We start from the raw sequence: 249,442 nt of genomic DNA, 5'->3' as shown, positions 1-249,442 counted from the left end.
CTGCTGGGAGATAAAAATCTTGTTTTGCTGAAAGTTGTCCTTCACTGAGATTTGTGGGATTTCCCTACCCCAGGCAGGCTAACAATTCAGCACCTTTCCAGTAGATATGATTTAAGTATTTGGTCAATATTTATCGAGTGAGAATGTAGAACAAACAATGTCCTACTAATAAAAACTGAATACCTTAATTTATTTTCAAAATACTAAAAGCAAAAAACAAAAGTATAAAATGAAGTATTTATTGTGTGCATTAACAGCACGTCATCTTATTTGGACTTACCGGTCATGTCAGTTTTCGGTCACTTTTCCCTGAACAGCCTTGGTCGTTTACATGTGCTGAGGATACATGGACATTGTTACAAACTCTGTTCAAAGTAGACATAGGGATCCTTTCCACACACCACAATTTTGATATTAGCAGAACATTACCCACTTTTTTCCGCCTTCTGTCAGCTTTTATGGAAAGTTTTTTGGCTATTTTTCTAAAGAGATAATTTCTTCAGATATATATTGGATGGTTTAAAATTTAATTAAGAAAATAAGTCCATCTCTCAATCCAGGAAAACTCGCTGATCATGTATTATTTGCTTTCAGAATTTTAGGTAACAGTCATAGAAGGGGTCGGGCAACTGCTGGTCGCTGGTCTCAGGTTTGTGGCATAGCCAGTGTGGTGGCAGCAGGTGGCACAGCCAGTGTGGTGGCATTACGTGGCAGAGCCAGTGTGCCGGGGAACCTGTGCTCCTCAAGACACAAAAATAGTCAACAGAGATAGTCTAATGCCTGGTGAAAAAGAGTCTTTTGTTTGTTTGTAAATTAAAATGTACACTCTACCTGGTGCAGGAGAGAAACAAAGTTTTCATTTAGTCAATTACGGAAGGAGTTGTGTATGGAAACTTATGTGTAAAACGTTAAGATACATCTCTATCTCACAATAGCATTTGCATGAATTAAAAATATATGTATATACACACCTGGACCATTGTGATTTATGCTTGTCTCTGTGTGAATGTTTTATATACACATACTTTAAAAATATACCCAAAAAGCCTATTATTAAGGCATTTATTCACTTGGTTTCGGTTTGAGCAGTTCAACTGGAATTATCACAGAACAATTGTCCTAAAGGTCTCATGAGTTTAAAGAAAGCAATGCAAAGAGAAGAGACCTAGTGTAAGAAGCTTTGAGGAAGAAGGAAGAACAGTCACCCTCACACAAGGGCTTTGTTGCGGAGTGTTGCCTCAGTCAGTTCTAGTAACAGCCTTGACGTTTACATCAACCCAGAGGAGAAAATGATGGGATACCTCCACGAAGAGGAAATGGCAGCTTTTATATAGAATTATCACTAGGACTTTGTTTCAAAATCTGCTATAGAAAGGATATGTGGATAACAAATGAAATATGTTACAAATAAAAAATACATGCTCCAAAACAGTTTTGGGAAAAAAAAGTTTGGTGACTCACACGTCCTCATTTCACAACTTATTAAAAAGCAACAGGAAACAAGACACTGTGGCACTAGTATAAGGACAGATATGCTATAGATCAATGGAATCAATTGAGAATCCAGAAATAAACCCTCACATTTAGGGCCAATTGATTTTTGACAAGGGTGCTAAGAAAATTCAATGGGGATAGAATAATATTTTCACCAAATTGTTCTGGGACAACTAGATAGCCACGTGCAAAAGAATGAAGTTGGATCCCTACTTCATAGCATATACAAAAACTAACTCAAAATGGATCAAAAACCCAATTGTAAGAGCTAAAACTATAAAATTCTTAAGAAGAATACATAAGGGTAAATCTTTGTGACTTTGTGTTTTATAATCATGTTTTAGACATGGCATCAAAAGCACAAGAAACAAAAGAAAAAACAAACAAATTGAACTTCATCAAAAGGAAAACTTTTGTGTTTCATAGGACATTAACAACCCTGATAAGGAACTTGTATCTAGAATACATAAAGAATTCTTTTAACTTAATAATAAAAAGACAAATAACCCAATTTAAAAATGAGCAAAGTATTGGAAAGACATTTCTCCAAAGAAGATATACAAGTGGTCAATGAGCATATGAAAAGATGGCTAACATCATTAACTATCAGGAAAACACAAATCAAAAGCACAATGAAATGCCACTTCACACCTACTGCAACGGTTATAATAAAAAAAAAAAAAAAAAAGGTAAGACCAAGCATTGGTGAGATTGTAGAGAAATTGCTGGTGGGAATATGAAGTCGCATAGCCACTTTGAAAAACAGTTTGGCCATCCCTTCAAATGTTAAAATGCAGTTACCATATGACCCTGAAATTCCACTCTTGGGTATATACCTATGAGAATTGAAAACATATGTACACACAAAAAATGGTACATGAATTCATAGCAGTATTATTCATAAGCCCAAATGTTCATCAAATGAATGAATAAAATAAGATATGGTAAATCCATGAAATGAAACATTACTTGGCCATGAAAAGGAATGTAGCATTACTGATTTATGCTACAACATGGATAAACCTTGAAAACATGCAAATGAAAGAAGCAAGAACACCAAAGGCCACATACGTATAATTCCCCTTAATGAAATGTTCAAAAAAGGCACACTCATAAATGCAGAAAGCAGATTAGTGGTTGCCAGGGAGGGGCTGGGTCATGGGGAGTGACTCCTCAAGGGGTATAAAGTTTCTTTTGGGGAACCCTCATACACTGTTGGTGGGAATGCAGACTGGTGCAGCTGTTATGGAAGGCAGTGTGGAGGTGCCTCAAAAAATTACAAATAGAATATGACCCAGCAATTCCTCTCCTGGGTATCTACCAAAAAAATCTGAAAACATTTATACATAAAGACACGTGTGCTCCAATGTTCATTGCAGCTTTGTTTACAGTGGCCAAGACACGGAAACAACCAAAATGTCCTTCGATAGATGAATGGAAAAAGAAGTTGTTGTATATATACACAATGGAATACTATTTGGCAGTAAGAAAAGATGATATAGGAACATTTGTGACTACATGGATGGATCTTGAGAGTATAATGCTGAGCAAAATAAGTCAGACAGAAAAAGCAGAGAACCATATGATTTCACTGATATGTGGTATATAAACCAAAAACAACAAAAGAACAAGACAAACAAATGAGAAACAAAAACTCATAGACACAGACAATAGTTTAGTGTTTACCAGAGGGTAAGGGGAGTGGGGGGTGGAAGATGAGGGTAAGGGGATCAAATAAATGGTGATGGAAGGACAACTGACTCTGGGTGGTGAACACACAATGGGATTTATAGATGATGTAATACAGAATTGTACACCTGAAATCTATGTAATTTTACTAACAATTGTCACCCCAATAAATTTTTTTTAAAAAAGTTTCTTTTGGGCATGATAAAAATATAGTAAAAGTGATTGTGGTGATGATTACCTATCTCTGTCAATGTAATAAAAAACCATTGAATTGTACACTTTAAATGAGTGAATTGTAGGGTATGTGAATTATTAATATATCTTGATAAAGCAGTTACAAAATAAACATGTAGACAAAAAAATAACATCCATTTTGTAAGAACACATGTAAATGTAACCATACGTGGTAAACACATAAAACACATCAGAATGGCTGTCTATGAGGGAAGAGGGAAAAGGGAGTGAAACATGGGGATAAAGGGAATAAATAAATACAAAATAAAAAAAGAAAGAGCGGGGGTGGGGGTATTGCACCATCAATGATAGCGTGTCATCAACAATTGATGTGTGTGATAACCCCAGCCCTTTCCTGCCCCTGTGTTTAAAAAGCAAATAACAAAAGCTTAATTGAGTTTAATTGTACCATATTTTCAATATTTCAAATGGTAGATATTTTAGGCTTCCCCAGAGACATGTAAACACCCCTTAAAGATATGCAAATACCCAAATAGTTTTAACTTTGTTTGGTCTTCACCCTGGAGTAAGGGGGACCCTCTTGCCTAACTGGCCTGTGACTCACCTGTCTTCCAGTGTTTCTTGGTTGAATAATGAAATTTTCACATGCAAAATTTTGTTCTGCAATAATGTCTTTTATGAAAACATTACGTTTATTTAGCGTTTATACCACTGTTCATGCATTGCCTCTGTCTTTGTGTTGTTTCCTTATGTTGCAACTTATGTTTTAATGTACTTTTAAGCCTTTTCCTAATCAAATTATAAATCTCTTAAGGGCCAAAACCTTACTTCATGCCTTTTATATTCCCTGTACCCTGTACCAACTGTTATGGTTTTCTGTTTGTTTGTTTGTTTGTTTGTTTTGTGTGTTTTTTTTCATATAACAGGGACTCAAGAACATTGATTAATTGGCAGGTTGGTTAATAATGTTCTTGGATTTACCAAACTTATTTGGAGTCTCAAAACAGAAAAGGAATATTTTTTAAAAAGGTCTCAGGTGATGTTTCCTCCTGTAGTATTACATATGATTCCTTTGGTGCTTTTTTGAAAATCAATATGCTGACCTTTTTAGATTTATGGGAATTTTAACTTATATGCTTTTTAATGTCTTTTCATAACTTGAAAACAGGTGTCATGACTTGCAATGTCACCCACCACCTCACTGGGTACAGTACAGAATATCACAGACAGTCCCTACTCACAACAAGTTAGCTAAAACAGGTGTATAAAAACATAAAGCCCTTTGGTAAGACTGCATGGGCTTAAAATTAATTGGTTTAAAGCCATACCCATTGTTACAATTAACCTTTTTGAACCTTAAATGTGCATATTCTTACATGACCTTTATTTGCAGAGATCTGTACCATTGGCTGGGAAAGGCATTTTGGCAATCTTACTTTAGTCATTGCACCATATCAAACACAACAAAAGCTGTCCTGAAGCTGAAGAGCGCAGTCTTTTCAAAAAGGTTCATGGAGTGTATTGAGAAGGTCGTAGGTCCAAATTCCACTGATGTCTTACATTCTAATCTTGTGGCTGAGGATGGGAGAATGTAAATGAACATTTCAATGTTAGGCTTCAGCCCTGTGGTACTAGTCATTCAGTTACTTGAGTGTTGGCTATTTCAGACAAGAATCTGAGTCCTGAAGCCAGTGAGAAAACTTAGAAGCTCTCGTAGCTTTTCCTAGTCTCTTAGACAGATTAAAACAATGGGTTGCTATAAAGAACCCTTTAGCTTTATTGATAGCTGAGACAGTGTAGGACTACCCAAGGATTATGCTCATAGCACCAGCAATGCAAAGGCACCCTCTCCCTAAAAATAGTTAATTGGACATATTATCCCATAATTTCACATGCAGAAATATAGAAATAAACTCTTTTAATTTCAGCATGCATGGATGTTTTGTGTCGTAATAAACTTTTGAATTACCGGTGGGGTGGGAGGACTCCATAATCTTTTCAATGTTTCCAGGCGCCAAAGGGTCCTGGGTGCAAAAGTGCACCCACTGTATGTACAAAGCCACGTGAAAATTCTCTGACTCTCCGTACATAAATTGAATAATTTTTGCAGGTGAAATTAAGATAACATTTTAGAAGCTAGGCACATGGAAACTTCATCCTATTGGAAAGAAATCAATTGGAATTAAGGCCTAGATGTACCTGAAAGCTGGTCATTCTGTTTCAAATATCAAAATATCTAAGTAAGTCACTCAAGTCCTCTAAGAAAGCGTTGGACAGTCACTCATTCTGGCTTCATTCCAGCCATGCATTCTAGATGGATTCATGGGGAAAAATTATGGTCCTCTTTTTCTCCTTATAGCCTTCAAGTCCATTTCTATACCAGATAAAGATACAGAAAATTCTCTTCTTTGATATTTGTGTTTGGTAGTCTTACACTGTCTTTGAAATTTTGATATCATAACTTATGATAAATTTTGGCTGGTTATTTAAGAAAACTCCCACTCATAGACACAGACAATAGTTTAGTGGTTACCAGAGCTTAGGGGATGAGGGTGGTGGTAGATGAGGGTAAAAGAGGATCAAATATATGGTGATGGAAGGAAAACTGACTCTGGGTGGTGAACACACAATGTGATATATAGGTAATGTATTAAAGAATTGTATACCTGAAATCTATGTAACTTTACTAACAATTGTCACCCTAATAAACTTTAACTAAAAAAAGCCTTGTATTTATTTTAAGTGTGTTTTTCTAGGACCCATCAGCTCCAAGTCAAGTAGTTGTTTCAATCTAGTTGTGGAGGGTGCAACTCACACTGTTCCATGCGGGGATCAAACTAGCAACCCTGGTGTTACGAGCATCGCGCTCTAACCAATTGAGCTAACCAGCTGCCCTGTCTGTTATCATTTTTTAAAATTTCAGCTGTCCTAGTAGGTATGAAATGGTATTTCATTGTGATTTTGGTTTACATTTCTCTAATGGCTAATCTTGTTGAGCATCTTTTGATGTTGAGATTATTGATCATTTGTTTATCTTCTTTGAAGAGATGTGTATTCTGATCCTTTACTTATTTTTTAATTGTTTTGTCATTTTATTGTGGAGTTGTTAGAAATTCTGTCTGAGTTCAATTTCCTTTGCACTGAGGTACAATCTTTACTGGCCAAGGTCTTTTAGATGACAGACTCTCCTTGTTTGAAAATCATTCTTTTTTCCACACTTACATTTTCTCTATCTTCTGGTGACAGTCTGCTACACCTGGAAACACCAGGTGGAAACACCAGGTGTAGCAGTCTGTCACCAGTGGAAACACCCCCACAGGGAGGTTTCATGCTTGCTTCTGCTGGCCTCAGTGGGCTTCAGGTGTTTCACGCTGGGATCTCCACATCCTGTCAAGTGTTAAATCAGACTCCACATTCATGCATGCCCAGATGGATATCAAAATCTCCCACACAATTCCTCTTTTTTCTACTCAGAGCCTGAGGAGAAGACCGGCTTCTTTGGGCAGAGGACTGAGTTTTTCTAACCCTCCTTTTACTAAGTGTGTCCCAACTTTATGAGGAAGTCTCGGTTTCAGTTCCCTGCCTCAGATGGGCCCAGGCCACATCTCTGACCCCATGTGGGCATTAAACCCCACCCCCTGGACATAGTATTGCCCTTGCTTGCTATTCTGCCTGTGGGTTCCCACATCACCAACTCTATACTCATAGGCATCACGTGAGAGCTCACTGAATTGTAGGATCTCCCCATCCCAGAACTTCTGAGTAGGAATCTGCTTTTTAACACAATCCTCAGTGGGTTCAAATGCACATGAAGGTGAGAGATTTGAGGTTCTGCATTTTTAAGATGCTCTTTAGTGATGTAGAGGGTGCTCTGCTGGTCCATTTAAATAGCAGCACTCTACTCCCTCTCTACTTGGTAAAATGAGTAATACTTTGAAAAAATGCTACCCTGCTGAGTAGCTCAATAGTGGTTCATTATAATAAAGGTTTACCAACACTACAGTGGACATTGTTCTGAAGACAGAAAAATTGGATAATCAGGCACAGCTCTCAGAGAGAGAAAAAATGAGTTTGATAAGCACTGTTATAGAACAGAAGTAGTGGTATTTGATTCCTACAAGAAAGTTCTAAAGAGCAACACTAATCAGCCTAAACCAAAAACATCATACATAATATGTATAGATAGTTAGTATTTATATATAATTATATATAAATAATTATATATATATATAATTACATTATATATGAATATATGAGGTTGGCGCAAAAGTAATTGCAGTTTAAAAGGTCAAAATTATTGCAAAAACCGCAATTACTTTTGCACCAACCTAGTAACAAAGTCCAGAATTCAACTTTTATAAAACCATCTTTTATTTCAAAAAACATATAGCAATAGAAAACAGACAAAATTATATATTTATAATATATTAAATCTGTGAAATAGTATTTAGATGGAACCTATCACATTACATTACATTAAGTACATCATTTGATTTGCTAAAGCAATTCCACCATCATTGTTTAGATTCAGAGGCTTTTGAGTCTTCAGTATGTACAGAAGTAACTGGTGTGGAAGAAATATACATTTTATTAGAGTGTGTGCTTGCGTCAAAGTTCCTTGAAGCTTTTAAAGCTTCAAATGTAGGAAAACTTTCCAAGATTTGGCTAACATATCCTGGTGCTGGTTTGTGCCACTCAAAATGAAGGGAAGGAAATATACAAACTCTCATGGTTTAAAGATAAACATCAGTTTTGCAGTCTGGGTAGTTTGCATTGTGGCAAAGCATATTGCCAGTGGAATTGTAACCACAGATTATAGATTAAGACTGGATTGAGACCTTGATATCTACATTCCATTGCCTAGAAAGCAAGTCCCTAATTCCTTAATTCACCCATCCTTTTTTTTTCTTGTTTCCTGCAAGTATCCAGGCTAAGTTTGTAATGAAATACAATTTCCTGTTGATTCCAGAGCATGAGGGCAGCTTCTCTTTTTGTTTTGTTCTTTTAATGAGAGAAAACACAATTAAGGCTCCTTAGAGACATATTATTTCCATAAACATCACTCCTATCTTTCTACTTTTACCTTTTTGGTTTGTCTAGAATCAAAGGATTAGAAGGCTCATGGATAGGACATTATTCCTACCCAGAAGTGGTTTGGATAAAATAAATAGGCTATTATTTTCTGTGTGTTGGTTTAGCAATAGAGCAATAACCCATTCAGAAAAAAGTAAGTATATCTTGGTTGGCAAGATAGCTTCCTGACCCTATTTCAAAGACATTCAAATTTCAGTGGATATGTAGTATTTTGGTGTAAATCCATCCACACATGTCAAATACCTTTTTTCTTTCATCCAGCTGTCATTCAATAAGTACCTACCAAATACCTTCTAGATACCAGACACTCTGCTCAATGCTGCAAGACAAATATAAAAATACTTCAGTCCTCGAACTTAAGAAGTTTTCATTCTAGTGGGAGAGAGAAACATTTGAAGCAACAATTATAACCTGATGAGAGATACACGCCATTGTGCAGGTGTTATGGAAACGCTTACTTACTGGTTAGAATGATAATAACTTGCCAGGCCTTCAGAGTTCCAGATTAGCTTGAGTCTAACTCTAGACTGCTTGGGTTTAAACCCCATCCCTCCTACTTTGTAATTGTGTTGCCACAGACAAATTAGGTGACCAGTCTCTACCTTAATTTCATCATTTATGAAATGAAGATAATAATTATACCTCTTGCATAAGGCTGATACCAAGATAAAAACCAGTTAATATATGTAAAACACTAGAGTTAGTAATATTTAGCTGTATTTACATATATTATGTAAGTACTAATTATAATTATCACACCTTACTTTCAAGATAGACTTAACATTCCATTAGAGCTGTAGTCTCCAAAGATAATTCATTGGGAGGAGGAAGAAAATACTAGAACTTCTATTCCTATTTATTTTTCTTACCCTTTTCAATTTCTATTTTTATGTATTTTATAATATATTAGTAGAGAAATGTACATATATATATAGTTTATTAATGAATGAATAAACACATATATAAGTATGGAGATAAATGTTCATTTCTTTTCACTGGTACTCAATCAAAAGCTCAGAGATGATTGCATTGCTGAAGTACATAACATCCCTGTCTACAGAAGGGAATCACAATTTATAACTTACAATATATACTTTGCATACATTACCTCAAGTGCCAAAATGACACTGAGCATATTAGCAACTATGTACCTTTCATCAGTTTCTGATTCTTGCCACATTCAACTGGACAGAACTGAATGTTGTGAACACGGGCACAGCAGAGTAAATGACTTGAGAAGTCAATCCTTAACACCCCTGAGGAGGCATTGTAGGCTTTGCAGGGCCTCAGAGAAGTTGCCTCCTATTTTGCCAGCTTATTTGTTCATCACACTCAGCTATGGCAATGACATATAAAATATAAAATTCATTGGAATATAAATTAAACATATCATTGGCCAATATTTTCTCTAGTGTGATTGATGTTTACTTTTCAGAAAATTTAAAAGTTCTATGAGACAAGAATACAAAAATATTGACTATGGAAAGCAATCTGGTCTTCCTGTTTACAGGACTCATTTTCAGATTTTCTTGTGTAAAACACACTGAAGATACCACCAAAATAACAGCTGCTTAGCGGTAAATTACTAAAACAAGCTTTTCGGGCAAGATTATTATTGAAGGGCTTTATTTAAAGCAATTTACAAATTCATGAAGGATTTTACTTAACACATTTAAAGTTGATACAGCTTTTGAAGCCATTTAGGGAAGGTCTGAGGATTACATAGGATTTCCTTTGCTGAGAATTTGAAGATTAATTATGTAAACAAAAAGGAAAGCCATGTTTGCTAGAATTTCCATAAGCTCACTACTTATTTACTTGGCGTTCCATAAGAGACGGTTCATTAAAAAGCAAAGCATGTCAGGTCGAAAGAGAGTTATTATCCACCGCTCATTGATTAGAAAGATAACATAGAAAAGACAGTGGTAAATAGCAGGAACCTAGGGGGCATGCAAATTATTATTAGATGTGTTCTCAGCTTTATAAAACAAAACAAAACAAAAAAATCTATTCCTTTACCAAAGCTTGTTTTTTCTAAATTGGGTTATCCTTTGATTTTGTCTTACATTTCTTGATTTTTAAGAGACAAAAATCCAAAGCAATTGTTTTAACAAACATCTACTCTGCATTCACTGCTGATTCATGTCCACCTTGGGCAAGTCAACTTCCTCCTCCTTCCTCAGTTTCTCCATCCATAAAATAAGAATAATAGTGCCTGCCTCCCACGCTTGCCATGTGAGTCCATTATTGGTGTAGCATTTCTAAAGATGGAATATTTTAATTATCATTGCTTTTGATATACTTATTAATGTAACTCAGGACACTGAATTTTTCACTGAGACTTAATAAACCTCAACGTTTTCGTGTCTTGATTGTGTGTATGTGTCAATGTGATTTGGTCATTTAAGAGAAGGAGATATTGTGAACTGTTGGTTAATTTGTTAGTGAAGGATGCCTTCCGTTGGGTGTTTTATTGATAGATGATTCCTATGATACTCATAATAACCCATAAGTGTTGCGAAGCCTGAAAAGGACTCTATTGGCTTCTTATGTATCTGTAATTTTTGAATTATTGAAGATCCAGATTTTTGCTCTCTCTGAACAAAACAAAAGAAGGGTGGGAGCATGAATCCCAAACGCTGGTTACCTACATGGATACTTCCTTTGATAATTTTCAGATTTAGTGATTGTCATCCTTTTACCCAGCAGTGTTTTTTTTGTGTGTGTGTTTTTTAAGAATTCTAGAACTGCAAAACACACCAGGCATCCCTTATTTTCAACGAATCAACATACACAGCGAACATCTTTTGATTGACTAGTCCTGGTATCGATGATGTGCAGTTGTTCTCAAAGGGTAGTCTCCAGATCAGCGTTACCTGGGAACTTGTCCGAGAGGTAACTTCTCCACCCTCACCGCAGACTTCTTAGTCAGGAACTCAGGGAATGGGGCCCGGCAATTTATATTTTAACAAACCCTCTCCATGATTCTAATGTTCGCTAATGTCTAACACTGCTCTGGAGGACACAAAGTTGGTCTAGATTGTTTGTAACATGTAGACTGTCCACATCAGTCTGTGTTGCCAGCATTTGCGACTGACATAGTCTGTCAGCGCACACCTTCCACATAAGGGCATCACTCTACTAATTAAGTACCTGTGCTTTCAGATTTAATGTTAGAAATAATCTGTATAATCACTTTTTGCACCTCCACTCTATAAGCAGGAGTAGGTGTTGAAGTTGTCCTGGGTGTGGCCAATTCTCTCACCTGAACTCAATTCTAGGATTCACGATGCACTTCCCCACCAGCCCCACACAGTGCTGTAGGGCGTAGACAAGGGCTCATACCTGTGCTGAAGGACATTTAAAGGCCATGAAGAAGGCAGCCTAGCATCTGAGAGCAGGCACGATGGGGGCTGGCAGCAGGAGTAAGGGCAGCTCTTGGTTTGTTCTTGTGCTTTTAGGCTCTGGACTTTGGTCAATGGCATTTTAACTGAGTAGAGCCACTGGACTATCCCAGTTGGATTCTGCCTTCCTAGGTAAAATACATATTTTTTGCCAGGCAATGTGGCTTTACTCTCATGTCCAAAAATAAGTAGCTAGAGCTCTGGTCCCTGCCAGGGAAGAAATCTAGAAGCTGTCTGGCAGCATTTTGTGGCACCAGTGGGGGAGTGGGACATAAATGGCCACACATATTTGGGCCTCTTGGGGGTAAAGCATGGCGTTTGGTGCAGGAAATACTTCTTGCTGATCGAGTAGGAAAGGAATCTCTTTCCGGGTATCAGTTCTGCAGCTCTGATAGGCGAGATGTTCTTAAGCTTTGTGGCTGATGTCTTTAACATTCTGTGTGAAAGTATGCACTAGTACAGAGTGTGCAACTGGTAGGCTGCGCAACTACAATGTTCAGAGATATGACAGGGCAAGTGGCTTGTCCTAGGTCATAGTGACTGGGATGGTTGTCAGGCCTAGTGGTGGGAAGGGGACTGGAGGAAGCTCTGTCAGCCCTAAATGCTACGGAGTCTAGAACTGGCTTTATGGGTGGGTGAACATGCACTGGGCCTGCTAAGTCTCAACCCTATCCTGTGAGGCTGGGTGGGTGGGGAGGTGGTATTTGAGTAAGCTTCCTTCATGGGACACTCTGATAGCTTCCTGGAGAGGCTTCTGTTCTTCCCTACGGGCTCTCAGTTCCTGTATAGTTACTGGCTTCTCCATTTCAAAGCAGGCCTCCTTCTTGGGGATTCCCTTGATACAGCTATGGGCCTGGGTACCAATTACCCCCACACACACACACACCACTGAGCTTGTTCTAGAGTTGGAGTACCATCAGAGGGACCCCAAAAGATTCCTTCTGGGTTCTTTCCCCATTATCTTTCCAACCTATTCACCAGAGAGAGGATCATTATTGGAGATGTACTGTTTACTAAGGTATTAGATGGAGCTGGTGCCCACCCTCATGATGGAAGGAAGGTCCCATTCACTGATCGTGTCAGCACCCAAGGCAAATGGGATATAACGTTGCTGGGTGTGTCCTTGCGCCTTGCACAGCTGTCTCTGTTTCACTGTCTTATATGCAAGAGACCTTTGACCCAATGTGGAGCAGCTGGTCCTGGGCTCCCTGGACCAGAGACCCTGGGAGGTGGAGCCTGACCTGGCTAAGTCTCCAGCAGAGAAACGCTGTCGTTTGCAGGATCACAAGGTGAAACTTCACAGAGCTGCCCGGGATGAGTATACTGTTGCACCCACGACTTTCAACTTCCTTTACTGTCCAAGGACCTGCCTGGCCCTGAATAGCGAGCTCCATCAGGCCACATTCTAGGGCTATAAGGTAAGATTTGGAACCTGTTCTTTCTCTTCTGGGGTCTTATTATGATAACATTCAGTGCTCAACTCTCCAGACCGGTCTTCTTTTTAGCCAAAGAAGTCATTGAAGGTAGCACCAGTGTAATCTAGCACTGATGTCGTATGTCACATCTTCCCATATTGTGACCTTATGCCTTATCTTGGTCCAAAAGAAACATCAGTTTTCTAAAGATTTTTCCGAAGCAGCCCTGATTTGGGAGCTTCCTCACTTCACCCTCCTTCTCCTTGCCCATTTTTCTCCACCTAGTCTACTGATTCAATGAGTGTGGGCCTGTGGCTATCATAGCATCCACTCTCCTCCTCTCCTTTGTGCTTGCAGAAGGAGGCTTCTACCTGCTCCTGGCTCTTCCATCAAGATCAAGCTTTTTTCCTTGATGGTCCTGGATGATGTGTGCACCACATGAACACATCCCTGGTGGTTGCTTTTGAGATTCCTGGAGCCTCCCCAGGGCCACTCCAGTCTTAGGACTCTAGTGAACAACTGAGATGGTCCTCACAGCTCCGAGAGCTGTTTGAGGGGTGGTGAGATTCGGTTTCTATTTCTCAAGCACACTTAGGATGAAGTTATAGGAACAAACCCTCCTTGGATGTTAGTCTTTGATGTGGGCAGAGGTCCATCTAGTGCTATTCTCACTACCCCATCCCTAAGGGAGCTGGACCCATTGTGTGTCTAGATGTCTGAATATTGATCTGTTCTAGATCAAGCATTGGCCAGGGTCTGTGCCCGTTTGGGGGTCATTTAAGTGAGGAATGAGGAGCTGGAATGGGTATGTGTCTCCCCTTGGAGTGGGGCTACAACTATTTTTGGTGTTGAACAGGGCTCTGCTTTAGACGATTTCAAGCTATTTCCCTGCTCTTATCCTCTCTGTACCATAGGCCTAGGCCTTGGAATGTGCATTCCTGCCCACCTAGCATTCCTGGCCTCTCTGGAATAAGCACTTTGTCCAAGGGAGCATTCTGCCATAGCTAGTCATGGGTATGAAACCTCTGACCTAGGGTATCACTGACCAGGAGGGCTACTACTAGCAACCTCCTCTTCTGACTTGCTATATGAGAAAACACATCCCTATTTGTTTAAGCCACTGTTAGGATGGTTGGTTTTTTTGTTTTGTTTTGTTTTTGCTTTGTTTATGTATATGTTGCTTGTAGTCAAATGCATTCTTATTTGATAGGGGTCTAATTTTTTTTCTAAATAGCCAATTACCCTGACCTTTTATTAGCAATTCAAACGTTTCCCCATTGATCTGAAACAATATTTTTTAAATGAGTTATTTAAATTCCATTCCAATCTACTGATCTGTCTCCACTTTCACATCAATATTATCAACATAATTTCCATAGTTTTAATGTATAATTTTGACTCTGGGAGGATTTGCTCTATACACTAAATGTCTTTCTCATCAGTTCTCATGTCTTCATTTTTCTTAGCTTATTTTAGAATAAGGCTGAGTTCCATAAACTCTGGGTTGTGTTTACATTGAATTTATAGAGTAATTTGTGGAAAAATGACATTATGATAAGTTCCATTCATGAACATGGTATAATTTTACATTTTGGTGAAGGAAAAAAGACCTGATTAAGTGCCCTTATTTTTTTTTTTTTCACTTAGGTCATGGCTATATCTACTTAGATTTAGTCCTGAGTGATCCACGTTGCTGTTGTAAATATGAAAGGGACTGTTAACAGGGCTTGTTTCTATACCATCAGTCCACATTACTCTCCCCACCAGCAACTGAAACCATGTGGAATCAGTGTTGTTTTTCGTCTAACAGTAAAGACCAACTGAGAATTCAGTGCTTTCTAGTCCTTTCGAACATTCCATTGAATAGCTTTTTTCTTCTGTGTTTGAATTAAGTGGAGTTATTAAATATTAGTGAGTCCCTAGACTTGGTATCACCTAGAATAGCAAGATGGTGTTATGTGCAATTAATTATTGGATGGTGAATTGAATCTGATTGCTGAAGCCAATCTGAGTGGTTTGGATCTGTGTATAATCTAAGCATCATTTTACAACAGTGGGAATCTCAGGATGGACGTCCAAAATATAATTATCCAACATCTGCAGACAACTTCTAGAAGAAAAAGCAGAGGTAGTAAGGGCTAAGCCCTGAGCAAGAAGAGACTGTCAGAGCCTCATCCTCAGAGCTTATATTCCAACAGGGAAAATAGACTCGTGGTACCATGACAGGTATTCTGAGCTTGTGTGCTTTGGGACCACTTCTCAAAGTAGATGAGGTCTGAATGGCAAGCAGCTGGCAAACTAGGTGGAAGAGGGTAGGAACAGTGAGATGTTTTGAGGTGACCAAAGTAGTTCTCATGATAGCCTAAGGAGAGATTACGAGAACTGAGTTTGGGTGAGTGCAGAAAGCTCAACGGAGCTGGAAAGAAGATTTGAAGTGAGAGGAGCTAAGTCGGGTGGGCAGATAAACCCTTGGAGAAAAGAACTTTCCTAAACAGAGCCTGTGGCATCATATGTATTCAAATATTTATTGCTTTTCTTCAGGAAAAATATCACATAGCTCACATGATGCAAGAGAGTACTTCTCTACGGTGACTTGTACTAAAAAAGTAATGGGGTTGTCTACTAAAGCTGAACACACGCATACCCTATGACCTTGCAATTTTACTCCTAGGCATGTAGTTCACCAAAGATGTAGCAATACTATATGTAAAAACCTCAAACTGGAAACTACCCAAATGCCTATCACCAGTAGAATAAACTCATTATGGTATATTCACACAGAGGAATACTATTTGTTTATGAGAATGAATAAAGCACAACTATCTACAATAAGAGTGATGAATCTCATAGACATGATGTGGAGGGGGAAAAGCAGAGCAGAAGAGCATATACTGGTGTGGTTCCATTTTTATAAAAAACAAAAATAGACAAAATTAGCACAAATATGGTATGATTCCATTTATATGAAGTAAGTACCTAGAATAGTCAAACTCGTAGAGACGGAAAGTGTAATTAATGGTGATTGACAGGGCCTAGAGAACGAGGGAAATAAGGAGAGGTTGTTTAGTGGGTATAAAGGTTCAGTTTGTGATGATTAAAGAGTTCTGGAGTTGGATGGTGGGGATGGTAGCACAACAATGTAAATGTACTTAATGTTATAGAATTGTACACTTAAAATTTACCATCTTAATCAATTTTATGTTATATGTATTTTATCACCATTAAAAATATAAATGTATATATTTTAAAAGGTAAACTAATATCGTTAGGATAATGCTGCTGTTGACGGGCAGGTGGGGTAGTAGTGGCTGGAGGGAGCATGAAGGGAGTTCTTAAGGAGTTAGGAGACATTTTTAGTCTGGGCAGGGTTCTCACGGGTATACACAGTTTGTGACAATTCATGCAAGCTTACTTACATGTTGCCTGACTATTAGATTCCAATACAAAGTTATCCTGGAAGATAAAGAAATGAGAAATCTTAATAGGAAGAATTAATTTGTAATAGGCTACACTATTGAGTGCCAGATGCAAGGCACTCTTCTATTCATGCATTGAACCCTCTTATAACACTCCACAGGAGGTGCTGCTTTATAAAAGAGGAAACTGAGGAACAGCAGTTTAATGAAGAAAGAGTAGTCATCTATAGTCTTCTGGGTATACCTCTCTAGAGGTCCATTCCCTTGCTTACTCAGTTTGAAGTTTTTTTATCTTTAAAATATAAGAACTTCTAATTCCTAAAAAAATAGGACTTTGATGTTAAATTGCATGTCTCTCAGCCAGAAGGAAAAAAGAAATTCTCTAATTTATACTAGTTGTAAACTTACTCATGTTACTCTCAGGGTAAGCTAGGATCGTGGGATGGGTATTAGCTCTGCATAATTCAAAAACAATCATGATAGGCTTATCTTTAGCTAGGTAAGTTTTTAAAAGAATTTGTAAAAGCTTGCAAATTTTTTAGGGGTTGGAGATCAAACTAGGAATTCATTTGAAAAAAACAAAACAAAAACATTTCAGCATCTCAAAGTGTATTTCACAGACATTTAGGAAAAGGTGCATTTTAGAAATGTACACAATGTACTGTTTTCTATTAAAAATTATCTTTTTGTTCTTTCTTAATCCCTATTTATATGACAGGGGCAAGAAACATTTTAAAATAATAAGTCTTTCCTTCTGGATTATACCCTCCTATGTCTGTCTTCTGTGCCAGCCCCTTTATTTCCATCTTTGCTTTTCTCAGGCATGTCTGTCCTTTCCTGCTTAGTTTTACTGAGCTTCGCAACAGCACCCCTTCCACTTTGAGCCTCAGCTACATCCAGTTATCTCTGGGGGGCTGGTCAGAACGTGAAGTAGCCATGGGTGGTATCATGTACAGTTCAGAGAAGCATGTGCTCCTGGCTGGCTGTCCGGGGCCCTGTTCTCTGTCACATCCCATCAGATTTTTGAGACACCATCTTGCCCCAGGGATTGGGTCTGGTTAAAAGAAACTGTTCGGAACACTCTCGTAGAGAATGGTTATCTGGGGAGATTGGGAAAGAAGAAGAAGGAGAGTCCTCTTGGAAAAGATAAAGGAAAGCAGTACAGGAAATGAGGAAGATTCAGGGGCAGAGGTTAATTCTTATCACAGCCAAACTGGCGCATCTCGTATCTGCTAAAATATCTCCTTTGACCAGCACTTTACAGGATATCTGCTGGGAACTGCCACTTACCATATAATCCTCAATTCAAAGTGCCCATGAGAGAAGAATACAGTCTCTATTGAAAAGACTCCCACATGAAGCCCATTGTGCTGTCCCCTAATTTTAGCTTGCACCCAGGCATGCTGACATATTTTAAATGGGGGGTGGGGGGTAGTGCTTGTGTGCAACCTCTCTCTCGCTGCAGACAAGCCATTCTCCTGCTATGTGGAAATCTCTCATTTCCCTTCTCTACTGTGTCTTTGGTCAACAGTTATAAACTCTCTCAGACAGCTGGTTGTGAATTAAAGTCTATTTATAACAGCCAACGGACAACTGCTTGTTTATGGGGAATCATGGCAATTTTTGCTTAGGAACACAATCGGGGCATTTCTTCTCTCGCGGAGCGGGTTCAGCCGCTGGACTCCACACACATTGCCTCACTTGTCTTCTTACATTCTGTGGACTGAGGTTACCCTGAGTGCCAATGGTGAATTCAAACCCAGCACAGATGGCTGGTTCTTCAGTCAAGGTTCTGAGGGGCTGGACAATGGAAAACATGAAACACTAATACTTTGTGAGGAACAAAGAAGTACAAAAGTACCCATAGCTATGAGGAACAACACACTATACTCAAACTCTGCAGTATTCTTCATGAAATTCTAGATTCTTGTTTTTTTCCTGTGACTCTACTTAAGATGCGACCACATGATAACTTGTTAGCATTCAAAAAACTTTTTATTCTGGTGGATCTTCAAGTGCTTTTTAAAATTTTAGAATTTTTGAAAAAACTAGAATACGGTTGTTGACCAAAGTAAAATCTACTGGTCATGAATGGACAGTGGAATAAATATGCTAATGAGAAAAAATATCTGTTTGTATTCTTAGAGAATACCTTGCATAATATTTTCTACCAGCTCTAACTTTAATGTGATGGCTTCCTTCTTTCCCCAATTTTTTTGAATAATAGAATGGCTAATAATATTTAATTGTAAAATAATGTGTTTTTTAATTTTTATTTATTTATTTTTTAATTTATTGGGGTGACAATTGTTAGTGAAATTACATAGATTTCAGGTGTACAATTCTGTATTACATCATCTATAAATCCTATTCTGTGTTCACCACCCAGAGTCAGTTCTCCTTCCATCACCATATATTTGATCCCCCTTACCCTCATCTTCCACCTCCCTCCCCGCTTACCCTCTGGTAACCACTAAACTATTGTCTGTGTCTATGAGTTTTTGTTTCTCATTTGTTTGTCTTGTTCTTTTGTTGTTTTTGGTCTATATACCACATATCAGTGAAATCATAGGGTTCTCTGCTTTAGGTTTTTACTATTAAGAAAGAGCATAGGAAAAAATTAAAATAGGATATATCCTCACTGCCCAGATAAAACTTTTTTGTATTAAAAAGAAACGATTGTGCTCGCTTCGGCAGCACATATACTAAAAAGAAACTATCAACAGTATATGGTTAGGGAGCTCAATTGACCAGCTTTAAACTGAACATTAAATGAAAATTAAATATAACCATTGTTCATGATTATCAGTCCAGAAAAAAAACTGTCTGTGTATATCCACAAACATATAGATAAGTCATACCCATGGAGGAGTCTTAAACAGTACACTTGAATACTACAATGATCTGGCCCACCTCTTGATTCACTGATTCTGATTTCAATTTATTCCATGTCTGTAAAACTGAGTACATCTCACTTGTTTTATTGTGTCTTCTCCAGAAGATGCTAATGATTACAATAAATACATGATTTTATGAGTGACTTTTAATAGCTCATAAGAAGTTATATAATTTGTAAATTAGGATTTCAAAATTCTCACTTTGTTTTTCTAATCAGTAAGATATACCTAAGTGACTACTGATCCAACTTTAGATGCTTTTGCTTAATTTAATTTTTTGAAACGTTGCTTACCCCTTATTTTTCTATGTATTCTTTAAGGCCAGTTTAGAAAAAAAAAGCAGCCTTGAGTTGCAGAATTTGTTCTTAATTCTGTGCTAGTTAGGGACTGCTTTCCACAAACAGCTGGTAAGCCCTGTCCACTTTGTTCAGTACAATCTCTTGGAGATTTGGTCCTTGGGCATTTTTCTTTGGGTCTCCACCACGGCAAAAGGTAAATTAATAATGAGACGCAGACAAAATAAGCCAAAGCCCTTTTAAGAGGAACGTGCACCAGCAATATCACAGCTGCAGTTCTTACATGCAGCTTAAAGTCTCAGGTTCTTCTGAGATGCAGAACTGCAAAAACCTTCCATACAGGCTGGCATTAGTTTCCGGTTGTTCAGACAAGATCGTCATTCGTATTCCTGGTTTCCACCAGAGGCACAGCTGAAGGTTGAGCTATTTAAAGTTTTTTCTTGTGGCCACATAGATGTTAAACTGTCAGAGATGGGAAGAGAGAACAATGATTTCACCTCAAATAAAAGCCCCTTTCTGTGAGTTTATCAGTGAAAAGTAGCAAAAGTTGTACATTGACTGATGGCTCTGTGAACTGTTTGAAGTAGAGATAAAAAACTGCAATGGGAAGATAAAGATTTAAATAGGTCAAAAGAAGTATTTTCAGAATTGTATTCCATGTGTGAATATAGAACGTGCAAAAGGGAGTAGTCTATAGAAACAACAGTGGCACATCATTTTAAGAAAAATACCTAGGTACATGAGAAAAATACCTAGGTACATATTTTAATATGATTTTACCAGTGAAGAAATCAGTGTGGTTTTCCCTTCTAGAAGTTAGAAGGTCTGAGAACTGAACATTCTTTGTGCAATAAGACCCATGTAATAAGAATCTTCCACAGACTATGTAATGTAACATTTAGAAAACAGAACCTATAGCTCCTTAGGGTCAGCTGGCTCCCAAGATATAGAATGACCCTCTATCCAGAAGAATGCACTCCTAAGAAGCCAGCAAAATCCCTGCCAGACAATTTTCAGGACAAGAGGGGTCTGATAAGTCTTCCTTTCTTTATTCTTGAAAATCACTGATACGGTAAGTTCCTAGGAATGATGAATGGTGATTTTGAGCATCCTTTTTCTTTGTCTTCACCCCCCGCCACCCCAATCTCACTGAAAAGTGGCTTCCTAAGCTCACTGGAAAAAAAAAAAAAAAAAAGAACGTGTTTTCACCAAAGCTTTCTAGGAAACTTGAAGGGGGTGTGGATTATTGAGGAAAGTGACTTAAGGTCATTGGTGACAGAACAGAGAATCAATGAGAGAGAAGAGCAAAGCTAGAACAAGAGCTGTGGGTGCTGCTGGATGGAGTAGGAATCACTGGGGAACCGAGGGAATAGGAAAAACACTTGAGAGTCCGTTTGGGAGCATTGGATGCTTCTGGCAGTGCTTCTCCATAATGGCTCTGTTGGCCCAAGTTTGGCCCAGGGCCACTCAGATGTAGTTACATTATAATCTCTGTAGAGAGGGTTTCTGTGCTTAATGTGCAGCCATGAAATCAACTTCTGAACAGGTAATTAATACATGTGGGGTAGTAGGGAGTGAATATTTCAGAAAAGATCTTGTAAATTCCAGCATGAACACCCTCTTAGGTGTAATCTTGGGTAACACTCCAGGTAATGCCTACTTCATGTAGTTTGTTGTTGAGCTCGGTGGTTTGGGATCAAGCGCACTATATTCAAATCCTGCTTCACCCATTTACCAAGTGCGTGTCCTTAGGCAAGTCGTTTAATTTCCTTAAGCCTCAGTTTCCCCATTTGTAAAACGGGGGGTAATAATACTTGTAGGGAGGATTCCGCTTTGCACCTGCCCTGAGCATGCTGCTTGGCATATGGTCAGCATACAAAAATTGTAGCTGCCCTTCTCTTCCTCTCCTCCTCTTCCTGATGTTGTTCTTACGTCTAGTGCCTGATAAAATATACTAAAACCTTAATGTTAAATTTTCTTCCCATTTCCAAATTCTCTTTGTTAATACCCATCATGGGATACTAAAGCAATATGGAACATTATGTTATTATGATATGCATACTATAAAAATGTATAATGCCTGCTGCCTGATTTTTCTCCTAAATTAAAATCTTTCAAAATAACGTGGACAGACTAAATGCTGGTTGTCTGGGTGAGGTTTAAGCAAAATGAAATGTGACAACACTTACTAGAAAGAAAGAATAATGACATCACCAGCACCTAGATATTAACTGTGCTGAGCGCATCGCATGGCCGCCCCGTTCGATGTGTACAACATCCCTTTGAGATCATTTATAGAATTGCCTCTGTTTTTTAGATAAAGAAATAGAGGCTTACAGAAGTTAAGTCATTTTCTCAAGGTCAGAGGGCCAGCGTAAGGCGGAGGAGGAATTCTAACTCAGGCAGGCAGGCAGGCTGGCAATCGCCCTGCCTGTAACCTCTTAACAAGACTCACTTGCTATCAGTGGGTGTCAGGTTCATGGTCCTCCAAGACAGATTGGCTACCATAAGGGAAAAGAGAGCAACAAGAAGCCTTTTTCTCCAAGTTGCTAAATATCAACTTTCCTAATGTATGGATTACTGCTTAGTGGCACAATTGTTACAGTTATTTTGGGGCATGGTATGTGTGTTCCTGCGGTTACATTATTTGCATGTATCTGCACATCTCTGCGAATTTGTATGTAAGAGGAGAGAAAGAAGGCGATGAGATGTTCTGAGAAAATTACATCAATTTTACATTTTAAAGTTTATTTTTTCTTCTGATTATTAAACGGGTACAAAAATCAGAATACAAAACAGCATAGCACTCAGGGCTCCAAGAGGCAGGAGGGAAAGCTGCCAGCCCCTTCAAGGCTAGAGTCCAGAGCTGACACAAATGTCACTTCTACCACATTCCATTGTTTAAAGCAGTCACAGGCCAATCTAGATTCAAGAGCTTGGAGGAACAGATTCTACCTGTCAGTGGAAGAGTGGCATGTACCCACAAGGAGGGTAGGAATTGATGGCAGCCAACTTTGGAATCAAGCTGCCACAGATCATTTTTGAAAATGGACTAAAGTATAGCTTGGTACAGTTTTAAACAAATGTGTGAAGTGGCTGAATGCTGGCAAAATTCCACAGAAAGAAATTTCTGTCAGAAATCTTGCTTAACCCCTTGCAGGAGGATGGGTGAGGGAAGCAGGCCTATCAAGGCTGGCTCTCCTCAGCAGGCCGAAAGGTACAGTGCGAGCACTGCTGGGATGTAGTGCTAACTGGTAAGAGTCACTGTTGAATGACTTGTCATGCCTCAGGCAAACACTGAACTTTCCCATTCTCTGAGGTTCAGCTCAGGCTGTCCTGGACTGTCCAGACCTCCAGGGCTAAACCGCAACGCAGGCAGAGGTGCCAGGAGTGAGGGTGTGGAGACTACTAGCAGGGCAGTGTCTTCACTCAGCCCTAAAGGGATAAGGGCAAGTCGTCACTGGGAAGGGATCTGAGACAGAGAGGGCTATGAGGAATAGAAAGAAGCAAGGACAGGACAAAATGACTAACTGAAGACAGATCTCCAACTCGGACCTGAAGTTAGTGTTATCTACAGTGTTTAGCAGTTCTGGGCATGTGTCAGCTATGAGAATGGTTGTCATTTCACTTAGTGTGAACCCTTCACCCAACGATCAGAAATCTAGCAGTCTGCCTTGGTGGTCTGTTTGTGCCCTGCCTTTTTTACTGCCACACCCACATGCTGGCCTAAAGAAGTATAATTCTGACAAAACAAGCTGCATGGTATTACAAGGCTCAGAAATACTTCGGGAACAGGAAAAATGAGGGCTATTACTCATCCTTCATCTGTCTCAAATGCACCTCCACCTCTCTCATATCACTCGTGAGCGCTCTCCCACCCTTCACCGGAAGTGATCCTAAACCTCCACAGAGGCAGAGGGCAATAGCGATTAGAATGGTTTCTGGAGCTCACTGCCCTGATTCAAATGCTGGCTCCACCATTTATTAGGTGTGACTTTTGGTAACTCACGTAGCTTCTCTGCACTATAGACACATCCTCATCTATAAAAGGGAGATTTAAAGATAACCTCACCTCATTCTGTTGTAGTGAGATTGAATGAGTTAATTTCATGTAGAGTTTCTCAGAATTATGTGTGGCACCCAGTAAATACAAAGCATTAGTTATCATTTTAACTTTGTATCACTTTTTTCAAACTATTTTTTAGATTTTTTGAGTGTTAAATATTTTTACAGCAGTTTTAGTTTCACAGCAAAATTGAGCAGAAGGTACAGACTTCCGTATACTCCCTGCCCCCAAATATGCATAGCCTCATCCACTATCAAAATCCTACACCACAGTGGTACATTTGTTACAATTGATGAACTTACAATTGGTATATCATTGTCCCCCAAAGTCTATAGTTTACATTACGGTTCGTGCTTGGTATTACATATGTGGTGGGTTTTGACAAATGTATTGTTTTGATGCCCTAAAATCCTCTGTGCTCCATTTGTATCACTTTTAATTACAGCTTGCCTCAAGCTGTAGATAATAAAAGGGATTTCTTAGCTGTGATTTGTTTCCTCTTATAAACTAACTAAAGCTGAGTTCATTTGTGTGACTTGTAGTTGCTTCACAGAGCCAAGCACAGCCCCTAGCAAAAGTAGGTGGAGTCACTGGTTGGATTGATGGGCAGATGAATGGATGAGACTTGTGGAGGGGTAGAAAGGACTCAAATTTTCATGGGCTTTTTATTTTTTAAATACTTTTTAGTATTTTCCACATTTTCTTCTATATTATCTTTATAGTCAGAATAAACAACACCAGAGGTGATTTTGTGTCTTCCTTTTAAGACCTTAAACTTGTTCTCTTGTTCCTTAGCCCCTTCTTTACTCACTGATTCTTAGCCCTGGTTCATCTCTTGGCTGCGAACCCTATGTTATCTGTAGTGGGAAACACCAAGTTTTCTGCTTAGTGTTCACTTGGGTAGTGATTCTGAGCACAGACTTTGGAGCCAGCTGTTCGGGTCCAAATCTTGCTTTCTCCCTTCCTAGCTGCGTGAAATTTGGCAAGTTACTTACTTCTCTGTGCCTGCCTTGCCTCATCTATAAAATGGGTGTGATGATGGCAACATGCTCACTGAGATTTGTGAGGAGTTAATACATGGAAAAGTGCTTAGACAATGAGTGGCTGGCACATAGCACATGCTCATAAGTATTAGTTCTTGTTTCTGACATACACGAAAGCTTGTTAGGACACCCAGGATCAGCCCAGAGAAGTTTCTGTTCCAATTAAAGATGGCTGAGGGTCTGTTTGTGCCCTGCCTTTTTTACTGCCACACCCCCATGCTGGCCTAAAGTACAATTCTGACAAAACAAGCTGCATTTTCAATGTTTCTACAAATCTAACTTTAGGCATCTGCTACCTTTGAACTAAAGCTCTCTTGTGGTGTAATAAACACATTAAAAAAACTAAAGACTTAAAGATTGGAGGGCAAGCTAAGTTGTAAAGGGAGAATCTGCCCCCTCCCTTGATCCTCCTTTCACCCTTTGATGGCAATAGCAAAAGGTCACAAGCAAGACCAGAATGTAATTTGGGCTGCTGCTGAGAGCATCGGATTGGAGGTAGTCCAGGCAGCTCTTGTCACCCTATATTCCAGCTCATCTTGGCACGATGCGTGAGATTGTGTGTGGTTGCAGGATATCACCTCCCAGCCAAGGCACCAATCGCTAGATTCTTCATTGTTAGAGCAATGTTCAATGTTGTGACTTCTTCCAGCCAAAGTCAAACCTAAAGTTACAGTTAGCATTTTAGATACTATCAAAATTGATAGTATCTATCATAAAATGCTAACTTACAGTATTTTGCTGGCATAATACTGCATGATTAGGTACAGTTCTTGCCGTTGATAAATTTAAGAAATGGTTGATCACATATGTACTGCTGTTTCAAAGTTCTAGAGAAAGGAAGCTTATCCACGTTCAGCACTATTACTGTAAGGAAAACAAATCTACCTTATAACTGCTTTGACTTACAAACACAGATATCAGCATTTTGAGATATAAGCTTTCACATTAAATTACAATTGGAGTTGACACCTTGTCTCAATCTGTTGAGGAAACATTCTACAAAAAATGAAGCTATTGATTTGGTCTTATTTAGCATAGACTCAAAGCTCTTACACTCATAATATTTTATTGAGCCTAATATGCAACTATAAGATAGAAAAGTATTGTCCGTTAAACTGACATGCAATCTTAAAAGTGGTAAAATGTGAAAAAATATATATGTTTTAGAATTGATGGAATATATATGTATATATGTATATAAACATAAATATATATATACACACACACATATATATACATATGTGTGTGTGTATATATATATATATAAATTTCAACTTGCATGTAAGTTTAAGAGATTGAGTGAACCAGGTTGATGACAGCTCTGTTTAAGACAGAATGTATAGGAATGTTTTTAGTAGTCTCATTACTTTGTGTTAAAAAAAGAGAAAAAGAGAACCATTTTAAGAAATGGAAAAGTTCTTGCTCTGAACTCTGTCTCATAAAATGGTAGCATGCTCAGAATATGCGCAGGAGTCCATTTTTGTGAGCATGCAACGTTTTTATGTGTTTGTATTCATTACTGTTTTCTTATTCTCAGTGCATTCAACTTCTGCAGAGGTTAACATATAATGTGAAAATTTTTCATTCTGGTGCCAATATAGATGAACTAATCACATTCCTGATAGATCATATGTGAGTATGCAACCAAACATGTAACCAAATAATCTATTGGTTTATTTTTAAAATAAAACTATGTAATAGTTCAATTTTTTAGTTTTTAACTAAAGTTTTTAAGTCCAAAAACTAAGTTTTTAAGTCCAAACTTTTTTAGTTTGGACTTAACCTAAAGTTAAGTCCAAATCCAAAACTCTTTGGTTATTAGTATGCTTCTGTTAGCCTGAGGTTTCCTCAAAGTTCCTACAATGAGCAAGGTTTGATTTGGTCAGTATAAAAATCTCAAAACAAAACAATCCTATTTGCAAGAAATGGCTGATGTGTTCCTATACGAAGCAGACATTGTTAATTCAGCCGGTACTGGGCTCTAGGTGCTGAGGTAGATGTTGGGGATACAGAGGTGACTAAAGCCAGTAAAGGTTTCTTTCCTCATGGAACTTCCAGTCTGGCCAAAAGTCAGTGATTGACTTGTGAATCAGTAATGTCCAGTGACTCAACACTGAGAGAGAAAACAAAAGCCCCAGGTCAAATCTCAACTAGGAGTGTCTGATCAACACTATCCCCTTCCCTCTTCACCAACCCCTCCGTCCAAGTCCTTCTTTGCCACACTGGCTTCCTGTTCAAAATGGGCATGGTGTTTTTTTGGTAGATGTACTAGTCTGGATTCTTGAGAGAAACAGAACCAATAGGATGATTTATTATGATTTATTATAAGGAATTAGGTTATAAGGAATGAGAGTTATAATATTATTAGGAATCTGATTGTAAGGAATTGGCTCACATTGTTACGGAGGCTGAGAAAGTTCCAGGATCTGTAGTTGGCAAGCTGGGAGACGCAGGAGAATCAATGGTGTAGTTTCAGTCTGAGTCCGAAGGCAGAAGACAAATGTCCTGGCTTGAGGAAGATCAGGTAGAAAGAATGATTTTCTCTTACTCTGCCTTTTTGTTCTACTCAGGCCTTCCATGGATTGGATAAGGCCCAATATATTAAAGAAGGTAATATGCTTTGCCCAGCCTACTGATTCAAACATTAATCTCATCTAGAACACCCTCACAAACACACTCTTACAGACACACCCAGAATATTATTTTACCAAATATCTGGGTACCCTGTGGCCCAGTAAATTGATACATTGTTAGCTATTACAGTGGAGCTTAAGTTATACACCCAAATTCTAGCTGCAAGGGAGGCTGGGGAAATAAGCGTCTGGTCTTTTAAGCTTACAGAATGAGAGATGGGTTCTATGTCTTAAGATGAGAGGTTTCTCAAACCTGTAAAGGAAGGGTCAAATCCTGGATGACTAAAAGGAATGGCAAATATTTTCTACAGAGTAGAACCCAGTTTTCCTGATTCCAAGTCTAGTGCTTTCTTCACTATATTATGGGTGCCACATTTTTTTTCCCCTTTACTTTCAGAAAACAGTCCAGTGGGATAAGAGAGCACTGAGAATTCTATTCTTCAGTGTATATTTAATTATTTCTACAGTGGAGCAAATGCCATGGACTGATGTTTTTTCATGGGAATTCAAGCCCCGCTCTTTTTGGCAGAAAGTCCCAACTATTTTTAGAAGTTGGAAAAAAATTCAGAGAATCTGGTTCACTTTTGGTCATGTACAGTAATGTTATTTTTATGTATCTAGGACAGTGACATGGTCAATGCTTATTTTTAATTGGCTTTCTGGGGACACAAGGGTAGGCTAAGAGTTCAGGAGCAAGGCAGGAGAATACAATTGGCTGGGATCCTGTCCTGTTGGTCTGTACTTAGTAGCAGAAACCCTCTTCTCCCTGAGTGCCTAAGATTGCTTCCCTTCAGAGCCTAGTAGACGTATTTCCTTTGATTTCATCTAGAACGTTCTCTAAGGACTGGCAGAAAGTGCTTTCGTCCAAGAATCAGGAAACCAGCATTTCAGTTGTAGCTCTGTCACTTAATCACTGTGGGTGTTGAGCAAGTTATTCACTCAGAGTCTCCGTTTCTTTATCTGTGGAAGCAAACTAATGAATTAGCACCTCTAATTAGGGAGCTTTGGGCTGTAAATCAGAATACCTAAGTAAAAATGACTTTAAAAATAGGGATATATTATGTCAAAACCAAAATTCTGGACTCAGGGTTATTTCATGGATGGGTTCGACAGCTCAGTGATATAATCAAGCACACAGGCTCTTTCATCTTACTGAGTATCATCTTTAGTATGATGTCGCTCCTGCTGGTTGCAAATGGCTGCCATAGTCCCAGATGTCAAGAGTATGTCAGATCAAAGAAGAAAGAGAAGGAGGGATTACTTTCTTGTGAGTCTTTTTGTTAGGGTAGAAATCTTACCTAGAAGACCCTGGCAGAGTTCTCCTTGGGTCCCATGTTTTAAAGGAAGACGTGACAATGACTATCAGGCATGTGAAGCCTCTCCAGTATGAGGCAGCCTCTATCAGTGATAATAAAGACCTGCAATCCTTTCCATTCCCAACATTCTGTGATTCTTTGGTCCCTTGATGGTCTTCATAAGCGAATCCAAGGATTGGGCCTTGGTACCGGTCCTTGTGTTGGCTCTTGCATGACTTTGGAAAGATAACAAACAGTGGCCTCCTCCTTTGAAAGGTTCCTGGAGTGATCTTGGCAATGCTGTTCAGAACCTTTTTCATAGGGGAAGTAATGAATTGCCGTTCGTAGGGATCATTTTCCATCATTAAAGGCGGAAATATATAAATATACCTGATATGTGCTCCTTATGAAGTTTGTGTTTTTGCCTAAGTTCTATCTCTTTCTATCTTATGTCCTTTTCATGTGACGATGTCAGAAGTATCCCATTTACTCTGATCATAGGTTGGGTTCTCTGGGAAGCAGAGATTAACACTTGCAGCTGTCTGCAACATAATTCTTTCACAAAGACTTGCCACCATTCCACATGGCATCTTTTCCTATTACAGGCATACCTCGGAGATATTGTAGTTTGGTCCCAGACAAGCGCAATAAAACAAGTCATAATCTTTTTGCTGATGGAGGGTCTTGCCTTCAGTTTGTAAAAACATACAGCGTCTGTAAAGTGCAATAAAGCAAAGTGCAATAAAACAAGGTAGGCCTGTATTTGCAAACTTCTGGAATTAGATCCTCTGCAGCTGGAGCTTCCCGTATGGAACTTAAACCAAAACTCAATTTCGGGAGAAAGTTTGATTAGCATTCTTGCAGCTATGAGGCCTTTATAAAGCAAAGTGTTTTCTTGGCACATTTGTTAGATTTTGTTTTCTTCCTTATCCATGTGACTATCCTTAGAAGAAGGACAAGGAAGAGCTGAACTTTGAAACAAATCTACTTAAGAAGATGAAATGTGAAGTCCCCAGTTTGCAAAACTGAGAAAATACAAAACTGAAAGTATCATATCAATATTTGAGTATCATGCAAACCTGCTGTTCATGTTAGATAATTCTAGTGAAATGCCTAAGAATCGATTATGAAATTCCAGGGTCCCATTCTCTGATGCGGGCCTGGTACCTCAGTGAGTTAGAGCATATTGTTAATGAAGTGACACGGCAGGTACAGGCCCTGTTTGAGTTACTCAGCATCATTCAAAGAAATTCTGTTCCTGCCGGGAATTTTTATGCTACTGCACAAAATAGGACTAGTCGGGGACTGTGAGTAATTACTCCACTATCACTACTCACAAAACCTTCAAGTGCACGGTACCTGATAGGCACCTGATAAGCATTTGTTGACTAAGCAATGTCTCATTGATATACAATGATTATATTTATTCTTCCTGGAAGCAGTGATGTAAAGCCGGAAGAATACTGAATTTAGAGTTCGCAGCCCATCTTGCCAGTATGCCAACTAAGTGATTTGGGGCTAGATAAAAAATCTCCCTAAGGCTCCACTTCCAAGTCTGTAAGATGGGAAGAACTATGTCCGTCTGGAAGAAGACTTGTGGGAGAATTAAATGGGGTGACAGCATGCAAAAAGCCTGACACACATGGGGGTCTTTAGCATTGTTGGTTGAAATTAATCCTAAATTACTAATTCTCACGAGTGAATTTATCCTTAATTTTAGTCTTTCCACCAATAATTTTAATATATATAATATATATTAAATAATATATTTAATTATATATATATATTATTTTTAAGGGAGGAAGGACATTATATAATCCAGAGAATATATATATATATATATTTAATATTTTTAAGGGAGGAAGGATACTATATAATCCAGAGAATATATATATTAAATATATATAAATATATATATTCTCTATAAATAAATATATATTAAATATATATATTCTCTGGATTATATAGTATCCTTCCTCCCTTAAAAATAATCAACTCATTTTTGGCAAAGTACAGAAGCAAGCAAAAATAATAAGGATATTAATCATTGCAATGTCAATAAAAAGGAGTAAGATCTTCTTTGAGATACAAGTAAGCTCACAGAGCAGCTCCAGGCTCCTGGGTGTGCACTGGTAAGGAAGGTAGGGAATCCAACAGTAACGTCCCTGAGTAAGGAAAAGTACAGCTTTTCACAGAGAACCCAAGTGATTATAATTTTATGCTATCGTCTCATGAAGGACAGCCTCTTGGCAGTTACATAAGCTGACATTATTATTATTATTATTATTATTATTATCATTGATTAGATTAATATGAAAAGTTATGACAGATGCTGAAATGCTCCACTTCAAATAAAATTAGAAATAACATCTAAAGAAAAAGGAGGAGATCCAAGTGAAGGGGCCCAAAATCAGCTGAGTCAGAAGAAGCCACTCGGAACATATGCTCAGCCCCTTAGGAGACTGACAGCTCTAGTATGTGACAGGCCAGACTGTTTGGGAGCTGCCCCTTCTCTTCTGCCGGCCCAGATGATGATCAGGAACTGTCACATGAATAGGCAGAGCTGGGCCTGGGGCTGAAACTGCAGTGAGGGACACCAGTCCCAGCCAACGAGCCTGCAAAGCAGTTGGAGAGTGGAAAAATGCAGATGGCCTGGGTCTTCTCAGCCATCGATGCAGAAGTACCAATACACAGTCAGCTGTTTCAGGAAGGTAAAGAACTGCTTTCAGAAAAAGAGGACAATTTAAAAATTCATTTAGAAATGTTCTTATATTTCATAAGAGTTTTGATTTCCAATGATATCCCTCTATAATTTTCATCCCTGAACATTTTAATATGTAAAAAATAAAAAACCCAAATCTTCCACAATTTAGTTCAACTCATTTTATCAATACCTAATTTCTAAAAAAGATGAGTCTTTCAAACAAAATTCTGAGACCCTCAGAGATATCAAAGGTGATTTAAAATAAGACGGAAAGTTTATTTCCATGGTCTTACTGTGCCTAGTCTGTTTTCTTACCTTAAAATGAGTGGGCATTCCAGTGTTTTCATATATATACCATTTCCCCGAAAATAAGACCTAGCCAGACAATCAGCTCTAATGCATCTTTTGGAGCAAAAAATAATATAAGACCCGGTATTATATTATATTATTATATTATATTATATTATATTATATTATATTATATTATATTATGCCCTGTCTTATATTATGTTATGTTATATAAGACCCGGTATTATATTGTATTATATTATATTATATAAGACCGAGTCTTATATTGTAGTAAAATAAGACTGGGTTTTATATTAATTTTTGCTCCAAAAGACGCATTAGACCTGATTGTCTGGCTAGGTCTTATTTTCGGGGAAACACAGACCTAATGAGCTACCCCAACAATGCCTGCCCATGTTACATTACTCTATTTGTAATAAGAAGATGGTCTTGTGATTTTCCCACCATTTTGAGCACTTCTCAGAGAACAGCTGCTCTAAGTTAACCTATGCCTCTCAAGTTGGGATACAATACGATTTGCTTTGCAGTCTACAAAATTGAAGAGAGCAAATGCTTCTGTTTCAGCCTCCACATATTGCCATATTCTCCTACAGCTTGGCCTGGCAGATTCTCCTCCCACTACATCATCTGAAACAACAGATGTATCCTGCAACTCCTGCAACTGCCAATAAATATGTGTGAAAAGGAGGGCTCTCTGCAGAGATTTCCTGTGTTAGAGCTTTTGCTACAACGACACTTATACTTTTCCATCTTAGAAATTATTTTTCTTTGTAACTTAATTAGAATGGAAGTCAGCAATAGGCATCCACTTAGGAAATGCAGAGTGGTACTGAACTAAGTCCAAAAATCAAAATGGTTTCCCCCTATCTCGTGAAGTTGTATTTCTTTTTCAGTTGTTTTTTTTAACTTAGCAAAAACATTTCATTTAATTACTGAATGCACTGAGAAGCATGCTGTGTGTCCACAGCATGCACTGAACATATTGCAAGGAATGGTATCTCTGTGTTGTAATTTCAGAGTGAAGTGCAAAGGCTTCATAACTAAAAGTTTTGCCAGTGAAATTTGGAGACAATAAGTAAATAAAATGTTATAAAATTTTATGTTTCCAAAGAAAATCTGACATTCTAGCATTTAATGTCACCCTTTCACCCCATCCAAAATGTAGACTTGAAAATGTTCGTAAATTGGTGTGCTTGTTATAAAAACACTTTTATTTTTAAAAATAAAAGTTAGGTAAATTATAAAGTTTTAAAGCTGACATTTAAAATAATGTCAGTTTTAAAAGTTAGGTAAATTATATGAGTCTAACTAAAACTTAGCCAAAACAAAATCACTGATTATAAGACACACTTTTATAAAGATTATTATTTTATATTTTATGTATTACTTAAAGATTTATTACTTATAATTTATTTTTTCAAAAAGGAAACATGTTTGTTTTAAGATGTACAAACAGCATAAAAGTTTTTTTTTTTTCATAAATTTATTTATTTATTAGTTTCAGGTGTACAAAACAAGGTAATACTTAGACGTTCATCATCCATATCCCTCACACTGTGAACACCCCTCCCCCCATCCACCATCCCTCCGACCCCACACCGAACCATCACATTATATATATAAAATTATAGTTGGCATTCATTAATGTCCAGCCTCTGGTGTCCAATGCCATGATCAGGTATCCACAGCATCCCTGAGGTGGTCTCCCAAACAGGACGCATGCCCATCGGATACCCAACAAAATCTCCACAACATTGTAGAATACCTTCCCCAAATTAATTTAAAAAAAAAAAAAAAAAAAAAAACCCGAGGCCATCTTGTGGTCACCAGCTGCCTCCAAATCCCTTCACCTTTCCCCTTATCCCCAACCCCCTCCCACACACCCATCTAACCACTCTCGGTTTTTTCTCCGCGTCCCCAAAACTGTCTCTGATTAGTTCATTCGCATAGTCTTTTCTTTAGATTCCATATATAAGTGAGATCATATGGTACTTGTCTTTCTCTTTCTGACTTATTTCACTTAACATAATGTTCTCTAGATCCATCCATGTTGCTGCAAATGATAAGATTTCTTTCTTCTTTATGGCTGCGTAATACTCCATTGTATAAATGTACCACAGCTTCTTAATCCAGTCATCTACCGATGGGCATTTCGGTTGTTTCCATATCTTGGCTATTGTGTAAAGTGCTGCAATAAACATAGGAGTGCATACAGATTTTTGAATTGGAGTTTTGGATTTCTCCGGGTAGATGCCTAGGAGTGGAATTACTGGATCATAGGGTAGTTCCATTTTCAGATTCCTGAGATACCTCCATACTCAAACAGCATAAAAGTTAAAAGTAAAAGTTCCTCCATCCAATTCCCAAGTGTGTAAAAATTTATCTCATGTTATATTAGCATTTTATATAAATATATGTAAAATAAAATGCATGGATAGACTACAGAAATGACATCAGATAATAATCTGCTACTGGCTTTTTCCATTTCACTATGCCTTAAACAACTTTCTTTTTCAATACAATAAATAGATAGATAAAGCAAGCTTTTCCACTCTCTACTACTGAATATCCACTTAGGTAGCATAATTGTTTAAATCTAACTGTTATTAACTGGCATTTGGTTTATTGCTACTCTTTCATGAATATAAACACTGCTCTAAAGGCATTCTTGGTTCTCTGTAGAACAGAAACGGTTCTCTGCAGAGTAGAAACACTGCTTCAAAGCACAGGTTTATTTAAATTTTTGAAAGGTATTTCGCATTGCCCTCTAACTATGGTACTGCGTTAGATGCTTCTTGTGCCCACCTCCCATCTTGGCCCACCATTTACTCTCACTATGGCTGCACCTTCGAGCAGCTATCTGCAGCCTGGCAGCCCCTCATTCCAGCCTCACCTTGTTACCTCTCGCTTCTGCTCGAAGGTTTCTCCTGCTGTGTCAGGGATGCCCGGGACCCTGATCAGCTTTTGCACATGCACAGACCTTAATATGTGAAAGGCAATGAGGACAGGAGCTGGTGAGTAAATGCTCCTTCCCTTCTCCCATTCTTCAGGTGGGCAATTTTGAGCCACAGTGTATGTAACTCCTCGGAAGGTCCCAGAGGGATCCAGCCCCGACTGCCCACAAAGGTGGTGACCAGCTGGAAAAGGCTCCCCTGGACTGGCTTCCCCTTTCTCCTTTTTACTCCCCCACTCCTGTTCCCATCTCAGCCTCTGCTCTTGGTCTCAGCTACAACCATACGGTAAGAGAGAATTTGATGGACAACTAAGTGTCTCTACCACACCTTTGCACAAAATATTTAGGCAGATATTGTTTTTCATTTCTTTGTATAATGAGTTTTAAGATCTATAGTAATTTAAAGTAAATTTTTGTGTCTAGTACACAAAGATTTTTCAAATTTAAGATTTGAAAAAATTTGAAACTTTGGTTTAAAAAAATAATACAGAGTGTAGTATCCTTTTCCCCATTCCAAGTGGTGCGTTTTAAAAGACCCTCATGGTAAAATTTTCACTTGAGATACTCAAAGCATTAGGGAATAAAAACTGCATTGAGGCAAGAACTCTGAAATATCACAAACGTTTTTATGCTCACTGAGAAAACAGTAACACCTAGCCATAGGAAAACCACAAAGATATTTCATGTATTAGTAATAATGAACATAGGAGCTTTGAGGTTAAAAGAATGAACAATTGTCACCCCAATAAACTTTAATTTAAAGAAAAAGAATGAACTGTGGAACCAGAGTATCTAAGTTCAAATCCCACCTCCACCACTTCCTGGCTGAGTAACCCTGATTAAGTTACTTAACCTCTCTGTGCTTCAGTTTCTTCATGTGTAAAATGGAGATGATGATAGTGCCTATTTCATATGGTTATTGCATAGATTAAGTAAGTTAATATACATAAAGTATTTATCATTGTACTAGCACATAGTAAATGTTCAATGAATGTTCATAATTATCATTAGTAATTTTTAACACCCTTCGCTCCCTAGAAACGTTGCAGGATTCTCTTTGCACAAACTTTCAGATTTGTTTTTTGTGTTACTGATAATACACACACCCAGAAATGTTTTTCTTGCTCTTTATGGGCTTCTATACAAATGCTCAATGCCTTTTGAATTTATGACCCCCTACCCCACATTTACTCTAGTGTGGTTCTCAGGGTTCCACCTCCCGCCTCCTGCAATAAGAGTCCCTTCTTCCTCACAGTGGCCCCCGAAGTGCAGTTTAAGGCCTGAGATTGCCATCCCTCATCTTCCCTAAACTTCTGAGGTATCACTGCAAAACTTTCTGCTCCTTTTCTGCCATTCTCTTCTGTTTTATAGATTCCCATTTCCCAGTTCTCTCTTTCATTCTCTCTCTTCCTCTTCCCCTTCCTTCCCTCCCTTCCCTCCCAATTATTCCCAATAACAGACAATTACAATACCGTGTTTCCCCGAAAATAAGACCTAACCAGAAAATAAGCCCTAGCATGATTTTTCAGGATGACATCCCCTGAACATAAGCCCTAATGCGTCTTTTGGAGGAAAACTTAATATAAGACCCAATCTTATTTTGGGGGAAACACGGTATATAGAGAAATAAATTCTCACTTTTTTCTGAAGGGAGTGCACAATTAAATTTGCAAATAAAGTCGTATCATTTTAAGGAAAAGGGAACTCCCTATTAGTGAGGGAATGTTGTCACAGAAGGTCAAATCCTAAGGCGCCTCAGACAGTTGGTATTTGTAACCACCTAACTCAACTGTTAACTGAGCATCTACTACACACAAGACCCCTAGGGACCGCTGAGAGACAAGGATGATGAGAGGAGATGGTCCCTCTCTCCGGGGTCTCATAAGCGGGTGGAAAATGCAGGATCTGGAAGTTCTTCAAGAGCAAGGGCACTCACTATCTCATTTTCTCTATTCCCGGCACCTACAACAGGGCCTGACTTAGCAGGCGCTTAGCAATAGCTGCCTCAGACCTGTGCAGTTGGAGATTCTGCCCTTGGCACTGTGCTTTAGGGTGAACCATGTATTATAAATTTGGACAAACAAATTTATTAAAGAACACAGCTGCCCTGGTCACTCGGGTCTGGTGGGAAGGGCTGGTTCAGTATGACCCATAACCGTAAACATCTGCTCTCCTGCCCAGCACCTTTCAGGCCCCAGGGAAACATTGTTTCATATGCCTTGTCCCATGGCCTTTGACTGCCGAGAAGGTCTGTGGATGTGCTGCTTGTGATGTTGGAGAACAACACCGCTTAGGAGTCCAGGAGGATCTCATTAGTAGAGGTGTTTAGTAGGAGAAGAGACAAATGAGCTAACTTGTCAAATCTGTCCCCTCAGAGAGCAGGAATGTAATGGATTCCTAAATAACAATGTGTTATAGCCTAGTCGTGTGCTTCTTTTTGTGTCCCATTTTGTGGGTCCCGAGCAGTATGCACAGTAGTTGGACACAAATGCTGAGGAACATTTTGCACTATTAAACAATACGCAGGACTTAAGTTTGTATTAATGGAGGTATAGACAAAACGTGTGAAATGTGTTGCTATTCCTTACATTGGCAACTTTATGGATATTGAATGCTAGAATTGCGAATAGTTTTATTTTAATAAAACACTGTATAACATTTAATTAATTTTTCAAAAAGCTTTTAAAGTCAGCGTTATTTAAATAATGTTATTTAAAATTTTAACATTCATCGAATTTGTACTTTAGAATTTTGCCTTTTAATAATAATAGATAATTGGATTGTTTCAAGTGATCACAAATTACATGACAATCTTATGACTAAATAATGACATAATTAGTAATTTTGTTGAGATAAAAGCTAAGAAATTAACGTATGTCTTTATTTTACTTCCCATCCAAACACTGTCAGTGCATCAATGGAACACTCAGATGTTTATGATTAAATACAACTGTCTTTGGCATTTTGTCATTTCAGTTATATAAAAACCATAATTTTACATATAGTATTCCATTTTGTCTTTATAAAGATGTACTTATCAAGGTGGGAGCTTAGTACAACTTTTTTTTTTTTTTACTGTTGGCTTACATGTTAACACTAAGTAATTAAATGTTGTACAGGGCCTGGCCCTCCAGATGTTAGGCATCAGCCTGGGCCTAGGTGGCAGTGGGCAGGGATTGAGGAGGTGGGGGGAGGTTTAAGGAAGTGTTTTCAGGAGAAGAGGGCCCCATGAGTGAAAGCCTGGAAATAAGAGGTCTGACCTGGGAACATATTTGTGGCTGGACAGGCTTCAGGACAGACAAGGCTAGTTAAGGTGAGAACTGAACAATCAATGGTGGGAAGTAGAGGGAAGTGATAGACTGGGAGCTCCAGGAGGGTAAAAGACATGCCTACTTTCATTGCTATGGTATTCCTGGGCCTTCCATAGTGTCTTGCACAGAGGAATAATGCACTTAACATTTGTTGAATGAACGAAAGAAGAAATTTGGATTCTGTACTCTATGTAATATGGAACCATTAAAGAGTTTGAAATGAGAAGGCAGAATTAGAATGGTAGTTTAGAAAGATAACTGACAATGGTGCCTAAAATTTATTTGAAAGGTTAGCTATTGGAAGTAGAAAAACTAATTTACTTAGTTATGTGTTACTAATTTATATCTATCGTGATTCTTTATTTCCCGAACATATAAATGTGGATATTTTTTATTATATACTAATCTGACCTAATGAGGCATTTAACAGTCCACAAAACTCCTAAATCTTAGGTACAATGGCTCAAAGGCTGTATTGTCTGATACACTAGCCACTGGATATGTGTGCCTTCTAAGCACATGAAGTGTGACTAATCCAAAATGATGTTCAAGGTATTCTGAAGTGTGAAATACACACCAGATTTCAAAGATCTAGTACAAAAATAAATGGTAAAAGATCTCATTAGTAATATTTTATATATTGATTACACATGGAAACAGTAATATTTTGGATATGTTATGTGAAACAAAACGTATTACTGAAATTAATTTCACATTTTTCTTTTTAGTATTTTTTTAATAGGGCTACTAGAAAACTTTACATTACATATGTGACTTGAATTTGTGGCTTGCTTTATGTTTTGTTGGGCAGTAGTGCTCTAGTGAATGTCAATTTTGTATACCCCCTTAGCAGCTATGACCCCAAAACAATGCACATCAAATGTAAAGTGAGGGTGCAAATGTTGCAAAAGATGCAGGCATTGACTAAGCCACTGAAAGTGGTTCTGAACTTCTCAGATCACATGTCAGTGTAGGATTCAGCAGAGTGCAACCAGTGGGTCATAAAGGGAAAGAAACCAACAAGGATACTAATTCAAAGAAAGTAATTGATTAATATAGAGGACCCTGGGAGAATGTATGAAGTTTCTACTATTTTTTGCAAAAATGATAGTAATGATTAAGCCACAAAAGTCAAATGGAAAAAGGAATATCTCATCAGCTTTAAAAAACAGCAACCAATAGGGCTCATTCAAAGAACTCAAAGAATCACTGCAAAGTTGTAAAGGTAAGCAGAATTTTGCTAACCGACATCAAGTTTCCTACATTGTAGTTTTATTTTTAAGTGTCAAATCCCAATTCAACTGTTTTTCATCATGTACTACAAAATTTAGCTTCTGATTTTTAAGTACATGCAAAATGTTTAGATGACTGGTTAATAAAAGGGAATGTATATATCGTAAATGTTTTACTTTAGCTTAAAGCATAAATAACAAGGCTTTGTTTTATATGTTTTGGGTTTTTTTAAACCAGTATTTGGCTGTAGGGCCTTGGTCTTTTGTGTATGGGTCCACAATTTAAGAGTGCCATGTATCTTTCTCACATATCTTATTGTCTACAATTTCCACTTTTAATTTCTTTAAAATAAAGTGAGGACTCATAAGATACAATAAAGTAAGTTCTTATAGATTGGTATGTTTTTTCCCAGTCTTTTACAATCATCATTCCCACAACTAATTTGACAGACGTTTTTCAGTGTCTCACCCTCATTCTTTCAAAGCATTTAACTTAGTTTTCATTGGAACATCTTTCTTTTTGCCCTCACATACTCATGCTTTATTAATTTAATAGTCAATTTAATAGTATTTAAGTTTCATAAGGACAGTTATACTAGGTGTAATCAGGTTTGGGAACAAGTACGATGGAGTCTCTTGAGGCCCATAACTCACTCGGTGGGAGCAGAAGTGTGCAGGTGCCATGGGCATTCATCCCTCTCCATGTTGTACATCACACTGGGAATGACAAGTATCTGTTACTGTATAAGCCAGCTAAGTAGAGGCTGGTTAAGAAACTCTCTACTATGTCACCTACAGCATCTTTGTAGGGGGGCCAATTATCCCATTAATGACAAGATTTCCTTCTGGACTTAGAATATCCAGAAGATTGGTGTCTGGAAAGAGCACAGAGAAACTAAGTTCTAGCCTCAACTTTCAGTCAAGTATTCCATAATATGTATTTATAAGCCTGACAGAACACCAGTTGTTGCTCAATTCTGAAGATTACATTATTACTCTTTATGTTTACCTAAGACACAGATGGGGGGGATATGAAATTCTATCAAAATCAACCCAATAAATACCCACTAATAAAAATAATTGTAGATGGGAATGTTTTATTTATTTAATTTTTAATTTTGTAATGATGAAAACAACAAATAACATCCCCAGAGATGAAGAAAACTCCATACATGTGCATAGTAGGTGCTTAATAAATATATGATGATGCATGGCTGAAATATTTCACCAGTGCATATTAAAGTTGTTCATGCGAATGTCAGTGATATTTATGCACAATGAGGAAATGCACCGATATTAACTGGATCCTCTAAATGAATGGGGTATAGTAACGAAAGTGTGACTTTGGCTATTCCCAGAATCACTATGTGGAAGCAGTGATCTGTAAAACCCTGGCATAAAGGTTACACCCGAGTTGTCACAGCATAAATGAAATCATTGCAACGTTTATATCAGAGAGGATGGAAATAAAAAGTGTGAAAATAGTAAATGGAGTTTCAGTGTACAAGCAACCTTTGAGATACACAAGTCTCCTTTACGTCATTAACAAAATCAAATTAAGGCAATTCGACACATGCCTTTGTGAAGCAATATAAAGCAGGATCTAGTAACCCCAAAACAGCTAAAATCTTACCCATGCTTAAGACAGAAACTATGGTAGCAATCCCATGGGTTAAATTCTCCTCAAAGATTGTATTAACACAGGACAGAGGAAGAACACCCTTCAGCCAACCATGTCCTTTGATTATTTCTCTCTCTTAAAAAAATCAGTTTTTTCAGTATATAGATGCATAATGACAACCCAAATATTTACATAAAAGATTCAGGGGAAAATGACTCAAATCACCAAAAACTAGGTGAAAGACCAGCACTTAGGTTTCTCCATGGTGGTGTGTGGTGGATGGAGGTCAGAGAGCCCTGGCTAATTGGTAGTGTTGCTTTTGAAACCCCTCTCACTTGGCCCGTTTTCATCACTGTGTAAACGTTTTGCTGGAATCCCTTCTACTTTGCTACTCTGGCCAAACTCAAACGTGGAAGAATTTTGAACAAGAACTAAAGGCATTCACTTTTCTCATTTACAGGTGCCTGTGTGTGTGTGTGAAATTTAATGATTTTTTTAAAAAATTAAATAGAAAAGAGGAAAGTATTACTTTCAATTTAGGATTTGGTGGGTGTGGCAATCCGGGAAGACCTGGGAAATAACTACTGTTTGGTTTGGGTGATCTACTTGGCTACCATTAAAAAAAAGCGTATAATTATAGCATACTGTTGAGTTCAAATTTTAACAGAGTTATCTAAACTTTCAAAATGTGTACCGTTGGATGTAACTATCGAAAACTATCTTATGGCAGATGTTGCAGGAGTATTCTAAACATTAACAAGAAATCAGGACCTTTAAAAAAAAAAAAAACCCTCGGTATCACCGCCCTCCTCAATTAACATTTATACCCGGGAAGGGGGCTTTCAGTTCATCTGTTTGCAATAAGTCAAAGGAATTATTTTGCAGACATTTCAGACTTCCGTCTGAATATATGAAGACTCACAAGATAGCGCTCTTCTTTCTGTTCGTGAGGGACCCTCCCCCGCCGCCCCCGTACCTTACTGTTTCACAAAATAAACCTAGGGACGCTGCTGCCGGGTTGTGGGAGATGTCCCATCACAGACAAACCGGCTCGAGGAAAAGAAAGGAGGGGAGAAATCAACGACACAGGAGCTCTACTCGCCTGGAGAGAGGTCGAAAATCATTAACTTGCAAATGGTGTTTTTTCCATTCCAAAGCACCTTATCGCCCGGAGGCCCCCGGGGACTGGACGGGTTCTGCTCGCCACGTGAGAGAGGTCGGGCGCTGCGGGGGTGGGGGCGGAGGGCAGCCGGACCGCCGCGGACCCCGCGGGGCAGAGGGACGTGCCGCTGGAGGCGTCGGATTCGGGGAGGGCCGGGACCTGGCGAGGACACCGCGAGCACTTCCTGGCACACCGTGGCTGCCTGCCCCGAACCTGCGCTACGTGGTCCTGTAGACCGCTGCCTTTCCCGGAGGGTGGAGGGGAAAATAAACATCTCCCGGGATCCCCCATTCAGGTCTCTGTCTCTCTAGCCGGGGGCGGGGTAGGGGGTGAGAGGCGAGTCCCACGTCTTGGCCCTTGAGGTGAACAAGATATCCCGGGATACTCGCTCAAGTTTTATTTGTAGTACGAGTTGGGGGGCGGGGGGTGACCGAAAGAAGAGGAAAACTGTTTTTAAAAGAACTTCATGTTTTTGATACGTGGCGGCCTGTCCTTGGAACGTGGAGTGTCTTTCGCTTTGCAGCGGGCGACCGCCCTGGGAGCCACCTGCGCATCCGGACGAAGTGGGGGTGGGGTTGGTCCGAGCCCAGGTTCGCCGACGCCCACTGCAAAGGGCTGTGCGAATGACATTCTATGAACACTCTCGCCTGCGTCCCCTTCCACGCACCACACACCTAAGTCCGGGCTGCAACTCCTGCCGGGCGAGCCCGGCCGAGCCGACCGAGATTGCAGCGGAGAGGACGCGGCGCGCTGCAGCCGCCCAGGCTCCTCCTCTCGCCGGTGCAACCCGGGACTACCTGGCGGCGAGGCGCGGGAAGTGCGCAAAGCCCGAGGTGCCCCCGTGACGGCCACGTCCGAGCCCTCCTCGCCGGCCTGCGCGCAAAGTCCAGCGCACAGCCCATCCCTTCCACCTGCGGCCGGGGTCCCACACTACCTCCCGGCCGAACGCGGTGCACCCGCCCGTCGGTGCAGGCCTGGCGCGCCGGGCGGGCCGTGCTCACGCAGTTGGCGCAGGCGGGCCTACGCTAGCGGCGCAGCGCCCGCCCGCCCGCCGGTCTGCCCGCCCCCTGCACTCTCCCCGCCCCCTCCCTCCCTCGCAGGGGCCCAGCTAATGTAGCCCGCGAGAGAAAATGGCGGCGGCGGCGGGGAATCGCGCCTCGTCGTCGGGATTCCCGGGCGCCGGGGCGGCGAGCCCCGAGGCGGGCGGCGGCGGAAGATCCCCTAAGGCGAGCAGCGCGCCTGTGGCAGCCGCGGGGCTACTGCGGGAGGCGGGCAGCGGGGGCCGCGAGCGGACGGACTGGCGGCGGCGGCAGCTGCGCAAAGTGCGGAGTGTAGAGCTGGACCAGCTGCCGGAGCCGCCGCTCTTCCTCGCCGCCTCGCCGCCGTCCTCCTCCACTTCCCCGTCCCCGGAGCCCGCGGACGCGGCGGCGGGCGGGAGCGGTTTCCAGCCTGTGGCGGTGCTACCGCCCCACGGAGCCGCGATTCGCGGCGGCGCCCACCCTCCCGAGTCAGCGGCCGCATCGGACAGCGGCGCCCCGAGCCCCACGGGTGCCGAGCCCGGAGAGAAGCGGACGCCGGCCACCGAGCCGCCTCCTGCAGCGGCCCCCGCCGGGTGAGCAGCGCGGCCAGGGGCGCGGCGGGGATTTGGGGGTCGGGCGGACGAGGGCAATGAATGAACCCTGGGCGATGCGCTCGGGTCCCGGGGCTCCGCGCAGCGAGGCGGCGCGCCGCTCCCGGACCACGGTGCTGCGGCTGCCCGCTTTGACCCTTCCGACGTCGGACGGCGCCCCGGACCTGGCCTAGCGGACGGAATGGGGTCTCCGGGCGGGGACGTGCCGGAGAGTTTGTTATTGTTTGCAGACATGTGACAGGCGTTCGAGCCGCGCCGCTGGGACCGGTTGACCTAAGGTGTGGGGGCCCGGGCTGGCTTTGTGGGGCTCGGAATCGGGGCTCTTACGGGAGCCCCGGCGCGGGACCCTGGCGGTGTCCTCCGGGCCGGGCCGGGGCGTGGGCAGGAGCACGGCGGCGGCGCCCCCAGACGGTAGTCCGGGGGACGGGGGACGCCGGGGTTGCGGGCCGAGCCTGCAGGCGGGCGGTCGTCAAAAAAGGGGCGGGGTGGGTGGGGGTGGCGGCGGAGGGCGGAGGAGAAAGCGGCGAGGTCCCGGTGGCCGTGACAGGCGTAGCTGCTCTGCAGGTACCGGGGTCCGGGGCGGGACGAAGGCGGCGCGGCCTGGGAGGCCTCCGGGTGGACGACTCGGTAACGCCTGTCAAAGCGGTGCGGGCGGATGGGCTGCAGGTTCTGGGGCTTGCGATCTTTTCAGACGAGGGGGTTTCTCATTGCGTCCCCCAAGGACTCCGAGTGTCCTAGGGAATGCGAACGGCACCGCTAAGACAGGAGTGACTTCTGTTCGGAGTTTGAATTTGGCCTTTGAAGTTTGCATTTGGCGGAGTGGTGTAAGAGCCAGGACCGGATGTGTCAGCCATTCAGTTGCAGAGCGCTGGTGACTGCTCCCCGCAGCCTCTCCGGCGAGGTCCGAGACCGCGGCGCGGGTGCGGTGCTTCCTGCTCTGCAGCTGCGCGGGCCGCCCGCCGACTGCGGGATTCCAGGGGCCACAGTGCGCTGGGCTTCGGCTCAGCTAGTCCTGTGATGCCCGCGCAGAATGGTAGGTGTAAGGTAACTCAGATCAGCGGTTCCTGGTCGGATCCTTTTTTGGCAACGGAAACTTTTAATGTTCAAGTATACTCTTTTTAAGTGTGACAGTGGTACTCCTTGTGTGAAAAAATCTAACTAGTGTATGCCAAACACAGTCTTGATGCGTATTTTGAGTTGCTGGAAATGTATTTGTGATGGTCACCCGTTGACTTGTAGAGGTCCTGGCCTTTATTCTGAGTATTTTAAAGACTGTCTCCTGTTTGTTCCCTTTCGAGACGAATTGGACAGTACAAATCGTTGGTTTTGGTTAATTTTCTAAAGTGATTCGGCACTTTTTTTTAACTTGATTATTTGTTTAAAACCACAGTTTATTACTTGGAAGTTGTCCTCTCCCCCGCCTCCCGCAGGAAAAAAAAAAAACACCCTGAAAAATACAGTCAGCACTGTGCCATGGCAATATTGAGAGGAAAGGAGATTTATGACTGATAGTTATGTGTGTGTACTTGTACGTGTAACTTAGTCTTACAAGAGTTATGTTTCTCTACATTTTCTTGCTTCTGTGCAGATTGGATTAAAACTTCACTAGAATAATTACTACAAGTGAGCTCCAGGTAAAAATATTAAACCCCAAATTTGAGAAATTTACCTATTCTCATGAGAACACCTGTTTGGATACAGTAAATTAGCAAGTGTCAGCGTTCTAGTCATTTTAATGAGCTATGAATGTAGAAGAGCAACCACTATTAAAATACTGTCTGTATACAAGTTGTATAGTGTTGTCTGCACACAGAATAAGAGGAATAAAGTGGAGGCAGATAGAATTCAGGGACTGAATAATTCATGCTTAATTTTTGCATTTTATAACTAGGGTTTTTTTTACTCTTTGTTTAAGCGGTGGATTGTAATTGCACAGTATGTGAAATAAGGAGCTAATCAGCATAATCATTTTTTTAAATGAATTTCACTAGCCACAGTGCTAGTTTGTTCACCCCAAATGTCATACCTAAAGGCTTTATTTATAGTAAAATGTTGATTCCCCATTTCTTGAGATAACAGTGGTTTCCCCCCCCCCCATTTCCTTCTCCATGAGGTTGAAATTCATTTTAATCTGTTAGTATAAGCACTTTTATCATAAGCAGTGCGATAAATTTTCACTTGAACTCTACGTTTTACTTTTTTTGGCAATAGCTACATTCATACTTACAGAGGAAAATCAAATAGATTTTGAACTACTTTTATATTTTAGTTGTGGTATGGGTCTGGAGACCCCTTCTGTCTAAAGGCCTACTGTATTGTTTAAGAGAATTCTGTGATTTCTTTATTTCAGATTTTCCTTTAGTTTTTAATCTTTGGATATAGAAATTGAAGGTGTAGAAAATATATTTGTGAAGTATAAATTATATAAATAATACTCATTAAAAATAGATTTTAAGTCTGTCCCTCTTTTTCAGGGTAATAACTGAAATCAGTGAAAGCTTTGTGCCTGTAAGTGGCGCCCAAGGGTTTGATTTTTTTCCTTATATTACAGAATTAGGGGCTTTTTCTTCCTATTTACTGTCTTTGAAGAAAAATTACAGTGTTACTCTCCATTGAACAGGCTATTGTGAGTTTGGTAGATATAATTACCCCAACCTATTTTTGTAACTTAAAAAAAAAACCTAACTATCAATTTGCTGGCCCCACGAAAGAACAAGATATGCTATACTTGTTAATGTTAGTTTTTGTTTAAAACTAAAGCTATTTCATAGGCTGCTTTTACATTCGCATATAGCCCTCACTTCTCACTCCCTTTTAGAAGCTGTTAGGCTGAAAATATAATTGAGTGATTTAAAAAAAAATTTTTTTACTAGAGGTATAGGCACATTATAACCTAAAAATTAATTTAAAAAATTAAGTTGGTGATTTTATAAAACGATAGAGGTAGTTACATAAGTTAGTCTTACACAAATTTGTAAGTTTTGTAGTTATGAATTGTCTCTAAGTTCTTTCTATTTTACATGAGGTAAGAGAATTAATGCATTCTTCAAAGATTAACCTTTGTTAAATATAATTCTGAAAGAGAAATATCAGACCTAGAATTGTTACCAACTTTTGTTTTCTTTTCATATCTGATTTTGGCAAGGGTGACTGGTTAACCAACATTCCTTAATAGATGATTTCCAATACACTATAATAACTCCATTTTGTTAGATACAAAAAGCAGGAAGTAGCCCTGTTCATTGATACTTTCACATCTTCTATAGCACCAAGCATATGATGCATTTTTTAGAAATGGTCACTGACTTGTCAACTTGAAGATCTCAAAATATGAAAAGAAAGGAGTGTTCTTTGCTTTCAACAAGAGCAAAAGAACCAGCTACAGCTTGCCTAGGCTGTCTGCGATCAGTCCTTGACACTGGCTGGGAGCATTCCACAAGAAGAAATGATGGGGTGGCAAGGGAGTTAATGGGGAATGGATTCCCCTGAGGAAAAATACGGAGCCTTCAGAACATTTTGTAACCCGTTTTCTTAGGTTAAAAGGTATTTATGAAGAAGGCAATATAAAAATGTGGCATGGAAAAGTAATAGTCTCCAGAGGCTCTTAAGAGCTGCAGCATATCGCACCTCTAACCTTGGGATGCTTTGCTTGTATCAGATATACCAAGTATGTATATTCCTTAGACGAGGTTGTTTTCGTCAGTCCTGGTCTCTTTTGTATCCTAAGTCAAAAATTAGAGCTACTTAAAATTGGAAATGGGTAGAGGTTAATGTGAGGAAATGTGCACTATTAGGAGTAAACCCAAGTTGTCTTTAAGAAATAACTTAAGAATATTTTTAAACATGAAAGAAATAATCAGAAACAAGTAGAGCAAATGGCTCATTGTAAAGCAGTGGGATTTGTCAAGTGCGTTTCTTATTACAACAAGATAAGGATTTTAGCTGTAACTAAAACATGTTTATCGAACATATAGATAACCTTTTTATATAGTCAGGTTTTAATTTGTCAGGTTTAGATACCTTTTATATAGTCACCTCCTTGCTTTCCATGTGTCAGGCAAGTTACGTATTTTTTTCATTTCATCATCCCTGCAGCCCTCCATTGTAATGTCCGTTTTTGAGAGGTGCAAACCCATCTGCGCTGCTGAAGCGTCATTATCATACAACTAGAAGACAGAGCCAGGATTCAAACCCAAGTTGGTCTGACTCCACACACCATTTGTTTCCACTACTCTATGCTACCTCCATTTCTTTTTCAAGTTAATAATCAAACTAATTGATTTTTATGGAGGAAGTTGTGCTGCAGGAGTCATGATAGACTGATAGGTCTCTACCCAGTGCCATTGCTAATACATTGATCTCCTGATATGTACGTATGTTATAATGCGTAGCTTTTGGTAACCTGGCCTCAGACATGTGATACAAGTAAACTGTACTTACTAGATCACCTCATGTTAGGCAAGGAGAATAAGTGACTTGTGTTGTTTCTTAGATTTCTTGCTTTGTGCTGTATGAAATCATAAGTGGAAGAAAATAAAGAAGCTGGAATTAACATCACTTGTTCATCTTAATCATCACACATGGAGAGAAACTGTTCCAATATAGTTGGACCCTGCCCCTTTGTTATTGTTTAGATTTCATTCACCCAACATTTATGAAACCTCTACAGGGTGATGGTGGTCTGGATGGTAGAGAAAAAGATGGTCAATGCACAGCTTTTGTTTCTGTTGGTAGGTTGTAGTATGAACATGTTTTACAATACCATGTTAAGTGCTGTAAGAGAAATGAGAATACAGAGGGGCTCCCAGATGAAAAATTAGTGCTCTGAATCTCATCCAGTGTTCCACACTGTATACCTGCGGTGAAGACAGTGGTACCTCTCTAACTTTCTGAGGAATTAATTGTCCTTCATGGTTAGTAGTTAAGGCTGATAGCTTTGTTGTACTTTCTGCTTGTCATTTGTTCTGCTGGTGTTTGCTCTTTTCCTTTGGTCTCTTTCCCGTGTCTTAGGACAGATATATGCTGTAGTTTTTCCATTTTCACAGTAATGGAAAAAGGAATCCAGATAAAGATTAGTTTGAAACTATTTCTGCTTACATTCTTAACAGGAATATATATGAAACTGCAAGTTCAGAGGTGATTTTTTTTTCTTTCTTGAAAGAGGAAATTAAAATGGGGATATGGGGAGAAAGAACCGCAGTATCTATCAGTGCTAGTTTTAAAATTCAGTCTTTTTTATTATAGAAACAACAACTTTGCTAGTTAAGAAAACAATGTAGGGAAATGTGAAATATGCTTTAGGGCATAAGATAGCCCAGGAGACAGCCTTGTCTCCCTTTACTCTGTGGCATATCAGTTGGTTTTGGTATGTTTGGGATGGAAGACAGTTCTCTATTGCTAGTGATTAAGTCCTTGAATACCAGTCTGATTCCAGTTTGTTAATAGATTGAGATGTAGTGTATCAAGAACTGTTAAGTTTTTAAGATCCACCAAGCATATTTTTCTGAAAGTACAGTCTGTCACCTGGGAATGACTAATGAGACCATCAGACCTCTTGAAGCCTGGAGGAAGTCCCTAGAACTTACAAGTGCTGTGGTTAGTGCAGTAACTGACTGTCCCATGGAAGCGTCATGATGAGAGAGAGTGTAGGTGGGGGGAGATACTGGGCAGTGGGCGAAGTCTTTGCTCTTGACTATAAATAGACATGAGCATTACCTGTCTTGATTGCCTAAATATTCATTTAACTGATATATTATCAAATAATCTTCAAGGTAGTTTTACAGCATTCTGAGTAATATCTATCAGTTTTTAACAGACAAGGAATTCTGTCTTATTCTTTATACCATTGCCCACCACCCCGAGTAGTGTCTGGAACCTCTGAATATTAGGTGCCCGTGAATGTTAGGATGAATTAATTTTCCCAAAGTGGTTATCTTAAAATTAGTGTGTCAATAAATAAAAAAATTAGTGTGTCAGAAGATTACAATAACTTACTATAATGTGATTTTAATCATGGTCTAACTTAAGGCAAGTTTCGATGGCAAGAATTATTTCTTAGGAGTTTTTTTTAAAAGATTTTTATTAAAATATAGCTAACGTGAAATATTATATTAGTTTCAGGTATACACCACAAGTTCTTCAACATTTAAGTACCTGAAGAAGTGATCACCATGATAAGTCCAGCAACCATCTGACACCGTACCACGCTATCACAATATTATTGACTGTATTCCCTGTGCCGTGCATTACATCCCCGTGACTTACTTGTTGTATAACCTGGTAATTTGAACCTCTTATTCCCCTTCACCTTTCTCCCCCTTCTTAATTTTTCAATTACAGTTGACATTCAGTATTTATGTTAATTTCAGGTGAACCACATAGTGGTTAGAAATTTGTATAATTTAGGAAGTGATCCCTTGACTAGTACCCAGCTGGCGCTATACATAGATTTACCATATTATTGACTGTATTCCCTATGCTTCACTTTACATCCCTATGATTATTTTGTAACTACCAATTTGTACTTCTTAATCCCTTCACCTTTTTCACCCTGCTGCCCAACCCCCCCTTGTGAGTTTATTACGTACATTGATACTTAGTAGCTTGATATTTAGTAAAAGTAATTGGTATTTAGCAAGTAGGAGTTGATAATATTGACCAATTTCATACAACTGTAAATCTTATAATATTTAGTTTAACAACTAAGTGTAGTTACAAAGTAATTGGAGCCATACTCAACCTGTCAAATACTGAGAAAATTGAGTTTCTGATATTTGAACGTGTGTAGTTATTTGGGCTGATGGCTAAGCCCTCCTGATTTTCTCAACCCTGACAAGTCTGTGATGGTCCCTCATCATCCTCTTGAACGTTAATATTAGAAGATCCTCAGGGTGGTCCTAGGGCTTCATTCTGTCTCCTCCATCCCCACCCTGGTGTCATTAATGCCTTTAGATCAATTACTGGCTATTCACACATGATTGCAGAGTTTATTTTTCCAGCCATGACCTCTCCTAAACTCCAGATCTACACCTCACTGTCTACATGGCACATCCAATACTCAGATATCGAAAACCAAGTTCAGGATTTCCCCTATATCTTGTCCTACTAATATGTTCCTTGCTCATAAAACGGCAGAACGAGAACCGAGGAGTTACCTTGAGAACTTATATTCAGCCCATCATCACAGGCTGGTGATTTCACCTGTTATCACTCCCTCGTGCAGGCGTCTGAGATCTCTCATTTGGACTGAGGCGGTGGTAGCCTCCCAATTTGCTCCCTATATCCTACTTCCTCCCTTCCAATCTCTTCTCCATATTATGTGATCATTTAAAAATGTAAATCTGATTATCACCATTTTCCTCTAGGGAAGTAAATAAAGTTAAATTTTAAAACTTTCAAATGCTTTCCATTTGGACAAAGACCAGAGAATCCTTAACATGCCCTGTCGAGTCCCTGCCTGGTCTGCCCCTACCTGCCTCTCCAGGCCCATCTCAGATCACACGCCCTTGTTCTCTGGGGGAAGGCCTTTCATTTCCTTAAACTCTGCGGAGCACCTCCTGCCACAGGGCCTCTGCTCGCGCAGCAGGCTCCCTCTGCCGGGAACTTCCCCGTCCCGCTTCAACTCCTCATCCTTCACGTCTTAGCTCACCGCTGCTTCCCTGCTGTCAGGGTTGTGATTCCACGTTTGTTATCTCCTGCCACTCTCAGAAGACTGGAAGACCTGAGCGGGCAGAGCCTGTGGCGTGGTAGGGACCCGGGACCTAGCACGATACCCAGAATAGACATTCAGTAAATGTCCGTTGTAGCAGTGGACGAGGGTAATAATGACACGGCAAGTTCAATTTTGTGGGTCATCTGTTCTTTCCCTTGGTCACATGTAGGCTACATGCTAGCAGAGAGGAGGTTAACCGGCAGAAGCTGGTGTTCCCAAATTGCTGCTTTGCGATAGAATCATTGGAAGGTATCTGCATTATTAGACACGCCAAGTGCCTGGAGTGAAGTAAGACAGCTTAATGTGGTATAGCGGAAATAGCTGTACAGCAGGATAATGTTCTGCAGGTAAGAGGCGTTTGCTTGCTGTCTGTATGCAGCAAGAATAATAATACTGGGCAGTTGAGAGAGAGTATGTGTGTGTGTGTGTGTGTGTGTGTGTGTATAAATACATATCGGAGGTGCCAAAAAATGTGTACATATGACTTCTATTCATCTTTTGTTACTGGTACATGATAAGTATTACAACTTTAATACAGGTTTTTCCTTTCTCAAAATGTGTATACATTTTTTGGCACCCTCGGTATATATGAATAAGTATATGCATAAACCTGTTATGCATTAATACAATGATTCCTTTTTCCAGGTTCCCAGAATGTTATCTAAATGTAACACTTTTAGAATTCTTGTCCTAATAACCGTACTTCATCCAAAATTTATTAATTTGTTACTAATGATAATTCAACATGGGCTAAGTAGTAGTTCACATTTACATTAAAGAAAAGATTTGCAAGGCAAGTGCTGCATGAGATTTCAGGAGCCAGGAAGCCACATAACAGAAAACGTTTTAAGTTTAACTGGTGGTAACTGAACCCTGCAGCCTCCCTTATCTAGAACATGGTTTAGCACTAAGAAGTAAGGAGAAAAGGCTCTGAGCCGCCAAAGGGCCTGTAACAAAATCTGTGCTTTGAAGTTTTTTATTTTACACTTAGAAGAGTTCCAAGGGCGCTCACTCAGCATTCGCTGACACTTATTTAAGATATTATTCTTGCAGTCTTACCCATTTGGTGTCCCTGACGTGCAGCAATTAAAAGCAGCCAATGAGAAGGACTTGCAGAGTGAGCAAGAGACAGGTTCCCTGACAGCCAGAGGAGAGAGAGGTAGACAGGGGAGGGCATTAAACATTGCAGTGGGGGCCACCTGGCGTTGGAACATTTAGTTCTACATACCTGTATAGCCTCTGAGATTATAAATTTAGTAAATCACAACACTTTCCAACATTACCTTTTGGGCATCAGTTTCCTTATTTGTAAAATGAATGTGATCAAATTTATATATAATTTTTTTTTAAAGTTGACTGTGGCTTATTATTACAAGGTTGTGTTTCTATCTACTTAGTGAATTAAAGTTAGAAAGCTTGCAATATGTTAAGGAAGATTTCCATCCAAGATAGCTGTAGAAAGTATTTTGATGCTTAAAGTGGTAAATGTCTAAATTACCTGAAAGAGGTAGTCCTGAAGCCTTGATGACATTGAATAAAAAAAAATTGCTCTTTAGAATTACATAAAATTGGGTGCTGCTCATTAAAAATGTCTTGTGGATTGTTTATGTGGGAAAGTTTTTGTTTTTGTTTTGTGTTTTTTTTTTAATTGTTTGCCTGAGTCATTTTGTACTCTGCAATTTCTTTAAAATAATTACTCACCACCACCATTATATACTGACTTTTCTCCTAGTTAGACTGTGAGGAGTCAGGCAGTGAACTCCAGCTTTGTAACGCTGCCTACGTTATTTAATTACTTGAAGGTTTTTGGTTTAATAAGACGGCTACTTGCAAATATGTTCTTAATGTCTACATACTCTTAAAATGGTAAATGTTTTGAAACAGGCATTTCACATTCCTTTTTTCTCCTTCAAAATCATTAATTGGCTATATCTGTTACTTATCTGTTACTTATTTTCTGGATTTCTATTGGTATTCTTAAATTCTTCTTGATTAATCAAATTAATTTTACTGAACCTTAGATTTTTAAAAAGATATGACAAATTAATGTAGATATTAATATTCCTAAAAAAGTTTTAGTGTCTTAATCTAAATTTATTTTGACTTTTAAGAATATGTTTCAATTATTCTGGTACATTGACACCTCCATGCTGTTATACAAAGTGTTTATGGTGTTTCTGGGATTCATAATTTATAGAATTAAACTTCATTAACAAAATGATTTGATAACTCTTTTGAAGCAACAGAACAATTTTAGACATTTGTGTCTCGATCACTTAAAAAGGATTGTACTATGTAGACTGCAATACAATCTGCTTTTTTCTTAACAGTATTTCTGTTATCTGAATGATAAATAATAGTGCTGTCTGTTTAATAACTGCATAGTATTCCATCATATGGATACGGAAGTCTCATTAATCATTTCCCTATTTTCAGACATTAATGTCGTTTGCTTTTTGGTTGTTATGTTAAGCTTCAGGATATATATATATTTCCATATATTTGTGCATATAATTCTGTAAAATAAATATTCAGAAGTGGATTGCTGAGTCAGAGGTCATACATATTTAAAAATTTGGTCATAGAGCCAAATTGCACATTTCCCTCACAGTTTGTGAGAGTACCCGTTGCCCCACATTCTTGCCAACATAGGATATTTTATCATCAGTCCTTAATTTTTGCCCATCTGGTAGATGAAAGATGATTTCGTATTTGCATTTCTTAGATTTTTAGCATCGTTGTACAACTTGTCTGTAGACAGTGTCACACTTTTGTGAATTTCCTTTCACACATGGAAGAGAATTGTTCATTTTTCCTATTGGTTTGTATGCGTTCTTTCTATATTAGAATATTAGCTCTGACATTTGTTGTAACCGTTTTCCCCCACTTTGGTATTACGGACTCACGAATTTCAATCATGGTATTTTCCTTTCATTATTCCTGTGCTTAGGTCTTACAGAATGGCCTCGAAAGGCAGTGCTGTGGAGTGTGGTTAAGAGTACAGAGGCCTGACATCTAGTCAGTGGCACCACTCTCAAGTAGTGTACCTTCTTTGCACTTTAGTTTCCTCAACTGTAAAATGAAGATACTACTTCAGAGTTGCGAGGACAGAAAGTGTTGGTATAGTTATTAAAACAAAGCTTGCGGAATGGTAAGCACTATATAAGTAATAACTATTATCATTTCCAACAACAAAATTATAAAAAACCTCATCAGTGTTTCCTAACAGTATTTGTGTAGGTTTTAAAACAATACTTTAATCCATCTGCAGTTTCAGGGGCAACATAGGGCTCTAACTTTATTTTTTCCAAGTGACTGGCTTGGTGTCCCCGCACTGCTTGTTGATTAAAAGTATCTCCTTTATCACATACTAATTTTTCAAGTATTTGGAAGTTTCCAAATACATGTCTTTCTGATCTTTCTCTTGTACCGGGGCCTAAGTTCGTAAATAACCACATTTCAAGTTTTATACAAAGATGAAAAGAAAGTCACTGATGAGAGAGAAAAGGATATGTGAGACTGACTATTGCTGTATCTTTGCTGACTTGTTCTTACGGATATTTCGGTGCCTAAAATGTCTTGGCTTCAGTGAGAAACGTGCATCCCCCTGCCTGTGGAATAGTTTCTCCAGGAGGTTCAGCTCTGCCAGCTCCTGCAGCCGCCAGTGTCCGAGCTGAATCCCCAGTGCTCCCCAGCCTCCTGTCGTCCTCTCCGATCTGGTGGTTGGCTGCCCATCGGTCACCTGACACCGGCTCCCAAATTGCTGTGCTCTTACTCCTCTGGCTTTCTCACCCTCCGGCGTCCAATCAGCCTCCAGTTCTATTGTTGCCACTTATCTGCTGGCTTTGGAATCCTCCCCCACAGCTGCTAACCCAGGGTCAGGCTACTGTCACCTCCTCCAGTCCGTGCAAGGCCTCCTTCTAAACAGCCTCCTGCTTTCGGACACGTCCTTCTCCGTCTTGACGCTGCACTTAGAGGGAGGCTTCTGTAGTCCAGGTCTGATGCTGACACTTCTACCCAGGAAATTTTTTCTTCATCTTCAGAGTAAAGTCCACATTCCTTCCTGTAGCTCCGAAGCCTCTGTTGTGATCAGCTGTGCTCCCCTCTCAGCTCCTGCTTCCAGAACCCCCTGCTCCAGTCATTTGGTGCCATGTTAATGTTTTTGTTCCTCCAGCTTGCCCTTCTTTTTTCTCAACATACTAAATGCTGTTTCCTCTGTCTGGAATACCCATTTTGTCTCTGCTGTGAAGTGTTTTTTAATATGGTTTTATTCCCGTTGTAATAAAGAATTATTAGTATTCTGTAAATATAAATGTGGCTATTTGCAGACATCAGTACTGTAGTCAGAATTCTGCTGAAATCTTTGGTTTAAAGTTCTTCAGTGTCTGAGTTAGATTTGCCACTTTTCAACCTTTTCAGTTTTTCCTTTGTCATTGCATATGCAGTTACGTCTTACTGAACAAGTGTGTACAAAGAGTTTGATGAAATATACATTATTGTAGAGTGAATCAGATTTTCCTGTTGTATTAAAATTTCAGAGATGCATTCTCAGGAACATACTTTGGTGCCAAGCAATGTATTGCTGTCATCAAGAAGAATCCAAGACCATCTGAACTCAGAACAAACATGCTCAAGTGCTTCAAGCACAGAGCTTACTTGTGGCCTGGGCGCTTCCATCCCAGGTTTCACATCAGCTGCCGGGCTCCCTAGGCAAGGTCCCAGGGAACCGGTGGGTCCTAGGAGAACAAGCACATCCCATATGGGGTCATTTCGCATCTCTTTTTGTCTGGTCCACGGCTGGAGTAGTAAACACGCCAAGGTGAATGAATGCCTATTGTCGGTGCTGTCGTCTCTCCAGACACGGGCAGCAGCCATGCCTTCAGGAATACTCTATGAGTGACTGCTGTGAGCCAGGCACTCAGGAGCTGGGGACCCAGCAGGGAGGAAGCTTGCGAAGGAGTTTAACAAAGTAATAGTCTACCTGATGACAGTGGTGGTGCTGGCTTCAGTCAGCTGGGGGGAGGGGCGAGCAGGGAGTGTTTCCTGGGAAATGGGAAGTCCCTGCCAAGTCCTGAAGAATGTGGGAGTTAGACAGGTGAAAGGGACTTGCCGGGAAGTTTCGTGGCCTGGGGGTGGGAGAGAAGAGGGGGAGGAGTCCCACCTCCCGGCGAGGCTGGTGCTGATCTGAAAATTGCAAGTGTAGTTCAGGTAGGCCCCCCCCCCCCCCCCCGGGATAGAAAGCAGGGTGCAGATGGGGCTCAGAAACCTGGCTCTGGCTTTCTTTCTCCTTGTTGCTCTCACTAGCCAATCCTTAGATCTCCGTGCTTAGGAGAAAATAAAAAGCCTTTGTAGTGTGACAGGTAACCACAGTGCACCAGGAAGTGGGTCAGGAGGCCCCAAGGAGTTAGTTACATCAGAGCTGGTGCAAGATGGTCTGGGAGCTGTGGCTCGTCCACGTCTAACAGCTCCCCATAGTTCCAGCGGTTCACAGATCGGGAAGTTTTTCCTGCAAAACGAACTCCATCTTCTCTGGTCCTGAGTGTGGTTTTGGAACTGCAATGTTTACATTTCGGAGACAGCACGGTGTCTTGGTAAGGAAGCTGGGCCCTAGGCGTTCGACTTGTTAGCCACTGCTGTTGTTAGACTCCAGGGAAGGCACTTAACTTCTCCGAACCTCATATTTCTCATCTAGAAAATGGGGTGAGTGGTGGTGATTAAATGAAATAATGAAGCATGGTTCTTGACCCAGAAAAGCACTCAGTAAACATTAACTATCACTGATCTTACTGCAAGTAACTATGAAGGCTCATTCCTTAAACCTGTACAGATGATGAAATTGAGACTCGCTGTTAATTTACTAGTTACCATTAGTTTATTCTTTAATCCATTAAAGAATCCATTTTGTATGGATTATGCATCATTTTGAGAGCAATTTATTTTCCCCCATTATTTCGAAATTGTTTGCTAGAGTGAGGGAAAACTGCAACTTTCAAAACTGTGATGTGGGATAAAGCATGTATGTCATCGGGAGTACGTAGATGAGGAGGATTCTCATCACTTCATGAGGACCCAGTGCCAGTCTCCTGGGTCTTGTTTTCTCATCTGTGAAAAGAAGAGGTTGGATTACATAAGGTCTTGGGTCCCTTCAAGCTCTACCACCTTTCCAAAAATTTAATTTGAAAATTATTTCTTGTGGCTAAATTTAGTTGTATTTATTGAAACAGCAGTTATAGTTTTTTGAAGTTATAAACTCTTGGAATTTTAAACCTGGGTACCAGCCACGAGGACAAGTACAAATGAAAAGCAATGGAGGCTCAGAAAAGAGAGAAATCATTTTTTGTTAACTGACATTAAATGATGCAAAAATATTTTAGTAAGGAACATATAACAGCTGGGAGAATAGTATTTTGCAAAGTGGAGAAAATAAATTAGAGCAAAGTTGTTAGTATGTTTGTGTTTAGTAAATATGCTCAGAGAGCAGTTTTGAAAATAACTTTAAATCTAATTTTTGGTAACTTTACCATTAAAATCTGTCTTCTCCCTCCCCAACTTTAATTGTATAAGGAAGAGACATTCCCCAGAGATAACCTCTAATAATGCAATCCTTTGTCTTTTCCTATTTTTGTAAAGACCTTTTCATAAATACACATGTATACTATATAGACTTTTTTATTTTGTATACAAATGTATACATAAAATACATTGTTCAGTGACAGTTATATTTTTTCATAATTGTGAAACTTAAGATTTAATTATATTTAGGGGCTTCTTTTCACATAATTTGGAAAAGTTGGCGATTACTGGAAAGTATGAATTTCACTATGAATCTTTTTTTTTCTTTTTAATCTAATAATGTGGGTCTTGAGTTCTAGAAAATTTTGACTTTCAAATAGATTTGGAATAAGACTTTAACTTGTAAGCATGTGACTGCACCAACTTGAAGCATATTCACACAGAACGGAAGCTGCTCAGAATTCATTGCTGATCCCATGGACATCCAACAGGAGTTGCTGTTTGTCTTAGATTCCCAGTAGTGAAGAATACTTGACCCTTCCGCTTCTGTCACAATCCATGCAGTTCCATAGTTCTGATTGTTGTGATCAGGTATTCAGATATTTCGGAGCACTCTCTACATGCTGACCAGTGTACGATTTCCAGACAAGGCTGTGATAAGAAATAGAACAAAGTCCTTTTGAGTCTTGATTGCCTTAGTGCACCATTCTTCCAGCCTATTGTGACTGGTTGTGATAACTGGCTATAGGTTTTGTCTGCAATAAATAAGGCAGCTAGATTATCATTTATACAATGCAAACGGAAATCGTCCTGCAGTTTTATAAGTGGATAGTAGAACATTCCCTTCAGTACAAGAGGATTTGCTAGGAGAGTTGTGAATAGTGCCAAAGATACACAAGAACAAAGCCTTCCCTTTTTGGGCTTGGGTCCATAAAGGCAGTTTTGGCATCGAAGAGAAAACGTTTATGCTCAAGAACTTCTTCCTTTCTCTTCTCTTTCTTACTTCCTGGGCCAAGTTTTGGTGATAAGATAAAAAACCATTAGTGTCTGAAGTCAGCATATCTGTAAATGCAGCAACTTGCAAAAGAAATGCCTTCAGAATTACATTGTGCAAGGTAATGCTTTATTCTTCCTGAAATTTCTTCAAAATACTGAATGTCACAGATTTTAATTACTAAAAACAAATTAGAACTTTCTTATCTAAGTAGAACATATGGTCGGCCATACATTGAGCCTAGGTGAAATTGTTTTCTCTGGTTTGTCTGTTTCTTACCACCTCCCCCCATACATACACATGTGACCTCCCCCAACCCCAATACGCACACGGGTTTTGCTCAAATGCTGTCTTTTGACTCCATGCTGGCAAATTATTCTGAGACTTGCTGTTACAAGGTCTCCAGTAAACCACTTACACTGAAATCTGTGCTATAGCAAGTTCCCATAGTGCCAGTGCACTCACATTTTTTTCTGTATTTCTTTATTAAAAATCAACCTTTTTATAAATCATTTATTGAGCATTGATAGGGTTTGCATTTGTGATCAAATCTGCTTTACACTTTGGGTTACCTTTACCTCACTTGAATTCCTAGGCTTTCTGTCCTCATACTATTCAGTTCCCTTTGCCCCAGTGTATCATTTCATGTGAATATAGAGCACATGAGCTACATTTTATATTGGCCAAAACCAGAGTTCTTAAATGTCACAAAAGTTAGCCCAAAGACATCAGTTATTGATTTTTTAGTTCGTAATGTAGGATTTTTTTTTTAGTGTACTATGGGAGATTGCCTACATTAAAAACATTGATAATAGCACTTATGTTTTATAAAAAGTTTCTGCTTAAGAAATATATTTAAATGTTGATGAATTCTTTCCCATTTACTTAGGTGGTCACATGTGTCAAATCTTTTTAAATACAATATTCTGTCTTCTTCCATAAACCATGAAAATACCCTTGGAAGTTTCATAAGTTCAGCTCTGTCTTCCACAGTTCTTTTACCCATGAAAATGGAATGTTTGGGTTTTTTTTAGGACCATGTGTGTGAATTTGAGGTTCAGAGACCTGGCAGCCATCACTAACTCCTCTAAGACTATATATGTCACCTGTGATTGTCATGGGGAAATGGTGAAGTCAGCTCTCTTAGCCGCGTGGCTCTCATTTTCTCCCTTGTAGCTCAGTAACTATGAGGTGCCAAAAAACATATACGCATTTTAAGAAAGGAAAATAACTATTAAAATTGTAGTGCTCAATATATACCAATAACAAAAGATGAACACAAGGCATGTGTATACATTTTTTTGGCACCCCCAGTGTTTTGGAGTCTTTCCTTTAAGTCTGGGACGTGAAACATTGCTAGGTCTTACCTTGGACCCTGGGCCACAGAGGGACTGGTTACTGTGATGCAGGCGAAGCCAGGTAGACTCCCTGGCACAGACCATTTCAGGTACCACTTAGAACTCGTCCTGAATAAGACTGGCTCAAAAAGATACTGCCCTGTGCTTGCCTGCTGGAGCCTAGAAGCAGCCACTGGGACGTTTTCCCGACACCAGACTGGGAGGTGGAGAGCAGGAAGGCTTGGTCGAAGTGGTAGCAGCTGTGGCTAGAATCAATCCCTGGCAACAGTGAACTGCACAAACTAATCAGGCTTCTTTAAAGGTAGGTAGACTTTGAGAGAGGAGGATGGACCACAAAAGACCTAGGCTTACATTTTTTTTAACCCCTGATTTGTAACTTAATGTTTTCCTAATCATTTCATAATTCAAGTTTAATCAGGCTGACTACCAGGTGGACCTTTAGACTGCTATTTAAAAAATTGGTAGCATGGTGTCATGCAGGGTATCATGCGGGAGACCCTGCTCGCTGAGCCATGTGTCACTCAGGGCAGCCTGTGGGGTCTCAGCTCCCGCTCCCCACATAAGAACGCAGGACACGGTAAGGCCAAAAAGGAACACCCAGGGAGCCATAGGTAGGGGAGTCATACCGGTATAGTCTCACTGGAGGTTGGATTCACACGACGTGCGACCTGCTGTCCGCTTTTCTGCCAACCGACCACTTGCTAACTGTAATCCGCCCTTGCCAGCCACCATCTTCTTGCTAGCCCTCATGTTCTGTTAGCCACAGCAGTTATATTAGTGGCCAGTGGCACACTGGTTACAGCTGACGGCCAACTAGCCACAGCTGATGGCCATTTACTACCCGAGTGAGCACCTTTCCACATGAGAGCGAGAGCCTGGAAACTGCACTCCTGGCTCTGTCCCCACACATGTTCGCTTCTGTGCTTATTAAAAATTGTATTTGTAATCATTGATTGTTTCTTTCTCTTAAAACTTTAAACTTAAAAAGAAATAAAACTTGAACATTCTAGTCTGAGTCAAGTAGCCCTACTTGAAGTGAGACAATGTGGATAATATTTTGAAAACGAAAACTATTCTGATACAAAACTTAACCATTTCCTTTACTGTTTCAGTTAAAATGAAAAGCCTAATCAAATTGCAGTTCATATTCAAGAGTTCCTTATGGACATAGGTGATTCCTGCTTTCCCCCTTAAGCTGTTGGCTGGAGAACTGCCAGGTGTCTTTAGTTGAAAGGCATTTAACCTGCTGACTGCTTCTTGTGGCCGAGTAAGTGTTAGCATTTGCTCACTCATCAGGGCTGGCCCCTGTACTGTCCTACCACCTCTGCAGGACACAGTAAAGTTACTTTAACTTTGAGTTTGACTGTTCTCATCTGTGAGCTAGAAATAATACCTCTCCTACTTCCACAATTTGAGAGGATCAAATGAGATGATGGATGTGAAAGTGCTTTCAAAGGGTAAAAGCAAAGCATTAAGACTTGAGGTTACAGTATTTTAGAATTCAGCAGTACAACTGTCTGAGTATCTGGCACCAGAAAGGTTCCGTCATTGTTGGGTTGAGCACCGCAGCGCACTGAGGGGTGGGGGTGGCCCGTGCCTAGTTCACCTCCAGCGCCCTCGGTCAGCAGCATTCTCCTGCTGTGCCCTTATTGCAAATAGCAATAGTAGTGGACTTCCTCTGAGCCTGGTGCCTTGGGTGCATTATATAGCTCGTCTCATTTAAGCTTTGCACCATCCTTGTGAAGTAAGTGCATTTTTATTCCCATTTTACAAACAAGAAAGCAGAGACTCAGAGGTGAGGTGACTCTGCCACTAGTGGGCGGTGAAGCTTGGATGTGAACCCTGGCCGGTTGACTCCAAGACTGTCCTCTTAACCTTCATGATAATCCTTTATGCATACTTTTGCATTTTTTTATATCAGGAGATGGGTTTGAGTTACATCAGAGCACAAATTTCATGATCTATTATTCATTTCCTTGTCTTGGCTTTTACTGAAGTAAAAATCCTATCTAGTGATAACTTTTTAAATTATGTTTAGATTTTCCAAAATATACAGGAAGCATCAGTGGAACATTTTAACATTTTTCATTGTTACGTGAAGTTGTTATAAAATAAGGCCAATTGTAAACAAATAAATGTAGACTTCAGTGTGTTAACTGTACCAGAGAAGAGAGTAGGCTCCAGGTTTCCGACATGATGAGCTTTCTTAATGCGCAGATCTTTGCCAGCAGGATGGGAGCTGTGCTGGCAGCGCACGTGCATTAAAAGTGGTCACTGTTAGCACGTGGGGAGCCGGCGTCCTTTAGAGAATGCTTGCGCAGACGTCATCTCACCCATGCCATTACACAGGCAGCATTCCCGTCGTACTCTTGGTGGGAATAGCTCAGAAAAGGGAGGTGGCCTCCTAAGCCAGTGGAGCAGCGAGAGGCAGAGTGGAAGCTGCCCCTCTGCTCTCTATAGACGCGTCCCCTGCGTGGCTCCGTGAGCTCACACACCTGTGCCCTTGTCCGTGCTCGAGAAGTTGCCTTGGATACCGCAGGCATTTTGAAATTTATTTCTTTACAACAAAACATAGCTATTAGAGCTCTTTATAGATGGGTTCTGGAAAAAAATAGCTAGTTTTCATTTCCAGTGGTTTTAAATTAAAGCTCAGTTGAGACTTCGGCATTCTTTTAGTTGGTGTGTTTTAATTGTAATTGTGCCTGTTTACTATTTGAGTATAGATAATACCTAAGGCTAACATTCAATATAGACTTGTGCCTAAATGAACTTCACGTGTTTTATTATTGATGGTTGTTCTTTACTAGTAATAGAAGTTAACGAATGCCTGCCTGCTAAACATGGGGTCCTTAGTTTGTGTTCAGCAGGCATCTTTGATAATGGAGAGAATTCAATAATCTTCCTGACCCTGTGCCTCCCCAACAAACCAAGGAGATTATCCTTGAGTTTAATTATAGAAAGGTCATTCACGTAAAACTGAAATCTCCTACAAGGCAAGATAAATATCTTTGCCCTTAATTGTGTGTGGGGACAAAGCCCCAAAAAGCAGTTTCTAGGCTCTCGGCCTCACATAGAAAGGTGCTGGCTCGGGTAGTAAATGGCCATCAACTGTAATCAGATGGCCATCAGCTGTGGCTAGTTGGCCGTCAGCTGTAACCCGTAGGCCATTGGCCACTAATATAACTGCCGTGGCTACGCTAGCAGAAGAGAAATGGGGGCTAGCAAGAAGATGGTGGCTGGCAAGCGCGGACTGCTGTTAGGCAGATTATGTAGATCCTGCTTCCTGTGTCTCCAGCCCAGCCGCCAGCGAGAATATATTGGTTTGACTCCCCTGCTTATGGCTCCGTGGGTGTTCCTTTTTGGCCTCACCATGTCCTGCGTTCTTATGGGGGGAGTGGGACCAGAGACCCCACCGGACACCCCGCATGACAAATGGCGCAGCGAGCAGGGTTCCCCGGCACGACACTGTGTCTCTGATATTCCATTAGTTCGTTTTCTTAAATTATAATAGTAATGTGTCTGCTGTCCCATTAGTCTTACGCTGTCTGTGTGCTGCTATGGAAACTTACACTATCACTGCAACTCGGTGCGTGTTTACCAGCATACTGCGTGTAAACTACACACGGTAGAATCAGTTCTGCTGTTCTCTGCTAGCCATTGATAGCTGGTTAGTTAGTTTCATGAGAAACTCTTGGAGAAAACTCAGGGGTGGTTGGAGGTTCTGCCTGGACTTGACGGTATTCCGGCTTCGTGAATGCTGCCTATTGATTGTCCTTTAGGGTACAAATGGGGTAAGCGATGAAGAAAAAAGATGAAGAAACACTGTTGTGCGTTAAGAAAGTCCTCTTAATAAAAATGTGAGTTGACACCCCCCCTGAAAAAAATCAAGAATGATTAAGTGTCAGACTCCTGAGAAAGTGATTTTATTATGTGTATTTTATTTATGTACAGAAAATAACTTGTGGAAAGTAAGATATGCTTAAGTTTATTTTTTTTTACATTGATAGTAATTCTAGCTTTGAAGCTAGATGGTTGAAGTCACATGGCTTCTCACAGATTTTTTCCCTCTAATGATATCTTTGCACAGTTGAATCCTGGGTTGCTCAGAATCTTTCACAACTGCCAGGGATTGAGGAATGAATTTGAATTCCTTGATAGGTAGGTAGGCCCAGGTTCATATCCGTACCTCTAAAAGGGTAGTGGAGACATTCTGGCTTGGATTCCTCCCTCTGAGGAGTGCCAGGATTTCCTGGAAGACAGCAGAGAACCTGCAGAGGGAGCCTGAGACGTTGCAGGACAGGTGACACTGGAAAGGACCGTCGGGAAAATGATCAGCAGTAGTGATGTCACAAGGCACGGAATGCAGGGCTGCGGGGACTGGCTCAAGACCAGCAGTTTTAGTGGAATGATGGTGTCAGAGCCACTGTGCTTCTTGACGGGATGGCAGGGCCGTGAGAAGCACAGGCGAAGATGGAGGAGGACGGAGCTGGGGAGAGGAGGAAGCCCAGGAATTGGCTAACGAAAAGAAGCATGTTGGGGTTAGTTGGGCTGGTTTTTGTTTTAAGGCAAGAAGAGACTAGCAAAGGGAGGAGGTTTTGTTGTTAAAGTAGTGAGTGTGCTTTTCTGACACACTGACCTTTCTCAAGCTTGGAAGGCACTTGACTGATGGTGAATAGCAAGCAGGTCTGTGATTAAGCTTGCCATGGTTACGAACTATGTAGGTAGGAGTTCTCTCTGTGTTTAAATTATTGTAGCTCATGGTGTAACAAAACATTCATTCAACGAACTTATTAAGAATTGCACTAGGAAAGCAGCAGTGATGAAACAGACAAAACTCCCTGCTCTCAGAGATTATGTTCTAACAGAAACATGGTCGTAAGTGTGCTTGCAACCCACCTTATGGGTTTTACTTGCATATTTTTCCCCCAGGTTTTATGGACTTCCCTTAGGATGACATGAATACTTCTTTTAAAGTTGACCTTCCTGCCCCAAGTGTTCAGAGGGTTGCTTCCTGTCCAAGCCTTTCAGGTGGCTCTTGCATTTCTCTACCCTCTTCCTAATTGTCACATGTAGTAACGTCAGAGAAATACGGTCCCAGCCCCATTTTATCTGGGTCAGCATGTGTACTTGACCGGTAGCCACGTAGATTTTGTTTCTGAAGGTGTAAGAGTGACAACACCTGGGATGGTGATCCATGAGTACTTTCTTGGTAATAATAAAATATCAAAGTTTTAAAATGATTTATTTTTAGAAAAATAATTTAAGGCATATTTAGAAATATCTCTAAATATTTTTATCTTGTATAACTAAGAGGCTTTCTTTGATGGTAAAGATATGGCTAGCACTTAGCAGTTACGCTGTTTGCCTACCTTATCTCTGCCTCAGGTGTAGAGGGTGACTTGTTACTGATAAATGGCTAATTGTTGTGCCATTGATAAATTATGCACCCTCAACAGGTTTTTGAAGTTTTGTCACATTGTGTGTATGTGAACATGAAACGGATGGGAACATTGCTGAGAAGAGCTGCTTAGCGTGTTGGTGACCATCCTGGCAGTGCATTCAACAGGGAGCCAGCGGTATCCTGTGGGGACTGCCACCCTGGGAAGGCTTACTGGGAACACGGAGCAAACTGGATTTAGGTCCCTACTCTCATGGTTTACCTTCATTCATTTGAATTGTATATCTTAGTCATGTTTGTATTTTCAGCACAGAACTATCACTGACTGCACCCCTCTCCCAAATCTTGGGAAAAAACTGACATTCTGGAAACAGATGCTCTGTTTTTAATTCTTATACTGTGGTTTCAAATGCATTCAGCCAGCTGTATCCCCCCAAATTAGGAAAGTCTAGGTTTGAGGAGTCTGGATTTGGGGTTCCAGCACTTCCTCTGACCTAGACACACCCCATTCACTGACCTCCTTAGCTACTTCCCTTTCTTCCTAATTTGCTTCCTAATAGGATGTAGTCTCTTGGCTTCTGCCTCTCCCCTCCCAAGCACAAAATCTTTTCTTCGAGATTTTTCCTAGTAACCAGAGGAAAATCAACAACCATTAACAAAATTAGAGACGTGGACAATTTCCAAAATTATGGTAAAGTTTTTTTTCTACTGAACTATAGCTACCTAGGTTCAGGTTCTTAGCTTCTTTTACTGACCATCTCTTAGTGTTTTACTAGGGATAAAATCTGTCACTCTTCCCACGACTGGTTTTCCCAGCCCTTTTCTCTTCAGTGCCGCTAGAACTGATGGTGGATACTTGGTTTACATTAGGCCTCAGTGAAGCTTATTTACATGTTAGAGCTCTTTCTGGTCAGGAGGCTCATATGGGAAAGGCATTACTTCCTCGCAGCCTGCTATGGACACACAGGCATTCTGAGAGTCAGTATCGGGAGGTGAGTGAGACAGAGGCTTGTCCTCAAGGAAAAATACAGCCAGTTGGAGGCAAAAGATCAATCTGTTCCTTTATTCACCACATATTTGTTAAGTACCTCCCGTTTGCCAAGCTTTCTGCTAGGGCCGGGGACATAACGTCAAGACCCGTTTCTGCCCTCAAGGATCTCACAGTCAAGTGCTGGACACAGATCAGTAAGAAGCCATTGTAACAGGGTGCTATTAGCTGGTGGACAGAGGAATCCCTCCCCCACTCCGTTAAGTTGTAGAGGGGCCGTGACTAGTGGAGCAGGCTGAAGGCAGCATCTGTGCCAGTTTCTCCAAGGAAGGGGTGACAGAACTGGAGTGAGGAGGTAGAACTACAGGGTATTCAGATCCAGACAGGTATGCCTAAGGAAAACTAGACAAATTTTATTTTTACTTTTTGCTTCTTCATATACCAGATAAACTCACATTTTATTAATTGTCAGCTTTGTTTCTATTTCTCAACTGAGAAGTTTTGGGTTTTGTATCAGCCAGAATGATAATAAATTGAGTCAGAGTTTTTCTAGGTAAAAAGAATATTCACATGCATGCTTGTGAAAAAGAGTTTGTCATGTTTTAAAACAAATAATACAGTAATATAGTGTCTATATAACAGGGTCATTTGCCCCATTTCCGTTCATCTTATTAATTCATAACTGAATTCATTAAAATTAGAAAATGGTTATGATCCATGTCTTTTGAAGCATATACCAAGCTAAGTCATAAGTCAAAACCTTTAAAATAAATGCAATTATTTGGTTCTACTAAATTGTAGCTTTTGGTATAGTGAAAAGAAATTAACATATTTATGAACACCTCCAGCATGCCATTGAAATGAGGAAGACGTTATTTAGGTAGACAGAAAGTAATGATTGAGACTATATTTAGGACAGGATGTCAGAATCAGTGTGCCTTTTTCAAGTGATTAGTGGGCAGATGATACCTTTGTTATTAAGTCACCTAAGTTACATCTTTAAGGAAAGAGTGCCACCTACTGAATGAAGATTTTTTTTTTCCTTCCCTGGCATTCCAATCCTAGAATGTTGTTTCACTTTGAATTCTTAATTTCTCCGACTCTGTGTGATAGTAGTTCCAGTAGATAATTTCAGTAGGTACTTTATGCCAGACAGTGACCAAAGACATCAGGTTCATTCCTGATCCCATCTTCCAGTCGCTTAAGATGGAAGTATCTCTAGCCAGTATTGGTAGAGAGTTTGTGCCTCCAAAACCAGTTGTAGAAATAATATCTAAACATAAGCATGATTCAGCACTTTGCAAATTTCAAACCTTCCCACTGTTTTAATGTACTCACTGGCCCAAAGGTTTTTTGGTCTTGTCTTGTTTTCCGGTAGATATACTGACATTCAGTGAGTAGGAGTAGGTGAGCACATGGCTGGAAAGAAATTATTCCAAGGAATAATTGAAGGGATTGAGGAACGTACCTCTTTCATTGGTCAAGATCTACTGGGAACATCTCAGTCTCCTAGGGGATAATATTAATGCAGAGATTGTTTGATCACAGCTTGGCCCTAGGTCATTTGGGGAGATTCCTGAATTGCAAATCCAAATACCTACTTCAGCATAACCCACGTGGTACTTTTCTATAGTTCTTAAAAAGAAGATGTTATCTCACCAATGAAAGGTTGACAATGTGAACACTAGCGGACACACTAATACCAAAATTAAAATGTTTTATTTGAGAATTTTACATGGCCATTATTTGTATTATAGTTTATTGGCACATTTGTGGTGTTTTGGCTTAATTCATTGCTAGGCATCAATTGTCTCCAGCTTTTTCTACTTGTTTATTAGACTATGCAAGTAGAAAGTGAATTCTTTTGAAAGGAGGTAGACTGTGTGCTAGATTGATATGCACTTGCTGATGTCGACAGATTAATTATACAGCCCACTGCAGAATATTTTTTTATTAAATCCTCAAGTAAAAAACAAAAAATATGTATAGTGTAAGGTATTAGAACTCATTCCATATAAAATGTATATATTGTCTAACCCAAATATGTTAAGTTTGTGTTCGAAACATCAGATGTAATTAACCAAAGGTTAATCACTTTTTTCAATTTAAAGAATAAATTGCATCTAAGTGAATAGATCTTAAAATTATTTTTAAAATGCAATATCTACTCATGTTACTTAAATAAGGAGTATGGCTGAATGGCAAGCATTCTCTGAAAACATCATTTTTAATAATACAAAAGGAAGAATATTTTAGCAGTAGTTGTGTTTTCAGATTAGGACTCAGAATGACTCATTAAACATTAACACCATATCCTAGCTCAGGGCTGTCCAAACTGCGGCCCCCGGGCCAACTGCAGCCCGCAATCCATTGTTAATTGGCCCGCAGCAAATTCCAAAAATATATCTAGTTTACTTAAATAAACCAGGTGAGGCAATACATACTTCACCTCGAGTGAGTGTCCCGGCTGTTTGTGTATTTTACCGCATATGGCCCTTGGTGAAAAACGTTGAAAAAAGTTTGGACACCCCTGTCCTAGCTTTTCTCCATTTAAAAAACAAACAATCACTTATGTGACTGGACACAGATCAAGCATTTCTGAAATTATGATACCAGATAATGAGAAGAGCAGGCTCTGGGCTGGAGAGAGCCTTGGACTGGGGCAGGGCAGTTAGAATTCAGATTGGGACATTGTCCCTGGAGCTGAGACTTGGCCAGAGAGCCACCGTACTTCATTCTGCTTTTCAGGCTACTGCTTCCCCTCTTTTTGACTTGTAGTATTTAAATATGCAAAATGGTTATGTGTCTTTCAAGGAAAAGAAATATGGGGCTCATTCACTTAAAAAAAGACGACTTAGGAGAGTTAGTGGTTTTAGTATGAGAAACCTTAAAATCCATGTTTTGTGGTCTCTCCTTTCTTGCATGTTCCCCTGACAGTTTAATCTTTCTGAGAGCTCTGATAGAGTCCCTCATGCATAATACTCACCTGCTTAGCAACGAAGTTTGAATTGCTCTTACTACAGTGACTGTGGCAGGTACGTACTGAGTTTGAAAGCCAGAGGTCGCGGCTCCAAGTGCACGCTGCGTCGGTGCGGATGGTGACGCGAAGGGTTCTCACGCTTTAAAACACTGGGAGCCATGGGGTTCTCGAAGTGGCAAAGGATGTTGCACAAAGTGCATTATTGGGAGGTGCTCTCGTATTCTCCAGATTTCACATTTAGGGGCTTGGTGGCTCCTGTTGAGTTTCCTGGTTTTTGATAGTCTGCCTCCCTTGCAGGACTGTAGCATTTCAGTAGTGGCATTAATAAACGAATCCTAATGTTCACACTGGAGCAGCCCTAAAATACCATTTTGTAGTCTGATTTGATTTGGTAGTTCCTTGGATTCCAGAAAGGTTGTGAGTTACATAAGACCACGTAGCTGGTAAATTGCTTTAAGTTAGGACTTGACGCAGAAGCTCCACACTCCCCGGTCCTGTTTTCCTTTGCTTCCACGAAACCTCCCACAAGGTAGAGCAGTAGTTCCGTAGCACGTGTTTATTTTTAAGGAACTGTTTCAGGCATATAGAAAAATACAGAGGGAAAATATTAGAGAATAATATAACGAATAGCCATGAAATCTTTTCCTGTATTTAATAGATGCTAATCCTGCTAACATATTTGCACAGTCGGGCGCCTGGGCGTGTGTACTTTCAGGAAACAAATATTAAAGGAACAGTAGGAACCTCCTTCCTCCCTCCCTCCGGGGCCCACGTGGAATGGACCACATGGTTGCCTAGTGTAGGCCCCTTGTCTCTAGTCAGCATGGTTACCTCCTGAAACTAGAACGAATAGTTGTATTGTGCTCTTTTCATCTGTGTTTCATCTACCATATTGTTACATTATGAAGCAACATAGTGTAGAGGCGGAGGTCAGGGCTTTGAAGCCGGAGACACCTGGTTTTGAAAGTCAGAATTCCTACTTACTGTGGATTCTTAGTCGTTCCTTAATCTCTCTGCAAGAGGTTCTTTACCTAACGATGAAGATATCTTCCCTTGTAACCTTGTGTGAGGCTCAGGGCCACTGTGTGGACAGCTCCTGATACAGACGAGGCACCCCGTAAAGAAGAGCTTTAATCGTCACTCGTCATCGTCGTCAATGTTAGTAGTAGGAGTTGTTACAGTAACATTTGTTGTGTGCGCTTATTATGAACGTGGCACTGTTTTAAGTGCTTCCTCCGTGTTCATTCATTTTAAAACTCGGTGAGGTGAGAACTACATGCAGAGGGCTTAAAATAGTGAAAGGCACACAGTAAGTGCATCCTAAGTATTAGCTATTATCTCTATTTTAAAGAAGAAATTAGTGGGAGAAAATTAGGGAGGTTAACTTCTTTTAAACTCTGTACATATATATTAACTTACTTAGTCCTAATAACTATTCGATATGGTAGGTATTATGATCCCCATTTTACAGTGAGGAAATCGGGGTACAGGGGTTCAGTGGGCCACAGCCATAGGACTGGTGAGTGGCAGACCTTGGGTTTGAATCCAGGCAGTGAGCTGTGGAGACATGTTCCTGATCCCCGTGCCACACTCTTGATTATGTTTGTGGAATGGCTTCTTCCTTTTTCTACCTGTCCGAGGAACATGTCCTTCAAGTTAGGTCATCTCTGTTGAATAAGAAGCCCTTTTGGTTTTGTGGCTACTGCCCCATCAATAGCCCCTAATAGAGCCCCCCCCCAATACTTTCTAAACTCCCTAGTGTGGGTCTCACGTGCGCTGGGCAGAGAATTTGGGCAGTTGCCCTGTAACCGTCTCAGGACAGCACTGTCTCCTTGGCCATCACCTTCTCCCCCTTCGGCCACGTTGGTCTTGCTGCCCCCTCTGGGCACTGATGCTTCTTCTGCTGTGACCTGCTTCCCACCAGTCACTGCCAGGAGCGCTGCCATCACTGTACTAGAGCTCCAGGGCTTTATAGTAAAGTGAGAACCATGCCCCAGGCTCCTTTGTTATGTCACGTTCTGGGGCTTTCCTCTAGGCATATAGAGATTTTTAGAGAAAATGGTTTGTTAAGGTTTTTGGTTGGTTGGTTCATTGGTTGATTGGGGTTGTTGTTGTTTTGGTTTTCTGTCTGCTTTTTTTTTTTTTTTTTTTTGGCTGATGTCGTCTTTGTCTTCACTCGAGCCCTAAATCCTTGGCAGAGAGCAAGTGGGCTTGGCCAGGCGCAAATCTTAGTGACAAACTCGGGCCTCCTCATCTAATGGGTAGATTGGGCCAAGTTTGAATTTCTGGCACTCACTTCTCTTAGGATGTGTTTGTACCAGATGGTTTTATCTGTCTCTCTAGCTAGCTGTCAAGTAATCTTTTCCCCTCATATTTTGAATTCTTGGACCCTTAGTTGCACTAAAGACATGCTGAATTTTCTGATAGCTTGAGAATCATGTATGAAGACCTTATGACAGCTGGTGTTAGTTTCTTCTCTGGAGTTTTCTTCTTATGCACGTTGACTAATTTGAGCCAGAGGGACGTTAGAGATGATTCTGTACAGATTTCTGACATTATATGCCAGTCAAAGGTATTCTACTAAAAAGGACTTCCATGTCAAGTAAGTGTGAGGAATGCTGTGTACCGTTTTTTTTCCCTCTGTCTTGGAGAATTATGATGCACATAGGTCTTTAAATAAACCAGTTTAATTTTATTTTATCTAGTGGTTCCTAAACAGCAGAATCATAAGCTGTTTAGTATTTTATAGAACAGTATTTTCACCAACGCTGTTTCTTTTGTCTAGAAAATCTCCTTTCAACTTTTATCAGTTCCATGCCTGCCAGTCCTGTTCTTTCCTTTAAAATCATTAACATTGCTCCTCTGTGCATCTTTCCAGGGTTTCCCCAGATGACGTTAAGGATGGAGATCTGCTCCATCTTTGAAACTATTTATGACGTTAAAATACTTGTGTTTTAGCAGAGATGGCATCGTGTTTTCTCTCTCCCTGGAGGGAGAGAGATCCTGTCTTATTTATCTTTTGTTTCTTTATCCCACTTGTATTTATGTCTGTTGCCTGGGCCAGAGCTTACACATAGTAGGCGTGCCAACATTCATTGAACCGAGCCGTGTTCTAGCGTTAAGAGCATCAAGAAGAAAAGCGACATTTGTGAGGAAGTCATTCTTCCCCTTTCTGAGCACCCTGTTAGCCTGCCTTTGCACCGGCGAGAAGGAAGTACTGTAGAAATAGGACGAGCTGTTCTGCAGGGTGTGAAAGAAATCCTTCTCTCAGCAAAGGCTGTAAAAGGGCTTTGTGCTCTAATTCAGCACTATACCCTCTTCTCAGGGAACATTAAAAACAAGGGTTTTTATTATCACAGAAGATACTTTTTAACTTTAAACCACGTTTCATAAAATGTGGGAGGTGAATATGTGTAGTAACAGACCATCTTGCCATTTATTAGCTTTGTTCATTTGATCTCAGAAGAATACTCAAATTGAGCTGTCACATTTCTGTAAAGATAATCGACTTAGTAAAAATGTAGTTACACACCCATTGGAGAAGGTTTCAAAGAAAACCATATACCAGAGCCTCCATATAACACTGACTGGGATCTTTTTGATGAAAAGCAAAATGGTGAAGGAGCAGCATCTTTTTCAACACGAACGCCTGCTTTGTGCCATAAACTATGTACCAGTGCTCTTTTAGGGAGGACAGCACACTCTGCTTTCCTGAAAACTGCCCCACAGTAGTGGTACGCGGCGTGCCGATCTACTTTGCTAATGTAGTGTAACAGCTCAGCACATTTATCCATCAGTTGTCTTTTAGACATTCCCAAGTCTAGATTTGTCAAGTAGCACACAAGGGGAATTCTTGAAAGGAAATGCGCATTTACAGACGTGCTGTAAAAACTGAGCGTCCTGTTCCTCGCTTACTGATGTGTGCTCAATATTTAAGGAAGAGGATGCTCACACTTCCCATTTGGTCCCCAGAGACTTCTAACGGTTCTTCTCGGATCAAGGACACAACAAAGGGAGGAATAAACAGTGGAATTTTTAGCACTGAATATCTAAAGAACACAAGCCTACAGCATTAACAGCATTTGGTGCTTTTCTTCTTGGAAAAGAACAAATGAGAAATGGGACCAAATCGGTTTTAAACTAGTGGTATTTAGAAATACTGTTACAAAGGTGATTACTTTGATGATAAAGAAAAGTGTTTTTGAAAAATAATTTAGTTCAAGCAGTCAACATTCTAGTGACAGCTAGTAACTTTGCAGTGCATTCGTTTGGTCTGTTATTGGCAGCATAAAAGCATTCACTGTTTTCCTGTCACTAAGATTTTCATATATTTTGTAAGATGATGCATCTTACAAAGATCACAAAACTCTTTTCCGTCCAGTTCTGACCATTTTCACAGTTTTCACTTGTCTCCATAAATATTACCGTCAAATTTTAGTTCACAATTTGTGACAAGTCAGTGAGTTTCATTGAATTTGAGTCCTAAGTCCTTTTAGAACTGACAACACGTCGGTTTCACTTTAGTCTGATTTGATTTCTTCTATGCCTGACTCCCACTTGAAGATCTACCTGCCCTTCTCTGGTTTGTCTCCTGCTTTTTTAAAAAATAATATTTTCTGATTTCAAATTGCTGCTCTTCTAGGATTTTCATTTCCTTACTAACGTAACTTGATTTGTCTGATTTCCTTTAGTTTTCTCTAAAATTTTTTATCAGTTATAATAGTTACGACATATTCTTGATTGAATTACCTTTTCTTCCTGGCAAATTGTAACTTCTGTTGCAGTGTGACGTTTTCTTGACCAGTCAGTTACACACTTACCAGTACATCTGACTCTTACCTTCTGCATCTTTTGGCTTGATCAAGCATACATACTTAGTTTCATTCTTATATAAATTTGTTTTTTATATTCATCTACTAGCACATTTAGAAGGAAAAATGATTCTTTTTCTAGATTTGGATAGAACATCTTGGTTCCGTTATTGAGTGATGTCATCAGTAATGCATATTAGAATGATTTGTTTCTGGTACATTAATAACTCGACTGGTGGCTTTTAATGGAATCTGCCAGCTACCTTTCTAAGAGACGTAGATGTACCAAGGATTAGCTAAGTTTTTGCATTACTGCTTCATATTCCTTCTGGGACTCGGCAGGTGTTTCGAGGTAATTTAGAAAATTCTTTTGCATTGTATCTTTTTCTTAGTTTATCTGGGTCTCAGTCACAGGAAACACAGCCCCTTTAGTTTAATGATATTTACTCATATATAAGCATGTCCACCTGAAAATCTAGCCTTAGTGTTTTACCTTGAACATGTCAGTAACTTGGGAGACAACTGAAGTCCATCCAAAATGTTTGTATGTTAATGTAGTAAAATGTAGATTTACTTTTTCTGCAAGACAGTTTTATCAGTTTCATTATTCCAATGAAATATTTGTGGTTAAGAAAGGTGCATTTTAATCATAAAAGTCTTGAGTAGAATAAACAAAATAGAATCTTTTTTCTTTCTTCACTTAATAATGTATGCTCTATTCATCATATTACTGTCCTAGCTGGTAGTTATCAATATTTTGTATACACTTAAAAATATATTAATGGTGTCTGAATTTGTAGCATACTGAGTTGTAGTTAGCAGTAGACTATCAATGTCTGTAGAATATCAATTGCTTTAAGTATACTTATTTATTAGCATTCATGTAAGAATATACAGCATAGGAGAGCTGTACAGTAAATTTAATTTTCTTTTTGAGTCGCTTGTCTTCTCCAAAGGGTGACTTTGAGACTTGTAGTTTATTCCATATACTAGGTCAAAGGTAATTAACTGCAAAAAAAGAATTCCATATAGATTTGCTACCTTTAATAATGATTTGATACTGTCTAGTAGCTCTCTGCCTTTTGTGAACCTCTTGTTATATCTCCACAGTGATTGTTGAGTCAGTCTTTTACAAATTACCAGGTCAACGAATTTTAAGCACTTGTGAAGACCGATTTTCCTTTTGCCCTGTAGGAAACGAGACTGTGGAATCATTCATACCTGAGTTTAAATCCTGTGTTTTTCACATACAGACCTTGCCACTGTGGACACCTAATAACCTCCTTGTCATTTTCTTATTTGCCAGCGGGACAGTAAGAGTCCCATCTGGTGAGACTTGACTGGGATGAGCCATGTGGAACTGTTAGCACAGTGCCCTGTCCATGGTGAAGGATTGTTAGCCTGTGTTGTTACTTACCGAAGTCACTGCTCCTTTTGCCTTTTACTTGGAAACTTAAGTTTTAAGGATCCCACAGTGGCCCAGTTTTCTTTTGGAAGATAGTTCCTCCCTTGCTCTCTCCTCCACACCCCACCCTTCCTTCACCCTCCCCTCCCCCCACCCTTCTTCCCCTCTCCTCTTCTCTCCTCTCAAGTCGTTGGTCCAGTACCATCCAGTATAGAGGGCCTTTGGATCAGGGCGCGTTGTTGCCCACTGTGGACTGCAGGATGGGTTCAGATGTATAAAGCATGGTGCCCTAGGCATCAGACACCACCCTTAGAAGGCATGGTGGTTGTGGCTGGATAGGCCCTCTCACTTCATGTTGGGAGCCTTCTGTGGCCTGTCCAGGACATTTGGCACTGAGGATAGAAAAGTGAGTGAGATGTTGTAACCTGTCCCAGAAGAGCTCCCAATGCAGTGAGGGAAGCAGATACTTAAATATGTACTCTAGTTTATGCTGTATTACAATTATTATCAGAATACTGGGAGGCAGTAGCTGACTGCTGTAGAACAGTGGTTAGAAATTCTTTACTGAAGGCATATGAGGTGTCGGGGAAAATGTCGTCAGCAAATGTAGAGAGGTAGGAAATAATCTTGCTGTGCTTAAGGAGGAAGTACTTTAGTGCTGTGAGAAGAGGGCAATGGCTGGCATTGGAGGGGCTCCTTCAATGGGGGAAAAGGCTCTAGTGTAGGACACCGATGAGATTAGCAGCAGTGTTAGAAACAGAACTAGGAAAAAAATCATCTTCTAGAAGTCAAGAGATGGGAGATCTACAGGAGTGACAGTCCAGTCAACAGTGGCTGGTACCAGTGGTGTCAGATGAAGGGAGGACCAAGTGACTTCATTGAGAAGGGACCGCTGAAGCATCTTGTTTTTTCAGCAGGTAAATTCTGTAGGTATAGAAAGAGACTAGAACTAGAAACCTCAGGAGAGAAAGGTTCTTTGAAGCTCTGGGTCAATCACAGATTCATTCTGAGGAATGTTTAGAAACCTGTTTTCTAAATAACAGGAAAGGAGGATAAAGCGTATTCTGTAACAATGGTTTAAATTTCTCATGTTTATCTAGCTAAAATTTTGTTTGTTTACTTTTTTAAGTCTTCAAAGTATTCCCAAAATACATGTTTGTTTTGCTAAAAAGTCAGAAATATACAGGCTGTTATTTTAGTTAAAATAACAGGTACGGTTCTAGATATAGATAGGGCAAAAATAACTCTCCAAAACACTCATGTTTAATCAAACTGATTACAGGCCCTCTCATCTCCTGGAGATTTTGCAAGTATTTAAAGATGTTTCCTGCTATAGCTATTATATTAATTGGATAAGATGACAAATTACTCTTATATGCATGCGTGCACACACACATATCTGGTAAAAAATAAAATCCTGCCTATATCTGATCTATGAAGGCTATATGTTAGGATTATAACAAAACAATAAAAGTATGTAAGAAAAAGTTTTTCCTCCCAGTTTGGTTTCTATTTCAGAGGCAGGTGAAATTGAGTAGGTATGATTTTTTTTTCCTGGCAGGTAGAATGGGATTTACTGTATATGTCACTGACTCTAAGATCCCATTGGTTGTAAATTATACCGTTCTTTTATATACTATGAAGAAAGGAAAGTAAAAAAAAACCCTGCCAATTGTGACATTTGATTGTAAGAGGCATTTAGGTTTCAGAGATATTAAAATGTGAGAAAACACGTTTTAGAATTAATTAAATTATTACTTATGAAGACATTAGAAAGAACACTGGTTTATAGTTGCAGATTAATTTAGGAACAATGCAAATTGGTCTACTGAATAACATTTACATTGCAAATTTAGTCTTAATTAAATACAGAACTGTAAAAAGATTAATATGAGTAGTCATTAAATTTTAAAACTAGGAAGGTCCTTAGGGCTGCCAAAGATGTTAATAAATAATCATTCCTTTAATATATGTTTTAATACCTATTTTAAGCCAGACATTGTTAGACGTTGGGTATATAGTGATAGATAAAATGCTGGCACCGGCCCTCATGGGGCTTACAGTTGCAGGGAGGGGCTGACAATTGCAATGAGCACTTTAAAGGAAAGGTGAAAGAATGGAGTTAGGGATTCCTAATTGAGATTAGGAGTTGAAGAAAAGCTAGAGTGAGTAGAACTTAATGAGGTGAAAAGTAGACTAGTGAGAAGCAGCCTGTGTAAAAGCCCTGAGCAAGAAGGAGAGTTTTTTAGGTAGTGAAAGAAAGGGAAGGGTGGGGTGGGGGTCTGGGTGACCAGGTCAGGTAAGAGCAGGCAGTGCAGGGCCTCCTGGGCCATGTGAAACATTTTGGATTTTAGTCTAAGCCCCTAGGGGAACCACCAAAGGGCTTTAAATGGGGGCAGTGAGCCGGGGAGCTCTGTGAAGCCTGCATTGCTTAGGAACAAGATCAAAGTGAAGAAACCTCCTTAGGAGTCTGTTGCTAGTTCAGACCAGCTAAGTTAACAACTTGACTTGGGGAGTTTTGAATGGATATACGTATTCAAGAAGATAATTTGCTATTATTATCAAAAGTCTTAATGTAACAAAAAGTGTACATTTTGACCCAGTAAATCCATTTCAGGGCACTTATTCTAAAGAAACAAAAGTTGAGCTCCCGGTATGCTCATCCCCTTTATTTATAATAAGAAATTGGTTTAAAGATTATATTCTTGTGGGGACAGAACCCCAGAAAGCAGTTTCCAGGCTCTCGGCCTCACATAGAAAGGCGCTGGCTCAGGTAGTAAATGGCCATCAACTGTGATTGGATGGCCAGCAGCTGTGGCTAGTTGGTTGTCAGCTGTAACCAGTGAGCCATTGGCCACTAATATAACTGGCGTGGCTACACTAGCAAAAGAGAAAAAAGATGGGGGCTAGCAAGAACGGATTGCAGAGAGGCGGATGCTGCCGGTGAGAATATAGTGGTATGACTCCCCTACTTATGGCTCCGTGGGTGTTCCTTTTTGGCCTCACCATGTCCTGCGTTCTTATGTGGGGAGCGGGAGCTGAGACCCCACCTGTCACCCCGCAGGACAATTCTTTTCAAACAAGTGGCAAGGAAAGAGGCAAGGCATGCTGAGTGTAAGGAGGCCACATCATCAGGAAGATTTGTTTAGACAAGGAGAGTCCTCCACATGTTTGGGTGGGTGCCAGGAAGAGCGACACTGAGAATACAGAACCAAAAAGAGATATTCAATAAAACAAATCTAGGGGAGGAGAAGATAAGCACCTTTGTCTGGGAGTGCAGGAACTTCTAGTGTAAAAATGCGCTGCAGTTCCACACTGTTTTATTTTTTGAGAACTAGCCTGGGAACCTTAGCCACGCCCTGCACCATTGTTACAGGAGGGGAATGTGTTTGCTTTTCAAACTAGAGAGTTGTAAGTGAATTCTTGGTATGCCATCAGCCCATAAATTCCATTGCCTATAAATCTGAGTTTCCTTGTTTAAGTATTGACTGAGCAGGATGAATTTGGGGGAAAACATTTCTCTCTCTACTCTCCTCTCCTCTTCCCTACCCTCCTTTTTCCCTCTCCTTCCCTAAATCCCTCCCATCCTCTCAGCCTTCTTCCTTTCCCTCACCCTCACTTCCCCCTCCTTTTTTCTTATTCTCCTCTTCTTTCTCTCTCATTTTCTTTTCCCTTTCCATTTCCTCCCTCCCTGTTACTTTTCTTCCCACCCACCACTAACATTTATATTTTATGATATAATCAGAGCAGGAAAAGCAGCCAAACACTTCTAAGTAAACAAGAAAATCAATCTTTCTTTCTCTTTCTCTTTCTCTCCATTCTTTTCTTATCCCCTCCCTCCCTACCTCCTTCCTTCTTTTCTCCCTCTAGCTCTCTTTCATTTATTTGCCTTTTTTCTACTCATATTGCCTCTTTCTTTGCGACAGTTTTTTTATGCCTATGTGGTAGAAATACTCTACATGGTTTTAATGCCCATTTGCAAGTTTCAAATGTTGTGTGCTCTTTGCATTCCTAACAATATCTAGAGCAGTCTCTGGCACAGAGGTATTTAAGGTATTGGTTTTCACTCCCCTCACAGTATTGATGCTTCAGGAAAACCAGTTAACCATTTCCTTTCTAGTGCATATTTGGTTCTAAGTAGGTTTTCATGCTGGTTCTCTGAAGATACTGCTGCTTTATAGTTATAATTAGCTGGAAAAATCCTAGAAGAGTCTGAATTTCACTTAGTAAGTTTGTGGTTATCATCTCTGGTATTTCCCCAAGTATTTCCTTTTCCTATCAGAGTAGAAAAATCACTGTTCTGTAACTTTATAGAATTTCCAAAATAGTTACTGAAGTTAGTTATTTTTAAAATTGTTTCCTCCAGAGTGCAATCGCTTTAACTGTTTCCTTATGAACCAGGTTTTAAAAGCCACGCACCTGCATCTTGTGTGTTGCAGATGTCCACAGTGAGTGGATATGAGTGTACTGTATGTGCAGTACCCAAACACTTTGGCATGGGATTGTTGTTCTCATAATGCAATTTAATCATTTGGGCTTTAAAAAAATATTGCGGGATCATAGATGTGATTAGGTTTTACCTAGCTTGTTAAATATTTAGCTTATTTCAGAAACGAGCATATCTACCAGATTCTATTTATATTGACCTAAATTACTGGAAATTCTGCGCGATAAAGAGTAGTAAAATACTCTGCTGAATATTTGTATGTTAGAGTGGTATCATTAGAAACAATACAATCTTCACGTGTATTTGTTAATACAGTGCTTAATGTCTTAGGATCCATTTTGTTAACTAACTGGAAACAAAGGCCTGCATTCATATTATTAGTAAGCCTGAACCTTTTAAATAGAACCTTTCTTTTCAAAGGCATTATTAAACTCATGTTATCAGGCAACATTCAACACTACCCACATTATAAATACAGCAGTAGACCAGTATGCATATATGCTTCACATTCATACTTTCATATTTTGCTTAAATCATTGGGAGACTTTTAGCAGTTATCTTTTTAGTTACATGTCATTGAATGTACAAAATAGAACTATATTGTTCTGTTCTTGCAAATTATTTGTCCTGTCTAAATCTCATTCTCCTTGTTTCTCCCTCCACTGTAGTCGTGAGATGGAGAATAAAGAAACTCTCAAGGGGTTGCACAAGATGGATGATCGCCCAGAAGAACGAATGATCAGGGAGAAACTGAAGGCTACCTGCATGCCAGCCTGGAAGCACGAGTGGCTGGAGAGGCGAAACAGAAGAGGCCCTGTGGTGAGTGGCTGTGGTCACCTGCTATAAGGAAGGAAGCATAGGAGGACATGGGAAATTAAGCATAAATAGATCCTCTTGTAAGCTTTTTGTTTTCATCTTCATTTTAAATGCAGTAGTTTTATCTGCTTGATATTCTAACCACTTGGAACAAAACATAGCTAAAACTATGCTCATTAAGCAACTTAAACTGTTCTAAACTGGTTGGTTGGGTGGAGACTTGCTTAAAGCAACACTGCCCTCTAATGTCAGTGTCTAAAATCCTTTGAATAATTTTATATTGTACTTAAAACTTGAAAAAGAAAGGCAATTTTTCAAATTTTATTTTCATGTTTTATCTCTAAGGTAGGATCCAAGGATCTTAATTCCAGAAATCTTCAGGAAACCAGAAAAAATGAAATAGCCATAGGTTTGAGATAGATTAAGAAGATGCCCAGGGTATGGGGAAAGAAAGTAGATTCCTAAACTAGGAAAGGCAGGCATACTTCATCTTTTGCGATGATTTTTCTCTTTTAAAGTTCAGACATACCTTAGAGATATAGGGGGTTCGGTTCCAGCCACCGCAGTAAAGCAAGTATTGCAATAAAGTGAGTCGTAATGTTTTTGCTGGTATAGAGTAAACAACACTACATCTATGAAGTACAATAAAACAATGTACAATAAAACTAGATATGCCTGTATATGACATCTACAAAATATGCTTCTTCATTCTTAAAAAGGAAGAAGATCTCAGTTGTGACAATGGCCCTGTACCAGTCTATCTCACAAGTTTTTGGTTGTTGTTTTGTTTGATCTTTATAAACAGAGATGGCAATTTAGGATTCATTAGGGTGTGTGTGGGGGGGGGAGGGGAGGTGGGTATTATGTTACTGAGCAAACCACTCATTTGATATTTGAAGCCCCTAAACTATACCATTGCCAAATGATTATCTAGCCCTATATTCATCCCATATGCCTGTTTAAGGTTTAAATTTAAATTAAACATGAATAAAAGTAAAGGTTGAGTTCCTCAGTCATACTGGCCACATGTCAAACGCTCATAGCCACATGTGGCCAGTGGCTTCTGTAACTCGGCAGTGCAATTACAGAACATGTCTATCATCTCCAAAAGTTCTATTAGACGTCTAGGACTGACTAGCCTCTTAAACATTCCAAAAATCCCTGAGATTCTGGACATCCATCATTGTTGAGCTGCAGTCTGTCTTGTACATTCTACCCATTGGTTCTAAGCCATGGAGCTAATTCAGAATATATCCATTTGTTCCTTTAGATACCACCTTTTTTAGCTGCTACATTACCCATGAGTCCTTTCCTTTCCAGCTGAGCTTCCACATTTCTTCCATTTATTGCTCATATGAAGTAGTATGGGGAGAATCCCTCACCATTTTAGTAATCATGTCAGAGGATGAAGATATTAAAGGTTCATGTTAGAAAAGGGAAAGTTCTATTGAAACATTTTATAGTAGGTGGCATATTTCTACCCAATTAATATAAACAACTTTTGAACAATTAAAGCCATCTGAAGTTGGAACGTGCTGCTTTCTGGAATTCCTTGAGCTGATAGAGCGTCTAAATCTTTTGAGAAAACCACAGAGCAGAAATCACAACTTTTTAAAAAGAAGCCCACTATTTATCCTTTAATACATATGAACTAAAAACATCTGGTTATCTAAGACCAGATTTTGTGTTTTCTCACTGTTCCCTTTCCAGCAAATACTTAATACCCTGTCTGTGTACAGGACGGGGGACAAGAGGGAAGATATGTGCGGAATAAGACAGATCTCACATAGTCCTTATGCTCATTATGCCACCCTCCATCTAATTTAGATTTCATATTATCCTTAAGAAACTTAGAGTCTACTTTGGAGGTCTGAGTTTGGCTGTTTTTATTATGTTTTGTGTAGGTTACTTCAAATCCTCCTTGAAACATGAGGGAGGTGTAAATATCTCCAACTGTGAAAATACAACTTATGAACAATAAATAAAAATAAAGGCATGAACTATCACAAAACAGTTTGTGATTAGTGCTAAATGTGTGGGGTGGGCAGAAGAGCAATAATGACTTAGCAAAGAGGAAGAATGTGAGGCTGGTCAAGTTAAGGGAGGTGTAAAAGGTAGGATTATATCTGAGCTTTATAAGATGGGCGCATTTTCACCAGGTGAAGGTACGCTGTCTGGGGCGCTGCAGGCTGGAGGTGTGGATTAGGAGGACCAGTGCGAGTGAAAGCCCACGAAGAGGACCTGGTGGGTGGGGTTGGTGGGTGGGGTTGGTGGGCAGAGCACCTGGCTAGGAGGACAGGAATAGTGGGAGAAAGGCCAGAAAAGTCTGCTGAGCTGAGTGTGCCCAGGCTACAGAGTTGAGCCTTTTGGTCATAGCTAGGTTGTCTGAAAGCCCTCATAGTTCAAAAATAACAGGTCTCAAACTACATTTTTACTTGAGAGCTTGGTCTTTAAACTTCTAGATTCTTTGGTATTTCTAAAATATATGTCTAAAGTGTCTATTGTAATATAACATTGCCAAGAAAAAAAAGCAAAATTATTAATCAGACTATCTGAGTACTTCACATTATACCCAGTATTGTTTTCAAGTCCTGCATTTTTTCAATACAAATGAAAAAGAGAACATCTACTTTAATCTAGTTGAATAAATTAACGGTTGAAGTTCTAAGTGCTTATTTTTCATGTTGTTTACTAACCTTTGATTGTTGATTTTGAATGTTAAGTGATTTAGGGCATATAATAACAGGTAACACCAAATTCTGAAATTATGTATGATAACATTTTAACTACTGTTGGAGCCTAAATGATAAATATGTATGGGTAAAATAGTCTTACATTTATGGCTTAAAGTAATACTAAATAAAATTGATATATTGTCCTATTTGTATAATGCATAATAAAACTCAGGGAGTTCATTTCTTAGCCTATTATGTTCAGATTTACTTTCTTATATTTTTAAGTAATAAAAATATTGGAATTTTAATTCAGGTGGTGAAACCAATCCCAATTAAAGGAGATGGATCTGAAATTAATAACTTGGCAGCTGAGTCCCAAGGAGAGGGCCCGGCGAGCACCGCGTCACCAGCTCCCAAAGGCCGGCGCAGTCCTTCCCCGGGCAGCTCCCCGTCAGGTCGAACAGTGAAATCAGAATCTCCAGGAGTAAGGAGAAAAAGAGTTTCCCCAGTGCCTGTAAGTTAATATTTTAACAAATACGTTAAGTTTCTACAATTCGTAGACTCACTTATAATGCAGAAAAGATTGGCTAGCCATCTGTTATAGCAGCAACTTTCAAAGTGTGTGTAGTCTACAGACCCTTGATTGGTGGGAGAGGGCAGGTCCTGAGACCCTTTCTGTGGATCCATTAGGTCCAAACTAATTTTGCAATAAAACTGAGATGTCATTTGCCTCTTTCACTGCACTGACATTTACAGTAGTGGGTAAAGCTGCTGGTACATTCACCTAAATTAAAGCTATGACCCTAGAAATTATATTCTTCACTCGGGTACTTGGCACACATTTTCCTTAAGATCAGTTAAATAAGTGAGACTCATATCAAGGAAAACAATTGAAAGTTTTTTTCACCAGGGGTAAAATTTGAGATTTAAAGCAAAAATCAGAATTTTGTAAACCTCGTTCCACCTAAGCTTGATAGCTTCCCAAAACTTAGACTTTTCTAATGGATCGGTGATAGTAGCAAATGGGATGTTTTTTGGGTGGTTTTTTTTACATACGGCACAATGAAGGGTGAACATTTGGAAGATCTGCATAAATTAGTGAACCAGTATTCTCCAAATGAGCAGTACATGAGGAAACAAAATCATTCTTTGGTAAACGATCCATTCAAAGTGTGTAACATACACAACCTGGATTTTAATATAACATGTGTAGGAAAAGTTTGTTGATGTGGTTTCAGATTCTAAATTTCAGCCTTAAGAAACCACTTCTTTGGTGTAGTATCAAAGAAGAATATTCATAATTATTTGAAAAGGCTATTAAAATACCTTTTCCAGCTACATGTATGTGTGAGGACAGATTTCTTCATGCACTTTAACCAAATCATCATATTACAGCATATTGAATGCAGAAGCACCAATGGGAATCCAGCTGTCTTCTATATTAGGTCAGCTATATTAAAACATCAAAGAGATTTGCAAAAAGATAGGTGCGAACTTTATGAGAGAGACTTCTAGTGGCAGAAATGCAAGTTAAAATTTAACTTTTTATTTAACCTTGAAGAGCAAATGAGTGAATGGAAAAATGATTGATAGTGACCACAAGGGGGAGATTTGGTTTTCCTCAGATCTGAGGTTGTAAAAGCATATAAATCCTTCAAAAAGGAAATTTTAAGTAAATTTTTTTACAGTGAAGCCAGAGTTACCCAGGAGTATTTATTGGCTTTATATTGACACACCTTTAAATTTGTTTTTTTTTAACTTAATATAAGAGCACTCATCACTTTATTAATAAGTTTATGAATCTGCAAATTGGGCAGGGCTCAGCAGGAATGGCTTGTGTCTGCTCTCCATGTCATCTGCTAAAGCTGAAATATCCAAGACTGCTGCTTCATTCACCTGTCCGGTGCTTCACCTGGGATGCTAGACAGTTGGGGGCTGGTGGCATCTCTTCCTCATAGCAAGGTAGTTGGGTTGTAACAAGAAATGTTTCAAGCTAGGAGACAACATGGAACAGATTCTCTCATGGCACTCAGAAGGAAGGAATTAGCCCTGCTAACACCTTGATCATGGACTTTGAGCCTCTCGAATTATGAGACAATAAATTTCTGTTAAGCCAAAACAAAAAACCAAAGTGTTTCAAGAGGGCAAGTCCCAACATAGCTCTTGTCAAACCATGACTTACATCATGTTTGCTAATGTCTTACTGCCCAGTGCCAATTACATGCCCAAATCCAGAATTGGTGTGGTAGGGACTACACAGGGTGTAAATACGAGGAGCTGTGGTTCATGGGGGCCATCAAAGTACAAGTCTATCACACGTACTGTATTTACAGAATTACATCTCCCCGCCCCCTCCCACCCACTTTGGGATACATGCTAGACAAAGTTACGCCCTCATTCTTTTTAACAGCTACATAACACTTCGTCATCTATATAAATCATAGTTTATTTAATAAACTACATACTAATGGACATTTATATTCCTTCTTAACCTTTAATTACTAAAAAACAATGGAAAAAAATATTTTTTATGCATACATCATTTTGCACATCTGTGAGCACATTGGATAGCCTAAACGTTTCGCAGCTCAAATAGCATGTGCATGTGTACTTATTTTCGTTTTTAGTGTTTTTTTTTTGTTTTTGTTTTTACTTTTAAGTAACTGCCTAGTAAAAACAATTATATTTCAATGGCTTTATTGAAATATAATTCACATATTATACAATTCACATGTTTAAATTATATAATCTGTTGATTTCTGATATATTCATAGAGTTGTACCCATCACTACAATAAATTTCAAAACATTTTCATCACCCAAAAAGAAATACCAGACCAATTAGCAGTCTTTCCCTACCCCAAGGCAACCACTGATCTACTGTCTGATTCCATATATAATTTGCCCATTCTGGACATTTCATATAAATGGAATCATGTAATATGTATGTCTTTTGTAATTGGCTTCTTTCACTTAGCATCATGTTTTCCAGGTTTAACCATGATATAACTTCTGTCAATATCCCATTCATTTTTAATTGTAGAATAATATACTATTATATGAAGATACACATTTTGTTTATAAATTCATCAGTTGACGGACATTTTGGGTTGTTTCCACTTTTTGACTGTTATGAATAAAGCTGCTGTGAACATTTGTGTACAAGTTTTTTTGTGGACATATCTATTCATTTCTCTTGGGTTTATACCTAGGAGCCGAATTGCTGGGTCATATGTTTTCCAAAGCATCTGCACCATTTTACATTCCCACCAGCACTTTATGAGGGTGTTCACTGCTTCATGTTGTTGCCAGTATTATCTTTATTCAGTTAAGCTTCAAAAAGAACTGTAATTTCCAATGGGCACTGATAGACTTAAGTTCTAGGGGAATCAGTGGAGTGGAGTGAGAGGGACATATATCACCCCCACCACAGGACCGTTTTTGTTAGCCTCCAGTGAGATGTCTTAATCTGGAAGAGTCCCTTGCTATTAGTTCTCTACATAGGATACCATGGGAGGAATTCCATGGCGTTATTTGTAAATTTCCAGTTGCAAAACAGCCTTTAGTAACACCTTAAGTGGAAGCCAGGAAATTGGATGTTTAAATTTTATCACTAGAAACAAGTCATTTTGTCTACTTATGAGATGAATTTTTATGCTTTTTATTTTGATTTACATAATACTTTTCAAAGAACTCAAATGTTTATAATTTATATTATCATATGGTTGTCTCTCTTGGCCAAAGATTTATCACTAGTTTTAGGGGTGACTGATTTGTAGACGTTTACTTGTGATGAGTATTTCAGACAAGAGCATTTGCAAAATACATTTTGTCCCATTATATATTGAGGCATTTTTTCAGAATATAAAATGCTGCGTGGCTGTCTGGTATGACTTTTTGGGGGTAATTGTTTTTTATCAAAAAGTAAGCAATTTTCCAAATAAAAAAACAAATGTTGTGAAGTTTCAGAGTGGGAGAATCACACCACCTCGAAGAGCCCCTTCACCAGATGGCTTCTCACCATATAGCCCTGAGGAAACAAACCGCCGTGTAAACAAAGTGATGCGGGCCAGACTGTACTTACTGCAGCAAATAGGACCCAACTCTTTCCTGATTGGAGGAGACAGTCCAGACAATAAATACCGGGTGTTTATTGGGCCTCAGGTAGGCTTTGTCACCATTTTATATTTTAGTAGCATCTGGTACTAACCCAAAATTACACATAATAACGTTCTTAAATTTAGATCAATTCTCTTTAGTAAACTAAAGTGAGTTTAAAATGTATTGGGGGGGCTAATAAATATTTTTAATGTATTTTATGAAGGTTTTTTACTATGGATTAATATACTTTAGAAAACAAATTTGATCTATTTAATAAATTCACCAAAAATCAGGTTAATTCATGGAGATAGCTCTAGATTTTTTTTTACACATCTTTACATAAGGGAAATGAAACAAATTAATAGAAATTTTAGTATAAACGTGGAAATATAAAATAAGTGATAGACTAAATGATTCTAATGGAACCACATGTTTTTATTTTTTTACTTTTTTAACTCTTTAGAACTGTAGCTGTGGGCGTGGAACATTTTGCATTCATCTGTTATTTGTTATGCTCCGGGTGTTTCAATTAGAACCTTCGGACCCAATGTTATGGAGAAAAACTTTAAAGAATTTTGAGGTAATTTTAAATGAATGCTTTAGAGTAAAATTGTCATGAAATTTTTATGGTATATTCCTAAAATTTTTCCATGAGCTCTTAGTTTAAATAAATAGTGGTCATTTTGAAGATGTGGGGGGGGGGGGGTCTATAAGAATTATTTGATGCTTACAAATAGTTCTCTTATAATCCATTGACTAGTTTTTTTCTTCTAGACTGAAAAACAAGTAAACACTGACCTGCAATAAAAATACTGTCCTTAGTAAGCTATATGTATTCTTAGTTTTAAAGCTTTTAAATGGGTTTTGTGAAAAACTTGAAATAAAAGATATAATTCAAACTCTAGAACTCTTTGTATACTATGGCACAGATATCATTGTTCCTGTCTTTTTTTCAATGTCAGGTTGAGAGTTTGTTCCAGAAATATCACAGTAGGCGCAGCTCGAGGATCAAAGCTCCGTCTCGTAACACCATCCAGAAGTTTGTTTCACGCATGTCCAATCCTCATACATTGTCATCATCTAGTACTTCTACGTCTAGCTCAGAAAACAGGTTAGTACTTTTTAAGGACTTAAAAGCATTAATCCAGTGTTATTTTTTATTTTAGTGGTAATTTTTTATATCTACTTGTTAATTTGCTCTAAATGATTTAACTATTGAACCTTGGCTTTCAAGTTAAAATTAAATGTAAAAAATATTAAAGGTCATCTGAGTGTGTGTGTGTACACACACACACACACACACACACACAGAGAGATAGTGTTGGAAAATGGCACCTTAAATATCAGAATATAATAAATGTCCATTTCACAAGAAACATGTGGCAGGTATAAAATAATAAGTGACTACTTTTTTTCAGTCATTTCTTTGCTTCAACCACCTAACATGTCTAATTCTGTTTTTACAACCTCATTAGGTAGGTTTTATCGCTGTTGTGCAGATAATGAAGCTGAGGCTGTATAAAGAATATGTAGTTCTTTTAAAAACGCAAGGGAAAGTGCTTTCCGCAAATCACTTTCAAATGTAGGATTTTTTAATTGTGTAGCATCACTGCTTCTTTCATAGATACATTCAGGGAATCCTCATTACAGGCCATTTCACCTGTGAAAACATAAGCATGCTCTTCTAAACAAATAGACTAATCAATTGTAATTAAAAAGATACAGTAGCTGTTAATCACAGTTGTTACTTAAAATCTGCAGTGCTTCTCAAGCTTTTCCATTGCCTAGTTGCTGATAAGAATGAACTCATAATCCTGAAAGATCTGAATGCAGCCCAAAATAACAGGTGTGACCTGTCAGAGGGCTAACAAACGTATGAAAGTTGTTCAGTCAACCTAATAACTAAGGAAATGCTCATTTGAAAAAATACCAGATTTATTTACAGACTTAGTGGACACTTTTGTAATGAGGCAGTTCAATTCTTGTAAGGATATGGTTCACTGTATGTAAAGTGGTATAGCCTTTCTGGAAAAAGTAGCCTTTTAAAATGTTTATATTCATCGATCCAGTAATTGTACTTTTTGTTTTTAAGAAGAAACTTTTAATCTGAGAAATGCATAAGACTTACATATATGGCTGTTCCTCACACTGTTACAGTGAAAACTTTAGAATTACTTAAATATCTAGCAAGTGAATGATTCAAGTATACTCATGTTATAAGTAGTACAGGCAGCCATTAAAATTATACTTTTGAAGAATATTGAATGCTGTGAAACAAAATCCAGGTTATAATACTATATGTCATACATGAACCCAGTTTTTATATATAAAACGTATTATAGGTGTATAAATATTGGAATGAGTAAAAACTGTAGTGGTTAACAGGTGGTATTATTCCAGGTGACTTTTTACACTGTAAATATTGGGTCTGTATCATAGCTGCCCTTGTAGCTGAAGTAGCCATAGACTGTATGTGAATGGGCATGATTGTGTTCCAGGAAAACTTTTCTCACAAAAGCTGGCCACAGGCTAGTTTGATCCCCTTGTAGTTTGCTAATCCCTGCTATCTTTTAAAACGATTTTCCTTCTGAAAAAATTGTGCTAAAAAGAAAATCTGTAATATCAAAAAAGTGGCTCAAAGTTGTTTCTAATGGTTTCTTAAAAAGTGAAAATAGGGCAACAACTCAATGTCCAACAATAAATGGATGCTTAAGTAGTTAGGATCAATTTAGTTTGTGGGATACTATGTTGCCATTAAAAATTATGTATATGAAGACTTTAATGACAAGTGGAATTTTTATGATAAAAAATTTTTAAGAATATGCACATGTATATAGATAAATGATCTGAGTAATGTTTACAAAATATGTACTTGGAAAAAAGCGCTGTATGGATTGTTTTGAAGTCAGAAAAGCATTTAAGTAGTAATAATGTTATACTTACAATTAGACTAAATAGTGAACCTTTATTTTTCCTCTACTTAAATCTTTTGAATAAGTTAATCTTGGTGTAATTATTTGAAAAGTTAGTTGACCTTGGATCATCTTTGCCACTAATATTTTTATTGTAATGTTTCCGGTAATTTTTGTCATTAATACATGCATATTTTGATAGCTTTTCCCCATTCTACATAGCTTCATAATTATGAAAAGAGATAAAGAGATGGGACAGATAATCGGGAGGGAGAGAGAGAGACCAGCAAGTGTGCCTTCACCTCAGGAATCACACATTGTGACTTTGCTGATCTGTTTGTAGAGCTTTCAGGAAAGTTTTTGGGGGAGCTGTTATTTTGCTGTCAGTCAGTCAGACCTGTTTTTCAGGAAATACAGCTTGAGATTGTAGAAGTGTAAGACTGGGCCCAGGGGAATGCCTGAGCTAGCGAAGGCTCTGGAATTTGTAGGGATAGGTAGGTTATGGGATAATCTTCTCAAATTAAAGCCTAATGATAGGTCTACCACAAACCGATTTTATAATCTTGGGCAACTCACTTAACATCCCAGAGCCTTGTCTTGGTGTTGCAGTGGAAATATTTTTATTGATATTTTAAAAGCTATTTATCACATCATGAAGGTTCAAACAAAAATTTATAAAACAGAAAATATAATCCCTCTCTTCAGTCTGAGCTGCACAGTTTTTTAGGTCATGGATATGTACATTTAGTATTTTAAGAAATAGTAACAAATTTGTATTAGCTATTAGTTATTTGGTTTATTATTGGTTTATTGGCTATTGGTTTATTTCAATTGCCTTTTTATCTTCTTTGTCCATTTTACAAGTGAATTATTAGTATTTTTCTTACTGATTTTTAAAAGCACTCTGTATATTGGGAATATTCATATATACAATTCAAATATACACATGAAGTTGCAGTTTTGCCATAAATTGAATCATTCTATACAAGTTAGAATTTTATCGTATTACCTGCTTTTTTCACCCTATAGTATATTGTGGCTATCTTTCTTTGTTATTATTTACAGATCTCTTTGATCCTTTTTAAAGCTTCATAGTGTCTGGGTGTACCATTTTTAAACCTCTTTTTGATGTTCATTTGGTTCATTTTGCTAAATAATACTAGTGAACATTTTCATACATACACCTTTATGTCTCTTTATTTCCTTATGACATATTCCTAGAAATCTAGTTGAAAGGTTGTATATGCATTAAAAATGTAACGTTTCTAAATTTGTTTCTGGGAAAGTTGGACCAGTTTATATACCCATCAAAGGTGTCCGAAATGGTCTGTCAAACTTAGGATGTAGAATAGATGAGATCTAAGGTCCCTTCCAGTACTTGAAATCTTGAAACTGTTGGCGTGTAGTATGTTTGTACATTCAAACCTTATAGCAGTACTTCATATATGGAATTGTATTCATAGCAAGGAAAAGTTAACTCATACCCACCATCTATAAATACACAGTGGTGCGAATCTGATTTAAAATTAAATATTAATAGGAGAAATAAACATTTCTCAAATAGGTATATATATATATAAAACATGCTCCTAAACAAGAATTTCTAATTCTTTCATGTTCTAAAGCCAAAATTACGTGTAACATATAGTATTAATTCTGTTATATTCTTTTGTTTTGTGTTTAACACTTTCATTTCTTCCTTACAGTATAAAAGATGAAGAGGAACAGATGTGTCCTATTTGCTTGTTGGGCATGCTTGATGAAGAAAGTCTTACAGTGTGCGAAGATGGCTGCAGGAACAAGCTGCACCACCACTGCATGTCAATTTGTATGTGGCTCTTTTTCTCCCTCTGCTTACTCAGCGTGGTTACTCATAAGCTAACCACAGTTAACCCTTGAACAACACGTGTTTGAACTATGCGAGTCACTTAAATGATATTTTTCAATAAATACAGTAAATGCATTTTGTCTTTCATGATGATTTTCTTAGTAACGTATTCGTTTCTCTAGCTTACTTTATTAGAATACAGTATAGTATATATAACATACAAAATATGTGTTAATCGACTGTTTACATTATCGGTGAGGCTTCTAGTCAACAGTAGACTATTAGTAGTTTGGGGAGTCAAAAGTTATACATGAATTTCCAACTGCAGAGTGGTTGTTCAAGGGTCAACTGTGTATTTAGGATTTTAACGTGGCTTTTGAGGAAATTGATGAGAGAAGAAAAGAAATATATCTAGGCCCTATGTGAAGATTTCATCAAATTGGAGTTTAGGATCTGTTAGGAGATGAGCTGTGTTAGCAAAGAAATGTAATAGAGTGTGATACCTATGGTAATGGAAGGAGTGCACAGAATTAGACACCTAATTCTGATCCGAAGGTATACATGGAGAGAAAGAGGTGGAAGAAGGCCTGTGCAGGGGTTATAGAGAAGGTAACATCAAAGCAAGGTTTGGAATAACATTGCCAGGTAATCAAGTGGGCAGATGACTTGAAAAGTAGTAAACAAAGTACATGTTATAACTAATAAAATAGCATTTGCAGAAGGTATGAGCATCAGAATAATTTAACCTGCTGTGTTTGCCTGCTTTTATAGGTAAATACTATGTCAGATTATTTTTTTGAGGTTCCTTCCATATAAATCCTGTACTAGCCATAATGAACAATTATTACATAAAATAAGGTTTTTTTTCTTGAATTTTCCAGGGGCAGAAGAATGTAGAAGAAATAAAGAACCTTTAATATGTCCCCTTTGTAGGTCTAAGTGGAGATCCCATGATTTCTACAGGTAATATTTTGAATTAATGACTTGGATATGTTTAATAAAAAATTAAAATGTTCTCAAAGTGTTACTTAAATCTGTTCATTATTTTTAGCAAGCTTTGTTTATTTTTCATTTAGTCACGAGTTGTCAAGCCCTGTGGATTCCCCTTCTTCCCTGAGAGCTGCACAGCAGCAAACTGTACAGCAGCAGCCTTTGGCTGGACCACAGCGAAGGAGCCAGGAGAGCAATTTTAACCTTACTCATTATGGAACTCAGCAGATTCCTCCTGCTTATAAAGATTTAGCTGAGCCATGGATTCAGGTAAGTAGTCTTTGTTCTTCATTTCTCAAAGAAACTTTATAGACCAATTAAAGTAGTTGTCTCCCCAGATGTTTATAATTTCAGAAAGTACTATTGCTTGCCTCCGCCATGAGGATCGCTTGCCTCTTATTCCATTGGAAAATTTAATTTTACCTTTGGTGTTACTATGCTGCTTATTTAAACTTCAAAAATTTAAACTTCAAATTTAAAAATTTAAACTTCAAATATTCTTTGTATTGTCATCTCCCATCTCTAAAAACATCTCTTTCTAAACTAACAGCCATAAAATGTTATCCAAAGATAGACAGTAGAACCCTTCAGTGCTAACTTGTTCGAATGTATAATGAATGGCATGCCTGCTAAGAATTTCTGTCATTTTTTTTATTTGTTGCCATTTAAACTCAGTTTCTCATTTTCTGCATCCCCATGGCATGTAATAGGGGCTTAATAATTGCTGAGTGGATGAATAAGAGAAAACATGGTGTTTACCTTATCTTAGTCATTTTTATTTGTAAGGACAATTTCCATTCCTTTACCCTCTCTTCTCATTAATGTTTTTCATCCCAGTAAATTGGTATTTTAATTGGTTGGTTGGTTTCTAATGATTTCCATTGTTGTTATATGCTTAATTAGTCCTTTTTTTAAAAAAATATAATCCAAAACCAATGTCTTCAGTAGACAGAAGCAGAGTAAAATATTTTTGATAATCTGTTAAATTCTGTTTAATACTCTTAAATTAGTAAACAGACACACTAACCCAATTAAGCTTGTATATCATTAGGATTTGTTTACTTTTTCATATTGTGTATTGCAGATTTTAATTCTCTTAGCATGTTAGCAGTCTATTATGAATTTAATAAAATTTGCAAGCTTAATAAATATATCTTACTTCCTTTATATAGTTCATTAATGGTCTTTAATGTAGGCCCTCACCTGCCCCTTCACAAGTCTTCAAGACAGCTCTCAACTTGATACTGAGCTGTTGGAGGCCGTTCTTTCAGCAGTGGTGTAGTTTGTTTTGCTTAAGCTTTAAGTTGGACTAGGCTCTGTATTCCTAGGTTTTTTATTATGTAAGACAGAATTAAGAGTTAGATAGTGGTATGCTATTTTAAAAGCATAGGAGTACAGAAATAAGTATACATAATAAGTTCACTATATTCTAGTTAATTTATTCTCCTTTACTATCACTTTATAACAAAACACATTAATATGTCATGATTTGTTTTCCCCCAAATTATGTCTATTCATCTCTAATATTTAGAAATTTTTCATGTGATAAGTTAGATATTAAATTTACTTTTAGCTAATTGGCCTGTAATGTCAAAACCATGCACCCTTTCCTTTCTTTAGGGATTCTGGCTTTGCAGGCATGGTAGGGACTGTAGTTACATGCATTTTAATTACAGGTACATCATTGTCCTTGTCTGGTTTGAACACAAGAATTTGTTTCTTTAGTCTTTTCTTTGGTTTTTCCACTCTATTAATTACAGTCCCACATATTTTATCTGGTATTTTTCTTTAATCATTTATAGAAGACAAAAATCAAGTAAAAGCCTTTGATTTACCACCATCATCTGCAGGAGAAATACTCTATGTATCTCTTGAATACGCCACTCCAGGGTCTTTCTTGATTTGGCTTTCTCGATCTTGCTTCAGCTTTTTCTCTGTAAACTACCTTAATACAAACACAAAGTTGGGGTTCTTCACTGATTTGTTTTGTTTTTGTGGTAAGCATAGGAATACAGAAATCAGCATATGTATATATGTATGTATAAAATATGTACACATACACAGAGGTTGCCAAAAAATGTATACACGTTTTAAGAAAGGAAAACTGTATTAAAATTGTAATACTCAATATATACCGATAACAAAAGATGAATACAAGTCACGTGTGACTTCTGCAATTACAAGAGGTGCTCAAAGTGGTTACCATCAGCGTCCAGACACTTCTGATTACGGCAAACTACTGCTTGAGCAACGTTGACCAAAGTGTCCACTTGTATACATTTTTTTGGCTCCCCCAGTATATATACACAAACATATATCCATCTAATTACTTAATGGAGGCCTGTTAATTTTAGTTGAGCTAATAAATGTTAAGGATTTTTTATAATTACCAGCGAACCTTGAATACAAAGTTCCTCTTTTGATTTTTAAGTGGCTGGACGTATTTGAAATTGTGTAGTATGGGAAAGGTTTAAGAAATGTTCAGTTTTCCTTTAGTAGCAAAAAAAATCATGCTTAATTCAAAACGTTTCACGGTAATTTTCTTCACATTGAATTAATTGTATTTGTTTGATTATAGGTATTTGGAATGGAACTCGTTGGCTGCTTATTTTCTAGAAACTGGAATGTAAGAGAGATGGCTCTCAGACGTCTTTCCCATGATGTTAGTGGGGCTCTGCTATTGGCAAATGGGGAGAGCACTGGAAACTCGGGGAGCAATGGTGGAAGCAGTTCAAGTGCTGGAGCTGCCAGTGGGCCTTCCCAGACCAGTATCTCAGGTGACGTGGTGGAGGCGTGCTGCAACGTGCTGTCAATGGTCTGTGCTGACCCTGTCTACAAAGTGTACGTTGCTGCTTTAGTAAGTAGCTTTATTCCATAACTGTAGCACTGCGGGTTGGTTGGTTGGTTTTTGGTAGTTTATAGAGAACAATTTTTAAGCCCCAGGAAAACTACTTTGCCTAATTTAATTTTGGAAAATCCAAATTTTATTTTTATTCCACAATCCCAGGAAATTGCAATTTTCCATTTAATCTCTTCATTTGGATTTCACTTCATCTGGATATTACTTATTAATCTGTTCAAGTTTTCTTGTACACTGTTTACTTTTCTCCCTTAAAGTAGCAGTGACTTGCTGTTGATATCTTTACATTTTCCTTACCTTACTTATGACCAAATTAAAAACTTTATGGGATAGCAAAATGATCAAAGTTGCTTTGATTTTTTTTTTAACTTGATATTAGTAGACATTAAAGAGAACTGGTTTTTAATAAATTTTGTTGGATGGAAATTCAGAAGTGTTTTCACAGAAGAGGGTTCCATGACAGATTATTACTGGGTTGTTTTTCTAGTTTAACCTGTTAGAAGTTGTCTTTCCTGAGTGGAATGGAATGAAGAGGCTGTTCTTGTTGGTAACCTGGAGGCTAATTTGACTTTCTTCATCTCCATATATATGTGTATATCTTTAGAACAGGGTCTCTCAACCGTAGCACTATTGAGCCAAATAATGATTCACTGGGGGCAGAGGTGCTGTCCTGTGCGTAATAGGGCGTTCAGCAGTATCCCTGGCCTCTACCCACTAGGTACCAGTAGCAGCCCCCCTCTCCAGCCCTCAGTCATGACAACCAAGAATGTCTCCAGGCATTGCTGAATGGTCTCTGAGGGTCAGAATCACCCCCAGTTCAGAACCACTGCTTTAGAATAATGCTTATGTAGTCTGGTTTTCAAACTCATTAATTTCTCTGCTTTCACTTTCAGTCTTTTTCTAATCCGTCCTGTGACAGCTATACCTGAGAGGTAGTGTAGTATGATGATTATGAACATGAATTTGGAATCAGAATTGAGTGACCTTAAAATTTATCATCCAAACTGGGATACTTGAATAATCTGCTAGTTAAATTGGGACTAGCCCAGACAATCTGGACATATGGTCAAGATTATAGAGACCTTGATACAAATTCTGGTTCTTCCCGTTTGCTAGCAGTGTGACTTTAGGACTCTTCAATTTCGGCTTTTTCACCTATAAAATGATGAAAATGTTTACCTTTTGGGTTTGAAATAGAAACGTTTATCCAAAATATCTAGTACTATGTAAGAATATCGAATATATACCAGCCACCACTATTCCTTAAACACCACTTTGATTATTCCCCAGCTCAGAAACTTTTAGAGGTTACTGTTGTTTCAGCAGCATTTCCTGAAGCACGTTCTGTGAAGTTTGGCAGGATTATGAAAAGTTCCCTGAAGAAAGAGTTCTAGGTTCACTTAAAATTGATGAACACTGAATTACATGAGTTTAAATGGATCTGTTCACTGAAAGGCCTCTAGGAACCTCCAATAAGCTAATGTACATTGGGAACCTATAAGATTAAGGAGTAGCATGCATTATTTTCCAAATTTATCTTACCATAGTCTTTTTTTTCATGTAGCATGTTGAGGGACCAGCATACTATAGAATAGTATAAAGACCAGCATATTGTAGAATAAAAATGTTCTTGGCCCAACTTTTTACCTTTTACTATTTCCAACACAAACCTTCAGACATACTCAACTGCTCAATGCCTTACTGTCTGGTTGTCTCTTCTTAAGTTCAGATGATTTCCCAACTAGTTTGTGAGCTCCTAGAGTACAAGGACTCTGTGAATGATACTATATTCTGATTCTGCTAGAGTTATTTAATGTTCCAGGCACAGTGGAAGAAGAAATGGTTTCTGCCCTTAGAACTCTGCCATTCCTTTTTTCCCTTCCCCATATAGAATTTTCTACTGCACCATTTGAGAGTTTTCGCAAGCATCGTGATACTTCACCTCAAATAATTTAGAATGTATCTCTTAGGGAAAAATATGTTCTACCATATAACCACAATGCAATCAGCCAGACTTGAGAAATTTAGCATTGATAATAATACTGTTCTGTATTATAAAGTCCATATTCAGATATCCCTAATTGTCCCAAATGTCCTTTACACCTAAAGTGCAGATTTTTAGATTTCACCAGTTTTTCCATTAATGTCTTTTTTCTGTTTTAGGGTCCAATCCAGGATCTCACATTGCATTTAGTTATCGTGCCCTCGTAATCTCTTACTATCTGTGATAATTCCTCAATCTTTCCTTGGCTTTCATAGACCTTGACACTTTTGGAAGTGTACCGGCCAGTTATTTTGAAGAATGCCCCTGATATTTTCTCATGATTAGATTGAGTTTATGCATTTTTTGCAAGAGTACCAGAGGTGATGTGCCCTTTTTAGTGCAGTGCTTCCTGTCAGGGAGCACGTGGTGTCGGTGTGTCTTCTTATTGGTGATGTCACCTTCATCACTTGGTTGAGGTGATAGCTACGGGGTTTCTTGTTGTAAAACTAGTAAGTCTCTTGGAGGAGATACTTTGAGACTATATAAATATCCTGTTGTTTTCAAAACTTTGCCCACTTTCTTTAGCAGTTATCAGTGGTCTTGCCAACAACAAATTATTACTGTGGTGTTCTAATGGTGATTTTCTGTTTCCCTCTTTCATTCTACATTAATTGGAATTCTTCTATAAAGAAGAGCTGTCTCTTAACACCCATTTATGTCTTTATTCATTTTTTCATTTATGTCAATATAGAGACTCAGGTATTTATATTATTTGGTGAATTATCCAGTTATCATTTATTTTGTTGCTCAAATTATTCCTGCATTGGCCATTGGGAGCTCTATCAGGTTGCTTCCTGTTCTCACTTTCTTTTTAAACAATTTTTTAAGCTTTCATTTTGAAACTAATTCGGACTTTTAAAAATTGCAGACAAAGCTCAAAGAATTCCTTTCTATCCCATCTATTTATTTATTTAATTATTTATTTGTATCACCGATTTTAATTTTATTTATGGGTTATAATCTAGTCCTATCATTTATTTTGTTTCTCAAATTGTCTGAGATTAGCTTATTGTCTCTGATGCTTTTTAAATGTAGTTAAACTGACCTTCAGTTTTATTCCCCCCCACCCCACCTCACCCCAGAAAACGTTAAGAGCCATGCTAGTATATACTCCTTGCCACAGTCTGGCAGAAAGAATCAAACTGCAGAGACTTCTCCGGCCAGTGGTAGACACCATCCTAGTCAAGTGCGCAGACGCCAATAGGTAAGGCTCTACTGATGAACTGCTTCAAACTTCTTGTGTTAAAAGCCTAGCACCTAGTCAGCATTTGATCCATGTTAAATGAGGCTTTGAATATTGTTTTATAATGTGAGATTTGAAATTAAAATGTAACACGTAAAGCTCTTAAGGGCTAGGAAGAACTAATGACAACAACTAAAACCAGGCTAACTGCATAGACCTCCACATTATTGTACTGTGATTGATTCCCTTTTATTGTAAATATTTTTAATCTGAAGTCCAGTTGATAAGAACAATAGCCAATATATGTATATGTATAATTTCATTTTAGAGAATGAGTTGCACACAATAGGAACCAATAAAATCATTACACCTGCTTTGCCTTATTATCAGGACCAAAAAAACCCACTTCACTATATTCTGTGTAATGGAATTTTGCTCTAATTATGACAGTTTGTCAAATAACAACCAAAAATTTCCATATATCCCTGCCACATCCTTAAAAATTTACAAAGAGCAAGAGTAACCCTACTTGAAGGGGTTAGATATAAAGTAAAGAAGTGAGGTATGGTGATAGTAAAAAATGAGTGCAAACTATGCTTTTATTAGACCACTAGCTCTTTTTATTTTCCCTTTCCATAAAGTGGGAGAAAAGGTCACTTTTGATGTAATAAGCATAGGTATAGTAAACAGTTGTTTGGAAGTTTTCATCTCCATGTCCTAGCAAATCTCAGGTGGTAAGAAGCTTTAAATATCCCTTGTTTTGCCTCTGCCATTACACCTGTTTGGAGGTCCCTCAGTCCAACATTTGTCTTCCTCCCTAAGTCACATGATGAAGTTTGTAGAAGGTCTCAAAACTTTGGTACTTAGCTTTGACTTATTTCTCATCTCATGAAGTCTTATCTTTTTTGCCTCCATTGTTTTCTCTCTACAAGCCTACAGATTGAAAGTATTAGAGGTTTTCTTGTATCTTAGAACTATAATATCTGGAAAACATTAGGCAGATTAACAATTTGCAAAATGCATTGAAAAAAATCACATTTTTCATTATTAGAATAGGTATTTTTCTGAGAACTTCAGTGCTTTTGTGGCATTTATTGCGTTTTCTGCTTTCTGTTACTTTAATGAACATCATTAGAAATATTATAAAGATATTTTTATGATATTTGGAACTGACTCTGGGTATATAAGAGAATATAAAGGTTTGGGGTGGGAAGGTTTTATTTTTAATTCAAAAGATTCTTAGTGAAAATTCAGAAATCAAAATGTCTTAGTCTTCTTTCATTTTTATTTTAACAAGATGTGATAATGAAAATAAGCCTTTTATTTTATCTGGTTTGATAGTTAAATTAATACTTGCTGTCCAAGAGCCAGTTGTGAAGATTCTGTGCTTAACATAGAGGATAAGATAAAATTTATGAAACTAGACCTAACAATGAATATTATTTATAACGACACTGTTAATGTGATTTCAGTGGTAGACAAGCAAACGCTCCTGAAAACATTTTTCCCCAACTTTTCACAAGGCATTACATTACTGCTCTTTGTTTAATGTGTCCAAGGTTGAGTCTGATGTTGCTTGGTTTTATTTTTAGTCGTACAAGTCAGCTGTCTATATCAACACTATTGGAATTGTGCAAAGGCCAAGCGGGAGAATTGGCGGTTGGCAGAGAAATACTCAAAGCTGGTAATAACTTTTCACTGAAAATTAACACAGCATGTTTTATTATTTTCCTTAGCACTGGTCTCATAAATCTCTGATATAGGGAAGTTACAGGATTTGAAGTACTTTTGTAAATTGATTCAGTTAGCTGTAACATTAGAAATAGAATATGAGTCTGAGGGGAATTCTTAAAATTAATGTAATTCAGAAGATTTTTCTTGGCCTTACGCCATTTGATGTTTTGTTTTAGATTTTAATATCACTATTTTTTAGTTATTTAATTTTACTTTCCTTTTTATAGGATCCATTGGTATTGGTGGTGTTGATTATGTCTTAAGTTGTATTCTTGGAAACCAAACTGAATCAAACAACTGGCAAGAACTGCTGGGCCGCCTCTGTCTCGTAGATAGACTGCTGTTGGAATTTCCTGCTGAGTTTTACCCTCATATTGTCAGTACTGATGTTTCACAAGCTGAGCCTGTTGAAGTCAGGTAACTTTTCTTCTAAAAATATATAACATTCCTCTACCTACCTACCCCATGCCACACCCCAGCTGCCAAGAACACATTTTAGATTCATGAAAGACTACAAAATTACAGAGTATATGTCGATTATTAATACTTTAATACTTGATTGACATAAAAACCTGAAGTCTAGGCTAATTAAAAATATATAGACCTTTGTACTGAAATTATTTTTGTTTTGAAATTTATAAGCTATAAATTAGTACCATCTTCTTTTTATTTGTATATACTTTGTAGTATTAGTAATTTTAACTTGTCTAGTAATTGAATGTTTTTTTTCTTTCAGGTATAAGAAGCTGCTGTCCCTCTTAACCTTTGCTTTGCAGTCCATTGATAATTCCCACTCAATGGTTGGTAAACTCTCCCGAAGGATATATTTGAGTTCTGCGAGAATGGTTACTGCTGTACCCCATGTATTTTCAAAACTGTTAGAAATGCTGAATGTTTCCAGTTCCACTCATTTTACCAGGATGCGTCGTCGTTTGATGGCTATTGCAGATGAGGTGGAAATTGCTGAGGCCATCCAGCTGGGCATAGAAGACACTTTGGATGGTCGACATGACAGCTTTTTGCAGGCATCTGTCCCTACCAGCTATCCAGAAACCATAGAGAACAGTTCCCTTGAGTGCACAGACCATTTAGCAAAAAATGGAAAAGGATTGTGTGCTACAAAATTGAGTGCCAGTTCAGAGGACATTTCTGACAGACTGGCCAGCATTTCGGTAGGACTTTCTAGTTCAACAACGATGGAGCAGCCAAAGCCAATGGTTCAAACAAAAGGCAGACCCCACAGTCAGTGTTTGAACTCCTCTCCTTTATCTCATCATTCCCAGTTAATGTTCCCAGCCTTGTCAGCCCCTTCTTCATCTGCCCCACCTGTACCAGCGGGCACCGCAACAGATGTCTCTAAGCATAGACCTCAGGGATTCACTCCCTGCAAAATACCATCTGCATCTCCTCAAACACAGCGCAAGTTTTCTCTACAGTTCCAGAGAAACTGTTCCGAAAACAAAGACTCAGATAAACTTTCCCCAATCTTTACTCAGTCAAGACCTCTGCCCTCCAGTAATATACACAGGCCAAAGCCGTCTCGACCTACCCCAGGTAATACAAGTAAACAGGGAGATGCCTCAAAAACTGGCATGACCCTTGATCTGAGCAGTGCTTCCAAAGGTGATGACAGCTTTGGCAGTAGCAGCAGCAGCAGCGCTGTTATACCTAGTGACGAGACAGTGTTCACCCCAGTAGAAGAGAAATGCAGATTAGATGTCAACACAGAGCTCAACTCCAGTATTGAGGACCTTCTTGAAGCGTCTATGCCTTCAAGTGACACAACAGTCACTTTTAAATCAGAAGTTGCTGTCCTCTCTCCTGAAAAGGATGAAAATGATGATACCTACAAAGATGATGTGAATCATAATCAAAAGTGCAAAGAAAAAATGGAAGCTGAAGAAGAAGAAGCTTTAGCAATTGCCATGGCAATGTCAGCGTCTCAGGATGCCCTCCCCGCAGTTCCTCAGCTACAGGTTGAAAATGGAGAAGATATCATCATCATTCAACAGGATGTAAGTATAGAGTCTTTAAGTGGTGCCAGAATTTCCGTGGACCATACTAAAATAAATTTAATTCAGAAACACTGCTTTTAACACGAATTAATCGTTAGAAGCAGGTTTTTCACATAGAACACATAATGTTTGTATCATTGTTTGAACAGAAATACTCCTTGCCTATTTCAAAGGCATTTCTGGGCCATACTATAATGGTGATCACTTTGCATCTGATACTAGTTACCAACACTGTACATTCATAAGTCAAGTTTGTAGGTGGTTTGGGAGCCAGACTGAACAAGAGTAGTATTTTGCCAGGCTATTTTCACAAACTCTTAACTCTTTTAACTTAACAGTAAAAAGATTGCTTTCATTTAATATGTAGACACCAGAGACTCTACCAGGACATACCAAAGCAAAACAACCTTATAGAGAAGACACTGAATGGCTGAAAGGTCAACAAATAGGCCTTGGAGCATTTTCTTCCTGTTACCAGGCTCAAGATGTTGGAACGGGAACTCTAATGGCTGTTAAACAGGTAAGTATCTACTGAGCATATAAATGATCAAATTTATAAAAATGAAACATGAGCAAATAAAGAGTCAAGGGTATGTCCCTGTACGTATATACTTTAGTTCTTTAAGTTTTCAGAAACCTAAATTTCAAAGTAGATGTTCCCAAAGCATCAAAAGCATCATGAATCCTATTTAAAAGTTGAAGCATGGTTAAGATGCAACATCAAGAAGGGCCTTATTTATATAGGTTTTGTGTTTTGTTTGTGCTTTTTATAGCTAGTAAGAGGTATGGTTTCCTATTCCTTTCAGCAATGTTGCTGGTGCAACTGTCACGTTGGGATTTCTGTGGTTTACTTTTTATAATGAGCATGCTTATCATAGGAAAATGATAAAGCTTTCATTTTTAAATCATGTTGGTTCTTCTGTCATGATTGGGCTTTTCTCATTTTTTTTACTCTGCAGACAGTTTTGGAGGATTGGCTATGTTCCAGTTTTTTGTCATTTTCCTGGTATTTCACTGCTTCTTAAGCTAGAATCTTATCAAAACAACTTTGACAAGGTTTTTTGTAAAGTATCTGCATTGCGTCCATCAGCATAAATGCCGTCTGCTGTTAATACATAAGCTAATTCGGGTTTGTCTGTTGTAGATCACATTGTTAGTCAAAGCTGTAAACAGAAACGCCTTAGAATGCAAAAACTTTGTAAACATGTTAATTGAAACAGGTGACATATGTCAGAAATACATCATCTGAGCAAGAAGAAGTAGTGGAAGCATTAAGAGAAGAAATAAGAATGATGAGCCATCTGAATCATCCCAACATTATTAGGATGTTGGGAGCCACATGTGAGAAGAGCAATTATAATCTCTTCATCGAATGGATGGCAGGTATGTTCATGTTTTAAATTACAAAATTAAATACATGGATTTAACTTTCTGCTTGATATTAAATTTAGGAAAAACATTTTAATGGACACTTATTTTTATTAAATAGTTTGGGTTCCTAAAAGCAAAATCATCCCTAACATAGTAGGATGAACTGTAAATACTTTGTCTTTTGTTTAAATATAAACATTCATTACCTCTACCTTTTAAACTTTTTCAGTGGTTCTTTTAAAATGATTGTGTAGCATGGTTTTATAGGAATCATTTCTTTTTAAATCTGCTATGTATATTTTTCCAGGTGGCCATCAATTAATTGGACAAGTTTAAGATATGTTTTAAGATGACAATATAAAACTAAAATTAATTAAGATATAACTTGAAAATTTTCTTTTTTTTTAGTAAACTAACACTGAAGCATAGAGGTAGTAAACTAGCACTGAAGTGGTAGTAAACTACCACCGAAGCATAAAGTTGAACTATTTTGTCATCTACTTGAATAAAGACAGCATTTTATTTTGTATTATGCAGTATATACAGTAAAATAAATGACTTAGGGTGTAATGAATAGGTTGGTATTTGGTTTAACTTCTTATACTTTTTGTGTTTGAAAACTGTATTTCTAGTTACAAGTTGTTTAAGTGAAGCACAGTTGACATATGATACTACATTCGTTTCAGATGTACAGCGTAGTGATTCAACATTTATATACCTTACAATGTGATCACCACACTGTTTAATAACCATCTATCACCATACAGTTAAGATATTGTTGACTGTTTTCCCTATGCTACACGTTATGTCCCTTGGACTTACTTAACTAGAAGTTTGTACCTCTTACTGCCCTTCACGTTTTTCACACATCCTCTGACCCCGTTTTCTCTCTGGGCAAGCATCAGTTCTATGTACCTGTGAGTCTGTTTCTGTTTTTTTGTTGTTGTTGTTGTTCATTTGTTTTGTGTTTTTTAGATTCTACATGTTAAGTGAAATCATATAGTAGTTGTCTTTCTCTGACTTATTTCACTTAGAATAATACTCTCTGGGTCCATCCACATTGTTGCAAGTGGTAAAATTTCATTCTTTTTATGGCTGAGTAATAGTCCATTATAGGGGTGTGTGTGATATGGTGTGTGTGTTTTTATGTGCTTATATATATACACACACACACATCTATCCATTCATCTGTCGTTGGACACCTAGGTTGCTTCCATATCTTGACTATTGTAAATAATGCTGCAGTGCAGCATTTGTGCTTGTATCTTTTCAAATTAGTGTTTTCATTTTCTGCCCATATTTTAACAGGATTGTTAGATTTTTATATATTGTAACAGTTCCTTATATATATTGGATATGAACCTCTTATCAGACATATCATTTGTGAATATCTTCTCACATTCAGCAGTCTTTTCATTTTGTTGATGGTTTCCTTCACTGTGCCAACAGTGAATGTTTTATATGATGTAGTACCATTTATTTTTGCTTTTGTTACCCTTTCCTGAGGAGACATTTCCAAAAAGATATTGCTAAGACTTATGTCAAAGAGTTTATGCCTATGTTCTCTTCTGGGAGTCTTACGTTTACATATTTAATCTATTTTGAATCTCTTTTTGTATATGGTGTAAGAGAGTGGTCCAGCTTCATTTTTTGCATATATCTGTCCAGTTTTCCTAACACCATTTTTATTGAAGAGACTCTTTTCCCCAATGTGTATTCCTGCCACCTTTGTGGTAATTGATCATAGAAGGGAGGGTTAATTTCTGGGCTTTCTATTCTGTTCCACTGATGTATATGTCAGTTTTTATGCCAATACCATACTGTTTTGATTATTAATAGCTTTATAGTATCTTTCTCAAGATTGCTTTGGCTATTCAGTCTTTTGTGGTTCCATAAATTTTAGTATTACTTTTTTCTAATTCTGAGAATGCCATTGGAATTTTGGTAGGAATTTCATTTAGTCTGTATATTGTTTTGGGTAGTATGGACATTTTAACAATATTAATCCTTTCAACCCATGAATATGGTACATTTTTCCAGTTATGTGTCCTCTTCTTTCTTCAATGTCTTAGTTTTCTGAGTACAGGTCTTTCACCTTCTTGGTTAAAGTTATTCCTAGGTATTTTATTCTTTTTGATGCGATTCTAAATGGGATTGTTCTTATCATGTCTCAAGGAATTCTTTTATTTCCTCTGATTTCTTCATTAACCTATTGATTGTTTAGTAGCATACTGTTTAGACTCCACGTGTTTTTTTCAGTTTTTTCTTGTAATTGATATCTAATTTCATACTGCTGTGGTCAGAAAAGATGCTTGAAGTGATTTTAGTCTTCTTACAATTTATTGAGACTTGTTTTATGGCCTAATATGTGTTCTATCCTGGAAAATGTTCCATGTGGACTTGAAAAGAATGTATATATTCTGTGCCTTTTGAGTGAAATGCTTTTAAAAATATCAATTAAATCCATCTGGTCTAATATGTCATTTAAGGCCAGTGTTTCCTTGTTGATTTTTTGTTAAGATGATCTATCCATTGATGTAAGGGGGTTTTTAAAGTCTTCTACAACTGTTGTATTACTGTCAATCTCTCTCTTTATGTCTACTAATGTATTTAAGTATTTCTATGTTGGGTGTGTTATATCCTTTTCTTGGATTGATCCTTTTATAATTATGTGTAATGTCCTTTATCTCATTAGTCTTTGTTTTAAAGTCTATTTTGTCTGATACAAGTATTGCTAATCCAGCTTTCTTTTCATTTCCACTTGATGAAATATCTTTTTCCATCCCTTCACTTTCTGTGTATGTCTTTATATCTGAAGTGAATCTATTGTAGGCAGCATATAAATAAATGGGTCTTGTTTTTTAATCCATTAAGCCACGCTGTGTCTTTTCATTGAAGCATTTATTTAAATTTAAAGTAATTATTAATAGGTATGTACTTAATAACATTTTATTGTTTTCTGGTTGTTTTTGTAGTTCTGCTCTGATTTTTATTTTCTTGTTCTCTTGTGTATTAATGATTTCCTTTAGTGTTATGTTTGGATTCCTTTCCCTTTATTTTTTTGTGTATTACATGTTTTGGTCTGTGATTGCTTTAAGCTTCATGTATATCAAACTATGTTTATAGCAGTTTATTTTAATTTGCTCGTCACTGAAGTTCGATTGCACTTGAAAAGCACTACGTCTTTACTCCTCTCCCCCGTGTTTTATGTTGTTGACACCTTGTTTTCTCTGTGTATCTTAATTATTGTAGATACCCATGATTTTACTACTTTTGTCTTTTAAACTTCATTTTAGCCTTGTAATCGGTGACCCACTACTTTATTAAACATTTGCCTTCACCAGTAAGCTTTTTTGTTTCCTATATTTTCTTATTTTCAGTTTTGGCTTTTTCTTTTCTGCTTGAAGAAGTCCTTTTAGGTGGTGAACTTCTTTAGCTTTTGCTTGTTTGAGAAACTTTATGTCTCACCTTCGAGTCTGAATGATAACCTTGCTGGGTATTCTTGGGTATTGCCTTTTCCTTTTCATCACTTTTGATATATTGTACCATTCCCTCTGGCTTCCCAAATTCCTGCTGAAAAATCAGCTAATAGCATGATGAGAGCTCCCTTATACATAACTAGCTGCTTTTCTCTTTCTGCTTTTAAGATTCTTTCTTTAACTTTTGGCATTTTAATTATGATATGTTTTGGTGAGGGCCTCTTTGGGTTCATCTTGCTTAGTATTTCCTGTGCTTCATGGACTTAGATGTCTGTTTCCTTCATCAGGATAGGGAAGTTGTCAGTCATTATTTCTTCAAATAGATTTTCTGTCCCTTTCTCTTCTCCTTCTGGAACGCCTGTCAGTATGCTTGATGTTGTCCCAGAGGTCCCTTAAACTATCCTCATTAAAAAATTGTTTTTTTCCTTTTGCTGTTTTGGTTGGGTGATTTACATTACCTTGTATTCCAGATCACTGATTCATCTAATCTACTGTTGATTCCCTTTAGCATAGTTTACATTTCAGTTATTGTATTCCTTAGTTCTGATTGGGTCATCCATTTCTTCTCCCAAGTTCATTGAGCATCTTTATAACAATTGCTTTGAACTCCTTTATCTGGTAGAATGCTTATCTGTTTCATTTAGTTCTCTTTCTGGGGTTTTGTGCTTTCATTTGGAAGATATTCCTCTGTCTCCTCATTTTGCCTATCTCCCTCTGTATTAGGTAGATGAGCTACATCTCCCAGTCTTGTAAGAGTGGTCTTATGTAGAAGGTCTCTTGTGGGACCCAGTGGCAGAATCCCCCTTCAGACACCAGAGCCAGGTACTGCAAGGGTGTCCCCTGTGTGAATCGAATGTGCCCTCCTGTTGTAGTTGGGCCATGATTGCTGCAGGCATGCCAATGAACGGGGTTTACCCTCAGGTTAACTGCCTGTTCCCATAATATGGGGGCTCATCCTCCTGGTGCAGTTCCCCTCAGGGCAACCTTCATGGCTGTGATATCCCTCCCACTTGTGAATCACCGCATTGGGGGTATGGGTCCTAACCAGACCATGTCTCCTCCCCTTCTACATTACAATGTGTCATCTTCTTTATATCCTTGGGTGTAGGAATTAGATTTAGCTAGTCTTAAGGTCATTCACAGGAATGGTTGCTCTATGTTAAGTTGCAGTTTTGGTGTGCCTATGGGAGGAGGTGAGTTCAGGATCTACCTACTCCGCCATCCTGACCTCTACTTCTACAGATCAGTTCTTTAGTACATTCTCTGATGTTAGTTATAGCTGGATTGATTGTTATATTTAAGTTGATAATTGTAAAAACTTTTAAATGAGTCTCATTGAGTTTGTGACTTGTCCCAGGTCAGAGCTAGTAAATGGGATATGAACCTAACTCTGTGTCTTCTGGCTTCTCCCATTCTCTTTACCTTCTGCTAAATAATATATTTGCACTGTTTACTTAAGTCAGTAAGAAAGGCATTTTGTATCCCTTCGTCAAAAAGACAGAGGTGAATTGTACATTTCAGAAATAGTTCCATACAAAATTGTTAACTTTCAAAGCTTTATGAAATACTGACCTTCCAGAAAACTAGTTCATGAGCATGAAAATGTCTCCCTAATTGATAGGTTTTGATTATTGAAATGTGTTGGTTTTTAAATTCGTTTCACTTCTGATACAAGTATAAATTGAATATTTCAAATGTGAATGTGAGCTCATGACAGTGCAACCTTATATAAATGAACAAAGAGGAATAAATAATTTTAATTCTGACTTAAGTTTATGATAATTATTACTGTTTGTCTCTTAGGGGGATCTGTAGCTCATTTGCTCAGTAAATATGGAGCCTTCAAGGAATCAGTAGTTGTTAACTATACTGAACAATTACTTCGTGGCCTTTCGTACCTCCATGAAAACCAGATCATTCACAGAGATGTCAAAGGTAGGAATTCTGTTAATTATTATTTACTAGCAATAAGTACAAAACAAATGTAATTTTAAAACTTGGACCTTTGTTGATAGTTTCTAACTTGAAATTAGTTATGGAATTGTTCCTCCTGAGTAACTCAAATCGCTAGAATTACTAGAAGTGAAGGAACCTTCCGGGTCACATTATCTGACTTCCTGAGAGGGGCTGAGACTTGCCACAGTCCTACTTACTACCAGTTGATGGCAAAACAAGTGTAGAATCCAGGTCTCCAATTCCCTGTCTTGGTCTCATCCTGCACTGTCTCCTCAAAAGTTCCTGTTCCCGGTTTTATTTAGATTAATTGGGATATTATAAACTCCTTTTAAGAAAAATCTTTTGCAGTTCAGTTAAGTAAGTGCACCTTTGTCTTTCTTCAGCTGATATTTGACATAGTGTATGTAAGTAGTATTTTATATTCAGCTGCAATTATGAAATCATAGTAGTTTGAATTCCTCTCGGTCAGTGTGTTTCAGCAGAACTTTGTCTTAAAATGTAAACCACACTAAAACATGAACTTTGAAGAAAGATTTTTGTTGGGAATCATTATAAAGATTTTCAACACATTTAAAGTTTCACTAAATCTCTGCCTTCATGTCCTTATGCCTTGATACTTTGTCAGATTTTCTCTCTGAGGCTTTGGATTTTATTTAGTATACACTGTAGAGACCTGTGTGCTTTTAGCAATAATGAAATAAATTGGGAGGGAGAGTAGCTTTGTATGAACCTCTGACATGTGGTCCACTTCTTTTATCATTTGTTAGCCTATGTCATTAGTAGTTATTTTACTGAGTTTTTAATCTGTCATTTTATTTGTAACATGAGGTCATTTGCTGTTTTTGTTGACAGGTGCCAATTTGCTAATTGACAGCACAGGTCAGAGACTGAGAATTGCAGATTTCGGAGCTGCAGCCAGATTGGCATCAAAAGGAACTGGTGCAGGAGAGTTTCAGGGACAGTTATTGGGGACAATTGCATTTATGGCACCTGAGGTGAGAAGCAGCTTTGAGTGTGATGAAAGAAAACATTTTGGAGTTCTGTGTGACCAAATTATTTTGCAGTGTTATCCAGTATATGCTTAACCAATTAGAAGTCCCTGGTCATAAAAATAGGTTTTAATGATATCCTTGATTTCAGGCCCTTAATTCCTTCCTTTCCATCTTTGTCTTAATAAAAATTTAAAAGATGGGTTTTAATAGAGTTGCTTAAAGGCTATTTCTACTTAAGAATTATTGACTAATTTATAGTACTTTTGTAGTAAAACCAAAGTACACATTATAGAAATTTAAAAAATTGTTCTCTATTCCAAAGGGAGATGAGCACACAGAAGCAGATCTTAGTAATAGTGAAAGAAGTTTAAGTGTCGCAGTTGTAAACTGGGCCTCTTCTGTTGGGTTTAGAACTCTTCATGTTCATGCGCTGTAATTGTTGGTTGTCCTCTTGCCCCATAGTTTACTAAGCGCAGTGGGCTGCTTTGTAATTCTGTGATTTCATCTGACTCTTCTTTAGAATCTCACCATTCTCCAAAATATTTTTGTGCCACATAGGAGATTAAGCTTATTAATGAAACAAATGAGACAGCTGGTAGTCCATAGAATTGCTATTTGTGCCTTTGTTTTGCTCTGAAGTAAAAACCTAGAACCCATAGTTATGACTTTCTCTTTTTTAATGAGTCAGATTTCCAGATTTAAGTCTCTGCTTTATTTCAGGTACTACGAGGTCAGCAGTATGGTAGGAGCTGTGATGTGTGGAGTGTTGGCTGTGCTATTATAGAAATGGCTTGTGCTAAACCACCTTGGAATGCAGAAAAACACTCCAATCATCTTGCTTTGATATTTAAGGTAATTATGAGATAAAAATTTCTTTCTGCTAAATTGGTAGGAGGCAAATTTTCATGGGTCCTCCTTAACTCACATGAATGCATCTCTTCCTTGAAATAAGTATATATGTATTCATCTCCAGGAACTTATATGGTGTGGTCAATACTGCAGCATGTACAGTCAGTTCTCATTCTTTATATTCTATAAAGTCGTTGTGAACACTGAATTAGCAAACATAGGTCATTGCTCCTGGGTGAAATATATACATATATACATATACTTTCAAATTTAAATACTTAAAACTCTTCGTGTATTATATATAATCCACAAATTTGTAAACTCTAATTTACTATTTTCTATGTTTAAAAGATTCATACCCAGTGGGTTGACAAATCCTGTCTGTTCAACCTTTCTAACAACTCTCAAATCCATTCTTTTCATTTCCATCAGAGAATAGTGCAATGACTGAGATTTTTAACTTTTGAGTCAGACATGTGCTAGTTAAAAGCTTGGGCTTTGGGCTTACAGACCTGATTCCAAACCCTGGCTCCATCCTTTAATAGCCATGTGACTAGGAAAATTACTTCTTCTGTCTACCCTCTGTTTTCTTGTTTATAAAATGCATGTAATAAATCATGGGATTATTATGAAGATGAAATTAGCTCTGGGCCTGAGTAAAGCACTTAGCACAGTTACCTCTGTGTGAAGTGGCTCATGCTGGTCAGGATGTATTGGATCAATTACTAAAATATTGAAGGATTTTTAGAAGAAACCTCCCATCCAGTGAGTGTTTTTCCATAGACTCCTTTTAACAAAAAGTCCACTCACTTCTGCTTCAAGTCCTCTGTGTACAAGAGGTATATATAGAGGTTATGAAATATATGCACAGGTATTTCTAGATCCCAAGTTCCTCTTGTGGGAAGCTTCAGCTCTCTGGTGTCTCTCCTGCAGATTGCCAGTGCAACTACTGCTCCATCGATCCCTTCACATTTGTCTCCGGGTTTACGAGATGTGGCTCTTCGTTGTTTAGAACTTCAACCTCAGGACAGACCTCCGTCGAGAGAGCTACTGAAGCATCCAGTTTTTCGTACTACATGGTAGCCAATTATAAAAATAAACTGTAATGGAGACAGGATGCTCAATAAGAGAAAAAACTTTTGTGGAGAACCACGTTGATAATCTGCTGGCCTTCATGCCACTGAGCAACTATGAACGAGACCAGTGGGGAACCCTTACCTAAGTATGTGATTGACAAATCATGATCTGTACCTAAGCTTAGTATGCAAAAGTCCACAGTTTGCGCAGAAACTGTAAACCGTGCCTTTCAAAGAACTGGCCCTAGGTGAACAGGAAAGCAATGAAGTTTGCATGACTAATTAACAGAAGCATAATTGTATTATTTTTGGAGCACTTTTTCAGCAATATTAGCAGCTGAGGGGCTCAGGGTCTATTTTAATGTTTCTATTATTCCATTTCACATCTTGATCACAAGCAGAGGGTTCTGCAGTTCCGTTTTTTGGGGTTTGTTTGTTTTTTTGTCACTGGCTATAAAAATCAGTATCTGCCTCTTTTAGGTCAGAATGTGCTATGAATAGCAGTAAATATATTTTTTAAAGTTGATAACTTTTTTATGACCCACAGTTGACCTTTATTTTTTTTAAATGCCTGGGTAATTGTGGTTCATTGTGCATTTTACTGTTGGCCCATTCATTTCGTTTTTGGAAATCATGGTTCTATATTTTCATTTCACCTTCGTTTTTGTTTAATATTCAGGGAAAGGTGATCGTTTCAAACCAGAAAAAAAAAAATAGAACTAGGTGTGAACTAGATCTTATTAAATATCTTGCTATTGCAAGAGTTTTTTTTAAATACAGAATTTTGTTTGTTTTTAAAATTGGAATTTAATACTACCTTCATTGAGTCAGTCACTGCTCGTCTTGTGCAGGTTAAATATAAATTAAGTGAAACTCAGCTATTCTGTGATGCAGCTCACAACCAAGATCAAGATTACCTTGAAATTTGAATTTTCAAAAGGTATTGGTTTCTTTTGTAGGAAACTTCCCAGCATTTAAGTCTTACTCTGTATGTAACAATCCATCATGCATCATCACTGATAATAACATGTTACTGCTATTTTCCTTCTACTATGCATCGTCTCTTTACAGTAGGCCTCACTGATAGATAAAAATTAATTACTCAACTACCAATGAGTAATAGTGTTTTTAAGCAATAAATTTGATTTGAACGTGGAAAATGTATTCAGGAAGAAAAGTGAAATTGAATTTCATTTACATACTAATTCATTGGAGTTTGCACACTTATCTAATGGTTTCACCTAAGTTGAATTCCGATGCATGGAATCCTGAAGGAACATGGCAGCTCTTTTATCCCTTTTTTGTGAGTCTTTTAAATCAAGTACTGATTAAGTATTTAATACAACTTTTTGAGATGTTGTTTTAACTCTTCAGAAGCCAGTTGAATTGTTGCAGAATGAAATAGAATTGGTTATTCTCAAAGACTCAGGAGAAACTAAATAAGCTATATATAGAGAGTACATTTTAATGTACAACACAAATTGGAAGTAAAATAAGTTACAAGGTAAGTTTACAGGGATATATTACATACAATTTTTAAAAAGGCAGTTTTTCTTTTTTGTTTTTTTTAAATGTGAATGTGTTTTCTTAGTGAAATTTTACATTCCTTTGTTTTGGAAGATTGGCAATATTTGAAGAGTTAAAAATAGTACCGAAATGTGAAGTTTGGTAGCTCTAAATGTGTTGTACTTGACGTTTTTTTTATTTTCTCTCTCTTTTTTGACTACTTAGAATTTTCACAGTTCTAATAAGATTGTTTCCAAGTCTGTCATGTGCAAGCTTTAAAGGATGCACTCTTGCCATTTTATGTACTGGAAGATCATTGGTCAGATCAAAACTGTCTGACAGTAATGTAAACTGTATAAACTGAGGAACCTCAGCTAATCAGTATTACTTTGTAGATCACCATGCCCACCACATTCCAAACTCAAACAGCCTCTAGATGTCAGAATCCATTGTTTGAGTTTGTTTGCAGTTCCCTCAGCTTGCTGGTAATTGTGGTGTTTTGTTTTTTTGTTTTGTTTTTAATGCAAATGTGATGTAATATTCTTATTTTCTTTGGATCAAAGCTGGACTGAAAATTGTATTGTGTAATTATTTTTGTGTTCTTAATGTTATTTGGTACTCAAGTTGTAAATAACGTCTACTGCTGTTTATTCCAGTTTCTACTACCTCAGGTGTCCTATAGATTTTTCTTCTACCAAAGTTCACTTTCACAATGAAATTATATTTGCTGTGTGACTATGATTCCTAAGACTTCCAGGGCTTAAGGGCTAACTTCTCTTAGCACCTTACTGTGTAAGCAAATGTTACAAAAAAAAAATCTCTGGGTTAAGAAAATTTGGCTTAAGTGTATCCTTTGTTATTTTAAATATATCAAGATATTTTAATTAAAATTTTTACCCCATTGAACCAATTTTATAGTATTTGTACCTATTTTGGTGTTTTGTCTTTATAGCAAATAAAAGTTTTTGAACAAAGGTTGTTACTTTTACTTTTTTTGAAATAATTTCATTCTTACAAAAAAGTTGTAAGAATACCACCAAGAACTCTCAAATACCCTTCACCAAAGGCCTTACTCAGGTTTGCCAGCTGCCCAGGTATGACCTTCATAACAAAAGGACCCAAACCTAGAGATGTGTTGCCCTTAGTTGTCACATTTCTTCAGTCTCATTCAATCTAGAACCATTCCTTAGTTCTTTGACCTTCTATATGGTACATACTTTTATGTAAATGCTACCACTCCTCCCAGACGGCATAGGTTAAACATAGTTGATTTTATTCACAAAACTCTTTTTATATAATATGATATTTTAAAAAAATCTGTCCTCTTACTTTAAACTATTGGGAAGGAGGATTGATTCACCAGCTACTATTTGTCAGGCATACTTTGGAACACAGTGACTATATCCGTTTCATAAATGAGGAAATGTAATTGCAATCAAACTGTAATTCTAGCTGTACCAGAGAACTCACTGGGCCTGCCCATAGTTTTAGTCTTAGATCGTACCTTGTGGTTGTGTTTTCCACTTTCATCCTTCTTATTTCTGCTCAGTAGTTGTTTCTCACATGATCAAACCCAATCTGAAACTAGATGATCCAACCCTGCAAAATAAGAAATGTCACTGAATAACTGAGTTCAGAAGCCATTTTCTGTCTCTACATTTGTTTTAAAGTTTCTGTATAATTTGATTTAAAATATACAGTTTTTAAATAGGCTCACTATTTTTGCTAAAGTATACACTTTTGTCATTTTAGGAAAATATTAATTTTGAGAAAAGCTTTTTGAGAGGAATGAAATAAACTATTGTTCCTTGAGTCTATTTACATAATATTAATAACTTTATTAAATGACCAACTGCAGGTTAGATAGAATCTAGAAAAATGTTGGGGTATCATGCTCACGGAATGCATTTGTGAACTGATACAGTAATTCACCTATTATAAAACAAAATGCGTGCAATACTGCCATTATTGGGGAAAAGAACGACTAACAGAAATTTACGCAAAGTACCATCTTTTATGGCATGACAGTTTTGGGGTTTGTTGTTTATGCTGTAAGCAAAAATCACTGGTTGAACTGACATAAGGGAGGAAAGGATGGGCCTTTTAAAGTAGGTAAGATGATGGACTGGGTGGCCACAGAGCCTGAGACAACCTGGGTCAAATGTGGCTCTGCCACTTGCCGGCTGTGTAACTGTGTGACTTGCTGAACCTCCATTTATCCATCTAATATGATGATGAAATGAAAGGAACAGTTGTAAGGAGTGAGAGAACCTATGTAAATGGCCCAGAACAGTGCCAGGCACACTGCATGCACAATATATGTTTGTATGAATCAAGGAGTGACGCAAAGGTCACAGACTGAAATGCCTGTGGAGCTACAAGTGTCCTCGTTGGGCTTGTGGCTGACCGGAGAGTTCATGCCAAATTCACTTCTAAGGGGACCCCTGGCTGCCGTGCTGGAATGAAGAAAAAAAAGTCCACTGTTGCCAAAGCCTCTAAATTTTCAAAAGTTGAAAATTTAGATTTCACGTGCTATTAAACATTGGAAACAAAGTTTTATTAGGAACTATAGGTGAAAACATACACTAGATTTGGCCTGTGGCTGGCTGCATTTTGAGCTCTGACCTGAGTCCAGGCTTATAAAACAAAAGAAGAAATTGGGAGTCTCAGCTTTGGGAACCTGGATCCTGGACTTTTTTCTTCTAAGATATAAGAGATGAGGGGAAAGTAGAGATGCTGGTTGTAGATACCAGAGAACTAAGCTCTGAAGAGAAAATCAATGTCCAAATTCACTAATGTGAAATGCTTACCACTAAGGCCTAATTATCATGTAGCACACTGTGCATACGAAGCATTCAAATATGCCGTCACAGTGGTAGTTAACCTTTAAGTTTTTTACAATAGACACTGCCTGCATGATCTGTGACTAAAGAACTCCATCCACCACTTAAAGACAGTCTCATCACTTTGTAGTGAAGCTACTGTCACTGGGGCCCACGCCTCGTGGCTTTCAGTTCATAGCCTTGCCAGACCTGTAGAGAGAAAACAGCTAAGCTACTGAGACAAAGCCTTGATCCAAAGGTTTTTTTCACGCAATGCTGAAATTCCTATTAGAGTTTATTTTTGAGCTAACAAGTGTTATTTTCCTTTAAAGTCAATTTGCTTAATGAAATTTCTCAGCTACATATACATACAGAGGAGGAGGGCTGGAACTAGGCGAAACAGTAAGGAGGAGAAACGAGGTAGGGTGCAATATGGAAAAATCTTTCACAGCAAGTGGCATGATCATATTTGTCATAAAAATCACCGTAGCGGCATCTTGAAGAAAATCAAATGGCGTACTACAAGAGGCAGAGTAGGTGAGAAGACAACTGCAGTACTCAGATGAAAATGAGAGTCCAGGCAACTTCTGATCAAGACAGTGGAGAAAGCAAACTGCTTACTTCCTCCTACGATCATATCAAAATTACAAATTCTAGAACAACCATCATGGAGAACCCCTGAAGATTAGCTGAACAAGTCCTATAACAAAAGGATATAAAGAAGAAGCCACGTCAAGACTGCTAGAAGGAGTAGACACGCAGAACAGGCATTTCCCACACCCAAGGGGTGGCGATTAAGAAGCAGAAGGGATATCTGTGCTGTGGAGGTCCCCAAGGAGTGAGGGGTCCCAGTCCCACTGGGTTCCCCAGCCCGGGGCACCAGTGCTAGGAGGGGGAATCTCCATAATATCTGTGAAAACGGGGACTGAGTATCCGAGGGACAAAGCCCTGGTAGACAGGCTGCTCTTACGGGGCCAGCACACAACTCACAAACTCACTCTGGCTCCAGCACAGCGGCAGCAGCTCCAAAAGGGCCAGAGACAGAGGAGGATCTGCACTGATGAACCGCAGGGCGAGGGCTGGAGGGGGCGGGGAGGGGTAGCCTTCCGGGGATGGAAGTGCTGGCAGGTGCCACTGTCCTTTGCTGAGCCCTACCCCATGCAGCTGGCAGGTGCAGGTGGGCGCCAGATCTGTGCTCCCCATCACCCTGGCTGACACTGCCCTGGTGATTCCGAGACTGAACCCTATCCAACTCACTGGCCTGGCCTGAACCTCTTCCAGCAGCTTTTCCACACAAGCAACCTGCCTTGGCTCATGCAGTGGACTTTCCCAAACTCTCTCAAAAGTCTGCAAACCCCAAACAAGCAGCAGCTGGCCTTGGCATGCCTTGTAGCTCTTGCTAAACAGCCCTAGGCCCAGCACAAACAGTGACTGGTCTCAACTCGCACTGTGACTCCCATCTGGTTGCCCCAAGCCTGGCACAAGCCGCGCCTGACCTTGACCTGCACCAGAGCCCCTCCCAAGACAGTCCAGTCAAACACACCAGGGGGCCAGCTTCAGACCATGTCACAGCACCACCCAACTACCCCACAAACAATACACCCGAAGGGCAGACTTGGATGGCACCAGAGTCCCGCGAAAGCAGCTCCTGCCCCGTGGGTCAGCCCCTGCAGTGACAAGGGGCCCTCACAGCCAGCAGCCTGAGGGACAAGCCAACCCACTGATGTGCCAACAGCAATCGAGGCCCAAGTATTACAGGAGGGCATACAACCCACACGAGGAGCACCCAGCTCAGGTGACCAGGGAGACTGTGTCACTGGGCCCCATAGGGCACCTACTACTTAAGACTACTCTGCCAAGACTGGGAGACACAGCAGACCTACCTAATACATACAAGTATAAACAGACATAGGGAGGCAACCAAAATGAGAAGACAAAGAGATATGTACCAAATGAAAGAACAGGACAATACTCCAGAAAAATGACTAAAGGGAGACTAGCAATCTACCAAATACAGAGTTCAAAACACTGGTCATAAAGATGCTCAACGCCCTTAGGAGAAGAAGAGATGAAATCAGAACTTCAACAAAGTACAAATTACCAGTTATAAAAACAGCCACAGGGTGTAAAGTAAAGCATAGTGAATACAATCAATAATGTTGTAATAACTCTATATGGTATCAGATGGGTACTAAACAGAGGGATCATTTAATAAGTTATTAAATGAAACTAATGTAATATTGTATGCAACTGTAATTGAAAAATAAAGAAAAATTATGAGGAAAGAGTAATGTTAGCATCACAGCAAATAAGATGTCCCCACCAAAACTGAATCATGAAGAAAGAAAATCTGAACAGACCAATAACAAGGAGATTGAATCAATAATCAGAAAACTCCCAAGAAAGAGAAAAGGCCAGAACTAGATGTTTTCACTGGCAAATTCTATCAAACATTTAAAGAAGAATTAATATTCATCCTTCTCAAACTCTTCCAAAAACTGAAGAGAAGGAAACACTCCCAAACTCACTTGCTGAGGCCCTGATACCAGTATTACCCTGATACCAAGGCCACGTAAGGACACTATAAGAAAACTATGGGCCAATATATCTAATGACTATAGATACAAGACTTTTTAACAAATTATTAACGAACCAAATTCAACAGCATATTTTAAGAATCATACACCATGATCAAGTGGAATTTATTCCTGGGATACAAGGTTCGATATATGAAAATCAATAAATGTTGGGCGACCGGTTGGCGCAGTTGGTTAGAGCACAGTGCTCATAACACCAAGGTCGCCGGTTCGATTCTCACATGGGCCAGTGAGCTGTGCCCTCCACAATTAGAGTGAAAACAATGGCTTGACTTGGAGCTGAGCTGCCAGTGGGACAGCCGGTTGGCTCAGCTGGTTAGAGCACAGTGCTCAAAAAACACCAAGGTTGCCAATTCAATACCCACATGGAGCTGCGCCCTCCACAACTAGATTGAAAACAACGACTTGACTTGGAGCTGACAGGTCCTGGAAAAACACACTGTTTCCCAATATTCCCCAATAAAAATTTAAAAAAAAAGAAGAAAGAAAAAAATCAATAAATGTTATAAACGGTATTAATAGAATGAAAGATAAAAATCTCAATAGATGCAGAAAAGCATGTGACAAAATATAATATCCTTTTATGATAAAAACTCTCAACAATTTGGGTATAGGGGGAACATACCTCAACATAATAAAAGCCACGTATAGCAAACTCACAGCTAACATCATACTCAACAGTGAACAGTTGAAAGCTTTTCCTCTAAGATCAGGAACAATGAAGGGTGCCATTCACACCACTAGTACTCAACATAGTACTGAATGTCCTAGCCAGAGCACTTAGACAACAAAAAATAAAAGGCATCCAAATCAGAAAGGAAGAAGTAAAACTGTCTTTACAAACGATATGATCTTATGTAGAGAAACTCCTAAAGACCACCAAAAAACCTGTTAGAACTAATCAATGACCTCAATAAAGTTGCAGGAAGCAAAATCAACATACAGAAATCAGTTGCATTTCTATACACTAATAATGAAATAACTGAGAAAAAAATGAAAACAGTCCCATTCACAACAGCATTAAAAACAATAAGAATACTTAGGAATAAATTTAAGGAGGTGAAAGATTTGTACAATGAAAACAAACTTTGATGAAAAATACTTAAGTAGACACAAATAGATAGAAAGATAGTTTGTGTTCATGGACTAGAAGAATTGTTAAAATGTCCGTACTACTCAAAGACATTTTTACATTCAGTGCAATCTCTCTCAAAATTCCAAGTGACGTTTTTCACAGAAGTAGAAAAAACAATCCTAAAATTTGTATGGAACTACAAAAAGACCCCTAAATAGCCAAAACAATCCTGAGAAAGAAAAAGCTGGAGGCATCCCACTTTTTGATTTCAAACTATACCATAAAGCTATAGTAACCAAAATGGTACGGTAGTGGCAAAAAAGTAGACACATAGATCAATGGAACAGAATCAAGAACCCAGAAATAAAGCCTCCATATACCGTCAACTAATATTTGACAAGGGAGCAAAGAATACTCACTGGGGAAAGGATAGTCTCTTCAATAAATGGTGGGGGGAAACTGGACAGATACATGCAAAAAAATGAAGCTAGACCACTCTCTTACACCATATACAAAAATAAACTAAAAATGGATTAAAGATTTAAATGTAAGACCTGAAACCATAAAATTCCTAAAAGAAAACATAGGCATAAACTCTTTGACATTGATCTTAGCAGTATCTTTTTGGATATGTCTCCTTAGGCAAGGGTAACAAAAGCAAAAATAAACAAATGGGATTATATCAAACTAAAAAGCTTCTGCACAGCAAAAGAAACCAGCAACAAAATGAAAAGACAACTTATTGAATGTGAAGATATTCACAAATGATATATCTGATAAAGGGTTAATATCCAAAATATACAAGGAACTCTTAAAACTCAACATATAAAAACCAAACAATCCTATTAAAAAATGGGCAGAAGGAGAACTTACTCTGGGTGGTGGACACACAATGCCATATATAGATGATGTATTACAGAATTGTACACTTGAAACCTTCATAATTTTACTAACCAATTTCACCCCAATAAATTTAACTTTAAAAAGGGCAGAGGACCTGAATAGACATTTCTCCAAAAAAGACATACAGGTGGCCAATAGACACATAAAAAGATGCTCAACATCACCAGCTATTAGGGAAATGCAAATCAAAACCACAATGAGATACCATCTCATACTTGTCAGAATGGCTATTATCAAAAAGTCAACAAATAACAAGTGTTGGTAAGGCTGTGGAGAAAAGGGAATCCTTGTGCACTGTTGGTGGGAATGCAAATTGGTGCAGCTGCTATGGAAAACAGTACGGAGGTTCCTCAAAAAATTAAAAATAGAACTACCATACTATCCAGCAATTCTAGTCCCGAGTATTTATCCGAGGAAAATAAAAACACTAATTTGAAAAGATATATGCACCCATTTATTACAGCAGTATTTATGATAGCCAAGATATGAAAGCAACCTAAGTGTCCAGAGATAGAAGAATAAATAAAGAAGACATGGTATAAATATAAGGGAATATTACTCTCCAATAAAAATGAATGAAATCTTGCCGTTAGCAACAACATGGATGGACCTAGGTGGTATTATGTTAAGTGAAATAAGTCAGACGGAGAAAGACAAATACCACATGATTTCACTAATATGTGGAACTAAAAAACGTACACAAGCAACCAAAACAAGACCAGAGTCACAGAAACGTAACAAACTGATAGTTGCCAGAGGGGAGACAGGTGGTGGAATGGGTGAAAAAGCTGAAGGGGAATAAGAATTACAAACTTCCAGTTATTAAATAAATAAGGCATGAGATGTAGTGGATAGCATAGGGAATATAGTCAATAATAGTGTAATAACTTTGCATGGTGACAGATGGGTACTAGACTTAGTGTGGTGATCACATCATAAGGTATATAAATATCAAATTACTCACTATGTTGTACACCCAAAACTAATATAATATTGTATGCCAACTATAGCTTACCAAAATTTTGGAAAACAAAACAATCTAATGGTTGCCAAAGGGGAGAGGGGTGAAGGATGGGAAAATTTGTTTTTAATTCTAATAATAAAACTTTTAAAAATAAAACATATCCATTTCCACCATTCTGCTAAGTAAAAAAAAAAAAAAGTTATGCAAGACACAAGGATGGCAAGCATGGCTTCTTCATAAAAGTTTTGTGTCGTAAAAAAGAAATGAAAGCAGGACATAGATTCAACTAGACTTGACTAAAATAGATCAAATGCAATGTGTGAATTTAGATTCAACTTAAAAAACAAATAACAAAAGAACACAAAGCTATAAAAAGGCATGTTTGAAATTAGAGAAATTTAAATATGGACTATATATTCAATATTGAATTAAGGTTCACTTTAAAAGATGTGATAATGGTACTAGAATTAGAAAAATGTCATTCTTGGGAAGCTGATGTCTGGAATTTACATTCAAAAAGAAAAGGAAAAAATATATATGGGGGAAATGTTGCAAAATGTTAACAATTGGTGAGCCTACATAAAAGATACATGCTTGCTCACTGTATTTTTCTATAGGTTAGAATTTTTCAAAATAAAGTGTTGAGAAAATATTTCTAAGTTTGTATATATTTTGATTTGGCTTAATTTCTTTTTGTATTTTACTTTGATTTCTTTTCTTTCTTTCTTTCTTTTTTTTCCCCTTTCCACTGAGTTTCCGTATTTCACAATCCAGCCTACACTAAGTGACCACCAGTGGAAGAATTACTTAGGCATTTACAAAAGATCCAGAAGAGGGCAGCATAGTAAAACTATTCGCTAATTAAAGGGTGATCTTAATAGTGTGTAAACTTGGCAAATATCTGAAAATCAGACTTTCCCTCACTCCTTACTCAGGAATAAAGCAATTATCTCAGTGTTCCTCTTAGAAAATTGAAAAAATTCAAGGCAATCACTGAGAATTCCATTTTTCCAATCTAAAACCTAGACTGTTTTCTAGATGTTTACCTATTGTCACGCAGGACATTCCTATTCTCCCACGCCTTTTTGACAGTCACAACCTAGGAGAGATAGGCTGTATCAAGATAATTAATACCTTCTTTCCTGGTCTCCTATATTCAAGACCCCCTTGGTCTTGTGTGACCACCCACCCACTCAGCCATTAATCCTGCCAACCATTGTTATTCTGAGCTTCCCAAACTATTTCTACATCTAGTGCTCTGCTTAAGAACTATCAATGACTACCTACCACCTACCACCTCAAATCCCAAGATTCTCCAATGATCGGACCTTAGTCTGCCTCAAGACTTTAGTTCCTACTATTCCTATTGCAAATTTTTGCTCTAGCCAGATCATTGCATTCTCTGAACCCACTGTGTTCAATCCCACCTCTGCACCACTTCTCATGTCAGTGGTTCTCGAACATTTTAGTCTCATAATTTGATCTGAGAAGTAGCTGATAACCAATGGCACTGGATCTTACAACTGATACACAAAGCCACCACAATCAGCTGTGTACTACACAACTCTATTGGGCATCATTCACATTACAGTCCTAATAGCTTTGTATATTTGTTACAATTATTTTCCTCCCGAAAAGTAGCTGGAGGAAGAAGTGGCTTTTGCTAATTCACACGAAGACTAGCAGAGACCATTTTCTTTTTTTTTCTTCTTTTTATGTAATATTTTAGGTCCTGCAGCACAAAATACCTTCAAAATACTTTGTGTCTAATTTTATCGATATGCAATCTACTACTGTAATTCATAGAACTGGCACTAACTTCACGTCAGATTAAATGCTTTGTCATATACTTTCCTTCTCAAAGTTTTGCATCACAATATGTGGTTCTAACACTCCATTGTCAAACATTTTTGTCTTCAGACCCCATTACAGTAACTTTTAAAAATCATCAAAAGTCCCCAAGGAGCTTTTATGTGAGTTATATCTACTGAGATTTACTGTATTACACATTAAAACAGATAAAGTTTCAAATATTTACTTAACTAATTCATTAAAATAACAACTTAAAAATCTTTTTACATGTTAATATGGATAACATATCTTTATGAAAAGTATCTAAATCCCCGCAGTGAGAAAAATGTAAACTTTTATAAAATGTAAATTTTTTATATTTTTGTAAATCTATTTCATTTCAGGCTTAATAAAAGGCAGCTAAACTCTCATCTCTGCTTTTGTAGTCAGTCTGTCTTATACATAATGCAACACCCCAGAAATCTCCACGGTACCCATGTAAGAGAATGGGAATAAATAAAGACAAATAACATCTTAATAAAATTATGAAAATAGTTTTTACCCTGTAAATCTCTAAAAAGATCCTAGGGACCCCCCAGTGGCCCCAAGCTACACTTTGAGAACTGCTGGCTTATTGCTATCCCTTCCCTTCCACCTCTCTTCTCTTTACACACTCCTTAACTCCAACAACTCACACTGAAAATCTATGGTAATCAACAGTTAATTTTACTACGTTATGCTTTTCCATCTCCAGTGTAATCTTTTGAAACTGTACAGTAATCAGTGAATAAATATTTGACAATTATGTTACCCACATTAGACAATGAAGCTATTCAAATAGACTCCAGAACACTCACCATCTTTAAATATCTTCTTCATCAAAAAACTGAAATCAGAGTTCTGCCTCCCACTGCCTGTATCTCCATCCCCAACACACACACCACACACACAAACACACACACACACACACACACACACACACATTCCAGTCAAGGAAAAGTGACTAAAAATGCATTATCTGATTCATGCAAAGTAAAGTAAGCCTGTCCTCCAGCTTATAGTTTGAAAAAACACTTCTTTCTTGGACAGAGTTGAAGCTCTAAGTTTTTTACTGATTCTTCCCATAAAAAAAAATATATATTAAGTGGATACATAGTGCCAGGATTTCATTAAATGTCTGGATATCTGCTAGCTTGTCAACATAAACTTAGTCTTTTTCCAGAGAGAAAACCTTAACTCTGAAGGTGGAGAGAAGGAAGAGGATCCCTTCTTGCTTACCCAGGAGCAGATAAACATTGGTGGATTCACTCAAAACAGTTCAGCAATTCCCTCCTGCATTTCCCTACAAGACTGGCTTTCCCATTCTGGGCTATTTTACATTTTATCTTCTCATTTGAAAACCTCCAACAATATTCCTCCATAACTCTTCTTAGTTGAAGATCTTGCCTCATAGGTCACTGAGAAACAAGAAGTCGTCAGATTTAGCCCTCATCTTTCTCAGGACAAATCCACTAAGACACCTGCTGAGCCCACACTCTGCCTTCCCTCCTGCTGCAGCTGAAAATGCATCCCTGCTCCTGCCAGAGACCAACAGCCTCGCCACTTGTGCTCTGAATCAGCTTCCACCTTAAGAACTTTACTCTGGAAATTACCCATACATTTATACGATTTCTTCCTCTCTAAAAGGTCTCATCGTTACATACGAGATCTGACAATTAAGTTCACGAACTTTTTGCAATGATGTTGCTGACCTTTTTTGATATCAGAGGGATTATTCCTTATCAATTTGTACCTGGACAAACAGTTAACCAAGTTTCCTATTTGAAAGTGCTGAAAAGGTTGCATGAAAAAGTTAGATGACCTGAATTTTTCACCAACAATTCATGGCTCTTGAATCGCCACAATGCACCAGCTCACACAGCACTGTCTGTGAGGGAGTTTTTAGCCAGTAAACAAATAACTGTATTGGAACACCCTCCCTACTCACCTGATCTGGCCACCAATGACTTCTTTCTTTACCCAAAGATAAAGGAAATATTGAAAGGAAGACATTTTGATGACATTCAGGGCATCAAGGGGAATACGACAACAGCTCTGATGGCCATTCCAGAAAAAAGAGTTCCAAAGTGGCTTTGAAGGGTGGACTAGGCGCTAGTACTCCAAGGGGAGTATTTCGAAGGTGACTAGTGATATTTAGCAATGAGGTTTGTAGCACTTTTTCTAGGCTGAGTTCTCAAACTTAATTTTCCAACCTTCCTAAATATGCCAGAGGACCTTTCATCTTACCCAATTCCTCCCTGCTTTTGGCTCCATTTCTCTGCCTCCCTTTCAGTAAAACTTACTGCAAGAGTTGTGGAAACTTCTCTCTCCTTCCTCAACTCACATTTTCTCCTCAACACACTCAAACCCACACAGACTTTTCACTGAAACTGCTTTTGACCACATCATCGTGGGCCCACATCTTGCAAAACTTGTGGTCACCGCTCAATGCACATTCTTCGCTGTCTCCCTTTTCTTCCTAGGTGATCTCATCTAGTCCTCTGGCAGAAACTCCAGTTTTATCTCCAACTATGGCTTTACTTCAAAGCTTCAGACGTAATATTCAACTAGCTACTTGCCATTTCTCATAGGCATTACATAACTTCACCCTCCCATTTCCAATCTACCAGCAAGTCCAATCATTTCCTCTGAAATATAATCCTAACCCGTCCACCCTTTCCGTCGCCACAGCTACCACTCTAGTCTAAACTAACATCATCTCTCACCTGCACTACTCTGTTAGCCTCCTAATTAACCTTCCTTGTGTGGTGACTATTCTCCACCAAATACTCAAAGTGATCTTTTAAACAGAAGAATCAAATCATGTTACTCCCCCCGTAAAACCCTCCAGTGTCTTCCCATTACACTAAGAATCCCAACTCCTCAGCCGGAAGGCAAGGCTGGGGAGTCGGCCTCCTCCCTGACTTCATCTTGCCCTTCTCCCTTACTAGCACATTCTAGCCACATTGCCCTTCTGTTCCTTGCTTAAACACATCAAGCTCCTCCCTGCCTCAGTGCCTTTGCAGTTTCTATCCGGAGATTCTCCCCACAGATCTTCCCAAGATTGGTGCCTTCTTGTCATTTAGGTCTCAGTCATTCATGTCACCACCCCATTCAAGGCTGCTACCCCTAGTCCCACCCCAATTGTCCCTTAGAGAGTGAAGTCCCATTAGGGAACAGATGACACACATAAAAGTTATCCATCTCACTCTCTTTTCAGTACTCTGCTTCATTTTCTTCAGGGCACTAATCATCTCTGACATCATTCAGGTATTTATTAATATCTGCCACCTACACTAGAGACTGGGACATAGTAGGAACTCAAATTATTTGTTGAAATCTGTAAGTTACAATCCACCTAGGGACACATGCCCTATTTGTAGATACATAGAATAGTAAAAATAAAGACTATCTTTCCTACATGGCATTTTTGTGATTTTAGCGTAAATGGGCTTTAAATTGAAAAACACAGCACCCATATCTTATTCTCAATTGGGTGGGGTTTTGGAGAGACTGAAAACCACAATGAGCTGAGGTAAGACATCAGAGCAAAGAGGGCAAAATTCTTGACAAATTCCAATTTTGGACAGCAGCACATCTCTATGTCTACCAGTGCTAACCTTCTGCTTGTTATATGTGATGTATTATAAAATCGTCTGCCATTCTGTTGTTTCTCATTTATCTGTATTTAAAATTTTATGGAAAGATATAGATGATCTAAAGAACATGACACGCTCACCCATCATGACCTATGATATTTACAGAACACTAAACCTAAGAACTACAGAATATACATTCTTTTCAACTGCACATGGTATGTTCACCAAGGTAGAACCTATCCTGGGACATAAAACAAGTCAATAAATTTAGAAGAACTGAACTCAAACATGCTCTCTAACCACAACAGAATTAAATTAAGAACCAATCACAATAAGATATCTAAGAAAACCCCCAATATTTGGAAATTAAACACACACTTCAAAATAAACCATGAATCAAAAAAAGAAGAAATCACAAGGAAATTTTTAAAAAATATTTTATACTAAATGATAATGAAAATACAACATATCAAAATTCCTGCAATTCAACTAAAATAATGCTTGGAAGGAAATTTATAATTTTAGATGTTTAAATCTGAAAAAAGAAATGTCTAAAATAGTGATGTAAGGTTCTACTTTAAGAAGCTAGAAAAAGAAGAGTAAACTTACCCAAAGTAAGTAGAACATATACAATAATAAAGAATAGAAATCAACAAAATAGAAAACAGACATACAACATAGAACATAATGTCAAAAGCTGTTTCTTTGAAAAGATCAACGAACTCTAGCTACGATGAAGAAAAAATGACAACACAAATCACCAAAATCAGGAATGAAAGTGGGATTATCACTTTGATCTGACAGACTTTAAAAGGACAGTAAGACTATATTTATGAACAACTTTATGCCAACAAATTTGACAACTTCGGTGAAATGAACAAATTCCATGAAAAATATAGTTTACCGAACTTGAAACAAGATGAAAAGGAAATTCTGAATAGCCCTATATCTTTAAAAGAAATTGAATTCATTATTAAAGAAAATAATAAGCCCAGAGTGTTTCACTGGTGAATTCTATCAACATTCAAGGAAGGAATAACACCAATCTTATGCAAATATTGTTTTTTAGAAAGTAGAGAAGAAATACTTCTCAACTCTTTTTATGAAGTCAGCATGAGCCTAAAACCAAAGCCTGTCAACTACAAACAAGCCATGAGACTGAAAATTAAAACACACTTCAAGATAAACGTGGGATGACAACAATAGCATATAAAAACCTACTATAGAGTATGGCCAAAGTATTACTCAACCGACTAGGCTTATCTCAGGAATCCAAGGACGGTGCAACATTTGACAATCTGTCATTATAATTCACTACACTAAAATTTGAAGACAAAAATTCTTGACAAATTCCATAAAGTATACCTACCAGAAAATTACAATAAATATAAAACTTGAAGGCAAAACCTTAGAAATAGAAGAATGGAGTAGAGTTACACAAGCTAATATGGGGAGACTCCAAAAAATATTTTTGGATGAATAAAAGAAGTTGCAGATACTTACAGTATTTTAAAAACACATACACACAATTCTATGATTTTTCTATAGGAACATACACAGGTATGTAAATACATAGAAATAAGACTGGCAGAAAACATCAGCTTGATAACTTCTGAGAAGAGCAAATAAGGACCAGGATTGTGGAAGCACAGGTTATATAGGGTATGGTTAAAGGACAGCTGAGCTTTATCTACCATGTTTCTATTTGTTATAAGGAAAACGTTGTTTTCATTAATTACTTAGATAACTAAAAAGTAATTTAATACCATAAATATAAATTCAACATAGTGCTGGAAGTCCTAGCCAGAGCAACTGGGAAAGAAAAATAAATAAAAGATATTCAAATTAAAAAGGACAAAGTAAAACTATCACTATTTACAAATGGCATAGTATTATATAGATATTATATATAGAAAGCCCTGAAGGTTCCACCAAAAAACTGTCAGAACTAATAAATTCAGTAAAGCTGCTGGATACAAAATCAATATACAAAAATCTGTTATATTTCTATATACTAATAACAAACTATCAGAAAGAGAATTTCTTTTTAAAATCCCATTTACAATTGCATCAAAAAAAAAAAATGCCTAGAAATAAATTTAACCAAGGAGGTGAAAGACCTGTACCTTGAAAACTGTAAGACATTAATGAAACAAATCAAAGAAGACATAAATAAATGGAAAGATATTCCATATTCATGGAATGGAGGAATTAATATTATTAAAACGTCTATACTAACCAAAGCAATCTGCAGATTCAATGCAATCCCTATTAAAATTCCATTGACATTTTTCACAGAAATAGGACAAACAATCCTAAAATTTGTATAGATTGTATGAAATCAAAAAATACCCTCAAATAACCAATATCATAATCTTCAGAAAGAACAAATCTACCGCCATCATGCTCCCTAATTTCAAATTATATTACAAAGCTACAGTAATCAAAACAGCCTGGTACTGGCATAAAAACAGACATATAAATCAATGGAATAAAATAGAGAGCCCAAAAATAAACCCACACACATAGGTCAATTGATAGATGACAAAAAAACTATGGAGAAAGAATAGTCTCTTCAATAAATAGTGTTGGGAGAACTGGATAGCTACATGCAAAAAAATGAAACTGGACAACTATCTTATACCATACATAAAAATAAACTCAAAATGGATTAAAGACTTGAATGTAAAACTGAAAATCATAAAGCTCCTAGAAGAAAACACAATCAAAGCTCTTTGACATCAGTCTTGGTGATGATTTTTTGGATATGACACCAATAGCAAAGGCAACGAAAGCAAAAATAAATAATTGTGAGTATACCAAACAAAAAAAACTTCTGCACAGTGAAGGGAACCATCGACAAAATGAAAGGGCAACCAACTGAATAGGAGAAAATATTTGCAAATCATATATCTCATAAGGGGTTAATATCTATAATATATAATGAATTCAATAACAACAACAAAAAACCCATGTAAGATTTAAAAAGTGGACAGAACATCTGAATAGACATTTTTCCAAAGAAGAAATACAGATGGCCAACAGGTACATAAAAAGATGCTAAACATCACTAATCATTAGGAAAATTTAAATCAAAACTACAATGAGATATCACCCGTGCTCGCTTCGGCAGCACATATACTAAAATTGGAGATATCACCTCACACCTGTTAGAAGAGCTATTATCAAAACGACAATAAATAACTAGTGTTGGTGAGGATGTGGAGAAAAGAGAATCCTTGTTCACTGTTGGTGGAAGTGTAAACTGGTGCAGCCTCTATGGAAAATAGTATGGAGTTTCCTCAAAATAATTAAAAATAGAACTAATTCTACTTCTCAGTATTTATCCGAAGAGAAAACTACTGCTATGAAGACACATGCACCTCTATGTTCACTGCAGCATTATTTATAATAGCCAAGATATGGAAACAACCTAAGTGTCCATGGATAAAGAAGATATAATATATATATTTAATATATATTTATCTATTCTTATACAGAGGGTGCCACAAAAATGTATACACATTTTAAGAAAGGAAAAAACTGTATTAAAATTACACTGATGGTTGACTGACCACTGCACTATACACCTGAAGCTGAAGCTGAATAATATTGAATATCAATTATAATTTTATATATATATAGTCATGGGATATGGAGTACAGCATACAGAATAGAGTCAATGTAATTGTAATAGATATACACGATGTCAGAGGGGCAATAGATTAGGGGTTATCACTTTGTGAGGGGTGAAATGTCTATTACATTGTTTTGTACACCTAAAACTAATAAATATATATATATATATGTATATATATGTGTGTATATATATATATATATATATATATATATATATATATAATGAAAAAAATACACTGATGGTAAACACTTTGAGCATCTCTTGTGATTGCAGAAGTCAAACATGATTTGTAATCATCTTTTGTTATCAGTATATGTCATGCAGGGTGCCATGCGGGGTCTCTGGTCCCACTCCCCACATAAAAACACAGGATATGGTGAGGCCAGAAAGGAACACCCATGGAGCCATAGATAGGGGAGTCATACCACTATATTCTCGCTGGCGGCTGGGTTGGAGACACAGGAAACAGGAGCCACACGATCCGCAGCCTGCCGTCTACTTGTCTGCTTGTCTGCCAACCCACCAACCCTTCAACGCAGCCACGGCAATTATATCAGTGGCTAATGGCTAACCAGTAACAGCTGATGGCCAACTAGTCACAGCTGATGGCCATCTACTACCCGAGCCAGCACCTTTCCACATGAGGCCGAGAGCCTGGAAACTGCTCTCTGGGACTCTGTCCCCACAGCACATATTGAATATTACAATTTTAATACAGTTTTTTCCTTTCTTAAAATGTGTATACATTTTTTTGGCACCCTCTGTATATTTATGTATTTACATAAACTTATCAATATTTATATAGAATACACACACAATGGAATATTATTTGGCCATAAAAAAGGAAATCTTGCCATTTGCAACAACATGGATGAACTTTGAGGACATTATGCTAAGTGAAGTAAGTCAGAGCAAGGCAACTACCATATAGTCTCCTTTATATGTGGAATCGAAAACAACAAACAAAAACAAAAAACAAGCTCATAGATACAGAGAACAGATTGGTGGTTTCTAAAGATGGAAATGGGCAAAATGAGGGAAGAGGGTCAAAACGTACAAACTTCCAGTTATAAAATTAATTCGGCATGACTATGCAATGTACAGCACGATGACTACAGTTAATACTGTATTGCATATTTCAAAGTTAAGAGAGTAAATCTTAAATTTCTCATCACAAGAAAAAGTAACTATGTACGGTGATGGATATTAACTAGACTTGTGATCATTTCACAATATATAAAAATAGCGAATCATTATGTTGTACACCTGAAACTAATATTCGTATGTTATATGTCAATTATACCTCAGTAAAATAAATAAATAAATATCTATGCAAAATGGTCCTTTCTACTGGACGTACATTGCAGATGATTAAACTACATGATAACAATTAAAAATAAAAACGCACTGGAAACATATACAAAAACTACTTTTTACAAAAGATAAATATATGTAATGCAGGGACTCAACTCTCCCCACACAAGAACACAGGATATAGTGAGGCCGAAAAGGAACACCCATGGAGCCATAGATAGGGGAGTCCGTCATACCTCTATATTTTCAATGGCGGCTGGTCAAGACACAAAAGCACACATCTGCCAGTACCCCAAGGAGGGGTCTTCCTGCACCCTAGTCTCCCTGGGGGCCGGGAGAGACACAGGAAGTAGGATCAACACAATTTGCAATCCACAGTCTGCTTGCAAGCGTAGCCACGGCTACGCTTATATCAGTTATATCAGTGGCTAATGGCTGACCAGTAAGAGCTGATAGCCAACTAGTCACAGCTGATGACCATCTACTACCCGAGTCAGCACCTTTCCACGTGAGCACGAGAGCCTGGAAACTGTTCTCTAGGACTCCATCCCCACAACATATGTATAAGTAAGGATTCAACTAGTTCCTTTTGCTTCCTCTGAAGTTTAGAGACCATAAAAATCACTTTCTTTCAGTTCCATTTATTAATACAACCTGGAACTGAATTGACTCCATTTAGCAAATCAGTTACGTCTGGATGGCAACTTACCAGATATAATACCTGACAGCCAGGGCCTCTAGAGTTTGCTAAAATCGTACGATATTAGAGTGAAAGAAGACTGGCAATTTTCTTTCTTTGCTTTTATTTCTTTCTGGAATAGAATACATTTCCTAAGGCCACTTGCATTTACCTGAATTTTCACTAGGTCCGACCCGTTCAATTTAGACTTAGGTTAAGATTCACTCTCTCAGGCAAAGAATAGGAAAACCCACCTTCCAGCCTGAAGAAATGGCACCAACTGATTTATTTCTTAATAAACACTTGTTGATTTTAAGATGGTTGATGGATTCTTGTAGTTTGCTCCTATCGGAACTAAGCGTTGTCTAAACTTGTCCTAAGAGTGTGTGTGTGGGCGGGGGGGGGGGGAAATTACACGAGCAAACGGAGAAAGAAAACGTGACTAAGGGGGCCTCCTTCAGCTCTACGCACTTGTTCAGCGAGTTGGGATCAACAAGGGGTGGCACGGAGGCCACCAGCGACGGGACCAGGGGGACCAGGAACCCCGAGCGCAGCACGGCAGGCGGAGACCGAGGAGGGGCGGGACACCGCGGCCTCCGCTCCTCCCCTGGCTGGGGCGGACCCGAGACCACGACCCACGTCTCCCGCGTCATCCTGGTCACGGCGCCACCGGACACCCATGCCGGGCCGCCTGCTGCGGGGCCTGTGGCTGCGATGGCGCCGTTACAGGTACCGCTTCGTACCTTGGATCGCGCTGAACCTAAGCCACAACCCGAGGTAGGAGACCACACGCCAGGAGTAGGGGCATCTTCCTTCAACCCGGCGAGGCCACTGCAGCCGGGGGGCCCGAGGCCGGGGGGCCCGAGGCCGGGGGGGCGGAGCCTCAGTCAGGTGGCCAGGCGGCCTGAGGCCATAGGACTCCTGGTGAGTGGAGCCCGAAACGGCAGGACTCGGGGCGACCACAGCGCCTGAGGCAGGCGGGGCTTAAGTGGGCGGAGCCAGAGGCAGGCGGGGCCCCAGGTGGGCGGGGCCCCAGGTAGGCGTCGCCGCGGCCGAGGCTGGAGTTGGAGGAGGGCCGGGCCGACGGGGGCGTGAGCTTTAGGTGGGCAGAGCCTGAGGTCTATTTCCCAGCGTGCCCCGCGCTCGGAGAGTCGCGAGGTCTGGGTCCGCGGCGGGCGTGGGCGCGGGTGGCCGTCTTTGCAGTCCGCCCTGGCTGGGGGCGCCTGTGACTGGGCAAAAACAAATTTTTGAAAAAGAAGAAAATTCATACAGCGTGAGAGTGCGTGCCCTTCTCTCCTCCGAGGAATAGTTAGAAGCTTGAAATTCCTTAGAAAAGCCACACCGAAGTTCATTTTCACAGCTCCGTAGTTTATACGTGAAAGCAACCCAGTCTGGCTGTGAGGATAACAGGTTGGAGTACTTGACGCATAAAAACGAACCAAAAAAAAGCCACTAACAGGTGGTCTGAGTGCTGGGTCTGAAGGAGGGGACCTATCTAGCTGAGTGCGTGACCGGGGTTCAGCGTTTTTGCTGGCGTTAATACGTGGCTTGCTACCCTGTTTCCCTGAAAATAAGACCTAGCCAGACAATCAGCTCTAATGCGTCTTTTGGAGCAAAAATTAATATAAGACCCAGTCTTATTTTACTATAAGACTGGGTATAATATAATATATAATTAATGTAATATAATATCGGGTCTTATATTAATTTCTGCTCCAAACGACGCATTAGAGCTGATGGTCCAGCTAGGTCTTATTTTCGGGGAAACACGGTAGTGATCTGGGCGAAGTCCACATAATGCTCACTTAGGTGAACTAGCTCCGACGAAGGCTAGTAAATAACCAGAGTTTTCCCAAAGTTTCATGCTACTGAAACGAATTCAGATGCATCATTAACTATAAAACTGAGGCAGATTTCTTCCTTTTTGTTCAGAAGTAAAAATACTATTATGGAAGTAAAAGCTATGTAGTCATTAAAGAAGTAAGGTACTCCTGGGAGAGTATGTGACAAAGTGTATAATGTTAAATTTGTATTTGAAACTACACACCTATAAAAACCTATTGCATATGAAGATTCTTACGTTGATAACATTCACATAACAGCTATGGATGTTTTGGGGCCAAAACAGCTACCTGTTTCTGCTTAGGGCTCTCCTACTTACCATCTTTACTACCTTGGGCAATTTCCTAATATCTCCAAACCTGTTTCCTTGTCTGCAAAAAAGACATAATGAATATTAAGGACCCAACAGTATTTGGTATACATTGGGCTTTTCGTAAATATATGCTGTTTTAAATTGAATAGGTTATTACTGGAAGTTAGGTAACTAGAACTACACCCAAACAACTTTTTTTCCGAACTTCTTAGTTTTATGCCCATCAAACACATAAGAATAATCTTCATTAAGGCCAGTAGCCCAGAAAGCATCAAGACTGTCTGGTGAATAGAAACTTTTCCCATTTTCAGGACCCTCCGATATGTTCCAGAAGAATCCAAAGACAAAGTTATCTCAGATGAAGATGTCCTAGGAACATTACTGAAAGTTTTCCAGGCTCTATTCATAAATGATTTCAGTAAACAATCAGATATCTTGACTATGCTTCCAGAATCTGTTAAATCAAAATATCAAGATCTACTGTCAGTTCAACATCCAAGGGTGAAACTGCTTGAATACAGACATCATCAGCAAAATATCTTTAAACCAGAAGAAGTTCTTTATAAAACACTGGGTTTCAGTGTTGCCCGAGCAACTAGCTCATTGATTTCTGCTGGAAAAGGTGTCTTCGTTACTAAAGGATTGGTACCAAAAGGCGCGGTTGTATCTATGTATCCTGGTAATGGCACAATTAGTACTTTGCCAAGAGTTTCTTACATATTGATCAATATAAGTTAAAAAAAATACCTAGCCTCGTAATTCTTAGAGTAAGGAGTTGAACTGGAAACTCAAGATTTCCACAGATTTTTAAATTTGGAAATTAACTGTAAATTATTTGTTAGAAAGTATCCATAAGTATTTGTTGGGATAAATGCATTTTTCTTTTAAGAAAAATTTTATAGTCAATGTTTAAATTTAGCAGAATATAGTATGGCCTACTAAGATCAGACTGAATACTTAGAAGTCACTAGAGAGTAAGTTGGTTTGGCTGAGATAATTGATAACTGAAGGTAAAAATGGTTATTGGTTAAAACATGAAAGATACAATTTAAACCCATAAATCACTGAATAAAGGCTTTCCTGCCATTTCTACACTTGGAAAGTAAAGCAGCATCTTTGCAAAAAGATCATTGACTGGAATGCTCAGTAGAATATGTTATTTGTTAAACTAACATATTATTTGGTGCAATGTAAAATACATGTGGATGTTTGTCAGATAGACCTATGTTTTTGAAAAAGTCCTTCTACTATTTTCTAATTTTCATCCCTAAGCAAAGGAGTCTCAGTTTCTTCCTACACAACTGACTCTGTAAAAACTAAATGGAACAAGCCCGCAACAAATTAATACTAAAATAAATTTAATAGCTTAACATGTCTAGAATATAAATACCCAGTAAATATTAATTTTTTCGTTTCCCCTATTGCCAGTAGAAGGATAAACAACCTGAATGTCAGACTTATCTATCCCCACATATTTCTACATTATTTAATTGGTTATTAACAAAATACATTTTTTAAAACACTCTTAATTTGATGTTACTTTAAAAACAAACAAACAAACAAAAAAATCCATGACTTCGTGAAACTGAGCTTGAAATGTATTCACGTTTTTGTTAAGCGAGTCACATTGTGTGGACAAGTTGATTCTGTGCTCCATCTACTGTTGGGTACTCTTTAAAGGGGAAGGTAGCTAAAGAGAATGTGATAATCTAGATTGTAGGTGAAATATTAGAAAAAGCTAGAGAAATTAAATAGATTCTTCCGTGTTACATTTATGTTCCATAGAAAGGTTCTTATGATGTTTATGATTTTTACATGTTGCTGTAATATCTTTGTCTTGTTGTATAATAGGTACAGTATATCATAAATATGAGCCAATCTTTTTCCAGTCCATTGGAAATCCATTTATTTTTAGATGCTTGGATGGGGTACTCATTGATGGAAACGACAAAGGAATATCAAAAGTCGTGTACAGGTAAATTAGAGCCTGTGTTCAAATTTAATTATAGGTGACAGAACCATACCACAATGACTGACCATTAGCCTTAGTTGCCCTATTGACTAGACAAAAGTGTTTAAAGAGAAATTGCACTTTTTCAGTTGTAGGGTTAATTTTGCATTTTTGAGTTTTAAGATACAGAAGAATAATCCTTTAGCTAATGCTTTTACCTTTTTCAGGTCTTGCAATGGGAGGGATCAACTTGGCCCTCTAAAAATGAGTGATAGTACATGGCTAACATCAGAAATTCAGAATCCACTGGCCTTAGGACAATATGTCAATAATTGTTCAAATGGTAAGTTGGCACCATGGGGCTGTGAGACAACATGTAAATATAGCAGTGGTAATTCTCTTTCTTTGCCATATGAATGAGTGCCAGACACAGTTGAGTTGAATATGTCAGCTGTTTGCAGCCCTTAAGTAAATTATATTAGAGGCAGATATAAAGAGAGAATTTGGGGAAATAATGATATACATTAATTGGAATTCTTTACTATTTTTGTTCTCGTTTTGCAGTAAATATAGGCAATTGATAACTGCCCTTTTGATCATTTTTTAATAGTTAATTTAGAGATTATTTTGTCTGTGCCGCAATATAGCCTTATAGATTAACCACTAGACTGGTATCCCTTTTCTGTTACTAAGTTTGTGAGCCATTTACCGTCTCTGGAGCTTGACTTTCCCATATGTATAATTTTGATCATCTGGCTACAAGTAGCATAGGCTTTCATGTTAGGGAGACATGAGCTTGAAGCCTGATTCTTCTATGTAACTTTTAACCTTCTGAGCCTCTGTTTCCTGATCTTCAAAAAGTAAATAATAAACAACCGAAATGCCCATCGGTAGATGACTGGATTCAGAAACTGTGGTACATTTATACAATGGAGTATTACGCAGCCATAAAGAAGAAAGAAATGGGGTGGGGGGAGGGAGATGAGGGATTAGGGGGATCAAATATATGGTAATGGAAGAAGAACTAACTCTGGGTGGTGGACACACAGTGGGATTTATAGATGATGTAATACAGAATTGTACACCTGAAATCTATGTAATTTCACTAACAATTGTCACCCCAATAAATTAAAAAAAAAAGAAATCTTACTATTTGCAACAACATGGATGGACCTAGAGAACATTATGTTAAGTGAAATAAGTCAGACAGAGAAAGACAAGTACCATATGATCTCACTTATATGCGGAATCTAAAGAGAATAAGTGAATGAACTAATCAGAAACAGTTTTGGAAACAAAGAGGAAAAACTGAGGGTTGTTAGATGGGCGGGAGGTGGTGGGGATAAGAGGGAAGGTGAGGGGATTAGAAAACAGTCGGTAACCACAAGATGGCCACGGGTTTTTGAAAAATAATTTGGGGAACGTAATCAATAATGTTATAAAGATTTTGTAGGGTATCCGATGGACACGTGTCCCATTTGGGAGACCACCTCAGGGAAGATGTAGATGCCTGATCACTGCACTGTACACCTGAAGCTGAACAATAATGAATGCCAACTATAATTTTATATATATATATATATATATATATATATATATATATATATATATATAGTACTTATGGGGATGTTTGGTATAGCATAAAGAATATAATCAATAAAATTGTAATAAATATGTATGGTGTCAGAGGGATACTAGATTTGTTGGGGTAAAAGACGGGAGAGGGTCTAGGGGCACGGTGAAAAAGGTGAAGGGATTAAGAAGAACAAATTGATAGTTACAAAATGGTCATGGAGATGAAGGGTATAGCATAAGGAATATAGTCAGTAATATTGTAATAACTATATATGGCATCAGATGGGTACTAGATTTATTGGGGTGATCACTTCGTAAGTTAAACAAATGTCTAATCACTGTTATACACCTGAAACTAATATACTATTGTATATCAACTGTAATTGAAAAATGAAACAATTATTTTAAAAAAAGTAAATAATAAAACATACACACATATATATACAAATAAAACCTAGCAGTGCTTGAAACATAATAGTGATTATTGAGCATGTTCTGATAATTTAGAAAACTGTACATCAAATGTCATAATTCAGTACTGTTTTCCATGACCTTATAAAATGGCTGTTTCTAAAAATTATGTACTTGTTCCCAGATAGACCAGCTAATGTCTGTTATCAGGAATTTGATGTGCCTGCGGTTTTCCCTATAGAATTGAAGCAATATCTTCCAAACATTGCTTACAGCAATGACAAACAAAGGTTAGTCTCCTAGAAGTGCTTTTCCTATCTTCTGTCTTATGCTGTACTTAAAAATATATATTATCTAAAACAAAGCTGTATAGAATTTGCAGTAAGTTTATTAAGTTTTTTAGTGAAAAATTATAACTTAGATTTTTATGTTCATCACACCTTAATGTGTTAATGTAGACTTATCTGAAATTAAAAAGTTTCCATTTAGCTTATTCTACTTATTGCCCATTTTACTCTAGGTAGTACTTTATGAATACCATCAACCTTAAAGTTATTTTCAAGTGATTCTGTTTTTCGTACCCATAAAATCATCAAAAACTTTAAGGATCATGTTCTCCATCTCTCATGAAAACACCCAGTTGAAGAAAGAAGTCAAATTACACTATTATTTCTTTTGCCCATTTCACTATTAGATATGGAAACTTACTAGTGAAAAACAAACAAACAGGGAGTATACCAACTATACTTAAATTGAAAAATATTATATTTTTAAAAAGGTGATAAAAGGGAAATATTCAGAAAATACTTATTTTAGTGTAACATTTTCTGTCCATTAAGTGTAAAGTCTAAGAATACTCATGTAACAATTTTTAAATATAGCAATGCTGTAGGACGATATAATCTTAGTATCATTTCACTGTGTTGCCATTTGGTAGCAAACTTTATTTTGTATGGGTCCTATTAAATTGTCCTTTTAAAATGAGTGATGTTTAAAACTCAGACTGTTCCCTATACTTAAAACTTGGTAACTTTTCTCTATATATGTGTGTGTTTGTGTATTTAACAATTAGTTTTTTTAGCCATATACTCTGGGGCACGTCATTACTGTTCAACAAGTACAGAAAGAGTTAAATGAAGAGGAGGAACATTGAAAGTTACCTGACTTGTATCCACAAAAAGTATTTTTTTAAATCTATTAATTTTAAGTTATGTTTCCAGCTTTGCAGAATACAAAAATACAAATTAATTTTAAAATGTTAAACTATAATGAATACCATTTTAAAATGCTTTTTGTGATACCAGTTTTGAGGACCTGAAAATAAAAACAACATGTTCAGAAGAAGTAGTCAGTTGTACAAACTTATTGATTTATGGTCTTTTAAAATGATATAGAATACTCTACTTTAAAATAACCTCCATCAGTGATAAGAACTGTTTTCCCTACTGATATAGGGAAAAGATATAGTTCTTTCCTAAGAGGATAATAAGGAATATGAATGACACCTATAAAACCCATATTGGTTAAATTAAAAATATGAGCTTGTATGTTACTACTTGTAACTTTTGTGTATTTCTATTTGTTTTCAGTACACTTCGATGTGTCATTCTTGTTGCGCTCAGGGACATCCAACAAGGAGAAGAGCTTTTTTCAAACTATTATACAATTGTCAGCTAACTATGAATTAGAAGTTAGGTTTTCTACTTATCTATTGAGTTAATTCTAAATGTTTTTTGTTAATTATTCCTGAGTTCCACCTGTACAAAAAAATATTTTGAGATCTAATTGGAGTGGGAGTTTTTTTGTTTTTATCGATACTATATATAGTTTCAATTCCATGAGAAAAGCTCTTTGCTTCAATTTCAAATATGTAATGAATTACACTTTTATTTGGTTTTCACTTAATTACACAGAAGCTTGTTAAATTAAAACCTGCCTGAACTTACATAATTTCAATGTTGTTTTTTTTTATGTATCTCTTTGGTGGTTTATAAAATTTTAGCCAAGTCTTGCAGTGTTGATATGTATGAACTTCTATAAAAGCTCTATTTTTATAGAATAAAGCCAAAAATATTTGTTGTTACCATGAATTAATTGGGGTGTGCTTGTGTATGTGTGTAATTAAAGATTGTTTTAGCTGGCTAAGGGAGAAATGGGGGTTCATTATACTATTTTCTGTACTTTGACTAGTTACACATACAGTTTTAAAGTGTGAGAGGTTGTTTGGTGTGGGAATATAGTTAAAAGATAGTGGTGGTGGGCAGAACACCTCTTCCCCATTTCTCCTGTTTCCATGTGAAAGGCTTCCATTCGTAACTCTCCGGGCCTCTCTCTCCATCCACTGGAGGGAGAGAATTTTTCTAAGATTATCTTTGAAGAACTAGACACCTATGGCCCAGACCCCTCTAAATCCTTCTCTGTGGACTCTACCTGCAGAGACTGTGTCTTGGGCTGCCCTATGCAAGGAGTAGCCTGTAGTCAGCCCAGCCAGCGATGGAGTGAGTCTCATTCTGAGGTGGAGTATATCAGGGAGCCAACTTGGTGCAGCTCTGAAGCCACCTTCTCCGGAGAGTTTTCTTAGTAATAATTACTTTGATCTCCATCAACCTGACTCCTGCGTCCAACTCTCAGTTCCAAACATGGATAAGGAAGAGGGTGTTATTTATTGGGCCCCTCAGATCCTAACATGGAAACTGTATAACCAGATTCTAACCACCTTCACTGCTACAGCAACAGCTTTTCTCAATTTCTTGCAATTTTAATAGCCTCCTGCCCCCTTTACAGAATAGATCACCGTGTGATTCTTTTGAAAGTCAGATCTTGACCTGCCTCTGTGTACTCCTATCCTGGAGTAAGTGCGGAAGTCCTTCACGTACATGATCTAGCTGCTCACTGCCTCTGAACTCATCTCCTGCTCACTGCACGCTAGGTCACATCTGCCTGTCTCTCCTTGAACCAGCCAGGCACATTCCCACCTCAGGACTTTTCCACTAGTTCTGCCTGCAAAGATCTCCCCCAGACAGCCTATAACTCATTCCCTCCGTCACACGGCCTAACCACCCTATTGAAATCTACAATCCCCAGCTGCCACCCCTGAAACTCCCCATTCCACTTCCCCTCTTTTTCTCTATAGCATTTATGAATATACACATCCATGACAGCTTCTCTGATTATTTTTCTCAAACTCATTTGTCTTTTGTGTCACAAAGATCCTGAGAAACCAAGGGAGACTCATCTTGTTAAAAAGCCAATCTACTTAACTGAAAAGATCCTGTTACCTAGAACTTTAAGTACATGTAAAATACGGAAACCAACTCCTGTGGACATATGAGGTGGGCTGAAGCATTTACAAAGGAAGTGTTACAATGTCGATGACTTGAAAAACAGTTCAGAAAAAAAATGCATGTTATACAGAGATGGAATATAGTAAAATGCGAATTGTTCTGTCTGGGTTGTTCTTTATACCTTTCTTTTAACTTTTGTCTTAAAAGTTTGTTGTTTTTTTTCCAAGTTGGAGAAAAACTATCAGCTTAAGAGTAACATGTCATCATTTAGTGAATACCTACCACATGAAAGGTCCTGAGAGATTCAAAGAATAAAACACGGTTCCTGCTCCTAAAATGTTCACAGTGGGAGTATAAAGCTTGCATAGTATAACTTGGTCTGGACTGGAAAGATGGAATAAAGGTATTTTTTAAAAATAAAACATTTTTTACTAAAATAATTCAGATTTATAAATGGCTGTTTTCATTTCTGACATGCTTATGACATGTTTTGAATTCTACACCAGAAAACAACTTTGTAGCAGTATTGACTTTACCTCTGTAAAAACAGACTCATCAAAATCGAGGTACATGTCAGAGTACAGTATCTCTGAAGTGAACGTTAACTGGGGTATTAAACCTAGAAAAAAGTGAGCATTCCCCATCTAGGACCAGGAATTCAGTGCCTCTGGCACTGTTTTGTCAGAACCCACAGCCATGGGAACAGGATGAGGATTAGGGATCACTTACATGGATGGGATATGGCCAACAGTACTGTGTCCCAGGGTTTGGTTTAAGTGTGTATTATGAAATGTCCGATTTACAGATGCCATGAGGCCTATGAGAAATCAGAGAAGCAGCAGGTTCAAAAAGCGTACCATCGATGGAAATTATGGCCAAAAAGGATAAGGTCTAGAAGTCACTAGAGATTCTTCTGCTCCCACAAGGCTCTCCTCCTTCCCCTAAAAGCCTGAAATACTACATAGCTGTCATGATACTTGGCTGTACTCTTGGCTGTATTCAAAAGTCCCCGTTGAAGGCATTTACGTTATGTGTCCACCACAGAGCCCTGCACATCAAGGCTCTTTGGTGTCTGAAGGAATGTGGTTTTAGACAAGTTACCAAAGCAGAGGAGTCAAGGTGGGGTTTTTTTTTTGTTTTCATTTTTATCCTCCTTTTGTCCTTATACAAAATCTGGACATTATATGCAATCTGATCACTGCATATTAAGACTAGAACTAGACAGAGAAAGCTCTGGTAAGAGCAAATGAAATATGGGGACAAACTTGTGAAATTAGGCTGAAAGATCTTTACCTTGAAAACATGAAGACTTAGGGAAGATATTTCTAGTCTACTAAACTATGAATATTATAGATAAGACTAGTTTACCATAAATATATTGTCCAGTAATAACGTGATTCAATTTCAGCTATGTTCCTAAAAGACAGTTTTTGAAACATAAAACAGTCAAATATTTCCTGAATTAAACTGAAAGTATAATCCTCACTTTGAGATGACTACAATTCAGTTATAAATGAAAATTTACTACAGGATTCAAAGAAAATTTATTTTATCTACCACCTTTATTACTTATCAAATATTTACTACATCTAAACCAATTTAGCAGTAGTTAAATATCTACCCATGTGTTTAGCTTAAGACTTGTTAAATAAAAACCTATTTGTGGCAAATATTCACACGAACCAAGAAAAAAAAAAGATTTCCAGATTTTTATTTCTGGAACTGTACACCAGGTATTAAAGTACAACAAATACAAAATAATGCTCAAAAAAATCAGTGTTTATGTACAAATATTAAAATCAATACAACAATAGCAACTTCCTCTTGAACATCTGATACTAAAACTTGTTCTGATTGTCACTAATTAATCTCATACAGGGTACTTACTTCAAACTGGGACCATTGGAATCACTGGTTATCTAAGAGGAATTTTAACATCTACCATATTTAACAATAAAACTAATAGTTTCCTCCTTTTAGTGAAAAAATTAAGAACTTTTTAAAAAACATAGTAATGTCAATATTTTTATAAATTATTTCAATTTCCATTTGTAGACAATGTGCTTTGAAACTCTGGGCAAACAATCTCCTTGGTGGTCAGGTTTATTCATTAGTTTACATTCAAAGTTGAAATATTCACTAGAGACTTTGGTTAAATTAAATAGTATCACTATGCTCTATTAGATCTGACGTTCTCAAATATTTATGACCCTCAATTTTAAAAATTAAAAAGGAAACAATTGCACAATTCTTTGACCTAATTGTACACACTTTAGTATTGTTTAAACAGTATTCTACATCCTTCAAGTAAATTCAGCAGTTGACCATGACAAGAGGAAAACTGAACATTTAAAAAGCTAGCATGAAAAAGATGAAGTACGACTAATAAAAGTATTGCTATAATCACAGCACCAGTTACACTTCTAAATGAATCCGCCGTCCTCTTCAAATTCTCTGTACATAAAAGATACATCAGCCAACACTGCAACTGCTCACCATGGATTTTTGGTTTGTTCATACAAAAATAATGCAGCAAAGGAAAAAAAAAAAGAATTTATCACAGTTTGTTATAAGAATTGTGCTTAACACTTGACACTAAAGGCATTATTGTTTCTTCATGTGATTGCAAATCAGTTATTTGCATGCTCTCAAACGCAATTCTTCTAATAAACGGTAACAAATTCTATGTTAAGATGCTTAAACGGAGAGGGAAAAAAACCAGTTAAATCCAGCTTTTAAAAGAAAATTCAATAAATAGCTATTTTACATGGATAAAGTCATAGTGGTACAATTTATGAATGTCACATCAAGCATGCACAAAAATGGTATTATACATGGCAGAAGCAGTCAGAAAATATTGAATTAGATCTAAAAAGATATGAAGAATTTACATATATATACAAAAATCTTGCAAATTATTGCCTCATTTTAACAAGGAATTAAAAGTAAACGTTACCAGCTAGTTAGCACTCTCTAAGAGGCTAAAATCAGATTGGCATTTAAAAATCTATTAAACTAGCTGGAATTTATTTTTCTCTCATATCATTTTCTGGATTTTGGTCAAAAATCTTTATTTAAATAACTAAAGTGTCCATTCAACTTGCTGATAATCAAAACTTTAGATAAGAAACACTGTTTCCACCTTATATCAAGATCCCAGCAATGCATAGATAAACTGAATATATTACTGCATCAGCTACTGAGAATGGGCATGTTCATTTAAGTGCAACTGGTATTACCATTCAGTCATCTTTGTGTAAATTATTTTATATAGACCAGCCACTGTAAACCCAGAGTGAAAATTAAAGTGATAACAATGGACGATTATGGCCAGTATCTTAGTAAATCATACAAGTTGTACTGATTTTTAATAAAAGAAATAAGGTCAAAGTTTAGCACAACACCACAGCAATAAGAAGCTGACAACTTGGATAAAAATATCTAAAAGCAACATACAGCCCAGGCTACCCATTATTTACTGTGTGCATACAGGAATGCTAGACTTTAGATGTATAAATTAGAGACTGATTTTAAGTTATTAATTTATCTACTTTTGTCCACTGTGCTAACCTACAATTTATAGTAAATGTGCTACTGCGTAAACACTTCAAAGCAATCTTCATTAAAATGCTGCAAAGAAAAACAAGAATACACATCATCCAAAACTAAGGATGTCATTGCAGTTCACAGTTTGTATAATAAATACCCTCCCTTTCCATCACTACTAAGGTTACTACAATCTACCTACTCATCAGCACAACCTTGAAGTGACTTATACTTACAAATATCAGCAATGCAGCCAAACGTTTAAGTTTTTTGCAAAGCAAGACAACTAGTAGAAATTGAACATTTAATTAAGGCGGTGCAAAAAAAAAGTAAAATTCTGTTTTAACTGAAATACAAAAGCAAAGCTTATTACATCCTAATACTGTATTACATATGGTTTGCATTCACGTTGTAACTTAAAGATGCGTGTCTATAGAGCCAAAATGGCCAAAGTTTATGACAATGGCTTCTCTTTCACGTTTGTAATAAAAATAAAAGTGAGTTTGAGATGCATCTGAATGTCTATAACTTTTTAAAAAAGTGGTAACGTACCATTCTATTTCAGATAGGAACTCACATTTTTCTTGCCAACTGTTCAAGCTAAACAAAACAGTTTAAATATACTTCAAGGTTCTACTGCATTATGTGTAAAGCCGGAAGTCCCTCCTAAATATTAACACTTTGAACTGCAGTGCTACAAACAACTTAAGAGGTGTCCCAAAATGTAAACCATTGAGTGGCAACATCCTAGGCTTTGTAGACTGTGCCCGGCCAGTCAACTGCCTCAGGATAAACTAAATTATCAACGACTGGTATGATTTTTACAATTACAATCTTGACAATGGTGGACAAAAACCTCACTGGAATACCACATCTTCAAACGCCAAATTTGTAGCCAATAAATGAAGTTACACAAAAATCTTGTGACAGTAAGATGACTGATTTTGTGTAAGGTAGCCCTGGTCCAGTATTTTCAAACAGGATCCAAGCAAGCGTCTTCATTATTTGCACACAGTTCCTTGTGCTGGCTTCCATAAAGATGGACTTGCTGTTTTGTAAACTGAAGTGCTCTAGTTGAATAACATGAGAGAAGTTTCCATGTTTAAAAAATCTTTGCATGTTTGTGCAGTTTAAAGAAACCTAACCCTGCTTTTAGTTAAGAAAATAAACCCCAAAATGCTACATTTAGCAGGGATCAGGATCGGTACCTGTAAACATTGTTATTCCACTGCATCCATTACGGCAAAAGGAATTTACACAAGAAGAAGCCACTCCATTCAGTTCAGAACATCTGTGCTGGTTTTGAGCTGGTGGCCTCTGTCTACAGGTTTTAAAATTGGGAGTGAGGGATGTGGGGAACAGAAAATAGAAAAAGAAGGGAGTGGGGAAGAGGTATTGGGAGATGAGGAAGAGATAAGCAGAGCTTAAAGCTGCACCACAGAGTTCAATCTTAGTTCCCAACTCTGCTGATCATAGTTCATTTCCACATTTATGGATTGAAAAATGAAAATACTCTTGATAAATCAAGATATAGTTCTATACATACTGACATCACTGATGTCATAGTGAAAAACGTTCAAACTTCCAGTGAAAGACTAAGCAAACCTGACACTTTCCTCAAGTTTACTGGTACTGCACACCCACTGTTTCTGGGTCCCTCACTCGTGTCACTCAGAGTGAAGGGCAGCATGCTGATGCAGAGTGTGGGCACTGATGAAACCATTGGTCTCACTGGCAGACAGACTGCCGAAGTCAGCCACAGAGACAGCCATTTTGGCACTGGTGATGTGATGTGTGTGATTTTCAAAGTCCACACCCAAATTATTTACAGAAACCTCATTTATAAAGGATTCAGGAACAGCAATGCCCACTTTCAATCTCTTTGCTGGTCTTTCTGACTCTTCACTGCACATGTTCATGGGGTTTAGCTCCGAATGATAAAATCCAGTCTCAAATAAATTAAAACAATCACTTTCCCCATTGCTGGGCAGGGTGAGTAACTCCTCCGTTACAACAGGCACATGATTTACTTGTCCACGGGGTGTGTTGCCCAGTGGAGGAAAGCTATCATCCAAACAATTCACATCCGTGGGGTTGCAGCTGGTTGCTACACTGTTGGTCAAAGCTAAACAGAAAAAGATAGAAAATGGTTTATAAGTAAATCGTTCTATGTCATAAAACAAGGAGGACACAATTTTGGGCCAAGCTAAAGAATGCAAAAATACGCCAATTTTACCTGTCAAGTCACTGGCAGTGAAAGAGTTGAGAATGTTCAGCTGTTGATCAGGAATAGGCTCAGGTCGGTTGGAAGTTAAGGCTGAAGAATTTACTGTCCCACCCAGAGCTTCTGTTTCATCTACCAAACGATCCATGTAATCCCTGAAAAACACACCCCAATAATTTTATGACTGCCTATCACAGTTACAAATTAAAGTTCCTAAAGTCAAGCCCAATGAACTTACGTAACTCCAGGGTGATGGTTATATCGTTTCTTTCCGAATCTTGTCTGTTGAGCAAAGTAATCATAGCGTTCAGATTTCTTCCACATATAGTAGAATGCTACACATTCAGCAACTGTTCTAGTTCTCACCTAACAACAAAAAAATTGGACTTTTAAAAACAAACCCAACACATTTTTTATTAACTTTTTTTTAATTGGGGATTATTGGGGAACACTGTGTTTTTCCAGGACCCATCAGCTCCAAGTCAAGTCGTTGTTTTCACTCTAGTTGTGGAGGGTGCAGCTCACTGGCCCATGTGGGAATTGAACCGACGACCTTGGTGTTTGTTATGAGCACTACGCTCTAATCAACTGAGCCAACCGGCCACCCTATTAACTTTTTTTTTAATAACACTGTACCTTCAATCCATGGGACATTTTCTATCCTCCTAATTATGAAATTCTAAACATTTTATTAGTGAAATATCTTTACATTTACACTATTTAATAATAAGGTCTAACTTCAAAAGCCCAAGGTTTTTTATTTAAATCAGAATGTATTAGTTTATAAAATAAATGTACGTCCAGAAATTATCTTACATCTTTACTAAGAATTGTAAAACACTGGCATCCTTTACTGAACTCTGTGATTCTTGCTTACTGCAGCAGGGGTCCTTTTTAACCTTTAGGGGTCCAGGAATGGGTCTCACTAAAATCTAGTAATCCCTAAAATTATACGCAAATACACTTTTCTGGGAAGGACTGTGGCTTCACCAGACTATCAATGGGTTCCATGATCCACAAGAGATTAAGAACTCTTGGAAAAGGGATCGGCACTACTGCATCTGGAATTTAAGATGATTTGCTAGCTAAAAGCAGGGTTTTTTCCTCCAACATATATTTGGCTCTTATCGCCAACTGAGTTTAATAAGAACAACAATAATAAAATCTGAGCCTCAACAATTTGGCTCCACATCCAGACTAATGCCCCTCCAACTATGCACAGCTACAAATACGAGGTCAGACATACAGAGAAAATTCTGTATCTCTGTCTAATAAACACTCCACTGCTTCAGTACCCAAAAAGGAAGTTTTAGTATCTATCCTGACTAGTGAGCATGTTATGATATAAAATAATAATACAGGGACAAACTTTTTAAATCAAACAATAAAGGATACCTTTCAATAAACATCACTAACTTTAAGTCTTCACAGAGAATATAGGCTTCTTGGGGACAGAGGCCTTTCCTGTCTTATTCACAGATATATCTCTAGTGCTTAAAACAATGTCTGGTAAATGACAGGACTTAATTATTTATGAAATGAATGGATACATTTCACAAGTCATTGCAAAACTGATGTTTTGGGGGCAACCCAGACGTCTTTAACAATCTTTTATCCACTAAATGAAACACTTCATCTTTGAAAAAAAAAAAGTTACATTTTCATAAATACAAAAAAGCATGAAACTATTCAATATCATAGTGGAAGGACTAGATAATGCAATACGACAAGAAAAAGAAATAAAAGATACATAGATTGACAAGGATGAAATAAAATTCTGTTCACAGATGACATGATCATCTATACAGAAAATTCCAAAGAATCACCAAAAAACTTCCTGGAACTAATAAAGGATTATAGCCAAGGTTGCAGGATACAAAATTAATATGCAAAAATCAATTGCTTTCCTATATACCAACAATGAACAATTGATATTTGAAATTAAAACCACAATACCATTTACATTACCACACTCAAAATTGAAATACTTAGGCATAAATCTTAACAAAATATGTGCAAGATCTATATAAAGGAAACTACAAAATTCTGATTAAAAAAGACCTAAATAAATAGAAAGACATTCTATATTTATGAGTGGGGAGACTCATTATTGTTAGGATGTCAGTTTTCCCAATTTGATCTATAGGTTTAGTACAATCCTGAACAAAATCCCAGCAAGTTATTTAATAAATATTGACAAACTAATTCCAATGTTAATGTGGAAAGGAAAAAAAACCAGGATAGCCAACACAACATTGAAGGAGAAGAACAAAGCTGGAGGACTGGCTTACAGAACAAATAGATTAACAGAACAGAATAAAGAGCCCAGATATAGACCCACACAAATATAGTCAACTAGGGGCGGACGGATTGGCTCAGTTGGTTAGAGCGCAAGCTCTGAACAACAGGGTTGCCGGTTCGATTCCCACATGGGTCAGTGAGCTGGTTCCTCCATAATTAGATTGAAGACAATGAGCTGCTGCTGAGATTCCAGAGGGGCGGCCAGATGGCTCAGTTGGTTAGAGTGCGAGCTCTTAACAACAAGGTTGCCGATTTAATTCTCGCATGGGATAGTGGGCTGTGACCCCTGCATCTAAAGATTGAAAAAAAATGGCAACTGGACTAGAAGCTGAGCTGTGCACTCCATGGCTAGATTGAGAGACAACAACTTGGAGCTGATGGGCCCTGGAGAAACACACTGTTCTCCAATATTCCCAAATAAGAAAATTTGAAAAATTAACATACATATATATATAGAGAGAGAGAAAGAGAGAGAGAGAGTCAACTAATCTTTGACCAAAAAAAAATTCAATGAAGAAAGTATAGTCTTTTCCACAAAGACTATACTTTCCAAAGTATAGTCTTTTCTATACTTTTTCCAGAAAGTATAGAACAACTGGACACCCACATGCAAAAGGGAAGGGAAGGGAAGGGAAGGGAAGGGAAGGGAAGGGAAGGGAAGGGAAGGGAAGGGAAGGGAAGGGAAGGGAAGGAAATCTAGACACAGACCTCACATTTTTTCACAAAAATTAATTCAAAATGGTTATGGACCTAAATGTAAAACTATAAAGCTCTCAGAAGGAGAACTACATAGGGGAAAATCTAGATGACCTTGAGGATGGTGATGACTTTAGATACAACACTAAAAGCACAATCTATGGAAGAAAAATTGGTAAGTTGGACTTCATTAAAATTAAAAACTTCTACTTTGCAAAGACACTGTTAAAAAGATGAAAAGACAAACCACAGACTGGGAGAAAATATTTGCAAAACATATCTGATAAAGGACCATGATCCAAAACATACAAAGAAATCTTAAAACTCAACAATAAGAAAAAAACACCTGACTGAAAAAATGGGCTAAAGACCTTAATAGGCACCAAAGAAGATATACAGAAGGCAAACGAGCATATGAAAAGATGCTTCACATTATATATCATCAGGGAAATGCAAACTAAAACCTCTAGTTATCATGAAACACCTATTAGAATGGCCAAAATCTAAAACACTGACAACACCAAATGCTGCCAAGGATGTGGCAACAGGAACTCTCATTCAGTGCTGGAGGGAATGTGAAATGGTACAGCCACTTTGGAAGACCGTTTATTTCTTACAAAACCAAGCACACTCTTAGCATATAATCCAGCAATCCACGCCCATTGGTATTTATCCAAAGAAGTGGAAACTTACATCCACAGAAAAGCCTCCATACAGATGTTTACAGTAGCTTTATTCAAAATTGCCAAAACCTGAAAATTACCAAGGTGTCCTCCAATCCAACGGGTGAATGGATAAACAAACTGGTACAACCACAGAATGGAATAAAAAAAAATGTGATAAAAGAAATGAGCTATTAAGCCACGAAAAGACATGGAGAAACCTTAATGCATAATTGCTAAATCAACGAAGGCAATCTGAAAAGACTAGACACTATCTGATTCCAACTACATGACATTCTGAAATGGGAAAAATATAGAGACAGTAAAAAGCCCGAGGTTAAGGTGGGGTAGAGGGAGGGAGGAAGGAATAGGTTAGAATAGGTTAGAGCACAGGCATTTTTAGGTCTGTGTAACTATTCTGTATGATACTATAATGGTGGACACATATCTTTATATGTTTGCCAAAACCAACACAAAGAATGAACAGTAATATAAACTACAGACTTTCAGTTAATAACAATTAATTAATGTATTAATATTGGTTCACTAACAAATGTATCACACTAATGTAAGATATTAATACTAATGGAAGCTGTGTATGTGCAGGGAGATAGGGTGTAAGGGAACTCTGAGTACTTTCTGATCAATTTTTCTGTAAAGCAAACACTCCTCTAAAAAATAAAGTCTATTAATTAAAAAGAAAAAGGCATAAAATATTGACCTACCCACCTAAATACTTCAGAATCCTATGTTCCTTTAGGATAAAGAAAGATAATAAACTAAGCAAACTTAAATGAAAATCATTCCAAACTATTAGAATATACACACATACACACACACATTTTTATTTTTTAGAGCAGTTTTAGGTTCACAGCAGACTTGAGCAGAAAATACAGGGGTTCCCATATACTTGCTGCTTCCACCTATGCACAGGCTCCCCCACCATCAATATCCCCACCAAAATGGTACATTTGTTACAATCAATGAACCAACAGACTCATCTTTATCACCCAAAGTCCATCATTTACATTAGGGTTCACTCCTGGTATTGTATATTCTATGGGTTTTGACAAATAATGACATGTATCCACCATTACAGTATCATATACAGTAATTTCACAGCCCCAAAATCCTCCGTGCTCTGTCTATTCATCCCTCCCTCCTCACTAACCTCTTCATCCTTCCCTCCTCACTAACCCCGGGAACACTGATCTTTCTGCTGCCTCCAGTTTTGCCTTTTCCAGAATCATACAGTAGTTGGAATTATACAGTATGCAGCCTTTTCAAACTGGCTTCTTTAGCTTAGAAATATGCATTTAAGGTTCCTGTATGCCTTTTTGTAGCTGTATAGCTCATTTCTTTTAAGAGCTGAATAATACTACATTATATGGATGTTCCACAGTTTATCCATTCACTTCAAAGGACATCTTAATCACTTGCAAATTTTAGCAATTATGATTAAAGCTGCTATAAACATTTGTGTGAAAGTTTTTGTATGGACATAACTTTTCAACTCCTTTGGGTAATTACCAATGAGTACTACTGCTAGGTTGTATGGTTAAGAGTATGGTTAGTTTTGTAAGAAACTGACAAACTCTCTCAAAGTGTCTGTACCATTTCGCATTCCCACCAGCAATGAATGAGACTTCCTGCTGTTCCACAACCTCACCAGTGTTTGATGTTAGAATATCTTTAATTGCTTTTAGTAACCAATGTTTCTTCAGCAACTGCAGTTCTTGCTGCTGAAGAGAAACATTTTTGAGGCCACAAACCTCTGAGTAGTTTAGAAAGAAATCAAAGTCAAGGAAAATGGAAGAAGAGTAAGACTTCCTGAAAAACACAATAAATGCATTTTCTTTAAGTAGATTATGACAATTGCATATGTGTAAAGATATGTGAGTATATTACCAGCCCTCCCACGAGCAGGCTGTGGCATCTATGAGAGCAACAGTAGAAATGTTAGTGGCAGGGAAGCATTAACAAATGGCTTCCTTTTCTTCTACCCAAGTGACTGGAAAATTAGTTGCTTATATTCACTGCAATTACTAAGCAATTTCTCTGTATTAATTTGCCTAACTTACCTTATTCTTCTGTATAAGATGAAAATCTTTTCCAAAAAGCATGAGTGCATGTTCAAAGCTCCGGCATTCTTCTTCCGTCCACGCAGTCATTCCCTCTAAGTAAATTTTAAAACAAAACTCATTGGCCTCAAAACCCTTTTATATGAATCACTAATTTACTGTCAGTGCGTTTTCCCCATAAAATGCCATAAACACACTCTCTCTCTACACACGCGTGCGTGCACACACACATTCTATATGTTGGAGATTTTAGTTAGGATTACAAAAAGTATACAGGCTATAAATCTTTTGAAAGTCTATAATACCAAAATATAAACACTGATTATTTTCTCTGCATATGGTGGAATAATTTAATGTTTTTCTACAGTTTATGCTGATTATTTTTCTGGGTTTTTGTTTTTTTTTAAACAATGGGAATATTTTTCTTTTAATTAGAAAAAAGGGTTATATCCTTTATGGGGAAAAAAGCCTTATTTTAGTCTCACATCAAAACTGTAAATTCTTCAATTAAAGACCATAAATAATCAATATATATTTATTTAAAGTCAGTTTTCAGTGTTATACTCTGGAAATATAAAGGAAATAAGAAATAGTGCATGCTCTCAAGAGACTTAAATCCTATTCAACTTCCCAACAAATGCTAACGTTGGTATACTAAAATAAAATCTACTTGGGCCAGGGGAGACTTGAAGTGCCTCATTCAATAACACTGGGGACCAAGACCCCAAAGCCATTAGTAGTCTCCCATAAAGGTGAAAAATAGTTTGAACTAAGAAAGAAACCAGTAATTTAATTTTTGAGTTATGAGAGCTTAAAATGATTTCAAAGAAGCAGCTTTTAAAAGGAAACACTTCAATAAACAATCTTGACCTGTAAGTTTCAATGTACTGTTTTCAGCTTTTTATTTTTCCAAGCCATTCATATACTAAGTATTAGTTCACTGTACATAAACTTAATGGGGCATGCAATCAATTTATGTAATGATAAAAATACTGAAATTAAAGTTAACCATTTTCCTTGAAACACATAAGATAAAACCTAAACACTATAAAAATGTTACATAATTACTAAAAATATACTTCTTGCAAAAAATTCAATGGACTATATTATATATATTTCTTTACATATTAATCTACTTTCATTTCCGGTCTGATTTTTAAAAAATTTTTTCAATGAAATCATAAAATCATTCTTTTTAATTACTCTGAATATACTGTTATCTCTGGGGTCTGCTTTGTTCTGTAACTATTTCTTCAAGAAAGTGGAAGTGACACGGAGGGTAACTAATTTGTATTTGATCACTCTGGTACGTCTAAAAATAGAGGGTAAGAAAAAGGAAAAATTTATTTGCTATGACGACGAACAAAGATCTTACAAAAGTGTTACAGGTCTGCTCTGCTTAATTTGATCCTCAAATGACCATCTCTGGCATTTTCCTCTCTTAATCCCAAGTGTTCCTACCTTGAGATGCCTTTCCATTGCAGCAGTACCTTTCAATCGCTTCCTTTATATTATGGTTACACTTGAGAAGTTCATATAATGCCTAGTAGAGAGAGGAAAAAAACTATTCAATAAAAATAACCAAAAGTTCATACTTAACAGCGTCATTAAAAAAAAAAAAAAAAAAAAAAAAGGTGTACTTTAAAAGTCCTAACAAATATTGACTGATATGTTCTCTAATTCTCTAATTTCAGAACATTTAAGGGTCTGTTTACTCAGACATTTAGTCTATATAACTATCCTGGCAGATTGATTCTGGTATTCCAAGTTCACTGTTTATTCTCACTCTACCTCTCAGAAGTGATCTAGCAGTATCATCTTTAATGTTGTTTTTTTTTTGTTTTTTTGTTTTTTTTTGCTAGGCTTCTGAGCTGTGGTAATTCCCCTATTTTGCATTATTTTTCCTAGCTGGGAAAAATTAAAACCATAGTCTTATCTCTTTATCACCTACTTCCTGCTTTTGAGTTTTAATAAACGGGAATAGCAGCAGACCTGGAATAGAAGTATGTATACTTGAGTGACTAGGTTTATAATGGTCTGTTATTTCCATTTGCTATAAAGGGTGTCATTTTTTAAAAACAGAATTTCTTCCTATTAAATGTCTGAAATTATGAATATACTAAATAGAAGCAGACAGAACTCAACTAAAAGTTAAATGATAATCCACCTTCTCAAGTAAGTTTCAAGAAAGGCAGGGATAGCTCAATATCAGTAAACCTATTACTACATCAGTAGTTTAATAATCAATCATTAAAAACAATCTCAACAGCTGCTAAAAAAGCATCTGATAAATTAGTATTCATTTCAAATTTTAAAAAGACAAAAAATAATAGTTATAAGTAGACAGTTACTACCTTACTATAATAAAGATAGCCTATATCGAACAAAGGGCTGGTATTATTCTTAATGTAAAAGCCTCAAATGTATTACCTTCCTTCAAAAGCAGGCCTCATATCACTATTACTAACAAACGTCTCTTGAGAGTTATGGTTAATGCAGTAACAAATAGAACAGAAATAAGAGATATAACAATGGTAAGGAGGAACAAAAGTATAATTCAATAATGACTTTAAGTCTAGAAACCTAAGAAACAACTGAAAAGCATATTAGTTTCAAAAGCTCAAGAAAAAAATTTTTTAAATGATATTTCTCTACAACAATATACAATTATAAATATAACAGAGATCCCATTTACAATAGCATTAAATATACATACACATATTTAAAAGATACTGAGAAATTAATTAGATGAATGTGATTTTCAACAAAAACATGAGTGATAGAAAAAGTCAAATAAATGGAGTCAGACCACGCTCTTAAAGTATAAGGTTTAATGTTTTAAAGTTACTAATGTTTTGAAGGTACTAATTCTTCCAACATTAATTTACAGTTTTAATGGAATATCAGTACAGAAACCCAACGGGATTTCTTTTTGATAGCTGACAAAACTACATACTTTGAAGTTCAGTTAGTACGACTTCTCTGTGTTACTTGGGAATTCAAGTTTAAGTCCACCTATCTTGGGTACTCACTAGGCTGGCAATAGATGAAAAGATCTGTGAGGGGCAAGATGATGTCAGAGGGCAAAAGGGGACTTCAAAAGGCCTTTAATGGGCAACATCTCACCTACGCCCCACACAATCAGGAGTGTTCTGCAGCTACAGATACACAGAGCTTAAACAAGTGCTCCTAAGTGAAATTTATACAATCTTTTTTTTTAATTTATTGGGGTGACAATTGTTAGTGAAATTACATAGATTTCAGGTGTACAATTCTGTATTACATCATCTATAAATCCAACTGTGTGTTCACCACCCAGAGTCAGTTCTCCTTCCATCACCATATATTTGAAATTTATACAATCTTAATAAACATTACCTTTAACCACTTCCTGAATGAAGTTCAAGAATAATCCCAAAATACCTTTATTATAAAATCTAAAAGTCCAAGCATAGAGAATGTTTACATAAGTGATATTACAACTATCAGATGGAATATGCAGTCATCAACAGTGAGGTATAAAGAATTCTCAGTGACAAAGGAAAATAATATTAAGTGATTAACAGAATATAAAATGGTATCTAAAGTAAGGTATGTGTATCTGTACAGAAAAAAAGGCCAGAAGATATGAAATATTATAGTGATTATAACTATGTCTCGAGATTTTTTTTAAACCAGTATTTTCCAAGTTTTAAACAACTATCAGAAAAAGATATCCAGTTGACATGGAAGAAATACTTGTACCAAATACAAGAAAACCAGTAAGATACTACCAGTTAACTGCTATTAACAATAGAAGTTGAAGTATACCTGCTCATTATCCCTGGTGTGTGTTCCTGAAGAAATCCTGTCCATTATTTTTTCATTTCCAGTTCTTAATGAGGTCTCAACAAGGTACTCCTTAACTTTGCTCTCCAAAACCACACCAGGACGCCAAAGTAACTGATCTTCATTTTCATACACTGATAAAGAAAATCCCATTAACACGTTAAAAATAGTGAACACACTCAAAGATATATATACAGACGTAGTTCCTCTTCCTTGATAGGCTATTCACCGGAACAAGTAACTAACTTTGAGGACACCGGTAATTTCATTATCTGGCAGTTTGAGCTCTTCATTAATAAAGGTTAAAAAATGTTTTTTTTTATCCTTTATTAAGGGCCAAGTGTTCCAGTGGCTAAAGCAAGTAGCTTTTTTGGTGGTTGGATTTCAGGATTTACTAACTAATCAGAAGGCTTTTTATACCTAGTAAAGTCTAATATAAAACTCCATAGTGGTGTCTTATATTCTCGTAATGAGGGGGTAAAAATAACCTGTGTAAATTCTTTAATAACCTCAATGGAATTTTCTATTGAACTCTCAAAATGGCTCTATGAAATGTCTAGAAGTTAAAAATTGACAAACAAAAATAAAAACCAAAATATCTGCAATAATGAAATATCTAAGTATATTTTTCCTTTACTGATTTCCTCCCAAAAGGTGAATTTTTTATTTACAGGAGGCAGCTGATTAATCAAAAATGAAAACTAACAATAAACAGAGGAATAAACTTTCTACAATCTCTGCAATATAAAGAGGCTGATATACTAATAAGCAAAATATCACTAGAACAGGTCTGTTTTATTAATGCACACATTGCTGCTGTAGTCAAAGCTTCTACCTCACACAATAAATACAGGTGGCCAAAGTTTTTTTCCCAGTGCTTCAAGTGCAATCCATTCTTCAAGTGTATAATAAGTACTAAGGATAGTTAACAAAACTAATCTATTGCAAGTTCACTATGTATAAGAGACCATGGTAAGTACTTTATATTCACAACTGTACAGGCAACCATTATCATTCTCGGCGAAAAGGAAAGTTAAAAATAAAGTGTGCCTGTGAAGCAGTAAGATTGACTTTTGTGCTGTTTTTGGAACCAGTTTCTTTACAATTTGGACAAAACTGAAATAGGTAAAATAGCTTAGGTTTATTCCCTCAAAAGGTAGAGAAGGAAACCTTCCATCCTGAATGTGTGCATAAAACTGAGAGAATATTACCTCCATTATGTTTATTCTAAGAACTGACAGGTACTGAGCATGTAATTGGCTCCAAGGGTGTGTGTGGCATTTGGGCGGCAGTGGTAGAGAGGCTAGGACATCCGAATAAGATCAGCTACTGCTTGCTTTCCCAGGACAACTGCCTTCCATCACTTTGAAAGCGGTTTAGGGAAACAGTATTGCTAGGGGCTGCCAAGGCTAATGACCCCCAGGGTAGCCAGTCCCCCCTTCCTTTAAATAGGGGTGACCTGACATAGAGGAAAAGAAGAAAGAACTCTGGAAATTTTGTGTTGCTATGCTGTTTTGCCCTCATGACTTCACAGGGACCAATCAACTCATTAGAAAAAAGCCAAATGCACATGGCCAGATCTACTTAGTTTCCAAGTTCAACTAGGAAGGTATAACTGCATTTTTATATCCCACCATTTCTCTGCATATTTTCAGAACCAACTATAATTGGAATCTACCGAAAATGTGAGGAAAAACTAATTACACTCAAGTAGGGGTGTACAACAAAAGAAGAAGAATCCTTATGTTCCACCAACTTCTTCTCTTTCAGGGCAGGGGCAGGAGTATTTCTTCTGGTCTCTTTTTCACTCAAGAGTTTTCTTTCCAAGAGGTTTATATCTCTAACATTCTCATTATCTCAGGTGATGATTCTACCCAATTCTACTGGAGCAGGTTGTAGGCCAAGCAGTTAGTTGCACCGTAAGAGGCACTCTACTATCTCAACAGGTGCTGAGTACACTGGCCAAGAAATACTGTACTGAGAGGAAGGTGACTCTCTGAGTCTCATGGTTAGTTTTGATATATTATTTCTAAGTCAGGCCTACATTTTCCCTGACTCTACATCAATCTTTATACTACCAAGGTTGGTTTATAACAAGATGTTTAAATAAATGTATTAAGGGATAACTTGCCTATCAGATATTATTAAAATCAAAAGCCTTCTTCCTTACCTTTCTCGTTGCCATCATACTCTCCAAGATAAGGGGGAATCTCTGCCTGATATTGTAAACCGATCATTATTTCCTACAGGAAAATTTAGAAGTAAAAATAACTTATTATAAAAATAAATACTGGAAAAAGATTTCCAACTCATTAATCAGTTACTACAGGTCAAAAGAAACTTCATCTTACAACAATAAAATTTCTCAAATTATTTCAAAAATGTTTTAAAAAGCTACTTTAATACGTTAGCCCAAATGGTCTATCACGTTATGATGAAGGTTGGTAACTCAATTTACCTTCCTCAAATCTTCAGGTGAGTTACCACTGTCTGTTTCAACATCTTCAACTTCTGATTCCTTATCACCATCACATGTAGTATTTGCTTAAAAGAAGAAAATTAAATTTCAAAAAAGGTTTATATTGCCTATTTTTGCAGCACCTGAAAGAATGCCTCACATGTGATATTTATAAAAATTTGTTGAATAAATGAGATCAGTACAAATATACTGAACCTCTTGTAACAGTCTTACATTTTAACATTGGTCAAAACAAGACACTGAAAAGAGTAAGAAAGCTTATAGTATCCTTATAATTATTTGGTGTTCAGTAAGTAGTTTGGGAATGTAAAAGGCAAACCACTATGGTCACCTTAAAAAAGAATATAAAGTGCTGGAGTTCTGATTATACTAATGTAGACTGGGACACACAAAAAGAGCCGCACATTAAGGCCACCAAAGTTCTAGTTTTGTGCATGCAAGCGTGTGGGTGTATTTGTTAACTGACCAGTTATTCTACCATATAAATACATGAGAAATAATCAAGACGGTATATAAGAAATTATTTCAGTTCAAAGATCTTTTAAATTACTCATAAAAATTAAGGGATAATACCAAGAACTACAGGAAAAGGATTAAATACATCACTAAAAATAAAAAACACTTTTTGAGCAACTGATAGCTGTCAAAACCAGGAGAGTAACGCCTTTTAACAGAAGTCCAAAAACTGTCTATATAATTTCATGATTAAACTAAGACTGATTACCATAGCAACAGATGAGTCTTGGGGAAGAGAACAGCCTTGTAAAACTAAGCAAATGTTTTAGTTTGAATATCAGTTGACCTCTATCCCAATAAAAAAGGTTATAATCTTACTCAGATTCTAACAGAATTTTATTTCAATCAAGAAAAAAACTTAGACTATTTTGACAAACTACTAAATGTAATGAAATGTACCCAAGCTAGACTATCAATACGACTATTAATCAGTAATGACTGGGTTTCTTACATCGTAAAGGCCTAGGGAAGAAATCAGAAGTTTCATGGGAAGTCACTGATGGTGTCAGATCATCTGCAGAAGACTGAGTTTCCTCATCATCACCCGACAATAGGTCTTTTGCTATTTCCTCCTGTAAGAATAGGAATGCAGTGCTGGCGTTAGAACTGATTACATCTCATTAATTTTTAAAAATGTCTTTTTATAACATCATTCATAAACATATTATCATGATGCTATGATACAATTAAGAACTAGATGAAGGTCCCATAGTTCTGAGAGAATTTAAAATTCTATAATTTACTTCATGTAACTATTTAATAACATTTAAGATTTAATTATATATAATATTTAATAAGTATATTAGTATACACCTATAACAAACAATTTGCCCATATTGTTTATATCCATAAAAAATAATTTATGGATATGCAGAGAACTTAGTGGAAGCTGCAGGCTAATTTTAGTGAATTTACAACAAAAGTAATCTTACTTCTAAGTGATTAACAATTAAACTCACTCTCTATCAACATAAATAAAAACAGTCAGCCCTCAGTATCCGAGAGTACCGCATCCACAGATTCAACCAACCATGGATCAAAAATATTTGAAAAAAATGTTATGTTATTGTTAATTGTCTGTGTAGTTAGGGCTACAATGGTTGATCTGTACTAAACATGTATAGACTTTTTTTCTTGTCAGGTTCCTTAAACATTACAATATTACAACTATTTACATTGCATTTACATTGTATTAGGTATTATAAGTAATCTAGAGATGACTTACAGTATACAAGAGGATGTTCACAGGCTACATGCAAATACTACACCATTTTATAAAAGGGACTTGAGTACCCTTGGATTTTGGTATCCAAGGGGTCCTAAAACCAATCCCTCCCTCCACGGATACTGAGGGATGACTGTAAAACAAAACCAAAAAGTCTCCGAACTCCACACTTCCAATAATTTGAAAAGTCCAACTAATGAATAGCTCTGACTAGTGATGTAAGTTCCAAAGAAACAGGTCTGAATTAAGTTTTATGTCCAAGTGTACCTTCATCCTTGTGACTGGTACATAAAAGGCACTCAATATTTGCTGAGGGACTACGGTCATTAAGGTTCGTGGTACATTAATATCACATTTGACTGAAAAGTGGGAACATAACTCACAGGAAGAGGTTCCAAGATGTGGATTCCTCTCCCTGCCTGAGATCGGAAAGGCGAGGAAAGCTTTCCAGGGATCTGTTAGCAGAGACAGTGGCTGTGTGAATTTTCCTCAGCAAGGACTAGGCCTTCCCCACAACCAGCCTATGGTATCACCGAGCCTCGGCTGCTGCAGCCGCTGTCACTCGCAGAGCCCAAGTAAACAAGAGATTCTCTCCAACCATGCCATGCCTAAGCCAGATCAGTTTGAAGTCTTGTGGAGGATTTATTAATCAATGTATTCAAGGGTTCACAGGATCAAAAGTTAGGGCAAAATCTAAGTTTAGATATAATGTGTTCGCATAGGAAAGATGGAAAAATTATGGAAGAATACTCAAGCATGCAATGTATTATGAAGCAATTATATACTACTTTTAAAGTAGTGTGATCGAAGCCATACAATATTTAAAACAGTCACCAAAATGATAAGAGCAATGGGTCAATAAGAAGTTTACATTTCAGAATTATGAAATCCTTTAAATTAAGGAAACTCTAATAAAAATAATCAGTGGTGATAGATCTGGAATTTTTCTTTTAAATGATTGTACTTACTTTGTCTAGTGTCATATCTGGTAGTTCATCTGCAAGTTCACTTGGGGAACTATTTGCACTAGAATTTGCAACTGCTGGAACTGTAGGTTCATAGCCATAGAATGCCAGTAAATCTTCTAAAGGCATGTTTCCTTCCTATTCAAGCCAGGGCACAAACATGAGCTCAGGAGATGTCACAAAACATCAGATAAACTGTCATGCCCTTAATGTTCACAAAGCACATTATCAAAACAGAAGTATCAAATCAAAGCCAAGTTTTAGTTTTTCCTTTTGTTCCATTGTCAGAAAACAGTCTCAAAAACACCTAACACATTAACAAAAGCCTAACAATTAACATCTTAGTTTTTATTTTCTAGCATTTCACTTTTTAAAAAAATTCCTCAAATATCTGCTTTAGTGCAGTTTTTTTTTTTTTACCTTTCACATATAAAGCTTTGCCTTGAAAACATTTCCAATTAATCAATCAATAACTTCATGTAATTTTCAGCTTGTTTCCTTGCAATTAACAGCTTACCACTTGGTTTAGTCTTCACATTAATTAGAAGATACCTGATGGGAAACCTTTGCTGAACATTTACTAAAATCAACAATATTTATATATTAATGTTCAAAACACAATTATCCTTTAATATTTCTACTAATATATCTACCTTCCATACCAATTATTTCAGGTTTTTTTCCAAAACTGTCTATTGGAGTTTGTAATATTACCACCATCTTACCAATGAGAAAACTGAGGCTTAGTTCTGGGTTCAAATTCCAGGACCCCCAGTTCCCTTACTGGCTGCATTGCTTTCATAAAATGACATACTCTGGTTGCACTGCTGTCTGTATTATGAAGATCTATGCCATGTCACATAGTGACACCGAGTCACTGATTTTCCCTCACTAATCCATCTGAAAATAAGTGCTATACAGTCAAGTCTTGAACAACATGGGTTTGGATGTCATGGGTCCACTGAGCCGTGGATTTTTTTCCAAAAATATATGGAAAGTGTTTTGGAGGTTTGTGAAAATTTGAAAACACTTGCAGACAATTTGAAAAACCTTATGATTTTTTTAATAACATTTTCTTTACCCTAGCTTACTTTAAGAATACAGCCTATAATAAATATAATATATAAAATATGTGTTAATCTACTATTTATATTGATAGTAAGGCTTTTGGTCAACAGTAGGCTATTAGTAGTTAAGTTTTTAGGGAGTCAAAAATTGTATGTGGACTTTCAACTGTGCAAGGGGGATTAGCAATTCTCACCCCCACATTATTCAAGGGTCAACTTTATTTTCTTTTAAAAAATATTTTAATTCAACTGCTAAAGTATATAGAACTATTTAAAGTTATTTAAATAAGTAACTTCAAAACAATATATCCATGGATACGTTAATTTGTTAAATATTTTTAAGGCACTTATGTCCATCTATTAAGAGATTCATTTTTAAAGCTTGCTTATTGGTTTAGTGTTCCCCTTAAGACAAAATACCTAAGTCATGAAGCAGCTAAAGCAGAATGTGCAAAACATGCCCACAGATGATCAGTAAGTGCTGAGAGGAGCCAGTGATGAATGACTCCTAGAGAGGCAGCTGACTGCCCCCCAGGGCCCACAGAGGATGCAGGATCTGGGGGGTCCCCAAGAAATCTGGCCTTGGCCTTTGCAGGTATGTAACTTACATTTTTCACTACGCCCGATTTAAAGCAAATTCATGCTAAACAAACTTAGAATAAGATATACAACAGAATGTGTTCATTTGTAAATTTGCAATAGGAGACCTGTGCCTTTCCAGTGACTATACCATTCATGTCACTCATGAAATAAATCCTTTTAGCTTGGGACTAAAATCAGTAAAACGCTGCTTTGCTAGCAATTTGAGTCAACGCAAATTGAGTTGGATGGTCAGAATGGACAGAAGTTCACCTAACGCCATGGGTAAACATTATGAATTACTCTTCTCCCAAATCAAAGAACTCCTCAAAGATGCCCTAAACTAGATTTAGAGTCTCTCTAGTCCTGCTCCTTGCAGAATCCCTGCAACCCATCCCGTTTGGCTCATAATGGTTATAATATAAGAGGAAACTGGGTTGCAGCCTTTGCCAACCACCTGTCAATAGTATTTCTCCAAAACCTGAGTTTCAGACTCCCTCCATAGCTGCAGAGATGACAATTTGTATGCATCACACACTGACAGTCCACCTTCCCCTTAATACAGTATTTACTAGGTCGTAGGTACTGTGAGAAGGGCTACCAGCTAAGGATACAGAAATGACATTTATAGAAAAATTTCTGCTTTCAAGAAGTTCAGTCTTAGTAGAAGAAACTGGTAAGTTAACATTTATACTACAATGTCATGGCTGCAATAATCAGTTCTGGAAATGGTGCTATAAATTGGTGGGTACAAAGAAGGGAAGACCTACACTCCAGGAATACTGGTATAGGGTAGTGAAGTACCACACAGAGGGCGAATACTGAGCTAAGACTTGAAAGATGAAGAGGCCTTTGTAGACGTATACTAGGTTGTATACTAGGGACTTGTGTCTGTCACCAGTAACACTGAGCTCTGACTGTGCCAGGCCACTGCTCCAGGCGCTGGTATAAAACACAGGTCTTGCCTTTCTACAACTTACAGACTAAGGGCGATACTGACAATACACAAATACTACTAATTATGAGGAATAAAAAGGAAATAAGCAGGGTCCTGAAGTTTGGGGAGGTGGAGAGGTAAGAGGAAGCAGGGAGATCATAGAGGACGCTGGTGCTGGGTAAAGGTACTGACACAGACCTGGACAGAAGTGAACAGATGAGATACATTTTGAGGTGTAATCACATGAGTTACTGGATGTGGGAGTGAAAGGGAGAAGGAAAGATACTCCCAAGACTTCTATTTGAGCAACTGCTTAGATGGTGGTAACTTGTACTGACAGAGACGAAAACTAAAGAAAGAAAAGACCTTTGAAGGAAAGAAATTAAGAGTTCTACACAGGGTACAAGCTAAGTCTGAGAGGCCTATGAAACATCCAAGTGGAAAAGTCAACTTGGCGGGAAGCCTGGAGCTCAGAGGATCAGGCTGGGCTAAAGATATAAATCTGGCATTCATTAGCATCTAGCTGATATTTAAAGCTACAAGAGTTGATGAGCTCACTCAGGGAGAGGGAAGAGAGAAAAGAGAAGGGGATACATGCTTTATTATAGGAACTTTCAGATATGCTACCCTACAGGCAATGAGGTATCTCTAGAAAATTGTAAACATGGTTTACATTTTGGAAATAACGTTCTACAGGGAGTAGAAGAATGAGAGCCTGAACTAAAGAAGGGAATTATCTGAACGAAATTAAGGAAAATCTGTTTCTTGACTTACTTGATAGAATGAATGAAAGTGACACTGAGTCTAAATGGACTGCCCATTTCTGGTCTGAGAAGGCTAAGTAGCTATAGCACCATGAGACAGAAACACAAAACAAATAAACTTTAGGATGGAGGGTGTGATGGTAGATGATGACTAAATGTAAAAGTTGTAGCAATGGGCTTGAATTCGATTATCCCGAAAAAGGATATAGAGTAAGAAAACAAGAGCTAGAACCCTGCAGAACACCATAAATTAAAATGTGGGCAAAGAAAGAAAAGTCCATAAATGTGACAGAGGAAGACACCAGAGAGCAGAAGCAGAACTAGGAGAAATCAAGATAATGTAAGTTAGAAGAAGAGAGTGTGACGAAATGAGGGGTGGTGACTTGGGTCAAATATCAAAGAGAAATCAGTCGAGATAAAGACAGACATGCATTCTTAGTATCAGTCAATTAGGAATTTGACCTTACAACCTGTTTGAAGCAGCAAAGCTAAGCACCAAAATGGGAGGGAGAGAAAGTACATACACTATACAAGAAAGACTCAGGGCAACACAGGGTCAAAAGAGCATTTCTTTCAATGTGGGAAATGTACACGTAGGATTCTATGCTGAAATAAAAAATTAGAAGAATAAACGGAGGGCAGCAGGGATGGAATCTAGGGGTTAACTGCGGATGTCCCAGGCAGATACTCCTGGGACAGAGGGAAAGAAGGAAGAATGAGTATAAAAGTTAAGTTTGTATGTGTGGGGCAAACAGGAGGTTCCAGGTAGTCACTCATGAAAATCCTACTTTCTCTATCAAGACACAAGCATGATCATCTGTTGAGGGAGAAGGGGACCACCTTAGTGGAAACCTCATTAATTCGTTCAAGGGATGACACTCTATGCTCGTACTAGTCCCCTAAAGGGGTCTGGTTCTAAAACACAGAAATTATCTGGACTAAAATTTTTAAAGCAAAACTAGAAAAGGTGCATGCAGTCTCTGAAGCACTTATCGCGAATGAGCTTTCTATTAGAGCCTAGCAATAAAGAAAGCACTTAGTAGTCCTTTAAAGCATAAATGACATTTTTTTCAAAACCAAGTTAGTAAATCTCAGTCTCCAAGGATCTGTGGTGACGAGATCAGCTTAGAAGTTTGACCTAGCACCTTACCCCAGGTATAAGGATTCTTCTCTTCTGTATTTTTTCTCAGGTATATTGCTGGCCCTACTTCTAAGGGACACATTTAAATCTAGGTCCACTTACGAATGAACTGTTTCATAAGCTGAAGGGCTTGTGTCAGGAAGAGAACAAGATGTAGAGGCAGAGGACGCACTACTTATTATTTCTGTTGGCTCATCACCGAACCCCTTTGACCTCCATTTCCTCATCTGTAAATACAACAATACCTAATTTCCTGATCCTGTGACGCATATCCTCACCTATCAGAAATCAGGACACATCTTATTACCAATGCACAGTGCTCCTCCCTGGCCCCATCTATTGATTTTTAAATCTATGGCACATCTGACAATCAACACGGCCTCTGAGACGAGAAAAGAATGCGAATGCTCATCTGACACACCTGACAGTGCTGCTGGATGGGTCGAACGGGATTGTCTAAGTGAAGTACAGATCAATTTTAATATAACGCTAGTCTGCTATCTTAAAATACAAGATGCAAAACAGTATACATGTAACTTTTTTAAAATGCTTAAAAAAAAAAAATAAAAAAGGAAGGACCAATACCAAAGTCTTAAGTGTTACAAAAGGTGGTTTCTACTTTCTCATTTCACAAAGAATATCAGAGGGTAAATCTCTATGTTAATATAAAAAATGTGAAGGACTTTTAAAAAAAAAAGTTATAGTTCTAAATCTAGGACTACTGAATAAAACCTCTCAGAAACAGTGACGTGAATAAATTAAAATATAGAAACACATGACATATAAACCTTATTATAATGTTTAACAACAAAAATCTAGTTACATAATCTGTCCTCTATACTTACCAAATCGCTGCTATAAGAAAACTGATTTTGTACTTCTTATTTTTCATACCAAATAAGGTACTAAAAAAAAAATTGTAAGCACCAAAATGTAGGCCATCCTTTAGTCTACAAACTATTGAGTTTATTTACTATGAGTATAAAACCTTATTGTGAATTTTGAAAATGAGTATTAACATCTAGCCCCTAAGACTCTTAACATGTACCAGTGCCTAAATCACCATTTCAATAAAAGATTAATAGAATACATTATTTTAAATTGTGTACAAGTAATTTTAAATTTCTGGAAGTTAAATGATCCTTACTCTTCATATTTGTGATTCTGTCTCTTTTATTTATTTTCATGTTTCGTTAAACATCAATAAAGAATAGAGACCACATCTACACAGCATGCTTTGCTACAGATAAGAATCACAGTTCAGAGAAAGTGGGCGTCAGTCACTTTTAGAAATAACTCTTGTCCCTTGCTCAATGAGAGAAGGATTAGCTTTCTGAGTGGAGACACAGCTCTTAGGACTTCACTGGAATTTGCTTAAAGATCATCTGTATTATTTTGCCGTGATTTCCAAGAATGTGATAAAATGCCAAGAAGCAAAACTTTACATATTTCATTTGAAATATATAAAGGGCTATAATTTTTCTGAATCTACAAATTCAGTGCTAGATACCATTACAAAGTAAGAATTTAATTACCAGTTTTTACTAAACAGAATGAAAATCGCAGGAATCAGGGACTAGGTATTTCTGTGAATAGATAAGTAACTTTTTGCTTTTGATTATTTCTCTGTATCTTCTCTAATTTCCTTTTAAAACTCAATAAGCACAAATCAAAGCAATTATTACAATCTCTCGAAGAATAAAACCTATAAATCTGAAAAACAGAATTTCACCAAACCACAAGAATCTCTAATACTGAATGAGTTAACACATTACATGAAATTCTTAATTCTTACTGTTTTACTGACAAAACAGCTACCTGCATGACTGAAATGCACATTTATATTATTTTCCTGTCATGCTGTAACTAGACTGCTGTCTCCCTATCTTTACAATTGTTAATATGTAATCAAGAAAGGTGCATTACGAGAACACCTGGGACTTTTGCCCCATACCCATAGTGGTGTCCTGACTTAAAAATCTACAGGAGAGAAGTGATGATTCTAAGAAGCCCTCCATGAACTTCCACATCAGGCTAAACATCTTTTACTAAATATGTCGGGGGGGGAGGGGGGCGGTGCCAAAAAAATGTACACACATGACTTGTATTCATCTTTTGTCATTGGTATATATTGAGTATTATAATTTTAATACAGTTTTTCCTTTCTTAAAATGTGTACATATTTTTTTTTGGCAATCTCTGTATATACCCTTTCTTCCATAGCTCTCATTGCTTTCACAGTTCTTGGCATACCATATAAAAATATTTGTTCCATTCAAATATATGGTGATGAAACAAGAACTGACAGATGATGTATTATAGAAATGTACACTTGAAACCTATATAATTTTAGTAATGAATGTCAACCCAATAAATTTTTAAAAATCTGAAGAAAAAAATTGTTCCCATTTGTCACCCCACACTAGATTGTAAGCTCCTAGAGTTCAGAAACATTGTCAAATTGCTCATTTTTGCAATCCCAAGATCTACCACAGTCCTCGGTTTAGTGATAATGTTAGCTGGGTTATAATTCTCAGTTATCTTAGGTTACACATGGATAAGAGCTAGAAAGGAATTGCCTGAAGAAAGCCAAGGCAGAGCTGAAGACTCTTGGGCTTCTTTCCTCATCAACAGGCAATACTTTGTCATCACACCTGAAAGAAGTGATAGGAAAGACTTTTCTTCTCGAGTATTTCCTAACAAATTTATCTCTACATTCCCAAGTATGTTTGGCTTTTATAGAAGATATATATATTTTTAAATGACTAAATCTAACTGTAACTGTGTTAGATTAATTTGCCAAATGAATGTGTTTAGAAAATTTTAGGTCTACCAGAGCAAGCCTGGGGTCTAAGCCCTGATAACTTTGCTTTCTGTTTCCCTGTATATTAACATGAAGAAAGAAATGCAATAATAGCCCACCTTTGCCTCACAAAGATAGCAGAAAAGATTATATAAGAACGTACTTTGTTTTCTTGAAGAAAAAGAGGTATAGAAACTCAAAGGATTATTATTCAACAGTATTCCTGAAAGGTCTTGTTATTCTGGGCTGACTAGAGATGTGCAAGTCAGATTAATTTATAGATAGGTATAATCCTACATTTTTTCAAAGTGACCCCTATGGAGGTCTCTCTTTGTAGTCCTGGTATAAATATGTGTTTAAAATCCAGTTCATTTGAATTTATATTGATTTTCAAGTTTAAAAAGTTATAAACTAGATTTACTCCTGCCAACTTTTCAAAAGATGACTGGAATTAGGAAATGGGATATTACTAATTTACATTTTAAAATAGAGTGAAACTTTTTTTCTCTTTCAAGTTTCTTACAGTGTTCTACCAGATGTAAGTAATCTGAAGGAAAAGACTTCTCCCTGTATCTACTGCAGTGCTTAAACTCAAGTTTGACCCTCAGTAGAATAGAGTGGTATAATGCAAAGAAGCATGGGCTAGGATTCAGAACTAAGTTTAGGGTCTACAGTTGTCTATATCTGTAAAATGAGCAGATGTACCTACTTCACTGTGCTGGTATAAACTTAAAAATTAGGACAACAAATATAAAATAATTTTGAAGAATTAAAAGTGTACTTTGCCTATCCTCCAAAATAATGAGAAAAACAGGGACAATCTATAAAAACCAGGTCAAAAACAAAAATGCTGACCCTATTTTTATTTCAGATAGATTGTAAAGTAATTTATGATAAAATTTCAAAATTTTTACTTAAAGTTTCTATTGAAATACTAAAGTAAAATCCTTTACCTTTTCTAAGTCTTCAATTTCAGAACTGAAGTTTTTACCCTCATCCATCATTTCCTCTTCTTCAAGAGTTCTTTCATCATCATAATCATGGACCAACATCTCAGCAGTGGGGTCAAAATCATGATCCTCAGAAGACAAAGACCCAACTGGAATGAAACAAACTCAATCACCTTACAAGTTCACAAGGTTATTTACAAGAGAAAATATTTTGCGCTCTTCTGCCAGTTCCTTTTAATGCGTAAGGTTAAGCTTTGTTATTAAATGCATTTACTATCTATTTTACAGGTTATAAAGACCACACAGTTCTGAAATGATATCTAAACCAGCAAAAGAACAAGGCAGAGTAATTTAACACTTTTATAAGGGGTCCAATCCATAAGAATAAGACTTATAATAGCAGCACAGTGATTTTTAAATGGTGTGGCCCTCAGGCAGCCGGTTAGCTCAGTTCGTTAGAGTGTGGTGCTCTTAACAAGGTTGCTGGTTTCATCCCCGCATGGGCCACTTTGAACTGCGCCCTCCACAACTAGATTGAAACAACTACTTGACTTGGAGCTGATGGGTCCTAGAAAAACACATTTAAATAAATAAATGGAGTGGCCCTTAAAAAAAAAAAAAAAGTCCTAATAGGAAAGTCAAACTTGCTTATGAGTTGGTTTAATTATTTGTCTAAAAGCAGTAGGAAAATGTCAGAAGGATTATGAATGAAAGAGTTCAAAAGAATCTGTTACACACTACGGCCAAACACACTTCATAAGAAGAGAATATAAATTTTACCCAAAGTCTAACCCTCAAAGATGCAAAACACAACAGAAATATGGTTTTTGAACAAATGTAAGTTTCTGTGCAACAGCTATACAGCAATTCCCTCTTTAAAAACACTATCACTTTTCATGTCTATACAGTATTTCAAGCTCCCCAGCTTTAATCAGACAAGCATTAAACTGTAAGAGCATGCTTTTCTTTAGATCACTAATAAAGGGAATATTGAGAATCATATCTAAAAGTTTTGGAAGATATATCCCGTTCCAAGTTTTGGTCAAATCATACTTGCTAATAAAATTATGTTGCATTTTAATGGCAAATATGAAGTTAGCAGGATACTCTGAAAACCACGTGGAAAAATAAATAAGATCTAAAATTCCAAGAGAATGAAATCAAATTATGAAAAGCAGGATTTTCTCCATTTGTTTTACTATAGTATCTAATTCAATTAGACCAGTGACTCTCAGAGCACGGAAGGAAAGAAGTGTCAGAATCCTGGGGTGAAAGAAAAGTGGAAGGAAGCATATTCAACATAAAAAGTTTGATCTGATTTTAGTCAAGCTATTTAGTATTTTGAAATTTCAAACATTTAAGGACATTGTGAGATCATTAAGAAGATACTGAACTAGACCAAAAGATTTTTCACTATGGAAAAATACCACAGACATTTAACTCAATGTTTTTGATTCTGAGTTTGGAGAACTCTGACAATTAGTTCCAAAAATAACACAATTTCTGTGGGACTGAATTCTTTAGGAGGTTTTTACCAGGGGTGCCAAAAAATGTATACACATGACTTGTATTCATCTTTTGTTATTGGTATATATTGAGTATTACAATTTTAATAGTTTTTTCCTTTCTTAAAATGGGTGTACATTTTTTTGGCACACATTGTGTTATGTTTGTTTTTTTTAATGCTGAAAAATCTGCTCATTCCAAAACCTGTTTAAATATAGATGGTTTAACTTGAAAGAAAAAACAATATTTATTAAATAGCTCAAAAGCAGAACACCCACCATTACAAATTTCTTTTTTTTTTGAGGAATTGCTGGAAACCTCTGTGGTATGCCAACATGTCAAGGAGTAAACAGATGGTAACTTAGTTCTACCTCTTTTCTAATCCCATATCATTTGGCCCAGCAGGCTCCCTAAAGTGGAAGGCATTCAATAAGGGCCAGAAATGAAGGGCCTCAGGGTCTACTCTTGGCTTTGTCCCTGGCTTTCTGGGACCTGAGGCAAGTCATTTAAACTTTCTGGGCTTACGTCCAGTTTTTCATTTGTAAAACACATAGGGTTGGTTTAAATGACCTCAAGAGTCTCTTCTAGCTATAAAATTCCCTTTAAAATGGGCCAATCAATTAAAAACAGGTTATAAATTTGTTAAAACACCAAAACCACACTATCTTTTTGCTTTTTATTTGGATTGCAACTTCTTAAAAGCAGACAGTGATACCAAATGGAAAAAATTCCATTATCATCCAGATGTTTGGCATCATCTATATAAATATTCTTTTCCTGAAATCAGTTATAACAAAAAAACATTTGTCTCAAAATTAGAGAAGTGTTTTAAAACGTAAAGATGTAGACAGCTATTTTTAAAATAGCCACCATTTCTTCTACTTGGTGTTAACTATTTTACAATACCTTAAATGATAATCGCGTAGAACTCAAAAGTCAACTAAACACACAAAGTAATATGCAAGGAAATGGACTATTCCCTCTAAGACAACATGTTGTAATATACTTAGACTTGGGAGCTCATCCAGGCTCTGCTATTAACTAGGTGACTCTCAGTAGAATTATTTAAAAGTCTCTTCAAGTGTAAAATAAGGGAGTTGGACTGTTCAGAGGTACTTTTCCTGGAGACTGTAATAAGAGGGAAAAGTCAGCCAAGAGGGGGCTGGAAAGGGGATGAGAAATTGAAACAATGCTATCCTTACATTTTAGCACAGGAGGAGAAAGGTCCTCACCAAAGATGGGCTTCAGGGGTTCCATAAAACCCATTGTATGCAATTACGCATATGTGCAGAGTTCTGGAGAGAGTCCCTTTGCTTTCATCCGATCCTGACAGGAGTTTCTGGCCCCCAAAAGGCTAAGAAACACTGTATTAGAAGATCGAAGGTAGTCTGACCTCAAAAATTGTATATTACCATTTTTCAGTGCCAAACTTGGAAATTCTGCTTCTTCTGATTAAGCTGGCTTTACCTAACTCTCAAAATTCTATTTTAATACAGTCTATAGACATTGCTCAATTATGAAAAATATAACACAAAATAGGGCAGACAAGAGTCATAGTTAATAATCAATATAAGCAACCCCAAAGTTCTGACAAACTAAAGAGTTGATTTCTTGAAGAAACCAAAATTAAAATCTAAAACTAAATTTCTAAAGTTGTGCAAAGATAATTTGGGATTGTTTCAGCCTTAGAGAAAAACAAGATATTGTGAGCATTAAACAAATATTACTCAAAAAAAAAAAACACTGTTAGCTGTTAGCAGCTTTGCAACAAGGTAATTTTCTTTTCAACAAGCATGAAAAGAAAAAGAGAATAGTTTAACTGTTCCTTCCTCGAACAGCTTAATTACCCAAATGTACACTGAAACGCTTAAAAACAAATGATGAAAAACTCGCAGGACAAGTTGTTGTGGAAAACCTTTAGCAATAGACCTTTGAGCCCCCATTACCCCTTGGGACCCCCTGAAGAGGTAAGAAAATAGGACAAACCTGGGCTCGAACTTCCAAAAGAAGCCTAGGAGAGAGAAGAAAACGTGCGGTTAGATCGCGAAGCCTAGGGGAAGAGGCAGCGCCGGCAACTGGGCGCAGAGGAGGCGGAGCCCGGCGCTCCTCCGCAGCTGCCAAAAGTGCAAGACGTAGCTTCGCTCCAATCGCTCCCGGCCCCTTTCGGGCCCCTCTTGGCTGCCTCGTCTTCCTTTTTGAGTCCCCAGTGTACAAACTCACAGACCCGGGACGAAGCCCGGAATCTAACAGGCAACTCCAAGCAGCCCCTCGGAGCTCAGCAAGTTACAAAGGGAAGACGCAAAACCCAGAGCAGTCGGTTCGCAACATCGGTCCCCCATCCCTGGCATCTCAGGAGTCCCCCAAATCCCACCCAGCTCTCTACCACCCCAAACACCACCTCGCAACGCACACCCTTTCCTGGAAGGGGCTCACCCTCTGACAACCTAGTGCATCCCCTGGAGCCTGGGAGCCCCAACTCCGGGGCTGTCTTCTGCCCCCGCGCGTAGGCCAGCTCGCAACCGGACACTCGCCCCCAAACCAAAGCGCAAACCCCCATCCTCTCCCCTGAGTCCGGAGACGCGGTCCCTCGGTCGCAAAGATGCTGGTTCCTTCCCGGGTGTTCACTCCCTCCCCAGGCCTGCCGGCGAGCCCCTCGCCCCAACGAGGTCCCGCCGAGGGGCTCCTGCTGCGCTACCCCCTCCCCCCAGCTCACTAGTCCCGGGGGACACGGCCCGGGCAGCTTCGCTCGCCCTGCCTCCCTCCTCCAGCCTAGGGGAAGTGGGGCTACTGAGAGCCCCCGGACAGAGCGTAGAGGGTCTTGGTCGTCCCCCCTTCACCCCCGGGGCTCCCGCATCTCCGGGGCTGCGGAGCCGGGAGTCCCTCTCGCCTCCCGCGAAGCCCGGCGGCCGCGCATCCCGCTCGCCTCCACGCCCGGAGCAAAGTGGAGGGTGAGGCTCCTCGGCGCTGCAGCCGGGACCCTGGGGGCCGGGAACACAGAGCACTCCTCCCGCGGGGCAGTGGCGCAGCCCGCTCCCCGCTTTGCAAGCCGGCCGCGGAGGGGGGGATCGGCCGGTTTCCACCCACCCCGGCCCCGGGGGGCGGCGCGCAGGCTCTGGCGGCCCGCGTCAGCTGCCCGGGGGCACGACACAGCGCAGTCCCCGGGCCAGGGCTCGATGCCTCTGGCCACCGCCTCCGGCCCGGCCCCGTCGCCCGGTCGGGTCGCGGCTGGAGCCGACGCGGCCTAGTCCCGGAGGGAGACCGCTCTCGCGCCCGCTCCCGCCCCCCTGCCGGCCCCGCCGCGGCCAGTCGCCGCCCCGCGGCCCCCGCGCCGCCACCCATGGGGCCGTGGGAAGGGCCCCGGATCCTCCAGGCTGGCTCGGGAACCGCGGGGATCCGCCGGGCGCCCGGTCCAGCCCGGCCGCTCTTGCCCGGTTTCCCTGCTCACCTCCGCCATATTGGTACCTTTAGGGCGAACGAGCAGCGCCGAGCCCAGTCCCCGGATGGGGCGCCTGAGCCAATCGCAGCCGCCGCCGCCGCCGCCGCCGCGGTCCGCCCGGCACCCGCCCGGCGGCGGGGGCGGCTCGGCCCCTTATAGGGCAGGGCGGCCACGACGCCCCCGGCCCCTCGCACGCCCACCCCGCCCGGCGCCCCGCGCCCCGCGCCCCGCGCCCCGCGCCCGCTGCGGGGGGCCCGACTTGCACCCGCGCTCACCCGCCCTCCTCTCGCGGCTGGAGTTAAGTTCTTGCAGAATTGGAGTCAAGCGGGGGACGGATGGAAGCACGGGTGCGGGACAGACCCACGTCCAGCTCGCCGAGGCCACAGAGCCGGCCATGGCGGCTGAGGACCCAACGACAGACACCCGGGTCCGCCAGGGTGTGGGGGAAGCGGGCAGGAGACGTGGAGGGACAACTCGACAGACTTCCTCGGGAAGACAGGAGGTGATCGATGGAGTAGACTGATGGACGAGAGGAAGCCCCGAGAAAGGGGAGAAGTGGACGACGGACGGCAGGGTCAGTCCAAAATGAGAGGACAGCGACCGGGCATTTTGAGTTTTCCCGGAAGATCCCTGCCGAATCGGGGATGCGGAGCAACATGCAATGGCTCTTGGAGTGTACGGTAGAAGTGGTCATTGGCCAAAAAGTCTCTGGAAGGTAGTGACAGTACAGAAGAAAAGATCAACAGGGCAAACAATTGGTAACGCATAGACTTGCACAATCCAAAGAAGACACTCATGAAATATAAACCGTGCACGTACAGAAAAAATTAGAACAGTCCTAGGGGTTGTTGATCAGATAGTCCAGGGGGTGACCCAGAGGTACTCACTTGATAGACTTGTGGAAGGGCAGGAATAGTATATCAAAGTCCCTGAAGTGAGTCTCAAATACACTACCACCCACCTTCCTCCCCAAAAGCTTAGGGTCAAAATGGAAACTAGTCCTATGGGCAAGTGCATGGATGCAGAAGGGAGGAAAATGCTTAACAGGTATACCTGCTCCTAAGCATGCCTTGTGGCCATTTGCTCTTCTTTAGAAGACATAAATCTAACTCCGGGCAGATCCATCTCCACTGAACAACTTTCTGCAAAGTATACAGAAATACTAAAAACTTCATAGCCCATAGAGGTAAACCCTACAAGAAGTTCAAGTCATCTTGCCAGGGTACCTTGGCACAGGATTGTCTTGAGGCAGGAGTCCAGAAATAATGATATGTATGGAAAAGAAAGTCTAAAAATATGGAAAAGTCTGCTGTAAGGTTCATGGATAAGTGAGATGCCTACACGATCTGGGCCTTGCAAAGAACTGGAGAGGAAAGTGATCTCAGATACTCACGCTCTTCTCCCAACTATTGCTGAAACATGTAATATTAAATGATACAGAGTTGAGGTTTTTGCTGTAATCTCACACGTTGAGAGAGAGAGACTTTTCAGGAGTCTCTAAAACTTTCCATACTTAGTCTAAATGTGAAAGGTCTGAGTTTTAACCTGGGGTCACCTTTGATTCTCCCCTCCATGGGTGCAAACTGAGGATGAGGCTGGAGACTGGATGATGGATAGGAGGGGAAAGGGTTACTTTCAACATTTTTGCCAAGGCATCTCAAAATTAAAGTTATTCCACTGGTAAAACTTATTTATTTATGGAAATTTTAGGGAAAATCACTTCAACCGTTTCTGAACATCGTAAAGATATGGAAAATTACACTTTCCCTGCTGTGAAAGATACCTTTCGACCTTTTGTCCAGTCAAATAACTCAAAAACAGCTGAACTTTGAAACCAGAGGCTTGGCACATGTACGAACTGTCCTCAATGAGGCATTTAGAGTTTTAAAGGAAAAAATGGTTTGAAATTAAGTGCAAGTGATGAACTTTAGAAATGTGGCAGTGAGCACATCTCATGGACCGACCATGAAACAGAGCCTTGAGCTTGACCACAGGGCCTGGAATCTGAGTCATGAAGAAAGTGTCTCCAACAGTTTGCCTCGTACTTAATCCTAAGGAAAAACATTTTCTTCATAGCAAAACATTGCTGACCTAAACTATAAATGTAGCCTTAGGCTCCATGTTGCCATGTTTAAGAAATATACAGACTCATGCACTTGCATAAACTTAGGAGAGTTTCTGCAGAGTCTCCTTTTATTAAATTGTAAAGATTTTATACAGGCATTTGTAATTTTGATTGCTTATATTCTCTCCATCATAGTACATAGTTTATGTAGTCTGTGTCCTGGTTATTAAAAAAGGATTCATAGATAAGTGAAGCTAAATTAATTCAGTTTAAGGAAACAGCTCCTTTCCCACCCCTAATCACTAGAGAAAAATTTTACTACCCAGTCTTATATAACACAGTTCTTTTATGATAAAGTGTGAAAAGTCTACTGTATGTACACGTATCTTTCATTCTTTTTGATGACAAGGAGTTAGTACAGATAAAAAGTCCCCTTATTCCAGGGAGGTGAAATACAAAATTACTTTTTACTGTTGTTATCCTGTCACCACACAAAAGGTGGCGTTATGTAGAAAGGAAGTCCTATGCTGGACACTGAGCACTGTGGGGTCACCATAAAAGTCCTGGCCCCTCAAAAGGTTATAATGTAACTGAGTAATTTTTATATGTGGTAGATAGGAACAAGAGCCAGGAAAACTCAAAACTGAAACCATGGTAACTCCCTAAGGAGAACCAAAATATAATAGATCCACCCGTCATCTTCAGAAATGAAATAAATCAGGAAAAGATTATAAATATGTGATTTGAGATGTTTTACAATAATTACACACAATAAAGTAGGAAAATGTAAATATAAAAAAATGAGAACCAGTGAAACTAGTTAGGCTAGGAGGTTAACACCAGAGAAAAAGTTAGAACAAGAATAGGCAGGTAATGAAGTATAACGCACAATATGAGAGTTAAACCATAAATTTGGCTTAGAGCTTTCTGGAACCAAAACAAAAAAATTTTTAAAAAGTAAATACAATCAGTTGCTTGGTTCTCATTGTCTTTGAGGAGAAATATACAAATTCTTCAAAGGAAGCGTTTCAGGACATTTTAAAAGAAATGTCTTACCTGAGCTACACAGTAACAGTAATGCAGAGGGAAATATCCTCTGCCAGATCTTCAAACACACTAGCAGGTTTTTTGGGTGACCATCCATGAATGTATGACTTACTGAAAGCAGTTTTCATAGGGCCACAGTAATGCGATACAAATATTTCATTTTCTACAGATTCCATCTAACCCAAGGAAAGATAATAGACTATCCAAAGTTAATCTCAAGCGGTATGGTAGTCAGGCAGGCACAATGAATGAATGAAGCAGGCCAGTGAAGACAGAAGTGGGGGCAACAGCAAACCCACAGGTGGAAATCCTGCCTAAACGGAGCAGCCACTCAGTCTCAGCAGACTGGTTCTTGCCTTGTGAGAACGTGAGCCCAGTGCTTCCAGACCTTCTAATTTTCCAAGAACAGCTGGAAAGCTGGATTTTTAATGTGAATTCTCCTGGTTTATAAAACTTGTCAACTAATTAAAAAATTTTTAAACACAATGTAGGCCAAATAAATCACATTCAGTAAATCATGTTAACTGTGAGCTTCCAGTTGGCAGACTAAACTGGAACATCATCCTAATATCCTTTCAACATGGCTTTGGATAAAACTGTAACACCAACAATTCAGCTCTCCATCACATCAAACTTCTTGGGTTTTTCTAAACATGTACACGTGTGTGTGTGAAATTCAAATATTCTTTGTTGGAATGAATGACTACTCTCTGAGAAAGCTAATTCACTGTAGTAAGCTTTGCCTAAACAAAATTGTTCACAGAAGGGAGATGATCTACATGGTACCTAAAAAAAAAAAAAAAAAGAAAGGAAGGAAGGAAGGAAGGAAGGAAGGAAGGAAGGAAGGAAGGAAGGAAGGAAGGAAGGAAGGAAGGAAGGAAGAAAGAAAGAAAGAAAGAAAGAAAGAAAGAAAGAAAGAAAGAAAGAAAGAAAGAAAGAAAGAAAGAAAGAAAGGGAAAGAGCATTCAGAGATAAAAAGAGAGTAAATCCTCAGTTCATTACAAAGGAAGACGGGACCTGGTCCATAGTCATTATATCTGACCTATGATGGTTCAAGGCTGACTTTATAATAAGATGGATGCATCAAGCCAACATACCTTTGTAAGGCTCACCACTTAGATCTAACAACTCAGTGGCTTTAAATTTGAGGAATATTCTCAAAATAATTTTGAAGAGCTGTACTGCTTTCCACATACCCAAGTGGACATCTAATTTTTTCATATAAGTTTAAATAGTTGCAAAGGATACACTTTACAACATACTGTAATAATCATTGTAAAATAAGCTATTATCTAACACTTTTAAATGTACGAAATGTAATCTAAATACCACAGCAATTTGATATAGCCATTATTCTTTTAAAAATGAGCATGTTTCTTCTTTAACAATAAAACACTTTATAATTCCTTTTTCTCTTTAAACTCATATTCACCTTCTTTTTCCTCCAAAGAATTTTATCCCAATGTAAAAGCTTTATGCCTAGAAGTCTTTGATTGATACCCTACTATCTTGCTCTGCAAAACAAATATCCCTATAAATTGACACTCAAAATTAATAATTTTCCTCTAGATTACATAATCAGTATAATTATTATTAATTCACAATCAAAACAATATACATGTATTACAAATTTTGATTAAAGCTTATTGAACAAAAATCAAAATTGCATTGGAAATCAATCTCTTAATAAGATGAATGGGACCTTTAAAAAAATTAGTTCATGTACCTGTGGGTGACAATTACTTAATGCTAAAATGAGAATGAGTTTAGCATCAATGATATTCTTATTTTTTATTTGCTTGGAAGTAAGCTCAGAGAAACCATATTCATACAATAAGTAGATGAGAATGGAAGGGTTTTATTATTTTATTAAACCATCACTCAATTCTCTGAACTCATGTTGTAATCTTCTATCAAACATTATTTTTAATGTTCTTACATTGATATTTTGTTTGTCTTCAATTTTTCTGAAAGCAAAGAATTAAAAGCTGCCTGACATACAAAAAGATTTGTTACCCACCCCTTACAGTCTTTCACTATAATTTACTTAAATTTCTATGAAAAATGCCAAAAAAGACTTCGCCGAGACTTATACGTCTATTAATTGTACCAGTTATTTTCTTTGCTCAGAAGCACCTGTTTAACCCAACAGACTCAGAAAAAAAAGGGGAAATGAAAATATTCTTAACTTCAATACTTTCTTGCCAATGTAGTATTTTTAAATAAAATGCTTTATTGTGTCACACATTTAAAATATATTTTTGTCAAAACCTTGGAGGTGTACATTTATCCCTTTCAGTTTGTGGAAAATGTTTGCCTTATAACCCAACTAGCAAAGACTGTCTTCTTTGTCAAACCAAAGTGCCAGATCAGGCATGCTTTCTTTCAGCAAAAGTCTGACTTCATTTTTCAATTCTAATGAACACGTTAAATCTTATTTTGAAGCATATTAAAAAGCATTGAAAAATAAATGATAAACCACATACTATAAAGTAGGCAATTCAACATTAAAATAATTTACTCATTTTATGTTATAAAAATAAAAGTAATCAACATACAGTTCTTCATTACTTAGTTTATCATTCAATGTAATGGGGGGCTTTAACAACAGAAATTTATTTGCTCATAGTTCTGGAGGCTGGAAATCCATGACTAAAGTGTAGACAGGTTTGGTTTCTCCTGAGGCCTCTTTCCTTAGCTTGCAGATGGCCGCCTTCTAACCACATACTCACATGGCCTTTCCTCTGTGTACAGGTATCCTTGTTGTCTGTGTCCAAATTGTATCTTTTTATAAGGACATCAGTCAGAATGGATGAGGGCCCATCCTAACAGCATCATTTTAACTTAATCACGTGTTTAAAGGGCCCATCTCTTACTCTGAGGGTACTAGGGAATTAGGACTTCAACACATGAATTTGGGGGGAAATGACTCATTTCATAAGATGTGCCTCTTCGGATTCTTTCCCCGCAATTTGCCTTTCCGACCCTCAGCCTCCAACATGCATGACCAATTCCATTTGGGCAGCGGCGTGCTGGTGTCTGGCTCCTGCCACTTTGTCACTCAGAAGACACTCCAGTTGCAGAGTATGGACTTTGGCTTCCTGAGTGACTGTTGGAGAAGTTGGATGGTATAAGCCCAAAACATGGAGGAGGTTTTAATTCTACATGAGGCAAACTTCAGTGAATGGGAACATAGAAGACAAAGGGTGCCAGGCAATTAAACTCCCTCTCTTCCCTCCCTTGGGTGGATGGCTCTGGGACACTGTTTCTCCATACAGCAGGTCACACAGCACGACATCCTAAAATGTCCAGCAGAAGTCCCTGCTGAGCAGCCTGCCGCACCTCCCATGGCTTTGCCATGAAGAAGGGACCAGTGTGGTTAGGCCTCACCTTGCATTGTCACATCCTTCCCTGTTTAACTTCCTTTTCCTCACTCTTGCTGCCATGGCTTTGTACCTCCTAAATACTCCCAAGTGCATCATTTTTTCATTCTTGCCTCAGGCTCTGTTTTCTAGGGAAGTCAGGCTAGAAGGTTAGCATACTTGCCAACAGGAAAATAAGACTGAAAAAAGAGGAACCACCTGTTAAAACTGACAAACACTGACAAGGAATCTTGGGGCTGATTCTGAGCTGAATATCATTCATCAAAAACAAGCTGCTGCATTATATATGTTGAGTTCAGGGGACTTATCATCACATTTTATGAAATATGAGATTGGAAAGTGTCTCAGTCCATTCTAACTGGAAAAACAGAAACCGTTCTTGGATTTAAAACAAAGGAAATTAATCCATGAATTGGTTACATAGGTCATGAAAGAGCTGAGGTACAAGAAAGGACTGTGAAGCAATCCAGATATTTGCAAAAGCAGAAAATGCTACCACTCCTAAGACAAAAGGGAATCAGTCTTACCACAGCCCAGAGGCCACTCACTGGAAGGTGCTGGAACTCTGGTGTGCTTGATCAGCTAGAGCTCTGAAGATACAACTCTGCTGGAATGCAACCAGAAACAGAGACAGAGGACCAATATCCCGCTTCTTGCTTCCTCCGATTTCCTGCCAGTGCCTCCCATTACCTGAATTCAGGAAAAAACCAGCTGACCCAGGAGCCTGGGAAATGCAGCTTGCAGGAGATGGCAGTCCTGTCAATACAGAGCAGTTTGAGGGAAGAATATAGAATGGAATTAATGGCACAGGCTAAGGACTGGCCCAGAAGACAACAAAGGTTAAGCTGGAGAAATAGATCAACAAATTTAAGAACCAGGGAAGTGTACCTTGGGAGAAAAAAATAAAACACAGTTAAACATAGTGGACATTGGACTAAAACAGATCTGAGTTCAAATGTTATTAGCATGTGTACTTGAATAAGTCATTTAATTTACATGAACCTCAGTTTCCTCTTTTCAATCTGTGCTGTCACCCTCCTAGAAACAGTAATACTTCAGAATTGTTCCACTGAAAAGTTGGATTTTACCTACCAATCATCATCCCCACTGAAGGTCACTCCTGGTATTAACTCCTGGGCACTTTTGGCCTGCTCTTCAGGAGAGCCAAGCCCACTCTTGGAGCCAGAGGAGACACTTAGGTAGAAAGATGCAGGAGCCAAGTGTATACATGTGCTGCGTGAAGGCGGCTGCTGGGTAGACTGAGGAATGTGGATCAGCACTGGCAGTAGCTGCTGCTGATATTCAGCTGCAAAAGATCTAAAAATCATAAGGGGCCTCAGTCCAGCCTTAACTCAGCACAGTTGTGCTTTCATGTTTCTCCAAACCAGTGCTTTTCAAACTTTTCTGACCAATATTCACAGTTAGGAATATATTTTTCCATTGCGACCCAGTATACACCATGTGTATATTTGTACACATACACATCTATAACTAAAACAAAAGTTTCATAAAACAATACTTACTCTTTCTAAGTAGCATGTATTCTATTTTCCTATTTCATTCGATGTTTTTAAACAAAGGTTGCAATTCCCCAAAATGATTTTATGACCCCCTAAAGACCTTACTTAGTTCATTATTCTAGCTACTCAAAGTGCTGACTGCTGCTGTGACAAATAAGGAGCTGGAGCCAGACTGTAAATAAACGATGTCACTATACACTAAAGTCCTTAAGTACTAAATTCATAGCAAGATATTCTCAATGAAGGAAGCAGTGTGTTGGTTGATATTTTGGCACAAGCCTGTTCTCTAATCAGGGACCAGTAACAGTTCATGGACCCACACTTTTTGTAGCACTGCCCTCAACCACACTTAAATGGGGTTGGGGAAAAAACGGCTTGTTTCAAGAAGATAAAAAATTTTTTTTCTAACACTTGCCCTTCTCTGTTGTGAAAAGATCCCTAGCCCTCCAAAGTCTCATTCGGTTATTTCTTGGAGTCTCTAAAGGACGTTTCTGATGATGTCATCAAACCACATTTACAGAAGGTCCCCATCCTCTCCTTTAATGTGAAGGCCAGAAGCAGGGGTGAAGAACACTGCCCACGCCCTCCACTCATCCCTGCAAGGAGGACCACTTAGTCCATACTCCCTGGCTCCCTGCCTCCCTGCTCCTGCTGCCACCCAGCCTACTTGGGAAGGAGATTCAAGTCCCACTTCTGTGGACTAAGCACAGAAGAAATACAGGTTCCCACATTGCAACTGTGGTTCTCCTTTCTAGTTTGCTGGTGAGTTTTGTGAAGCTACTATCTTCCAGCGTAGCAGTCCTCAAACTGGAGTACCTTAGGACAGTGGCTCTCAACCAGGGGCAGTTTTGCTCTGCAGGGGACATTTGGCAATGTCTGGAGACATTTTTGGTTGTCATAATTGGGATGGGGGACATTGCTACTGGCATCTGATAAGTAGATGTCAAGGGTGTCACTAAATATCTTACAATGCACAGGATAGCCCCCACAACAAGTAATTAAATGACCCAAAATGTCAATAGTGCCAGCATTGGGAAACTCTGGCCTAGGGTTGTACGTATGCTTCCCAGGGGTGAGCAGACACAGACGATTTTAAGCTGATTGGTGATATATCGTCATTTTCTATTTGTACTCTCCTAAATTTGGTCAGCCACAGTCTGCCAATTGTCCTTTCCCACCTCCCTTTCACAATGACCTTTCTCCCAAATCCCAAATATATATTCCCGGGTATAAAAACTTCCAAGGCACCCGAAAAGGGACAATTTGAGAATGTACAGCTCGCCCCTGTGAGGAGGAACTGTGAGGCAGTTCCCTGAGTGCAAAGCAAAAGTGTTTTATAAAAATATTAAAGCAGCAATGTCTTCTTTTATGCAGGTCACAAACTCCTGACAAGTCTCTGAGCCGTTATGTCCCCATCTATATGTCTTAGAATTAGAATCCAAAAATAAGATAAGTTGATCACAGGGAGACATACACATTTATCTGAATTGATTAACGAAGTCAGACTTTTTCTGACTGAAAATTCAATCTGGCTTGACAGTTGGTTTGACAGTGAGGACTGGTATTGCCATTTACTCACTATATCAGACATTTCCATAGACTAAATTGGTTAAATTTGCAGGCCAAAGTACAATATATAATATTCCAGAAATAACATCCTTTGCAACTATGCAGATTCATAACAGAAAAATTTACATGTTAACTTTAAAATGTGAGAGGACGGTGACAGACGTCAGAATAAGGTTACCTGTGTGTAGAAGAGGGTAGGTATCAACAAGAAGAGAGCCTGCTAAGGGGCTGGAATGTTCTACATCTTGATCTTGGTGGAGGTAACGTGAGTGTATAAATATGGAAAAGTTCATTGAGCCGTATGCTGAAGATTTGTGTACCTTATAAAAGTTATGTTTTAATAAAAGCAAAAAAATAAATAAATAAAGAGGTTTTTCAAAATTCTTTTGTGAGAGTATTCAAGCAAAAAAGTTTGAAGACCACTGCTTTAGGAGACAGAGAGGACTACATCTTCCTGGCCTTGTCCTTGTTTTCCTTCACCATGGTCCAAAATGTCTCTCCTATCCTCTATCCTCAGGACCTCTTCCTCCTAACATGTTTCACTGTCCTCCCAAATCCTTGCACCAAGTCCCCAGAAGTCACACTCTGTGATCAACACACCCTCAGAGCCAGAACCGCTTCCCCAGCCATCTCTCCCCACCGTCTGCCTTAACTGAAACCTGTTTCCTTTTTCCAATCCCCCTAGTACGCTGTCCTTTCAGACTACACAATCCTCAGGATCAGGAGGTGAGGTCCATGCCCTTGCTCCTTTGAGGGGAAGCCAGGATGCTCTGCCCTCTGAGAATCCTAGTATTCATTCACACTTGCTTCACTCCCAGTCACTGTCATTTACAAACTGTCTGGCCACTGCCCTTCACAGGATCTTGTGTACACAGAGCCTTCATCACCCCAACGCTGCTATTCTCTTGGTTACATTTATACTTGAAAAACAAAAGAGTTTAATTTTAATGAGGTCCAATGTATCGATTTTTTTCTTTTATGGTTGTTACTCTTTGTAGCCTATGTAATTTTTGCCTACTCTAAGTTTTCAAAAGTTTTCTTTGATACCTTTTTTCAAAATATGTTATAGTTTTCAGTTTAATATTTATGTCTGTGATCTATTTGAGTTAATTTTTATGTTTGGTGTGAGTTAAGGATCAAGATTCATTTTTTTTTCCACATAAATATACGAGTACAGTTGTCCCAGCACTATTTGATGAAAAGTTTTCCTTACTGGCACCTTTGTCAAAAATCATATGAAAATATAATATGTATCTGAATCAGTTGAAATATGCATTATATACATATTTTATATACAATATATTATATATATGAGTATATAATGCCTATTTCTGGGCTCCATATTTTGTTTCATTGTTCTATATGTCTGTCCTTAAGACAATTCCACACTGTCTTGATGACTTATAATAATAAGACTTATAACAAATCTTGAAATCAGGTAGAAACCCTTCAACTTTGCTTCTTTTTCAAAATTATTTTGGCTATTCTACATCTTTTGTTTTTTTCTATAAGAATTTTAGAATCAGTTTGTCAATTTATAAAAAATGCCTGCCACTCTTTTGAATGAGATTGTTTTGAATCTATAGATCCATTTGGAGAGATGAAATCTGAAAAACAGTGATTCTTCAAATCCACAAACACGACATACTCATATGTCTCCATTTATTTAGGTCTTATTTACTCAGTAATGTTTTATAGTTTTCATTGTACCGGTCTTGAACATCTTTTGTTAAACTTAACAAAGTATTTTGTGTATCTTCAATACTATTTTAAGTAGCATTTAAAGTTTTTCATTTTATAATTGATTGTTGCTAGTATATAGATACTTAATTATATTTTATATATTGACCTTGTATGAGTATCCTACAGCTTTGCTAAACTTACTTATTATTTTAGTAGCTTTTTAGTAGAATGCTTATGATTTCCTATGTTCACAAACATGTCATCTGTGAATAGAGACGGTTTTACTTTTGCCTTTCTGATCCACATGCCTTTTTTGTTTTCTTGTTGAAGGACCTTCACAACAACGTTGAATAAAAATGTGGAGAGTACTTATCCTTCCTCATTTCTGATATTCCTGGGGGATATAAAGCATCTCATCTTTTCCTGTTGAGGTGGTTTTGAAATATATTCACAATTTCTCTGATTCTCTTCCCTTCAAAAAGTGGAACTTAATTCCCCTTCCCCTGGCATGTGAGCCATAGTTGGTGACTTGATTCTAATGAATAGATTCTGATGAAAATGACTGTATATAACTTCCAAACAACCAGGTCATAAAAGGCATTGTGGCTTTGTCCTTGCTTTCTCTTTCTTTTGGATCACTCACTCTGGGGGAAACCATTTGCCAGGCCATGAAAACACTCAAGAAGCCTTGTGAAGAGATCCATATGGGAAGGGCCTGAGGCTTCCTACAAATAGCAAGTAAGGACCGGAAGCTTTACCCCAGTAGCTTCGTGATGAGCCATCTTGGGAACATATCCTCCAGCCCCGATGACTGTAACATCAGCTGGCATCTTCAGTGCAATTTCATCAGAGAATCTCAGCCAAAACTACCCGCTAAGCTGCTCTCAAATCCCTAACCCTAAGAAATAGTGAGATAAGTGTTTATTGTTTTAGCTGCTAAGTTTTGGGGTAATGTTTTACACGGTAAGAGATAACTAATACAGTCATTAAGTATTATGTTTCCTGTATATGCCCTTTATCGTGTTAGGACATTCCCTGGTATTACTAGTTTGCTGAGAGTATTTATCGTGAGTGGATATTGAATTTTCTCCATACCTTTTCTCCATATATTGAGATGATCATAGGGTTTTCACCTTTATTCTGGTAATATGGTAATTTTCAATGTTTAACGAACCTTTCATTCCCAAGATAAACTTTATAATTGTGCTGAATACATACAATGGGAATATTATTAATCAGTAAAAAGGCATGAGCAACTGATACATGCAACAACATGGATGAATCTCAAATAAAACTCTGGTTCCATTTCATGTATATTAAGTTCATGAAATGGCACAACTAATCTAGTGACAGAAAGTAGATTAGTGCTAGCCTGGAGCCAGAAAGTGGTTGGGGATTGACAGTAAAGGGCAGGAGAAAAGGGTGATGGAAATGTTCTATATCTTGATTATGGCAGTGGCTACACAAATGTGTAATTCATTAATCCAGTACCCTTAAAATGGGTGCACTTAGACATAAGGGAATTTCACCTCAAGAAAGTTGATATTTAAAAGTTTATGCTTGAATTCCACAAAACTAAATAGGTTGAGAATGTGTTTCCTAGTCATGCCCATCAAAATAAAAATGCTAACCATTAGGTCTAGGTTATGTTTAAACATGGTTATCTGTGTTATAACTAAAGGTAGCAATTTGGTTAATGACCACAGTTAAGAGAGAAAACACTGGCCTAGTTAATGGATTTAATCTATTCCCAAGTCTAAATGGTTGTTAAGTAAAGGCTTCTGCTGTGTATAGAATGGTTATTGTAGGAAAGTGTACTTTCACTGAGCCTACTTTCCTAAGGCGAAATTTAAATATGCTTGAAAAATCCAAATCAAAGGCAATTTTGCAAGGCAGAAAACTCTACTTGAGTGATCCCAGCCTCAGAATAGAGGGTTAAACAGAAACACGATTCACGAGTTTTCTGGTGGTTTTTCTCTTTGTGCTGACAGCATTTCTCCTTTGGCTGATCCTAAAATCCGTCTCACCCTGAACTAGGACCCTTCAGCCTGGAACAAATAGAAATGGTACAAATGCCAACAATTGTTTCCAAATAAACCAGCCATAAAAGAGAAGTCATTCATAAGAGGAACAATTAACATTATCAATTATGTAACTGTCATCACTAAAAACAGTGATTTATTATTACCAGGCCTAACACTGACCCTTCTCTCCCTTATCTTTGCATGTGCAGAAAATGAAAAAACTGAAGGAAATCAGAGTCTACCTCTAAACCGGTAATTGCACTTGCCATGCTGTCATCCTTGTTCTTCTCACGGTAAAATTCCAGAATGGCTGCTGTCCTCAGGTCAGCCCCTCCTGGACTCTTCATCTTGTCAGTCCAACAACTGGAGCAGAAAAGAAAGAGAAGGATTACGATAAACTGCTAGTCATATTCAACGTTCCCCTGTCTCTACTCTTTTATTTTGGGGGTAAAAATCTAAGCACACCACTATTTGCAACCTCTTTTCTTTAGTGGGGGAAGCCAAGGGCTAAGTCTGCCAGGGTGATGGAGGATGCCTTTTACAGGAAACCCAGAAAAGCCCTGAAATCAAGGAAGTATAGGATAGTAACTTTAGTGTGCCCAGGGGGAGCCAGGAGCCAATAACAAGAGGACCATAATAAAAAAGACATGATAAAAAGTGTTGAGGATATAGAGAAATTGGAACCCTTGTACACTGCTGGTGGGAATGCAAAATGGTGCAGCTGCTTTGGAAAATAGTCTGGCCATTCCTCAAAAGGTTAAACACAGAGTTACCACATGACCCAGCAACTCCACTCATAGGTCTATGCCCAAATGATATGAAAACATATGTCCACATAACAATTTATACACAAATGTCATAGCAGCATTACCCATAATTACCAAAAAGTGGAAACAACCCAAATGTTCATCAATCGAAGAAAGGATAAACAAAATGTGGTTTATCCATACAATGAAATATTATTTGGCAACATAAAGGAAAGAAGCATTGATGCATGCTATAATGTTGATGAGTCTTGAAAACATTATGCTATAGGAAAGAAGCCAGTCACAGAGGATTACATGCTGTATAATTCCATTTATAGGAAATGTCCAGACCAGGCAAATATATGGAGACAGAAAGTACAATAGTTGTTGCCTGGGGCCGGTGGGAGTGGGGAAAGGGAGCAGTGGCACATGGAAGGATTGGAGGTTCATGGCTAAGGAGTGCAGTGTTTCTTTTCGGGGTGATGAAAATGTTCTAAAAGTGATTGTGGTGATGGTTGCACAACTCTGTGAATATCCTAAAAGCCATTGAATTGTATACTTTAAATGGGAAAATTATATGGTGTGTGAATTATATTTCAATACAGTTATTACAAGGAAAAAAAAAGAACTAGGGGACCTGGGCAGGAATGGAAGACTCACAAGTTCACCAGAAGGGTGGGATTGCAATAGAGAGTAAGCAGGCAGGTGTCCTGAGGCAGTTCCTGGGCTGGGTGTTGTGTGCTGCTGCTGCTGGTCTGTATTTGCTGCAACTTGGTCTGTATTTGTGCAATTTGAGGCACTGATAGGGTGAGGTGAATGTAAAGGACCAGGGGATGGGCTAGACATCTGTATAGTGAACTGCTGTTTTTATAAGAAGAGTGCTTTTATATTTGCTATTAAAGAATCCCAAGAGGCTGCTTCTGTGTTCAGGATTTTTTTAGGGGGCAGGTGGTGGGCCCTGTGTTGACTTATTTAGGCCCTCAGGGTCACAACGTTGAGTTATTTATACTCAATTCAAGACACTTGATCCTTGCTGACCTCATGTAAGGCCTTTTTGTATATTCCTTTGTATTTATTCGTTTTTACTCCCGTATCTCACCCAAGCAACCATTCTAATGGACATAATGAACATCTTTTGGTTTGTATGTGTACACTTGCCTATTGAGTGCTACTGTTTTGTATGCATGTATCCTTAAACTTAGTAAATATTATTGTATAGGAGGTCTCACTCTGGTTCTTCTCTTTTTTCACTCCACACATTGTTTTAAGACCTATCCACACTGTTAAGAGTACACCTAATTCTTCACTTCTTGTCGGGAGCCATAGAAATCCCCAGGCCTTGCCTAGGCAGAACTTCCTGGTCACAAAGCCCAAAGCCCGCGCGCGCCAAGCCCAAAGCCCGCGCGCGCCAAACCCAGAGCCCGCGCGCGCCAAACCCAGAGCCTGCCCATTTCCTTGTACCTCATATGGCATCGCCCTGTCCTAGCCTATCAGCCCGCGACAAGTACCTCGCCACCCTATGACATAGCATATCCCACCCCCATCTGACATAGCTATATATATAACCCGCCATCGTAATAAAATTTTGAGGCTTGATCAGATCCCTGTCTTGCCTCCATTCTTCGCGTCTCCTGTCTCCCCCCTTTTTCATCCTCAACAGGTTTCTTCCCCTCGTCCCACGTTGCATCGTCCTGCCGGTCGGGACATTTTGGCGCCCAACGTGGGGCCCGAGGTACGAAGATTCTATGAGGACACCTACTCTGGAAACCGCCGCGGCCCCCCCCCCTCCCTGAGCCTCCACGGGCTGGCTTCTTTCGAGCCCACGCAGTTTTCACTCGTGGGACAAGACTCGAGGGCCTCCCCGGCGCGAGTGTGGCTTGTTTCGAGCCCGTAAGGGACAAGACTCGACAGCCCCCTCGGCAGTAAAAAGGCTCGTTTGGAGTTCACGAGGTATTCACCCGTAAGAAAAGACTCCAAGTTTGCCCGACGTTGGAGTAGCCGCCCAGCGAAGGACGAGAGATTGGTGAGTAGGTGATTGACATGGGACAGGAGTTGAGTTCACATGAACTCTTCCTTAAGGGTATTAAGGAATCTCTCAAGATGCGGAGAGTTAAGGCTAGAAAAAAGATTTACGTGAGTTTTTCAGTTTTGTCTCTGATATCTGCCCCTGGTTCCCCCAAGAAGGAACGATTGATCAAAAATATTGGAAGAGAGTTGGAGACTGTTTTAATGATTACTATCGGGTTTTTGGACCCAGCAAGGTCCCTGTATCGGCATTCTCATATTGGAATCTGATTAATGATATCCTAAAAATACATTCCTCAGACCCAGATGTTAGAGAGATCTTACAGACAGGGGAAACAGTCCTAAAGGAGAGTTCCCGCCCCCCTTCTGTCTGCCAATCTGTTTCAATAGACATGCCAGAGGAACCTAAAAAACAAGCTGATAATCAGGAAGCCTCTGCCTTAGAGAATCACCCATTAAAAGACCCCCCTAAAATCTACCCTTCCCTTTTGGCCTTTAATAATCAGGACCAGCTCTCCCCAAGAGACCAGATAGATTTAGAGGAACAAGCTGCCCGCTATCATAAAAAAGAAGATCCCTGGGGCCTCGCCGCGCCAACCTTGCGCGCCCCTTCACAAAAATTACATACCCCTCCCCCTTATGTCCCCCCTCAGGAACTCCCAGCATTCTATGGCCCAGTCTTAAACCCAAACCCACCCCTATTCCCACAAGACACCCTAGTTCAAAACACCCCACCCTTAACCGATCCCATTAGGCAGGCAAAAATATCTTTAACCCAAGAAATTTCTTCTCTTAAAGAGACACTCCAACAAAAACGCGAACATATGCAACTCCTAAAGGAGCTACATGCCCTTGAAAAAGAACTTAAAACCTTAATGCCTAACCAAAGCCCTGAAAAACCTCAAAAAGGCCCAATACTTAATAAAAAGACCCTAATGACCTTTCCAGTTACCCGCAGCCAAAACCGTGGCCCACCCTCTCAAGAGGATACAATGGAAGAGACTGACAATGAACCCCCCGACTCTCATAATCCCCCCTCGGCCGATGAGGCCTCTGACACAGAAGACCCAGAAGATAACACTCCCAACTCCAATGATCCCACTGGCCAAAAATATCACCGGCTAGGCATCAAACATATTAAAGATTTAAAAGGTGCAGTAAGCTCTTATGGCCCGACAGCGCCCTACACCTTGGCAATTCTGGAAGGTCTCAGTGACCGTTGGCTCACACCCAATGATTGGTTTAAATTAGCTCGTGCCACCCTTTCTGGGGGGGACCATGTCCTCTGGCACACAGAGTTTAAAGAAAACTGCCGAGAGATAGCACAGCGCAATAGTGAAAACTCTTGTTACTGAACACATTCAAAAAATACTCCACCACCTATTCCCCCCTTTAACTTACCACCCCTTGGCTCTCCCAAAATCCCGGGATATGGATTTAGACACACAAACCAACAACATTCTCGAATCCACCTTCTGGGCCTTAAATCATTCCAACCCTTCTCTTGCCCAAGACTGCTGGCTTTGCATGACTATGGGAACTCCCATACCTACTGCAATCCCCTCCAATATCACAGTAAACACACAAATCTCTAACTGTTCCCGTCTCTCCCTTCCTCTTAGAGTTCAACCTGTAGGATTTAATACCTCCCCCTGCTATCAGGGACGATTTCAAAACAACACTTTTGATGTAGATCTAGGGTTTGTCACTTTTACTAACTGTTCTGACATCATTCAAGTTAACGAAACCTTGTGTTCTAGCCCTGGACAAGTTTTCATATGTGGGAACAGCCTCGCTTACACCACGTTACCCACCAACTGGACTGGACTTTGTGTCTCAGCTAGTCTCCTCCCTGATATCTCTATTATCCCAGGAGACACACCTGTCCCTCTCCCCAGCCTAGAATTTGCCACCGGGCGCCACAAGCGTGCTATTACAGCCATTCCCTTACTCGTAGGGCTAGGAATTACTGCTGGAATAGCCTCAGGTACCGCGGGAGTAGGTGTTGCAGTCCAGTCCTACAATAAACTATCACGCCAGCTGATAGATGATGTCCAAACACTTTCTGGGACCATCAATGATCTCCAAGATCAGATTGACTCTTTAGCTGAAGTAGTCTTACAAAACCGTCGAGGCCTAGACCTTCTCACTGCAGAACAGGGAGGTATCTGCTTAGCTTTACAGGAACGCTGCTGCTTCTATGCTAACAAGTCTGGGATCGTCCGAGACAAGATCAAAAAACTACAAGAGGACCTAGTAAAAAGACGCAAAGAACTCTTCGAAAACCCACTCTGGACGGGTCTCAACGGACTTCTCCCCTACCTGCTCCCCACCCTTGGCCCCCTCCTATGCATCCTCCTCTTAATAGCCTTCGGGCCATGGGCTTTTAGGCGCATTACTGACCTCATTAAAAACCAAATTGATGCTGTTTTGGCCAAACCAATCCAAATCCACTATCAGCGGCTAGCAACAGGGGACGGCCTCGAAGAAGGCTATCTTGGCTTCCTCCCCACGGGGACGACATAATACTAAGGGTATGTCTACTCCCCCCACGAGTTGGGGAGGGGTATGGGCACCGAGGTGAGTGCAAAGCAAAGCATTTGCAAGGAAAGGGCTCGACTCACAACGGTCGGCTCCCTTTAACTTTCCTGAGAACATACCTGGTTTGCATAGAGGTTGGTATCAAAAAATTCTCTACCTCTCCTCCACAAAAGATACCCAAAACCATCCAATAACGAGCTCCGCTCGTTGGAGGAACCAGGCCTCTGTTCCCTCACTCGGTCAAGGCCCACCTCCTTAAAACAAACAAAAAGGGAGGAGATGTCGGGAGCCATAGAAATCCCCAGGCCTTGCCTAGGCAGAACTTCCTGGTCACAAAGCCCAAAGCCCGCGCGCGCCAAGCCCAAAGCCCGCGCGCGCCAAACCCAGAGCCCGCGCGCGCCAAACCCAGAGCCTGCCCATTTCCTTGTACCTCATATGGCATCGCCCTGTCCTAGCCTATCAGCCCGCGACAAGTACCTCGCCACCCTATGACATAGCATATCCCACCCCCATCTGACATAGCTATATATATAACCCGCCATCGTAATAAAATTTTGAGGCTTGATCAGATCCCTGTCTTGCCTCCATTCTTCGCGTCTCCTGTCTCCCCCCTTTTTCATCCTCAACAGGTTTCTTCCCCTCGTCCCACGTTGCATCGTCCTGCCGGTCGGGACAACTTCTAACTGCTCCCTGGTGTGTGTGCACTACATATTACCTAGCTACTCTCCCCATGATTGACATACAGGCTGCCTTCCTCTCCCTGCTGCCAGTACCCCCAATTATGTGAGACATCCATGAGAATGCTCCTCACAGAGCTCTAGTCACAGGGAGTGTCGCTGACCAAAGCAGCCCCTGCCTCCCACCACTGCTGCTGTGCTCTGAAATCCATCTGTGTTTCACCCAAGCTCACACGTTCTACGGGCTGTCCCAGTCAGTGAGGAAGTGCAGCAGGTACACTAAGACAGACCCATTGCTGGGAGACATGGGGTCCCTCTCACAGCTGATTTGGCTTGAGGTCTTCCAGTGGACTGAAGAAGCTTCCTTAGACTGTATGGCCGTCTAGTACACTTCTGTCAAGCTTCCTTCCCTCTTTCCACCACTTAGGACCATACTTGCGTCACGGTATGATGGTCCTTCCAGTCTTCCCCATTTTCTCACAGGCATCTCCCTTAATAGAATCTTCGTACAGTTCATTGATTTAATCTACTTCTTGACATCGGTTTCTTGGAAGACCCATAATGCTATAGCTAACATCCTTGTACATGTCCCCTAATAAAACTGTGTAAAGATTGCTTGGGATGTACAACTAGGAGGGAAATTGTTGGATCATAGGATGAGACCTGATTGTTCCCTGGAGGGGCTGCTCCCACTTGCATTCCCATCAGCAACACATGGGGTTCCTATATCCTCTCATCTCTGCCTCTTTGTGGTATTATCCAGCTAATTTCTGCCTACCTAACAAGTATAGAGTGGTATCTCTTTGTTGTTTTAAATTTCTTTTTTCTGATTATTAGAGTTACTGCTCATTCTTCATATGCTTATTAGTCTTTAGGAATTCCTCTTCTGTAAGTTACCTGTTACATGCTTTGCCCATTTTTATGTTGGCATTGCTTTTTCTTTTTTGTTTCAGGACTGCCTTGTATATTCTAGATACTGAACCCTTGTTGGTTTTAGACATTGCAAACATCTCCCAATTTACCATCTAGTAACTTTGTCCATGATGTCCTTGATTGAACAGCAATCCTTAATTTTCATATAACCAAGAGCATCTGTGGAAAAGGGAAGGGTTGCTGACATCACATCATGGTCAAAAGATTGAACTATGGCCAGACACACCCAGACTTCTTTCCTGGCTCACCATCTCCAAATGTGGACATATATCTAGACTAGTTACTTCTCTAGCTTTCAACTTTCATCTCTAAAATGGGATAATGTAAGAGAATCCCACTCATCTCAAACAATTGGGATAAAAAATCATAAAATGCCATATGTTAAACATTTTTTAAACTTAAAACATACAAATATGCATTTATTAATACATCTTTATGTAGAGCATAGGCCTTTTCTTTGGCTAACTGTACTTCACAATTTTTTTCTTATCGAATCCAGATCCATATGGCAAATTGAATCCCAATGGCAACAATGTCCATTTTGGGATTCTTTAAGGTATAGCAAAAATTTGTACCTTCTAGGCTTTATTTTCTACCTGTTACAATTGTTCTTACCCACATTTAATTGACCAAAAGGTTTTTTTTATCACATTGTTCCAGAGTACTCCACTTAATTTTCTTAGGAACAACTCTTCACACTTGTACCCAATGTCTATGTACTATTATTCAGTCAAATTGCACAATTATAGCAAATACAATAGTCACAAATTGGTGTGAAAACAAAGAAAAAATTTTTTATGAGCACATGACTCATCATTTGGGAGCAGAAGTGCAGCACAGGCAAACCAGAGTTATTGGCTGTAAATGTTCCATGTGACCTTGGAGTCCATCCTTGTAGGTCACGGAGAAAATGGAGAGTCTTGGGGAATCTGATGAGTTATTTTAGTGGGGTCTGCTTAGGAGTTTCTATTGTTATCTTCCTTTTGGCTGTTGTGCTGACACTGCGCCTGATACCTAAATAAGTGCTCAGTAATTGTTAATCATTATTAATACCAGACCAGTGGTTCTCAACCCTGGGGAGGTCTGTCCCTTCCTATCCCCACCCCCACCAGGGAACAATTGGCAATGTCTGGAGATATTTTGGGTTGTCTCAACTGGAAAGATAGTACTAGTTTCTAGGGGGTAGAGGCCAGAATACGGCTAACCTTGCTACAGTGCCCAGGACAGTCCCACAACAAAATGTCAAGAGTGCCCAGGTGAAAAACCCCACACTAGACTGTATGCTTTAGGAGAACAGTAACCATATAGTTGTTTATTCACAATTGTATTTCTAGCACGTAACATCCCATGGTCCTTAGTTAAATACTCACTAAATATGTGTTGGCGCCTGTGTGCAAACTGACTCAATGAGTTAAAGACTTTTGAGATAAGTGAGAGCACATCCGGAGTCAGGCCCCAAGCCTTCCAAGGAGCACAAACAGACCCCTTCCCAGAAAACGAATCCAGATCACTCTGTTCCTGATCCAATTTCTGTGTATTACAGCTGGTCAACAGCAATTGTCTGCTTGTACCATTTTTGGCTGATATATTTACCCACTAAGAGTTTGGGTTTTTTAAATTTTTTTCATACTTGATATCTGTCTAGATATCTGAACTTGGCTGCTATTCTGCAATTCAATTTTGGTCCAGTTCTCTGGAGAGCCCAGCCCTCCACCTATCTACTAGAGTTCAGCATCTTGCCCTCCTGCCTGGCACCTGAGCTCTTACTTCAGCTCTGCCGCTGGCGCAAAAGAGATTAGACAAAAAGAACACATGGGTGTTAGAGCTGGTTAGAAAAAAGCCCGGATGAAGACAATAAAAGAATCCTGGCCCAGAGAAGCAGGGAAACTGGGTTCACACCCTAGTTCTACTGCTTATTATATATTTATCTTTTCTTAACTTCTGTGTTCTCATTCATAAAATGGAAACAGGAGTGCTTTTAAATCTATTTTGCAAAGTGGTTTGTAATAAAATGATAACATAAAGGTGATTTTCAAATAACCTAAAGGTTTACCAATAACCTAAAATAAATGCCTTTGGTAATAATGTCAAAGAAATCAACTTATTTAAAATATATATATATGTAAAACATAATACATAAATAAATATGTTTATATATTCCACATCGCCCCCCAGCGCTTTCCCAGGCAGACAGAGATAAGAAAGCTAAGCCCCTCAGAGGTTAATGCTTTGCACAATTCAAATACCTGGTATGTTCCAGAGAAACTGGACTAGGACACAGCCCCATACTCTTTCAACTAGGATACCCTGCTACTAAGCAAGTCCTTTGAAGACACATAAAATGATTTTGATAGAATGATATAAAATAACCACATTATAAGGGGGTTTGGCATAAAAGTAAGCTGCATAGCATATGCCCTAAGGATACTTTTAGAGTCGTGTTCCAGAAAGTAAAATTGGGAAATAGTAAAACTATGTAGCTAGTTGTCTCTTTTTGCTTTCAAACATTTCAATTACAGGATTTTCTTGTGGCCCTGAAATTTCTCTAGTCATTCAAGTTTCGGCTGTTCTTTTTGTGGCATGGATCTACAGAACAGCAAATGCCATAACGTTTAATTCACGCATGACAGTCGCCTGTGTCACTCTGTGGGATTCAGCCAGGCCTGGCAATACTCATGGATGGATGCAGTGGGAGGAGGCAGCAGAACTTGGAAGAGTCTCTGCCCTGAGGACTCAGACATAAGGGAGGGAGAGGGAACCAGCAGCTGCAGTTGCAGTGAATTCCAGTTTTGAGCACAGCCCTGGGGGAGCGCAGACGCAGATGGCCTGAGCAGGCATTGAGAGGGAAGAGGAGCCCAGTGGGTGTGGGAAGCACAGACTGGGGCATGCAAGGTGGAAGTCCAGGGCGCCAAGCCAGGAGTCTCAGCACTGGAGATATCTGTGCTTCTGGTCCCTGGGAAATGGAAGGGCAAGGCCAAGGGAAACTCCTGTTCTAAGAGGAGATGAGGACACCAGCCAGGTTATTGAGAACAGACTCAAAGACAGAAGCCCAGATTCAAGAAATGGGGCCTGTGAAAGATGGAGAATTCAGGAACAAAGTAGGTGCTGCTTATGGACCTCTGGCATAGCTGAGCTGACGTAGAAAGACTGCTTTGAGGGGAGAGGAAAAGAGAGAAACCAGGTCTAGACTGGACAAAAGAGATGGTGAGCTAACAACTGTCAGGCTGTGGGATCCTTGATTGTTTCTGTTGCCCCATTGTAAACACAGTACCAAGCACACTGGAGTCTCCCTTACCTTTGCTGGCCCAGAGTAGACTTACAGGTCACTGTATTAAAGAGATAACGGAAAACTTGGGAAACTCTCTGGGTTGAGATTTTAAATATTTACAATATCCTCTGCAATTGGTTGTTAGTTGACTTCAGTGGTTCCCTGGTGCCATCTTGCACCTGCCACCAGCCCACAGAGCTCTTTCTAGGCAGCCAGCCCCAACCTCCCAAACCTGTGTGCAATCTCTTTGAACAAAGCCTGTCAGAGATGTTTAAATGGGAGAGAGGATAGGATGTAAAAAACAGGGATTGATGGGAGGGAACTAGCTCTAACTGAGGTCTAAACTGGAAGAACACTGAAAAGGAAGTGGTGTAAAGAGAGATAGCAGATGTCTCTCTGAAACATTTTGTGCTAGGATTGAGTCTCCCTTGTAAGTCAAGCTTTTCAAACCTGATCTACAGAGGAATGAATAAATGAATGAATGGCCAAATGAACAAATCAGTGAATGAATCGAAGAATCAGTAGACTGATAAATGAATGGTGAGGAGAGGAAAATAGCTATGTACACCATCATTATATAGGTATTTGTGAGAGAGAGAGAGAGAGAGAGAGAGAGAATTCAAAGTGTTGATGGATATAATACGGATACAGAGAGCTATTCTGGTGCTTAGAGAGAGGAACTGGTGACAAACTAAAGGAGAGTCACAAGCCCCAAAGTGCCTCAGAAGCCCTCACCCCTAGAATGGCAACAGACTTGTGTGGCAGCTGCACCCTTACAGCCGACAGCTGTCGTGTTCAACTCTCTCCTTCCCCCATCCAACTGGGGGGTGTGGAGAAAACAGGGGCCCAAGTCAAAGGACACTCTACTGAACCAGTCCTTTCTCTGACAGGTCCCTTATGTTTACTCCCTGACACTACAAAGAGACTACATCACAAAGCACATAACTAATGCTTTAATGCAAATGAAATCCTGGGCCTTTGAAAGACCCACTACCCAGCACTGGCTAAAAGAATACTTTACACATGCACTGTATTGTGACTATACAGAGTGGAGTGACCTCCAGCTTGATTTTATCTAGCCAATCTATAGGGGAATAATGCGTCCTAATGGCCTATTGTGCCTGACCTTTTCAGAGTGAATATAAAGTTCTCAACTGATAGAGGGAGTGAGTACTAGGATCCCTGGGGGAGCTTTGTCAAGCTTCGCTGGCCTCAGGCGTCCTAGTCCCCATTCTGGTCTTCTCTGCCTGAGAGAACCTGCTAGAGGTCAAGGAACTAGTCTGAAGTTGTTTGCAGTATTGCTAACATCCAACACAATCCCTACCACACAGTTTGGGCTTAATATGTATTTCTCGAATAAATGAACGAATGTTCAGACGTGTTTATAATCAGAATTTGGAGCGTGAAGGGATCTTAGAGCTCAACCAATCATCGTATTTAATGGCAGAAATTGGGCCCAGAGTGGTGAAGTGACTTGTCCAATATCACACATCTAACTAATGGTTCAGCATGGCTACTAAAATTGCAGAATTCAGAGTGGTCAGTATAAAAATGTAAAGTAATCAGTAAACATAATTGTTTTCTGGAAAGGGCAAAGCTCCAGTTTCAGAGGATTGGTCAGGTAATCTGATTGAGAGAAAGCAAAGACATGCTAAGATCACATGTCAAATGTGGAGTGTGCAGACCATAGATCTGTCCTATCTTTAGATTCCTGCCTTCCCCGTTCTGAAAAGCCCTACTGCCACCTATGCCTTCTCTTCATTCTTAGCCTACAAAATACAGTCGATGAGCATGGTTTATCAGTGAAGTATTTACTTTAGCAAGAGAAAAGGAACCAGTGCTGAATGCCAATTCAGTGCTTCAAAGATTCTGAGAGAGATATTCATTAATCAGAATAATTTAGGTGAGATTCCATTTCAAGACATATGATCTCTGTTATGAAATCCCTCACCACCATTAAGACAACTTTTCCTGACGCAAGAGCATAGTGTCATGAACATGGCTATTAATTTCAGCCTACTTTTTTCTACTGTCAAGAGCTAAGAAATCATTGAAGCAATTACTGCTTTTTCATTGGGCAAAGGCCAAAATAAAATCTATAGCCTTTGCTTGCAGGTTAAGATCCTCTCAATACTTTACACTCCAAGGATCTATACATCAATCTATTTGGCTTTGAGTTGCTAGAAAGTGTTGTTACTTTAAACAAACACACGACCAAGAGTGACAGTTTCCATGTGGCCACTAAGACACCACCTAGAGAAGATATTGATGAGACACAATCACCTTCTTAGACTGTGCTTTGGTGACTGAGCTGCTAGAAAGGAACACTGATGTGGAGGGGGTGCACCTTTGTCAAGCAAATGGCCTGGACATTTTGTTACCATTTTGAAAATAAGGGCATCTTATGAAACTGGACTCTGTGAAGAACTTATATCATCTGTCCTTAGATTCCATCCATCCAAATGGCATAAACATAATCAGATGTTGCCAAATATTTTTAAAATATTTGTATAATCTTGATTTAAAAAAATGTTAAGGGAAGCATGTTCTTCGCCACTGTATTTCCAAAAATAACTCTTGCACATGTCAACAATTGAGCACACAACCTGTGTTATCTGTGCCTTCAATCACTTGCACTATTCTTCATCTTTGAAGCCAGCTGTTGAAGGGCATTAATTGCGAGGTCACTTGGCTTCCAAAGAGTATCGTTTGACAGTGGCAAACGAAGTCATCCACAGATGAAAGATAAGAATCTTTGAAACTGTGTGTGGCCTTCATGGTTGCACAATATCAGTGAGACCAGAGAGGTGTTACCAGGGGAGCAGGGACTCCTTTCTGAAATTAAAAAATGCATACTACTGCCTTGTTTGCCCTGAGATAACTGACTTGTGAAATCTACAGTCAGCTAACATTTTAAAATCTTCAAATGGCAAGACTTGCAGTATATACAACATTCTAAGAGTTTATCCTAAGATAAATTTTAAGGAAAAGATTTTAACCAAGTAATTATGCATGCAAATTTGAAAATAAAAAGCTTCTTTACCAGAATGATTTCTACAGAATGTTAAATGCAGCACTTGGGTTAATATGTATCTCAGTACGTAACTGCACCCTTCCAGGCAGACCTCAGATACTGAAAAGTGTGGCAGAATGGCAAAGATCCTATCTACCCCAGGCTCGTATATCACTTTCCAAAGAATTTCAGTTGTAACAAACCTTCTCAAAAAATATTTTATAGTGAGATATTGTAATTCTAAGTAGTGAGACTCAACATTTTCTTCTTCTATTCCCATGACATAATAATTAAAGTTGACAAGTCCTTCCTTGGTCCCATTTACAATCTATGAAATTAAAATATGGTTGTGGTTTTGGTGAAGGCCAATTAAATAAGGCAACCCTGCATGAGTTACAAGAATAAAATGTTGAATTAGCAATTCTATTTCCATGAATTTATATTGAGAAAATAAAGATATAAGCAAAGATTGATGTAAAAGGATATTCACAGCAGGATTTGTCTTATAGGAAACAATTCAGAATCTTAATGCTCAATACAGGGCACTAATTAGATGATGGTACAGCCATTAAAAATGATTATTGAAATCTAACAATGTTTACATAAAATGCTAAGTGTTGGAAAAGTTATAAAATAGTAAAGATGGATGAACTAATTTTTATGGGGGAAAAATGTATTTACACGCATACAGAAAATAGTCCAGAAGAATATATGGTATAACTGTGGGTTATTTTAACTTCCTTCTGTCATTCTACATTTTCTCAAATAAATATATATAAAGACTTGCATAACTTTATTTTAAAAACACATTTTATAAAAAATAATTAAATTAGTAGAGGCCAAAAATACTACCTACCAGATATTTGTCATAGATACTGCCACCCTCCTTCCTAGTTGAAAAGTCAGGATAGGATAACTGATGAAACAGATAAACCCAACATCTCTGTGACTAAACCCAATGAGAGGTTAGTTTTCACAAATATAATGGTTCAGTGCAGCCGTTCCTAGGCAGATCTTCTATGAGCAGTGACTCAGCAACCAAGTCTTTTTCAGTCTATTTGCTTCACTAGATCCTTTGCATTCAGTCAGCAGGAGAGGGAAGAGAGAGTTTGTAGGGGTGCACAGGAAGTTTTCTTAGACAATCCTGGCTATAACTCGTAATATCGCCCAATTTCATTGGCCAGAGTTTGGTCATATTACCATGTCTAACTGCAAGGAAGACTAAAAAACATCTAGTTATGTGATAAGGAGGGAAAAGGAAATAATTTGGTAACCGACTTGCCAATTGAAGCTCACACTAGCATAACCATTATGGGAACGACTTCCAAGTGGTAACTGCGTGGTCCATGGAGGTAGGAGTGAGGTAAGGAAAGGAAAATTAACCTAGCTGAACCCAACCCAAATACATAAAAGATATGCAATTCCCACCTATTTGAGCAATGTAGAAGAGAATTAATTGGACATTGCAAAAGAGGGCATTCTCACCTATGCGCTCGTTTTTTTTTGTTGTTTTGTTTTGTTTTTTGACCATCTAACTCATGATCATGTTGCCAGAATAGAATGGCTTCATGTTATCCACGACTGCGACCCAACAGTTTGCTAGATGTGGATGACTGAAGATCTGAGAGAGCCCAAGGTGAACTGGTATCCAAATTCGTGAGTCCAATCTTCAGAAACATGATTGCACCGATAGATCTGAAATTGTGGCACAATCAAACATCAGTGTAGTTAAATATTTTACCCTGAAACCTAACAATGTGAAGTACTCTCTCTGAAGAAAGGGTGCATTCATGCAAAGAGGTGATCTTTAGAAAAATTTAGTAAAAGAAAGAGCTAAGAATAAGATTTGGCAGTTTACTCATCACTGTTCAGAGAGAAACATGAAATCATAATTTTAGCTAATATTCATTGAACTCTGTGGCTCTCGGGCTTCTAAATATTTCACATACACTGTATCACTTAATTCTTAACAACTCTATGAAATACCTTTTTAACAGAGGAGGAAAACTATGGTCAGGGAGTGTAAATGATCTGCTTAAGTTTTCAGTTTGTAAGTGTCAGAGTGAGGAGTGAACCAAGTGTTTTGGATACCAGAAGCTGAGAATCAGTGCACTCACAGCATCATATGGGACATGAAAAGCATGATCACCCAGGAGGTGTGCCCATGAAAGGGCAGGAAGAATTCATTGTGCTCCACTTGGGCCTGAATGAAATATTTCTTCAACCATCTGTTTCTCAGTTTGGTTGGTGTCATCTAGGAGCTTATAAAAATACAGTTCCCAAAGCCCCTACTAAATGAAAATCTCAAGGAGTGGGGCTCCAGGATCCACATTCTTACAAAGCCCCTATGGTGATTCTGATATGCAGTGACATCTGGGAATTAATACTCCAGGCTTTCCCTCCCTTGGCTCTGATTGACACACTTGAAAGAGTCTATTTAAAATTTCCATGTAAAAAACCATGTAGACGATGGGACAGGGTACACTAGGTGGCATGCATAAAATTCCACTCAGAAGAAAATTTATACATTTTTGTGAATTAGTAGGTTAGCTATCAGTTTTGTACATTACTCTTCTAGAAAGTTGATCAACAGGAGTAGCTCTGCCTCCCCACCCCCACCACCAATCTGTTCATTTCACTTTGTAGTTTGGGTAGGGGGACCTCCAGTCCTGGTTGGCCCAGGGCTTTTCTGCTTTTAACACTGGAAGTCCTATATCCCTGGACATTTCTCTGGTCAAACTAGTAGAGTCAGTATGGTGGTCAACTCATCCAGTTTGCCTGAGACTGTCGAAAGTTTTAAAACTGAAGGTCCCACCATACCCTGGGAACACCCTGAGTCCCAGGTAAAGTGGGTTGGTTGGTCACCCTAATTGGTCACAAATCACTGCCTTCTTGTGATACTCTCTGTATGTGATGGCCTCAGACAAATTCTCTATTTTATTTTTTACTAAAATGTGTCATCCCAAGACTCAATGATATCCAGAGTTTTCAGGAAATAAGGATTTTATTTCTAATGAAGCCTCATAAATATTAAAACATACAGCTTATAGGCCACTGTAGAGTCCTATTTGGAGAAAAGAATATCGTCAATTAGGATTTCTCAAAAGTGGATGCTCTGTAATCTCTCATTCTTTCATAAATAGGACTGAAAAAGCAAATCAAACGTATGTTGATATATAGCTCCAACTATTAATAGGAAGTGATCCAAGGGCCACACCAGAAATGTTATCATGGAAACTCCAAGGTCCCTGGAGCCTGTAGAAATGACTTTGGTGTCATCAAATGTTCCCAGTCCAAAAAGGTCCCCAATGCCTCCTTCCTGGGCCAAATGCCTCTCTGACTGCGGGTTTAGGTTTCATTTTCCATCTCTCACAGTAGTTATGTTTCAAGTGAGTGACCCAAGTGAATGAGTTTGACTGATAGATTTCTATTTTGTTTCTGAGACATTTTCTTCATTGAAGAATTGGTGAGTGCTGGGTCAGTCATTTACGTATACATTAGCACATCTAAATATTCAAAAACAGTCTGCTTTAGTGTTCCTAAACTCTGCTTCATGCATAATTCACATGTTTGACAGCAACCTGTGTTATTCAATTTATTTAAAGACTACAATCAATATAGCACTCTACTCCAACACATAGCAACCAGTCCTTTAACTGTAGTGTGCTTTAAAATTTCTTTCCAGTTATTTCTTCATCACATTAAACCACAAATATAGGGTAATTACTAATAATTTTATCTCCATTTTGCATGTCACTACAATCAACATATTGATTGCTTTTTGATTATGATAAATGGTTGGTTAAATTAAAGGATAGTGATTAAGAATGTTAAGCTCTGATATTTATTTAATTCAGCTGCACCAATTTAGTTTCTACATGGTAATTTCATAAAAAGCTATTGAGAATCAGAGTAGTTATTTGAATCAAGTTATAAAGAGCCCAGTTTCCCCAGGAGAATCTGGCATTTTAGTAAATTATATCAAGTAGGGGTTTGGTTTTGCCTCCTGGAGTACACAAATCACTCCAGCATTATGCTCATTTTGATATGTAAATAGAGTAGAGGAAAACTTAGGAAATTTCTTAGGTTAATTTCTTATTTTAGGATTTAAAGAAACAAGTCTCAGAGAAAGACTAAATGAAGCCTATTTACATAAAACTTTGCCCTGTAAACAAGGGCTAAACTGGCTGGGTAAAGACAAAAAAAACAAGAATTACAGAACTATGACAAATAGTCACTTTTGTAGAGAAGTTGAGAGATTATCAAAATTTCAGCTTACAGCCAGGAAACCCTTTTCAAAAGAATAAAAATCCACTATATTTAGAGTCCCTTCAGATGAGGTGCCGTGTTTTCATATAAAAACCCAGTTTTATGATTAACAAAGATCAGCCCAAACTAGAATGATCAGTGTTAGAAAACTCTTACTAACATCATCCAGACTGAACTTTCATCTCATTTCCTCTTACTCTCTTTGAATGGCTATCTCTCAACACCTTCCTCATGTATTCATTTAATAAATATAGTGTGTTCCGATGAGGTCTGTGTCTTCCCTTCCACCAACCAGGAACATGAGAAGCTACACAAAACCAACTTTCATATTTTCTTGACTCTACTGCATACATGTTTCATATTGTACTGTTTCTGAAATCAGGATACGATTAATATACTCTTTCCTTCCTCCCCCCTCCAAAAGCTGTTACTAATTACATGGTCTCACAATTTATATTGTCTTACAATGAAACTATCATTGCTCACAGACTCACCCAGACTAGAGTTCCCTTGAAAATATAATCAATCTGGGCCATAGCTGACTTTTTACAGAAAATAAGTGGGGACTAAATACTCCAGATACCCAACTTTTAGTGCATCATGGTTTACTTCCATATCAACATTGGATTCCCCTGAAGATGAAACATCTTCTTTGTCATCTCTTCTCTCCTAGACTCTCTTTCCCATACTATTTTGTCCTTCCTTTCTCCTGCCTCAGTCACTACTTTTCCTTTTCCTCCCAAATCTGTCCATTGTGCTCTTGGACAGAGAACATTTTAAACTCCACTGGATTTTCAACGTTACAAATGTTCTCTTACGTCTTCTTGCCAAAACAGAAACTCAGACCTTCCCAACAGAAACTGCTTGCGCTTTGAAAATTTGTTTCTCACTGTTCCACACCTTAGGTCAAGAGATTAGATTGACAGCTTCTTCCTTAAACTATGATGCATTCCAGCCATTATTCATCCATCCTTGAGTGAAATCCTATGTTCCTTTAAGGCCCATAACCTAGTTTTACTGTCCTTACTTCATCATCTCTCTTATTTTTTTGACCTCCTCATTATATCCCATCATTCACTATGAACCTGGGTTCTCATCTACCATCTCCCTCTTTCCCCCAGTCTATCATCATTGACGGTTGTTTCAAAGTCCATATGAAAGACCCATAAAGCACTTTAGTATCTTGTTTCTTTACCTATTCAATTCTAAGTACCATCACCTTTACCTACTTCAATTGATATATGAGTATCACCATCTAAAATGATTCCACTTCTAAAATCTTCAAAGATCCCACTAACTGGATCATAATCTCCTATCCTTATGTTTTTCTTACTCTGAAATTCCCAGTACCTGTTCTTGACATTTTTCTTCATCTTTTCTGCATCTCCTTTTCTATGTAATCTAGACTCCGTAGCCCATCTCTTCTACCACTCTCCATCCAGTTTCCTTCACTGCCTCCCTCTTTGATCCTTCCATCACACGTGCCCAGCAAAACTCTAAGCGTGAAGAACCCAACAACCTGGCTTCTGTGCCACATACCAGGTATGTTCGGCACTGATGGAAAGAACAACAACAACAACTATACAAACAGACATAGTCAGGCCACTCTGTAGTAATGGACTCCAACCAGGTCTTAAGTGGCTGCCTGGAAATCCTTCTGTTGTCTGCGTAGCTTTACTCCCACTCTTTACAGAAATTATCCAAATTTCTCTCTCGTCTTCTTAACCTATATTCCATCATTCCTCACTCTCCATAGGAGACTTCACCTTAAGGAAAATAGAAGGAAACACCCTTAACTTTGTGCTACCCAATGTACGAATTTTATTGTGTCTATAACTCTTTGTCCTTCTTTTCCCCATTGCCAAAATGGGAAAGATGCCTTGCCTCTTATCTAAGTCTATTCTCTCTGCTTGTAACCTAATCTCATTTGGTTCTGCCACCTCTCAATATTGTATCTTCACTCTTGCCCTCACATTACCTCCTTTCTGAAAGCATTTATACCGGCCCCAGAATTTTCCATCTTAAAAAAAATAAACTCACTCTCAGCTCCACATCCACCATTTTCTTCCTTTCATAGACAAGACTCTTAAAAGAGATGTCTGCACTAAATATCTCCTCTTCCTCTCCTGTCATTGGCTACTGCAATTAGGTTTCTCACTCCACCGAAGTGACTCTCACTGAGACCTCCAATCCATATCATTAAATCCAGAAGACACGTTCAAGACTTTATTTGAGCCCTGTGGCATTTGACCATATTCACCATTTCATCTTTTTTGAAGTTCCCTTTCCTGGGTTTTTGGGAAGCCATGCTCTCTTGGTTTCTACCCTGCTTCTTTGGCCACTTCTTCTCAGTCTTTTTCCCTAAGCATCTTTTCTTCTGCCCACCTGTGAATGTAGGGGACCCTTAGGGTTCTGTTGTAGCCCTCTCTTCTTCTCCACTGCATGATCTTCACTGTCTGTGCCTTCAATTAACATCCATATTGTGTCAGTTCAGGGTTTCCAAAAAGCATCTACCAAGATGTGATTCGATGTGCAAGAGATTTATTGGGGGAAACATCTGTGAAAGATAAAAGGGGAGGTAGCAGAGGTAGGTTGGGAAAACATTTAGAAGATTATGTCATTCTGACAACTGTGGGAGAAGAGGAGACAACAAAGAAGATTGGGGAGGAATAGTCTCAGACTGCCATGCAGTTCTAAGAAAGTTCCAGTCAGGCTCATGGGGAACCCTGGCACCAAAGTTGTCTGTTAAGTTGATCTGTGGCTCACTGAGAGGTATGACCTTGGTGGGAACAGTCACCAAGGTGAGGTCAACTGGGTCTGTCAGTCAACCATACTTCTCATAGCAGGTTCTCTTGAAGGAGGTCTGAGCAGAGCACTTTCATAGCTAATACACATACCAATAAATTTCAACCTTAGCAGGGCATCAGAATCCTGATGGAGCTCTATAAAAACATATGTATTTATATCATGCCTTCCGAAAATTTTGATTTAGTTGGTTTTAGATGAAATCAGGCATCTAATTCGCAAAAAGCCCCATAGGCAATTCTGATTTGTAGCCACATTTGGAAACAATGATCTTTATGTTGATCATTTGAATTGTTCTTTTCAGTTTAGAGCTCCATCCTGAGGTCCAGACCCATAAAATCCACTGCCTACTGGGCCTTTCCATTTGGATAACACAAATTAAAGTCAATATAATCTGTCCCAAGCCTCTTCCTCTTCCTGCCATCCCTATTTCAGTGAATACCAATATCTTTCACCTTTCAGTGGTCCAAACCAGAAACCATGACATCATAATCGACTCTCCTCTCCCCTATTCAAATAGTCACTTCATCACTAAGTCCTGTCGATTCTGCCTTCTTAATATTTTCTGAATCTTTCTCTCTTCTCTGGTGCCAATAGATTAGTTAAAGCTATCATTCTTGCTTCCCATCTTGTCTTCTCTAATTCATTCTTCACAACACAGCTTCGTCATCCTTCCATAACACACGTCTGATAATGTCACTCCATTGTCTCCTCATGCCTCTCAAGATAAAGTCCAGAATACTTTATATATTATACAAGACTACACATTTGGGACCCAGTTTATCTGCCCTGTATTATTTCTTGCTGTCATCTTACCTCCTGCTGAGCTACTTGTAGTTCTGGAAGATGTCAAGGCCTTTGTATCAGTTGTAATCTTTTCCTGAAATATATGAGATGTGACAATTAAGTTTGCGAACTTATTGCAACAATGTTGCTAACTTTTTTTATATCAGAGGGATTATTCATTATGAATTTGTACCAACTGGACAAACAGTTAACCAAGTTTACTTTTTGGAAGTGCTGAAAAGGCTGCGTGAGAAAGTTAAACGACCTGAACTTTTCGCCAACAATTCATGGCTCTTGCATTACAGCAATGCACCAGCTCACACGGCACTGTCTGTGAGGGAGTTTTTAGCCAGTAAACAAATAACTGTATTGGAACACCCTCCCAACTCACCTGATCTGGCCACCAATGACTTCTTTCTTTACCCAAAGATAAAGGAAATATTGAAAGGAAGACATTTTGATGACATTCAGGACATCAAGGGTAATATGATGACAGCTCTGATGGCCATTCCAGAAAGAGTTCCAAAATTGCTTTGAAGGGTGGACTAGGCACTGGCGTCAGTGCACAGCTTCCCAAGGGGGGTACTTCGAAGGTGATCGTAGTGATATTCAGCAATGAGGTATGTAGCACTTTTTCTAGGATGAGTTTACGAACTTAAATGTCCAACACCGTACTGCCCACTTATTTTTCTTGCTAATCCCAAGTCTCTCAAAGCTCCATTTAAATCCGTTTCTTTTGTAAGCCTTCCTTTTCACCTCCACCCAGATGGGCTACATATTCTTTTTTTTTTTTTTTAATCTGTCCTTAGATTTTTTTTATTTTATTTATTTATTTTTTTAGTTTTATTTTATTTTATTTTTACATCCCTCACACCGTGAACCCCCTTCCCCCCATCCACCACCACCCCGACCTCACACCAATGGGCTACATATTCTTGTACTCCAGTAGCATCCATTCATTGCATGTTTCACAATGAGGCATGGATTTGCCTTCTTCACTGTAGTATCCCCTGTTCTTAGCACAGTGCTTAGCACAATGTACACTCAATTAATATTCATGTATAAGTGAATGAATGAATGAGTGATGTTTTGGCCTCTGTACTAGACACTGAAGCTCTAAGCTATGTGCCATGAGGGCTATGAGCAGTAGGAAGAACATAGGCTTTGAATCCCAGCATAGCCTTCTTCTGGATAACCTTGGGCAAATACGTAACCTCTTTGACCTTCAGTTTTCTCATCTTTAAACTGAAAAATCTCTCTGGATTGCTGTAAAGATTAAATGAATTATTTAAAACATGGTGCCTGTCATATGGAAGGTGCACCCTAAAATTCTAGTTTCTTGATTCTAAACTTTTGCAACTTCTCGGTTTAACTCTTCATCTAATCCAATCTGACACACCTTCTTTATTCTTTCCCCCTTAGAGCTGTTTCCTTCCTGTATATTAGACCATCTTCCCACGAGTCATCTATATAGCTACCTTCCTCTTTTCTTTGATTTCTTCCAAGAGCTAATTCCTGTACCTCATTGCTGAGGCAGACATCACTAATGGTTTTTGCAGAAGCTGTGGCGTCAGACACAGCAGCCGATCCATAAGTTACTGCTCATCCATGTGAGCAAATGATAGGGCTTGAATCCCCAGGTGGGATATGATAAATATAATTGCTGAAGTGGATACCATTAATGGTTTTTGCAGAAATTGTACTGTCAGTCCTTCATCATATGGACACATGTACTCCCAAGAGGAACCAAGATAATAAATTCTGATGTATCAGAAGTTCTCAGCCAGGTCTTGGGCATTAAAACAATCTCATGTGAGCATTTAGTGGGGACAAAGCAAAAGCTAGATAACAAATCCTTCTCACCCAGATGTTCTGAAAAACTGCCTTAGGACTCCTGTTCTGCATAGATTTAACTAGCTAGTTAACTCTTCTCGTATTTACTGAGTGCCTCTAGGCTGTGAGTGGTCTAAGGATAAGTACAGCTTGTAACCAGGAGCATCTTACCCTTACCCATGCTGTAGTTTACAGCATGGGCTCCAGCACCTATCTGTCTGAATTCAAATGTAGGCCTTACCTCTCACTCCTTGTGTCACTTTGATCAATTAACTGCTCTGTGCCTCAGTTTTCTTGTCTCTAAATTGGGGAAAATGACATTACCTTTCTGATAAAGTTTTTAAAAATAAACAATACATTTTAGGGGTTACTTAGAACAGCGCCTGCCACAATATGCACTTAAATATGTTAACCACGATTGTTGTAGGAATGCAGAAAAGGAGCATTCATCAGGCTTGGGGACCAAAGAGGGCTTCTTGGAGGAGAAGATTTTAAACTGAGACTGGAAGGATGAGTGTAGATGAGGAAAAAGGTGTTTTAGACAGTAGGACCAGCATGTACAAAGCTCCACAGAACAGTGACTGTGACCCAAGGTGGAAAACTATTAGCTGAGAGTTGCTGGGTTATTGTGTGTGTGTGTGTGTGTGTGTGTGTATGTGTGTGTGTGTGAGAGAGAGAGAAAGAGAGAGAGAGAGAGAGAGAGAGAGAGAGAGAGAGAGAGAGAGAGAGAGAAATAGAAGGGCTAGAGAGAGAGATGTTAAAGGGAAGCAGGTGTTCCACATGTCTTCTACTTGTCCCTTCTTGTTACACTCTCCTACGTCCTGCTCTTTGCTTTGTCTTGAGGCGGACCCAGACTTTTATAGACTACTTCTGTGGCTCCCTTGCTTACTGGTTTCCAGTTATATTTGGCCAGTGAGAGGCCCTGAGGGCCACCAGAGGGAGTGAGGGAGGAGAGTGAGGGTGGGATAGCACACTCCTGGGTCCCAGTAAGCCACAGCTCCTTTCAATTACCCCTCCTTACCCAGACATAGGGAAAGAATCCCAGCCTGGGAAAACACCTGGGGTAGAAGGTCACCAAGCATGATATTCTTTGGGTCCTTGGATATTTCAAACAACGACTGGGTCTTTGTAACCTTATCCCAAGGGTCAGCCCTGAGGATCAAAGAAAAGAAAACTCTCTATCTTTCTTTTTATATCTCTACTTCATTGTTTCCCTTAAGAATCTCCTGGGATCAAAAGGTATGGGATTTCAACTTTTCACTTTCTCTATATTATATCCTCCTTGTTTGTTGGGACAGATGGCTTCATGACCTAACCATTTGATAAAAGTGGTAGCTACTTGATGCTATGATATGAACCTCTATGTTCTGAATGCCTCAAGAGTGGCTCTGAAACTGGGATCCATAAAATGACTTGGCCCCAGGGATTATCTAGGACAAAAATACCTCTGTTTAATATGCTCATGATATTTCACCTGTTATATGAAGATTAGCAATGATGTACGTGTAATGCACTACATAATTCCGGGCATGTAGTAAGTGCTTATCATATAGTACCTATTATTATTTTGTAAGTTAGAAATAATGCTGATATGATTATTATTAATTCTTAGGCAGTGATTCTGAAGGGTTCTCTCTACTGCACCCAGATGAGTACAGACCCACTTGCATAGCCTTTCTTTCTTTCTTTCTTTCTTTCTTTCTTTCTTTCTTTCTTTCTTTCTTTCTTTCTTTCTTTCTTTTTTTTTTTTTTTCATTTTATGGTCTTTAATCCTGCATCTGGGTTACTATGTGTGGAGCTGTGGTAGAAAGAGTTGTCCCAATCCTGTCATCACTTGCCAGGCTAATCTGTAGGCTGTTCTGATTACCAAGACCAGAACTGCTCTGCCTTTGAGAAGCACATCTCGGAGTGGGAATGGGTCAGCCACCCAGTTATTCCTGATTCCAGCCCTGCAAAGCTCTCACCTATATAACTTCCTCGGGGCCACAGGCAACATGAAGGTTTGCCAGGTTCGTGAAAACTGCTGACACTACCAGTCCTGGCCTCTAGGGGCACTCTGGTCTGTCTACTCATCAGAGCTGAAGTGGTCAAGTAGAGATCATAGATACGGACTCTTTTACACACAAGTTATTAAACCTAAAATAACTAGAAAAGCCCAAGCCTGGTTTTGTTTGCACAGTACCCAAGGTTCATAGGAACTTGATCCTTCTCTTTTGTGCTCTCTCACTTGGAGAGTAGACTAAGGTGCATGAAAGCTTAGGTCAGTTTGGGGGATACCACTGGGGTAGGGTGGTTTTCTAATTTTTCTAATTTTCTAAAGCAGAGTGGTTTTCTAATTTTTCCAGAATTCTCCAATCTTCTCTCTCTGTGTGGGTCCCCAGCCTATCCTGTCTATCCTTGAGGTGCCCTGCACAGCTGCTGTGCAGCAGCCTTGTTCTTTGGAGGAGTGTATTCTATTTGGTCTCTTGACTTTTCAGTTCCATTTTCTCAACATTTGAGAGCTTCTAGACACTGGAAATCCTGCTTTAGTTCATGATCATTTCTCTTAATTCTGTTAGTTTTGCCTACCTGAATCATCAGCTGGTTGTTAGGGCTGGTTCTATCTCTAATTCAATTCAAGGTCTTTCAAAGTATGGTCTGGGGACCACAGACATTAGAGCCACATGGGATGCTTGTTGATAGTTACCATTTCCTTCACCCCAAAACACACACACACACACACACACACACACACACACACCCTTAGATATTAATTACAATACATTAAAAGGATAATACACCAAGACCAAGTGGGATTTATTCTAGGTATTCAACGTAGGTCCAACATTCAAACATCAATGTAATCTACCATATCAACATGCTAAAGAAAAAAAAGAGCATGTGATTATATCAATTGACACAGAAAAAAAGTTTGATGAAACTCAACATTCACTAATCATAAAAACTCTCAGTATCCTTGAAATGAAGGGGAGTTTCCTCAACCTGTTGAAAAGCATCTACAGGTAAACTTATAGTTAACACTACACTTAATGGTGAAAAACTGAATGCATTCTCACTAAGATTAGAATGGCAAAGATGCCTGTTCTCACCCTTCTTATTCAACATAGTACTGGAAATTCTAACCAGTATAGTAAGGCAAAGCAAGAAAATAACAGGTACCCAGATTGGAAAGGAAGAAATAAAACTGTCCCTATTGGCATGATTGTCACATAGAAAATCCCGAGTAATTAAAAGAAAAAGACCTCCTAGAATTAATAAGTGAGTTCATCAAGATCTCAAGATATAAGAAATTCATACAAAAATCAATAGTATTTCTATATGTCAGCAATAAACACATGGACATTGAAATTAAAAATATAATACCACTTAGAATTTTTCAAAACCCAATAAAATACTTAGCTATAAATCTAACAAAACATTAACAAGCATTATGTCTTATAGCTGCATGTGGATCTATAATTATCTCAAAATAAAAGATTTAATAAAACAAGGTAATAGTTACCAATTGTTCAATATTAACATCACATACCAATATTGATCATTAGTTATTTTTGGATTTACCTGTAATGGTCTTATTAAAGTCACTTTGCTAATTTAAAAAAATGACCAACGGGCGGCCAGTTAACTCAGTTGGTTAGAGCGCAGTGCTCATAACACAAAGGTAACTGGTTCGATTCCCACGTGGGCCAGTGAGCTGTGCCCTCCACAACTAGACTGAAAACAACAACTTGACTTGGAGTTGATGGGTCCTGGAAAAACACATTGTTTCCCAATATTCCCCAATAAAAAAAAAATTAAAATTAAAATGACCAAGCCACATACCCCCAACACACACGCTGCAGGTCAATGCCTAGAAGTCGATATTTCTAATAATCAAATCTGATATGCTCTAAACCACTGTTTTAGGTGAAATTTGATATCATTCCTCATCATTCTAAATGAATGTTCCAAGGTCACCTGTAAGTGACCGTAGGGGTCAGTGGAAGGATAAAGAAGTCCTTGAGCTTTGCTACACAAACATCTTCCAAGAAAGTCTGGCTCTTGCTGTATCATAGGATATGTTCCTACTGGAACGGACCATAGCCTCCTACTTCCTGTGTAATGCCTTTGCCCACCTCTCCATGCTGTGCCAGGCGACCCATTTAGTTTCACCTGGAGGAAAAAAAAAAAAAAAACATGGTATTCAAAGTCTTAGGGTCAAAATGAGGATCTTTTGAAAAGTACGAAGGAGTTGATTTTAAAATGCAAGTGCTGACACTTACAGTTCCTGATCCTGCAAATGGTAAAGAACAAGAAGAAAGTCTCTTGTCAAAACAACAGCTCTGGGTACCATGTAATCACACAGTTTTGCCTTGGAGTAAAGGTCCACAGCTAAGCTAAGGGAAACCATTTTTTCCTAAAATTTATATAAGGTAAACAGGGATGTTAAAAAAGACACACAAGTTACCTCTAATGCCAAAGAGAAAGAATTAAAAACTGTAGTAGACAGCTGCTTGCTTCCCAAAATGTCTTGGCAGCCTCACAGCTGCAACTTTTCTGAAATCTGAGAAATTAAATTCAACAGAGGAAATTCAGGGCTAAAGAATCAAGACTTTACCAAAGCATTAGAAAGTTGAGAGGAATTTTGATTAGAAAGTAATCCACACCAAAAAAATCTATGCCAGGTCAGTATATATAATCTTGACTAGGAAAGACAATGCCCACAAACTGGGAAAGTTCTTGATTTTTACATTAGCTTTTCTCATTTTGTTCCAGGTCATGAACAAGGAGACCTGCTATGACCAAAGATTTTATGATTGTGTACATCTATCTATGGAGAAACAAGACTTGGGTAGGGGGATCAACAGAGTTGTGTACAACTCATTTATTCATGCATTCAACATTTGTTCAACCCTTCTACATATCTTGTCTGGGTTCCATGATAAAGAAGACTCAAGATGTAAAAGATATAGCTCCAATTTCTAGGCAATATGGTGGATTGAGCTGATATAAAAGGATCACCCTCAAACAATAATATTGCTGGTAAAAAAAGTCTAACAAAAAAATTTCATACATAGCTGTGGGGACAAAGCCCCAAAAAACAGTTTCCAGGCTCTCGGCCTCACAATAGAAAGGTGCTGGCTCGGGTAGTAAATGGCCATCAACTGTGATTGGATGGCCAGCAGCTGTGGCTAGTTGGCCGTCAGCTGTAACCCGTAAGCCATTGGCCACTAATATAACTGCTGTGGCTACGCTAGCAGAAAGAATGGGGGCTAGCAAGAGCGGATTGCAGAGAGGTGGATACCGCCGGTGAGAATATAGTGATATGACTCCCCTACTTATGGCTCCGTGGGTGTTCCTTTTTGGCCTCACCGTGTCCTGCATTCTTATGTGGGGAGCAGGAGCAGAGACCCCGCCAGACGCACCGCATGACAAATGGCGCAGCGAGCAGGGTCCCCTGCGTAACAATAGCTAAATTCGAAAGCAAGTAAAGGAGATTCCTAGGTGCCAGATGCACAAAATAGGAATTGGAGCCAAACTTCTCAAGAAAATATTGACGAATTAATATAAACCTGAGAGGCCCAGGACTAGGGTATAGTGGTTTCATGGGGATAAGAGGTGAGGATTTGGACTTCCCACAAAAGCCAGGGCTCACAAGCCTTCTCTGCCATTTCATAATAATGAAATGGAAGGACACTGACCACTATCTAGGAAATGTTAATGAAGCTATTTTTTCTACCAAGGGAGAGTGGCATCCATCAGAAATCAGAATCCCAAATCTGTGCCACAAGTGTGGGAGACCACAAATTCATACTACTCTGTAGAAGAGGAAACACCAAACCAAAAGTTTAAAATTGATAAACCTTTAGCCAGATTCGCCAGAAAAAGAAACAGAAAGAGAACACAAACTAACAATATCAGGAATAAGAGAAGTGATATCACTATATATTCTACAGATATTAAAATAATAAGAAAATATTATGACTAATGTTGTGCCAATAAATTCAACAACTTAGATAATCAAATGGACAAATTCCACAAACTACCAAAGCTTACTCAAGAAGAAATAGATAGCTTTAATAGCCCTATATCTATTAAAGAAATTGAATTGGTAATTAAATACCCTTCCCCAAAGAAAACTTCAGGTCCAGAGGTCTTTACCAAGTTCCACCAAATATTTAAGGAAGATATCATACCAATTCTGTACAAACAATCCTCCAAAATTGAAAAAGATAGAATATTTGTTAATTCATTCTATGAGATCAGCATAATCCTGATACCAAAACTAGATAAATAATATAAGAACACTACAGACAAACAGCCCTCATGAACATAGATGTAAAAATTCCAAACAAAATTTTAAATATCAATTGTATCCAACAATATAAAAGTGACACTACATTGTGATGACTTGGGGTTTACCCTAGTGTATTCCCCAGTACTTGGGGGTAATCCCAAGAATACAAGATTAGTTTAACATTCAAACATAATTTACCATACAGGTTTCTTTTTTTAGCTAAAAAGCTAAAATAATGATGACCACTATGTATGATCATTTCAATAGATGCAGTAAAATATTTAACAAAATCCATCATCAATTTCTTAATAAACAAAAGAAAAAAGTTCCGCAATCTGATAAAGTGCACCTAAGAAAAACCTACGACTAACATCATATGTAATGGAAACTGAATATTTCTCCCTATAAATTCAGGAATAAGACAAAGATATGCACTTTTGCATTTCTAGTCAGCATTGCATTTTCAGGTCTAACCAGTGCAGTAAAGCTAAAATAAATAAATGAATAAAGAGCAGCAAGACTACAAAGAAATCAGTAAAACTGTATTTACAGAAGACATAATTGTCTGAGTAGAAAATCAGAAGGAATATATATAAAGGCTACTAGAATTGATAAATGAGTTCAGCAATGTTGCAGAATTCAAAGTCAATACATAAAAATCAATAGTAATTCTATACACTAGCAATAAACAATTGAACATTGAAATTAAAAATAGTATTTAAAATGAAATAATCAGGGATAAATCTGAGAAAATATGTGCAAGCTATGTACACTGAAAATTACAAAAATATTGCTGAGAAAAATTACGGGAGACTTTAATAAATGGAAGAGACATGGTGTTCAGAGAAGATTCAGTATTGTTGAGATGTCAGTTCTCAAATTGACCTACATTTTCAATAATCCCAGGCTTTTTTTTTGTAGAAATAGAAAAGCTTATTCTAAAATGTATATAGCAGTGTAAAGGACCCAGAAGAGCCAAACTGCTTTTGAAAAAGAACAAAACTGGAGGACTAATGCTACCTCATTTCAACACTTATTATGAAACTACAGTAATCGAGACAGTGTGGTATCCAGAAAGACAAATAAATCAATGAAATAAACTAGAGAGTCCAGAAAGAGACCTACACATATACGAACAACTGATTTTTGACAAGGATGCAAAAGGAATGGAGTGGAGAAAAAATAGCCTTTTCCACAAATGATGCTGGAGCAATTGGATATTCAATTGGATATTCACCTTGTGTCATTAAAAAAATTAACTCAGGTTAGGCAAAATTTCTTAGATATAAAGCCAATTTGGGGCAGCTGGATGGCTCAGTTTGTTAGAGTGCGAACTCTGAACAACAGTGTTGCCGGTTCTATTCCCACATGGACCAGTGAGCTGCACCCTCTGCAACTAGATTGAAGGACAACGACTTGGAGCTGATGGGCCCTGGAGAAACACATTGTCCCCCAATATTCCCCAATAAAATTTATTTAAAAAAAGAGAAAAATGTATGCATTGGACTTCATTAAAATTAAAAATGTCTGCTCTCTGGAAGACATTGTTAAGAATGATTTAATAGGTATAGAGTTACAGTTTTTCAAAATGAAAGAGTTCTGGAGATGGATTGTGATGATAGTAGCACAACAATGTGAAAGTACTTAATGCCATTGAACTGGAAACATAAGAATGGTTAAAATGGTAAATTTTATGCTATGTATATTTTACCACAATTTAAAGAAATCTCAACAAATGAAAGAAACCTAGTTTTTAAAATTGGGCAAAATATTTGAGCAGACATTTTCCAAAGAAGATATACACTAGAAAAATAAGCATATGAAAAGATGGTCCACATTGTTAGTCACTGTGGAAATGCAAATTAAAACCACAATGAGAGATCACTGTATATTTATTAGAATGGCAAAAACTGAAAATACTGACCATACTAAGTTTTTGCAAGGATATGGAAGAATTTGAATTTTCATATAGTGCTGGTGGGAATGTAAAATGGTACAACCATTTTGGAAAACAGTTGGGTAGTTTCTAAAAAAGTGAATCATACACTCACCATATGTGATCCAGCATTTTGACTCTTAAGTACTTACCAAGAGAGATGGAAGCATATATCCATGAAAAGACTTGTAAAAAAAATTACAGCTGTTTTATTTCTAACGGCTATAAACATGGAAACAACCTAAATGTTCATCAATAGGTGGATGGATAAACAAACTGTGGTATAGCCATATGATAGACAACTACCTAGCTCATATTTATTACTCCTTTTTTAAAACAAAAAGAACATGGATGGATCTGAAAATAATTATGCTGAAAGAAGCCAGACAAAAACAATAGTACATACTATATGATTCCATTTATATAGCATTCTGGAAAATGCAAACTAGTCTATAATGACAGAAAGCAGATTGGTGGTTGCCTGGGTGGGGGCGGGGACAGAAGGTGAAAGAGAAAGGGAGGGAGGAATTACAAAGGGTCATGAGCAAACCCTTGGAGGCGTGGGATATGTTCATTATCTTGATAGTGGTGATGGTTTCATGAATGTATGCATATGCCAAAACTTACCAAATTGCATGCTTTAAATCTGTACAGCTCATTGTATGTAAATTTTATTTCAATAAAACTATCAACAAAATCAATAAAGGAGCTTTGTGAGCTCAGACTTGATCTGCCTCAGTGAATTCCATCTGTTGGTAGAGACAGAGATTGGTGGTCATTTAACAATTTGGAATTTTCACTTTGGAAAATGATCAAAGAAGACAACCTGGGATGAGAAAAAAATATTACTGAACCATGTGGAGAGTTTTAAAGAGGTTCGAAGTGTTCATATTCTCTGCATTTAATCAGCATAGAAGGTCTTAGGGTCACAAGATATTGGGATGGGGGAGATCTCAGACAAAATACAGTCCAGTTTCTTTATTTTACAGATGAGGAAATGAATACAAGAAAAATAAAGGGACTTCCCTTAGGTCACACAGTTTGCAAAGCAAAGAATAAAATGTGAATCCTCTGAAGCTTACTCTAATGCTGGTTTGTTTGTTTGTGTGTTTTATATCTAGCTATCCTAAACCCTTGTTTGTGTGTTTGTTTGTGTGTTTTATATCTAGCTATCCTAAACCCTAAACAAGTTTAGGTACTAAACTTGTTAATCTATAAAAATATGGACTAAGATAATGCCTGGGGGACACTGAGTTCTTTCGTGGCCCTGCAGATGTCCCTGAACACAAAAGGGACCACCCTACCTTTCTATTTTAAGTCCCCAAACCTTCTTACACAGACAATACTCCTTGTAGGGCAGTAAATGCCCATCTGGTTACCCTCAAAGTCTAGACAACTTGAAACCATTGCTTTGAAGTGAGTTCCTTACAGGTACAGTCAGTTCTGCTCTAATGCTTGTCTCGAAAACACAAATTTATTCCAATGTGATTATATTAGGAAACAATATGAGCATAATGCAAACACTCCTTTGCCTAGGTGAGATTTTATAAGCAAGAAACACTCAATAAAAGCAAAAAAAAAGTGCCTACCTGAACTGAGCTGCCTACGAGTACACAAAATGGGCATTTATGTACACATATAACGCACGCGCGCGCGCACACACACACGCTCCCCTCAGATATTGACCAGCTACCTCAGTTCATACCTGTGTTGAGTTGTGCTCTGGTGTTACAATTGTCCCTCTGATTTTAGATAAATTACCTTCCTACCACTTTGTAATGAATCATAAGCTACAACCCTTCCAATGTGCACTTCTTCAAACAAATGTCTAATCTTTTTATGGTAAAGTGTCCTATTTGTTGTATTATTTATGAATTTCTTTTTCGAGTTGAAAGCTGTTTATTAAGTGACCAGACTATAAAAATAATGTCTTTAGTTCATCCTTCTAACAAGCCTGTAGATCTTGTCTTAGTTGTTGCCCACATCTTCTATCTTCTACAAAATGCCAGGTCTTTTCTTCATTCCACTACGTGGAGAAGATAATTTGAAGGACCACAGGGAGTTGTTTACTTCTTTGAAGCATTTTTCAATAGTATAGGTCTCATGAATCAGATCCTCCATGCAGACATACCCTATTTATCAAAATATCTAACAATTCAAAAGGTATCTGTCAGGACGATTAGCTTCTTGTTGATTTGGCCATAACTGCGCTTTTGGATCCATTCATTTACTGATTTCAGGTTGGGTACCCCCATGTAGTATATGGCTCCACAATCCTCTGCATATTAACTGAAGCCATGTTGAGTTTAACAAAGGTGCAGTTGAAATGCTGACAAAGGTAAAGGAGCTGCAACACCTTTGGGTTCCACTGTTGATACCTCTGATCCTGAAGACAAATTCCATTTGGGTTCCATAGTTACATAGAAGTTGCCTGCTTTTCATGCCATCCTCACTATTTGATTCTCACTTCTGAACATCTGCCTATTTTCCTTATTATAGTTCTAAGCTTTTTCACAGGTAAGCGTCTTCTTTGCCATTTGAAGCATCTTTTGGGCAAACTTCTTTCACAGGTGCTTCATCTTCACTTTAGCTCTGAAAAATTTCTTTGCTTTTTCTTAATGGTTTCTGGTACAGCAGGAACTTTCTTTTTCTTCTCTTCTACACCCCACATAGTTTCAGCCAGAGAAAAGGCTATTTATGAATTTCTTAACCATTTAACATGTATAAAACTGTGATAGCATTTGTATTAGGTTCCTATCTTTTTTTTTTTTAAAGATTTTTTTTTTTTATTGTGGAAGGGGAACAGGACTTTATTGGGGAACAGTGTGTACTTCCAGGACTTTTTTTCCAAGTCAAGTTGTTGTCCTTTCAGTCTTAGTTATGGAAAGCGCAGCTCAGCTCCAGGTCCAGTTGCCCTTGCTAGTTGCAGGGGGCGCAGCCCACCATCCCTTGCAGGAGTCGAACCCGCAACCTTGTGGTTGAGAGGACGCGCTCCAACCAACTGAGCCATCCGGGAGCTCAGCGGCAGCTCAGCTCAAGGTGTCGTGTTCAATCTTAGTTGCAGGGGAAGGAGCCCACCATCCCTTGCAGGACTCGAGGAATTGAACTGGCAACCTTGTGGTTGAGAGCCCACTGGCCCACGTGGAAATCGAACCAGCAGCCTTCGGAGTTAGGAGCATGGAGCTCTAAACGACTGAGCCACCGGGTCGGCCCCATTAGGTTCCTATCTTTATTTTTTAACATGTCACTGATGACGTTTTGGAGTGTTGTCTCCCTAATCTCATATTTTCCCGTAAGTCCTGTGGTTCTTATTGCACTATTGTGCACAGCATGGTGATTTTTATGAAGCTATATGTCACATTATCGTAGAAGTGTAATGTAGAGCCGTGAAAGAGTAATCTTGGGTCCAATAGCTGTGCGTACGTGTGCTTGTGGGTGAGCCCCCCCGCCCACGAGCTTTGTTTAAATACTACTAGGCAGGTGTCCTGTTATATAAGTTTGTTTCAGGGCTGACAGGGGAAAAATACCTTTTCAGAGTGAACCCACACAATGGTTCTTAGCTGCAGGATACGAGTCCCTTGTTCCTTCTGATCAGTGGATCTTGGATGAGAAAGAGATGATTAGCACTGGTTGACCAGCAAAGACAAGCATTAAACCAGCTCACATATAATGGATCAGGCTGAGCAATGACCCCTCCACCCCCCCGCATCTGAGGTGCTGGAAACTGTAGGTCAAAGCATGCTCCATCTCAGCCTGCATCAGAATCACATGGGAAACTAAATAGAGTAAAGATTCCTGGGCCTCACTCCAGATCTGCTAAATCAAAACTTCTAGGATCAGGATCAAAGAATCAGCATTTTGGTCAGGCACCCAATCATCCTCAGGCTCCCTGAACTTTGAGAACCACTGAACCAGAATGTCTACCTAAATTGCATCAAGACACACAATGCAGAACCAGGTTCCTGGGTATTTAATATGTAGCCAAACTACTTTTTACCTAAAACAACTTGCTCCTATTGTTTTATATACCATTATTGTCCAATTACAATGGCTTTCATCTGGTTTTAAACCATTATTGTTGAGGATTTGTCATGGGTGCCACCTGTTGACCTGTTGTGAGGTATAGGGGCTTGCGAGAAAAAAAGGGAAGTGACAGAGAGGGCTTTGACATATTAGAGAGTGCTGCTCTGTAACTGGTTTATTAAGTTCATATCCCATTTGCCTGTCAAAAATTGTTTAGAACTACTTACAACTCTGAATTAAACTCTCTGGTGTGTTCTGAAACAAAGACAGGACATCTGTAATGTCCTAATAAATAATTTCTCTCTTCTATAATGTAGCCACTGATTAACCAGCACTAAGCTCTGTTTTTGTGTACAAGCTGGTCTGGGAATACAATAGCAGCTAAAAATTGCAGATATTATGAGTGCATTAAAGCAATAAAATAATTATTTTCTGCAGAAGATAACCATTATTATAATGTGCCATAGAGTAATGCACTGTAAACATCAGCAAGTGTCAATTGTGATGTTTAAAATCTTTCACGTTGGAAAGTGAGCATTTTATTATGATTCAAGTCACAGGTAAAATAATGAAAGGACTTCACTCTCTCCTAATAGTGTCAAATACGTATCACAAAATAACTGAAGTACTTAGTATTCTGGTAGGAAAAAAGCAAGTTCTATCTTCTCATATGTACAAGAGGACAATGTAATAAAGACGTGGTTTTGAAGTAAACAATGAAGAAAATGGACATGAAAGTGTAGAATTAAAATGGATATGCTTTGTCTCTTTTGAAATTATTGAAACAAAGCTGCCAAGACAAAATGTATTATGCACGCTTTGTAAAATGGCACCATGTCTCTATCAGAGAATCAATGTGAGAATTAGCTACGTGCTAGAAACCTCCATTCCCAGAAATTATACTGACAATTCATCTTGCCCATCCTTTTCTAAACAAGACTTTACTGTTCAAGAATTCTCACTTTCTGATTGCCTGACAAGTGTCAAGTTTGGTGAAATATTTAGGAGTAAAATGTCATGAATATCTACAACTTACTTTCAAAGGTTATAAATCTATATAATATCCAGAGAAAGAAAAAGCAAATATGGCAAAATATTAACCATTGTTGAATCTAAGAAGAGGTATATGGGTGTTCTTTAAACTATTCTTTCAACTTTATTGAGTGCTTGAAAATTTCCATAATATAAATTTGGAGAAAAAAAAGGAATACACAATTTAGTCACTTAAGGTCAATGAAAACATTGAGTCACTCCAGAACCCCTGAAATCATACCCAAGCCTGTGAGTACAATTTAGTGTGTAATTCTGGTTTTATGGCTTAGCATGGCACAGCTCTAAAATTATGGCTGAATAAGGAAGTGAAACCCGAAACTGCCCTGCCCACTGTAATTCTTTTCGTACTAAGTATATTCCCCTCCAGAAGTATGACTTATATATTAAAAGCATTACAGTGCTTTTCTATCGTTAGGCCCATTCTCAAAAGATTATTCCTCTTTCCATGGTTGACTAGAAACTGAATTGTCACAATGTGGAGATCATAACTGAGGAGATTCTGCAGAGAACAGGTTTTACATAAGTCCTTAAATCAATGCGATTTTAAAATAAAAAAAGGTTTCTAAATAGACTTGAGTCCATGAGTAAAATTTCATTTATCAAGAAAAATGACAAGGTGGATTTGTTCATGGAATGAAATCATGGAATCAGGATTTTCTCCTGGAAGAGTCACAAATGTTTATATGTGTATATGGTTACATATTTTGTATGTGTTATATATACTTGTTTCAGAAACTTGAAGCAACTAATCCATCACAGATTCTCTTTTCCTCTCTCACTGTCATCATCTTTCTTCTCCAGTCCCCATTACGTCTGTCTAAGCTGTTCGTACTTGAAGTGTGGCTCTGGGCAAAAGACCACATCTCTTCTGCAGAATGAGGAGGGCTAAGGTATCTCACAGTTCTCCTGGATCCCATATCACTTCAGCCTCATTTTCATTTGCCAGTGAATTGTCTTGTTTGCTATCCTTGCCCCCTGGGAACACACCAGCCTCCGGATCCCTCCAATCAATAATTTAATCCCCCCTTTTCTGAAACAGGAACCATATTATTCTCTCTTCCTCCATTTCTCTCTCTCCCTCTCTTCTATACCAGCTGCCATTTCTGTAGGTCCAACAAATAACCACTTTCTGAGTGTCTAATATTAGCCCTTGGGCTACCTGACCTACTAACCCTTTCACAGCTGGCTCCCTTCTGCACCTGCTGAGTTCTACATTCCAAGCTATAGTTCTACATTCCACAAGAACCAGAAGATTCTTAAAATATGCTTAGTAAATGCTGGTTTCCATTCTCCTAGGAATGCAAGCTCATGGCAGGTGACATATCTAATGTGGTTAGCTGGACATAATTACATTCTCTACTGAATAGGATATAGCCCCATGACTTCCCAGTGACCAAATATTCCATCACTATTTCCATCTCCAGATGCAGGTTAAAGTGATGACCAGACAGACACAGAGACACCTGTGCAGGAAAGCACCTTCAGGATGATAGGTATTGTCATCCTGTCATGACAGGTATGCTCATGTCCTGCTGCTGTTATTAGAAGCACTTCATACTGACTACGCTGTTATTGAGGATGAAGTGGATTAAGACTTAACAGAGTCTGAGCAGTAAACACATAACACAGGGCTTTTGGGGCAGGCGGAGTGGCATGCAGTTTCATCCAGCACCACACCTCAAATGCTCAGCAGGGCGGTCTGTGTTAAGGGAACTTTCGAAGCAGCAGCAAGGCAATTCAAGTGTTTGAATCACTCATGCATACTGACCCTCCACTGAAGCCCAACTAACCTCAGGGGATGGGCGGACTGGCAGCGTAATGCCATGGGAAGAAGCACTGGAGGGGAAGCTAGGGAACCACAGATGCCTACCAACTCTGTGCCGTTGTGTCCCCCTAAAGTTCAAGGACAAAAACGCCTGACTCCTACTTGCCTTATAAGGTTGTTTTGAGGATTGCAGGTAATGCTGGCCAAGTACTTAGAATTTTGAAAGATGCTACAGTGCAAACACAAATGGAACACCAAACCACAGTGACACAAGAGCCTATTAGCATCCGAGGCCCTTTCTTACATAGACAGTGATGTGTCATTTGTCTTTTTTTAATGCTAATGTCTTTACATGATGATCTAATTAGTAACCAAAGAGCCATTAGCTACAAAGCACTCAACTAAGTTGCAAAGTGCCTGCCCTTCAAAGCAGAGTCCTAGAGACTGTGTGGGGGCGGGGGGGCAGAGAGAACAAGAACCCTTGAGACCTGCGTGCTAGGGATTTTATCCTTTTATGAACCACATCTGTCCAGAGAGGGCCAACAAATAGATAGGTATGGAAGATCCCATCATGTCCCAGCAGAGATGTCTGATGAAAGCCAGGAGCAGTGTGTACCTGCCAGCCATTCTCTGTAGATCTGACTAGCAGTCCCTACCAGCACCCACGTGAAGAGAGAGCATCACTGAGGGCAATAGGCACACCTAAGTGGGATCTCTGAACAGATCTTGCTTTTCCAGAGGATACATAGAATATGAGTAAACTACAAATAATAAAATGGAGCCTGTGAAAAAATACCAAGAGCAAGAGAAGAGGCATCATCCTCAGACCCAAATAATTTGCAGGCCCCTCAAAAGATTTCCTACAGGAATCAGGAAAAAAAAAAAAAGTTTGGAAAGTTTTACCTCCTCAGAAGAAGGCAAAGCAACTGGCCTCTTTGAAACAGATTCAGAATAGCATAAGGTGGGCTGAGATGGAAAGACAATGGAATGAAAGGGAAAAGGAGGTGAGTGAGATAAACTCTGAAATTATGGAATTAAAATCGATAATGGAGACAATAAAAAATTGGCAATGTGGTGTCACCTTTCTTGAGGGCAGTTTAACAACACGTATTAATACCCTTAAATATGCACACTGCCTTTTACCCAAAAATTCTATTTCTAAAACATTTAATCCAAGTAAATAATAGCACAAATTTGCAAACATGTATATACAGCATGTTAATGGAGGCTTTTCGTAGTAGAAAAATGTGTCCACCAACAGGGAATTACTCAAATAAATTAGAGTATTGACATAGCATAATATTAAAGTTAATAATAAACAATGATATCAGCATTTATATAGCATAGAAATATACTTATTTAACACATGCTATAGTATTAAGTAAGAAAATTAAGCATGTTACAAAATAATATTAATACATAGAGCAAAATCTTAGTTTGGTTTTTATCAAGTATAGGAAGTCGGACAATTAACTTCGTGAACTCATCCTAGAAAAAGTGTTACATATCGTGTTTCGCCAAAAATAAGACCTAGCCGAACCATCAGCTCTAATGCATCTTTTGAAGCAAAAATTAATATAAGACCCGGTTGTATTTTAATATAAGACCCAGTCTTATTTTAACTTTTGCTCCAAAAGACGCATTAGAGCTGATGCTCCGGCTAGGTCTTATTTTCCGGGAAACAGTACCTTATTGATAAATATCACTATGGTCACCTTCGAAGTACTCCCCTTGGGAAGCTAGGCACCGATGCCAGCCCACGCTTCAAAGCAATTGGAACTCTTTTTCTGGAATGGCCATCAGAGCTGTCATTATATTACCCTTGATGTCCTGAATGTCATCAAAATGTCTTCCTTTCAATATTTCCTTTATCTTTGGGTAAAGAAAGAAGTCATTGGGGGCCAAATCAGATGAGTCGGGAGGGTGTTCCAATACAGTTATTTGTTTACTGGCTAAAAACTCCCTCACAGACAGTGCCGTGTGAGCTGGTGCATTGTTGTGATGCAAGAGCCATGGATTGTTGGCGAAAAGTTCAGGTCGTCTAACTTTCTCACGCAGCCTTTTCAGCACTTCCAAATAGTAAACTTGGTTAACTGTTTGTCCAGTTGGTACAGCAAAAAAGGTTAGCAACATCGTTGCAACAAGTTCTCAAACTTAATTGTCAGACCTTGTATGTGTGTGAAACATAAAAAAGAAGTCTGGAAAGATTGTATTGTTAATATTTTGCTGCATAACAAACCACCCTAAAACTAGTTGTCTTAAACAACCACCATTTCTGTAGTTCATGATTTTGCAGGGCAACAATTTGGGTTGGGTTCAGTGGAGCAGTTCTGGTCTTGGGCTCCCTCATACATCCGAGGTCAGTAGTCCATCAGCTGGAAACTCGTTGATCTAGGATTGCCTCAGCTGGACAGTTCATCTCTGCTCTTCCTGGGCTCTCATTCCCAAGGAAACTAGCCTTGGTTTGATCACATGTACCTCCCAGGGTTCTAAGAGCAAGAGTGAATCCTAAGCTGAGAGCTGGCGTGTTACTTCTGCCACATTCTCTTGGCCAAAGTAAATCAAAAGCCCAGCTCAGATTCAAGGGGAAGGCAAATAGGCTCTACCTCTTTATATGAGGAGCTGCCAAGTCACATGGCAAAGGGATGTGGATGCAGGGAAGAGAATAATTGTGGCAACTATTGCATACAATCTACCACTAATGTGTTAGTGATGTGTATTTAGGACATGGAATTACAGGTGATTTTTACTTTATTCTTTATATTTTTCTATACTAGCAATATTTTTTACAAAAAGCATGTCATAACTTTTGTTACCAAAATTAAGTTGCCATTGCCATCTTAAAATTTTACTAAAACTTTTTAATGGCATTGCAAAACGATCATGATGTAACCTTGAGTAAAAGAGCATGATATACAATTATAAAGTATATGCACAATATATTAAAAAATTTAAAATGCATAGAGAATGGTCTAGAAGGAATTGTCAAAATATTAACAATGGTGCCATTGGGTGTGGGGTTACTGGTATTCCCATATTTTACGAAACTTCCTACATTTTCTATAATTAAAAGAAATTATTTTATTAATTAGAAGAGAAAGCATAAAACTGAAAAATAAGGAGGTTTCTAAAAATGACATTCAAATGAAGGCTAAACAATTATGTCTAAAAGACATCATGTAACCAACAGTAACAGTGGGCCACACCCTAAGAATGTTTAACTCAGTTCTCTGCACCTGAAATCTAATTATAGGAACATCATTTTGGATACAGGGAAAAACAATGATGAACTTGTTTGTCTCCTTACATAGAACCCCTCTGAAAAACATCAGCTATGTGGATTTGAATAAAACTACAGTGCAATTTCCACATCCTTCAACACAATTTAGTAAAAACCCTATATTTTGGAGTTGTTGGGTGCTGCCTGAATAATATTAAAGCTTCTGCTTTACTGGTTTCTTATGTCTATATCCAACTGATTGTGACTCCAAGTGCAGGAATGATTGATTGATTCCCTTTAACCTCCAACAGGAAAGCCAGACAAGTATAAGGCAGCGAGGCTCCTAGGGCACAAAATTCAAGGCCGCACTCCTAGTTCAGGCCAGCCTGCACTTGTGTGACCCTGGGAGTGAATGCCCCCTTAAATGTTGCATCCAGGCATCCCTCTTGCCTCACAGCAGTCCTGGCCCTGCCTTAGAGAGCTGGTTTAACTCCTCTTTACCAGAATAGAAATACTCTCCATTTATGGTTCTCAAGTTAGCGGTACTGAGAGTGTCATAGCCCAAGTTCCCAGAAAGAAAGAATCTGAAGCCAAGGGCTTATGTGTGGTTACTTTACCAAAGAATGCAGGCCCAGGAAGCAGGAGCAAGGCTGCAAGGCAGTGAAGCAGGGAAGGAGAAAGAACCAAGGTGCAGAGAATTTATCAGGCTGGCCACCAGTGAGTAAGACTGATAACTCAATCAGGAGATCGCACCCTTGAGAAATCACATAAATGTCATCTCAGCCCCAGTTTGGGGAAGGAAGGGGGAAAAAAGGAAGACTTTATCCATAGGTCCCCATCTTTCGTTGGAATTAATATGAGGCACTAATTCTCCAACACTGCCAGGGTACACTTGAACAGTACTACTCTTAGATGCAGATAAGAAGTAACTCTGTCCTGGGCTTAATGCTTTAGACTTGCCCTGCGTACCACAACCTTACACACACACACACACACACACACACACATACACACACACACACACACACACAGTAAAGAGCATGTCTACCATTTGGCATCCTACCATCAGCACTGACACAGCACAACCTTTTTTTTTTTTTTTAATTAAATTTATTGGGGTGACAATTGTTAGTAAATTTACATAGATTTTAGGTGTACAATTCTGTATTACATCGTCTATAAATCCCATTGTGTGTTCACCACCCAGAGTCAGTTCTCCTTCCATCACCATATATTTGATCCCCTTTACCCTCATCACCCACCCCCCACCCCCTTACCCTCTGGTAACCACTAAATTATTGTCTGTGTCTATGAGTTTTTGTTTCTCATTTGTTTGTCTTGTTCTTTTTGGTTTATATACCACATATCAGTGAAATCATAGGGTTCTCTCACAGCACAACCTTTAACCCTAAACGTCTGCTCCTGTCCAGGACCCAGGGAATACTTCTTCACATGGCTTGTCCTCTGTGTATCCTCAAAGCTGAAGGCAACTGTGTCAAATGTCCAGGAAGATTTGTAGGTAGTTCCACTGCAGACAGTGGAGACTAACTAATACCTTCTTGGAGTTCAGGACAGATTTGAGCAGCGAAAGCGCTTAGGTTAGAAAAAAAAAAAGACAAATTTAACTTGTCAAATCCTTCTCAGAGAGCGGAAAGCCAATAGATTCTTCCATAGTGAAGTATTTCCCAGTAGTGCCAAGCGTTCTTGTTTTTCTTTGTGTTCCAATATATGGTTCTGGAGGAACTGACAAATTAATGTTGTGTTCACAACAGTTGCATATGGTGGCAGAGGAGTATTTTGTAACGTTAAACAAGTTGTTTTACTCTTAAATCGTATTGTCGCTCAGATCCAAACCATCTTCTATATTTTGCTTTGTAAGGCAGTTACTGGGTCTCTGCAAAATACATTTCTACTCTCCACTAATAGGGAATGCTGCAGGGAGGCTGCAAGGCCAGGGAAGGAAGGGACTTGCTCCTCCCTCCTGTTGGCTGGGTGTTCCTGTCAGTGTCCCCTCCCCGGCAGCACGTTAGCGTGGCAGTGACAGCTGGCTTATGTCCGGCTTTACCTAGGTGCCAGAGCAGCATCATGGCATCCATGAGCCAGGCAACTCTTCCTGTTCAAAAGCCTCTGCCCCAGTTCTGCAGTGCCTTCCTCCAAGCTTCCAGTTTCTTCTGTGTTCCACCAGCCCTAGGCATGGTAGCTTCTGGAGATACCATCTTCATGTCACCTCCATGACCCATTTTCAGTTTTTCAGTCCTCTGATACCCAATTCCTTAATTTTTTGCTGTTAAAACAACTGGTGTTCTTTTTGTTTCCCTAACTGGCCCTGACTGATACAATAGGTCTGAATGTAGTAAGCATGACGCATAACAATATTCTTTATACTGCAACTAGATGGACACCGAGTGCTGCAATGTGAACGCTTTATTTTTATCAACTTATTTAATAAGATTGAATTAAACTCTCAAAAAATTAAAGTACAAGTTTATTTAAGTATGTAGGGTCTAAAATTTTTTATATGAATGAATTGTTATTTAAATTAGACCTTTTACTTTCAGTAATCTTGAGTATTTTGGAAGAAAAACTTATTTTTAAAACTTAATGTATTAGGATGAGAGAGAGAGAGAAAATTATTAATTTATCTCAAGGAACTGGCTGATGAGATTTTGGGGGGCTGGCAAGGTTGAAATCTATAGGACAGGCCAGCAACACTGAAAGCTCTTGGGCAGAAACTGATGCCACAGCCTTGAGGGAGAATTTCTTCTTGTCTAGGAAACCTCAGTTCTTGCTCTTAAGACCTTTCAACTGATTGGATGAGACCCACTCACATTATTGAGGGCAATTGCCTATACTTAAAGTCAACTGATTATAGATGTTAACCACATCTACAAAATATCTTCATAGCAATACCCAGATTAGTATGAATAACTTGGTAATATAGCCTAATCAGCGTGACACATAGAACTAACCATCATTTTTATGTGTAAAATATAAAATACATAAAATAATGTTGTCAAACATATGTAAAATATATAGATATTTTATTTTTAAAATTTCACTTTAATTTACATTTTTATAAATACGTGTATATAAAGTTTGTATGTCTTGAATACTGTTATATGTGATTTAGAAATGAAAAAATACATATATAAGTCCTGGGGATATAATGTACAGCATGGTGAATTAGTTAATAATACTGTATTTTATAGTTGAACATTGCTAAAAGAGTGGATCTTAAAAGTTCTCATCACAAGAATGAAAACAATTTTTTATAACTATGTATGGTGACATGTTAACTAGATTTGTCGTGATCATTTCTCAATATATACAAGGATCAAATCTTTCTGATGTACATCTGAAGCCAATATAATGTCATATGCCAATTATATCTCAATAAATACACAAGCAAAAGAAATAAAAAATACAAAAGTGGAACTCAGAAATTAAAAAAAAACAGACCCTCCCCACCAAAATGTTAATACCCCCCTTTCTGTTCTCACAGGTCCACCCCTAACATTAGCAGATCCCTGGCCAAGAATATAAATGGAGTCTATTCATATTTGAATTTTAAATCAATAAGTAAATTCTCCATTTGTTACAAAATTTTAAGTTGCAGAAATTTCATCTATTTGTTCAAGTTGTATATTTGATGAAAATAATTTTCTTGCTCATTTTCATTGTTTTTGATGAGTAATTAAACGCTTGCTAAACAGAAGTTGTAATATAATGTCCTGTTTGCTAAATTTAGTCAAATGCAACTGAAGGCTGCTCATTTTCATTGTTTTCAGGTTTTGAAAATTTAAGCAGACCACCTTTTTCCAATATTAAAAATCTTAAATACCTTTGCTAAGCATGCTTTGATTAGGCCATGTCCCTTACATATGTTGCAACTTGAGTATAAGAATATTTATGGCTGTTATTTTCTGTCAAATTGCTTTATTAAAAGATTCATAACAACTTACTAACAAATATTTAATTTATTCACTTTTTTGCTTAATTTGGTAGGCCAAATTGATGGTGGACCAAAAATTATATTTTGTTTTTATTTTAATTATTACTGAGGTGATAATTTCCCAAGTGTGTACTTGAAGTAACACTATAAATCATGAGGCAAAAAATTATTTATAGTTCCTAACCAAGTAATTCTACTTGTTAATGTATTCTAAAGAAAAATCCATACTGGGTATGAAAATATTTTCCTAGAGTTACAAATAATATTGGAAGCTTAGAACCAACGTTCAATGCTTGGAGACTTATTGTTTAATTATAATAAATTTATTTATCAACTTTATGCAGTCTAGCTGAACTCAAGCCCTAGAACTAAGGACATACAGAAGAAGCCACCTCGAGATTGGTAGGAGAAGCAGAGACTCAGAATGGGCTGGTCCCACACCTGCATGTGACCATTAAAAACGCCAGGGATATCTTAGCTGTGTAGTGAGGGATCCCAGCCCCACACCAAGCTCCCCAGTCCAGGGTTCCTGTGCCAGGGAGATAAATCCCCAGAACTTGTGGCTGTGAAAACCAGCAGAGATTGTGGCTGAGTGAGATGAACAGTGGCTGCACTCCAAGGAGCTCCCCTCGAAGAGCCTGTGTATAGACTTATTTGCTGACAGATTCACTCACTCTTGAGCTCCAGAAATGGGGCAGCAGCTCGAAAGGCACCAGGGACATATGGGAGGAACTGAATTATCTGGCTTCAGGGAAAAGCCTAGAGGAGCAACTTTCTCCTGGATAGAGAAGCTGGCAGAAGACATTATTCCTTTGTGGAGTCCTCTGCCTCCCAGAATTCGTACCCAGGGAGACACAATATCTGAGTCTCCATCAACCTAGTCAACATGATTAGTTATCCCCGCCCTGGTGATTCCCTGAGATCCTGAACCACCCAACTTGTGGGTCCACCTAAGCTGTTTCCAGGGCTTTTCTATACAAACAGCCTGTCGTGGCTTATGATACAGATTTTCCTAAATAGTCTCAAAGATACACAAAAGCCAAAAAAGTATCATCTGGCTTTGGCATGCTCTTACATCTGGCTGAGCAGCCCAACCTGGCACTAGACAGCTGGCCTCGGTTCACAGCTTGGCATCTCATGTCACCTCCAAGCCCAATGCAGGTGGCAGCCATCTGCAGATTACTTTGTAGCTAATACCAGGTGGCCCTGGGCAGGGTACAGGCTGCGGCTGAACTTGGCCTGTAGTGGACAGTTGTGGACTGAGCTGGATCATCACCTGGCTGCCTCCAAGGATGACATACCCAAGGGGCACACTGGGTAGGCACGAGAGCCCTGCTAAAGTAAATCCTTCTCTATAGGTCAGCCTCTGCACAACAGCTCCTCCACTATAGTGATGGCCAGTCCTCACAACCAATCAGCCTTAGGGTCAGTAGCTCCACTGACATGCAAACAGCAACCAAGCCTCAACTATAACAGGAAGGCACACACAGCCCATAAAAGGGACACAGCTGGAGTACCTGGCTTTGGTGACCAGGGAGACCCCACAGAATACCTACTACATAAGGCCACTCTACTAACACTGGGAGACATAGCTGCCCTACCTAATATATAGAAACAAACAAAGGGAGGCAGCTAAGATGGGGAGACAAAGAAACATGTTCCAAATAAAAGAAGAGAACAAAGCTCCAGGAAAAGAACTAAACAAAATGGAGACAAGCAACCAACCAGATGCAGAGTTCCAAACACTGGTTATAAGGATGCTCAATGATCTCAGGAAGAACTTCAACAAAGAGGTAGGAAACATAAAAATGGAGACAGAAAACATAAAAAAAGAAATCAGAAATAAAGAATACAGTAACTGAAATGAAGAATACATTACAGGGAATCAACAGCAGATTAGATGAAGCAGAGGATCAAATCACAATTTAAAAGTTAAGGTAGCAGGGGCCAGCCCAGTGCTCAGGCAGTTGGAGCTCTATGCTCCTAAAGCCAAAGGTTGCCAGTTCGATTCCCACATGGGCCAGTGGGCTCTCAACACAAGGTTGCCGGTTCGACTCCTCGACTCCTGCGAGGGATGATGGGCAGCGCCCCCTGCAACTAAGATTGAACACAGCACCTTGAGCTGAGTTGCCACTGAGCTCCCAGATGGCTCAGTTGGTTGGAGCGCATCCTCTCAACCACAAGGTTGCTGGTTTGACTCCCGCAAGGGATGGTGGGCTGCACACCCTGCAACTAACAACGGCAACTGGAACTGGAGCTGAGGTGCAGCCTCCACAACTAAGATTGAAAGGACAACTTGACTTGGAAAAAGACCTGGAAGCATACACTGTTCCCCAATAAAAAAAAGTCCTGTTCTCCTTCCCCAATACAATCTTTTAAAAAAAATGTTAAGGTCGCAGAAAACACCCAATAAGAACAGCAAAAAAGAAAAAAGAATCCAAAAAATGATGATGGTTTAAGGGGTCTCTGGGACATCAAGTGTATCAACATTCGCATCATAGGGGTACCAGAAGGAGAAGAGAAAGAACAAGGAATCAAACCTATTTGAAAAGATAATGACAGAAAACTTCCCCAACATGGTGAAGGAAATGGATATACAAGCCCAGGAAGTGCAGAGAGTCCCAAACAAGATGAACCCAAAGAGGTCAACACTAAGACACATCATAATTAAAATGCCAAAGATTAAAGACAAAGAATCTTAAAAGCAGCAAGAAGAAAGCAGTTACGAGTTATAGTCAAAAAGTATGGTGAATGTTTAAATAAAAAGAATTTATTATAGTAAAAGACACATTGCCATTAACTCTCCTCAAAATACTACCCCTCACGTCAAACACACTATCCCATCGTTCTTGCCACTTTCTGAAGCAGTTCTGGAAATCCTCTCTCATAAGTCTTTAGTTGCATTGTTGTGGCTGCCTCAATGTCCTCAATCTATTCAAAACATTTACCTTTTATGGTCATTTTGACTTTGGGGAAGAGCGAGAAGTTACACGGTGCCAGATCCAGTGAATAGGTGGATGAAGACACACGATCATGTTTTTATTTAACAGAAACTGCCATACCAGAAGCTATGTGTAACATGGAGCCTCTCCATTGTGATCACAAAATATGGTGAATGCTGCTGCCAAATGCCATCCAACAGAAAGGCAGGGATCTTCAAAAAGGGAAGTAGTGCGATGAACCTTAGTAACAGTGTGTGACAAGTTTCAACTTGTTTAGTGCAGTCAGTTGGGTGTGGGCTACAGTTGAGAAAAGGTGTGTTTAAAGTGTACCATAAATCATCCTCCACCATGACAATGCTCTGTGTCACACACCGCTTCTGGTATATGGCAATTTCTGTCAAATAAAAACATTACAGTGTGTCCTCATCCACCTTATTCACTAGACCTGGCACTGTGCAACTTCTGGCTATTCCCCAAAGTCAAAATGATTCAGGACATCAAAGCACCACAACAGCACAGCTACAGACACTCACGAAAAAGGACTTCCAGAACTGCTTCACAAAGTGGCCAGAACGACGGGATCTTCGAAGCAAGGGGGAGTATTTTGAGAGGGATTAATGGCAATGTGTCTTTTACTGTAATAATTTTTTTTAAATTTAAACATTCACCATATTGTTGATCACACCTCATAGTTACCTACAAGGGAGCTCCCATAAGACTATCAGTTGATTTCTCAACAGAAACTTTGCAGTCCAGAAAGAGATTTGCACGGAATATTCAAAGTGATGAAAAGCAAGGACCTACAACCAAGATTACTCCACCCAGCAAAACTATCATTTAGAATCAAAGAACAGATCAAGAGCTTCCCAGACAAGAAAAAGCTAAAGGAGTTCATTACCACCAAACCAGAATTACAAGGAATCTTAGAGCAATTTCTTTAAGGTGAACAAGAGAGAGAGAGAGAAAATATGAATAAAATGGCAATAACTACATATCTATCAATAATTATTTCAAATGTAAATGGATTAAATGCTCCAATTAAAAGATAGGGTGGCTGAATGGATAAGAAAACAAGACCCTTACATTTGTTGCCTACAAGAGATTTACTTCAGATTGAAAGACCTACACAGACTGAAAGTAAAAAGCTGAGTGGAGTATGTCAGGCAGAGTAACACAGATGCAATGTGATTTTGTTTATATGTAAAATCTAAAGAACAAAATAAACAAACAAAACAGAAACAAACTCATAGATACAGAGAACATATTGATGGTTGCCAGATGGGAGAGAGGTTGGAGGTGGGTGAAAAAGGGGAAGGGATTAAGTGCAAATTGGTAATTACAAAATAGTTATGGGGATATAAAGTAAAGCATAGAGAATATAGTCAATAAATAATACGGTAATAATTATGTCTAGTGCCAGGTGGGTACTAGGCTAGTCAGGGGATCACTTCTTATGTAAATGTCTAACAACTAAGCTGCACACCTCAAATTAATACAAAATAATATTGAATGTCAACCATAACTGAAAAATTAAAAAGGGGGGGAAAGGTGAAGAGAAATAAGAGGTTCGAATTTCCAGGTATAAAACGAATAAGTCATGGGGATGTAAGGAATAGTCAATAATATTGTGATAGTATAGTACAATGTCAGATGGTTGCTGGACTTATGGTGATTACTCTTTAGGTATATAAACATTGGATAACTATAGTGTATACCTGAAACTAATATAATATTGTATATCAGATATATTTTAAAAGGCAAAAGATTTATATGATCTGAAGAGAAACCAGAATATTAGATATATTTTAATAAAAATCTTCTTAAAAAGAGGTTATGCAGCTTTGGAAAGAAAAAGTTTTTTTTAAAAGAATTCCATATCTTCCACTAAAACTTTTGAACTCTTTAAAAACCTTTATTATTCAGAGCTAAATAAAATATTCAACCCACTTTCTTTGGACAACCTTGATTTATGATTTACGGTGAAGGTAGAAACCATCTGAAGAGAACTCTGTCAAGTTTTCTTTCATCAGCTTCAAATGCCTTTGTGTGTTGAATTGTCCTTTCCTATTATCTTAAAGAAATATCCTACCTATTTTCCAAAAGTAAGTTTTCCACTTGTGTCCTTCGTTTGACTTCTTTCTTTTTCTCAAAACTCTGTTTCATCCTCTCTCTTATGGATTTGCCTCTTCTTTCACTAGTTCCTTTCCTGAAGGCTAATGATGTGGAGCATCTCTTCATGTGCTCACTGGCCATGGTTATATTTTCTACAGAGAAATGCCAATTTAAGTCCTCTGCCTATTTTTACATCAGGATATTTGTCTTCTAATATTTGAGTTGTAAGAATTCTTTCTGTATTCTGGATACGAGTCTGTGATCAAATATCTGATTTGCAAATACTCTTTCCCATTCTGTGGTTGGTTTCTCACTTTCTTATTGGTTATATTTGCAGCACAAGTTTTTAATTTGGACAAAATTCAATTTAATCCAATAAAATAGTGTTTTCTTTTGTTGTACATGTTTTATATTATATCTCAGAAGGCTTTGTCTAATCTAAATTCATGAAGATTTATTCCTATGTTTTCTTCTAAGAATTTTATAGTTTTAACTCTTGCATTTACATCTATGATCCTTCTAAATTAATTTTTATATGGTGTGATAGCAACTTCATTCTTTTGCATGTGGCTATCCAGTTGTCTCATCATTTGTAGAAAAGACTATTCCTTCCCCATTGAATTATTTTGGTACCCTGTCAAAAATCAAGCAACCATAATGTAAAGAGTATATTTTTGGACTCTCAGTTCTATTCCATTGATCTATATGTCTATCCTCAGGCCAGAACCATACTGAATTGATCACTTGTAGCTTTGTAGTAAGTTTTAAAATCTAGAAATGTGAATTCTCTCCCTGCCACTTTTGATCTTAGGCAAGTTACTTAATCTTCTCTCTTCAGTTTCCTTATTCTGTTCAATAATGGTTAAAAAGAGTACCTTCTTATGAAAAATAAGTTCCCGTATACCTAAAGCTGAAGTAGAATAATATTGGATGTCAACTATAATTGAAAATATATGTGTGTATACACACACACCAGGGGGTTGACAAGAACACGTATACAAATGGACACTTTGGTCAACGTTGCTCAAGCAGTACTTCACCATAATCAGAAATGTCTGGATGCTGATGGTAACCACTTTGAGCACCTCTTGTAATTGCAGAAGTCAAACATGACTTTTATACACCTTTTGTTATCGGTATATATTGAGTAGTACAAATTTAATACAGGTTTTTCCCTTTCTTAAAATGTGTATAAATTTTTTGGCACCCCAGGATATATAATCACGAAATATGGAGTACAGCATAGGGAAGATTGTCAATTGTATTGTAACAGCTGCATACCACGTCAGAGGGGTAGTAGATTGGGGCAGGGGGTTGTTACTTTGTGAGGGGTGTAAATGTCTAGTTATCGCGTTGCTTTGTGCACCTGAAACTAATTTTAAGAAAAAAAGGAAAAGAAGTTCCCAGGTTCCTAGGGGGAAAGAAAACCAAAACCTGATTATTCTGTAGCCATAGAAATGTGTAGCTGCTGTTATCAGATTTCAACCCATTTGATCAATCAAGGACAAATTGCCTCAGAGAATAATATACTTCTGCAAGCCAAACAATCAGTGCCACCCTTCATTTCTGCAAGCCAGCCAGTCAGCCACACTTTCACTCCACCTGATGCTATAGAAAAAGGATTCCACCGTCAAATAAGTTTGGGAAAAACTATATACTTTGTTTCCCTTAGAAGTTCATGATGCCTCTAGGTCCAGTTCCCTAGGAAACAGACTGAGATTTGTGTGCAGATGGTTCATTGGGGAGTGCCTTTGGAAACACCACCTGTAAGGGAGTGAGGGAAGCAAGACTGACAGAAGTTTCATGGCAATATACTGGCCACAAAGTCCTCAGCTAATCCCACAGGGAGCTGTGGAGCTTGATTGCCATTCAGAGTTGTGCTGCATTGAGGCAAAGGGGTCAGGCTTCTCTAGTCATTGGATGCACGTTGTGCCAGTAATGAGGGAGAGTAACCCACTGGCAATTCAGCTCTCTTCTGCCAAGGCATCTCACAGAGAGAGATGGAGCTATGAGCAGCCAGCATTCAGCTCCTCTGATTTCTCAGCTGGGAGAATGAGTACTTCAGTTCTGAGGGGGGAACCCGAGTTGGGTGGTACACCAAAATGCCACTATAGCTCAATGGTCCTGACATGAATTCTCAGATACCAACTGGTGTCTTACAATTCAGTTCAAGTCTGATACTAACTACCCAGAGTTAGCACAGACCCCACAGGTTAAAAGTAAAGCCCTTCTCAAGACTGTCTCCACTTCAGACACCAAATGCTAGTCTCAGGGACCAGTCAAGGTTCAGAAGAGCAACAGGGGCACTTCTGACTCACTAGGCATAAAATTAGGGGTTCCCACAATCCCCTCAGTTTCAATCATTCACTAGAGTGACTCACAGAACTTATTAAAAGCACTGTACTTATGATTACAGTTTTATTCTAAAGAATACAACTCAGGAACAGACAAATGAAAGAGACACATAAGGCAAGGTCAAGGGGTCGTGGGAGGACACAGAGCTTCCACATCCTCTCCTTGTAAAATCTGGGTGTATATCATCCTTCCAGCACATCAATGTGTTCACCAACCCAGAAGCTCCACCAAGCCTCTGAGTCCAGAGGGGTTTTTGGTTTGTTTTTTATTGGGACTTCATTATAGTTATAATATAAGCATGGCAGGTTAAATCACTAGTCGCGTAATTGAACTCAAACTCCAGCCCCCTTCCCTTCCTTGGAGGTTGGGTGGCCAAAATGTCCAACCTTCTAATTACATGTTTAGTCTTTCTAATGATCAACCCTCACCCTGAGGCTATTGAGGCAACCCCCACCCACATTAGCATTAGCATAACAAAGACACTCCTATCACTAAGGAAATTCCAAAGGTTTAGGAAGCTCTGGGCCAGGAACCAAGGACAAAGACCAGATATTCTTTGTTTTACCACAGCTCTTTAGCATATTCACAATTCTGGATACTCTGCAATTTAAAAAACAATTTAACTTTGCTTAACCTGACACTTCCTCAATTTCCTTGACCATGAAGCCCCATTTTACGGACCCTAATCCCCTCCCCCCATTCCCCCTTCTGGTAACACCTATTAGCACTCCTGAGAAACACCGTCGGGGAACACTACTCAGACCCTGATTTCTCTGAGCTCCGATGCTGCACTCCCAAATGCTTGATGGTAGGACCAACTATGTGATTTGTAGGGTCTAATGCAAAACCATAGTGTGGAGTTCCTTGTTCCAAAATGACGAACAACAGTGGCAGAGCCAATGATGGAGCCCTTCGGAGCACAAGGCCCTGTGTAGCTGCCCAGTTCACAGGCCCATGAAGCCAGCCCTACCTGATGGACTCTCCTACTGCGTTTTCAATGAGTAGCATCATCGAATCCAGTTTCCCTGGTTTAGCATTCTTGATTTTTCCTCTCCCTCATATCCAATAAATCACCAAATCTTGAATTCTCCCACTTAAATATCTCTCCAGCTTGTCCACACCTCTTTATTCCCTCTGCCAACCTACCTAATTCAGGCTGTCATCACCCTTTACCCAGAAGCCTCCACCACTCATGCTGCCTCCTATCTTACTCTTCCACAAAGGAGGCCAAGATCTTTCTAAAAATGCAAATGTCATCATGATCCTCCCCCACCTCTCCTGCTGACAACACTTCAGTGACACCTCTTACTTTTGGAATAAAGTTCAAACACCTTAACATGGCTGATAAGGCTTTTTCTGATGTGGTCCCTGCTTACATTTCAAGTCTCAACTTATTACAACTCTTTCTCTCCTGGTGGCCATTCTTTCTCCTCTGCCCTTGTGTGTTATAAGATAGGATCCTCAGGCCCAGAGCCAGACTTCATAAAATCCCATGGCAGGTCACACAGATAGGCTTCATGAAAAACAACTTGAAAAACCATAGAGCTGGGCCTGAGTCCTGTGTGGTATTGTTACGGATACCAGGTCCGGAAAGAACCCAAGGGGTACTCAGTTAGGAAGGTCAGCTTTATTACGCCGGCGGGTTCAGCAGGATCCTTCCCAAAAACTGATCCCCTAGCAAGGTTTTGAGCAGGTTTTTTTGGGTTGGGGACTTCCTTGAGTTGGGGAAGGTGTAGGTGGCTTCTGGTGATTGGCTCTGGGTGTATCTTGGAGGGGGTTATGTGGAAGTGGGCTGAGGCTTAGGCTGGGGACTTCTCTCTCTCCTTGGGCCACCATTTTAGGTTAGTTCCACGTGGCAGGGAACCATTTTAGGTCAGTTTCTCCATCAGTATAGGGCATGAGTTGCTTCTGCAGCTGAGCCTGCCTCTCCTGGGGGGCCATGTGGTGGGGCAGGGAATACAGGGCAGTAGCTAAAAGCAGGGCCCCTGGAACCAGACTGTCAAGAGACTTGATGCTTTTCTGCTTCAGTTTCCTCATCTGTAAAGATGAGAATAATAAAGTATCTACCTTACATTAAGGATCATATGGTTAGTATATGTAAAACACTTAGCACATTGCTGGCAAGCAGTCAGCACTATATGAGCTTTAATGACTTAGCTCAAAGCCATTTCTGACTTTTCCCTTTCCTGTCATCCAGCTACCCACCACCCTTTTGAGACAGGTTAGCTAGCATGCTGTTAGGTAAACAGGGAAGCCCCTGATAGGATAAACAAAGGCAGTCATATCTTGGAACTCCAGGTTCTGAAATGACTCATTCACTCCAGGGCAAAAATGTAATTGTGCTCTGAGGGTAAATGGATTATCTCGTAAATCCCTTTAGGCTGGACAACAGAGCGAATCTGATAGACAAAATCCATCAGAAGGCGACAACTCCCTTCCCCACTCACGCAAGAGAAAGTATCAAAGTAAGAGGCTTTTGCCTTAGCAGTGGGCATCCCAGTTTCGAGTATCCCCTTTTGTAAAAGAGCTGTACTTTGGCTCTAATGAAAATCTTTGCTCCACTACCTCTCCTTCTGAGTCCACATATGTGAGACCACGATCTCCAGGCACCAGACATCAGAATCCTATATCACTTTCTCATGTTCATGGCTTCTGCTATTGATGGCTTTGGCTTACTCACGGCTTCCACTCCCTCATGGCATCTGCATACTGTTTTCTCTCTGTGTGAGCTGAGCTTCCACAACTTGCCAACTGCTCAGCTATCTCCTGAAACTTCCCAAACTCCCCAAGAGTGAGAATCTGATTGGTCCTGGAAATCACTACAGTTCCTCTGGGACAATCTCTGCAATGAGCTAATGCAGGAGCAACCACCAGGGTCTGCTTCCCTCGGTGGGGGTTCAGGGAAGGAACCTCTCAGAGGGGCCTGCGGGTAGACCTAGCATTCCAGACAATAGTCTGTTCAGATTACTTGTTTTCCCTCAGGCTTGACTCTGCGCCATCTCTGACTGGTATCAGTGCCTCACCCCCTACAGCCAATTTTTATCTTTGTCTTCTTTAAAGAAAAAATTGGTCTTCATACATTTGTGTTGGAAAGCCATGCATTACCTTCACTTTTTTTTTTTTAATTTAAAATCACTGTACATTTACTTTTATGGAAATACTGCGTGCGTTTTGTGTAAAAAAATTCTAGAAATAGGTTTAGTAATATGAGAAATGTCCTATTTAAACAGCAAAGTACATCCAAATTACTGCTGACTACAGTTATTTCTGTATTTTCCATGTTTTTAAAATAACTATCTTATTTGGTAAGATGCACTCAAGAGTAATTATGAAAAAGTCAGATAATTCCATATACTTTAAAAATCACAGAAAACATTGTGTTGGCAGTGGATCTGTCATAGGTGCAGCTGCAGAAACAGGATGTACATATGCTTTTTCTTTTATACCATATGATAAAGTAAAATTCATGATTTATCAAAAAATATGTACTAAATTTAAAAATATGGGGGCAGCCGGATGGCTCAATCGGTTAGAGTGCGAGCTCTGAACAACCAGGTTGCCGGTTCGATTCCCACATGGGCTATGAGCTGCGCCCTCCACAACTAGATTGAAGACAAGCAGCCGCTGAGCTTCTGGAGGGGCGGCCACATGGCTCAGGTGGTTAGAGCGCGAGCTCTCAGCAACAAGGTTGCCAATTCAATTCCCACATGGGATGGTGGATCGTACCCCCTGCAACTAAAGATTGAAAATGGCAAGTGGACTTGGAGCGGAGCTGTGCCCTCCACAACTAGATTGAAGGAGGACTTAGAGCTGATGGGCCCTGGAGAAACACACTGTTCCCCAATATTCCCCAATAATTAAAAAATGCATATATGCTATATAAAACATAAAGTAGAAACTATTTTATATAATGTGATGTGTGTCCTTGCCAGTTCATAAATTCATTCCAGATCTAAATACACAGGGATAATGTAAAAGCATATTTAGCACCCTGTTGTGTTTGTTTCGCTTCTGTACTTTTCTGCCCAAAATCTTCCTATGAAAATTTCAAAAATATAAAAATGTTGAAAGGATTGCCCAGTAATCACCCATATGCTCATGGTTTATTTATCCATTCTTCTCTTGATGGACACTTGGGCCATTCCCTGTTTTTGACTACTATGAGTAAAACTGCTATATACATCTTGGTACAATTGTCTTTGTAAACATATGATTTTATTTTGCTCTCTTAATCGTGCTTTTGATGAAACAGAAGTTTTTAATTTTGAGGAAGTATGATTTGTCAACTTTTCTTTTTTTATGATTAAATCATTAGTGTCCCAGTTACAAATTTTTTTTTGCCTACCCCAATTCCATGAATATATTATCTTATGTGTTTTCTAGAAGTATTAGTTTTACCTTTTACATTTAGACCTAATGATTTAATCTCAAATTAATTTTTGAACATGCTGTAGGGCAGAGCATGTTACTAGGGTCTTTTTATTCCATGTAAACATTAAATTGTTACAATACCATTCATTGAAAAAAGTTATCCTTTTCCCATTGGTGACTTTGTTTTAAGTCAAGTAACTACATATGGATGGGTCTATTTCCAAACTCTATTCTATTCCATTGATCTATTTATTCTTATGTCAATAGCACACTGTCTTCATTACTCTTTTAGATTACTATTAAGTTTTATATAACATATAGTATGTAATAATATAATATATAATACAGTATAATAAACAATATACTTTTTTTCTATTGACTTTGTATCCAGATACCTTTGTTAAATTCAGCTTATTATTCTAGAAAGTTACCTGTAGACTTGACTGGATTTTTTAAGTATACAATCAAATCACTTGCGAATAGAGAATTTTACTTCTTCCTTTCCAATTATATGCCTTTTATTTCTTGTTATTGGTTTAGATCTCCAGAACAATGTGAATAGAAGGGGGGAAAACATTCAATAGTTCACCATTAAAGTGACATTGTGGTTATTTTTGTTTTGTATGTGTGCCTTACCAAATTGATGAAGTTCCCTTCCTAGTTTGCTGAGAATGACATAAGGTTTTTATAACTTCTTTTTTTTTTTTTTTTTTTTTTTTGGTTGTTGAGAGCCCCCTGGCCCATGTGGGAATCGAACCGGCAGCCTTCGGAGTTAGGAGCATGGAGCTCTAACCGCCTGAGCCACCGGGCCGGCCCTTTTATAACTTCTTTGATTTTTATATTTCTATCACCTCCGTCACACTAAAAATAATTCCTAATTATTTCCTAATTACACTAACATAGTTTTTTTTGTTGTTTTATTTTATAATGTACATGAAGTAGTTTCTAAATTATGTCATTAGTAATACCGAAGTTGCTACTAAGTAAAATGTTAAGATTTCTTTGCCATTTTTTTTTCTTTTTACTCATATGATATATCTCATTAAGGATATAGTCAGAGTCCTATTTCATGGACAGTTGAAATAATTCTTTCCTCTTTATGGTTGTATCACCAATTTGATATATAGTTAGATTGATTTGTTTCATTTTGCTTTCAATTTAGAGGTGTTCTTTTTTTCAGTTAAGCTACCATATAATCTGAAAATAATGATGGTTTTGCCATTTTTTAATTTTTACCTTCTTACTGTTTTCTACCAAGCGCTTGTGTAGGCTAAAGTCTGATAGAGACAATTTGTTGTGGAGATGGTGATCATTCTCATCTAGTTCCTAACTTGAGAAGGAATGTGTAAAGTATTTCCCCAGTAAGTAAGATCCTGTGTTAGAGATGACTATGTATATTTTTTCAAACTGCTCCCTCCTCTATATTCCCATAAGTACAAACCTAAATCTGATGTTCTTTGCCACTTTCTCTGCCTCAATCTTCCCCTTTTCACTCTATCTACCCTTGATGGTTGAGTAGGTATTCAAATCACTGCTGTGATTACACCACTTCTGTGTCTAGTCTATAAAATAAAAACACCTTTCCTTGTCATGCAAGGCCTTCTGCATGAGGTGTAGTTGTTACAAGTGTTACTAAGACATGAAATTATTGGTATTGGGTTTTGGAAAAAGTATAGATAGGAGAGATGCAAAAGAAGAGATAAGGGAAACCTGAGTCATGTATGGTTCTGAATAGCAGGAGGCATTCAATCCCCAGTAGCATGAGTTAGAGAATAATAATCCAGAGTTAAAACTATGATGGTCAGAAAACACAGGCAAAGCTTGGAAATTCAGCCCTGTTTAAGGAGAAAGAACTTCTGTGAATACTCGAGGTCCCTTCCCACTGATATTAATA

At 38.6% G+C, this 249,442-nt stretch overlaps 3 protein-coding genes, 1 long non-coding RNA gene and 1 pseudogene across 9 annotated transcripts; 2 read left to right on the top strand and 3 right to left on the bottom strand.

Moving 5' to 3' along the window:
• Nucleotides 1-43,328: 43,328 nt before the first annotated feature.
• Nucleotides 43,329-115,832, top strand: MAP3K1 (mitogen-activated protein kinase kinase kinase 1). Of its 2 annotated transcripts, none has more exons than XM_081054091.1 (20): nt 43,329-43,841; nt 81,133-81,283; nt 84,269-84,469; nt 87,918-88,118; nt 88,519-88,635; nt 89,018-89,166; nt 92,674-92,795; nt 93,677-93,758; nt 93,872-94,055; nt 96,364-96,642; nt 99,772-99,893; nt 101,465-101,556; nt 101,834-102,023; nt 102,343-103,621; nt 103,989-104,141; nt 104,842-105,004; nt 110,275-110,406; nt 111,280-111,422; nt 112,140-112,271; nt 113,202-115,832. In XM_081054091.1, the coding sequence occupies exons 1-20, from the start codon at nt 43,360-43,362 to the stop codon at nt 113,349-113,351; spliced, it is 4,524 nt and encodes a 1,507-aa protein (XP_080910217.1). In that variant the 5' UTR covers nt 43,329-43,359; the 3' UTR covers nt 113,352-115,832. The 2 variants fall into 2 exon arrangements, with proteins under 2 accessions (XP_080910217.1, XP_080910218.1); XM_081054092.1 differs by lacking the exon at nt 43,329-43,841 and adding an exon at nt 44,342-44,423.
• Nucleotides 68,523-135,218, bottom strand: LOC308500038. Its single transcript, XR_013993674.1, has 3 exons — nt 135,017-135,218; nt 116,355-116,449; nt 68,523-70,371 (listed from the first exon to the last, which is right to left on the bottom strand). It is a non-coding gene; the product is annotated as an uncharacterized lncRNA (long non-coding RNA).
• On the top strand, nt 134,884-144,089 carry SETD9 (SET domain containing 9; the record flags this gene model as incomplete). Of its 2 annotated transcripts, none has more annotated exons than XM_081054096.1 (6): nt 134,884-135,050; nt 136,740-137,107; nt 138,280-138,403; nt 138,607-138,722; nt 140,550-140,655; nt 141,955-144,089. In XM_081054096.1, the coding sequence occupies 6 exons, from the start codon at nt 134,953-134,955 to the stop codon at nt 142,040-142,042; spliced, it is 900 nt and encodes a 299-aa protein (XP_080910222.1). The 2 variants fall into 2 exon arrangements, with proteins under 2 accessions (XP_080910222.1, XP_080910223.1); XM_081054097.1 differs by lacking the exon at nt 141,955-144,089 and adding an exon at nt 140,972-141,059 and having other exon boundaries at nt 134,953-135,050.
• Nucleotides 144,090-144,796: 707 nt separating this feature from the next.
• MIER3 (MIER family member 3) lies at nt 144,797-177,388 on the bottom strand. 3 transcript variants are annotated; one of them, XM_081054093.1, is made up of 14 exons: nt 177,365-177,388; nt 175,906-175,930; nt 172,417-172,562; nt 164,176-164,310; nt 163,591-163,662; nt 162,434-162,554; nt 161,446-161,531; nt 161,158-161,230; nt 158,970-159,121; nt 156,621-156,702; nt 155,160-155,254; nt 149,658-149,785; nt 149,432-149,574; nt 144,797-149,320 (listed from the first exon to the last, which is right to left on the bottom strand). In XM_081054093.1, the coding sequence occupies exons 1-14, from the start codon at nt 177,371-177,373 to the stop codon at nt 148,863-148,865; spliced, it is 1,725 nt and encodes a 574-aa protein (XP_080910219.1). In that variant the 5' UTR covers nt 177,374-177,388; the 3' UTR covers nt 144,797-148,862. The 3 variants fall into 3 exon arrangements, with proteins under 3 accessions (XP_080910219.1, XP_080910220.1, XP_080910221.1); XM_081054094.1 differs by lacking the exon at nt 163,591-163,662; XM_081054095.1 differs by lacking the exon at nt 177,365-177,388 and having other exon boundaries at nt 175,906-176,021.
• A 46,312-nt stretch (nt 177,389-223,700) lies between these two features.
• LOC308499755 (large ribosomal subunit protein uL30-like) lies at nt 223,701-224,426 on the bottom strand (annotated as a pseudogene). The gene has a single exon. The product of its transcript is annotated as a large ribosomal subunit protein uL30-like (transcript).
• Nucleotides 224,427-249,442: the final 25,016 nt, after the last annotated feature.

Source organism: Rhinolophus hipposideros (assembly GCF_964194185.1).
Source record: "Rhinolophus hipposideros genome assembly, chromosome: 7".
Classification (NCBI taxonomy): Eukaryota; Metazoa; Chordata; class Mammalia; order Chiroptera; family Rhinolophidae; genus Rhinolophus; species Rhinolophus hipposideros.
Note: the sequence above shows the minus strand (reverse complement) of the source record. Positions and strands in the feature narration are given on the sequence as shown.

Excerpts from the sequence above, each read along its gene's own strand:
- MAP3K1 (XM_081054091.1), top strand. The coding sequence starts at position 43,360 with ATGGCGGCGGCGGCGGGGAATCGCGCCTCGTCGTCGGGATTCCCGGGC. Across the intron at positions 89,167-92,673 it reads ACGTCTAGCTCAGAAAACAG|TATAAAAGATGAAGAGGAAC; the intron begins GTTAGTACTTTT and ends TCTTCCTTACAG. Across the intron at positions 104,142-104,841 it reads CTCTAATGGCTGTTAAACAG|GTGACATATGTCAGAAATAC; the intron begins GTAAGTATCTAC and ends TAATTGAAACAG.
- MIER3 (XM_081054093.1), bottom strand. Across the intron at positions 161,532-162,433 it reads CTTCCCTAGGCCTTTACGAT|CAAATACTACATGTGATGGT; the intron begins GTAAGAAACCCA and ends TCTTCTTTTAAG. Across the intron at positions 159,122-161,157 it reads GTATGATGGCAACGAGAAAG|TGTATGAAAATGAAGATCAG; the intron begins GTAAGGAAGAAG and ends TTTCTTTATCAG.